This window comes from Acomys minous (genome assembly GCF_964271855.1).
Source record: "Acomys minous genome assembly, chromosome: 3".
Classification (NCBI taxonomy): domain Eukaryota; kingdom Metazoa; phylum Chordata; class Mammalia; order Rodentia; family Muridae; genus Acomys; species Acomys minous.
This window is the reverse complement of record NC_140485.1, coordinates 53,019,640-53,306,200: the sequence shown is the minus strand read 5'-3', so window position 1 is coordinate 53,306,200 and position 286,561 is coordinate 53,019,640. Positions and strand designations below refer to the sequence as shown.

The following is a 286,561-nucleotide window of genomic DNA, read 5'->3' as shown; positions in this document are numbered from 1 at the left end:
GAGTTGCCGACCAGCCCGGGCTACATGAGATCCTAAGTAGTGATTTGACTAAGAATGGCTCATATATTTGAACGTTTGGTTCCCAGTTGGTGGACTGTTTAGGAAGGATTAGGAAACATGACCGTATTAGAGGAAATGTGATCCTTCATACAGTCTCTGAACGCCAAGGTCTTGTTCAAAGGCCTTCCTTCATCCTTTTGTTTGTTTGTTTATTTGTTTTTGTTTTTGTTTTTCGAGACAGGGTTTCTCTGTGTAGCCTTGGTTGTCCTGGACTCACTTTGTAGACCAAGCTGGCTTGGAACTCACAGCAATCCATCTGCCTCTGCCTCCCGAGTGCTGGGATTAAAGGCGTGCGCCACCACACCCAGCTCTAACCTTCACTCTTTTTTCTTTTTTTAAGATGTCTTTGTGGTTTTTCACCAAGATGGCACCAAAAGCAAAGAAAGATGCTCCTGCCCCTTCCAAAACTGAAGCCAAAGTGAAGGTCTTGATAACTAACAAGTCAGTGCTCAAAGTCATCCACAGGCACAAAAAGAAGAAGATCCACATGCCATCTACCTTCCAATGGTCCAAGATCCTGCTGCTCTGGGGGCAGCCCAAATACCCATGAAAGGGTGTGTCTGGAGGGGACAGGAGCTCCACAAGACCAACAGAACCAACTAGCCAGGGCTCAGAGGGGCTGGCAGAGACTGAAGCACCAACCAAGGACCATGTATGGGCTTGACCTAGGCCCCCTGCACAGAAATAGCTGATTGGCAGCTCAGGCTTCATGTGGATCTCTGACATGGAATCTGTTGCCTGCTTTTTGATTATTTCCCCTGCTGGGGCTGCCTCACCAGGCCACAGGGGAAGAAGATGCACTCAGTGCTGATGCAACTTGATGTGCTGGTGTGGGTTGGTGGTGGTAGGGATTCCCTTTTCTGAGGAGTAGGGGAGGGGAAAGAGGGTAAAGAAGGCAGAAGTGGGGTTGGGAGGAGAAGAGGAAGGGGGCTATGATTGGGATGTAAAGGAAAGAAAGAAAGAAAGAAAGAAAGCACTGAGGAGAAGTAAGCTTGACCATTAACTATGTCATCATCAAATTCTGTCATCATCAAAGTCAGCCATGGAGAAGATAGAGGACAACAACATGCTTGTGCTCATTGTGGATGTCAAGGCCAACAAGCACCAGATTAAACAGTCCATGAAGAAACTCTATGGCATGATGTGGCCGAAGTCAATACCCTGAAAAGGCCTGATGGAGAGAAGGTGTATGTTTGCTTGGCTCCTGATTATGATGCTCTGGATGTTGCCAACAAGATTGGATCATCTAGACTGAGTCTAGCTGGCTGATTCTAAATATATACTTTTCAACCATAACAAAAAGGATGCATTGTGTGTGTGTGTGTGTGTGTGTGTGTGTGTGTGTGTGTGTGTGTGTGTGTGTGTTATATGTGCCTGTATGAGTATGGGATGTATGTGTCTATGTGAGCGTGTGTGCTGCATCTAAGGAGGCCAGAAGAGGGCATCAGGTGTCTTCTATCACCCTCTGCCTATTTCTTTGAGGCAGGTTCTCTCTCTAAGCCCTTAGGCTAGAAGTAAAAAAGCTCTCACGGTCCTTTGATCACTCAACTCTTTGAAGCTGGGGTTTCACTTATGGGTGGAACTCTGAGATCTGAACTCTAGTCCTCATGATTTTACAGAAGGTGCTCTTAGCTACCCAGATATCTCTCCCTTCCTTCCCCTACTTGCCCTGTCCTATCCTGCCTCCTTCTCCTCCTCCTCCTCCTCCTCCTCCTCCTCCTCCTCTTATCTATTTTTGTATTGGAGACAAAGTTTCACTCTATAGGCCATGCTGGTGTTGAACTTTCAGTGATCATTGTGGTTCTGCCTCTTGGGTGCTGTGATTACAAACATGGACCAGCACACCCAGTTTGCTCTTTTCTTTGAACAGAGTGAACTGCTGATGGGTGCTTGAGAAATCTTAGGGCAGGGCGCTGGAACTACCCTATTTGCTACTTTGAATCAACACTCTAGGACAGTCAGAGCATGAGTGGTCTGTGAAATATGAAATATACAATATGCATCACACAACATATATGATACGAAGTTTATTATAGTGGGCAGAGTACCCCAGAGAGGGAGAGAGAGAGAGAGAGAGAGAGAGAGAGAGAGAGAGAGAGAGAGGGAGGGAGAGAAGGAAGAGAAACAGAGAGAGAGAGAAGGAAGAGAAACACAGAGAGAGAGACAGAGACACACACACACACACACACACAGAGAGAGAGAGAGAGAGAGAGAGAGAGAGAGAGAGAGAGAGAGAGAGAGAGAGAGAGATGAGATGGGTTTGTCCTTTTATATACTCCTGGGCAGGGGCACACCTAGTGGCAGGTAGGTAATGATGTCATAGGTTGCTAGGCAGACTAGGGCAATATGTTAAAAGTCTGCATTTCCAAACTAATAAATCCAGGCTTCTCAGAGATAACTAGGAGGATTCTGATGGTCTTACTTCCAATCAGCATTTTGTCATTTGCATAATGGGGCCAGAAGGCCTTTTCATTGGTGCTCTTGGTTATGTAAACAATGTGGCCATTAGCTGGAGATGCTACAAGCCCTGCCTGGCTGCAATGGTCTTGTCTGAAGAAATGGCCAATTTTACTGGCTCAGCTCTGTGAAGTGCATCTTGGGTCTCAGCTCCCTTGGTCCTGTGATGAGTTCCTCTGGGGCTGTGGGCCTCACTCCTGCCTAAACCTATTGCTTGTTGAACCTGGCAGGCTGGAGTCCGGCGGGGGAGTGGGGGGGGTTAGAAATAGGGAGCTGGCTTGTTATTAGAGAGTGGCAGTTGGTCTATTTGCTCCCTCTCCTAATGCTAAGGTGGTTTCTTTTGTCCACAGTTTCAACAACATCCTGTAGCCCTGGCTTCCCACAGACAGCGCATCCCAGAAACATCCAGGGACTGGTAGAGACTGTGACTTCTCTTGGGGTCCTTTTGAAATGCCTTCTTCCAGCCAGGCATTGTGGCCGACACCTTTAATCCCAGCATTCAGGAGGCAGAGACAGGCAGATTTTTGAGTTCGAGGTTAGCTTGGTCTACAGAGTGAGTTCCAGGACACCGTGTTTCAAAGAAAGAAAGAAAAAAGAAAGGAAGAGAGAAAGAAAGTAGAAAGAAAGAAAGAAAGAAAGAAAGAAAGGGAAGAAATGCTTTTTTCCAAAAACCAGAGAGTCCCCGACTTCTATAACTGCTTTCTAGCCCTTCTTCCTCCCACCCTCCTCTTCCACTTCTGTCCCAGGCCAATCATAGACGCAGTGAGTAGCTGATTTCCTCGGCTTTAGTGACTCTTCTCTTTCTGGTCCCTCCGTCCCTCCCCGGCAGAGCAGCCCAGCCTGGGGCCCTGCAGGAGCTGCCTTCTTTTGGCCCATAGCTCTAGTGGAACTCTTGGTTGATCTTCTGGAGCACCTAGAGTGGTCCAGGCTGTAGCAAAAGTGGCCTTTCTTTGACAGTCCTACCCAGGTATGGCTCTGTCCAGCACCCCATGGCTTCCCTCCCTCCAACCCAGCTGCCCCTAGTTGGCAGGGAGGATGAGCTTTCTTTACAATCAGAGTTTCATGTCTTCTGAGACATTAGACAAGTAGCAGTCTTGAGCCCGGCATTGGCTCCTAAGAGGTCACCAGCCTCTCGATGTGGGAGAGATGACTTGGGTGGGTGGGGGATGGACAGCATGGGCTTTGTCAACAACCTGAGTCCTAAAGGTCCAGGAGGTGGTATCACAGGGCCTTGCCCACTAAACAGCACTAGGGAAGGTGGGGGAAGGCCTCTTAAGTGAAGGAGCAGAACCTCTTCGTGCCTGACACAGAGTCTGGCCTGCCCCCGGGAAGAAAGCATGGAAAAGCTCTACATCAGGCCTCTCACGCTGTGCCAATGCCAGGGGCCACTCATTGAGAATTGATCTGCAGGAAGGGTTTGGCTCTCTGCTTTGACCTTGTTTCTCTCTAGGTACCCCGGGGAACTCCCTAATCCTCAAAGGCATGATTATCTGAGATCTTGAAATGATCTTAAGTTTGGGCTCAGAGAGACCTGGGTTTAAATCTGGTCCTCTAGCTGTGTGACTTTGGCCATGTTACACAAGCTCTCTTCCCCTGTCTTCTATTCTAAGTGAGATTGGTCAAGTTGTTCTGGGGGAGGGAGGGTCATTGTGTTCACAGACCAATCAAATTCCCTGGTGTATTTTCATTGATGGAAACAGTGATACTCTTCCCCTCCCCTTCCATGCCTAGGGAGTTGCAGGGAGCCTGGCTGGCTGGTTCTGCAGTGGCCACTCTGTGGAGCATATCAGTGAATGAGGTCTCAGCTTGGGTCTCTGCCAACCTTCAGCTCCCAGTGTTTCCACAGCTGCAAAAGCTCTGGCCCCAGAGTATAGGAGACCATGGACTCTCTTGGCCCCACTGTGGGGGGCATCTTGACTGGCAGGGTCCTGGGCCTGGGGCCTGGGGCGTTGAGAATCCCACTGGAGGCTGTCATCCTGTGAGCCAAGCTGTTATTAGTTGTTCTACTCATAATTGGGCTGTAATCACCCTCTGGCCCCAGATGGGGTGTCGCCGTGATTATGTGTTATTAGTGTCTCGTGCCTCAGACTGCTGACTGCATGCCTTCCCTTGTGCCCACCCTCAACGGCCCCACCACGAACACAGGGACAACAGTCTCCTGCACAAACTCCTGGATAGCATTCTCTCACCTCTGCTTTATGTGCTGTAGAAGTCACAGCTCAGCCTGGAGCCAGACACCACTGGATGATACTGGTCCTGAGCTGTAAGTTCCAGCTTGCTCTTATGCCAGCTAGGAGGGAATTCAGGCTCCCTAAACAAGATTGCTTTAAGCCAGGTCATCAGGGTAGGGGTGGAACACAGGGTAGGCATGAAGGCTCTGGCCTTCGGATAAGTGGTGAGGGTTTTTTTCTGAGCTTCTCTTACCTTGTAGTGAAGTGCCAGCCTCATGGGCCACAGTTAGGACTCTAGGTCCATAGGCCTGCCATCCAACCAGTCAGCATGCTCTGAGCTCCCCTAGTGCACAGGCTGAGCACCGGTGGTCAAAAGTGAGGGAGGTGTTCCCATTCCAGAGACACAGAAGGGGCCTAGCTGGGTTAGCCTTATCAGAAAAACAACAACAACAACAACAACAACAACAACAACAACAACAACAACAAAACAAAGGACAGAGGACAGAATGGCCCAAAGCCACTGCTTAGCACCCTGCAGCCCTCCTTGTCAGGCAGGCTCCTGGTGACTGAAGAGCTTTAGGAACTATGGTGTGACTGTTTCCTGGGGACAGGGGGAGCATATGTCTATTCAGTCTAGATGGGGAACTGACCACTGACCACTGACCACAGACTATAGAATAGATCCATTCTTGACCAGCTTGGTGAACCAGTGAATTTACTGAGATCATTTATAGGATTACAGGAGTGTGAGCAAACAGCTGCATCACAGAAGAGCCCACCTTTGCATGTGACTCATGAAAGTGGCACCCCCAGACCTTCCTACTTATGCACAGGCAGCTTTACTGAAGAGTCTCTCCTTCCCAGTCATCAGTTGCTGCATTTATAACTTTAAGGAGGGCCCATTGTGATTCTTGTTGACTTTCTGATCTTCCTGAGCTTAGTGAGTTTCCTTAGCTTCCTGAATCTCAGGAACCTTCCCCAGAGGATAGAACATGCAATTCCCATGGAAGAGGTAGTCAACGGGAACAGCAAGAGAAGGCCCTGCCTAGTGGAGTTACCAAGGACCTCTCGGCAGAGGCAGTACTTGAGCTAGACTTCAAAGGATGAAAACATTCAGCCCCTCCATCCCCCTCCTCCCCACCCTTTTCCCTTCTGCACTCCTTCTCATGGCGTAGTTCTGGTCCTCTCTATTTCCAGGACTGGGGCTCTCTTTTCCCCACCCCTTCCTGCCTGCTCCAGCCCTCAGCCTGATGTGAGCACTCAAGCTGTACCAGCTGCTGGCTGATCTGCTTCTAGCCTTCTCCTAATTGTGCTTTTTTTCTTCTCCAGCAAGGACTGCCTGTACTCAACCTTCTTGGTCCGCTCCCCTCCTGGTGTTCCAGGCACAGTGGCCTGTAGGATTTGACCTTTTCCAAACCTACTTTATTTGGGGTTAATTCTTACACCTCCCTTCCAACCCACCTATCCTAGATAGGATAGAAAAGAGGTTAATGGGAACAGGAGAAGTAGATCTTTTTGGACTCAGATCCTGGGGGCGATTCCTCTGGTGTAGTCAGCAGGATTTCAGCAGACCAGCAATTCAACCAAAGTTGCTGCTGGAAGCTGAAATGGCATCCAGAACCCAGAGTCCCAAAGCGTTCTCTGGTACTGCTCTCTCTAGGAGCATCTCGAAGTGGAGCAATGAACAGCCAAACAATACCAAGACCCCCCCAAAAAACCCACCTCCTGTTTTGGGCTCGTGTGTGTGTGTGTGTGTGTGTGTGTGTGTGTGTGTGTGTGTGTGTGTACACACCCTCTCAGGGTCTGTACTAAGATGTGTTTCAGCTGGCAAAAAACAAGCTCCCACATGAGGTAGTTTATTTCTAGTGGATAAACATCACCTGTTCACTTACAAGTCTGTTCTCCATCCCACACTTGGGATCAAAACAAAAACATGTGTATATCCACTACAATGGCCTGTGCCCAGGGTACCACTTGTCTGTCTACTGACTTCTGTACTGTGGACTCCAGTAGGACATTGCACTTACATTTTTGTTTGTTTGTTTGTTTTTTCCTGAGACCTTGCATTGCTCTCAAATCCCTGCACTCTAAACCTCACAAGACACACAGCTAAAGGCCTTTGAGCTTGCTATATCTAAATCCAGCCTGGGCTACCTGTGCCTACTTGGGGCATCACACTCCACCTTCACCTTCCTATGTCCTTGCCTCTGTATCTCCTCCACCTGTAAATCTATCAGGTCCACACTGGAATTTTCTTCAAAGACACAGCAGATCTAGCCAGGTTCTGCCCTGGGCCTGATTTAGTCAAAGACTTGAGCAGAGAGTAGGCATAGGGCTTGGCAGGGGCTTCCTGGTTACTGTTCAGCAGACTCAGTGATGGCCAACAGATCAAGTAAGTGAGACATGCAGACATGCCTTCCAGATGGCAAGGCCCAGCACGAAAGACCGAAGTGGTGTAGGGCCACCCCAACCTCCCTGCTCTCACACCCAGGGCTATGGAGGTCATATATTAACCAGACCCATTGCTGCATTTATTCAGCTATGTCCCTGAGGTTTCCAAACCAGCCTCAGCCCATCCATAAGAACACGGTGCTAAGGCCTGATCTGGTGATGCCCACTGACCTTGTACCCATTTCCTTCTGGCACGGAAGCCCACCTCTTAGCTTCTCCATAAGGGACCTTAAAAGAACAGCTTTTGTTCACCCCAGCTGGGCTCAGTGTTTCCCTGAGACTCCATGTGCTCTGTTGTCTGCACTAACTGGGGTTTGGAGGTTGGGGGAATGGAAGGGGAAGGAGAGGGAAAGGAGAGGGAGAGCAAAAGCAAGATGGCTCATGGTATAAAGAAACTGTCTACCAGACCTGACAACCTGAATTCAGTTTTTGGAACCCACATAATAGAAGGGGAAAATCAACATCCTTTGACATCTACATGCATGCTATGACATGCACATTCCTTGCATACACATGTGCATGAGCTTACATACACACACACACAAACACACACATACACACATACACACATGCACACCTGCATACTCACACAACAGATAAGTGTAATTTTAAAATATTTTTTAAGATTAGCTCTCCTTTTGTTTTGCAGAGGTAGGTGAGCAAGCCACCAAAGTGAGTGACAGACATATGGAAATGGTCATGTGTTGGGCAGCTTCAAAGATCTGAAAGTGTCCCTGACAATCGACAAGGAATCTATGGTCTCAAGGAAACTGTTATCTCAGGGATAACCCTGCCCCAACTTTCAAGACGGCAGGCCTGGCTGCCTCTGAGACTATGTCTAGTGAGACTATGGAATGTCCCCCCACTGGGTCATAGGTTGGTGGCACCACTGCAGAGGGTGTGGAGACTTTGGGAGGTGGGGCCGAACTTAAGGAAATATGCCTCTGAGGACAGGTCCTGAGGGATGTTTTGTCTCTGACTCCTCTCTGTTTTGTTCTATTTCCTTTCCTCAAAGCAGTGAAAATCAATTTCCATGTGCCCCACACTCCCACCACTGAGGTGTTCTGCTCCAGCGCAGGAGGCCAGGCAACCGAGAGTCAAACCCTTCAAAACTGTGAGCCAAAATAACCCCTCCCTCCTTTAAGCTGTTTGTGTCAGGCAGTCTGTCACCCAACAGAGCTTTCAGCAGAGTCAGCCTTTGTCCACAATGATATCTCTGAATGTCAGTGGGCAAGCTAAACCCCTTTATGTGGATCTCACTTGTGGAGAGGTGGGGGAGTCACCATGCCTGGCATTTTTCTGCCTGGCACCTCCCACCCACTTGGCTCATAGGGATGCAGGGAGAGATATGGGTAAACACTGCTAAGTGCAAAGTGGGCATACGGGTATGGCGATATCATCAGGGTTGCTTTCAGATTCGTCCCCAGGGCAGATGTAATGATCTGGGTGATGGACAGGGAGCAGACAGTTTGCACATCCAGCTTGCTGGTGAGTGGGAGAATGGGAAGATCTGCGTGAGAAGGAGCACACGCAGCTCCTCCCTGGGGCCTCAGACAGACACTGGCAAGAAGGTAATCAACACTAATGAGGAGGGCACTGCCCAGCTTCATCATTAATGTTTCATCCTGGCACTGACAGCTCAGATGGTGGTCTGTTTGAAGGTACTCAGCATGAGACAGCCATTCATACTGCTGGCAGGGGAGGTAACGTCTCCCTCATCATTAAGCCTAGTTCTTCCATCTCAGCTCAGAGCTCCGCGTGTCAGTGTAGTCTAGAAAAGATTGAGAGAGCATAATGGCTAAGAGCTTCAAATTTGGAATCAAATTTGGCAGACACTGGCCCAGCTCTCAGCTATAAAACTTTCAGTGTAACAGCTAGCTTTTGCTGTATAACAAGCAACCCCAAACATAGTCACTTAAAGCTAAGAACATTAACTCATGAGTCTGTTGTCTGGCCAGGCAGTTCAGTTGCCCTGTACTCCACTTGGCTGAGTTGTGTAGGGCTTGCTCAGAGATGGGCAGTTAGGGGATTGGTTGGCTACTCACAGATGATATTCCCTAACATGACAGATCTGACTTGGCTCTGATGGCAAGATGTGCTTCAGAGTCTCTTACAGTGCACTGGGGTAACTATTCACAAGGGTAATTCCAGCTACCTACATGATAGTTGACAGAGCTCAAGAGAAAGAACAGAATCTCAAAAACAGGCACGGTTTTCTTCTTTTTTATTTTCATTTTGCATTGTATGTGGTGTGTACCTGATCACACATATGTGTGGATGCACATGGATGTGGAGACCCAAGGTTGATATTTGGTATCTTCCTCAATCTCTCTCTACTGCGTTCACTGAGACAGAGCCTCCAACTGAACCCAGGGCTCTCCAGTTCAGCTTGCCTAGCTAGCCAATTTACCCCAGGATCCTGTCTCTCTCTCTGCCTTCCGAATACTGAGATCATAAGTTGGCCACCATGGCCACCTGGGTTTCACAGGGATGATGGGTATTTGAACTCAGACCCTTAGATTTGTATGGCAAATGCTCTGCCCTCTGAACCACCTCCCCAGCCGTGGCGCATCACTCTTATATTGTCCTGGCTAAAGCATGTCCAGACTCAAGGCTGCAGGAACCATTTCAGCTCTGTCACGCAGTAACTCAGCCTGTCCTGGCTGTGGGTGCTAATGAGCTACGGGGGCCATAGGTGCCTGTGAGCCCTGCTCACACTGTTTCCAGTCTCTGTGTACAGTTTGTTTGTGTACACTTTTGTAAAATCACATTGTTTGTTAACAGTGAACTTGTGGCCAGCAGCACTGGAACATAAGCCTGGCCAGGACACTTAGTGGTTCTTTAGCCCTACTTTAAACAGGCAAATCATCAGCCTGAAGCAGAAACATCCAGAAAATAGGACACTAAATATCCTTCAGAAAGAACGTGTGTTTATAGGGAGAGAGCAGAAAACAGGAAGGTGAAAGTCCCCTGGCCCACTGCAGTAGGCCAACAGTTTTTTGTTGTTGTTGTTGTTTTGTTTTGTTGTTGTTTTGATGGGTTTCTCTTTTTTCTTTCTTTCTTTCTTTCTTTTTTTTTTTTAAGGCAGGGTTTCTCTATGTAACAGCCCTGGCTGTCTTAGACATGCTTTGTAGACCAACCTGGCCTTGAACTCACAGAGATCCACCTGCCTCTGCCTCCCAAGTACTAGGATTAAAGGTGTGCACCACCACACCAGCTGGCAGACAGGTTTCTAAGAGGACCTCCTTCCTGGTTCTTGCACAGTGTGGTGCTGTATTCCTTATGGCTTGCTTAGTTGCATTACCTTTAGGTGACCTCTCCAAGGGCTTGAAGGTGTTGGCTCCACTTGCTTGAGGGCTCTGTGGTCTGACTCAGCATCTGGCCCCCAAAAAAGTTCAATCCAGGCTGATTGACAGATCCTGGGCAGGCTGTGGCTGGAGCACCTGTTGAAAGCGACTCCTCTGACCCCTTAAAAGGAGGAGTCTGCAGGAGGAGGAGTTTGCAGGAGGAGGAGTCTGGGCCTATGGACTTAGTAAGAAGACCCCAAGTTCATTTGCTACCCTGAGGAAACTACCTGTTCCTAGCACCGAGCCTTCCTATAGAGGCGCTCTGTGTTCAGGGTGATGCATCCACATATTTTTTTACAGTTCCTACTGGGGACTGAGAGAAATGTTTTGTTTTGTTATCAGGAGTTTGTGTGTGTGTGTGGTGTGTGTGTGTGTGTGTGTGTGTGTGTGTGTGTGTGTGTGGTGTGTGTGTGTGTGTGTGTGTGGTGTGTGTGTGTGTGTGGTGTGTGTGTGTGTGTGTGTGTGGTGTGTGTGTGTGTGTGTGTGTGTGGTGTGTGTGTGTGTGTGTGTGTGGTGTGTGTGTGTGTGTGTGTGTGTGGTGTGTGTGATGTGTGTGTGTGTGTGTGGTGTGTGTGTGTGGTGTGTGTGTGTATGTCTAGAAATTTGGCCTAGGTCCTTGCTCACACTGGACAAGAACTCTACCACTGAGCTCTAGTCCTAGCCCATGTTGACCTTGAACTCACTCTCCAATCCAGGATGGGATGGCTTTGAACTTTTGATCCTCTTTCCTCAGCCTTCTGTGTAATTGAGATGGCAGGTGTGCACCACCAGGCATGACTCTATCAGGATTTCCTGATATTTCAGGTATATGCAGCAGTGGAGGTCCAGCCATGGATAAAGCAAAAATGAAAACGAGAGCAAACGACAACTTGTCAGAAAACTTAGTGTTTTTAAATTCTGAAACACACACCTGAGTATCCTGCATAGCTCTATAAAAGGCATGGCCAAGGGAAATTATCACCTTTTCTGACCCTGAAACCTTCTTTTAAATTAATACCATCTTTTTAAAAATATTTATTATGTTTATTTATTTATTATGTATACAATGTTTTGCTTGCATGTACCCCTGCAGGCCAGAACAGGCCACCAGATCTCATTATAGATGGTTATGAACCACCATATGGTTGCTGAGAATTGAACTCAGGATCTCTGGAACAGCAGTCAGTGCTCCTAACTGCTGAGCCATCTCTCCAGCCCTTAATCCTCCTTCCTTTATTTCTTCTTCTTCTACTACTTCTCCTTCTCCTCCTCCTCCTCCTTCTTCTTCTTCTGGATTTTCGAGACAGGGTTTCTCTGTGTTGCCTTAGCCGTCCTAGACTCACTTTGTAGATCAGGCTGGCCTCAAACTCACAGTGATCCGTCTGCTTCTGCCTCCTGTGTCCTGAGATTAAAGGTGTGCGCCTCCATGCCCGGCTCTTTACACCATCTTTTCATTAGGGTGCAGCAGAGTGTCCGGGCCCACCCACGGACCTCATCATGTGGAAAGTGTTCTTCTGTATGTGATACCATCTTCTGTCTCTAAAGCCACAGATCTGCGAGAGGTCCATGCCTGCTGATGGTCCCCTGTTAGCCTGGCTTGCCCTTTGTATCAGCACTGTAGCTCTGGCATGTCAAGGCTTGTCTAGTGACATAGAGGTAATATTATATGAATTTTAAATAAAAATGTAAGACAGAATACCCCAATATGCATGCCTTGTGTCTGTAATTACAGGAGAATCAGTCTGGCCCAGTCAAATATGCAGACGTACAATCAGAGCTGTGCAGAATGCAGCTCCCAACAACATATGAATAAACATTAAGTCTCTTGCAGAAGAATCAAAACCAGTGACATGGTGGCTCACATCCCCTTCTCTTCCTAAACTTTTTGTAATTTCCCTGCCTTTATGACAGAAAAAGAAAAAGAAAAAAAAAAGCTTTGTTCCTCTAGCACAATGACAGAAATGACACATCAGAGTTTAACAGCTAAGTTGTCTCTCTGCCCAGGGCCTGCTGACCCTCTGGAAAATCACCATATTTATTGTTGTTATCAAAATTGATGCCACAGGTCCCACAATGCGTGCGTTCTGCAGAGCTGTGGAAGAGGGCGTTTAGAAGCTCGGGGAGGGAAGCCTGGCATCCTAGCAGGGTGTGCTGCAATAAGGCAATTACAGACCATTTGTAGCCCGGTGGATAAGCGCCCCGGGTGCAAGCTCAGCTGCTTCTATAGGAAGCCATGGAAAGTAGGGAGGATTGCCGACAGAGCAGGTGAGGGAGCAATTCTACACACCAACGGTTCTGGAGGCCCTACAGTGCTGGCTCTGAGCTGGGGGTGATTTTAGCATTCTGGGGGAACATCTGGACATGTCTGGAGTCAAGAATGGGGAAGGGTCGTGCTAGCATCTAGTAGGGGGAGGTCAAGAATAACCATAGCAGGTTACTCTGCCCAAATCAGGACAGGGAGAAGCCCCATCCTAGAGGGCTGTACCACAGGCTTAGGGCCTTGGGCAGTAGTGGAGGCCCTGATAAGGAAACAGCCCAGCTCCCACGCTGGTGCCATTGGTGACAGTTGACACTGAGCAGGGAAGTGGCTGGAGAAGCTCCTTCTAAGCCAATTCTATTTAAGGCTTTAGAGGCCAAGGCTCATTAGAATCTCTTGGTTTGGGGTGAGCTCCTGCTCCACTGTCAGTCTACTCTATCAGACCATAGAGACTATAAACTAACCTGTAAGTATGCCCCACACTCTTGCCCTCTGTGCGTCCTGTGTGCATTCCTGCCCTCTGTGTGTCCTGTGTGCATTCCTGCCCTCTGTGCGTCCTATGTGCATTTCTGCCCTCTGTGTGTCCTGTGTGCATTCCTGCCCTCTGTGTGTCCTGTGTGCATCCCTGCCCTCTGTGCGTCCTGTGTGCATTCCTGCCCTCTGTGTGTCCTGTGTGCATCCCTGCCCTCTGTGTGTCCTGTGTGCATTCCTGCCCTCTGTGCATCCTGTGTGCATTCCTGTCCTCTGTGTGTCCTGTGTGCATCCCTGCCCTCTGTGCATCCTGTGTGCATTCCAGCCCTCTGTGTGTCCTGTGTGCACTCCTGCCCTCTGTGTGTCCTGTGTGCATCCCTGCCCTCTGTGTGTCCTGTGTGCATCCCTGCCCTCTGTGCATCCTGCATGCACTCCTGCCCTCTGTGCATCCTGCATGCACTCCTGCCCTCTGTGTTTCCTGCGTGCACTCCTGTCCCCTGTATTCTGCATGCTATCCATGTCTTTCCTTTCCCTTCAGTTCCTTTCTGCTTGTTATGAGGGTATAGTGTCACTTCCTTCATAAATCCCCTGCCTTGATTTCTCCCCTCGTTTCAGTGTGGATAAACGTTGTTTCTTTCTCTGGGCCAGGCAGGAAATGGCCTGCTGACTGGATTAGTGTTGGGGTGGTGTTGGGGTGGTGTGGAGGAGACTGGCTGGTTGAGGAGATCTTGGATCCTGATGGAGCAGCTGGCATCCTGTCACTATCACTGTGCCTCTTGGACTTCGCTAGCCTGGGATAAGCTCTGTTGCCTCCTGGGAACACAATGTTTCTGTATCTGAAATGCAGCTGGAAGATTCAATGCTTATAATTTGTCAGCTAAGCTCAGCACAGGGTGGATGGCTGTGGGCTGCCGGTCAAAGGGAGCCATGCTGAGTGTTTATAAACATGTCTGGGTCCCGCTCTCCAAATGCTTTCTTCCTGTGGCTATCAACACTGCTTCCACCTTCCAGATGGGAACACCAGTCCTTCCAGATGAAGGACTATATAAAGGATTTGTTCCATGGGGTGACATAAGTGACATGCATCCCAAAGACAAACCAAACCACAGTTTCTCCAAAGTTCAACCTGGGGACCCAGTGGTTCTGTTGGACTTACAGAGCATGGGTGATGGGTTGCCTATAGGAACGTAGAGGACACGAAAGCAGCCACATGGAGCATCTTCAGCCAGCATGGACAGTGGCTTCCCCATGACTGCATAGATGGAGTTCTTTCCGCCTATCCATTTACTTCCCATGCTCTTCCAGCACTTTCCAGTGCCTCCAAGACCACATGATATTAAGGCAGAATTCCATACGGATAGCTGGAAGGTATTGGAGGGACCCAGACTTGCAGGTAGGGGTTCAATGACCCTTCCCACACCCTTCCCTGAGGGAACATCAGTCAACAGGTCTTCTAGCAATGGTCTCTTGCAAGTAAGAACACCTGCTGATAAAATGGTGGCTGTTTTTCACAGAGGACCAAAGAGTGTGAGCATCTCCCAGTCAACTCGGAAGCGGGGCTGCAGTCTCCTGCAGAAACTTGCACTGAATCGTCCCTGTGGATGACTGTGGGTTCTGGATCTTGCCTGGTCCAGCCTCTACCTGGCTGTATCCTGCCCAGCTCCTACAGGTCTGCTTTAGCCCCAGGCTGGTACCACTCCATAGACCAGAGGGACAAGGAGATTCTGAGAGGCCACCCAGCCTGGACAGAACAAAGCCATGTTCAAAACCTCATCAGCTGTTCTCTCCGCTAACCACACCGTCTTTTCATGATGATAAGATAATGGTCACACCAGTGAATCACAGTGTTGTTAGCATGTACCAAGTACAGGTGCCACAGGCACTCTGCAGACAGCAACCTACATGTCCCATTTTGACACTGACATGCAGGTCAGGACACTGGAGCTTTCCCAAGATGCCAGCTACTTATTTTCTTATAGCTCCAAGCCTGCTAATGTCCCAGGTGCTCTGTCCCATGTCAAAAGCTCTATGCCCACCTCTAGGGCACCGCACCAAAGTCTCTAACGGTTGGCTCTGGACGCACCAGGGTGACCAGCGCTGCCCTGTCTCAGCAGAGACTCATCTCAGCTGTTCTCTAATGAGCACCTCTGGAGACAAAGACGGCGGCTCCTTGTTCAGCTGGGACAAAGACATGAATAGACACATCCCTCTCTGTCCCTTTGTAGAAAATAATTGGCTTCAATTAAGTGGGCTGGGTAGTAGGAGGCATGTGGAGGCATGGGACGTGGACCGGGTGGAAATGAAGGTGTGAGTGGCCCTGTAGGAACTATCTTTCATTACCACCCAGGGACAGAGCTTTAGCCTCGCTGGGTTCCTCTCTGTGGGTTGGGAAGAGCAAGAGGAATACCTGGGTCTTCAAGTGGCAGCTAGCAAAGTCATGGGGCATGGGCTGGTGTGCTGAGGACAGATCCTTCTAGATCCCAGTGAAACAGCCTCCTCCGACTAGCTCACATTTGTCCAGGATCCTTGCAGCAAAAGGAGGGAAAAAAGAGTTTGAATTACAAAGTAGAGCTACAGCAGTCCCATCAGGCCACGGGTTTTCCTGAACTTTCTTTTCAGTATAGGGTCTTACAGTAGGGGGCGTCCATTTGTCACAGAGGGAGGCCCATCCAAGTGAGCAGATCTATGGTTGGTCACCAGGTCTTGGAAACCTGAGCCAAGCCTTGTGCCTCTGAATACCCGCTTCCTCCAGCTGTGCACAGGAGATGACAGAAGAGGTGGTAGTGGCAGTAGTCCTCAATCTCTGGGCTGTGTGCTCTGACTCAGTGTCTGGCCAGGGCGCTCATGAACCAGAATCTATGACCAACACATTCACAGGGTGTGTCCAGGGAGTGAGGTGTAGGGGGTGGGGTAAGGGTAGCAGAAATAAAGTAATTACTGCCTAGAGAGAAGGACAGGTTGAGAGGGTGGAGGGTGGAGGGTGGAGGGTATGGGGATCCCCTTACTAGAAGAAGACTGGCACGCAAGTTGGGAGGTCCCAGTAGAGCTAAACAGAGAGTTCAAGGAGACTTTGTGTAGGGTGTGTCCTTGAAGGGAGCAGGGCACCCCTTGTGAGGAGAAGATTGAGTTGGGTGAGCCAGGTGTGGTGGTGCATGTCTTTTATCCCAGCACTCAGGAGGCAGAGGCAGGAGGATTGCTGTGAGTTCAAGGCCAGCCTGGTCTACAAAGCAACTCTAGGACAGCCAAGGCTATGCAGAGAAACCCTGTCTCGGAAAAACAAAAACAAAAACAAACAAACAAACAGAATGAGTTGGGTGAGGGACTAGAGTTGGCAATGCACAGCGGAACTGGGGCTGAGCGCCCCTGAGCACAGACGGCTTGTGCCTGGATTAGGGCATGGGCTTTGGGTGCAGAGAGATGGCATGCAAGGAAGGAGAGAGGTGGGTCGATTAGGAAGGTACTGAGAAAGAACAGGGTGCGGTAGGGGCTGGCAGAGTGAGAAGAATGGGGCTGTAGAAGACCACATGAGGGTGGAGGGACCACAGACCAGAGGGACAGCAATTAGATGAGTGTCCAGCCTGGGCTGCTGTGTGCCGCTGGCCAACGGTGTTAAGGAGAGGATAGAGAGGGCCCTGAGGCTCCTGCTGAGTGAGGGGGGTGTTAGATGCTCAAGGACACAGTCGAAGGCTGGTAGGAAACCAGGAATGAAGGGGAGTAGGAGAAGGAGGAGCAGGAGGAGGGAGAGAAGGAAGAAGAGGAGGAGGAGGAAGAAGAGGAAGAGGAGGGAGAAGAGGAAGAGGAGGAAGAGGAACAAGAGGAGGAGGAGAAAGAGGAGGAGGAAGAGGCTGTCAGTGCTCCTGACAAGGTTCTTTGGATGGGGTAAAGGTGATGACTTGGTGAGAGCAGGCTAGCGTGGTGCAGCCCTCAGACAGCTTGGCTGCTTGCTGTGAAGGGCGGCAGAAGACACAGGTGTGGAGGAAGGAAGTGGGGGCGGGGCTTCTGTGGGTTCCAGTTAAGGTAGAGAAGCCCGTACCTCTTTATGTGCTGTTAGGAAAGGGAAACTGATGCTGAAGGAAGGAGAGCGGGGCGGGGGTTGGGGTTGGGGGGCTGGGGAAGAGGAAGACATCAGTTCTAGCAGGTCTCCAGGTATGACGCCAGGTCAGTGGGCCGAGTGCCTGGGTGGGAAACTACAGCAAGGCAGTTGAGGGGAGGCGGTGATAGCCTTGTAACCTGCAGTAAGGGGTTGCTCATCTCATCCAAGAGTCACCTGCAAGAGCTGTGCCCTTGCTTTCCCTGCCCCTCACTGTTGGTATAACTGTCCACAGCACCAGTTCTCAGCAGCCCTCAAGTGGGCTGGGTTCCAGGAGTTGGATTCTTTAGAATGCTTCAGGAGAGGGCAGAGTGTTCTGGGTGGTCCTTGGGTTTGCAGAATCTGGCTGCACCTGCTGAGCTCACCTCTCCCCACAAACAGGGAGCTTGATGGTAAACATCTCTCCCCTCCCCTTGCCCTGCCTTCTAAGGCACCCAGCCAAGTGCCTGCTCCACTCCCACACCTGCCAGAGAGTCTAGAGTCCCAGGGGGCGGGACAAGACACAGAACACAAGGAGCCCCCAAGCCACCTGTGAACACTATCCTCTCAACCATCCTGGGCCCAGGAAGCTGCTTCCGGAAATGAAGCAGGTGTTTAATTTCATTCTCTGCAGAAGTGACACCGTAAATCCCCTGGGAAGGTGCAATTTCCTCTTGTCACCTAGGTCACTTTCGCCCTGTCCCACTTTGTCACCTAGCATCACCTAGACAGTAAGAAGGACAGCTGAGGACTTATGTGTGGGCTGCCGGCTCAGCACCTGGCTCTCAGCAGGTAGGTGGTGGAGGGATTGGAGTGGAAAACAATCAGAGGCTTAGCAGGCAGAGGCTAGGCCTGCCCTCCCATGATCTTTTCTCATTTCATTTTAGGGGCGGGCCCACGCGCACGTGCGTGCGCACATGCGCATGTGTAAACGTGCTTTTGTTTCTGCACATATGTGTGTATATATGTATGTGTGCATGTGTGTGTGCATGTTTCTGCATGTGTATGAATGTTTCTGTATGTGTATGTGCATGTTTCTACAGTGTGGGGGGCATACATGTTAGGGGTGCACTGGACATGTGTGTTTGCATGTAGGGAGTGCATGTGCATGTGGAGGCTCGAGGTTAATGTCAGGAATCACCCTCAATGGCTCCTCCACCTTATTCAGTGACACCAGGTCTCTCAATCGAATTCAGAGCTCTCTGGGTATGATTAGTCTCCCTTGCCAGCTTACTCTGGGGATCTTGTTTTCACCCTCAAAGGCAGGAATCACAGGCAGGCCACCTAGCCCATACAAAGTTTATATGGGTTCTAGAGGTGCAAAGTCTAGTCCTCAACAGCAAGCACTTTAACTATCGAGCCATCCCTGCCCTTTCCTTTCTTCCCCTTGGTGGGCAGTTGTTTGGGAAGAGGACAGAATAGATGCTGGACTTACCCTCCCTCTCACTGAAAAACTCCCCATGCAAGATGCTTAGGTTACACAGGACCCAGGTGTTAGTGGCTCAAGTTGCTGTGGAAGTCAGTGCCAACCTTTTCTTAGAGGAGAAAGTAGAATGTGGACAGCAAAATATTACTCAGCCTTGAAAAGGAAGAGATTCTGATATGTGGGATGAAACCCCCAATAAACATGTGGTCTTGAGGACACTACCTTATGAAATCAGCCAGTCACAGAGAACAACTGCTGTGGGACTCTTCTTCTGTGAGGAACGTGGGCAGTCAAGTACATAGTGACAGACTGGAAGGTGGAAGGTCTGGGGCCAAGGGAGGAGGACAGGGGATTGTCCATGGGCTGAGTCTGTGCTTTGTAAGATGACAAGAGCTCTGGAGATGGATGGTGCTGCGGGCTGCAGAGCAAAACAAGTGCACTTGCTTCCACAGGACTGGACACTTACAGATGCTTAGAGTGACAAATTTCATAGTAAATGGCTTTATCACAGTGAAAAAGAGCCCAGGGGGGCAATTTGCCTGAAGGTAACAGCTGCTAGGAAAGGGGTTGAAAAAAGCCACAATGGGTGACTAAGGGATGCACCTGCTTTGTCCTTATAGTTTTCTCATGAGCCACTGCAGCAAATGGTGAAGAAAGGTAGGTTAGCAAACCTGGGGCAGCCACTGAGCAGCTGGAAATTCCTCTGGACCGGAAGCATCAGCCTGGCCCTGGCACCTGTTGGATGGAGGTGGAAATGACTCTGATGCCAGAAGACAAGACCTCCTAGCTTGCCCCAGGTGCAGTGCAGAGAGGTTAAATGCATACAAAAACGGAGCAGTCATTTGGCCACTTTTGTCCATCACAAAAGTCCAGTAGCTACAGTAGGGATGGGAGGGAGCCAGTCCACTGTAGCATCTTGGGGTACTCAAGAGACATCAGGTCTAATTACAGGGTAGAGGGAGAGATGACTGGGAGATGTGTGTGTGTGTGTGTGTGTGTGTGTGTGTGTGTGTGTGTGTGTGTGTGTGTGTGTGTGTTCCTGAGTGAAGTTGCTGCCTTACCAACAATCTAGAGTGGGGCATGTGGCAGATGCCCTGAGGGCTCTAGTTTGTCTGACTGAGCAAGACTGAAGACAATTAATTGGTTCTTTGGGTCTCAGCTGTGATTTTCAGACAGGTGCACACCCAGTTCGGCTTTCTTTACTCTCCTCTGGTCTCTTCTTTGTTGTCTATTTCCTCCCTCAACTGCCCCGCCGCTTTGTTTTGGTTTGAGATAGGCAATGCTACAGGCTAGCCAGTATGGATTTTATTAAGTATCCTAGGCTGGGCTTGAACTTATATCTACCCTCCAGCCTTGGCTTTCCAAGTGCTGGTATTCCAGATGTGAGCTACCGCACTCAGCTCTGTCCTGGATCTGGCCTTTTCCTAAAGCAGGACTCTGCTCACCAAGCCTTCTTTTCCCCATTGGAAGGGCCCCTCTCTTTCACAGGGATCTTAGCCCAGGGCTCAGGGCTAACTGGGTGGTTACAGCCCAGGACTGAGCCAGGCCCTGGTCTAGGCTGGGGCTAAAAAGGAATCCACAATGATGCTCCCAGATGGCAGAATGGATTTCTGAGAAGTGGGAGCTCTGAGAGTCCTCCAGGTGGCCAGAGCAAAGGCCACAGATAGCTCTTCTTCATAGCACACAGCCTGGCTTGCTCCCTCCCCAGCCTCCATCCTGCTCCACAAGATGCACTGATTCTCACCTCCTGGTTCCTCTTCACACATCTTGCCAACCGCCCAGGATGCTGGGTGAAATCTGGTCCTGCTTAGGTGCCAGAGACACATTCTGGTGGTGCTGCACCTGCCAGCTGACACCCCCGCCCCTCCCCGGCTGCACTATAGGAGTTAGCGGGGAACTTGTGGCTGGGTGCATGCCTTTGATTATTGGTTTTCTCTTGCTTTCACCTCCTGCCTGCCACATCCTAGGCCATCTGAGGTAGCATGGCTGCTATAGCTACACACGGTGGCAGCCTATTGGAGGGCAGGAAGAGCTGCCTCACGTAGGGACAGAGCTGGGAGGGACACCAAGGTTAGCTAGGTGAGCCAGAGAGCATTGCTCATAGTGAGCGGCTGGGGTCACTCAAAGATTCTGCCATTAGCCTCCAGGCCTCCTCTGCATCATGCCTGTGGGCTCCTGGGCTGTCTGCAGGCTCAGGGTGTTCAGGGAGTGACCGCAGGGTGCCTCTAGCTTTGCCTCTTCCGGAATAACTCTCATTCGTCCACATAGCTCACACATCATCTACCAGGGTAGGGCTGGTGCTGGACTCTGCACAGGACAATGAGCTAATGCAGACTTTGGGGTGAGAGATTGATATAAAATGAAGTCTATGTAGGATGGCAGGGAAACCCTGAGAGCACACAGGTAGCCCCTCTGAGAGGCAGGGAAGCGAGGGTGCAGGTGGGCAGTACCCCTCATGAAAGTGAGAATCCAGCCAAGGATGCCATTGAGGAGATGCACTCCAGCCTGAGGTGTGGTTAGGATAAAGGGAAGGAAGCAGGAGTCTGGGTGACCTCTGGAGCAGCAGGATGCTGGGAAAGTTGGAAGGTGGCTTGACCTCCGTCAAAAAGCAATGTGCTCACTGTGAGAGCTTCTGGGAGGTGCCTGGCCTGATCCGAGTTGTCATGGCTGCCTGGGTCTGATTGACGCTGTGAACCCACTGGCTAGACACCTGTACATTTCAGATACAATGGTTACTTTTTGCTTATTTATTTGTTTTGAGACAGCGTCACCTGTAGCCCAGGCTGACGTCAGATGCCCTTTGTAGTCAAGGGCGACTTTGAACTCTGGATCGACCTGCCTCTGTCTCTCAAGAGCTATGACTATAGTCGTGCACCACCACATCCAGTTTACAGAGTGGCAAGGATTAAACCCAGGCTTTTGTGTATGCCAAGCAAGTGCTCCATCAATAACCCATCCCCCGTCCATACAAGCTCCACTTGTCGCCTAGAAAATAAGTGAGTCCTGGCTTCTGTACACATTAGCTGAGAACCTAGGGCCTATTTGAAATTCGTCTTTGACCCCTGGCATCCTGGTTTAGTAGGTTTGTTGTTTGCTAAGTTGGCTGCCTCAGGGCCCCTTCTTACCTTCTCTCTTTAAAGGAAACACCTCCTGCTTCCTGTCCCTGACCAGCACTGAGAGGCAGTTACTGCTTCCCACAGCCGCCAGTTGGACATCCTTGGACCTCATTTTCCCAAGGCTAGCCCACAGAACACCAGAAAAAAAAATTCTTGTTTAAAACCCTACAAACCTGAAGGCTCCTGGATTCCCTTCATCTTTGCTCCCTATGCTGCCACAGAGCAGTTTGGGACTCAGCCTGTGGCTCAAGTGCCCTGGGGACCCGTTCTTCACAGCTGAGGCAGCAGCTCTGGCTCTCTCTTTCTCACCTCTGCTGCTCAAATAGCAGGGGCCAGGTTCTCCAGCACTGAGCCCCTCCCTGTTGCTAGTCACCAGGAAGCAAAGTGAGCATGGGGCAGAGGGAGCTTATTTAATGGGAGCGAAATTTCAGGAGGAGGCATATGGTTTCTCAGGTTATGAGGATCAGCAGATGCTGGGCAGGAGGATGGCCAGAAGGATGCTAAGCCAGAAGGATGCTCAGCCAGATGGTTTCCTGCAGGGTGAGTGGCAGAGATGAGACAAGACTATGCACACTCTGGCTTGTGACGGGTGGGAGGCTGGTGTCATCAAACCGACATTCACCGGCTCTGGAGATGACCACAGCATTTCCAAAGCTGGGAGTCCTGGCTTCCCCTGTACATCCTTCAGGCTGTGTGATCATTCCATGCTGAGTTTGGATGTTGCTCAAGCCTGCGGTAGCTTCCGGGGATCAGGTAGCCTTGGCCTCACCTGAAACCTCATTTGTCACACTTCACCCTCCAACCTCGACCTCAGGACAGGCAACTTTGTGTGGAGTGACTGTCTTCCATTTTCCACAGGAATTTGGACTGTGTTCACACAGCAGCAACCTGCCTTGCTGCTCACCTGCCTTGCTACACACCGGCCTTGCTTCACACATGCCTTGCTGCACACATGCCTTGCTGCACACATGCCTTGCTTCACACCTGGCTTGTTGCATACCCACCTGGTCACCTCCAGTCGAGTTTATGACCCAGGAGTATGTGAGGAGTTTCTGGCGGAAATCTCACTAGTGGGATGGACCCTGGGACAAATTCCCCTTCTAGATTCCCCAGGTTCTGCTCGGAAGCTGTTCCTGTCCCCAACCCTTCAGCCCCAGCCCCATCATACGCTGCTGGACCTGGATCAAGTTCAGTTAAGTCCCACTCTTGAGCAACGGAGATACAGGTTCATTGAAAGGACCTTATCAAAAAACAAGTTAGAGAGTAGACAGGGCAGACACCAGACATTGACCTCTGGCCCCCACACGTGCACATATAATGCACATACATGAACACACAAATGAATTAAAAAAAAAAAAGAGAGATACAAATGGAAGCAGGAAGAGACAGCAAATCTGGGTTCCCTTCCTCTTCTTACAGGAACACCAATTCCCACCCCTAGCCCCCACCCAGGCTGCCAGTAACTTCATCCATCACCTTCCTAAAAGCTCCGCTCCCATAGTGCCAACACAATAAGTGTGGGGCTTCATGGTGTGAGCTAGGGTATCCCAGACCTACAGTCTAGAACAGAATCATTTCCAGTGCTCATGGGCTGAGCCATGGCTCTGTACTTTCCTTCCTACTGGAGGAAGGCTTCAGGATAGCACGGGACTGGCTTTGATGGTTTCACAGAGGGATATCACCCATAATGGCAGACAAACCCTCCTGAGGCTCCCGGAGTCTGTCCCAACACCACTCTAAAAACCCACTGTCCAACCTGCTAGGCTTAAGCAAGGGTCTCATACATTGCAGTGTCTCCCAAGGCGGTCCTCACTGTCATACAAAGGACACTGTGGTTACACATGCCACACAATACCAGATTAAATAAGTTCAAATCTTTTTACCCTGGGATTTTTAACATCATTCTTTATAGTAGTAGTTTTAATAATTAAAAAAATAAGATAATAAGACCAATTTTACAATTAATAATAAGAAATAAGGTAATAAGATGCCAGGCAACAGATATTAGGTGGAGAAGTTTTATTATATGAGCATGGGGAGAGAAGAAAAGGGGGGAAGGGTACCCCAGAGGGAGAAAGAGAGAAAGAGACAGAGACATAGACAGAGAGAGAGACAGAGAGACAGAGACAGAGAAAGAGAGAAGAGGAGGGAGGGAGGAAGAAGGAAAGGGGGTAAGAGGTAGGGGCAAGGTATTTCTGTCCTTTTATATACTGGGCAAGGCCACGCCCCTGTGGCAGGTAGGCAATGACATCATAGGTAGGCATACTGAAGCAGAATCCTAACAGTAGTCATAGTACTACTACTAGTAGTAGTAGTGGTGGTGGTGGCAGTGGTGGTGATGGTGGAGGAGGAGGAGGGGAAGGAAGAGGAGGAGGAGGAGGAGGAGGAGGAGGAGGAGGAGGAGGAGGAAGACGAGACAGGGTCTCATGTAGCCCAGGCTAGCCTCAAAGGCATTATGTAGTTGGGAACCTTGAACTCCTGATCCTCCTCAGTACTGGGATATAAACTTGGGCCACCATGGCCTGTTAATGTGGCCCTGGGGATGGAACCCAAGCTTTGTAGGTGCTAGAGAAGCACTGTGCCAACTGAGCTGCACAGAAGCCTTCACACTGCACTTCTAGGCTTGCCTCTTCAGAGGGGTATTTCCTGAATTCGCTTGCTAGGGACGCCCCCCCCCTTCAGATGAGGACCATCTTCAAGGATCTGGGCACTTGCAGTGGGCCCAGCTGCTATGGGGTTTGTCAGGCCCCACCCTGTCCCAGATGGACAGATTGCCTCTGCCAGATGGGGGTTTCCCTGAGTCTGGCCTCACTGCCTGGGGAGAATCTGCTCCCTCCCTTGCCTGCTCTGGGGAGAAGGCATGAGTCAGTGTCTTGGGCTGGTAGCTCCAGGGTAAGATAAAGAACGCATATGGCAACAGGGCACTGTAGCTTTCCTAGCTTAGAGAGTGCCTGCCTGCCCCAGGGACAGAGTCAATTAAGGTGAAGCATTTACAGAGGAGGTGCTGGTGGTTGTTAAAGCTTGGGATGTGGGGTAGGGGTAGGGATTGGGGTAAAGTGGTGGGGTAGAGTGTTTGCTATGTAAGAAAGACAATCTGATCTTGGATTCCATCTACATGAAAAGGCAGGGCAATTTGGTTCTTGTCATCCAATTGCTGGTAAAGAAGAGATAGGGATCTCTGGGTCCCAGCCAGCCTGGTTAAAAGGATGAGTTCCAGATTTAGTGAGAAGCCCTGCCTCAAATATCAAGGTGAAGTACAATAGAGGAAGGTTGACCTCTGACCTCTGCAACATGCACATATATGCCCACTTACCCACACATACACACATTCACAAACACACATGCATACCCTACAATTCTTCTGTAGGGCAGGTGGAGGCTGACCCCAGTAGAAGGGCAGCCCCTTGTGCAACCTCCAGCTGTTGATTTTGTCTTATCAGAATGGAATCCCATCCCAGGCATCTCTAGAGCCATTCTATAATCTCAATTCTTCAATGAAGAGGAACACAGCTTCTCAGCAACTCTTTGAGATGTCACTTCAGAGGCACCAAACAGTAGGCAGGTGGCTGATGCTAAGGCATGTGTGGGCGACTGCTCAGGGCCAAGCCCACACTCCTGCTTTCTCTTGGTCTTCTCTCTGTCTCTTAACTCTCAGGCCTAATATGGATGCTAAAGCAACTTTTCATAAACCCCAACCCAGTTTCACACTGGCCTGGATGGAAACTCTGCTGAGCGTGGTCAAGGATCGGGGCTGGTCTGAGTTAAAGCTCCTATAAGATTTAGGGAGCACCTCATGCTGCAGCAGGAGACTGCACGCTGCTGTGCCTTTGTCCCTGCTGCCACTGACCAGCTGGCCACTTCCTGCAGAAGGTCCGGTATGTTCTCACTGGTCACAAAGCTGAGCTTATGAAGAACGTGGAACAAAAATAAGGAAGAAGAGAAAAGGCGGGGCTGGAGAGATGGCTCAGCTGTTAGGAGTGCTGGTTGGTTGCGGAGGATCTTGGTTCTGTTTCCAGGACCCACAATACAGCTCACAACCATCAGTAACTCCACTTCCAGGAAACCACAGGCACCGCATGGACACAGTGCATATCCACACACGCAGGCAAAACATCCATACACATAAAAGGTATACATAACACACACATATGATGTACATATACAACCCCATACACATAAAAACCAGATGATGGTGATGTCACATTTCTGACTCGTTCTTCCTAAGCATCCCTCAGCTCCCTCTCATGCAGAGAACTATTCCCGTATATGTACAAATCACCCCCAAGCTGTCCCCGTCCTGATAAATCTCCAGCTTGCAGCCTGCTTACTTGGATTCTGGGACCAAGTGGGCTCTGCAGTCCCTCTCCTGCCAGAAACCACAGTCTGTCTAGGGCTGACTGGGAATGGCTTCCACTAGTGGGGCCTTTAAAGATGGACTTCCCAATCTGTCTATGCTGAGCCTTTGCTGACCAAGTTGCATAGCAAGTTTAAGGCTAGCTTGGGCTACTTGAGAAAGTGGGAAGGGAAAGAGGGAGGGAGACAGTAGGCAAACAAACAGGTGAGAGGGAAGGAAGGAAAGAAGGAGGGAAGGAAGAAAATAGAGGAAGAGACTGAGAAAAGAGGTGCAGTAAATCTTCACTCCCAAGATCATTCCCATAAGAGTTCTGGCTCTGTGTTTTTTCCATTCCCCCTCTGACATTTATTCATAAAACACTTACTAAGAACACACTAAGTCCTGACTTGATTTCAGCAAGCCGGAGCTCCAGACACTTGGGCCCTGGACTTTGACAAACCGGAGACCTTTGCAGCCACCGCAGTGGCCCCTTTGCCCTGCCTTTCCTATAGGGTGGAGACACTGGGTCCTGGATTTGCCAGCCTATCTCCCTGGTCCCATCACTGTAGTGTGTGCCTGCTAATGTGGTGGGAGGGGCTGGAGAAGACAGAGTGGGCAGTAAAATTGCTTTCCAGGCAGAGTTCAAGCCCTCCTCTTCATGGGCTATCTACTGTCTTTTCTTTAGTGTTCTGCTAAGGCCCTAGCTAGATTGGCAGGCCATGTGAAAAGAGAAGGGCCCAGCATCATGTCTACCCCTCCTGTGGACCATCCTGCTATATACACAGGCCAGACCCTTGGGGGCTCTGCTGAGTTCCTAAATAAGTCCTTGGTGTTTTAAGCCACCATGAGTTGGGCTGTTTTGGGTGTGCAGTGAGCTCTGCAAAATTCTGCATCCCCTCCTGGCCTCCTACAGTGGATAAGCCCCTGGCTCATCTGGTGACAGGAGAAAAAGGGACCCTGTGGAGTTCACAGACACGGGAGCAGGAGGCTCTGAAGCCCACAGGACAGTTCTCTGAACTGACATGGCGGGGCAGCAACAAACACCCACTCAGGGTTTTCCACTGGAGGCGCGCACTTGTAAATGGGGCAATTTCACAGCACTTCGCTGATGTCCAACCCACTGGCACTGCTGAGACCAGAGCTAGAAAACAGTCATTTCCCTCACCAAATTGCCACCGCTGAACTTCCTGCCGAGCGGTGCTCCGGCGACGTAAATTAATTCACTGGATGAAAATCTGGCAGAAGGGAGGGAAAAATGGGCTTGCTGTGCAGGGGATGGCTCTGAGCAGGAGTTCAGTGACATGGCATCAACAGATGCTGTGCTCGGATTCAAGCAAACATGTACCAGGTCTCACAGGCACCCAAGCAAAGCATCTCTGAATTTCCCCCACCGTGTGTGTGTGTGTGTGTGTGTGTGTGTGTGTGTGTGTGTGTGTACCTGTCATTCAGACAGCTTAGAGGTGCTGAGCCTGCACAGCTTAAGGAGGCACAGGCACCTGCTTCCCCAGATTCCTCCCTGAAGCAGAGGCTGTGGTCCCAACTGAGACCCACACTAGGAACCACTGGTCTGAAATCTAAAATCTTAAAGTAAGTTTTTTGCTTTTTGTTTGTTTGGTTTTTTAATCTTACAGTAAGTGATGGCGAGGTTTGTGTAGCCCTCAAAAATGTCAGCAGATTCTCCCCCTAGATAGCTTTACCTTATTGTGTTGTTATCCTCATCGTTGTTATAGTCGAGGTCTCATGGTCACAGGAGGACAGCTACAGTTCCAGACCTCATGTACAGTCCAGGAGAGCAAGGGCTAATTGAAAGGCCTCTTGGAATCTAATCTTTAAAAGCCATATAATCTTACATCTGCCGCTTTTGACTGATGGAACGAGTCTCAGGCCAGCTGAGATGAAAAGAGATAGAAAACGACATCATTTTGAAATGGGAGATTTAATAGAGCCATATTGCCAGTGGGCACATGAGTTGGGATGGGAGAAATTTGCAGTCATTAAATATTCTACCAGGGACTGAGGATGTGGCTCAGTTGAGAGCATCCGTCTAGCATGTGTGAAGCCCTGGGCTTGATCTCTTGTGTTACAGGAGCAATGTGTGGTGCTGCATGTCTGTGATCCAAGCATTCAGAGGTGGAGGCAGGAGGATCAGAAGTTCAAGGTCATGAACGTTGGGAAAAAAAACGTGTTTGCAACAGACAGAGCTAGGGGACTTGCTCCTTGTCTGGTCTGGGTGATATTGGCTGCTATGATTCATAGAGGCTTGTGTTTGTCATGACAAAAATCCCAGTGGAAGATGTTTGGAATGCCCATAGCCAGGTTGCAGCCTCCTGGAGCCACACTGTGCACTGGTAACGAGCAGCTGGGGTTGAAGGGCAGTTTCCTCCTGGCATCTATGCAATTCCTGATGCAGCCGGGCTGGCTGTGTGCAGCCCTATAGCTGCAGCTGTTTATCTCAAGTCCCTCCCTCAGGCAGCTGGGACACAGGAGAGGCTCCTACAGCTGTCAGTCAGGGAGTCAAACACCCTACAACCCCTACTGCTTAGCTTATTTAAGGAAAAAGTAAAGAAGGTGAAATGGATGCTACGGTAAAGAGTTTACGGTAAAGAGCCTTTACAATACTGCCTCGGCATTACACAGCTCTCTGTTCTCAGCCAAATGCCTAACGGGGAGAGTCAGGGCGTCTTATGCATTTATCAGGGGCCTCACCAAAAAGAGTGAGGCAGTCCATCAGTTAGACTTCTTTTATCCCTCTGCCTTTGCACTATGTGGGGACACAGCCTCAGTGCCATTGTGGACACTGAGTTGCTGGCTCCATGATTTTGAGCTTTCAACTTCCAGAACTGGGAGAAAACACAAACAAACATCCAACAACTTTTGCTGCGTATAAATTTCCCAGTGTAAAACATTTCGTTATAGCTTCTTAAGTAGGCTAAGAAACTCAGCCTAGGGGCTGGAGAGATGGCTCAGAGGTTAGGAGTACAGTCAGCTCTTCCAAAGGTCCTGAGTTCAATTCCCAGCAACCAAATGGTGGCTCACAACCATCTATAATGAGATCTGGTGCCCTCTTCTGGCCTTCAGGTGTACATGCAGGCAAGACGTTGTATACATAATAAATAAATAAATCTTAAAAAAAAAAAAAAAGAAAGAAAGAAAAGAAAAGAAAAAGAAACTCCGCCTAACATTTAAACTTTGGTTGTGTTTCATTTTGTTTTGCTTTTTGAAAGAGTGTTGGTTGTCTACTGTGTCCCTAGCATACTTGTCATCCTGGCATGTTAGGTACTGAACATACATGATCCTCTGTGGTGGTTTGAATAGGTATGGCCTTCATAGACTCACATGTTTGGATGCTTGGCTCATAGGAAGTGGCACTCTTAGGAGGTGTGGCCTTGTTGGAGTGGATGTGGCCTTGTTGGAGGAAGTGTGTCACAGCAGAGGCGGGCTTTGAAGTCTGATGTGTGCTCAAGCCACGCCCAATGGGACAGTTTTCTTCTGCTGCCTGAGGATCAAGATGTAAAACTCTCAGCTCCTTCTCCAGCACCACGCCGGCTTGCACCCTGCCATATTTCCCATGGCCGTGATAACGGACTGAGCCTCTAAAACTGTAAGCCAGCCCAATGAAATGTTTCCTTTATAAGAGTTGCCTTAGCCGGGGTGTCTCTTCACAGCAACGAAACCCTAAGTCATCCTTGAAGCAGCGCCAGCTATTGGTAGCTATCGGTACTGCCCTTTGGCTAGCTGTAACCCCCTTTCTCCAGAGCATGTCCTCCCATGCCCTGAGACTTTGGCACGGAGCTCCTAAGTTCTCCCTCCTTCCCCAGGACTTGTCAAAATATGTTTTTCTTCTAAACAGTATCTTGTTCCTGTGACAGGAACTCCGGGGCCAGCTGTTAGGTTAATAAGAGTGCCTCTGCTCCACACTCCTCTTGTTTTGTTTTGCCCATGGGCCCAGAGTCCATCATTTCTGCTTCTTTGATCTCTAAATGGGAAACAAAACCCCAGGGACTGGAGCCCTTGGCCCAAGAAGAGAAGCATGCTGGGTTGGATTCAGCACAACACACACACACACACACACACACACACACACACACACACACACACTCACCTGCAGCATGGGAAGGTAGATAAGAGAACACCAAATGGGGACAAAGAAGCTGAGGCCATTTGGAGAGCTCAAAGCCACAGCATGAGCCTTGCTTCCCGCTTGACAATTCTTCGAAAGAGTCAAATTTTCTAGGTTGTTCTCAGGCATGCTGGTAAGGGACACAGGAGTCTTGGCCTGATGAGACAGGCTTAGGAAGGAGCTGGGACATGCTCCCTGTGCTTGCCAGCCATCCACATGTGCCCAGGGGACAGCTTTAAAATGACTTGTTTTGACTCAGGCTTTCAGGGATTTCAGTTTGTACTCCTGGGCTCTGTTGGTTCCAGAGCCACAGTGAGGCAGGATGTCCTGGTGGCGGCAACTCACAGAAGAGTTCAACTCGCAGGGGACAGGAAGTAGGGCAGAGACAGGGGCACGGGAGAGGGGGGTGGCATGGGGGGCTGGCAGAGCAGGCTTGGATATACCCTTCCCTCATGGAGACCAGGACTTGTTTGCTGCAACCAGGCTCCTCTGTTCACTGCTCACATACTGAGGATGCCCTGACAAAAGAGATGTCCTCTCACTCCACAGACACACCCTAGGCTTTAGATGGCATGGTGGTGGCACTGTGTCTGGGAGTTCAGCATCAGCAACAGAAAGAGAGGGTGATAGATGAGGATCAACTCAAGTCAGTGACAAGTCACCATGGCAACAGATGCCAGCAGGAAGACCACCCAAAGGCTGTGGGACCATCAGAGAGGCCCTGCCTGTGGATCAGGGAAGTTCTCCAGAGAGCTGTCATTTCACCTGAGAAGGGAGTGCTCTCCCCAGGCTAGGTGCTTTCAGTGGTCACTGTCACCAGAGCTCTGCGGTGGTTAAGTACCCAGGGTATAACAAACTCAGAGGAGGGAGGCTCCAGGGGAACCGTGATGTGCTCTCAGCAAGGCAAGGCTGGCAGAGCTGTGTGACTAACTTTAGGATTATCAACTAAAATGTGCGATTATCATGGATGTCCTTATGTGTGGAGGGAAAATTCTCTCCCAATGCCTGGGATATAAAGATGATGGCTGGAACTCAAGCGGCTATTTTGAACCATGAGTTGGGAGCCTTGGGTTAATAGTAGTAAAACAAGGAAGGCACAGCCTGGGACTTTGATCATCATGGGTTTTGTTTTGCTTTTTTTTTTTTAATCTTTCTTAGACTTGTTCCTACAGAACAAGAAAGGCCAAATAATAATAATAATAATAATAATAATAATAATAATAATAATAATAATAATAATAATAATAATATTTTTCTCTTGTATAAACCACTTAAGTCTGAGCACACGAATCTGGCTGATGTTGCTGGAGTCACACAGTCTCTAGTCCCCAGAGCCGAGGACCTGAGGACTTTCATGGACCACTCCCTGTGGAGTGGTGGTCCTCCTCTTGATTCTAGAGCCTTCTAACCTGTGTACTGGTCTTCAAGCAGGCAATATACAGGAGCAAAAGTCCCTGTCTGACAGAAGCCAATGCAGAGATTGAAAACCAGCGAAAGCCAGAGAGCCAAGCCTCAAGGAGTGCCAATTCTGAGACAGTTGAGTACAGGTGGATGGTTGCTAGGATGACAGGCGTGTGCCACTCTGTGTTTTTTTCTTTTGTTTTGTTTTTTGTTGTTGTTTTTTAGTTGGGTTCTGGGCATGGAACTCAGATCTTTGTGCTTGGTAGTCGCACACTGTTTGGCGGAGCCCTCCCCCAGCCTGGGAACACTCTCTTCCTGTAGAGCACTGCTGGGTCTTGAGTGGAGGTCCTGGGTCCTGTCACAAATCCCAGCAGCTCTTCCTCAGCTACACTTTCTGCAATTGTTTGTTGGCATTTGCATTTGCTCCCAAACTTGAGCATGCCTCAGCATTCACCACAGGACTTGCCCAAGGATGAATACCACAGCCTGGGCCCTGCTCGGTTCTTAAGCTGAGTTCTTGCTCAAGCTGATGCTGGGGACTCTAAGGGTGGAACCCACAGTAGACCTTGGGACTTCAACACCTGAGAAGATGGCTGAATAAGTTCTGTCCAGGCTTCCTGTGGGGTGATCTGTAGCTGGGGGAGTGGAGATGCCAGGCTTCCCCAAAGCTGAGCCGAGAAGGAGCCTAGGAATTCTCCAGGCTGGCCCCTCTGGGAATGCTCCTAGCAGAAGGCTGGAAGATTGGACAAAGGTGAGTAGCAGGAGAAAGTGGAGCACCGTAGTTTACTTCTTCACTGATCTACCTTCCTGCACCCCAAGGTAACTTGAGAGGCTGTAGAGGAGCAGAGGGAGAGCTCATCCCACACATTTGGAGATTCCAGAAGAGCAGATGTGATGAGCGAAGGACCTAGTGCTGGGGTCTCAGCAGCCTGAGAGAGGCAATGGCCTCCAAGCTAAAGGGCCGTCTTCCCCTCGCAGCCAGTGAGACTTGGGGGGCAATACACACACAGGGAGAGTGTGGCAGACTCATCCAGGGACCGCGCAGGGTGGAGGTGGGGTGGGGGCCTCCTGCCCTACTGGGAGGCTGGGGCCTGCCATACCCCATGCAGTGAGGAAGCCTGGCTTAAACATGGCCCCCACCCCCAAGCCCCACCCCCGCACATAGATCCCAAGGATCCAACTTCCCTCCCAGAGGCAGCATCACTCCCCCAGAGGCAGCATCACTCCCGATTCTTCCCTCTTCAGCTCCTCCACAGCCCTTGGCTGGACTGTTTCTTGCTCAGTGCAGATCTGACCCCAGAGAGCAGAGCAATTACTGGCTAATGGGGATGATGCTGACGATGATGCTGACGCACAGCCGTCTCCAGGCATCCAAGGTGCGGGCTGAACACAGAATCCCTCTTGGAAAGTGCAGGCCAGAGCCTCCAAATGTCGCCACCTGCGCCATGCTGTGCTTCAGCTGGCACATCCGCAGGCACACACCCTGTGGGCAAGGCTCCTTGGGGTACTGAAGGAATGATGTCACTGCTGTGCCAGAATCCCACTCAGCCATTGTCTGTAGGAGTGGTCCCTGGTGGGAGCACTGCCTCCTTCCTTATCCTTCGTTGTCCACACCAGGGAGGGGCCAATGTACGCATTTCAAAGCATCGGTGGCTGCTAGAAATTGCGTTGGCTGTTCTGAGGCTTGTGCAACTTCATAGAAATCCTCCAGATTAACCCCCCCCCCTCCCAATCCTTGCAAATAATTTGTTCCCAGTTTAGAGTCTAAAAAAGCTTGCTTTGAACAGCTATGGGACCAGAGCTTGGGGTGTGATGTAAGTCTGAGCTGGTACACTCTACAGACAGTGCCAGCGGCTTCTAGCTGGGCCTAGTGCACCCTGCTACTCTGGAAGGTAAAGTAGGAGGAGCCTCCAGGGAAGGCCTGGCTGAGCTCCAGAGTTCAAGGGTGGCCTGGGAACTTCTGTTTTGTTTTGTTTGTTGGTTTGTTTGTTTGTTTTTGAGACAGGGTTTCTCTGTGTAGCCTTGGCTCCCTGGACTTGCATTGTAGGAAGGCTGGCTTCAAACTCACAGTGATCTGCCCACCTCTGCCTCCCAAGTGTTAGGATTATAGACCTGTGCCACCATGCCTGGCATGGCCTGGGAACTTAATGAGGCACTGTACAAATAAATAAATAAAAACAAACAAGTAAATAAACTAAAAGAAAGGAAGGAAGAAAAAGAAAGAAAGAAAGAAAGAAAGAAAGAAAGAAAGAAAGAAAGAAAGAAAGAAAGAAAGAATTAAGAGGCTAGGGGAAAGGTTCTGTGGATAAACACTCTGCAAGCCCGAGGATCCAAATTAATACCTAGAACCCAGGTTTTGCTTTGTTTTGTCGTTTTCCTTTCTTTTGTTATTCAGCCAGAGGTGGTAGTGTGGAGGTCAGAGGATAATCTCAAGAGTTGCCCCTGTCATCCATTTTGTTTGAGGCAAAGTTTCTTTGTTGTTTGCTAGCTTACCCAAGAGCACTCAGAGGTTCCTCTATCTCTGCCTCCCACCCCACCTCACTGTGGGATGCTGAGATCAGACAAACTGCATTGCCCAGCCTTACGTGGGTTCTGGGCATCTAAACTTTGCTTGCACAGCAAGCGCTTTATCCACTGAGACCACCAGCCTGACCTGTGTTTGAGTTCCTTCAGGGTGGTCAGGCAGGTCTCCTGACTCAAACCCTGCGAACTCTTCTTGAAAGTAGCAATTTAGCATGGTTGTGAGGATTATGCAGAACAAGCCTTTGGGGTCAGCCCTGGCAGCCAGGGTCTGCTGCCACACATAGCTTGGGTTAAGGCCAGGGCACAGCTGTGTGCCTTTGGAAGGTTACTTCCTTTCTCTGAGCCTCGCTTTCTTGGTTTGTACAGACCTGCAGGGGGTGAGATGAGCTGCAACCAAGGACCAGGTTCAGCTTTATGCATTGTTTCGTAAGTCAGCTCTGTGATGGCAGCATGTGCGCAGAAACTGAAGGAGAGCAACCATGGCAGGCTGGGCATGGAACAGTGGCATCCAGGAGGGGGCGCTGCAGATGTCAGTCTCTGCACTCACGAAGACTATGGGCCAAGCATCTTCAGCCCTAACTGCACATTGGCACCACGTGGGGGTCTGGTCCAATGCCCACATCCTTCATTGGTCTACAGGACACCTGACATCCAATGATATGTTTAAATGCCCCCCAGAAAATACTAACAAATAGCCTGGCCCAAGAGCCACTGAGTTAGATGAGGCAGGGAGGTATTCTAACTAAGCAGGCCAATTCTTCCTGAGGTTCAGGTGTTAGTCAGGAATTGATGGTAGTGGTGCTGAAAGAATAGATTAGGTATCACTGGTTCAAACAGAGGCTAGAGTTGGTCCAGGGGCAGGAATGAGCTTGGTATATGAGGAAAGCAGCAGGTAGCCTAGCGTGAGAGAAAGGAGTGTGTGTGTGTGTGTGTGTGTGTGTGTGTGTGTGTGTGTGTGTGTGTATGTATGTAACTAGCTAAGGGCCCAAGCCCCAGGAGGACAAGAATGGGAAACTCTCTATGTGTCGCACCGGCCAAAAGGATTAAATTAGTCCTTGGCACAGGCAGAGAGCACCCCCCACCCCCATGTTCACAGCTCACATAAGTCCTTCAAATGCCCTTGAATCAGAGGATACAAGGATGGCTCCTGAGGGAGTGCCCAGTCTCATGGACAAGTCACTGGCTGAGGAAGGGTCCTGGGGAGAGTGAGGTGGGAAATCATTAAATGACCGGTATGAAAGGAGATTGATCAAGATGGGCCAATTGTGCCCCTGGGGCCCATCACAAAGACCATGGGGAGGGTGGCCAGCTGGCAGGGAGAGGCAGCAGGCTACCAGGAAAATGGTACCTCCTGCCAGGACTTAATTACTGCTCTGCTGTGGTGTAGGCCCGGTGGGCGCAGGTGTTTCTATTTTCTGGCACAATTATCTGGGAGGCAAAAGCAGGAACCTCAGGGATGGAGGGATGCGTCCGTGTCTGTGTGCACGGTGACTTGGCCTCAGGGGAAAGCATATCCGGCTCTGCTGGTTGACTGGTACATGCACGTGTGTGTGTGTGTGTGTGTGTGTGTGTGTGTGTGTGTGTGTGTGTGTGTATGTTCACGTGTAAGCATACAAGGCTATGTATGTGATGTTCAGGTTTGTGCTTGTACATGTATGTACCCGTGTGCTCATGTGTGACCAGCTGCAGGCTCCCCAAGCAGATTCCACCTTCCACATCTGGACCACTGGCTGCTGGTGAGCTGTGGGTCTTGGTTCTGGACCACACAGCCTTTGCCTCCTGGATAGACGTCCCAACCTGGTGGCTTAATCTCAAGAGGGATGTATTTTGGAACAGCTCCTTTGTCCACAGCAGTCAGGCAGCTGACCCCTTCCTGCTGCAGGGCCAAAGGTGGCCAGCTGCATCCTGTAGCTCAGGGCTGACGTGGGTCAACACACAGCAAGGCCTGGCCCTGGGCCATCTGGCCTGCTGGACTCCCTGTGTGGAGGGAGCACTGGGGAGGAGCTACAGGCCACTGTCTGCATGTCTTCCCAAACAGCTGGGGCCTTAGGTGAGAGGACGAGGAAGGGAGGCCCTAGCACTGAGGACTGCGGGGAGCACTCCCAAGTGGGACTAGGAGGTATGAGAACACAGCTGTTCAAATGAAGAGCCGGATTGTTCTGAGTCAGTTCTTAACCTGGGCTGTTTAGTGATCCTTGCAGCACTAACCCTGCGGCCATCTGTGAGGACTGGCTCCTCCCACTTACCCCACTCCACTGCGCTAGCTTCCTCTGACTTCCGGAGCTCCATCCCAGGGCCTTTGTATACACTGGCCTTGTTTCTTAGAAGTCTGCTCTTCCTAAGGGTGCCTCCTTCTCGACATCCATTGCCTTAGATGTCTCCTGACCTGGTGCCCTATTCTTGGTTGTCACCTTGACTACATTTGGAATGAACTAAAACCACAAAATGGAGAGGCACACCTGTGACGGACTTTTTTTCTTCTTAATTTGAAGTGGTAAGATCCACCTCTAGTCTTTATCTTAATCCTGACCCGGGCCACACCTCCTGCTGGGAGTCTATATAAGGACACGGAAGAAGGAAGCTTTGCTCTTCCTGCTTGCTCTTGCCTCTCTAGCAAGTCCATTCCTTCAATGGCATTAGAGCCTACTTCTTCAAGATTCCAGAAGAAACTGAAGACCAGCTGAGACATCCAGCCTCGTGGACTGAACAACTAATGGATGCTCGGACCTTCCATTCATAGCTAGTCATTGTTGGTTAGCCGGACCACAGCCTGTAAGTCATTCTAATAAATCATACATATATATTATAATTATATATATTGTATATAACATATCATGTTATAGAATATATCTATATAGATATATAACATTAATATTATATATAAATACATATGTGTGATTGTATATGTAAATGTATAATACATAAAATATATATCTAATAAATCCCACATATAATACATATCATATATTTATGATATATGTTATATATACTATAATAACAGAACTTATATAAATCTATAAGTTCTGTTACTCTAGAGAACCCCAACTATTACACCCTCCTACCCCACATCCTGTCACATCATGCTCCATGGCACCTATAGGCATCTATCTGCTCTCATCTTGTTTTCCCAGATTGCCCTCTCTCCTGGACAGCCTTCTCTGGAATACAAGCCCTATGCAGTTAATCCCTGTGTGTCTTGTTCAGCCCCCTCATTATATGAGCAGGGTCCATACTGAGTATGTGCTCAACAAGTCACAATAGTTTACTGCATCCACTGAGCATGAAGTGATGCATCAGGAACCGGGTTTTATTTCAAACTCATGACAACCCTTATACCAAATGCATGTGCTCTTACTAGGCCTCTTATTGATGAGGGAAGGTGGTGTTTAGAGACATTGAGAGGCCTATTTGAGATGACACAGTGACCATCATGAGTCTAGACTGTCTTGGGTTTGTCTAGCTGAGCTTCATGGTCTTCCTGACCCGGGGTCAGTAACAAATTAGCATAAGGAAAGTCTGACAGTTGATGGCACACAGGTGACAGGTGACAGTTATCTGTCATCTACCACTCTGAAACAAAGTAGAAATTTAGAGGCTTAAAATAGCCAATTCTCTCCAGGACTGGAGAGAAGGATCAGGATCAGCAGGGGGCCCAAGTTCAGTTCCCAACACCAGCATGACTGACAGTTCACAACAGTCTAAAACTCTAATTTCAGGGCATCTGAGGCCCTTTTCTGGCCTCTGTGGGCACAGCATGCACATGATGCACAGACATACCAGCAGGCAGAACACACATGCACATAACACAAAAATCATTCTTCTTTGGTCTTCAAGACAGGGTTTCTCTGTGTAGCCTTGGCTGTCTTAGACTTGCTTTGTAGACCAGGCTAGCCTTGAACTCCTGCCTCTGGGATTAAAGAGTCTCTGTGCCACCATGCCTGGCAAAAACATTTTTTTTTAAAGTGGGATTTGTCAGGGGAGTTGTTTTTTAATAAGTGTTGATCACTCTCCTTCAGGGATTGCCAACTCGCCAGTGTTTGTCTGGCCTGACCCATCCTGCTTCCTGTGGTCATGGTAGACTTGATAGACCCAACGGGAGAGGACCCTTGGTGGGAATGCTGCTGCTGTCTGCTCCCAGGTCACCCCACTGACAAGTCTGCCAGCTGGCTTGAACCTCAGTTTACTCCTAGGCATCCTCTCCAGAGTGTTAGCTCCAAGTTGTCCATGAGTTTACTGGAACTTCACCCAGCAGCAGTGGATGTCTCATTTGCTGTAGCCCACTGGCCAAGTTTCCAAGCCAAGCCCAGATCAAGAGGTACCTAAAGAGATCCCCTCTGGGTGTGAGACTGCAGGGAGGCCATATTTAATCCACAGAGCTCTGGTGACCATAATTATGACTCAGATGTGTCCCCCCACCCCCCACCAGACCCTCAGCCTCCCGGGCTCCTGGCATTGGAGTCCACAGTCCTGGAGGGTAACTCTAGAGACAAATCCTCTTCCTCGTATCCTCTTCCTCTGCAGAGGAGGCAGGCAGAGCTGGCAGTAGATACCCCTTGGCTTGTCTGGGTCCAGTGTGAGCACTAGCTGTAGCCCCGCCTCCAAGGACCTGTGTGTCATCACTTTACAGACAGGGAAAGATGAGCAGCTGAGTGGCTCTGGATTGCTTGGAGGACTCCTACAGGGGCAGGATAAGGGTCAGGGCTGCAGAAATCCTTGTCCAGCTTCTATCTCAGCCACACTCTAGAGTCACGTGACCCTGAGGACAACCAGAGCCTTCTTTCCTCCTCCTCCTCCTCCTCCTCCTCTTGCTGCTGCTGCTGCTGCTGCTGCTGCTGCTCTTCTCCTGAGAACACAATCCTGGAGGCAATAGCCAAGAAAATATTCCAGACAGGCTCAGACCTCTGTGTCCTGGATCAAAGACCAACCCTTCCTGTCCTCTGTACTCCAACCTACTGGACACAAAACTCCCTTCCTTTATGCTAAGTCTCCCCATCATCTGTTTGCATCTGCGAGGAAGCATGTGGGTGCAAGACTGGTGCAGGAGGAGGTCCTGTGTCTGTGACCAGTGGTTTGCTTCAAATAAGAGACTGGAGAGAAGACCATAGGGAACCAGATTAAACCAGCCTAAACCAGAGTTCCCTACTTTTAGTGACCTAGTGTAAGCTATTTATTCCTATTATCTCATTATAATGGTGTGTATGAAGAAGTGTGATCTCATCTTAGGCACCACATACAGCCGTGTGCTGGCCTCTGCGTGACTCCACTAGGAGCATGAGGAGTGTTCCAAGTAGAAGCCCCCTGCCTCCTCCACTCAGGAAACTGACCCTGCTGCATGCAATCAGCCTTCCTTCATTTTCCCCTTCAGGCTGGGCTCACTGACTTTGCCTGGACCAAGGGCTCAGCCCACTGGGTCCTTGTGGTGGTTTGAATGAGAGATGGTCCCCCATAGGCACTGGAATTTGAACACTTGATTCTCAGTTTGTGAAGAGCTAGGAGGCTCAGCATTGCTGGAGGTAGTACATCACTAGGGGTGGACTTAGAGGCTTCAAAGGCTCTCCCATGCCCAGTGTGCTCACTCCCTCTCCCTCTCTCCCTCCCTTCCTCCCTCACCCCTCTGCTTCATGCTGTAGTTCAAGATGTGAGCTGCTGCCTCTGCCCTGCCATTATGAATTTTAACCCTCTGAAATTGTAAGCCAAAACAAACTCTTTTTTTTCTGTAAGTTGGGTCACAGTGTTTATTACAGCAACAGAAAAACAATGCAATCCTCCCCCTGAGTGCATGCAGGGACATGCAGACAGCAAGCCCAGGACTCTGAGCCAAGCAAGTGCATGCATTCCTCCTCAGTACAGTCCCCAAAGAGCTGGTGTTAAGGACCTCACTGCCACTCTGAATCTTCCTCTTCTGTGGCCTCACAGACCTTTACTGATTTCTTAGGCTTAAGGAATGTGTTAGGCCAGGGCATGGTGGTGCACGCCTTTAATCCCAGCACTTAGGAGGCAGAGACAGGTGGGTCTCTGTGAATTCAAGGCCAGTCTGGACTACAGAGAGAATTTCAGGACAGCCTGGGCTACACAGAGAAACCTTGTCTTGGGGGGGGGGGGAATGTGTTGGGGAGAATTTCAGACCTGTCATCTCCCCTTGAGATTGAACTTGGTCATCCTTCTCCAGACACGTAGGGTTGATCCATTCTCACAAAGGGCTGCCATCAGGAATATGAGATTTGAAGCAAGTGGGTGAAGCAAGCAAGTGGGCGAGCGTTCATTCACTGAAGGACATTGATATGAACCACTCACAAAAGTCACCTTTCTCCCAGGGTATATCAAACATCCAGTTGAAAGGTAGGACCGATGCTTCAAAGAAAACCCACTGAGCCCTCAGACTCTTTAGACGGTGGAAGACAGCCTTGAGATCTTGGTCCTCCTGCTGTCACCTCCCAAGCACTAGGATTAAAGATGGCTGCTACTGCACCCAGTTTATGCTAGGGATGGAACACAGGGCAAACACTCTATGGACCACACTGTCTCCATAGCCTGCTGGTCAGCCTTCAGTGTGTCAGGAAGCTAAGCCTGGGATCTCCAGCTAGGAGGCTCTCTTCTCCCCTAATCCATATACTGCTAGGGCTTACATGAATCAGATTTTTTTTTGTGGACTTCCAAGCTCAACGTCCCCTCTAAAGCCCTTCCTGGAAGTCTCAGCTCTGAGAGAAGTTTGGCGTCATGCCGTGAAGAAAGGCATCCATGTCCCAGTGATGATGCTATGGCTGGATGGTTTCCTGCAGCTGCAGGCTCGGCACCTGGCCTGGCAAGGCTTCCTCAGTGCCAGGAATACACCACTGCCTTCTTCCTCCTCTTTCACCCACTTGTGCAGGGCTCTGAGGGCCATCTTCCGCCCATTCCCTCAAGAGCTGTAAAGTCATACTACACTGGCCAAGTGGCTCTCTATCTACACTTCAGATCCACACCAAAGCCTTTCCATCCCGGCTGCTCCCTGTCAGCTGTGGCATCTGAGGCAAGCTGCTTAACCTTTCCAGGTCATCATTCTTCCTACACAAAATGGCAAGAGACCAAGGACACTCTCCCTCTCTCTCTCTCTCTCCCTCTCTCTCTCTGTCTCTCTGTCTCTGTCTCTCTCTCTCTCTCTCTCTGTCTCTCTGTCTCTGTCTCTCTCTCTCTCTCTCTCTCTCTCTCTCTCTCTCTCTCTGTGTGTGTGTGTGTGTGTGTGTGTGTGTGTGTGTGTGTGTTTTCATTATTTCAGGACAGGGTTTCTCCGTGTAGCTGGGATTGACCTACAACTCCCTTTGTAGACCAGGCTGGGGTTGAACTTGGGGATCTGCCTGTTTCTGCCTCCGGAGTACTAGGATTAAAGACATGGGATACCACACCCAGCTGAGGTTTGACTTTCAGCCCACAGACTGAACATCTGTGCTCAGATGAAGACAAGGAGGCCTGGGAAATATGAGGAGGCTCTTACCTGCTCCAAGCCACATGATTTGAAGTCCGTCTGGAGTCTGGTTGCTCTAGTATTTACGTTCGGATTAACGGGGCTCTGAGTTCACCATTTCCTCTCTCTTCCTTCCCCTGTTTGCTCCTGTGCTCTCCACTCCTGCTGAAGGGGGAGGCCGGGCAGGCTCAGCTCCGCTTCTGGACCCTGGTGTGCCTCCTGCTCTTCGTCATGATGGCAAGGCCGGAGCTGGGAGCTGATGAATCCTGCCGCCCTCTGGGGTGGCTGCCAACAGAAAGTCTTGGGCTCTGCCCAGATGTCACTCTGCCAGGATGTGATGAAGGCTGGCTTCCTCTGCCGACAGTGATTGGCAGGTGTTTATTTCCTTGTACGACACTAACATCTGTGATGTGTTTATGGTTTGATTTTTAATTTTCTCTACCACAAATATGCCGAAGGTCTTAAGAAGGACAGCTTTGCCTAGACAGGTGCTCCCTCAGCCCAGGGCACAGCCCTCTGTCAGGAGCGGCAGCCTGGGCCTTTGCAGAGGCTCACAGGGTAGCCCTGCCTGGGCTAGCCCTACTGTGTGCACCTCAGCCAATGGCTGTGTTAGCTGTCTCAGGAGGGGCCAGCAGAGACCCTAGGCCTTCCACTCAGGACCTGGGTACAGGTGACCACTACAGTGCTTCCCTGTACAAGGTGTGGCTGTGGAGACATTGTATTCTTTACCATGGTTGTTAGGTTACTTACATATTTGTGTGTGTGTGTGTGTGTGCGTGCACGTGCGCACAAATGTCTGCCTGTGCACAATGTGAATCCAGAGGAGGATGGGGCTTTCTATTTTACCATGATCCAATAATTTATCTACTATTCCCTTGGAGCTAACCCTGGAACAAAGCAGACAAGCAGTAAGTCCCAGCCACCCTCCTGTCTCCACTCCCACAGCACTGGGGTTGTGGTGCCTACAGCCACACTCAGCATTTTTACATGAGTGATGAGATTTGAATTTAGGTCTTCAAACTTGAGCTGAATCATCTCCCTGGCCCCTGGTAGTCACTAGTACATTTGGGCGAACACTGAGGCTCAAACCAAAGGCCTCCTGCGTGCCAGGCAAGTGCCCAACCAGCGAGCAACACTGCAGCCTTTTATGTAACGTTTAAATGTGAGACGGTTTAGGACTCCAAACAGCCGCCAAAATAACCCTGGGAATTCCTGCGCAGATACTCTCACCCAGCTGGCCCACGGCTGCCTTCAGTGACCGTGCTGGAACCGGATTCTGCCCAAGGAGAACACTAGACTCAAGCTTTATTCTGGTTTCTCCAGCTTACACGTGCTCTTGCAGTACTGTTAATTTTCAGTTTTTACCATCTCCCTGAGTGCCTGACTCAGGCACTCCAGCCTCCAGCCTCCAGCCCTCACTGTCCACTCCTATCCTGACCACCTTTCAGTGTCTACTCTGGCTGCAGCTCCCAGTCACTCCAGCTCACATGGTGACACGTTCCCATTTCCGACTGCAGGACATGCAGTTCACAGGCAGGGACCGGCCCGTCTCTTCCCTCCGACTACATGCCTCTGTGCTCTCTAAGCCGCACTTCTGTAATTTGGGTGAAATGATTGGCGTCTGGTGCGATGCCTGTTGTTTATTAGATTTTCATTTGCTTAGTACTCTGCTTGTGAACTGCTCATTTTCTAACCTCAAACTTCGCCAGTCTGTCCAAACCGTTCTCGGTATTTTCATTCACATCAGCCTTTCTCCAACTCATCATCTTAAAAGACATCTTCTTGCGGCCTGCCAGCCTGGACTTGTAGGCAGATGGTCTCATTGCGTAAAGAGCCTTTTTTGCCAGCCCCTACTTGCATGTCCTGTTTCCTTGATCCATATTTTTCTTTTTTGACTCACTCTCTCATTTGGGTAGAGGGCATCCTCCAGTAGTTAAAAAAAAAAAGTAGCTGGAGACAAATCTCTCAATATTTTGAATGTCTAGGGCTATTTACTTTCTTTCTTTCTTTCTTTCTTTCTTTCTTTTTTTCTCCTTTGGGACTTTAAGGACCATGTTCCATCATGTTCTCACGCATAATGATGCTGTTGAGAAGCTTGACGTCACCCTGAGGCTATCGTTACTTCTATGAAAGCTAACAGGCTCCTCCATGTGTCCTAGCATCTCCACTGACCCTCTGTGGTGGGAACCTGGCTTCATCACCCATCAGACCTTTCTAGGACCCTTTCCGCCTTTAGATGCACATCTTTCACTTGAGAAATTCTCCTCAACTGTCTTATTGACATTTCTTCTTGACAATACACTCCCGGGTATTGTTTCATGGAATCTCTGCCCCCTTTTCTTTATGGTGTTTGGATAATGTGACTGAAACCAGGCTTCAGTTTTATGCCGGGTGAACATGTGCAGTCAGAGGACAGCCAATGGGAATTGGATCTCTCCTTCTAAACTGTGGGTCCCAGGGATAGACTGCAAGTTGTCAGGCTTGATAGCAGTTACCCTCACACACTGAGTCATCTTTTCTGGCCCAAACCAGGCTTTCAATGTGTTAGCTGAGAGCAGTAGACTCAAAGTGCCACAGTGAGCTGAGTTCTAGAAGGAAGTCGGAGCTGGAAGAGTATCTGGTCTAGGGAGAGGCTGCCTTTGCAAGGTCAACTGAAATTCACTCTAGTCTTGGAGTAGAGTTCCGGTGGGCAGGGAAAATTAAGAGTTTGGAATACAGGAAGTCAGTGAAGCCAGCAGAATGGAGATGCTCTGACGCAGGAGGAGGTGATGTTTTGTCATTCAACTTCCCACCTGCCCCACCCAAGGTTTCCTAGAAGGCAGAAGTGGAAGAAAGGGACAAAATGAAGAAGGCCAGAGCGGCCACTGGAAACTGGAGCTCAGTACTGACAAGAGGAGACAGAGGCTTCTAGGGGGAGCTGACTACAGGTAATTCCAGCTCTCGATTGCAGCTCAATTACACATGAAGACAAACACGGGACTCAGCTTCTCCATCCGCCCACCAAGCAGTGGAGGGTCAGACTCTGTAGCAAACAAAGCACAAAATAAAGGAAGGGGAGATTGTATTATATCCACCACACTGTTTTGTTTTGGTTTTTTTTTTTATACACACTCTCAAAACTATAATGAAAGGAGACAGTAGAAGGCAGTGGAAGCTAACTGGGAAAATGTGACTCATGACCAAGGCAAATGTGGATAACGGAAGCTGACACGAGGCCATCCGTGTGTATGAATATTGACGAGTAGGTCTGTAGGACAAAAATAGATGAAATGTGTGCAGAAGTGGCCTTTCAGCGTCATCAAGAGAAACTTTGAAAAAAAAAATGACGATTCTAGAAATAAGAATTAAAATCCGAGAACGGAAATCATGTCAGGTGATCAGAAAAATCAATTTGGGATAAAGGGAATCATCGGGAGGGCTGAAGACAGATGAAGGGAAATCAGCCCTGAACGGGGTAGAGCCTGGGGAGATGCAGAATGAAGCAATAGCCACCTGGTTTTCAAGCGTCTGGTTGGAATCCCAGAAAGAAGGATATAAGCACTGCAAGGCCTGTAGTAAGGCACATTATATTAACATCGATTTGTAAAGTAATGATAAATAGCTGCATCTTTAATGCTTTTTTTCCCCCTGAGACAGTGTTTCTCTGTGTAACAACTCTGGCTGTTCTGGACTCACTTTGTAGACCAGGCTGACCTGGAACTCATAGAGATCTGCCTGCCTCTGCCTCCTGAGAGCTGAGATTAAAGGCGTGCACCACCATGCCTGGCTTTAATGCATTTTTTTAAAAAGCCATACAGGATCAAAGTAACAAGAATGACTGCTGTTTGATACAACTGTGAAAGTCACCAAGCAACGGAAAGTGACTTTGTGGGGAAGAGGGAGGCAGAGGATTGACCCTGTCCTGAACTTGCTAGGTGAGCACTTTATCACAGAGCTTGCCCAAGTGTTTGCTTTTATGTTTTGAAACAGGATCTTTATGTATTATAGTTTGGCCTGAAACTTACAACTCCCCCGCCTCAGCCTGGGTGCTGGAATTACAGGTGAGTGCCGGCAGGAAAATAGTTTTTAAATGCTGATACGAACCCAACCTATTCAGCTAGGATTATATATCCAGCAAAATGCTGTTCTAGAAATAAAAGTGGAGACTGAGGGCATGGTTCAGTAGGGGAGGATGATTTGCCACATAGTGCGAGGACCTGGTTTGGGAGGCACAGCGCCCATGCTTTGTTCAAGGTTCTGTGTTCACAGTGCCAGAAGGACAGAGATGGGCAGAAGCTGGTCAGCTGGTCTAGTTGATTTAGCATGCTCAAGTTCAGTGAGAGACTCTGCCTCAAAAAATAAGGTGGAGAATGATTGAGGATGTCACCTGATATACTAGTCAGGATTCTCTAGAGAGACAGAACTGATAGGATATGTAGGGGTTTATTAGAGTAGCATCCAGGATGTGGTCTGGATGGTCTTACAATGGCTGACCCCAACAGAAAGTCCTATAGTTGTTCCATTCACAGCTAGCCTGAGAGCCGAGTTATTCCTACTATGTGATGAAAAGGAAAAGAGAGTGGCAGAGGGGACACTGGTGGCTCGTCTGTGATGTGATATGGCTGAGGTGAGGCTTGCAGGACATGTGCCTGGGTGACTTCTTGGGGTCATACTGCAGAGCTACAAGTACTTGAGAAAAGCGTAAAACAATGTCAAGATCAGGTGACACTGTGGTCTGCAGCTGCACGTGCTATTTCTGCAGAAACGGCCCCGGCCTAAACACACTTGAGATCTCTGAGACAATAAAGGGAAAAGGAAGACGCCAGACTTGGCCAGACCAAAATTAGGTCACAGCCCAGGGAGAGCCAGGGTCAGGCTTTCTGCAAGAGGAGCAGAGCTGTCCTTGGCTAGTGGCCCTGGGCTCTTCTGAGGCAGCAGCAGGGACTTTCCATACACCCCAAGCTCAGCGTTCCCGTTCTAGCACACTGAGGTACAGAAGCGGTGCTGGAGTCTAGATGCTCCTAAGGGCTGGTGTTCTCTGCTTCATCAAATCCCCATGGTAATCTGGATCTAGAAAGCACTGGTTCTATTTTCTAGTTACAGAAACTGACCTAAGCTCATTGCTGGGAGCCATCAGACAAGGAGCCTGAATCCCAATCTGTGCAGAACTCAGGTGTCTTCCCTTTCATGGTGCTAAGAAATCTAAGAATAAGTGGTGTAGTTACATAGAGCAAAAAGATAAGAGACTGGAACTGGGAAGCCTAGGGTACCTATTGCATGCATGCATGTATGTACGTATGTATGTATGTATGCATGTGGATGGATAGTGGGGTGGATGGATGTAGAAAGAGGAAATATTCTTTCTATACTAATACAGGAAATTATTACAACAGCAATTTTCTTTAACCTTCTCATTTCCCAATGACTGACTCAGAGAGAGTATGATTTATTATTAAGCTGTAAGCACTATGCTGCACAGATTCTGAGCCACTCCCAGTTCCTTTAAAACTCACAAAAAAAGCCAATCACTTGCCAATCTGATGACTGCAGGAGCAGCTTTGATTCCATCAGTCTGTCCTTACAGCCACGGCTCTTCTTTCTCTCACAGGCTTCTCCTCCTCCTGCTGCTCTCCTTCTGCTCTATCTTCTTTCTCAAACCCAAGCCCGGGCACCTAAAACTGCCTCTTTCTCTTCTATCCAGTCATAGGCTTCGGCATCTTTATTTAGCCAATCAGGGATAATTGGGGAACATTCCTTGTCATTACACAGTTATAGGAGATTGTTCAACATTCATAACAATACCCATGGCAGGGCAGTAATCAGATATCAAGGCAATGACATCAGCATTTGAAAACACAATTGGACCTTCCTCCAACAGATGGGTGACTGGACTGAGTGAGTAGATGGGTGAATGCAGAGATAGATGGAGGGGAGAGTGAAGGGTTGCATAAGTGGGTGTGTACATAGATGGAGGAATTGATGGATAGATGATCAATGAATGAATGATTGGGTGAAAAGACGTATAGATGGGAGAGTGGGAGGGGTGGATGAGTAGATAGTTGAGTGGGAGAATGGATGGATAGATTGATGGATGAAATGATGTACAAATGAATACATAGATGGTTGAGCAGAGGGGTGTTGGGTGGAGATAAATGGATGGAGAGATGGGTAATAGTTGTATAAGTGAGTAAATGGATGATTGGATGGGTTGGTAGATGAATGAATGGGTGGGTAGAGGAGTGGATGGATTGGCTGATAGACAAATGAGTTGAGGTCATAAGAGAAGGTAGGAGAATGATGGATGGATGGATTGATGGGTAGGTAAATGGATGGGTACCTAGATGGCTGGGTGTCTGGATGAGTGAATCAGATGGATAGATAGATGATTATAGACAGACACATTTTCTCCAACATAGGCACTTGTATTTTCATAGAGCTTCCTGGCTTTCTGAGTCTCATAGTCTCCATGCAGAAAGTCTGTTTTGTACATCACTGGCTGAGTGATAAAAGCCCTTCTTTGGATGCTGCCTGGTGTGGATAACATGGACCATGGCGAGAGAGGAAATGCTCTGGACAGCATCAGGGAAGGACCCAGGCGAGGCACCAGAAGCTCTGGCCACACCTCATTCTCTGAAGCAGAACCAGACACATCTACAAAATCCAGGAAGGCTGTGGACAAAGGTGTTCTGAAACATTCTGCCTTCACATACAGGAGCAGACATTTTGGGGAGGGAGATAGGGATGTAGGAGGTCTTAGCTAAGCCCTGTATTTGACCACATCATTCGGCTGTCTGGTATGCAGGCAAGGGACCCAAAGGAGTGGGGTCCAGAGTCCCTGGGGGTGGGCAGGTGGTGAGCTGTGCCCTACGTACAGCTTTGCTCCATGGTTTACTCAGGCCAGGTTGCTGCAGGTGACTCAAGACACCTGTGCTATCTACTAGCGCACAGGGGAAAGCTGCCTCAGCTCCTGGTGATGGCCTTCTTTTGGCTCCCCAGGAAGGAGGGACCAGATTGAGCAAGATATCCATTTGGTTTTCTTGGGAGAAGCAAAGCTTCTGTCCATGTGGGGATTGCCTGTGGCTCCTGTTTGGGAACAGGGGCCAGACATAGAAAAAGGATGAATGAGGCCTTGCCGCCAGACTCCCAACTGTAGTTCCTACACTGTATGGAATCTTGTGACTATGGCTTTCAACAGAGAGGCAGCAAGACTCAAGTTCTGCCATTCACTGACCTTGTGATCAAAGCACCTATGTTCTCCACAGACTCATCCCTGTGCAATCAGCCTGGCTAGACCCATGTACATAGGATAGAGCCCCTTACTTGTCCTCAGTCTACCTCCCAGCCTGCTCCAGCAGCTCCCTCCCCGCCTCTCTTTCCCTAGGGCACATGCTCACTGTGGTTCCCTCTGACAAACCTTCCTCCTCTTCATGGCATGTTTTTAAGGAAACACCAAGTGTTGGAACAAATAAGCTACCAACACCCTTAGTTGAAGATAGCAGTTTATTGATTGTTCTCACAGCAGGCAGGAAGCAGGTGTTCACACCCTGCAGGTGGCCAGTCCTCCGCGAGCTGGGGGCCAGGGGGTGTGTGTAATTATTCCAGCTTGCCTCTGCCATTCCTGTCATCATCTGCCTCCAGATGGGGAGGGGGAGGTGATACCAGAGAAGACACACCTGCTTTTTAAAAGCCCAGTCCATCATGGCACACAGATTTTACACTCAAATTCTCCCTAACAGGATCCCACCATTGGCCCACACGAGTAAAGGGAGGGTGGACTGCATGATAGAGCCCTTTCCTGTGACAACTCCCAGCTATAGACGGGGAGCCTGGACTCTGGGAACAGTCACCACTCCCACCCACCAACCACATCTGGCTAGCTTCCCTTTATCCTTTAACTGGCAAGCTCACTGCTGCCTCTTCCAGGAAAGCTGCCTTGAGCCTCCAGCACAAACGGTCAGGTGCCCCTCTCCTTCTTGGTGCTATTCTGCTCAGTAACTGTGTGGATAGTGAAACGTCGGGTAGGGAAATAGAAGTACCCAGAGGTGGGATTCTGGGTTCTCACGTGAGAACCCACTTAATTGCATAATAAGGCATTGGCTGGGTGAGTGGACAGGTGTGGAGGCAGGTTGAGGGATAGGTGGATGGACAGACAGATGAGTGAGTGGATAAATGAATGGAGTAGGTTAGTGGGTGTGGATGGTGGATGAGTGAACTGACGGATGGATGGGATGGGTGTGTAAGTAGAGTAAGTGGATAAACGGATGGGTAGGTGGGTGGAGGAGCAGATGGAGGGTGGGTAGATTGGTGGATGGATAGATGATAGTTCAATGGCTGGATGGAAGGGTAGATGGACAGATGCATAGACAGATAAATGGAAAAAAAGATAGTTTTTTTTTCTTATAAGGGTTCATTTCCATGCTGGCAGACTGTCTGAGCTGCTTCTTGGCTCTCTGAAAGCTTTAGAGAACTGGAAGATTTTGCTGGGAAACACCTAGAAGTTTCCGAGGAAACTCCGTGGAAGCTCTGCTGCTATGAGTCCACCAGCATAGACAGGGTGTGCCTTTGTAGATGTTTTTACATCCTCAGATGGGGATGAGATGAGAGCCATTCCTAAGCCTTTTTAGCTCTTTCTGAGCTCTCGTGTCGGGAGCCGCTCCGCCATTACAAGATGACGCTGGTTTCCTGTTTCCTGGTTCTTCACGGAAGCCCTTGCGGCCAGTGCGCATGCGCAATTACGTCATCCTTACATAACCTGCTTACGCAGACGATATGCTAATTGGGTATTCTCTAGAGCGCCAATGATAAGAGGACACGTCCCTATACGCCCCTGAATTCCCTATATAAGCCTCGGGTTTTTTGGGGAAGAGGTCCTTCTCCATCTGCTATCAAAAAGAGCTGTACAATAAAATCGCTGTTGGAAGAATCCTGAGTTGCCGCGTCTCCTTTATCGGCGAAGGCTGCGCGCGACAAGTGGTGCCGAAACCCGGGAACTGCCGACCCCTGGGTGAAGGAACGACTTGAAGGACCCCTGACTGCTCGTCGGAAGAGGATTCAGAACTGACGGCGTGAGAAGCCTAGGCACTTTTCTGCAAGGTATGATTTCTGTTGTTTGGTACGGTCCGCTGTTGCTGGTTGCTTTCGTTATCGTTTTGCTGTGTCGCCTCTGTCTCAGTTGTGGGAAACGGGACAAGACTTGCACGTCCCCTTTCTGTGCTACAGATTAATTTGCTGTCAGTCTCAGGTAGATAACTGAGCAAGCGCTCCCGCTCCTGTAGATAAAGGAAGCATGGGAAATCAACAAGTTAAGCCGATTCTGGAGGCAACGCGGGCGTTGCTTAGACAGAGAGGTTTAAAAATCCCAGAGCGAGTGCTGATTAATTTTTTAAAAGAGGTAGATCGAATGGCTCCTTGGTTTACTTCCACAGGATCCTTATCCAAAGGGTCATGGAGTAAGTTAGGGACAGACTTGATTACTGAAAAGGAGCAAGGAACATTGAGAGCAGGCACATGGCCAGTTTATAAGATGATTAAATCATGTATAGAAGATGAGAGATGTAGGGAGATGGTTAACGAAGGACAGAGGGTTTTGGTCGACCATCAAGATAGTCTATCAGAAGCAGAAAAGGGAAGAGGTTTAAGGAGAAAGAAGAAACCTCGAACAAAAAGATTTGAGTTTAAGCAGAGAAAGAAAAGAGTGCTAGCAATAAAAAACAGGAAAAAGGGGAAAAATGAAAGTGATACAAAGGAAGGTGGTGATCGAGTGAAGATTACACCAGCAAAGAAAAAATTGTATCCTATTTTAGATGAGTTTAAAAATTTAAAAGTTAGGGATTCTTCCTCGGAGGAGACGTCTTCCGAGGAGGAACAAGAAGATGCCAAAGAGGATGAGGCCTCATCCTTACACAAGGCTCAGGACCCTCCTGTAAAAGGAGTGCAACCCCCCTCAGGACCTAGTTCACCGCCGGGAGAAACATTGCAAAGGCTTTATCCTTTAAAGGATCTTGAGACATTGACAATGAGACTCCTGATTCGAAAGAAGGAAAGAAAGAAAGAAAAAAAAAATGAAATTAGGAAGGATAATTTAAAAGCTCTTGGGAATTATTAGTCGGCTCCTTTGTGGGGTCAATGACAGCTGGCACCAATGGCCATGATTAATGGAGGAGCATTTGGTAATGCTACTTTCAGCTGGAATACATCTAATCTTTTTGAAACTTCTAACAGGTGATTCGGCTCGGATGCAAATGGAAATGTCAGGGTTATGCATTACATCTGTGCCATATAACAATTTTACATGTGCTGCTAATTTGTCTAAGAGTCTTTCAGCTTATCTCCAGGGGAACTGGTCCGCAGAGTTTGAAGAGATCTGCGCCTCACCATTGTCACTGTGAATTCCACTCCAGTGGACATTACCACCGCTGAAGGCCTCGCCTCTTGGATTCAACAAGCTATGTATCATCTTAAGGAGTGTGGGGGGGTATCGGGGCTTTAGCTATGACCCTTCTGATTATCAGCTTCCTCTGCCTTGTGTTTCTTCGGCGCTTGGTCATATCCCGAAACAGAGACCGTGCCCTAATTGCACAAGCCTTCTATGCTATTGAGGCTGGACAGTCCCCTCAGGCTTGGCTGGCGGCCTTTAAGTCCTGATCCTCGTCACGTTCGGGGTGCAAGGCAAAGCACTGCACAGGAGGTACATTGTTTGCAGTTAATGGCTTCCTGGAGAGCAGGTCTGATTGCATGTGGGCTGACACCCAAAATCCCACCTCCAGAAAAAGGTGTCGGTCGGGTCCAGAGCTAGGCTGGGGCCGAGCACCTAGCTGAGTTCTGTTGTACATCAGTGGCCAAACTTCAGGGCGGGTTCCGCACATGAGCAAGGTGAATAACCTGGGTTATGGGCGGTCATACATCAGTGCCCTCTGGAGATCAGACCTCTACTCTCACCCGTTTCGTCCTGCTCTTACAAAATAAAACAGGGGGGACTGTGGAGAGCTGCGATGTGCCGTGCCTTAACAAGGCGCAGGTTTCCGCCATCGCGACGGCGAGCGCTCTCTAAGATAAACAAGTCTTTATATGGCAAAAGGCTGTGCAAGGGTAACTGGTGATCTGATGACGCGCAGTCCTGCTCTGATGCGGACCTATGAGGAGGTGACACCTGGCATGAGCTGATTGGCCCTTGAGTTGTACTTAAACGTCTGTACCTTATGAAAATTTTACCCGTGCAGCAAATTTGTCTCGACAATTATCCAAGTACTTATTATCCATTTGGTCATCCCAATTTGACATAACCATGAGAGATTTGAGACTTGCCATAACTCATGTTAATTCCACCCGCATAGACCCCCCACTAGCTGAAAATCTTTCTTCTTGGATGAATAGAGCTGTATCTTTTGTTAAAGAATGGATGGGGATGGGTTCATTTGGCCTTATGTTAGCTGTGGGACTGGTTTTCTGTCTTTGGTTGCTCTGCAAATTTAAAAGACAACAACAGCGTGACAGAATTGTGCTTGCACAGGCTATGCTTGCTGTGGAACAAGGGGCATCTCCTCAGGTTTGGCTTAGCATGCTCAAACATTGAGACACTATCCTGGTTCTAGCATTCCTGAAGGGCACAGGTTCCCATTGCACCAGGATGCTACAGGATAGACCTGTGCACCTCCCGGGGCTCGAGTTCCCATTGCACGGGAATTCAGGTGTACAGGGTCTCCGTCCATGTAACTTCCTTGATCGCTCCCTGCTGCGGAGAGCTGGATCGGTAATTTCATGGCTTCAGTTTGGCATTTTTAATTGAAAGTTAAGGGGGAGATGTCGGGAGCCGCTCCGCCATTACAAGATGACGCTGGTTTCCTGTTTCCTGGTTCTTCACGGAAGCCCTTGCGGCCAGTGCGCATGCGCAATTACGTCATCCTTACATAACCTGCTTACGCAGACGATATGCTAATTGGGTATTCTCTAGAGCGCCAATGATAAGAGGACACGTCCCTATACGCCCCTGAATTCCCTATATAAGCCTCGGGTTTTTTGGGGAAGAGGTCCTTCTCCATCTGCTATCAAAAAGAGCTGTACAATAAAATCGCTGTTGGAAGAATCCTGAGTTGCCGCGTCTCCTTTATCGGCGAAGGCTGCGCGCGACACTCTCGCTGGCTGGTTCAACTCAGTTGTTCTGGCTCAAAACTCCTCTTCAAGCTGATTGATTCAAACTGATTTCTCTCAGCTTTTGATTGGATTGCTCTGCCTGTGCTCAAACAAATTCTGGTAACTTGTTCTAATCTTCTGGTTCAGTCTCATTCTCTGGCTCCTTTTGTCTTCAGCTGTGTCTAGCTTGTTCTCTTTGCAAGCGGTCCTGGTTTCCTGGTGTAAAAGCAACACAAAACAAAACAAATCTCAGTCAAAAGCTCTATTCGTTCCCCCTCACTACTCTATTTATTTATTTATTTATTTATTTATACAATATTCTTCCTCCATGTGAGCCAGCGGGCCAGAAGAAGGCATCAGATCTCATTATGGATGATTATGAGTCACCATGTGGTTGCTGGGAATTGAATTCAGGTTCTTTGGAAGAGCAGACAGTGCTGTTAACCTCTGAGCCATCTCTCCAGCCCATCTTCCTCACTATTTTTTTTTTAAATTTTTTATTAATTTATTCTTGTTACATCTCAATGGTTATCCCATCCCTTGTATCCTCCCATTCTTCCCTCCCTCCCATTTTCCCCTTATTCCCCTCCCCTATGACTGTTCCTGAGGGTGATTACCTCCCCCTCTATATGATCATAGATCAAGTCTCTTCTTGGTAACCTGCTGTCATTCCTTGTCCCCTGGAGGGGGAGACCTGGTGGCACTCAGAGGAAGGACAGCAGGTTTCCTCACTACTCTTATGTAGCCTCTCTTTCCTGTCTTGTTCTTGTGAGGGTTGCATGGATCCTATCTCTGACTCATTCTGTCAAATCTTTCTCTGATTCCTTACTTTGTCTGCCCTTCAATTAGACATCACTTTCAAACATGGCTGCTTCCTTCTATAAACTACCTTACATTCATTGTTTGGAGTTAAAGGTGTGTACTAAGGATGTGTCTGTATTCTGGCCAGATCGTAGTGTAATCCAGTGCATGTCTGAATTCCAGCTGGATGACATAGACCTAGAAGCTCCTTGGCTGTGATCCCTTGCCAGAGCAGTCATGCTATGGATTAAATTTCTCTACATGCCTACCTACTGCTCTGTTTTTCCTGCAGTCTGAGATGGGTTGATTTTAACCCCAAGGGCTAAGGAAGCCTTCAGGGTTCCCAAGGTTGACTCCAGCCCCAGCGAACCCTAGAACATTGCTTTCTTTGCTCTTTCCAGGGAGTGGGCTCTGGGCCCCACTGAGCTTCTCTCCTTTCCTAGGTCACATGAGTAGCTCCTATTTCCTCTCATTTGACTGGATCAGCCCAATCTTATCCCAGACTCACTGTTGAGAACAACCAGCAACTTACAGGCCCTGCCCATACCTCTATTCCACAGCTCCAGGCTAAACCCTCTGCAGGAGAGAGGAGGCAGGTCCTTCCCCCAAGGAATAAGATCATTTTTGGACAGATAACTGGGCAACATGGCTCCCAGACAGGAATTGGAAGGAAAGGCTGAGGTGAAGAGCAGAGGGCTCAGAGCTTCCTTCTGTTACCTTCTGCGAGATATCTCCAGAATGTCCTAGGGTTGTGAGCACTGAGTGAGCACTAAAATGCTGGCCTCCATGTGGAGATGAGCCCAATGCCAACCAAAGACAGCAAGAGCCTAGCGACAAAGTTTGTTCTGTGGATTCACCACTGCCCCCAGGAACCAGTGTGTTTATCTCTCTGGAGTCTTTCTGGAAGGCCTCTGAATCTCAGCTGTGCTGGAGAAAGAAGCCATGTTCGATGAGCTCAGAGTGTCCATTGGGGACACCTGTCAGCTCTTGGAATCCAAAAGAACCATCCTCAGTATAGCTGGAATCCATAATGTATGGAGCTATGATGTATGGAGCAGTCAGGGTGTCTCAGGTGACGTCACTCTGAGTTCTCAACTAGAGTGATGCCTTTAATTCTCAGAAGCATTAAATGAAGTAAGGCTTGTTGCTCCCCTTAATCTTCCACTGAGGCAGAAAGAGTTATCATGCTGTCCAATGACACCCAGCCCCACCTCCCTCTTTTTCCACATTCTAAGTAATAAAATACACAAATCCCAAAGCTTAGGTTCGTGACTTTCCACAAATGGGCATGCTGGTGTAACAACCACTTCAATCAGGAAGTAGGACATTTTCCCATCACTCCATTCGGCCTTGCAATCAGTCCCCCACCAGGAAAAGCTGCTATTGCTTCATGTTGCCTTTTCCAAGCATGGCATGGGTGGAGCTGTACTGTGTAGCTGCACCACTTGGCCCATCTCTTCTTTCCCTCACATGATGCCGGGAGGAACTGAACTAGGGCTGCGGAGATGGTTCAGTGGGTAAGAGCACTTGCCGCACAAGCATGAAGGTCTGGGTTCTGATCCCCAGCATCCATGTAAAAAGATGTAAAGAGTCAGGCATGGTTCTTCTTTCCTTCCCCTCCACTTTTCCACAAGGCTCCCTATGCTTCTCTCAGTGTTTGGCTGTGAGTCTCAGCGTCTGTTTTAAATCACTGCTGGGTGGAGCCTCTCAGAGGACAACTGTGCTAGGCTCCTGTCTGCAAGCATAGCAGAGTATCTTTAATTGTGTCAGGGATTGTCTCTCTTTCATGGTGTGGGTCTTGGGTTGGGCCAGGCACTGGTTGAACATTTTTTAAATCTCTGATCTATCTCTTCTGTCTTTGTCCCTGCACGTCTTGTAGGCAGGGTAAGTTTTGGGTCAAAGTTTTTATGGGTGGGCTGTAGTTTTTATTCCTCCGCTAGGAAAGAGTCTTGTCTAGCTAGAGGGTGTCCTCTTCAGTTTCTATGGCCCCTGCTGTCAGGAGTCAAGAGTTCCACAAGAAGACCAACAAAGCAAACTAACCAGGGCCCAGAGGGGCCTGTGGAGTCTGAAGCATCAACAAAGGACCATGCATAGCCTGGACCTAGGTCCTGTACATAGATGTGGCCAATGAACAACTCAGGCTCCATGTGGGTCCACTAGTAAGGGGAACAGGGGCCATCTCTGACATGGACTCTGTTGCTTGCTTTTCGATCACTTCCCTCTGATGGGACTGCCTTGCCAGGCCACAGGGGAAGAGGATGCGCTCAGTCCTGATGCAACTTGATAAGCTGGGGTGGGTGGGAAGGGGGTTCCCCTTTTCTGAACAATAGGGGAGGGGTGGGACTAGAAGGAAAGGAGGGAAGGGGCTACAGCCAGGGTATGAAGTGAATTAAAAAAAAAAAAGTCAGGCATGGCCTTTTGAGCGCGTCTAACCCCAGCACTGTGAAGAATAGAGACAGAAAGAATGCTGGGGCTCCCTGGCTGCGAGCCTAGCTCCAGGGTCAGTGACAGTCCATGACTCAGGGAAGGCGATAGAAGATATTAGAATACAACACTGTTTACTTTGGCATCCATTCAAGGGTGCACATATGCTCACACACACACACACACACACACACACACACACACACACACATACACACACACACACATGTTGGGGGTTGGTCTGATGTATTTTGAGGCTAATTAATAAAAGGCTGTCACACATAGGCAGGGCAAATGAGACAGGCGTGGCTACGGTTCCCAGGCATGGAGACAGAGATAATCTAGGGAAGAAGAGAGAGAAGAGAGAAGAAGGCCAGTATGAAGCTGGGTGTGGTGGCACACGCCTTTAGTCCCAGTACTCAGGAGGCAGAGACAGATGGATCCCTGTGAGTTTGAAGCCAGCCTGATCTACAAAGGGAGTCCAGGACAGCCAAGGCTAACACAGAGAGACCCTGTCTTGAAAAACAAAACAAAACAAAACAAAACAAAAAACAAAAATAAAAATCAAAACAAAACACATGGCTGGCATGAATGGAGATTTGGCCCAGATGAAGAACATTAGCAAGTATTTGGGATTATGGATGGGAGGTAGCTTGATAGAAATTATTAGAAGTAGATGGCATGGGATTGGGGTAGGTATCCCATACTTGCCCCACATGGGAAGTAGTTTAGGGGATTAATATCTGCCCTGCCCCAAGTTAGCTAAGGCTAGTTTAAAATATAGCAAGTGTCGGTGTCTTGATTGATTGCTAGCAGGTCATACTGCTGTAATAATAATTATAGGCGTGATAATAAACATTATTAGGCCATATTGGTAAATTCACAACAACAACAACAACACACACACACCCCTTTGACATGCAAAGTGACAATGAAGTTTGATGCTGCTTATTGTTATGTCTTCAATAAGCAGGCTACAATCCATATAAACACAAAAAAGATTAGGTACAGAGTAAGGGACTAGTGGGGCAGGTTAGATCACCATAGGGAAGGGAAACAGACTCAATAAGAATGACAAATGAGAGAAATGGGAAGATCAAGCAGGGAAAAGGGAAAATGGACACAAGGGGCAACCAAAACTAAGTGCCATGTGAGGGGTCATATGGAAACTTAATCTAGGAGAAGCTTCTTTGTGTGTGTGTGTTGTGTGTGTGTGTGTGTGTGTGTGAAAATGATCTAAATGGAGTCAGCAAATAACAGGACAGACAGAGTCCTGACTGGATATCTCCTATTACTAAATCAAGGCTCCAGTTTGGGGAATGGGTTACATTTAATTGAGTTGTTGCCTCCCCATGAGAGCCACAAAACAAACTAGACTGTTGCCAAGGCTATTGGTTGCTCTCCACAAACTGGTGGTAAAGCCCTGTTGCTGAAGATAACACCTACATAACGCATTTAATATGGAGAAGTTGAGCTGGTGGCTACCTAGAGCCTTCATCCTTACTGACCATTGTTCATAGAATTAGAAGGTACTCTGCATGCTACCATAGGAGAAAGTAGACCCCAACACAGCTACAAACCCTTCAGTCTACAGTGTTGACCTGCCTATAAGACATGCTAGTGCAATAGTGTCACAAAACTTGTAGGACTAACCAACCAATATCTGGTTGGATTTAAGGCCCACTTCATGAGATGGAACCTATCCCTGACACTGCTCAAGTGTCCAAGAACCTGAGACTAGATAAGCCAGGAAGGAGGGGGAAAACCAAATACTACTGTTCTGCTAAAGGAACACAGTGAGAAAAGGATTCCTGATTACATTCCTCTACATCCATTGACCAGTGTCTCACTCAGCCACCATCAGAGAAGCTTCCTCCTGCAGATGGGACCGACATCTAAACAATGTGCAGAGAGTGAGAAACCTTGGAACACTCAATTCTAAATGAGACATCTCCATCAAATCTCTCTCCTCAAGGCCCAGGGAGCCCTATGGAAGAGAAGGCAGAGTGTACAAGCCAGAGGGGATGGAGGGCACCAGGGGAAACAAGGCCCTATAAACACTGCAGACCAATACACATATGAACTCAGAGAGGCTGTGGCATCATGCACAGGGCCTGCACAGGTCTGGGCCTGACGAGGTCTTACTGCTGAGGAGGCCCCATAGCTAAGCCAGAAGCTATTCCCAGTTGATAACCACTTACAAAAGAATACCAGTTTTCTCAAACTGAATCTCACTGGGTATATAAATAACACTAAAGGGCAGAACCCAGGCCCAGCAATAGATGGACAACTCAGTGGCATTTTGGGAGCTTCTTTGTTTCATAATGCTTTTTTCAGGCCACCTCCTTCTTCTTTTCTTCTTCCTCCTCCTCTTCCTCTCTTCTTCTTCTTCTCCTCCTCTTCCTCCTACTGCTCCTCCTCCTCCTGCTCCTCCTCTTCCTTCTTTTCTTCCTCTTCCTCTTCCTTCTGGGTCCTTTGCATATATATTATGGTTTCTGGTTTTCTGTCTTTATGAGATTTCTGTGTATGTAAATGAGTACATTTCTGTGTCTATATGTGTTTCTTGAGCATTTCTTTGGTTCTTTATTCATTTGTTTTATACAATTCTGATTTGTTTCTATATTATTATTATTATTATTATTATTATTATTATTATTATTACTACTGATGCATGTTAGTATCCAAAATTCAAATGAGAGAGAGAGAGAGAGAGAGAGAGAGAGAGAGAGAGAGGAGAGAGAGAGAGAGAATGAATAATGGGGTGGATTTGAGTGATTGGAGAACTGGGGAGGAGCTAAGATAAGCTGGAGGCTGGAACCATAATCAGAGTACACTGTACTAAGGGAAAAAAATCTATTTTTAATTAAAATAAAGTGTAAAGTTTAATGATGATGCTTCTCAGGGGTCTCTTTATCTTCTCTAACTTCTGGATCAACTAATAAAATAGACAATATTACCATTATTAGAGAATGCTGACAATAGGAAATTGTGTTTACCTCCATAAGAAAATAAGCTTCCTAAATCTGAACCCTGGAATCAATGAAACAGGAGGCCCTTCCTGGAGTGTGGGACACTATCCTGCCAGGGACAGCTGGCCTGAGACACTAGCAGCTGAGATGAGGAAATCCAGATGGCTCTGGGCCTAGTTTGAGGATAGATTGGTAGGGACAGAGGTAAGAGGAGGGTAGCTCCTATGTATGTTGGATATGCTGATCCTGTCAGTGCAGGTGGCAGACATGGGAACCAGAGCAGGTGGCTTAGGAGGGAAGAAAGCCATCAAGGCAACAGGGCAGCCCCTGACTTTTTTTTTTTTTTTTTTTTTTTTAGTTTTTTGAGACAAGGTTTCTCTGTCTAGCCTTGGCTATCCTGGACTCGCTTTGTAGACCAGACTGGCTTTGAACTCACAGCAATCCGCCTGCCTCTGCCTTCCAAGTGCTGGGATTAAAGGCATGCACCACCACGTCTGGCCTTCCCCTGACATTTTTTAAAGTGCCTTGCCAGACACAGAACCCAGTGAGATAAACCCTTGTCCCTAGCTGGTCCCTGAGCTCTGGCTTTGCTGGTGTGCAGAAGCATGCGTCTTCAGTTTCCAAGTGACTGCTGGCTGAGACCCCTAGTAAGAGTCTTTCTGAATGGCCAATTGTCAGGTGAGTATGGCTCTGTCAAGGTCTAAGCTCCTCTGTCATCCTCTCAATGCTGGGAGCATAGGAAACCTGAGGTCTTCTAGAGATCTGAGAAGCAGGGTCCATGCAGGGCCCTTCAGTAAGTAGGGGAGCACTTCGTAACAAAGCCCACCCAGCCTGCTGCTTCTTCTAAGAGGTGGCATGGCTGACATCAGCCTCTGACTCCTGGCCAGTGAGTGCACTTACTTTCTGTCCATCCCCCTGCCCACTCGGAACACATTCCCCAACTGCTGACCCTCCCCGACCTGAAGCATGGCACACCTGCCAGTGCTCATAAGGTCACACTAAGCTCTGTGCACCTCTCCTTGCAATGCCATGCCAAGGTCACTCCCTGGGAGCTTAGCCCAAGACTGTACAGATTGTTTGGGGGGAAAATATTATTCTTTCGCAGCTGAGAACCAGCAGGTGTCAGAAGACTGGTCTGGGTGGAGGGAGGAGGAGACTTCCTACTGTGTGCGGAACTCAGTCCTGAAGAATGGGCCCATCCCAGATATTGAATGACCCAGGGGAAAAAAATACCACAACAGGGCAGAGGCCTACACAAGCAAGTTTGAGCAGCTGTTGGTTACAGGGTCCTAGTGTTGGCAAGTCTGACTTTGAGCGTGACAATGAGATTGGCCTTCTCAGCCATGATCAGAAAGCCACAAAAAAAAAAAAAAACACCCAAAAAACAAAAAACAAACAAACAACAACAACAAAAAAACACCCCCCCCAAGGTGCGCTGACAGCAAAGGAACCCAGTCCAAGTTCAATATTCAAAAGCGCCACTTCCCACCTGCTCAGTTTCACAGCCGTCACGCTGTAGCCAGAGCTCATCAGCCAGTCACTGAAGAATATAAACTGGTTGCCCGTTGGCCTTGAGGCCGATGAGCAACTTGCCTGTTTAGAGCCATTTTTAAGAAATAAAGTAATCATCTAGTCCATGTTGCCTGCAGACGCCCTGGCACAGGCATGAAAGCCCCAGTTCCTCCTGAGTTTTCTTGTGTTAGGATCTGCACCTCAGAAAGAGCCAGGCAGAGAGCGCTTGGCTCCCACAGAGGCATAGACCCCCCCTGAAAAACAGGGGTCACATGGTGCTGAGATGATAACCCAAAGTACCCACAAGAAAGGACATATCACTGTGCTTATTAATGATTCTCTCAGCCACGGGCGCAGGGGTTCCTGGCGCAGCCTACTCTGCTCCTTCTGTCCCTTCAGAGCATGTCTGCCGCCCTCTGGGAAAGGACTCATCACTGCTGCTCCATTTTCTTTCTTTCCCACATTTCCCCAGCTATTCTCCAGCAGTTTCTCTTTCAAATACCCTTTACAGTCCCCCTGCTACCTTCCCTGGAATAAGATTCTGCTTGATAATTTATATTAAGACATTAACATCCTTCCACTAGGGACTTCCTTTCTAGAAACTCAACTATCTCTCCATTTTATTCAGACGCTTACCCCCCAATGCCCAACCATGCAATAACGGGTTAAAGGTCCTCCCCTGGAGCACTCAAGATTCCATTCAGCAGATTCCACAGGCGCCTCTCAGTCCCTGGCCTCCGTGAGGAGGAGGTCTTCCTTCCAATAGTAGTTAGAAATTAATGATCTTGAGCAGCAGCAATGAAAACTCATTTTTCCTAATTCCGACTCCGGGTCCTTTGAGCAACCCTCCCTGTAAGGTTTGCTTGGAATTGCTCCTGGATGCTCACAGCCAGGACATTTGTTCAGATTTGTCACTGTGGAAAGTCATGCCATCAGCAAATTCTTAGCATTTTTCCTTCCTTTTCACTGTTGGTAGTTTTGACTTGTGTTTTCTTGTCCTCATAACCATCTGGAGCCACTCTGTGGTATGACGAGGCTGGCTGGGCCTCAACATGGTGAGATAAGGTGAGCCCCCAGGCTGCGGCTTGGGTTGTGGCAGGAGGGAGCATTCATAACCAATACGTCAGTTGGTCCTTGCATGGTGATTTAACCAACAGTTTGCTGTGGGAATGTGGCTCAGTGGGATGAGTACTGCCTAGCCTGAGATAAGCTGGTTTCATCCCCCCAATATCACAGACACATTGTGGTTGCACGCCCCTGTAATCCAGGTACTTGGGAGGGAGAGGCAGAAAGGTCATAAATTCAAGGTCATCCTCAGCTACATAACACATCTGAGGCTAGCCTGGGCTACATGTGTCTAAAGACACAAAACAAAAGAAAAACTGTGCTGAACCTTTCAGATACACCAGGTATGGTGACACCTGCCTTTGCCTCCTCATTGTCACAGCCCAGCATGAGCCTGGAAAGCAAGTGTGTCACCCAGTCTGAGAAACCCAGAGCCCAGCCGAACAGTAAGAATCACCTCACTTTGCAGGAGAGGCCATTGTGTGGATGGGGCAGAGACCTGCACAAAGTCCCACAGCCCAGGGGGTGTTGGGGCTGAGGAGAGGGGAGTCCTGCTCTGCATCTGCCAGTAAACCCAGCTCCCTGATCCCTGAGGGCCAGCTGGCCTCCAGGCAGTGCCAGAGTCCCTGCTGGCACCTGTCCTAGTTGGCCAAGGGCTGAAGACAAGGCTGGCTTTCCTCGATAGCCAGCTAAGAAGGAGAACATGGCCGTTGGTAGAGATTCCATGGAGGTCAGAGCCAGGCTGAAAACCTCGGTCCCTCCAGCTACTATTACTCAGCAGGTACCACCTGATCTTGGGGTTCACTGATGCTGCACCTCACTTGCCTACCTGGCAGGCTCTGCTCTCAGCAATCTGGCTGTAGGATATGACCTAATTCTAGGTTGCATGGCTTCAGGCCCGGCCTGGAACCAAGGCTGGTGCCAAGCCTTGTAGAGCGGGAATGAGTGCGGCTGTTGGGCTGTTGACAACGGTTGTACGCACCTGAAGAGGCCGACTGGTTCACAGTGGCCTGGGTGTGGCAGTGGATGAGTAGAATCTTCCATGTGTGCCCATGTGTCTTAAAAGCGATCAGTAGTGGCTTACACCTAATAATTCCAGGACTTTGACAAACCGAGGCAGAAAGAATGCATCAGTTTAAGGCTAGCCTGTGGTACATAGTGAGTTCCAGACTGGGCTACAAAGTGAGACCCTGTTTTAAACGAAACAAACAAAACACACACACACATACACACACACACACACACACACACACACACACACACACACACACACACACACACACAGGAAAAGGAGTATAAATAAATAAACCCCAAAAGTAAATCCTAAGCCTTCTTTTTTTTTTTTTTTTTTTTTTTTTTTTTGGCTCTACCTCATCCTGGCCAAGCCACATTTCTCCTCCTTGGTTGATATTCAAGGCCATCCCCTCCTCTCCTCTTGTCTCCCAAACATCTTCCCTCTGTGCACTTGTTCATTCTGCTCCTTACACTTGGAATGTTGCTCTACTCTCACCCCAGTCCCCACTCTAACCCTTTCCACACCCAAAAACCAGATCCCGTGTCTCCAGCAAGCTTCCTCCGCTCTTCCCCATAAAACACATCTTACTTCCCTGTGTGCCAAATCATACAGACCGGGGGACCTCTGAGCAGCCTCTGAGAGGTCCATTGGGAAGAGCAGGCTCCCGGAAGTCAGCTCAGGACCCAGCCTTACATGGCTCCTCCCCAGCCTGCAGGGACTGCTCTGCTCACCCACCACCAATGCTGAGGATGTGTTGTGGGTGGTGGTTGGGAAGAGCGGATGCTGCTGCTGCTGGAGCCTGGGAGATGCTCTGGGCTCAGGGAGCTGGTGGTTATCACTCTTCAGCAATCGCTGCTGGCAGGATGCTCTAGCTTGTGCCTCATTTAATCTTCACTTCTCCTCTCCATCAAGTGACCGCTGCCACCCCCATTCTACAGGCTCAGAGAGGTGGAGCTCAAGTTCACACAGCCAGGAAACCAAGTAGTGTCTGCAGCTCTTTCTTTGTCTTGGGTGCCCTGCTGATTCGAATAGGAAAGATGCCTCTCCTGGCTTTGTGGTTTGGGGTAGCAGGGCAGGAACCTGAGCTGGCATTTAGTATTTAGCTCCTTTCTTCCTTTCCTGCCTCCTCCCTTCCTTCCTTTCCTAGCCAGCTAGCCAGCTGCTATGTGCCAGGTGTGGTGGTAAATAAGCCAGAGAAGTGCTTTGTAAAAACAAAAAAAGGCACTGGGGTGTGGTTCTGTTGATGGAGAGTTTGCCTCTGGTGTAAAAAGTTCCACAATTACTTGGGGATATCGGTGAGGGAGGCCCCAGAACTGGATCAAGTGAGCAAGTACTGGCCAGAAGGAAAGAGGAAAGCTTTACCAAATAGGGTGCAGCTATGCAAAGGTGAGGCTGCCTGCACAGACTCTGGCCTCAGGCTTGGATTAGAGTCCTGGGGTCACTGCTGACTTCTGTACAAACTTGATGGCTTTTCATACTCTGAGTCTTGATTGTCCCAAGCTGGCACTACAAAAAGACTTACTTCCTTCAGGTGTGGCGTGAAGCGGTCATGAGCTGAAATGAGCAAAGTCACAGCACAGAGCACAGAGTCAGTGCTCGGGCCTGACATGACACTTCTCTGTGTCTGCTCAGGTCGACAGGAAAAGTTCCCTCAGATCCCTGAGAGTGACTTTACCTCAGCTACAGGTTATTGTCACCCTGGTACCCAGGAGCCCTCAGAGCAATTAAGTAACCAGAGTCTTGCATCCACCCAAGTGATGCCAGTGCTTATTTGAGAGCAAGAGCACAGTCTGAGAGATGTCCTGGAGCAGGTTCCAGAGTCCCTGAGCAGCTGTCGATTAAAAGCCTGAGGGTGGAGAAGACCCAATGAATGTCAGAGATGAGAAAGGAGCCCTAGGCCCCAAGGAAGATGTGGAGAAGACTCTTGGAGACAGAAGGGAGGTGAGGGGAGGTGAAATGAAAGTGAGGTGAAGGGAAGTGAGTTGGAAGTAGGGGTATGATGACAGTGTGGTGAAGGGGAGGGGAGGAAGGGAAGGTGTAAGTGAGGCTGAGGGGAAGTGAAAGGAAGTGGAGTGAGGGTGTATAGAGGTGAGGTGAAGGTGGAGATGCAGGGAGAGGATGTTGGAGGTGACGAGGTGAGGCAGAAGTGAGGTGGCAACAAAGCGAGATCAAGGTAAGGCGGGGTGTGGGAGAAGAAGAGGAGGTGAGGTGAAATGAGGTGGAAGTGGAGGCAAGGTTGAGATGGGGTAGAGTGTAACACTTGGGACATGAGATAGGGCAACTATACTGTCTGAAGAGCAGACTTATCCAGCATGGCGGGTACAAGGATGCAGGGAGCTAAGGCCAATTGCTAAGGATGCTTGTAAATGGATAACCTGGAAAAGCTCAGATCCTGGGTTGCTTTCATATGAGGAGCATGGATGCTATGAGGCTTAGCTTTCATTGTTAACTTGATACAACCTGGAGTCAACTGAGAAGAAAGTGTCAATGAAGGATTGTCTACGTTGGGTTGGCCTATGGGCATGGCTGTGTGCGTATGGGGGGGGTGGTCTTAATTAAGTTAATGACTATAAGAAGACCCAGCCCACCGTGGGAGGCACTATTCCCTAGGTGGTGCTTGTGAGGAGAAATTCAGGCAAGCAGAAACCAAGCAAAAGGCACACCTGCATTCATTCTCTCTCTCTCTCTCTCTCTCGCTCTCCACTGTGGGTGTGATGTGAGCAGCTGTCTCCAGGTCCTCCCACTCTGGCTTCCTTACATTTCTGGACTGTAACCTAGAATTCAGAGCTAAAAATCAATTCTTCCTCCCCTGGGTTGCTTGTTGTCAGGTATTTTATCATAGCAACAAAGATGAAACTAGGACAGCTGACAAAGAGGAGTCTTGGTACATGCTGGGTCTTAGTGCTACATGCCTCTAAGGAGCAGTGTTAGAGGGAGCCTAAGCCCCTAGGAGTGATTAGTAATGAGGGCTATGACGACATCGCCTATACCAGGCATTTCCCATGCTGCCTGAGGAAGCAGCCATGGTAGAAAGTTGAGACGGAGTGTTTGTGTCTCCTGGAATGCATATGTTCACCCCAATCCCATGTGTGATGATATTTAGAAGTGGGGCCTTTGAAAGATGGTATAGTTTCCACCTAAATTGGCTGCCAAAGGTTCATTTAGAAAAGGTTTGGTTCCCAACCTGTGACATTACATGTGGCCCTGTGGGAGGATGTAAGTCAGTGGGAGCATGCCCTGAAAGCGCTCTCTCTCTCTCTCCTTCTCTCCCTCCCTCCCTCCCTTCCAATATCTTATTGAAATTTTATTTTTATTAGATATAGTTCTTTCATGTGTATTAGTATGCAGGTGCACCATGTGTGTGCAGTGCCCAGAAGAGGGTGAAAGATCCCCTGGAAATGATTGTGGTGAGCCACCATATGGATGCTGGGAACTGAACCAGGGTCCTCTGCAAGAGCAACAAATGCTCTTAACCACTGCACCATCTCTCCAGCCTCCAGCCTTTCTTTTGGGTCTGTTGATTTATCTCAGGTATTTTGTCACAGAAGGATGCCAGGAAATGGAATCAGGACTGTAACATTTGTGCAAGCAGCAACAGAGAAGACTGAGCCCTAGAGACACTGATGAGGACCAGAGGGGCGCGAGGATCATTTGGGAACAGGAGCAGAGGCTGTCTCTGTTACATACTTGGACAAGAATGTGCATGCATGGTCTGAGACCAGAGAAAGGCTGAGTTTAAAGGCGATGGATAGCTGATCAGGTAGGGTACATCGCAGGCAGCCCAGCATTCAAACTGTGACGGGAGCAACGGCTGGAGTGGAAACATTTAAAAAGCATGTGGTTTGGCCAGAAAAGGAACATATTTCAAGGCACTGCTGAGGAGACTGTCATTACTAGCAAGATCAGTGGTGCTGCAGAGAAGCCATGGAGTTTATATCTGGACCGGAGGAAAGATGATTTGAGGGCATCTCAGGATTCAGCAAGCTCTCACTCATCCCAGGCTCAAGGGTATAAACGTGTAAACTCCATTCAGAAGTTTTACTTAGTGTTGGTGAATTGTCTCAATAGGTAAAAATGTTTGCTGTGCAAGCTTAAAAGTCAGCAGCGAGCCAGGCAACTCTGTGGCACAGACCACAGCAGTGCAGCAGGCTGACAAACTATGTGTGTCTGGTATGTGAGTGAGGACTGCACCAGGCTCCAGCCACACAACACCTGGCCAGAGGTGTGGTGACAGGTAAGCCCTGCTCGCTGAAATGATATCCTGTGAAGGGCTTGAGCTACCTCTTGGAGAATCTGCCCCCAGGACCCCATCTCCCCATTCATCCCAACAGAGAAGATAAAACTTCTCTGATTGATCCCTGGTACTCCCTGAACTGTGTCTGGTACAGTCGGGTGACTGTACTTCCTATACAGCAGACAATTCCTTGCACGTGTTTTAATTTCTATAATCCCATCCTGGATTCTGTCCCACTTTACTGAGAAAGGAAAACGAGGCTAGAAAGGAACCCAGTAACCCAATAGGACATGAATATACCCCCTGGGTTCATCAGGACCTTGAAAAAGCCATCAGTGTGGTTTTCAAATCCTTAGAAAGAGAAAGTAAGCATTTGCTCTTCCTTAGCAGTGTGGCGGGGTGGGGAGTGGGTGGGGGGTGGGGGGCCGCGGTTCCTGAGCATGTTGTGGGGAGGCTGCCTGCAGTCCTCGAAGCTGCCTACCTCCACTCCAAAGCCTTGACACTGGCCCGTCCTCTAACAATTGTCACCGGTAGCCCACAGGGCTCAATATGGGTCCTGGAGTTTGGGTTGATTGTCACCAGCTGCTGTGGACGGCATGACCTCTGCCCCACTGTCCCTCCAGTCCATGTCTCACAGAGGTGGATGGTACAGTTGGATGCAGTTTCTGACTCTTGCCTGTGGTTCTGTTAGTCAGGTTGGTCAGGAAACAGCAGCAGGCTTGAGCTGTGGCTGCAGAGGATCTAATCCAGGTACACTTACTGGTTGTCACAGTGACTCTTCCCTGTAATCCTAGTGCTCTGGAAACAGAGGCAGAGGGATTGCCACAAGTTTGAGGCCACCGTGGTCTACACAGTGAGTTTAAGGACAGCTGGGGTTACAGTGTGAAATCTTGTCTCCATACACAGAGGAGGCAGAGCTGTTCCTCAGCATTGCTGTAAAAGTGACCACATGCTTAGTGGCTCCAGGCAACACCATCCTCTTCCTCAGACACCAGAAATCCCAAAGTGCACCGTAAGGGGCTGAAACCAAGTCAGCTCACCTGGTTCTTTTGAGGCCTAAAGGGAAGATTTCGACCCTTGCTTTCCCCACCTTCTAGAGACTTCCTGCCTTCCCTCAGCCTTGGCCTCATCCCTCTAATTCTTTCCTCGGACATCTATTGCCTTAACCTCCCCAAATCCCAACAAGGAGGCTTAGTATCCCACCACCAGCTTTCATGGATAAACCAGTCTCCCATCTCAACAGTTTGGCCTAGTCACACCTTAAGAGGCCCTTTTGCTAAATAAGGGGCACAATCACAGGCTGGATTGCCGTCTAAAAGCCCTTATTCAAGAGATTACAGGAAGCTGGGTGAAACAAAGGCCTGACTCTTCCCTGGGGCTCTCAAATGAGCCTGGGGAGGGACGGCAGGGCCTAGGACCCATCAACCTGGGGGATTACTACAGTTTGATACTGATAGTTTCTGTAGGTACAGTTTGGGAAGACATCTGGATCCTATGAGGGTATAAAGATGCTTCCCTCACAATGTCATTTGTGACTTTAGAAGGAAAGGGAGGTGACCTCACCACACCGGGATACAGTGGAAGAATTTCACCAGATGCAGACAGGTGTGGGTGCTATGCTCCTGGGCTTCCGAGCCTCCAGAACCATGATGGACCATGTCTTTATAAAACCACCCAGCTTCAGGTGTTTAGTTATAGTAACAGGAAACAGACTGAGAAACTGTTGACTCCTAAGGTCTAGAGGGTGAGGATGGGGAAGAATAGGAACACTCTTCTTCATATTATGAGGCCCTATTGCTTACAGCCTCAACCCTCACCCCCCCACCCCCGCCTGGCCCCAACCAGAGAGCAGGTAACCAACAGACTTCAGAATGCACCAGAGCAGGGAAGAGAAGGTTGGAAGGAGAAAACAGAGTGGGCTGCACAATTCTGTCCCAGTCATGACTTCCCCATGCTGTGACCTGGGGTCTCTGGAGAAGGTCTAAAGAAGTGGTTCTCAGGCCTGATGTGGTGGCACACGCCTTTGATCCAGGCACTTGGGAGGCAGAGGTAGGCAGATCACCACGAGTTCGAGGGCAGCCTGGTCTACAAAGCAAGTCCAGGACAGCCAAGGCTACACAGAGAAACCCTATCTCGAAAAAACAAAACAAAACAAAACAAACAAACAAAACAAAACCAAAAAGAAGAGGAAGAAGAAGAAGAGGAAGAAGAAGAAGAAGAAGAAGAAGAAGAAGAAGAAGAAGAAGAAGAAGAAGAAGAAGGAGAAGTGGTTCTCAGCCTTCCTTATGCTGTGACCTTTCAATAGTTTCTGATGTTGTGGTGACCCTGACCATGAAATTATTTTCGTTGCTACTTCATAACTGTACTTTTACTATTGTTATGAGTCCTGATGTAAATCGTTGTGTCTTCGGATGGTCTTAGGTGACCTCTGTGATAAGGTCATTCGACACTCCTCCCAATCAGGACCCACAGGTTGAGAACGGCTGGTCTAGGGCTTAGTCCCCTTCCAAGAAGGGCAGATGGCCCCTAGCCCCAGCATATGATGGAGCTCTGAGGAATTCATTCTTCACAGGCTGAGCTGTTAGGATTTGGGGCAGAGGAGCCACAGGGGAAATTCAAAGCAAACAGCCAGCAGGCTCTTCAAAGCACATTTCTGCAACAAAGATTGAGAAAGCCCAAAGCTACAGGCTAGCAGGCAGCCTGAGCAGCCCAGGCCCTCTGAGAAGGGTGGGCAATTAGAGGAGCCAGGAAGCAATTAGAGCCAGCGGTCCTCTGATGTTCCCTGTGGTCCTCTCAGGCTAGAACACCAGCCTCACAGTGGGCTGCAGGCTGAGCAGGGAAGCCAAAGACCCCAAGACAACGATCTGGGAGATGGAAATCAGTCCTGGGGCTGCCTCTGATGTACCTGTGACCTTGAGAGCGGCAGGATCCCTCCCTCCACACTTCAGTTTCTTCTGTGTTTGGGCGAGAATCTTCTGTGAGAACAGTGGGGGTTGGGGAGGGCAGAGGGATGGGGTAACGGGATGGGGGTAGGCGAATAGGGAGATGGGAGTGAGAGTGGTTCTCAGTGAGGCATCTGACTCTAGTGAAGGGCAAGCAGAGATCTGTGGTCTGATCTCATTGGAACCCACAGGGACCCTCAGTGGGGACAGACTGAGGTATAGACCTGTGGATTGTGGCAGGGCTTCAGGTGCCAGATGTCCCATTCATCCCCTGCTCTACAAACTGCCTTGGGACACATAGAGGAGTCTACACCATCATCCCAGAATCCTCTGACTATGCTACTTAAGTGGTGAGCAAAAGCAAAAGAAACATTCCCCATTCCTTACCCTTAAGGCCAAACATTTGGAGCCTGAACCCTGAGGTCTTTTACAGACTTTGGGGCCAGGGGCAACTCACCCAGGGGCTTCTCAGGCAAATAGCCCATCCCAGCTATAGCATCCCCTGTCAACTTTGCCGTTCAGCAAGGTAATAGGATGTCTGTCTGTCACCCAGATTTAGAGCCTACGGCAGCGGCCCAGGAAGTAAAACTCAGCAACTTCCTTTCAGGGTCCCTCTCTGGAACTCATCACAGCTTTTCCAAAATGTATTCTCCCCTGTGGGCGCCTGTGTTTGAACACTTGGTCCCCAGCATGTGGCTGTTTGGGAGAAATTGTGGAGCCTTTAGGAAGTGAGCCTAGCTGGTGTAAGTGGCCCAGGGAGCTGGCCTCTGAAGGGATAACCCCAGCTCCTGGTTCTGGCCTCGCGCTCTCTGCTTCCTGCCACCCACAGTTCACAAACCCGCTGCCACACAGGCTGAATCACCAAGAACGGACGGGCCACCGTGCCTTTCACTCCCTGACAAACTGAAATCCTTGTATAATCACAAACCAAAATGCATCTTCCTCTCTCAAGTTGTCACTGATAGGGAGTTTGTCACAGTCATGAGTTACTTTTGAATTAGTTACTTTTCTGCTAGAATAAAATAATTGCTTCCAAAAGCAACTTACGGAAGAAAATGTCTGTTTGGTGTATGGTTCTAGGAGGATAAGAGTTCCGCATGGCAGGGAAGCAGGGCAGCAAGTGACAAGAGCAGAAAACCAGGCAATCGCATCTTCAACCACAGATGCAAGGGTGTCTAGGACATTCAAGCCCAGCACAGAAGGCCATATTTTTTTGAAAGACTCCAAGGCTTCTTTAAGAGAACCATGTCACACAGCCTGGCTCCTTGCCCTGCTGGAAGCTTTCTGGTATTTTTGGTTTGGCTGTCTCCTCCTGTGACATGGGAGGCCTCATTTTCCTGTTTCCGGGAAGCAGCTGCAAGCTTCATTTGGTTCAATCTCTGCTCTCCTAGATACTGTACGCTTTGTGTGTAAACATATACAAATACACACATGCGTGCATGCACGTATACTCAAGCATACCCCAACACACACACACACACACACACACACACACACACACACACACACACGAGTCTTCTTGATTGTATAAAGAAATTTAACAACACCTTTTTTTTTTTACTGGAATTGCCCACTATCACTGTCACCACTGTCCTATGCCACCCCGCCCCCAAGGGAACCAGCTAGGTGTTGTCCCTGAAGGGAATTTCTGTGATCACAGCCTTTTCAATCTCCTTTCAAATTAAAAGCAGCTAGGCTAAAGTGCTCCAGGATTTCAAAGCTCTGTCACCAGGCTTCAAAGGCTGTTCTCACTAATGAAATTAAATGAGATAATGTACTGGGAACTCAGCACACTGCCTGCCAAGCCTCTTCTCTGAATCTGGGCCTATAGACCAAGCCTTCAGCCTACAGTAGGGAGGTCTCCACGGGTCTGTGCTGCCTGCCAAACACCTTGCAGGGTTACAGAAAAGAGAGGGAGGTGGCCCTGGGCACTCCAGCGCTGTCAGCTCTCCCTTGAGGGGTTCCCCTCTGTGGCTTTTTCTTACCACCACCATTATGGTGACCTCAGGAAGTCAGAGTAGCCACCAGTCCCCTCTGGCATGGACTGAACCCTTGTCCTTTGGTTTCCCCATCTGAACAGACAGGCCATCATTTCCCAAAGCCGTCTGCAGTGAGCACAGGGGAAACCCAATTGCGTTTTCTCGAGCTAGTTCTTGAGAGCTCTGGTCTGCAGCAGACACTTGCTGACCTCTGATTCTCCACCCTAGACCACTGCAAAGACAGAGAGAATACCCCTGGGGACACAAACAAGAACCTTTATGAGACACTGAGCTGATTCCATATCCCAATCATCCAGCGTGGGCTCCAAATGAGCCAGGAACCTCATGCCAGTCGCTCGTTCATCCCCATTACAACCTCAGGACAGACTTGCCTCAGCTCAGAGGTAGAAACATTGGCCCCATTTCTGTGAGACAAGTGGATAGCCAATCCACATTACAAGTGTGAAGCCATGGGGCCTTTCCAGAGCACAGAGTCAGCTGTTATTACCATTATCTTGTAAAGAGGAGATGGTCAGGCCTGAAGAGATGGCTCAGAGGTTAAGAGCACCGGCTGCTTTCCCAAAGGTCCTGAGTTCAATTCCCAGCAACCACATAATGGCTCACAACCATCTATAATGAGATCTGTTGTTCTCTTCTGACCTGCAGGTATTACATGCAGGCAGAGCACTGTATATAGAATAATAAATCTTAAAACAAGAAGAAGAAGGAGGGGGGAGGAGAAGGAGGAGGAGCAGGAGGAGGAGGAGGAAATGGGCACTCATCTGAGCAGGGCTCTGATATGTCTTCACCCCACTGGTGAAGGTGGTGCTCTGAACCCTAGCCAGGGAGTGTGTGGTAAACTCCTTCCAGCATCTTTCCCTCTACCCCATTCCCAAATGTCTGGAAGATAATATGAGTGAACACCACAGCTTCCAGCTCTCTGGGGCCTCCAGTTGGGCCACATTAAGCCTAGGGCTTTACAGAGGTTCACAGCCCAGCCTTCCAAGAAGACGGACCATTTCTTCTCTTGGATTCAGTGGATCAGGAATTTGGAGTGCTGGGATCCTGGTGATCCTTGGCTAGGTGTCTAATCCTCTTCTCTCTTCCCCAGCCAGGGCCCATCGCTCCTCACCTAGGTCAGACCTTCTGAGTCAGGCTAATCTTACTCCACCATTGGACCTGAACTCTGTCATTGCAGCAGGGCTCCTGAAGTCCTCCGCTGCCACTGAGACTGGCAGTTCTAGTAAGGAAGTTGGAGGTCACTTAGTTCCTAGCCCTGCCAGGTACAAGCTGTATGACCTCAGCTATATTAATTCATCTCTCTGAGCACAATTCCCCCACTTGCCCAGAGAGCTGCTATAAGGTTTCTTCCCACCCCCCCTTCCATTTTTTAAATTTTACAACATGATTTTATAGCATTCACTTGGTAGCGGGTACATACCAAGTTTAATCCTTTTGATAACCCTACTGCGACTGTCAGTGGGGAGGGCACAGAGGCATCCTGAGGAGTCCCTTTAATCTCTTAGGTATTTCCACTCAGGCCGACCCAGGATTCCTGGCTTTGGCACAGAAAAGAACTTCAGGGTTAGCCAGTATGATGTCAAGTTGGAGTTTTATTGAAAATAGAAAGTCAGGCAGGAAAAGAAGAAGGCACACATAAAAACATGGGTGTGGCTTCTCAAAGAAGACACACAATTTATTAAAAGGTGTCTTGCCCTTTCTTTCTTCTTTCTTTCTTTCTTTTTTCTCTCTTTACTTCTTTCTTTTATTCATTTGTTTTGTTTTGTTTTGTTTTTCTAAACAGGGTTTCTCTGTGTAACCCTGGCCATCCCAGAACTTGTTCTGTAGACCAGGCTGTCCTTGAACTCACAGATCTTCCTGTCTCTGCCTCCCCATAGGCTACTATGCCTGACTTTAAAAGACATTTAAAAAAAAATTCAAAGCCAGGGGCTTAGAGAACAGGAGGCACTCGCAGGAAGAACAAGGCAGGCCTGAGAGTAGGCACAAGTTCCTCAAGAGAGAGTGGCAATCAAGTGTCTCAGCATCAGCCATACATAACATGTCCATGGCTCTTAAGTAACATCTCAAAAGGCTGCTAAGAAATCTTGTTTTCGTTTGTTTTTTTCTTTCTTTCTTTTTGGTGCATGTTTTCAGTGTTCTGCAGGTACCTTGGGACTATAATCTGCTGAAGTGAATCCAGGAGCCTCCAGGGTTGACCCAGGAGGTTAGAGCATGTCCTTCTGCTGGAAGGGCCTTTGTGCTGAGATCCTTAGAAAATTGCAGGTCTTCAGCGAGGAGGGGAGAAAGGCTGGGAGTGCTTGTGAATAGTGCTGAAATCCTTGCATCTGTGGTGGTGAGAGGCTTCAAGCGGACTTCAGGGTGAGGGCTTCCTTTCTCTTCCCACAGCCTCATAATGTCCCTGGCCTTTCTCCCCTTCCTCAGGGTAAGCACTCCAGCCACTCTAGATCTAGACAGAGCCCAGAAGAAGAAAGGTGGGGAGCCTCCTAGGAGGTGTTACAACTAGGTAAGGAGACAGAGGCGCTTAAGCTTAGAGAATAGGGGAGTGGCTGCTGTTGTGCCTGGAGTTCCACTCTGTCAGGGGAAAGGCCTCCCATGGAGATAAGGACCCTTCTTCATACCGAGTATCTGTCCCTCCACAGGCCTTAGCCATTGGAGACACAAGGGTAGCCCTTCGGGAATCCAGGCCCTGCCAGCTGCTGGGAACAGGGTGCAGCCTCACCCAGAGTCAGGCTACTGGGAGCACAGACTCATTTTTGTTTTGTTTTGTTTTGTTTGTTTTGAGATAGCTCCTTTCCCACTTCTTTCCATGGCAGTAACAGAAGCAGTGGGTGGGCAACTCACCCCTGTGGCTGCCCAGGGTCCCAGAAGGAGTCCACTGAGGGAGGTCTGACCGCACATTGCTATGAGGAAGACTAGGATGCTATGACCCGCCCTCAAGTTTATGTTGTCAGATCACAGCTGAGTGTGGCAGGCTGGGAATTCACATGGAGCACCACTGTGTGCATTTGTGCACTTAGGGCCTAGGGGAAAGACATTTGTCAGACTTCTAGGGTGCCCCATTTTTCTGTTTTCCTGAACTGGACCAGACCCTTTATCACTGTTTTTCTGATGGACATTTTAGCAACCTGGTCCCCATAGCAACCAGCTTGGATGTCACAAGGAAACCCAGGGGGCATAGGCAAAGTTGAGGAAGCGTGAAGGCCGTGTTTAGAAGGTAGAAGGCCTGCTTCCTTCCTTCAGCTACTCTCTTCCTTTGCTGGATGCGTGAGGCTTGGTGCACAAAGGCCTTGCTGGCCAACACCTGCTTTCCTGTGACTTGTGGGCACCATTTCCTTGAAGATTTGAACATTGTCTAAATAAAACCTCTCTTCATTTCTCTTATCAGGTCTGAAAAAAAATGACTTTCGTTTCCTCCTTTGGTGAGCAGGAATAAGGAAGCTGGTCTATGGAGGGCCTGTGAGTGCTAAGCACCCAGCTGGCTTTGCTCACCCACTTGAGAACCCCACAGGGCACACTTCCATCCTCAGCGGAGGAAAAGGAGGCCGAGCAGCAGGGTGGGCACGAAGCCCACCTGGCTCCCCAGCTTGTTCTCAGCACTTGGGAATGGCAGGGCTTCTCTGTGCGGCTTCCCGTGTGAACACATCTCTATATACAGCTAGCGCTGGCAAACTGTGCCAGGTGGGCCTCAGCTTACTGCTTCCTAGTGCTCGGGCTCATTCTAGGAGAGGGAGGGCCCTGTTTCCTGCCCTGCATGTGTTCAGTGAGTAGCTGGCTGCTTAGAGGTCGATGAATGTCTCTGGCCTATAAGCCAGTCTTTCTAGTGTTGGCCAGGCTGGACAGTAACCTGGCAAAGTCTTGTAAGTTGGCTTGTCTGCTTTCCCTTCTCTTCCGCTCATCTTGGCCCCACACTTCTGTTCCCTGCTGTCAACATGTAACAGGAAGGACTTCAGAGCTGCCCTACCAGTAACAGGGCCCCACTGTTTTGGGATGCGGGAATATAGGAATGCTGAGCAGTGCAGTGATTAAGATTGACCACCGGTTGTAGCTTAAGGGAAGGCGTGATAGACAGCGGACAGGGGTGGGGCAGAGCTAACAGCTAGGCAGTGCTGAACAAAGGGGACATGAGGCCTGGGCGCTGGCTTCCATGAGCTGCACCTTCAGGTGGATGTGACATTCCCTGTGTTGAGGTGACTGATCCCATAAGGTGGGCATGAAACACCTCTGCATGGGGTCACTCTTGGAAAAATGGCTCTGGCCCTTATACAACTAAGCAAGCACACTCCGTGTTTAGCTATGGCCTGTCTCATAGCTTTTTATGGGGGAGGTGTAAAAAACAAAAACAAAACACCTGTTCACTCCAGATAGGGAGACCAAATAAAGGATTAGATCCAAGTTGCGCACCAAAACCATTTGGTGCAGAGAGAGAGAAAGAGAGAGAGAGAGAGAGAGAGAGAGAGAGAGAGAGAGAGAGATATTAAGAGACAGTGAGAAAAAAAAATCCAGAGTTCCAGGGACTCTGGGGGAGGAATATAGTTGTAGCCCTGTTCAATAAGTTTTTATGGCTCTTATAACAGGAATTAGATGGAAGACTTTATTGAGATTGGCCCATTTAGAGGGCACCATGGACCAAGCCAATGTGGAGTTCATATGGCATTTTGTGCTCCCCCAGCCTAATGAGGAGGGAGTCAAGTGTGCTACCTGACTTGCTTGTGATCTACCATGGGTCCAGTCCTTATTGCCCAAAGGTTGCTTAACTCCTGTATCAACAACATTACAGCATTGTGGGGAGAGGGAGGGGAGAGGAGGAGAGGGGAAAAGGGAGGGGGAGGGAGGATTCTGCTTAGACACTGTTCACTTCTTAGTGGTAATAATCTACATTTCAAGGAGGTGAAGGATTGGATGCCTCCTGTCTCCATGAGTCTCAGCTTCCCTCCATAAGAGAACGCTAATGTCCCCTACCTCCTGAGTGCCTCCTGCAGGCCAGCTGCTCTAATGCAAGATGGCAACGGCCACATTCAACTGGAAGACACAGCTGTAAGGGCAGCCTGGTACTCCAACAGTGAAGAGGCCAGCTCCCCAGTTCACAATGCCGACCTTTGTCCCATGGCCTTCCTGGTCTCAGCTCTGACCATTTAGGCCTGCAGGATGGAGCCTTGGGGTCCTTCTGGTCTCCATGAAGGCAGGGCATATTCCTGAGCACCTTAATCATAAATCAGAGAAACCCAATTAAGCTGATTTAGCAAAGGGAATAATAGCTTGCAGCTTATTCAGCCTGGGTAGACTGTGTCCCCCACCTCGCCTGGTCTCTCCTTAACCAGAATAGTCTCAGTCTCTGTCTCTGTCTCTCTGTCTCTCTGTCTCTGTCTCTGTCTCTGTCTCTCTCTGTCTCTCTCTCCCTGTCTCTGTCTCTCTCTCTCCTCTCTCTCTGCCAAGTAGTACCTCCTATTCCTTTTGTTATCATGTCTGCCGTGAGCTCCAACTCAGGCAGGCTCCTCTCCTCTCATTCATTCCTGGGGAAGAAAGAAGAACTGACTGGACCAAATTGAGCCGCGTGCCTAACCTGAGTCCAATCACCCATGTGTAGGTATAACCTACAGGCAGTAGAACCCTGCCCCTCCCTGGATGCCTGGAGAACAAGGAGTCTTTGTCTTAGCCTCTTTGAGTGCTTCCCAGGTAGGTGCTTGTAAGCCGAGTGTGTCCAGCTTAGATCTCCACAAATCTACCCTCCAAGTTTCTCAGGAAGGAATACTTTTTAAAATATTTAGTTGATTCTAGGTCTTGATAAATCTGTTGGTCTTTAGATAAAGACCTGCCGAAGGAATTCGTAACATCATCTTCTTCCCGGAAATTTCCGCCGATGTTCTTAGTCACTTGTGGAGATCTTCCTGTGTTCAAGGCACAAAGCCCAAAGGTCAGAGCTGAGGCTGGATCCCCTGGGCAGCAGCTTGGCTCTGTAGGCACTGGCCCTAGTCCATTCTCCAGGCCTCTCCCAAAGCAAGGAGACACCAAGGAAAGATGCTAGGCCATGTCTAAGCTGGGAGGGAGGGTTTAGGGGTGAGCTTGGACCTCAGAGGACAAAGGAGATTTAAGAGGGAAATCCGCTTTGGGATGGTCCCAGTGAGGTCAGCTTGGTGGTAGGTAGCCCAAGTGGCTTCAGCTAGGAGTATCCCACAAATGTCTGTTGGGTGGACACTCATCTGGTTCCTTAGCCCTTGTTTCCGGCTGCACCTTGGACCCTGGGACACTAAGGATACATGTTCCCGGCCTCTGTTGCATTTCACTTGACTTGGAGTAGTAACAGTGGGTGACCCAGAGTGGAAACACAGGGGCCAAATGAGCAGCGTACCCTCTAAGTCCTCCCTAGGACCTGTAGACCTCTCCACAGGTGAGATTTCTCTCTAGGCAGGCACTCCCAAGACTGTAATGTAGAGGAAGTTCACTCTTCTTTCTTTCTCGTCAAGGTTCCAATTCCGTGTACTTCACAGGGATCCCACAGAGAAGCACTCAGATCACACCTGGGGGTGGGGTTCCAGAGACTGAGAGAATCCGTGCAGTCCCAAATACTGACGTTTAGAGCAGAAGGAAATGTTTTGGAATCACATAGACCTGGCTGTTGGATTCTCCAAGCTTTCCTGCAGGATCTGGGGCAGTGACTCATCTCCCGCGTGGAGATTAAAGGAACGGATACAGGTTAGGACGGCAGGAGAAAGCCCTCGAGGAATGTCAGCTACTGTGTATTGCCATCCCAGGTTGCTTTGTTTCTGGGCCTCAGTTTTCTAGATTGCAAAAAATGGGCTGAATGACCCTTCCTGAGCAGGGCTGCTGGGAATATGAACAAGACAATGAGCCCAGGTCCTGTTCCAGAGCCTGGAACCCTCCCTCGGTTGAAGCTCTGCTCGCTGCTGGAGTAAGTGACGCCTGCTCTAAGAAAAGCCCTACGTGTGAACTGGAACGCTCAGGCGCCAGCCTAGGAAACAGACCGCACTCGCTCCATTTCCCTCTCCACCTGGCGAGTTTCCACTGCTTAGGATAAAGCGGATGAGTGCGTGCCCACCCCCCACCCCCCCCACACACACACCATTGGGTGTTCCTGGGGCTGAGGAGCGAGGCTGGATGCAGCTTCCAGAAAGCTCCTGGGGGAGGCCTGGAGAGGCTAAAGTACTGAAGATGCCAAGCCTGACTAGAGATCTATCAAGCAGCAGGGCATTTCCTGTAGTGTGGGGCGGGGTAGAATGTGCAGGGACATCTCTCTTCCAAAGACAGGCATGGACAGAGACCATGAAAAAGATGACCACAAATTAATGAGTATTTATGATGCTCTGGGCACTGGGCCAAGAGGCTGAATGGATCCCAGCCACCGTCATCTGTGCGGTGGGGCACATCGCTTACTGTCTCTGAGCCTCAGTCTCCCTTTCTGTGAGTGGTCCTAACAGTGACATCAACTCTGAGGGCTGCTGTGTTGGGGACTGGCTGACTGATGAGCTAGTGCAGTGGTTGTTCCAGCGATTTTAGCCAGATCTGGAGTTTGGCTATAGGTAGCCATTGCTGCAGCCCTCACCACTCTGAAGAAAGTGGAAACATTCAGGTGTTAAAAGTGGGGCTCTTGGGCTGGGGAAATGACTCAGTGGTTAAGGGCACCGCCTGCTCTTCTAAAGGTCCTAGTTCAATTCCCAGAAACCACACGGTGGCTCACAACCATCTATAATGTTATCTGATGCCCTCTTCCTCTTCTGCAGATAAAGCACTCATATACAATAAATTCAATAAATAAATCTTAAAAAAAAAGAAAAGAAAAATGGGGATCTTTGGGGCTCGCCTGACTCCTAGCATGCACAGGAAAAGTAGACAACAGGTTGGGTTTGTGGAGAAGCTGGCTCTGAGAGCCAAGGGTGAACTTGCTATGTCTCCAGTGCAGATGGAAGTAGAGGCCTATGGAGCCAGGGTCTTGGAGATGGGAGATCCAATGGGAGACTTTGAAATAGAAATCCTGTAGGTCAGGGGACTTGGAGAAAGAGGACTGCGGTGTCAGGGGACTTGGAGGGAAGGGAGCTGCAGGGTCAGGGCACTTAAAGGTTGAGGTCAGGACATTCAGAGGTGTGGAGCCTGTGAGACTGGAGGAACCCTGAAGGATCGGGAGATCCTACAGATAGGGTGATCCGGCAAAGACCACACAACCAGCCAGGGGCAGAGGCAACACTGGAATGTCAGGTGACCCCACCCCACCCCCACCCCAAGCACTGCGTAGTGCACAGGGCACTTTCCCAGCACTTGTGCCAAACAGCCTTGTCACCCTAGGCTAGAAGTTCTGGACTGGCCCCTGTTCTTGAGGTCAATTGAGTGAGACTGTTATCCAAGTGACTGTTTGCAAGCCACCCTGACCTCATTGTAGTTGGATCCTTCCCATAAGCCATGAAGGTGAATTTCGGAGATGTGTCCAAGCCTTTGGATTCTGAAAGGTGACTCCACTGGTCAGGGACATGGTCCCTGTGGCTTTCACAGACATTCTCCTATCTCTACATTCTGATGTCTCTGGGCTTTCAGCCTTCCCTGGCAAGCTTCGGTGCTGCCAAGACATTTGGTTATTTCACTCATTTTATTAATAAATGTGTCCTGATGCTAAGCGCATGGAAACTGCTGCCTGGGAACAGCACTGGAGCATGCTCTCGGGACTCATCTAGCTGAGCTGTGGCTGCAGGAGAAACAGACAGGGATCCAAGGGCAGAGGAGGCAGGACACTGGATGGCCCATGTAAGACACCTGGGAGTATCTGAGGACCTCGGGGACTTGAAGAAACCAGATGGGAGGAAGCCTGCTATCTTAAGCCCATCACTGGAGGACTTTGCCACATGGAACCTAGAGGTCTGCTCAGCCCAGACACTGACACGTGGCCACATTTCCTCCCAGAGCTGCTGGGTCTGGGTGGGCAGCAGGAGTCAAAGTTCAAGGAAGTAGGTGCAACTCCCCTGCAGAGGACCATGACAAGCTCAGTCAGAGAGTAAACCCAGCCTCAAAGAAAATATAGGCCTAGACCTGCCCTACGGAGGGAGTTGGCAATCTCCGGGGTTACGCAAGGACATGGCCAGGAGCCTGCCACATCCAGGCCCCCATTGTCCATAGCTATGGAATCTGCTCCTGATAAGGATGCTTCCAGGGGGAGGTATCCCCTAATCAAACACCTCATAAGCACAAGTAGAACAAGTGGGCAAAAGCGCCTGGTCCCCATCGGAGCTCCCCGCCCCTCCAGCCAGGGTGTATGTTCCAATCTATTACTGGCCAGTGAATAAATAATCCCAAGGCCCTGGCAGGATCTTTACCCTTTAAGGGAATGAAGCTCAGCTCATTTGGGAGGGACAGAGCACTGCCCCAAATCAAAACTGGCTTGGGGAGTGCCGCTTGCAAGGGCTATCATAGCTTCAACAAAGCAGACAGGAAGGAAAATGGAAAGATGGGTGAAAAGGCCAGGCACATCCAAAGTTTCTGAGATGGTCCCTCAAAAGTATTGGGCCAGGGAGTGACCATGACATCATCTGGACAGGCACCTCCTATAGAAGCCGTCAGTGGTCTCATCCTGGGCTTTTTGCATGCTAGCCTAGCTTCTCTTCCCAGTTGGATTCTGACCTTGAAAGTGACAGATCTGGACCCTCAGGCTGTAGTCTAATTGGTAGAGTGCTTACCAAGCACACAGGAGGCCCTGGGATCTATCCCCAGCACTACATAAACTGGATGTGATGGCACACTCCTGTAATTCTAGCACTTGGGAGGTGGAGGCAGAAGGATTATAGGTTCAGGACCATCCTTGTATATATAAGAAGTTTGAGGTCATGCAAGACCCTATCTCATGATGATGATGATGATGATGATGATGATGATGATGATGATGATGATGATAAGGGCCTACTGGCTCTTCTTGACCTGGGTACGCTTTCTCCCACCCTGTAGGACATGTGACACTCCCCTCTCTCTGTCTCCCTCCCCGCTCCTCCTCTCCCTGTGGCCTCCCCCCCACCCCTCCCCCACCTGTCACTTCTTGGTCTCAGCTGTAATGTCAGCCTTAAAGGGTCTCTATCTGTCTCGGAGCCTCCATCCCATTTGGTCACTATGTCAGTCTGGCCACAGACTCTGTTGTTTCCCACAAACTCTGTGATGAGTTTGGGGTTCATCAGACTATCTCGATCTGCTGTCTACACTGTCCTATACCCCAGCACCTGGTATACTGTAAGTACTCAGATGAATACAGATGATGAAATGGATGAACTGGGCTGAATGGCCTCAATCGCATCTTGAATATGGGGAGTCTGACTTCTACCTTCCCAGCTGAAGACCCGGCCAATCATCTACCTTGTCCTGATACCACGGGGCAAGACGTGCAGCCCGAGAAGGATGCAGGAGCAGGGGAGGCAAGGGAGGAAGGAAGGAAGGAAAGGAGCCTTAGCACTCTGGGTACTTACTGCCTCTCAGCCCCCAGTGCTGGGTAAGCCATGCAATAAAGGACCCGAGCTCCCCTGATGTGGTGGCTCCTTCCCTGTCCCTACTCCCCCTCTTCCCAGGAGCTGATTGCTTGTCTTTCAATAGCTTGATTGGGCTGCTCACACCTCTCCCTACCCCACCCCATTCTGCGGGAATCTGCTAATCCCCTACACCACTTTTCTTCTTCATTGTTGTCACAGGGTGACTTGTGGGGGACTCTTCTCCCAGGAAGAGGGCCCTGTGACTTAGCAGGGGACAGGGGCTGGCCATCTGTTCCTCAGGCCTGCTCCCTACAGAGAGGCCGTTCAGAGCTCCATGGCCTGTGTCTGCCCCTTCCTGGGCCAGGAAGGAGCAGATGGCCCTACTGCCATCCAGGAGTCTGGGTGCCCTAAGGCCAAGGCAGAATCAGGGGGTGCACTGGATCTGTCCTGTGCTTACCTATGCCAGCATCCTCCTTTGCCAGGTCTCTGTCCTGGGGTTAGACCTGGAGCCAGCCTACCACACCTGACTCTAAGACAACCACCCTAAGGATGACTTTACATGTGTCACTCGGGCCAGAGCCCTGAATTCACTCCAGAGGTACCAGTCACTTAGCCCAGGCCTCATAAATTATGCTCTAGGGCAGTGGTCCTCAACTGTGCTAGTGCTGTGATCCTTTAGTGTAGTTCCTCATGTTATGCTGACCCCCATCCATAAAATTATTTTCATTGTTATTCCATAACTGTACTTTTGCTGCCATTATGAATCGTAATATGACTATCTGTGTTTTCCAATGGTCTTAGGCAACCCCTGTGAAAAGATTGTTCAACCTGACACAAAGGGGTTATGACCCCACAGGTTGAGAATGCTTGCCCTAGGAGGTCTGGACAGGCCTGAGTGGAATCCTAAGGCCTTGCACACTAGACAAGTACTGAGCTGTAGTGACGCCCTTTTACTTTTTAATCAGGGTCTCACTAAGTTGCCCAGGCAGGCCTCCTCACCCCCCCCCCTTACTGAGGCTACAGGGGTGCACCAGGCCCAGTAGAACCTGTAATTTGATTGAGTGATTGATTAAGACAGGGTATTTAGCTCTGACCTCAGGACCTCAGGCTCCTATGCTGCTGCTGCTGCTGCTGCTGCTGCCTTTCAAGGTCTGACCCTCCTGCTCACACCTCCCTAATCTGGAACTACAAAGGGGCAGCAGGGGTGGGAGGTGGAGAGTGGGGACACCATGCTGGGTTTAGGGTTTAGGTGTACTGGGGATTGAACCCAGGCCTCCAGGCATGCTATGAGAGGGCTCTACCAACTGTGCCACATTCCCAGCTATGTTTTTAATAGACCAAGCAAGAGTCCATTAAGGTCTCCCAAATACTGCCCTCTGGCCGGTTCTGTTTATTTCCAGCCTGGGTGACAGTCAGAGGTCTGGGCTAGGGGCATGGGAATAATTGTGATCCCCACTTAACCCAGGAAGAAACTGAGACACACACACTCACCCCCTGCCCCTCCCCGCCAAAAAGCAGGCAGTTTTCCAAAATAAATTTCATGAGGTCTGTTCTTGCAGAGCTGGTGGCTCCCTAGTTAATGACTTCTGGACACTCAGGTCCTCAGGGGAAAGGAGGGATCCCCTGAAACACTTCCCTCCTCTGCGTAGCTCCATTCAAAGGCCCCAAGTCCTGAAACGATTATGGCATTTTCCTCATCCCCAATGAATCCTAAATAAAAATAACAGAAACTCCAAATTAACTGTAAGGAAATCCCACAGCACCACAATGCTCTAAAAGCAGCTCTTAAAAGAGAAAAGTGAAATTGTTTGAAACATCTCTCTTATTTTATTAGTGGTCCTGTGTCTAGGACACAGTTTCTCATCTTGTCTTTCTTGGTGCCTCCATCCCTGCCCCACCCTCAGCATGGGATCTGGGTGACAGGCAGGTGGACAGCTGGAGCACCCTCTGGACCACAAAGGCTGCCCTCTTGTCTCCTTGACAACCCAGCTTCCCTGAAGAAACATCCCAGGTTTCCTCCAACCCTCACTTCTGCCATGCCTCCTTCAATCCAATCCTCTACTCCGGAAAGCAAGGAGGTCCTACACCATTTACCAGAGACCCACTCTCTCCTAGGACCTTAGAAAAATGAGAAGGAAAATAGAGAAGTCTAGAAGGGCTGCAGGGCAAAAAAAGGCCTGCTGTGTGTCCCTGAGTAAGCCCCTTCACCTCCCTGTGCTTTAGAAAGCAACACAAGGCCTACATTGCCTGCCTGCCTTGACTTTGAGGAAGGAAGGCAACAATGGTGCTTTAGAAGGTGCTTAGAGCCACTGGCTGAGAGATGTGCATTCATAAGGTTTGTATCCCCAAGAGCTGTTGGCCACTGGAGCAAGAATGGTCCAAGCAATGCCCATGTAGGATGTCTGGAATTGTCTGGGAGGGAGACTTTGATCAATCCCCACCGCTTTTCAGAACCTAAGTGACACAGGCTTTCTCCATGCCCTCCGGCAGGAAAGGCAGGGCCCTGATGACAGACTGATAGATAACACTGCATACTGCTCTGTCCCACTGTCACCCCTGAGTTCTAGCCACCGAGGCAGTCTCTGGGGGGCTGAAATCATCCCCTCTATTGTGTCCATGGGGACAATGAAGTCCTGAGTTTAGGCACTAAACCCAGCCCAGGGAGCCCGGGAGTCCCAGGGCCTCAGGCTGATTGCCTGTGGTGACACAAGCTTCCACAATATTACAGCAGCAATTACTCCTTAAATTGGTGATTTCTCACTGTTGATGCAGCTAGGTGGCCTTTTTATTTTCTTTTCAGTTCGCATTCACCAGGCAGGGGGAGGGGACTAGGCTGGAGGGAAGAAACAAAAGGAAGACAAAGAAAATGCCATGGGGTGGGAAGAGGTCTGGGCAGAGAGAGGCTCTGGCTGCCCAGATTTCTCACCATCTGGGAGGCCACCCAGGGAGGGAGGGAGGAGGAAGGGAGGGAGGGAGGGGCAGGCCGGACAGCAGGAGTGTGGGGGCGGGGTCAGAGGTGGCCATTGGCTCCTGGGTCCTTTTGGAGTCTAGGACTTCAGGGCCCCTGGGTGGGGTGGGGGAGATGGGAGGGTAGCTAAGCCCACCTGCCTTTCAAGTGCTCCTCATTTTTATGCCCCCCTTCCTTTCAGATCCTCCCATGTGCCTGGCACTGGGTTAGGTGTGAAGAAACAACAAGATTCTCTCGGCTGGAAATGTGGCTGAACTGGTAGAATGCTTGCTCATTATGCATGCCTGGGGTTCCACCCCTCCCCCAGCATCTCATAAACTGGGCATGGTCATACACACATGTAATCCTAGTACTGGGGAGGTGGAGGCAGGAGGATCAGAAGTTTGAGTTCATCATTGGTTAGTGTAGGTTACATGAGACTCTGCCAATAAGGAGAGTGGGGTAGGGGGGTGGGGGGGGAGAGAGAAAGAGAGAGAGAGAGAGAGAGAGAGAGAGAGAGAGAGAGAGAGGAAGAAACATATGGTCTTGGCCATAGTAGCCAGCCCTGGGCACTAGACCACAGCTGTCAAATCTAGTTCAGTGCCTCTTGGGAATGAGTGGCTGCCAGTTTGAGGTGTCTGTGGGGGCCTTGGGCTATAGAGTCAAGGGTCAAGAAGGCAGTCCAGATAAAATAATATCCACACTGGCATAAAAGGAACATGAACAAGGAATGCTAACTGAAGGTGGAGATGAATCAGGCAGAGGGACAAGGACAGAGGGAGGCACCTAGGGGTCCTGGCAGAAACATCTGCTCTGCTACTCTAATCTACTGCAGTACAAGGGGATCTGATGGGTTCCACACACACACTGTGTGTGTGTGTGTGTGTGTGTGTGTGTGTGTGTGTGCTCACGTGCGCGCGCGCACGAGTGTGCTATGCATTCATTCCTTCATTTGTTTTAGATGGCGCCATTTAAAGTCTACCACAAATCTCACCGAACAAAGTGGCAGATCTGTGATGGCCTGCACCCCGAGGCCACAATGTACTGCTGTACAGGCTGTGCACTGAGCCGCTCCATCTGCTTCAAGAGTAACAGCCGGTGGCCCTGCTCCACACTGCCATTTATTAGTAGTAATTGCCCATTGTCTTTCTCTCTGTTTACATAACATGAGAGAGTGAGATCTGAGAACATGGAAGAGTATGAGACAGACCAGAGGGAAGTAGATACACTTGCGGTACCTGCCGATACATGTGATAAGGTCAGTGGGCAGGATGGAGCAGGTGAGGGAGAGCAATATGATCTGCCAAGGGGTCCTGCCAGAGAGGGAGGAAAGGAGCCAAAAGCAGGCTTGGGATGAGCACTTGCTGAGGAGGGAAGGGCACATGCAAAGGGTCTGAGGTAGAAACACCTTCATTGGCTGCACAAAGGTGAATTTCCTATGGCTATAGAGGAGGGGCTGTGTGCAGGGAACAGAGCCCACAGGATCACAATGGCCACAGTGGCAGGGGAGAAGGGAGGCTGTGTCTCCCAGTCTCTGATCTGCTTTGCATAAACTCTGCAGTGCTTGGAGCTGGGGGATGGATTAGATACACAGTGGCCTTGGGAAGAGGAGGTGGGAGTGGCCATTTAGAGAGGGATGGAGAGTTTGCAAGGCTGTTGGGTGCTCCTATTCCTTCCGGTGAGAATGAGGGTAAGACAGCAGCTTACCCTCAGGAGAATAAAACATGTTTAAACTCACTTTACCCACCAAGGAAATGGACAAGGTACTGGCTGTGCTCCCCTTAGCAGCTGAGTCAACAGGCTCAGATGTGAGGCGTGTCACTTCGGTTCGGTTCTCTTGTTGCTCTGGGGAGACTTGAAAGAACTTTCTTTCTGCCTCAGCATCCTTATAATCTCTTCCGTCTCCATGAATGTGGGTCCCCTATCCACCCCTGGACCGGAGGCCCTGGCATTACAAGACCCTGTGCACAGGCTGCGGCTGAAAGCACACGTTAGCAGTTAATGGCCCCAGGGAGGGTGCAGTTCACACGCCTGCTGGGCTGGTTGGCACACACTGTGCCCTTCACAATAAGCTATAAAGCCTTAACTTATTTATACCCAGAAACCAGATCGCTGTCTTCTGCCAGCTCTCCTGCATCCCTTCTTCAGTCAGGCAGAGAGGTTCCCAGAGTGCCCTGGGGCTGGAGCATAGTGGAGTAGAAGAAAGAGGCAAACAAATTTGTCAAGGCAACTGAACACCTACTATGTGCCCTTCGTGATCTTTCATTGAATTATCTAAATAATCCTGTGAAAGAGACAGAGAGACCAAGTCTCTGTCTCTATCAGCAGGTAGCTTGGGAGACACAGCAAATAGTGACCAACCATCTTAGAAGTCTCCTTCACAGCCTCATGTGCAGAATTCTAAAAGTCCCCCCACCACAGTGGTGATTGGCACAGCAGTGAGAGCTCAAAGAATTCCAGAATCATGACACCATTTTGTCAAGAGACTGAGGTCCTAGGAGGCTACAGTCAGCCAAGGCTACACCGCTAGGAGTAGGCAGTCCAGCGGAGGCAATGGGCCCCTCAGCAAGCATGAAGCCTCTCTGAGGGTTGGATCCCAGTCAGTTAGTGCTGTGAAAGTCCTGCTGGGCCCAAGAGCCTGGGCAGAGTAAAGGTTGTGGGGCTATGAAGTCAGACAAAGAGCCACCATCCCAGCGCCTGTAGACTTACGGGGACAGACAGGTGACAAAGGATTCTGTGATTCGGTGTGACAGCTGCCACGGCCAGGTGTGCTCAGATCTGGAAGAGGCCCTTCCAGTTCTTGGCAGGAAGGACCTCTGTGGGTGAGGGTGCTGCCGGGAGCCCAGCCTGAGTAAAGGTCGGAGCGGAAGCTGAAGCTCTTCCCTGAAGAAGTGGGGCAATAAGATCGTGTTGGCTGGGGATTTGTAGGATCTGTGGGTGGGGAGAATGTTAGCTTTGCCACCCACATTTAAGGATTCAACTCTCTTGTGAATAAAGTCAACCTGGACCCCAGTTTCTCATCTGAGCAATGGGCCACCTCCCGGAAGTTGCTGAGTTTGATATGCACTCATAAGATCTGCACCTTGAAGTCCCAATAACGCTGAGCTTTTCTCTCTCTCAATGTGATGGGGCGTGGGGGGGCTGGTGTGTTGGGGGCTGAGGGAAAAGAGTGCCTGTTCAGCCTTAAGGCTCTCCTGGGATTACCCACCAGGCCCATTCACAGGCTGCTATGCCTAGCCCTGCAGAGGGAGGAACACGGGGTGAGTAGCCTCGCAGGTGCTCCTGTAGATGGTCCAGCCCGGGGTGAGGCAGGCCGCGCAGGACTGCGCAGCTCCCAGCAGTTACATAAGGACGCTGGGCGCCGGGAGAGCTGCCTTTGTTGCTGCTGCGATCCGCCTCGGCAGCGCCGAGTATTAATAAACCGATCGCCCGGAACGCAGGCGGGCGGGCGAGCTGCGGGACGATTGGGGCTGCAGCGCTGGGAGGGAGCGACACCCACGGCGCCCTCCCCGCGGGAGAAGGATGATGCTGCCTCCAAGCTCCTCTCCAGCGCCCTTGTCTTTCCCACCCACCTGCTAGCAGGTGGGTGCTAAGAAAGCAAACAGTAATCCAGAACCCATCAGTGTGGGCTCCAGCCACTTGGCTACCATTTCCATGATGCATGGTATCTGGCCTTGGCTTTACCTGTAAAACAGCAGAGAAGCACCTAAGTGTTAATTAAAGTGCCCTCCCACTAGCCCTCTTCTGCCTCCTCCTGGTCTTCCCAGTCCCTCTTCCTTGTCTTCCTCACTCCTCTCCCACCCTGCTTACTCCTCTCCCCGCCCTCCCCACCCCTCCCTCCCGCCCTCCCCACCCCTCCCTTCCCTCCTCCTTTCCTCTCTTCTGTGTACTAGAGAGAACAAACCCAGGGTTTGTGCATGCTGGACAAATGCTGTACCACCCAGCTACACCCCAAAGCCCTCCAGGCATTAAGGGTGTTTTGTTTGAGACCGGCTCTTACTATGATGCTGAGGCTAGCCTCAAACTCACCGCCCGTCTGCCTCAGCCTTCTGAGTGCTGGGATTACTAGCCAGCATCTTGCCTGGAAAAGAATCTGTTTTAATGAGCTAATGTATGAGTCTGAGGCCTCCCCAAGTCTGTCCAGTGCAGTCTATAAAATTCCTTGAAGGATACCGCCCTGGGAACTGCCCCCCCCCCATCCCAGCTTTCTACTCTGTTGCCTAGATGAGGGTGCATACATTTTAAAGATTCTCTTCCCAACATGCTCTGAGTCTCTCCCCAACCCCAACGTGCTCTGAGAACTACAGCTTAGCAAAGCTATTTGTAATCAAGAACCCCGGGCCCAGGAAAGATAGGACCTGAGTTTAAACTCTAGAACTCAAGTAGAAACCCTGTCCATGGGGGCTGTACTTGTAATCCCAGAGCTGGGGAAGGCAGAGACAGAGGCTATCTGGCCACTGGGCAGCCTAAATGATGAGCTATAGAAACCCAGTGTCAAAGGTGGGTCTCGTTCCTGAGGGTGTCACCTGAGGATGTGGACTTGTTCTACAAGCATGTGCACACATGTACATGGGCACACATACATGCACATTTAAAATTTTCTGCTTGACAAATCTTTCCCTGGGACCATATGTGATTTCCTTTGGCAAACATGGTCACAGTTTGAAGGAGAGGTTGGGACTCTAAAGGACACTGTCTGTAGGAGGCCTGGCAATCTCTGCTGTGGTCACCCACAAAACCAGAGCTACTTTGGGCTCTGGGCTGGACTGCCAGGGTTGCATTCTGATCTGTCTAGTGTATATGACCCATTGAGTTTTAGTTTCCTTATCTATAAAGTGGGTGAAAAATGGGACCAACCTCATAAGATTTATTAAGACCACTCAGACCAGGAAAGCTCCTGGTGTGGGGTCAGAATGTCCCTCTTTGAGAGATTCTGAAGTCTGCTGGGTGTGGTACCCAAGGATCCCAGCATCCCTTTGAGCAGGAGGCAGTTAAAAGACTAGTTATAGCCTAAGTGGGAAGCCCAGGGGCCAGAATATGGCCCTTAGGCCAGAGTGACTGTTGTGAGGGTGTCTGTGCATCAAAGAATCTGCTTTCCTCTGTGCCCTCCTACCCACAGCAATTCTTCTCATACCAGGGGTCAGCACTCTGAGAGTCTCTAGTCAGCCTGAGGCACTTATCTGATTTGTGGGAGTGTCATCTGTTCCCCCAAGGGAACTAAACACTCTTGAGGTTAGGATACTAGGTGCTGACCCTATTCCCAGCTGGTGAAGAAAGCTTGTTTGCAGGTAGCAGCACGCACCCCCTGCCCCCATCTCTAGGCCATTCATCATCGAATCAGTGAGTGTCTTATTGAGAGCTTGCTGTGAGTCAGGCCCTGAGTTAAGGACTGACACATGCAGCTCCCTCAGTCCCTCAGCACCCAGGACAGTCACCATGGTTTCTCTTTCCGTTGGACAGATGAATGGGCTCAGAGAGGCTGGGGAGCCACTAAGCTAGTTAAAGAGGATCAAGGCCTTGCACCTCACTTGGTCCAGGAAGAATTTTTCTGGGTTGACCTTGTCCAGTAGCTTTCCTGACACTGCACTCAAGGTTGGCTTCCCAAGCTGCCCACCATTCTTTCTCCGGGAGGCCTGAGTTCCACTGTCATCCCCGCCTCCCTTCCTGTCCCCTCCCCCCTCCCAAAGCTTCTTTCTTCCAGGTAAGGAGCTGTGTGACATTTCTTGCTCCCACAGCATCCACAGCAAGTGCGACAATGGAGATGAGTCAGCAAGGGAGGGCAGCCACAGGGGCGGGAGTTGGGGATGGCTAGTTTACAGACTGGAGGAGAGGAGGGGAAGCAGACAGCACGAGGGAGGGAGGGAGGGAAAGCCTGGGGATTCCTGACCTTCCCCTTTCTCCTTCAGACCCCCCCCCCAAAGCTCTGTTCAGCCAAAGGCTACCCCCAAAGGTCCTGGCTAGGCATCTCAGAAAGAAGAAAACTATTGGAAGTGAGAGGAGCCAGGAAAGGCACCTGACCCAGCTCGACTCTTTCTCTGGGGTCTCTCAGAGGAGTCAGTTTCAGCTTAGGCCTCAGGGGCAACCCTGTGGCAGCCGCAGCTCATCCAGGCTCAACAGTTGTCATCTCAGAATCACCTTTTGTAGTTTCTGAAGCATCTTTACCCTGCTCCCCGGCATCATCATCATCATCATCATCATCATCGGCAGCAGCAGCAGCAGCAGTTTTCTGTGTACAGCTCCAAGCTAATGGCTTAGGACAGACTACACTATCACGGCTAAAGTTTCTGAGACACCTAAGAAGGCCACCCAGTCCTCAACTCTAGTTTACAGAGAAGGAAACAGACTCAGAGGAGTAGAACTGTTGGCCCATGGTCCCATAGGCAGGATTTAAACCTATGTGTGTCCAATAGTCCCAGGCCCACCTACTGCTGAACTCAGACAGTCCTGCCCGCTCTAACAGGTCGAAGGAGGTGGCACTGCTGAGACCTTTCTGCATGGGCCCTGCTCCAAGACCATGTCCAGTGCTAGCTCCCATAGCCCTCTCCATTCCCTGCTAACCCTGCTCTACCTGCAGCCACCTTCGTTTTGAATTGTCACTGTTGTTTGTTGTTGTTGTTGTTGTTATTGTGTGTATGGTGAGGGTACCCACGCCATGGCACACATGTTGGGGTCAGAGAACAACTTTCTAAAGTCAGTTTTTTCCCTCCACTTTTATGTAGGGTCCAAGGATCGAACTCAGGTCATTAGGTTTGTGCAGCAAGCTCTTTGCCCACTAAGCCACCTCTCTAGCCTGCATCGGTTTTATTGTTTTTTGGGGGGGTTGTTTGTTTGTTTGTTTCATTTCAAGGTGGTGTCTCATATAGCCCATGCTGGTCCTGAACTTCTTACGTAGCTGAGGATGTTCTTGAACTCTTGGTCTTTCTGCCTCCATTTCTGGAGTGTTGGGAACACAGGCAGGCATGTGTCTCCATGTTCTGCTCATGGAAGCATGTTCTCTCCCTCAGGGCCCATAGTCCAGAAGTGAGTTGCATGCTCCTCCCCCACTTCTCACACCCACCTGCACACAGCGCTGGCACAGTCACCACACACACTGCACATACTCCCTCCCTCTAGGGCACAGAGGTGCTGCCTTTCTTGCTAAGGGAGCCCAGGACAGGACAGATGGTGCAGCAGCTGCTATGTCTTTGTGGGAGTGACCCTCACTGGTCTGCAGTTCCCCAACTCTTGCCCCACTCCTGAGGCTTTCAGGAGAGCATTTTTAGCACATTTCCAGTCCAGGCTCTACAGGAACAATAAGAATCCGAGTTTCCACTTGGCAAACCTTTTATCCAATCACCTCACTGACTTCTCTCTAGCTCTAAGGAGCAGTAATGCCTGCATGTCCATTTCCCTCCCAGACGCAACAGAGGGTCACCAGGGCAGGGAGTTTGGGGTGGTGTTTACCCTCAAGAGTCCATGCAGGCCAAATATCCATGTTGCTTCACGTGACTATGTGCCTGACCAGGTAAGCCTGCCACCAGCTGATGGAAAGATGAGGTAACTCCGAAACATGTTCGAACAAAGGGCTCAGCATGCATTCTCTCTTACACTCTCTTACACTCTGGGGAGGACGCTCCATCCCATCTCCACTTATCAGCTGAGGAGATGTCAAGGGCTGAGCGGTGGTCTAAGGAATGTTCTTAAACAAATGCACATGACTTGGGGAAGAGTATGCATAGAGGTGGGCACCCTCGGGGAAATGATGGTGCGATCGGTAGATAGCCTCTTGTCACTCAACACTATTTTTCCAATTAGGAAGAGGCCCATTTAGTATTGAGCACTCTGTGTCTGGCAGTATGCAAGCAGAGGCCACAGAGAGCTGGTGAGATACAGAGAAGGGGTCTGCACTCGGTGGTGCCTACCCTCTGAGCTCCGTGTTCTCGCAGCCTCCCAGCCTATCAGCTGTGACTGTGAGTGTGAGCGGTTTCCCTCCTGTTTGAGGTCATGGAAATGTCTCTGTCCTCCCAATAGGAGACCTCTGAGAACAAGGATGGTCCTCTGTCAACTTCAAGGCCCCAGGGCTCACTAAGCACTTTACCTGGCACACAGGGCCCCTCTGGATAGCTATACCTTCTTCACAAAGCATGGGTGGAGAGTTCACCTCCTTGTAGACACGGAAACCCCAGAATACAGATACCCAGAGTTCATAGGCTCTGTCTACACTCAGCGCCGCTGAAAGTATAAGCCCTGTCTGGCTCTACTTGCATGCTACTAGTGACAGTGAACTCATTACCTCTAATGCAGCCTCTTTCTCAAGGGGACAGTGTGAGTCATTATCATCAGTTCGGGCCTGGAGAATTCTACCTCCAGGTCCTGCTCCTGGTGGGACACTGGGAAGTGTCTCCAAGTCTGAGAGGTGCTCAGGGATAACACTGGGTTCCAGTGACACAGCCTAGAGCCCCGCATGCTGAAGGGACAGATGCTGCAACAATGAATCCATCATCTCATCTTTATCCAGAGGTGAGACTTGGAACTGTTCGGGGACCAGGCCATGATGAAACTCTCGATCAGGGACAGGTGGCTTGGATGTGCAGTTCATTCCACACAGCTCGAGGCAAGCCTAATCCAGAGCCACAGACGTGACTGGCTGAGTGATTCATTCATTACTGGCCAGGACTAGCCAGGTGTTCAGCGAGAGCGGGTGACACTGTGGGAAGGGAATTTAGTTGCCTTGGTAATCAGGAGGCTAACAGAGCTGGTTTGCTCTGTTTACTTCCTAGCAAAGGGCACAGCCCCTCCTGCCAAGCCCCAGGGGTTGGGAGGGCCATGGAGCCTGCCTGGTACATTAGCACCCCACACGTGGTCAGGCTTGGTAAGCAGGGGCTGCTGCTGTAACTGGAAAAGTCAGCAATAGTCATAGGACCTTTCCTGCTACAGGCCACACCCTTTTGTAGATAAGGAATCTAGACTTGGAGAGGTTAGGTAACTTTGCTTGCCCAGGGCTAAACTAAAAGACAGAGCCAGCATTTGAACCCAGGTATTCTGGTTCTGCAGCCTGGAGCAGAAAAGGAAAGCGAAATTCAGGAGCCAGAGGCACACCTAGTTGGGGTGGGGGCAGCCACTCTTCTCTGTTGCACTTCTTTATCTTCCGGCTTGCTTGCCTTCATCCCCACCCTCCATCCAGGCCTGCTGTGGTTACTCACCACCAGCCCACAAGACAAGATCCAGGAGTTTCTCTCAGCAGAAGAAGGCAGGGCCCTGAGTGATCAAGAGCTACAAAAGAGTCCCAGGGAGTCCAGAGCCAGCCAAGGGATAGGGTCTTGTAGGAGCCTGTTTTGATCTTGTTCCTTTTGTTTTTTAGTGGGAGGGGCTCCTGAAGACCTCCCAGGACCACTCAAAGCTCACCCAGAATACTCTTTTGGCATGGGCTGAGACAAAGGGCTGTTTGGTTCCCCCAACAAATACTCTGTAGCTCCAGATGAGACCTCCAGTCCTGCCACATGCAACGCACAGCACAGCCACTGAGGTGGGTGACAGTTCTTGTCATTAGACAGTGACACCAAGCTGGGGAGACAAGGGTGGCCTGGTTGACAGAACACCCCTTCTCCAATGTCTTCAGGCCTAGGCTAAGTATTAATGACTCTCGATTTTGTGAACTTGGACTAGTCCTATAAAGCTCTTGGGTTGTTGGGCACACTAAGATTTCATTCTTGAAAGTGTTTTAGCAGACGGTGAACATTGTTATTAACCGTGCTGTTTCACAATTGAAGACCCAGCCAGCCAAAGCCAGTCCCTTGCATACTATATACACTGGCCTAGGCCTGAGAATGGGTGTTTTCATCAACTGGTTGGGGGTATATTTGCAGTCCCGGGAAAGGGGCGCTGTCAACAGAACTTCCGAGAAAGTCTGGGGTGGCGCAGCGACAGGGTGTCCCCTGGCGGGGGATACCCTGGCCAAGCATGGGTGCGCCCTCCTCAGGCCGCTCTTGGAAGGGCCTCCGCTGAAGCCCTGGGTCCCCCGCCAACCCCTCTGTGCCCGCCCCGGCCACCTCAGGGGCGAGGCGGCCCAGCGCGTGGGAGGGGACGGCGCGCCATTGGCTTGTGAGCGGCACTAGAGGAGGGACCAGTGCGGGCCGCCAGACTCGGGCGAGCCCGGCGGCGCATGAGTCCAGCCTGCCCTGCCCTGTCCTGCCCGCCCAGCGCGGGGACGCAATGTGAGATTCTCCGGCCGGAGCGTCCGCAGGACACGCCGCCTCAGAGAGTGCAGCACCCCACGCGCTGAGAACGTAAGTCCGCTGCCCGCCGCGGCTAGCTTCGCACTTCTCCTCCGCTGCCACCGCGCCGGCCGCTGCCTGCGCAGCGCAGCTCGGGGACTCCGGGGGGCCTTAGGGAGCACGGGAGCAGCAAGCACCCTGCGCTCGCAAGCTGGGCTCCGGGACAGCTTGGCACCTGCGGGTCTGGTGGCGCCCTGGACCTCTGCTGAGCTCCCCGAAGCACCGTCCTCTGTCCTTTTTGTTCGTCCCCCAGCACTGACTCGGTTTCCCTTTCTTCCTCAGATCTCCAGTCCGCCACCTCCTTCCCCTAGGGCTGTTTATTTTGCCCTCGGCCTGCTCCAGGGCTATAGCTCTTTGATTCCAAGCAAGAGCGAGCGCGAGTGTAAAGCAGTTTCTCCTACCGCCGGGCTTGGTTCTCGGTCCCCTCCCCCCTTTCTCGCCACCGCACCCCCTCCTGCCTTTGTTTCCTGGTCCGAGGATTTCGCGGTGCAAACTTGCGAGTTTCCGGGTCCTCGCCCCCACGGGTTCGCGGGCGGAAAAGGTGGCGGGGTTCCGCTGTCCACAGGTCTGGCTGGACCTTCTGTATAGGTGCGGGGGCTGAAGAAGTCGCGGGATCCCGCCTCACAAAGTGGGGGAGTGGCGGATAGATCAGAGGCGGAAGGGGCAAGGCCGGTGACACTCTAGAGTCCCTGCTGAATAGGAGCGGGCAGAAACGTAGCTGGGCCAGACCCCAGCCCACATCGGTTAGGAGGGTTTCGCAGGTGGACCGGGGCGACCCTCTTTCCCAAGCCGCGCGGTTTGCTGTGAGGGGGCAGCGTGGGGCCATTGCCTGGCGCAGGATGGATTGGGGTCCCATGTAGTGCGCATAAAATGCTCCGCGCACCTTCTCTGGGGGCATCTAAGGACCAGACGTTTGCTTGGGGTCGCCTCTCGCCTTCTTCTTGCAGCCTAGGTGGAGCGGGCTTCTCCTCCCGCCTGTGTGGTGGAGGAGCAGGGGAGGCCTAGGACCCGCCCCACCTTGCTTCAAAGTCTGAAGCCAAAGCCTCCTCAAAGTCTCCTAGCCCGCACTTCCTGTTTCGTTTCTTTTTAGACAAACTTTCTGGATGGGGCCTGGCGGGAGTGTAGAAGTCCCTGGGTTGCAGGAACACCTACCCAGCTGTGCCTCCAATCTGGAGGCTCCTGGAGAGAGCCCGCCACCTGCAGCCGGCGGGATTGTGGTGGGTTCGTGGAAGAATCCTGAGGAATACCATCTGCCCCTTAGTGGCAGCCCCAGGCACAGTTCGAGACAAAAAACATTATTTCCCTGTTGGGTCCTTGGGAAATAAGAATATTCTTCAGATTTCTGCTGTCGCCCTGGTACAGACAGTGTCCTCTTTTAGAGTCTCCTCTGGTCTCAGTGTCCTAAGAGGTCTGGCTTCTCTTTCCATAAGTCTCTCAAGTCTAGCTGCCTCCACTCGAAGCCCCCCTGCTTTGACCTTTGCTGGCCTAGACCTCTGCCATGCCTCTCACCCCCAACTCCAAGCATTGACTTGTTGTGACAGCCCCCTCTGCTGGAGAGAGGCCTGAGGCTCCTGGCTAGGACGGGGGGTGGGGTGGGGGGGGGCTTCACCCATTATTCTTGGCTTTTCTGTGTGTTCATTTACTGCCCCAGGTATCTGTGAGTACTACACAAAAGAGTGATGGCACGAATGGCCAGCTCTGGTCCCACAGGTCCCTGCATACCTGTGGAAGCTCTTGGTGGTGCTGTGGCTTAAGCAAGGAGAGGCAAATATGTAATAGATGATTGGGCTTTAAGTAGAACGCTGAAGGCTGTCTCGGAAAGAAAGCCCGATCAGGTGAATATGTAGAGTGTTGGGACGTTGATGCCATTTTGAAGAGTGGCCAGTCCTGCAGAGTAGCCTGTGCAAAGAGCCTGAGGCAGCACCGTGCTGCTCCTGTGGAGTGGGTTGGCGAAGAGACAGGAGGCACAGGTGACAAAGGATGGGGACCCACCCCTATCTCATAGGTGAGTGAAGTGAAACTGAGAGAAGATCTGTAAGCCAGCACACCCTCTCTCCAGCCAGGAGGGGCAGCCAGGAGATGGCCATTTTGTTCTGAACCCAGGAAGGAAAGCATCACTCCGAGAAGCATTCTGTGTCCCTCCCCCAGCCACAGCAGCTGGGAACAGGGAGACAGTCACCCAGGCTGTACCTCTGCACCTGGCTCCGTCGTCATCAGTGTGCTGGTCCTGACCCAGAGACGGGACCCCTATCTTGTCTCACCCCACTTCCTTCTGATAGCCAGCCTCTTCAGAATGCCCTGTTTGTGTGGGCATGGATTCCCAGAAGGGGTTCTGCCCAGAAACTGCTTGGGTAAAGGAGGGCACCAACACCAAGCAGTTGCGTCTGCAGGTCTGAGCAGCAGCGTGGCTGAGGGCTACAAAACAAGCTATTCTGGGTTGCTCGTGTTCGTAGGCAGCTTCTAATCAGGAGAAAGGAAGTGCTGTTATTATGCCCATTTAACAGACATTTGAGGCCCAGAGAGGCACAGCTCTCTCCCAAGGCCATGCAAGTTCGTGGGGCTAGTGGGTCAGAGAATGTGAGCGTGGACCTTTTTAGGAGTGACTAGCCTCATTAACCACTGAGGAGGGAAGTCTCTGCCCAGGACTGTGATCTTTGCCCAGGGGGAAAGCTGGGCTTCAGGCCTGCTATCTAGTCTGGAGGGAAACACTGGCTGAGTGTGGAGCATGCCTTTGAGGAAACCCTCAGCTGTCCCTTCTGTGTTGTTAAGCAGCAGGGGAGGGGCCTGAGGAGGGATGGCAATGGTTGGGGAAGAGAGCTACTGCCTAGTTCACAGGATCGCCCTGGTTCTGTGGGAACTAGAAGCAAGACTGTCCTGATGTCCCTAGAGGGCACTGACTCCGTCACCAGGCCCCAGGGAGGCTGGCCCACTCAGGGTTGAAAAGGGCAGGAATTCTCCACGCTGCGTCGCGCGTCCTGTCCTTTCCAAGTGACAGCCAGACAGGAAAAGCCCTGTCAGTGACTTCTGAGTGGCCAAAGGCTGGGTGAGAAGCTGGTCCTGGCTTCTGACCTCTAGGTGAAGCATCCCCATCCCCCCACTCAGGGGTGTGGCTCCCAGACCTGAGCCCCACCCACCTTCAACCACACAGCAAGGATTGTTTATTTATTTGACCACTAAGCTCTGAAAACATATGTATCGTAAGTCAGGGCTTTTCCTCTGTCCCTCTGGAAATCAGCCACCTTCCAAAGACAGAGAACTGGTGAGAAGCTAAAATCTCCACAAAGAAGTAGGAAAGGCAAGAAAGGCTGAGCAGGGCCTAGTTTAAATGCAAATGAATGTGCTTAAATAGCTGGGGTCAGGGTTGCCTAGTCAGACCTGGGGAGGGGTGTGGGGAGGGGAGACCACACTTCCCACCCACACAGAAAAATGTCCTGACGGGCAAGCCCTGGCTTACCATGCCAGTGACATCAGCTGCCCTCCCTGAAGCGCAGTGACTGGGGCACCCTGACCTCCCAGTGGCAGGGCAAACTCTGAGGCTTCAGATCCCAGCATCAGGTTCCCGAAGGTTCGAAGAACTGGGCGTGGACTCCATAGCTTTGTCACTGGCATGGGTCTATCACTAAAGGCTTTCACTTCATGGCCTTTGTCTGATGGCTCCCCCTCTTTGTCAACTTCACCTTTCACAGCAGCTTAGTGACAAGTGAGCTGGTGAGTGGCGACAGAGAGATAGCCGCCCCTCCTCCCCACTGCTCTGTCCACCTCGGTGGCGTGCTGTAGAATAATTCCATTCTCTGGTGACTGAGGGTCTGCCCTGCTGCCTCCAGGCACTGTGCACAGTAGCATCCCTTCCAGTTCCCCAATGCTTGGGCCTGGAAGATCTCCAAAGAGACCCATACAGCAGAGGGCATTATATGTGTCATTACTGCTGCCTGTATCCTGCGACCCTTGGCTTTGTGGGTGAGGCATGGCAACCGTTTGCAGTAAATACGGTTCCTCACAGGGCAGCAGGTCTGCCTGAATCCAGGTCTGGGAATGCAAGCCTAGGGCGGGAGTGTGGTCCCTTCATTCTTGTTCCCCAGGGACAACAACCACAAGATGTCTGTCGCTTTGCCACAGGGCCCAAGCAGTTGGCTCCTAGCAGGTAGTTAGACCTCCATCTTGTCCTAGACTACACTAGAAGAGGCCACAGATACAGGCCCTGGGGCCCAGGGGCTGAGTCTTCTCTGCCTGTCTTCTGAGCAGGCCCTCCAAACTCTGAACTCTGCCTCTCATGTCTCCCCCACCCACCCCTCCCGCTTGGAGGCAGCGCTGTTCAGACCCACTTCCAGCTATTCTACAGCAAAGAGATAACAGAACAATGAGCTCCAATCTGTGGCACTAGTTCTCAGAGCCCCGCCCACACCACAGGCCCTGACCCCAAGAGAGGCCCAGTCCAGGCATGGGGGGTGGCGGGGGAGGGGAAGTGGGCTTCAGACATTGGGGACATACCAAGACTTCCAGGGGACATTGCTTTGGAAGATGGCTTGAAGCTTAGTTATGTTTGCGAGGGTGTGTGTGTGTGTGTGTGTGTGTGTGTGTGTGTGTGTGTGTGTGTGTTCAAGTTCATGGAACCTTCTATCACCAGGCGCTTGTGCACAGCTAGACACAGGCGTTCATTTCCTCCAAACCTCCACCTCTACTCCGAGATACTCTCAGGAGATGCAGTGAAAGCTCTGCTCAGGTGAACTTCAACTGTAGCTCTGCCACACCCTCCAAGCCAGGGACTCTAGAGTAAGTCAGTTGAGCCGCAGAGCTCTCACATGAAAAATGGAATGGAAATAGGCTATTGTCACAGCCGCTAATGTGAACTTCAAGGGGGTTCCCAGGCTGGATGTACTGGCAGCTGGCCACTGTCCCCAGCTCAGGCAGGCTCCTCACCAGCAAGAGGACAGGCTGCACCTGTACCTACACTGGGGAGGAAGTGGGTTTCTGGTGGAGGGGCTGTGGCTGTTATACAGGAGAAGTCACTGGAGCAGCTGTGGGTGTTCTGGGTCCCTTCTTCCCCTCCCCCTCCGAGGCCAGCAGGTTTCCTAAGCCAGCCCTCCTGGGCACAGCCTCCCTGTCGGGACAGCTCTGCAGTCCATTGGTTTCTATGGCAACCAGGCTTCCTGGGAAAGATGGGGAAGCCCTCCAGGATAGGCATGGGAGGCGTGGGGCCCCTGCCTCGTCAGGACTGCTGCCCAGGGCTGAGTCTGCCTGCGAGTTGATTAATAACACCATTTTTTTATTTTTATTTTTGCTGTCCTTTGTGGGGCACAGGCCAGGGGCCCAGCTCTTCAGCTGCATCCTTTGTGGTGAGCCACAGGACTGCTCACTAGACTCACTCTGGTTCCTTAGACAAGGACTTGGAAGCCCAGAGAGGCTAAGCAATGTCTTGAGTTCACAGGGAAGTGAAGAGAAAGAGTCCAACGTTGAATCCAAGGCTTCCTAGTCATTAAGGGTTTGTTCCTCAGTCCGGCGCCATGGCACACGCCTGGAATCCCAGTAGGGGCAGCTGAATCTCTCTGAGTTTGAAGCCACAAAGCTGCAGCATAACCAAGACTACACAAGGAAACCCTGATTCGAAAAACCAAAAACAATAACAAAGCAAAACAAACAAAAAAGAGTTTGTTCTTCTGTTGAGTGTAGTGGCGCACATTTTTAATCCCAGCACTCCGGAGGCAGAGACAGGCAGATCTCTGAGTTCCCGGCCATCCTGGTCTACAAAACTAGTTCCAGGACAGCCACAGCTACACAAAGAAACACTGTCTTTAAACAACAAATAGGGGGTTGGAGAGATGGCTCAGAGGTTAAGAGCAGTGGCTGTTCTTCTATAGGTCCTGAGTTCAATTCCCAGCAGCTACACAGTGGCTCATGACCATCTATAATGAGATCTAGTGCCCTCTTCTGGTGGGCAGACCCGTACACATGGAGACAGCAGACAGAACATCGTGTGCATAATAAATAAATAAATCTTTAAAAAAAAAAAAGAAAGAAAGAAAAACAAAAAACAAACAGAAAAAAAAATATATATAAAAGAAGGGGCACTCCCATCCTCCTTTTCTTGTCTTAAGAAACCCATGCCCTGGAGCCTGCAGCACCCCAGGAAGGTACTATCATCCAAACTATTATACTGGAGCTTCAGATGAAACCACGGGCCTAAAGACCTCACCTCTTAGAGAGAGAGCAGATTTGAAGTTAGCCCTGGGCCACCAGCTCTAATGTAGTTAGGGGCAGATCCTGCCCTATGGAGCCTTAAATTCCTGCCTATTCAAGTGTGTGCTAGGATCAAGAGGCTGCCCTTTCTCTCTCCCTGGCTGTTCCACAGAATGCAGAGTTAGGGAGGCCTGGGCTGCGAGGACAGATGCTCTGAGGAGCACAGACTCCCTGCTCTTCTGTTGGGTCAGCCTTTGGGCCTGGGAAAGGGAAATGAGGGGACATAGGTTTTAGATGACTAAGGGTCGAACCCAGGAGACCAGCCGAGCCCTGAGGAGGAGGGAGAGTAGGCCAGAGCTGCCCTGCTGAGGGCAGGGAAGAGTTTCCCACTTGGATGAGGGCTCAGGGTGACTGTCACTCTTAGGAGGATGGAGAGTTGCTGTAGATGTCTGCCTAGCAGACTGATGGGAGGCCTCTAGTCTCCACTGCTGTGAGCATGAGTGGGTGATCAGCCACCTCTTCCCTTCCACAGTCATAGTGGGGATGTGGTGGCCCTCAGAGCAGCATGCAGGAAGCTAGGCAGGCCTGAGCGACAGGGGCCTTTTCTCCTCTCCTCATCTGGATGAGGGAAGAAAGGTCAGTGGGAGGGAGGACAGACCCTACCCAGGGGAGGGCTCTTGTCTGCACGGTACCCACCTACATTCACTGGCACTTCTGCATCCCTATTGCCCTGTTTCACAGATGGAAACTGAGGCTGGGGATGCTGTCGTGGCTCTCCTAAAGCCTACAGCTCTTAAGTGGGTAGAGCCAAGATTCAAAGCCAGGTTTTCTCAAAGCCAGTGAGTGTGTGGCCAGGATTCCCAGGAATGGAGTGGGGGAGGTGCCTGCACTTACTTTTTTTTTTTCTTTTTCATTAATTTAAAAAAAAAAATCAGACCTGAAACCCTTTCTAAATAGCTTTGGTAGGAAGAGTGGGAGAGGGGAGGCCAGAGATGGGGCAAAGGAAAACAATGCCCTAACTGGGGTGCTTCCAGCCCATCAAGGAGGGACATGTTAGAACTAGTCTTGCACTGGGCACTGAGGTCTGGGTGCTTGGTCCCATGTAGGGACCGGGAAGGTGCTAATGAGACCAGCCTCCTGTCAAGAGCTACTGCCCAGGGTGTAGAGGAAGTGCTGAGGAGGGTGAGGAGGTACCTGTCCAATAGCTACCATCTTTTCTGGATCCTGTTCAAGACAGGACACTGACCGCGGACTTGATGGAGACAGTATGTTTCTTGGTGTTGTGTGAGTTAGCCCCTTCTTCCCCCACATAAGTGGGGAGACTGAGGCACACAGGCTAAGCAGCTGGCTTATAGGCCCACTTAAGCCACTGGAGATCCCAGATGTGGGCCCAGGCAGCAGAGGGCAACCCTCCTGCTGTGGTCACAGTGGTCACTTTCTGACTTCACCTCTGTCCAGGTCTTGTTTCTCCTTAGACCAGCTTGGGGTGGGGTTGAGAGTGGGTGTGGGTGGTTGCTCCCATACCGAAGATGAGAACATTAGAAATCAGAGGCAAGAAGTAATTTGCTCTAACTACTGATGACAAGCTGCCCTCTTCTCCACACCAGCTTAGCACGGGGGGGGGGGGGCCTCACTGCGCATGCCTGACCCACAGAGGGCCGCACTGAATGGGTTCTCTTCTGTGCAGGTGCCTCTCTGCACAGCATCTGTGCTCTGACCCAGCATCTCTTATTACCTCAAGGTCTTAGAAAGTTGGAGCTAAAGTCCCATTTCACAGATGAGGAAACTGAGGCTCAGGTTAATGAGATGATTCTCCCTAGGTCACAAGACTAGTGAGGGGCCCAGCAGGATTGAGTCAAACAGCCTGTCACATCTGGATTCCTGAGAAAGTTTAAGAAGACAGGGGTCCCAAAAAGTGGGGCTAAAATAGAAATGGCCCAGAGCAAGTGTTGACCGAGCATGGAGAAGCCCGGAGAGCATGTGCGTTGTGGGAGGCAGGTGATGTGCCCTGGCTGTTCACTTTGTCTACACATTTAAGCAGGCCCACTCTGGGCCATTCACCTCAGAGGTCTGGAAATGTGTGGTCCCACCAAGAGCACACAAAAGAAGGCTAGAAACAACCGGATGCTTCTCATCTGGTACAAGTGTCTCACAGTTAGTGATGGGCACTGAAAAGGAATGGGAAGATGGGTCACTGGACCGAGATGATCCGGGAAAGGCATAGTGTTTGGCTGAGGGAAGCTGGGCGGGCAGAGGTTCCCATGCTTTATGATTCTGTTTCTATGCAACATTTGGAGAAAATCTAGAAGTAACTAGGATGACAGACCCGTGGCTGCTGGAAGTGAGGACATGGGATGGCACACTGCGTTCTGGACATGTGAACCCACTGTGTCCTGACCCGGAGGTGGCAGTGACATGAATTATCTCCGAGGTCATGTCTGCGTGGGTTAAAATGAAGGGTCAGTGGGAACATGGGAAGGATGTAGTCAAGCGACTGATGCTTCTGTCCTTCGAGGAGAGGTGCCCGGGCTGAGCTCTTCACCCTTGTGTGGCCTGGCAGAGGGAGGGTTAGGGATGGTAAGGAGTGGGTGTCCAGTCTGTTTGGGTTCAGAAGAAAGTGGTGACCCGGGCTCGGGATTTGGGCCCCACCTGAAACATGTGACTGAAAGGACATTCCTGCTTCTCCTGGGGGTGTTGAGTACCTCTATGTGGGGTACAGGCAGCCTTTGCAGTCCCATCAGTGTCTCCAGCATCCCCCACCCCAATCCCACAGCTCCAGTGGTGACTTTTGCTGTCATTCTGAACAAAAGCCACAGGACCTCTTCCTAATGTATCCACGCCACGCTGGCATGCACACAGTATGTGCCTTTCCGCCATTGTATTGTCGGACAGGTTTCTTTCATTTCAAGGCTCTGGCAGGTTTGAAAAGGAACCTGGGTGATCCCTGGGGCTGGAAGACATTTGGTCAGGGACATGGCGTTGGGCAGCAGGTGGCTTGGAGGGGGGAGGACAGCTTCCCAGCTCTGCCTTGGAATGAGGATGCTATGGTTGGGAAGGAGATGCTGGTCTCCAGAGGACTCTTGGCACTGGCCGAGTCCACAGGTTGGTGGGTCATGCAGAGGGTTGGGACCCTGTTCTATTGCTCAGCAGGACTCTGGTCAGCCAGAGCCTCACCTTGGTCCCCTCCGTGCCCTGTCTCCTCTCCTAGATTGTGAAGACTGAACACAGGAGAGGCGCGCTCGCCTCAGACACCAGTGCCTGTCTCGGCATCTGGCTCACAGTACGTGCCTAGGACCGGCCTGTGGTATTTGGGGGTGGCAGGGCTAGGGCTATGGAAGGTGATGGGCAGAAGTGGGGTGGGAAAGAGGCTGTGAATGCTGATGGCAGGGAATGGGTAGGGCCTGGGCGGTGTGGCCACTACCTGAAGCCGCATTTTCTGGGCTTAATGCCTTTTTCCCTCATGACTAACCCTCTTCTTTTCTAGGTCCTAGCCAGTGGAGACTGTTTAGGAAGTAGGGCTAGCAGCAGGCCAGGTTGCTGACAGTCGGGATTGTTGGGCAGGTCCATGTGGCTAAAAGCCTAGGACTTAGGAGGCTCAGTCTAGGCTTGGGAAGATCCTTACCTCTCTGAAGTTTCCTTTGTCTCTATGACCCAGAAATCTTGTCAGTGAGATATAGCCTGGTCCAAATGCCTTTTCTAAAGCCCATACGCCTCTCTAGGGCTGACTGTGAGGCCTTGTCTAACCCAGTTACCTGGGCTGTGTCACGTCCACAGGGACCAGGCTGGCAGCATCCTCCTCAACCCATTTTACAGGAGAGGAAACTGAGGCAGCCGCAGCTCCATCTTCTCTCAGGCCCTGGGTAGGGCCTGGCCACACCGTTCTCGCCCTGCACTGGGACCTGGGGTCTGGAAGTCCAGCAGGAACGATGGCTGAGGCCAGTGTCTCCTCATGTCCCTCAGCAGAAGACAACATGGCGGCCAAACAGCCTCCTCCGCTCATGAAGAAGCACAGTCAGACAGACCTTGTGAGCCGCCTGAAGACCAGGAAGATCCTGGGCGTGGGCGGGGAGGATGACGATGGCGAAGTGCACCGCTCAAAGGTGGGCCATGCTAGGGAAAGGAACCAAGGCCCACAGAGCCTATGACTTCCGTATGCATAGACACTTATAGACATGAGTGGATTCTGCTAGCCCTGCAGGTTGTCCATGTGATTATCGACCCACTGTCCAGATGAGGAAGTGGAGACTCAGAGGGGCTAATGACTTCCTCGAGGCTATATCAGTGATGGATAGAAGCAGGTTTCCTGCCCATAGTGGGAGATCCACCATGGGCTTTCTTTCCTAACCACCTCTTTTGAAACTTCTATTGTCTGGGTACCAAGGGAAGCAGGAAAGGTTGGCACCTGAGTGTGAGGGGGCCTCTGTTTTAGTCAGAGGTGCTCTGATGGGCCCCAAGTGTGTATGGGTGCCGAGAGGAAGGTGGGTGGGTGGGTGGGATGCTGAAGGCTGCCTTTCCTGATGCCTCTGACTTGTATGTCCACAGATCAGCCAGGTCTTGGGCAACGAGATCAAGTTTGCTGTGCGAGAGCCTCTGGGGCTCAGGTGAGCAGCAGGTCTTGTTTCGATAGGTTTTGGTGTCCCGGGTATGTGTTAGGTCCTCTATTCCCGGGGCTTGCTCTGGTTTCCATCCACACTGTTCATTGCCTCCCTCAAATAGCCCTGCATGTGTGGCCTGCACAGAGCGATCCCTGGGGTCTGGGTTGAGAACGGAGGTGGGGTGGGGTGGGGAGGGGGTCACGGTGAGTGAGGCTGTAACTTTTCCTCTCTGCACCTCCCCAGGGTCTGGCAGTTTCTTTCTGCTATGTTGTTCTCCAGTGTGGCCATCATGGTGAGTCCTCTGCATGCCAGTCCAAGCTACAAGCAGGTCGGGTGCTTGTCAGCGGGTGGCACCTCAGACTAAGAACTAGAGGTGGTTGGATGTGGCCCTGGTCCTTCCCTCAGCTTCTCTTCCACCCCACCACTAGCTGTTGCTGTCTCTTCACTGAGGCTCATCCTTCAGAGTCTCTGCTAGCTCCAGGGCTGACACCTCTGTCCCTCACCAGTGTGCTGTGCCCCAAAGCAACCAGCATCTCATGCTTTGGGCTCTGGGAACCCCAGGTAGGGGGACAATCAAGTTCTTCCCTGGGGACCCTGGCTATGTTCTTGGAGGAAGGAGGTCCCCGGCGTTCATCTCAGCTTATAGCTAACCTTGCGCTCCTCTACTGTGCTCCACAGGCCCTGGCCCTTCCTGACCAGCTCTACGATGCAGTTTTTGATGGGGCTGAGGTGACAAGCAAGACCCCCATCCGCCTCTATGGTGGTGCCCTTCTTAGTGAGTACCGCTGGCTACATCTGGACCCTTGGGGACCCCGGAAGAGCCTCCCCCTTCATTCTCCAGCAGGCTGGTAGCTTCGGGCCCCTTCATCTTGCTGAGCATGTGCTGCCACCTTGTGGCTTTTGTTGGAATGCATGTGGTTGGTTGGGACAAGGGCTGATTGCTGAAAGCTCACTCACTGCCTTAGCTGAATGAAGCTCAGGTCCTGACCATCAGGGTCTCATGGCCTAGAGGAGAGGTTAGATTCTCAGCACGGTGTCCTCAAGACTTTATCCCCCAAGGCATTTGGTCCTTTTGGTTTCCTCTCTGATCTGAGGGCAGAACAGATGATAGGAAGGCGAAGTATAGTTTTGAAGTTCAACAGAAATGACATCACTCCCCTCCCTAAAACATTATATGGTTTACCACCATGTGCATTTATGCCTGGCAGTCCAGGTCCTGTGTGGGATCTGGGCGCCTCAATGGATCCAGCCTCTCTTTCCATACCTGTTCGCTCTGTGTTGTATATTGGGTCTCAGTGGTACCCACACTGAATGATGCCCGTTCCTCAGTTTCAGAAGGCCACTGGGCCTTTGCCTATGCACTTTCTCCAGTCTTATGCCAGTTGGACCTGGGACCTGCTTGCTCCAAGCAAGGCAGTGGTGGTGGAGGTGGACCATTAGGGTGGCTGTCATTAACTGAGCAAACACTGGGCACTTCTCTGGTGTCCAGAGATCAGACCCTGAGGGGTAAGCCGCAATGGCTGGTATTCCACTAAAATCAAAGCCTATTCTGCTTTCCCAGGTAAATTCCTTAGGGTAAGTTCTTCCTTGCCACAAGTTTTCTGTCTCCAGGGGCACCGTTAGGGACACTAAGTTGTTGGCCCAGGTAACTGAGTTTCTAGATTTCTTCACACAGGATCATAAGGACAGGGATAGCTTGGGGCTGGAGGCCCCATTGCCTCATTGTATAGATAGATACCCCAGGAAGGAGAGCACCTGGCTTGTGTTAGATAGTTCTTCAGCAACGATGTGGGCAGCTAGCTAGGTCTGCAGAGATGAGGACTTGAAGAAGGACAGTTTGATCTGAGGAGTGGGTGTTGTGGAATATGGAGCTTCAGACCCCTGGGCTGGGGGTGCTCAGACCGACCCTGTGCTCCACCCCAACAGGCATCTCCCTGATCATGTGGAACGCACTGTACACAGCCGAGAAGGTCATCATCCGCTGGACTCTGCTCACGGAAGCTTGCTACTTCGGCGTGCAGTCCTTGGGTGAGTGGTGTAGGGTAGGAAGGCTGACAAGGTATAGGAGGAAGGGGCCCTGAAACACACACCAGTGTCCAGAACGCACAGCGGCTCCCTCCCACCACCCGCTGACACTCAGGGTTGTGCACTGCTGGGCACCTGCCACTTGGGGGCAGCAGACCAGAGCTACTGTCAGCAGGAACTGCATGGTGTTGAGCTCCAGAAGTTCAGCTCAGCACTCTGCAGGCATAGCGGAGGGTGTTCAGTGTACATAGCACCCATGGTAGGGGGGACTTGAGCACATGTCTGCTCCTGACCTCTTGCTCCCCCCAACTTCCTTCACAGTTGTCACTGCCACACTTGCTGAGACGGGCCTCATGTCCCTAGGGACCCTGCTGCTCCTGGCCAGCCGCCTCCTCTTTGTCATTGTCAGCATCTACTACTATTACCAAGTCGGCCGGAAACCGAAGAAAGTGTAGCGGGCTGGGACCTGCCTGGGCCTGGACCTGGGCCAGAGTGGCTGGGGACTTCACTGTGGGCCCCAGGCAGGCCTGCAGGCGGGCAGGGTGCACACACCTTCCTTCCCACCCAGGCACTCTCTGGAGTCAGCTTAGACCTCCTGGGCTTCTAGGAGTGACTAGTCAGGCTGGGGCCTCTGCACCCCACTCCTCACCCATACAGGGACAACTCCTTGTCCTGGCTTTTTTTGGCCTCTAGACTCTAACAGACACAGTCTAGAGTAGAGTCCTGGGGTCTGGGCTGAGGCAAGGCAAGTTCCTCTGTCAAGAAGTCCTTTTCGGTTGTGCCAGCCCCAGCAGCAGGTTTCAGCTCCTCCCCATCGAGAAACACACACACACACACACACACACACACACACACACACACACACACACGAGTTTCTAGAGCCCCTAATGAGGTCATCTAGCAAGGGGATTGGCTGCCTCCCTTGGGCCAAGGGCCTCACCCCCAGCCTGCACACCTGACCCTCTCTTTGGCCTGCTATAGGGTGTTCTGATACTCTGGCTGGATGCCTGCACCCCAGAACCCCAGAATCCCTTCCCAACAAGACAGGTTAGATAATATACCATAGGTCCTGACAGGCCCCGGTACTGGCTGTTCATAGGCCCCTAGTGCATGAGGAATTCTGAGGGGAAGCAAAGCAGGGACATTTCCTTGGCATGGCCTCCAAGGCCTGCATGGCTATACCTAGCTCAGTGCCTCCTCCAGATACCCTCCAGAGGCTTTCCCCAGGGCCTGGGGGTAAAGCCTACAGCTCCTCAAATGCTACAATGGAAGGAGACAGAAGTGGGTCTGGCCTCCCTTAGCACCCTGATAGTGGGTCTCTATAGCTGAAGACACACCCCTGGTGCCACCAGCCTGTGTGGCTCCTCCCCTTCATCCCAGCCCCCAGCACTCTCCTTCCTTTTAGCAGCAAGCACACTAAATAAGAGATGTGGCCTGAGGCCTATCTCTGTCCCCCATGCCTGGGGAACGTTTCTCTGGCGTACCTCGGCTCACAGCCTCCCTGAGCTGGGTTGGCCCTGCAGCCAGCTGCCCCATGACAATGGCCTTTGCCCAGTGAAGGGGACTCCAGGGACGTTTCAGTGGAAGACATGCCAAGTGGTAGCCCAGGCTGCTTCTGTAGCCCTGATCTGGCAGAGTGGGGGAGGACCTGTGCTTTCAAGAAGGGGCCCACTGTGTGCACCTGCCTCCTGTTGCTGGCTGCGTGCCGATCCGGTCTCGCAGTCTCACCTCTTGACTCAGCACAGGCCCAGACACTGCCACCAGACAGAGTCCCAAGGGAGGTAGTCATGGGAGTGGAAGATGCCAGCCATGCTCAGCCTGCAGGGACATCTGCCAGTCTTCCCTTCAGCACCAGAAGGGTGCTGGCCAGGTCACCTGGTTAAACCGCTGTGACACCTTCAGATGGGGTGGGGTCAAGGCCAAAGCAAGGTTAGCATACAGACACCTGTGGCCTCCATGGGACACTAAGCTTGGAAGGAGGCAGCGATGGAGACAGGAACCCCATGCTGAACTCGAGCTCAGGGTGCCCTGGCTGATCCCCAGCTCCTCTTGTCATGCTTCTGCCTTGGCCCTCAAGACCACCTCTGTCATGGTCACTATTTATTCCTCAGTCCTTTCTCCTTTTGTAAGAAACGGTCACAAAAGAAAACAGTGCGAAACAATCTGTGTGGTGTCCTGTTTTATATTACAAAATTTTTTTGATATAGAATATAAAAATGAGGGACTTGGGAGATACAATGATAAATTAGCTCTGTTTCCTACTGCAAGGGACATTTACAGATTCCAAAATAGACTTTAACATATGATGCACTCGTGTGTGTGTGTGTGTGTGTGTGTGTGTGTGTGTGTGTGTGTGTGTGTGTGTGACAGGGTTCCTGGAGTAGTAGTGCTGGGTTCAACCTGGGTAGGCAGGGGCTTGGGGTAGGGTGAGTGCCATGGGCCACAGACCCAGTCTTTGCTCCCTGTAGAATACTGGTGTCCCTTAGGCAAGTGGTTCTGGGACAGGCAGGGGATGTTCTGCTCACTACTGGGTGAGGGTCATAGGGCATCTCAGGTGAGGCTGTTGATCCTGTGGTGAGAAGTGAAGGGACGGTTTCCTCCCTCCCCCCTTCCTCCTCCCTTACCCTCTCCTCCCCTCTGGAAGTATACAAAGCAGCCTACCAAGTTCCAGTAGGGTGACCTAAGACACCTTTGTAGATGGCTACCAGTAACCTTACAGAGGATGAAGACTGTCTGCCTCTGGTTCCATGAGAGTGTTGCCTGAGGAGTTGGATCCACAGCTGGGTTGAAATCTGGACTAGCTTGGATCTCTTCAACATGTGTATGGAAAGTTCTGGTGAGAGTCTCTGACAGCCTGGCCTAGCTTTGGGCAGCAGCCCCTGTGGTTGGCGTCTGTCCTCAGCCAAGCCGCTTCCAATCACTCTCAGTTGAACTATTTGCCTTCCTAGACTGTTGGGGCCCAGTATGTGGTGAGTCAGAGCCTGAGTCCTCTTAGTCTGGCCTGGGATCCAGCAGTGGGGCCCCCTGGCCTGAGGACTCAGCCTCTAGGGGACTCATGGATTCATTCATGGGGATGCTATGTAAGCTGTCATAAAGACAACTCCCAGGAAGGACAGTATAGACGAGGAGAAAATGAAGAGGATAGGAAAGAAATGGGAGGAGGGTCCCCTTGAACCCAGACAGCAGCACAGAGTGGCAGGGGAGCCCTGGGCTCTAGGCTATAGCTATGGTTCCCAGGTGGCAGGAAGGTAGAGGGAAGCTGGGGTTAGATCAGCCTCTTCCATCTGAGAGAGAGCAGGCATAGGAGCTGTTCCTTCCACCACTGCTCCCCTTCTGTGCCCATGGCAGACATAATTAATCAAACTTGAGATCCTGACAGACAACACTAATGGATTGAACACAGTCCTGGCAGGCTTTTTGTAAACAGTTGCTAATCTAGTCTGAGTGTGTGTGTGTGTGTGTGTGTGTGTGTGTGTGTGTGTGTGTTGGTTGTGAACCTGTGAGTCTGGGTCTGGGAGAATAACAGAGGCTAGAGAGAACAACAAAATGTCATATGTACAGCAAAAGGACAGAAAGTGTGTCAGTAGGAATGGCTGAGAGGCTGTGGGGTTCTTAAGTTTGCAGACAAGAGGCATGACCTTAACCTCTAGGTCATAGGTCAAGGAGAGCGGGTGAAGGGAATACATGTACAGAAGCAGAGGAAAATGGGAACTCTTTCTGTGTGTTGAGGTGATGGTGATGTCAGAGCATCTGAAGGCAGGAGGCTGCATTGGGAGGTAGTGAGCTCCATATGTGGAGGTATGCAAGGGGTGAATTCTTGGCAGGGACCTTGAAGAACACATTCAAGCCTCAACTCTGGGTAGAAAGAAGTGAATGATACTGGAAAGGGGTGTCTTCTGCCCGGGAGAACAGGGAGAGGGTATGGCCCCCAGGGACAGGTGATGTATCACAGTAGGATCTGTGACAGAGGTACAAACGGGACAGAGTGGACGCAGTACAGACTTTTCTCAGCTGTAGAACTTGGGGCGAGCAATTCCTGTCCAGTTTACATTGGATGGAGTCCTGGCTGGAGTGACAGCAGCCTGAGGATGGCCTTGTCATGCACATGCTGTGTGACTGTGGACAGGCCACTGCCCTTTCCTGGACAGTGGAGGCTTTGATCCAAGAGGCGAGGAAACGAAAGACAGCTGCCTTCAGATCCAGTGTCCACACACAGCTACCCTCATCCATGCAGGAGCTGGGGCAGCTTCACCCTGCCTCCAGCAGGTGCTGCTGCAGAGTCTGTCCTAATGTAGTGAAAAGTGCATCTCCTTGGGGCCTGAGCTTTGGCTCCTTCTCCAGGGTGTGTTTCTGTCTCCTGATTGCTCAGATCCTGGAAATGCTAAGAGAAGGGATCCTCGGCCAGGGGACACTCCAATCTGAGGCTGGTAATCCTTTGGTCCCAGGCCAGCCCTAGGTCCTTGTCAAGCCCATGGCCCTTGCCTTGGAGCTGAAGTGAGGCCCCTTCAGTTCATGTCTTTCTCATGCTGTTTTGTTTTTCTTAAAAATTAGCCCTATGCTCCTGGCCATCTGGGCTGGTCTCCTCCCCTGGGGCCAGAGGACAGGGAAGGGAAGGGCTGGCTGCTGGGCAGTGGTGGGCTGGGTGTCTTCAGGCCACGGCCTACTGGATGCCCCGGAAGAGGCACATGGCAAAGATCATGAGGAAGAGCTGCAGAGAGAAGAAGAAGGTGATCCAGAGTAAGGTAGGGTGCGTGTCGTGGTGCCACCCAGCACGCTTCCTGTGAGGATTCTTGACCCCTCCCAGGGCAAGCATCTGGAAGAAGGGGGCTTTGGAAAGCAAACGGTCTGTTTTGAACAGCTCAAATCTCTTTCTTGGGTCAGCAGAGACTTTAAGCAAAGCACAACCCTTCTTGGGGGCACTTAGCATGTAAAGTAGGCTTCTAAGTGTTGTGTCAGCAGCCTTCCTACCAACAGGAAATGAGGGAGAGAGAGGTCATACAACCTGACTCAGGGCACAGGGCTTCAGTGGGGGTAGCCCAGCTTGAGCAGAGACACACGCCCCTCAGAGCCCTTGCTTTTAGCCCTGCACTCCCAGCCAGCCCACAGGAAGCTGCATGAGGTTTGCAGAGGTTACCCGACCCTTGATCTGTGGCTGCAGAGAGGAAAGGCTATGTGCACTGGACACATTCTTGAAAGTTGCCCAGCCTCAGGAAGATCTCTGTGTGCCTCTTGTCGGTTTTAGCTCCCACAGGACACTTTGTTCACTTCCAGAAATGCTGGCGCATACAGCACGGGCTCAATATATGCTTGTGGAACTAATGAATGATGCCTCCTTGTTCCCTGTGGCTTACACAGAACTGTTATCCACAGAGGACACTGCACAAGGGCATATCAGGGTGCCAGAGCATCCTTGAAGGGGGCCCTGAAGAGCAGGTGGCCAGGGCTGAGCGTCAAGCTGCCTGGCTTCAACTACTCCAACTTGTATTAACTGGGTAGGGCCTGGAGATAAGAAGGGACGGCTGAAGCACCACCTAGTGGTAGATCAAAGGTACCCACTCTGGGGCTCTGGGATGAAGGGTACTAAAGCTCAGTTGTTAAGTTAAAAAAAAAAAAAAACAACAACAACAACAAAAAACCCCCTCTGAACATTTGCAAAGAAAGGTAGGGCCAGGGCCTCATCAAGAAGGCCCCCAACTGTCAAGGAAGCTCACACACCACAAAGTGCACTTGCACTACAGAGCTGGGGTGAGGTAGAGTGCCTCTCAGGGCCTGGGTGCTCTCGTTCTGGGATAGGCACGGATTTGTAGCTTCAGGCCACAAGAATGATTCCAGCAGCAGCCATTTGCATCAGTCGGCAGCCACGGATCTGAGAAGGAAGCTGGGAGTACAGGCCCTGGGGGCTTCCTCCCAGGGTCCCCCACTCACCTCAATAGCCAGTATCCCAATGGCAAAGGCTCCAGCTAGGTAGACGTAGGTTTCAAAGGTGTTGAGGATCACCGTGTAACAGCCCTAGACAGGAAAGGCCAGAGATGAAGGTGCAATCTGCAGTCAGGACCATTGTTGGCACTGAAATCCTGGCATGTGGCCCCGGGGCTCAGCAGGCTGGCATTTTCATATATTTTAAAAAAGATTTTTAAATTTTTATTATGTATACAGTATTGTACCTGCATGTACACCCGCATGCCAGAAGGGGGCACCAGGTCTCATTATAGATGGTCGTGAGCCACCGTGTGGTTGCTGGGAATTGAACTCAGGACCTCTGGAAGAACAGACAGTGCTTAGTCTCTGAGCCATCTCTCCAGCCAGCATTTTCATATTGATGTGGGGAGGAGGGAGCGTCAGATCATTGACAGGATTGTTGTGACAATTTTGGCATGTTGGTTTCTTTAAAAACACAGAAATGTTATAAGAATGTGTTTTTGTTTCAATCCCAGGTGTGGGGATACGGGGCTGCTTCAGCTATTCATAGCAGCTGACTATGGTTGCCTCGTGCTCTAGCAGAGGTGGGGTTTTTTGCAGCTGCAGATAGTTTCTGTGTGTGACATTTGGAATTCTGGGAACTTTTCAGAGGCTACATAAATGCCAGGGCCCCTGAACCAGTATGTCTGAGCAAGCAGACACTGGGACCTGAGCAAGGACAGTGGCCAGATGGGAGTCAGGGTGTCTTCCAAGTGGAGACAGATGAGGAACAAGCAAAGGGGACCTGTTTTCCCTGGAGCCCTGTCGAGTAGGTGGACAGACTCTGCCCAGACATACAGAGACCTGACCTAGCACGAGTGACCTGAGCAGAGCAGAAGGTTGGCTGGTGGAAACTCCTCAGGGACAAGGCATGAGTGGGTAGAGCAGACAGTGCCTAGCTATGCTCAGCATCCCTCTTCTAGGGACTCACTAGGCTCCATGTGCCTTGCATCATTTGGTCCTCGGTGCAGCCCCTAGTGAGAAGTGGCTTATCTGTGGTTCAACCAAGAGAAAGCAGGTGGATGGCTCACTAGAGGTTGCATGCGCATGCACACACACACACACACACACACACACACACACACACACACACACAGCAAGAGGGGAAGGTCATATTCGGGGAGAGTGACTGGGGATCCCTTTCCCTCTATATGGAGAGATGGGAACTGTATTTCAGAAACGCTTGTCCCTCAGGTGGCCAAGCCCCTCAATCAGAGCCTGCAACTGGCCATGCCCAGGGTATCACCCTATGATGGGGTACCCTTTTCTGGCACAGGGACAGAGCATCGCTCTCTAGATGCCTGTCATAGTACCTACTCTCCAATGTTCCGAGAAGGAATGCTCTCCACCCCAGCTCCTGCTCAGCCACCCCGAAACCAACCAAATAGAGAGGTTCAGCTGGCTCAGGACTGGGGCAGGAGCTGAGAAGCTTCTCCAAGGCTGGCTAATAGCATCTGAAGGACAGGAACCTGGTTGTAGGACTCTGTCCCAACCTCACCCAACTCCCAAGACCACAGCAGCTGGGCAGTGACACCTACATTCTCATCACTAGAGTGCCCTTCCTAAGTTCCAGGATGAGTGCCCTACTGCCCCTGGGACCTCTGCCTGGTTATCTCAAAGGTACTGCATTCTCAACGTTCTCCAAACCTCACACATAATGTCTCCCAACCTAGAAAGCATAGAAACACTCTTGTCACATGCCTGTACCTGCACTGACACCCGCTACAAGCGCAGTAAATCACCTCACCATCGCTCCATTCCGTCCCACCCTCCTTCCTCCTGGGGACCGCTGTTCATGCAGAACTGTCTTGAATTCCCAGCCCCAGAGAAGCCAGAGTGACAACCCAGCCACTTTCTCCCTATCCCTGAGGGAACTCCACACTTCTAGCTCTCTGGCTTGTGCCAGACACAAATGTGTCCTGGGCTCTGTGGGAGGCAGTTCTGGAGAGAACCCAACTGGAGATGGTCCCCCGGTGGAGGCTCTTAACTGAAAATATGGCTCAGAGGGGATGGAGTGGGAGAGAACCAGCCCTGCCTGTTAGTTTCACTGAGCCTGGAGAGGCTCTGTGGTGGAGAATCAATATGGCTGTGTGGTCCTTAGTGCAGGAGACAGCAGGAGTATGCTCATGGGGGAAGTATCTTGCAGGAGAAAGTTCAGGACTGGGGGCAGAGGGGTCTTGAGAAGCTTCTCCGAGGCTGGCTAGCAGCATTTGTAGGACAAGAATCTGCTCATAGGACTCTCTCCCGACTCCACACAACTCCGGAGCCCTCAGCAGCTCCTTCAGTGAGAGAAGGGTGGTCTGGCTCCTTCTTTGTAGAGCTGCCACCTCGGGGCTCGCTGTCCTCAGCAAGGTCCTGAGTGGCCGGATTCTGGCTGAAGTAGGGGGTGTAACACTTTCTCATAAGGGTGTGACTCAACTTCCTGCACGTTTCCCTCTGGCTAAATGTGTGATTCCAGGGTCTTTGAGAGACAGCAGGAGAATCAAGGCTTCTGGCGTACACTCCTGGGTTGTGGTGGGTGTTTCTTCCCCAGCATAGGGGTAACTGAACAAGGAGGCCTCGGGTCGGCAGGCTTGGCTTTCAGTAGACAGGTGACAGCCTTGGCCTGTCAGCAACGGAAGTGTGGGACTCCCCACATCCTTCTATGCTTCCCAAATACTATTTGCTCTTCACATAGGTCCCTGTGCTCCACCCTTCCAGTGGCCTGCTCTCTCCATAGTATGCACATCCCAATGCACCTCCATGTTTATGTCTGTCTCTCTCCCCGGGGTGGGAAAGCAGGATGTGTGAGAGAGAGGCACTGAGCTCTGGCCTATCTCGGGGAAGGCACCAGGACAGGAGCTGAGTTCTGGTGTCAAGCTGAGGTCATGGGGTCAGGCAGGTCTCAGCCCAGTGATCCCATCCTTTGGGACTCTGAGAACTTTAAGGTCCAGCCCATGCATGCTCCAGGACTTCCTCCAGTTGATTTTCACTCTCACAACCACCACTGTAGGCAAGGCTCACTTTTATTCACTGGCTCACCCTCTACCATCTCTCCCTAGACTAAGAGCCCCGTGGGAGCTGGGTCTTGTCTCCTGTGCACCATCAGCTTTCAAGTATTTTGAATTCTCCCAGAAGTCTGACCAAGGAAGAAGCCTGGGTGTGATTCTTATCTTCCTCTCTGTCTTCCCTGCCCATCTTCTCTCTCTCTCTCTCTCTCTCTCTCTCTCTCTCTCTCTCTCTCTCTCTCTCTCTCTCTCTCTCTCTCTCTCCCTCTTTTGGTGGGCGCAGGGGGTGCGGCAGCAGGGCAGAGTCTCTGACCAGAGGGAAGGAGGGGACCAAGGATGAAGTGGTGCTGAGCTCCTTGTTGTGAGAGACAAGGCCGGGACTTTTGTTTTAGGGTCAGGTCAGTGAAAGTCTGCTCCCCTGGGATCAAGGCGTGTCCTCTATTTGGCCAGGGTAAGCTGCCTCATAAATACAGTATATGTCTAAGAGCCCCACTCTCCAACTTTTATGAGAAGCTTGGAAAACTCATCCTGAAGCTGTAGACCAAATTCTCACACCAGTCTAAAACCCAGCTCATATCCCCTGTTAGTGTGATCCTCTCCCTACGTCTTTGGGTCTCAGAGGCATGGGTAGAGAAGCCTGTGTCACAGCCAGAACTGTTTACAAAGCTCCCCGGCTACCTTCAGACCTTCTGGGCAGACACCAGTTCCCCGAGTTGTGCCCATATTTGTGGAATGTCTCCCTTCCTGGGAATCATACCTGCTTGTTTATGAACGGATTCCTCCCCAGCTGGCACTCCTCCTTGCTCAGTAGCACCCCGTCCCGAGTCTGGGGTTCCCTCCGACAGCAGGCCTTGGGGATTTCCTCACCATCCGGCGTCAGCATCCGAAACACAGAGGCCACCTTGAAGTCTTCAGGTCCGTTGACCCCACAGCAGCCAAACTAGGAGAGAGACGGATGTGGGAGCTAGAGCAGGACCAGATGGGGGATGCCAGCCTCTGCCAGGGCCCAGTATCCTCTGCCCTCTGTGATGATGACCTATGTCCCTGAGCTTCAGGGTCCTCCTGTACCTAACCAGTGCTTGGTAAGCAGTGCACATATAGTTGCTGTGATTTTATATTATGCTATGTCAATTATTATCTTTACTTCGTCATGTGTGTATTTGTTCATGTGTGAATATATGTGTGTGTGTTGTAGGGGCTTTTGTACACATTCATGGAGGCCAGAGGTCAATCTCAGATGCCACTCTTCAGGTGTTATCCATCTTAATTTTTGAGACAGGGGCTCTTACTGAGACTTGGGGCTTGTAGATTAGGCGAGGCTGCCTGGGCAGTGAGCCCCAGAGATTTACTTGTCTCCACACTCCCAGTGTTGGGATTATAGGCGCATGTCATCATGCCTGGATTTTTACATGGGTGCTGGGGGTGAAACTCAGTTCCTCATAATTGCACAGCAAGCACTTTACTGACTCAACCATCTCTCCAGACCCTGTACTGATTATTATTAGCATCAATAACAATGGCTATTGCTTGAGGACCTATGCCAGGGTCAGTCAATAGGTTTTGTAGAGAGTCAGGGCTGTGATCCACTAGCCATGACATCTGTGCAAATGATGATTCACAGACCAAGGGTGATCAGTGATTCTTGGTTGATTGTTGATGCCTGACACAGGCAAGGGACTAGGAGGAGGCTCTAGAGGTCAGGCTTTTCTAGGACAACAGTATGGCATTGAGTATTCATAGCATCCCAGGATGGCATGGAGGAGGGGCACTCACTGTGATCATGACTGAATTCCAGGTGGCAGAGAACACGTCCGTGTCATTATTGCCCTGGTAGTGCTTGGTAAGCTCCTTGGTGAAGAACTCTCGAGTGAGCTGGAGACGGAGGAGAGAATGCTGAATCCCCTCAGCCTGGCCTCCCAGGGGATACTAAGCTGTCCATTTGGGGCAGGCAACCCCTTCCCAAGGCTTGGGACCTTGCTGTGTCATCACAGGCTGTGATAAGGGTGTCTGCATACAGAGGTATCAGCTAACCCCAGGATGGGACACGCTGGGAACCCTGCTTAGCCTTGCAGTTCTTCTCAGAGGATGAGTGTGTGTGGGGTGTGGGGAGCCATGATTGTCATCCTATCCTTCAGAATCAGCAGGTGCCAGGCCCAACCTACAGGAAGTTGGTGTGGGTAAAGAGGGAGCCTTCAGTTACCCATAGCTCCCAGATATGTCCTCAAAGTTGCTGTTCTCAACAGCTTCCTCAGGTTGGCTCCTTGTCCCAGGCTAGCCCATGTGTCTTATCCTTCCCGCCTTCCCATTTGGAGCCCAGACCTTTCTAGCTGTAGTATCAGGCCTTGTCCATAGGCTTACGGTAAGGATCTGGCTGAAGCCTCTGGGATGAATGGTCCATGGTGCACGCTAATTAGAGAGGCTGGTAGCCCAGCATGGCACACACAACATGCCCAGACTGGGGTTGATTTTGCCATCATCAGCCTGTCACTGGATTAGATACAAGTTCTAGGACCAGGCTGGGGCTATACCAGGTGGTCCAGGAGTGGGAATTCTCAGGCATTTCTAGTGAAGACCTTCTGTGGAAATACCCCTATAGGGGATTTCATTAGGCTGGGTTGCTCTGGACTGGGCACTTCCCTGAGGTGCAGGTCATGTTTAGTCTTGCAGCAACGGATGAGAGACAGCTACTTATAAGGGTCCTTTTGAGGAGGCAGGGGTCACTCAGGGGCCTCCCATGCTCATAGGGTGGTGAGGGCAGCAGGGTCAGAAGCTGACTGGTACATACGTGTTCTCTGAAGATGAAGGCCAAGATAGCTGCTGAGAGCTCTACCAGGAAGATGATCAGGATAAACAGGAAAAACTGCGGAGAGAGGGTAACTGTGAGGCCTGCCTGGGCTCCATCTTACCATGCACCCTTATGTGATAGATGAAGTGAGGGCTCATCTTGTAAGGCAGACTTCCACTGTCATAAATCACTGTTTTCATAACAAACACACTGATGATCTACCCTGGGGGCGCAGAGGCTCAAGAGAAAGCATGGGCAATGCAGATAAATAAGTCTGTTTTCTGATCACATGGTCGCTGAGAGACAGACGCTGCTCTGTGCAGTGTAAAACCTAGTGGCCTCCAGAAGGAGGCTGCTGATGGAACTGAACTCATCTGGACTCCCTTTGGGGACATTTCCCTCTGTGAATTATCCAAGCTGTGGGATCTCAAATTCTTTGTGATCCCAGGCTGGGTTTCCTACTTCATAAACCTCCAGGCTACATTTTCCTGCCCCAGTGCCTCTGGTTGCCATGGAAATAGGAGGCCATGCTAAGAGATAGGGAATCCATGTTATCTTTACCTGAAACACAGGCCCGAGATAGGCAGAAAGGCAGTGGGACTCCCAGAATTTCAGGGGAGTTTTATGTCCAACACAGAGACCATTCTGCTCCACTCAGTAAATCCCTGTGTTCCACAGATTGACTAGGAAGGTCTGATGTGGGGCCCTCCTGTATTGGGGAGTCCCTTATGCCAAAGCTAAGCTCCAGCACCACCTCTGTGAGGCCTTCCTGACTTCTCCCAGCAGAGGGGGCCAGCTTCACATCATAGCATCCCAACAGAAGCACCTGGCCACTGCAGGCTGCCTTGCCCCAGCATCTGAGAGGCCTCACAAATAAACAAATTGTCATCACGAGCCTGTGATATGCTGTGTGCCTCAGGCTCTGGTCTTCAGTAGCACTGTTTTGGACTTGCCTCAAAAAAGAAGAAACCGCAGCAGCATGGCCTATCTTCCTCAGCACACTTGCAAACCCCATACTCATCCCAGCTGGAGCCACCAGCAGAGGGACCCACAGCATTCACAGAAGCTGGCCTTTATATGTCCTAACTCTCCTGGCCATGTAGGAGACAACACTCAGGCTGGTAAGCTTGTATTGGGGGTGCTCGGCCAGAAGGAAAAGGGGGTGTTGGGCTTAGGCTGAGGATATTGCAGGCCCTTCTTTCCCAGTAGCATGGGGCTAGTAATAAGGATGGATGATACGGAGTGAAGATGTCCCAGGCTGTGAAAGTGTGGGACTCGGGCCACTCGGATGATCGGTAAGAACCTGCCTTTTGCTAAGAACCCAGCCACTCAGTCATGGCCTCCTGGATGACCTGGGACATGGTGGATGGTTGTGTGTGTGTGGGTCCTCTCATAACTTCCTTTTCCCGTCAGAAACTCTGTCACTTTATCCTCATCCTGGGAGACTCCGGTCATGTTCGCCTTGTGGCTTTTCTGCCTGGAGAGGTCTAAACTGTTGAGCATAGGAAGAATGAAGACTGGCTGGAGGACACAGTCAAGCCCCCAGAGCTGTCAAAGGAGATGCCACTGTAACATCCAAAGGGAGGCCTTCACAATGGAACCATCTCCTTGGCCCACTGCTCTGCCAAGGGAGTAACTTATGGACTCTCCGTATCCTGCATGGCCCTGCACTCTCTACTGTTCCAGGAGGTGGTCTGAGGGGCACTCAGGTGCAAGTCGTGTCTGATCTTGTACACAAGCCCCGGACTTGGGAATGTATGGCGTCGGCACCGAAGTCATTCCCCGGTGGCTCTTCTCTATAGCTTTCCATTGCCCATAGATGAGGAAGCTGAGGCTGGGGAGGGGACGACTGGCCCAAAGATGCAAAGAGTAACAAGTCCCAGGTCAATCCTCTCCTGCTAGGGGCTTTCTGCCGTCTCTGTGCTCAGCTAAGGTCGCAGCCCATGAGAAGCCTGGCATGTGCGTAGCAGCCTTACTGGAGACAGTGTGGAACAGACGGGAACATTTGGGTACCATGTTGACTCCAGCCAGAACCCCAGCACTCTCAAAGACTCGGGTAGTCTTGGCCTGAGGACAGGGAGCAGTGTGGAGTAGGACAGAAAGCTTCCTGGGCCTGGGGCAGGACCCTGGCTGCTGCTTCCCAGTCTTTTCTGTCACCCATTGACCTGGCTTCCATGAGTCTGGCCATCCCTGGGCTGAGCAGCCACTAAGAGAGTGTCCTTTGCAGCTTCTCTATCCCCAACCCAGGCAGAGATCTGGCATTCCCATTTGATTGGTCATCAGTTCTACACAACAGGGCCTCTACAGGGCTCCCCCTTCTCTGTGTCCTCCCTGACTGTTGGCAGGTCCTCAGGCTCTTGACCCCACAATGATGCCCGCAATGCTGGCCGAGAGTCACAAATTATGGATGGTGCGTGCCACTGCACAATCACTTTGCAGCCTCCATGAGATGGTAGGTAACAAGCTTTGCATGAGAGCGAGCGTCAGCTAGGAAAACAGCAACTGCTACGCTCTGCATTCTCTGGGTTGCATGCCGCTCATGGGAGTCTGATTTCTGCAGCTTGTGGAAGGGGCAAGTGCTTTGGACAGCAAGGCTGTGGCTCTAAGAGAAGCTGGCGGTACTGTAGTTTGGGGGGGCGGTGACTGTGGATAGTTGCAGTGCCATTTAGGGGTGATGGCAGGAGCTTCCAGTTCTTAAGAGTTGTGAGTTCGTTTATTCTCAATGTATCAAGTGAAGCCAGGAGCAGAGCTAAGCAAGATGCATGTTTTCCCAGTGGATTGTGAGCACAGAATGGGAGCTGGGAAGATCTGGTTATCCTCATTTTACTCATGAAGGGTCTTATAGGTCCAGAGAGGTTAAATGGGCAGCCCCAGGACACACAGCTCTTACCATCAACCTCTGATCTGTCTCCTCCTTGTGCTTTTATCCCAAAGCTTCTATAGAGCGCCTGCTCTGAGGCACTCTGGGTGTGGACAAGCAGACACATACAAGGCAGACACCGGCCCACCCTGAGGTGGGCTGCACAGAGCTGATGCCTCGGAGAGATGCCAGGAACGAATGCGGCTTGGGAAAGGGAAGGAGGAGCCTGGGAGCTCCCACCTGGTGCATATCTATCTGTTCTGCACAGGGCCTGAGTTTCAAGAGGGAAGTGCACGTTGCAGTACCTACAATAGAGATGAGGTCCCATCCTGTCCTCCGCCAACCTGCCCCCACATCTGCAGCCAAATGACTTCCTCTTGCTCTCACAGCTTCCTGCTGCTTGGGGACTTCCCCCAGGGGGCCCAGGCTACCGTCCCAGGGAATTCCCACCCTCTGATTTCCACCTCTGCTAAGCACTGAGGTCAGCAGATCCCTTGGTGCTCTTACTCATGGGGAGTGCCCTGGTTCTGCGTTCTGATAAGCAGCCCTCAATTTCCACATTGTACCGCTCATGTAACTCTTAAATACACTCATTCTCTTTCCCTCTCCCTCCTGTCCCCATCCCTCTCCTCTCTCTCTCCTGCCCCAACACCCTTGTTGAAATTAGACTTTTTAGGTAATTTGGCCATAGGGTTCCTTGTGACACTCAGAGGAGACAATATATATAGGAGTGGCCGGAGCTGGTGTAGGGGGGGGACAGAGACCCACACATCTGTTCTAGTCATTAAGTGACTGATCACAAGGCCAATTGTCCTCAGACTTGGGGGTCTCAGTCCCAGAACCAGGCAGGGGTTGCTCCATGCGAGGCTTTATTGCTGCAGACCTGGGGGCCCAGGGTCCTGGGATGGCTAAAGCCATGCTCTGTTTGCCCTTTCCAGATGAGAGCCTGACTTAGGAGGAAGCCAGAAGCCTCCAGGGAGCCCCAGGTGCCACCAGTGTTTGAATCAGTGGCCATATTCTACAGGAATGACCACACAGCCAGCTTCAGATTGGAAAAGAGAACTGGTATTAAGTTAGGGACCTTTTAGAGAACCTTCTAGAAGGGTTGGGGATGTAGCTCAGCAGGCAGAAAACTTGCCTAGCATATGGGAAGTCCTGGACTGGATCACCAGTGCTACACAAAATTGTCATGGGGCACACCTGTAATCCAGCACATGAGGAGAATCCGCAGTTCAAGGTCATTATCCTTGACCCCATAGCAGCCTAGGCTACCATGAGACCTTGTCTTAGAAAAAAAAGAAAAGTTTCTAAAAGCTTCTATGCCCCCTCAACCCCCTGCACTATATACCTGCCATCTGTATATGTGTTTTCACACAACCCACAAACTACTACATAACCCACAAAACCCACAATACAGGTACACACATCATATATACACGGCAAACACATATGCACATGTAATATGCACACATGTACCCACAATAAGCTATATATAGCACCACATAACACACATGTACACACAACACACATACATGTATACTCACACATACATGTATATACTTAGAACACACACACACACACACACACACACACACACACACACACACACATGCCCACTGCCATAGTGTAGCCCTCTTGCACATGACTTCAGTCTGTCCAGGGCTGCTCTGCGTTGGATGGCAGCAGACTGAGGCCTGGTATTACCCTGCCTATACCCTACCTTTCATCCACACTGCCTTTAGGCTTGTGTGAACTGGACTTGGGAGAGGGATGAGCAGGGAACAGAGAGAAGAGGGGTGATAGAGAGATGGCAGGAAGAGAAACTGAGAGACGGCAGAAGGAGAGAGGAGAGAGGAGGAGGCTGATGCAGAGATAAAGCCCAAGTGGAGACAGAGAGGCAGAGGGGACCTGGCTGGTAGCCAGCTCTTGGACTAATTCAACCTGTCCCCAGCTCTCAACCTTCTCCTTAAACTTTATGCAAAAACAAATGCCCCATTCTTCTCTCCAGCTGGCAGGGCGCAGAGCACACTTAGCCGAGGCTGGCAAAGCAGCCGAGCACAGCCTGCTCTCAGCCAAGAGCACAGGCTGCCTTCCGGGCTTGGCTTCAGAGATGGACCCATTAACAGTGATGCATCCCTGGGGACCAAAGCGGGGAGGGGAAGGCAGGACCTGCTTTCCAACTCCTTTTTCTTTCTGTTCTCTCTCCCTCTCTTTGAGACAGAACCTAACTCTGTAGCCCAGGCTGGCCTTGGTCTTCCAGCAATGCTCCTTTGTTAGCCTCCTTAATGCTGGAATCACAGCTGTATACCTCCATACAGATCGCACAAACTCTCTTTTCATGCATATATTTTTTTTCAATAAGCATACAAGTAGTGGATTTCCTTATGTCGTTTTCATAACTCCTTAGTTCTGGTTGATCCTCCCATGTACTCCTTAGACCCCCGTCTCCTCACCCCTTTTCTTCTTAGCCCCTCAACCCCCTTTCATATCACATGTATTCTGGTATTTTCTCATTCCCTCCCGTAAAGCCTCTTTTTTCCTCTCATGGGCCCCTTGCTAGTTTTCTGGCCTCTACCCAATACTTCCTCCCACATAAATACACATAAATAAAAATTAGAAGCTCAGATCTACATGAGAGAGAACATGAGCTATTTGTCTTTCTGAGACTGGGTTACCTCACTTAATGTAATATTTTCCAGTTCCACTCATTTTGCCTGCAAATTTAATAAATTTCATTTTTCTTTATGGCTGAGCAAAATTCCATTGTGCATATGCACCACATTGTCATTACCCGTTCATCCATTTCCCGGCTATCGTGAATACAGCAACAGTGGTCGTGGATGTGCAAGCATCTCCACAGTAGGATGCAGAGCCCTTTGAAAACATGCCTAGGAGTAGTACAGATGTGTCACCACACACCAAGACCAGCTCTTTCTTAAAGCCTCTGGCTCCCTAGCCAGAGCGGCCACATACAGGAGCTGACCGACACGACACAGAAGAGGACATTCCACCAGGGGGCACCCGCAGGTTTCTTTGTCTTTCCCAGTAAAGTTAGCCATGTTAAGCTAAGAGAAATAAAGGGACCTACAGCTCCCCTGCCGCTCATGTCACAGGCCATTGCACTTCCTCTCTGGGAGGTGGAGCACATGGCTATGGTAGGAATGAGCCACATGGGGGTGTCTTAATCTAGAAGGAGCCCCAGGCCAGATGTCTTCCTCTAGCCTGGCGCCACTGACTATAGGAAAGACAGTTCCACTACTTGCAAGGCAGCGCTTTGATCTCTGCACACTTGGCTGTGTCCATGCTCAGGGAATCCCCCTGGGGTCTGAACCGATTAGCCTGCTCTACAGGAGTGAGGCATTGGCTAGCGTTTCCTGCCCCAGCTCCTGAGCCTGCTGTTTGCTCTGGGCCTCCTCGAATAGTTTGTGAAGTAGCCTCCATGGGTCCCCTACAAGGAAGTCCTTCAACCCACTAGCCCAGGTAGCAGGCCATTTGAATTGCAGGCCATTTATACACAAGGAACATTTGCAACTTGAGGTATGCTTGCATCTCTAAGCAGGAACCCTGTAGCAGGCCTGGGCTCAACGCTGAACTTCTCTTGGCCCCAGGCCCACAGATCCTCCTGGGAGAGAAACCCACCCACCAAGACCACAGGCTTCAGGCTCTCCAGCAGAGCTAGTCAGTCCCTTGGCAGTCAAAGATGCCGAGATCAAGAGGTTAAGAGGCCAGGTGGGGAGCACAGAACAGGGTGCACACTCACACCTAGGCTTGCCTCCTCCCTAGTACATCTTCAGTGATGAAGTCACCTCTCACAGCCTGGACATGAGGGAGGGAACTGCAAAGGTTACCCCCATCGCAGGTGTAGAAGGTTGTGACAATTAGCACTGTCACCTTGACAAGGTCTAGAGTTGCCTAGGAGACAAGCCTCAGGCTGTGTCTGTGAGGAATTTCTAGGTTGGGTTAAGTGAGAAGGGAAGATGTGTCCTATATGTGCACATCACCATGCCATAGACTAGGATCCCAGAACCAATGAAAGGGAGAAAGTAAGCCAGGCACCAGCATGCATCTCTTTCTCTGCTTCCTGCCTACAGAGACCACGTGACCAGCTGCCTCACGCTCCTGCCTTTCCCTCCTTGATAAATGACACCTTCAAACTGAGCCAGAAGAAACCTTTCCTTCCCTAAGTTGCTTTTATCAGGCATTTTGTCCGAGCAATGAGAAAAATAACAAATACAAAGACGTAAGAAGCAGCTCCGGAAAGTGTTCCATCTCCGCTTGAGAAGTTAAGTGGAGAGCAAGCTGCAGGGTGAGCGATCTGCCCAACAGCCAGTTTGGCTTCATTACTCAGGGTTTATAGATCAGGGCTCTGGAAGGAAGGAAGTCATCCGAGCCAACACCAATGTCCTCAGTGGACTGTGCCTTGAGAGGCCTGGTTGGTTAGCCTTGGAAGCCAAGGCCACACCCAAGAGCTGTGGGCAGAGACTCCATGCAAACCAGTGGGCTTAGGAGCTGGGGCAGCAAAGGCTGGGTACTGCTGTGTTCCTGGAGGGCAGTCCACTCAGCTCAGACCTCAGGGGCACTCCCTAAGAATGATGAGCACAGCAAGTGTGCAGTGGCCAAGGGCGCTGGCTTGACTTTCTGGGGTAGGTGAAGGGTAGGGGAGCTAGGAGAGGCACAGTGGGTCATCCCAGGGCATCAGAGGGTCACTGTATGTATCTGGGGAGAGGAGGGAGACAGTCTTAAGAGGCAGCTAAGAATCTTTAAACACTAGTGTTCCACTAAGCAGTCCTCAAACTGCTCACCACTGTTCAGCCATGAATGAACCAGACAACCTTGGCCTCTCGACTGGCCATAGAGCTAACATTTAAACTAGTGACAGTAAATAGTTACTGACTCCTTCCTGGCCCAAAGCTAAAAAGGCAAGCATATGACAGTGTAGCTGGCTATCCCCTATCCTTAGCAGCCACCTTGAGTTTGGGGTGACTCAGAACAGACCTTAACAGACCCGAAGTTAAACCAAAGGTAGCAGAATGTGGTTAGTACTTTTTCTATGCTTGGTCTAGGGAAAGTGCGGAGCAGGGTTCACATCAAAAGCTCCAGGTACTGTCCTGGGCTGAACTCGGTTTTCACACCCACCTCATCAAAGGCCTAGACCAAGATTTGAGGCTCCTTGGGTTTTTTGTTCTCTCACACGTGCTCATCTTGACCCCCCCCCCCCAAGCTCGTCTTCCTATCTCTTCCAAACTCAAAGCTCTCTCAAGCTTTCTTCTGGATTCTGCCTCATTTGTCTAGAAAGGCACCCTGGGATGGTGTCCCTGACCTTAGGCCTCCTTACCCAAGGGCAGGACGGCCGGCTAGTTCTCCAGTAACAGTTGACCTGATAGGCCAGTGCTCCACGGACAGATGGCCCCTGCACCAATCTCCTACCGGGATGTGGGTGAGTAGCTGGGCACCGCAGGGCTCCCAGACCACTGACCACAATCAGTGGGCTGGAGATGGAACCCGGGGCCTTATGCTCTACCACTGAGCGACACCCCCAGGTCCCAGGACCCTCTGGCTTTAATGCTGACAGCCACCCAGGTGGGAAGGACTGTTTTGGTTTCTGAAACCAAGTCGGGGTTGGGAGTCAAAAGCTCCTTATCTCTCTCATATCAGCCACAGGTAGAGCGGGGTTGGGGGGGTGGGGGGAAGGGGGGGAGGGAGGTCACTCACAAATAGCAGCAGACACCTGTTCTCTCGGACAGCTCCGCAGCAGCCCAGGAAGCCGAGAAGAAACAGCAAACCACCCATAGCTAGGACGATGTAGGCGCCGGTGGTGAGCAGGGGGTTGGTAGCCACGATCTCTCGGAAGCCAGTGGGATCCACAAGGACCCAGATGCCAACGCCCAGCAGGCAGGCTCCTCCCAGCTGTAGTCCATAGGCAGGCAAGAAGAAAAGAGAACAGACAGACAGACAGCGAAGTCAGATGCTCCATCCACACCCTCCTGAGTGAGGCCTGGGGCTGAAGAGCTGAGGCCTGCAGGCTTGGGCAGATCTCATCATGCTGAGCCTAAGTCTCCAGGGCCCACTGGCCACTTTGAGTGTCCATGGAGCTCCTCTCAATCTAATTTCTGACCTGTGTGCCACCTCAAGCTGCGAAAGACCTTGTGCACAGGGTTTATTGGTGACTTTCATATGCTCCTTAGATGTCACAGCTCCAAGCTTATGAGGCCAAGGACGTTCAAAGGGTCACCTCTCAAGTTTATAGCAGAGTCAAGGCTACAGCCTAGGTCTCCCCGACACTGAACAAACCTCCATGGACAAGCTCTTGAGGGTGATGCTGAGCTCACAGTGGCCACACTAGGGACAAGGTTTGCTCAGTGAACTCCCATTCTTAAATACGTGCCGCAAAGCCTCTCGCTGATGTCTTTGCGTGGCCCGTCTCTCTCCGTGCCTGCCTCATCTTGGGAGAGAAGCAGCTTAAGCTGGAGCAGGGGTCATATCTGCTGTTTATTAGCTGTGTGACTTTAAGTACATGGCTGACTCTGAGCCTTAGCATCCTCATGGCTAGCCAGCAGCTTGGATTCCCACCTCCCATAGCAGCCCCAGCAGAGCTGTCATGGCCGATTTCAGTGGCCAAGACATCCCATTTCTCTTGAGTATGGGCACTATTGGAAGTGGCTCTGTTATGTGCAGAACTGGTTTGATGTTGAATCTGGGGCTACTAACAGGGCTTGATATTCTTGGTGGCGCAGGTGAGGAACAGCAGGTAGGCTCGGGGGCCACCGCCAGCTCTGGCTGATTCAGTGGGTTTCCTGGGTGGGGCTGGTACTGGGCAGAGCTGGAAAGCTGGGTGAGAGCTATTGGCAGTTGCATCAGGTGGGGTGAGTGGAGAGACCCGAGAAGAGGGTAGGGCGGAGGAGAGGCCAGAGCTGATAGCTGTCTGCCGCATCCCTAATTTTTGCCTCAGTTTCCCCACACATGCTCCAGTAAGGTCTGCTCCTCTCGTCACTGTGGCTGGCTTTGGGGTTCAATAGTAATCTGCTGAGAACTGACAAGGAAGGTCCAGGGATAGGTGAAATGGGCTGGGGTCCCCATCTAGGACAATGCCACTTTCACATCTGTAGGCTGCCTAGCCCCACGTCCAGGAAGTGGGTCCCAGGGAGACACAGAAAGGTGTGAAAATGGAGAGGCAGAAATGAAGACAGCCTTCTGCTGCCAGCAAAGGGACTACTCTTACAGGACAGTCCTGAGGGGCCAGGGGTGGTGCCTGAGATGGAGGCCAGGGTTGGTCAGGGAAGCCCATAGAGGATCAGAAAGTGGGGGTGGGGCTCTGCTACCAGAAGGGGTTGTGGGACCGAGCATGCACTGAGTGGGATGCTAGCATGGATCATGGAGATGACAGAGCCTCTGTCCCCTTGTACCTAGGCCATAATTGCGAGGGAGATGAACGCACTTGTTCTGTACTGGCTGCATTCTAGACACCTGTTCACTAATCTCGCTAAATTGTCAGAAAGGCCCATTTTGGTGAGTCCTTAAGACATGAAGATGTTGAGGTTTAGAGTGGTGAAATGTGCTTCCAGGTTGCAGAGCTGGGGTGCCAAGGCAGGCTCCTCTGAGAAGCTTTCAATTACACAGGGGGCTATGGGGAGTAGGGCAGTCAATGGCATGTCCCTCAGGAAGCCTACTGGTTAGGCACATCTGCCTCTGGATATTCAACTTCCTGTGGCCATTTTAGGAAACAGGCTAGTCTTATCACCAGCAGAATCTAGAGACCCAGGTAACACCCAGTGGGAGACCCACAGGAGACCCAGGGGAGACCCAGGGGAGACCCAGGAGAGACCCAGGGGCACTTACAAATACGAAGAAATTGAAAACAAACATCAGATACTTCATGCAGCTCAGACAGTCACCCTCCATGGTGGGCCACCTAGAAAACACAAGGCCTCTCAGTCCTCCTGGAGACACCGGACTCCTTCAGTTGGAGTCAGAACCAGCCCCGCCCAGGAGACCCAGTAACAATTCCTCTCTCAAGAGCAAAGATTCGCAACTAAGCAAGGCCATCTGGAGCTTTAATCTGGAGCTCTAACTCTCTCTCATTCTCTAGTTCCCTGGCCCTGGTTGTCACCCTCCTCTGAAGTGCATGTCACACACCATACACACACAACCATACACACACACATACATACACGCACATGCATACATATACACTATAAACACACTGTATATACACACCACACACACACTAAACACATCACACACACTGCACATACATACACTGTACACACGTACTACACATCAACACACACACACACACACACACACACACACACACACACACACACACACACCACAAATAAGTGCCAAGAAAGAGACTGCCCAAGGAGTGTAAGGCCCTCATGGTCTTCACTCCACTGAGTCCATAGGATGTGGGGAACAGCTGTAATGAAGGCTGTGAGGGCAGACTAGCCCTTCCACCCTTGGGGGCTGGCCGAATCACAATCTCTGTGGGGTTTTGCTTTAGAGTCTAGGCCCCAAATGCTCTCAGGGGACTTGCAGAGATGGAAGATTAAAAAGCTGAATTTTTGTCGGGTTCCTCCTCCATACCTGTCTGGAGGCTCTGTCCTCTCCTCTCTTCCCTCTTGCCCAGACACTCCCTGAACACCAGGGACCTTGATGCAGTGACCCAAGTTGGGAGAAGAAGATGAAAAGGCTAGGGGTTTTCTCTGGGAAGCATGGCTGTAGTCAGCAGTTCTCTAACTGGGTCCCCCGAGGCCAACCAAACGCTAGTTATCTTCAGTATCTCCACCCCCAGCCCCCCCCCCAAATTCAGCCCTTCATCTCCAGCAGACTTAGGGGCCAGTATCTTGGACTAGAAGCAGAGGAGACCCTGTTTTTCAGATTGCTCAGGAGCTTTCTCGTCTGTGTGACTCTGCAGAACAAAACCCCATGAGAATGATGGATGTTTGATAAAGACAGAGGCCAATGCATGGATAAAGTCCTTCAATCTTGGCCCGGAAGGATGGAAGCAGGGCCAGCATCCAGGACCAACCTGACCTGGTGTGAACCCATCTATCTCAGTGTAGGGTGAAGGACAGGAAAAGTGCAGTGGAGAGCAGGCTGGGAGTTGCCTCCATATGGCCCTTCTCCAAGACAACCCAGGGAGATAGGAAGTGACAGTCTGGACCTGTTGCCCAGGGCTTGGGTTCCTGTCCCAGAGACCATCCACCCAAGCCTCCAAGGGTCCTAGGCTCACAAATGTGTGTCCTGAAACTTAATGCTTCAAGTAGAATAAACCTCGGGGCTTTGAGGAGTGCTTATTATGTCTGACACAACTGAGTTCTGACTTAAAACTGGCCTGGGATACCTTATGTCACTAGCACCTCAGAGAAAGCCAGCGTTCTCCCTGAAGAGTTGAGAGGCACTAATGTGGCTGATGGCTGTGCCATGTAGCCAGCCCAGGACCCTGTGGGTACCACCTGCTATCGGGGCTGCGTGGTTATTCAGAAGCACACATGGGCTTCTGGGAGACATGCTTCCCCAAGAGACATGGCCAGGGTGTTCATTGAGACACTTCCAGTGTCCAGGACAGACCAGGGCAATGGCACCAGTTAATACAATTTCATGAACAATTGGATGAATGAATAAATACATGGTGGAAAAGAGAAAAAAAGAGACAAAATGTTAGAGTCAGCAACTCAGAAACAGCCACCCATATGCAAGAGTAAAACTGAAGGGACAGAAGACAGTGATCAAGGAGAAGTGTAGCAAAGGACACATAGATGGGACAGAGTCAGAGATGGAGACAATGTCAGTAGGCAGAAGCCTCACCTGGGCAGCTCTCCAGAGCTCTCCAGCTCTCCAGGACAAAGTCTTCTAGTCAGAGGTGCTCAGATGTGTCTCCCAGAAGCTCAGCTTGTCCTAGAAGAGGAAGTTCACCATTACAGGATATTGGGCACAGAGGCAGAATGAGTACAGGGCTCCTGATATGCACCCAGGCAATGGCTCACTAGCATTAGTGAAAACAATCTCAAGACTTGGGGCTATGCCAGCTGGGGAGGGCTGCACTGGTTATCTCCTGCCTACACGGAAATCCCCTGTACCCTGTTGGCTGCAGGGGACCTGTATCTTCATCCATGCTGACCTAAGCTGATATTAGACTAAAGAGGAGGTGGCAGGCTTGGGTGGGCACACATCTGATGCCATCTGGGCTTCTGCTAGGACACCTCTGCAGCAGGACCATGCCACCAAGTCCTTCCCAGCATCACAACATCACAAGCCACCATCAGGGAGAAGTTTGAAGCAGGGAAGCCTTTTGGGTTTCCATGAAGATTTGCTAGAAGGTTCCATGAGAGAGTCCTCTCCTAGCAGTTGCAAAGGAAGCTGGGCTTACTCTGTGGATGTTTGTGTTGATCACATCTGTGGGGCATTCTACAGCCCACACTTGTTTACAGGCTATGTTAGAGAACAGACTCAGGAGAAAGTGTGTATCTGGTGGTGAAGTCAGGGTTGAGAGTCCTTCCCATGGGGATGGGAAGATTTCCAGGGCTCAAAACATCTGCTCAGATGCTCTCCCTCAAGGGAAAGCTCACTTGGGGCCAGTGAAGGATATGCTTAATGACAAATTCTCCCTCTTCCTATCATCTCTTCTTTTACTTATCCACTGATCCATCCATGCATGCATCTGTCCGTCCGTCCGTCCGTCCGTCCATCCATCCATCCATCCATCCATCCATCCATCCATCCATCTATCCACTTGCTTACCATGCTACCTGGCCTGTCTGGTGAAAATTCCCCAGAAATTGGCTCTGGTGGGAGAGGTGGGTCTGTGTGCACTCCCTTGGCAGGACTCAGCTTTAAAAAAGGGGAAAACTCTAGGAAGGGCAGAGGAGATGGCCTCCAGGTCTGATAAGAACATCACCCAGGGATAGTAAACTGGACACGATGAAGCCACCTGACTTGTCAACTCTGGAGTCATCCTGAGAGTTGTGGTTCTGCAGCTAACCCATGCTTGCCATGGGACTGAGGGGAGCAGGGCTGGGTCATGGTTTCCCAAGATCTCCTCTCCCTCTGCCTGATCCAAGGCCTGGTCCAGCACCATCACACTTGTCTATCATCCCAGGCCATGGTCCTAATCGTGTCGTGCATCATCTTCCTCTGAATACAGCTGCTAGGCTGGGAATGCGGGCTATTCAGGAGCCAACCCAGTGTTTAAGCGGAGTGGGTGGTTAGCAGCCACCTCCTCACTAGGAAGCCTCTGCCACGTGCATGCTATCTATCTGTCAGCACACAGGCCTCCCCATCTTCGAGGCCACTCCCCACACCCCTGCTGCCCCACTCCTTTCCCCTCTGTCCACCTGAAGAGCCTGTCTTACAGCTCCTGTTTACTTAGAAAATATGTTTTTTATCAATGCGGCTTCAGAGCCTGGGACAACCCCTGCCTTACCAAGTCCCTTCAGATGTTGGGAAAGTCACTCTGAGAACTGCAATGATCAGTTTTGGAACCAAAGGTGGCCAAAAGAATCCATCACGCCAGAGGAGAGGGAAGACTGGGGAGGCTGAGGCACTGTGGTCCCTGATGTCATCACACATCAAGAGAAGATGGCTGCCTGGCAGGAATCACTGGTTATAATTGGAGGAGGGGGTGGGGAGAACCGTGGATGCAGTGCACAGTCAGCCTGGGTACAGATAAATGGCTTTGCCCTAAGTGGCCCTATATTCAGATTGATTGTTCCAGTACTGTGCCAATTAATAGTAACCGTACTCAATTGCCTAGCACCTGGCTCTGCTTCTCCTGTGCTCTCTTGTTAAATATTTACCTAGGAGGTAGGTAGGCCCCAGCCACCCCTCCCCACACCCCCCTTCCATTACAGGTGCGGAAATAGGCTTAGAGATGATAATGGGGTTGCCTGAGTTCGCCTACTTGCTTAGTAAGATATTTCTGATCCAGACACAGGTCATTTAACTGAAAACCAGAGCTCCTGGCAAGATATTGTCCATGGGACAAGGCAGGGACCTAACCACCCACCTAGAGACAAAAGCCATGCCTTGGGCCCTAGCATTGCTGACCTGAGCTAAGTAGCTGAGCACAAAGTCTGGGAAAGCTGCTCAAATCCTCCACAAGGCCAGCAGGAGGCTGTAGGGGCAGGACCCAGCCCTGCCATCCCCTGACAGATGGGAGCCCCTAGGCCCAGAGAGGGCAGGGATGGGGCCCAAGGTTACAGTGCCCTGGGGCTTCCCTCAGCAGGCTCCCGCCTGGGCCAGACAGCTTTATTAATCTTGCCCCTCTCATGGCCCCAGATGGCAGCTCAGCCCATCTGCAGGGATACGGGCCTGGGAGGGGTGCTCTGAGTAAGAAGAATGGCTGGGTTCATAAATCACTCCTTTTGCCTTCAGTGCTCCCCCAAAGCAGGGTGGAGAGACCTCATCTGAGGAAATACATCCACGCCCAGCTTATCTGGCATACACCCTTGCCAGCAGAGGGTGCTGTGGTCCCGGGCGGAGCCACTGCTGGGACCCGAGTGGATGGATGGCTGTGGTTATCTCGGGTCTCCTCTTCTCTGGAGGAGCCTGCACCCCCTCATTTCAAACACTCAGCTCTAACTCTCCATCCCCTGCCCATTGTTATTGTCAGGAGGGAAGAGGCTGGCTGATTAGCTGCAAAGATTTGGACACCCAGGGTACCTCCATTTCCTTTTCCCTCTTCTAGTAGCTACTAGAACCAACGCTAGGCTTGGTTCAATGGAGGCAGGGGCTATGTTCTCCCTTTGCTACCACCACTCAAGCCTAGCGAAGATAATAACCCAGTGCTATGAGATCAGTGTTAATAGCCGCATCCTCAGAGTCCCTGGGCATGCCAGACAGAACACGGGTAAAGTAGCCCACCCAGTGTGTCTGGAGGGAGCCTGAAGATGGGGGGGGGGGCAGGGCCTGGAGGGGGGAGGGGACAGAAAAGGGAATGACTTTTGTTTTCTTCCTTCCTTCCTTCCTTCCTTCCTTCCTTCCTTCCTTTCTTTTTTTTAAATGTGAGCTGCTGCTGATGCCAGGGTCTGTAAGCTCACTTGGTATTCCAAAAAGCTCAGCAAAGAGCATGATCTTATCATGCTCCTGGGCGGGATGAAGCCATGAAGGCTGCAAGTGGCTTACAAAGTCCCAGAACTGGAAAAACTGCTGGATACACAGCAGAGAGGGCCACTTAAAACCCACACTACCATGTGAAGCGCTTGAGAGAGCAGGCCAGTTCTGGCCATCAAGTTTTGGCTGTGGCACGTTGGTGTGTGTGTGTGTGTGGGGGGGGATGAGGGCTTGTTTGCTCACTGGCTGTGCCTCTGGGCCTCTTCCCAAGACAGCCAGGCTGGGCTTGTAAACAAGCAATTGGCCTGAAATCCTGGGGAGTCTGCCCATGGGCACAGGGCAGACACAGTGAAAGGGGGGCGGGGATGGAAGCCTAATTAGGCTCCAGAGGGGGCAGCGCCTGAGGGTAGGGCGGCTTAGTGAAACTGAATTCAAAGGACAGCCTTTCCTGCTGGGTGCTCACTGAGCCATGAATGTTCAGTGCCAGTGGGGCAAGGCAGCATCTGGGAGGCCCCATCTCAAGTTTGTGAGCCCTGCTGGGTTTGTGGCTCTGTCTCTGTCATGGGCCCCTGTTGCATTCAGACACTTCCCAGGGCACCTCCCACCAGACCATCCTCAAATATAGCAACTTGGTGGGAACCGTCTCCCACTCCTTATTTCACAAGGCAGACACGTGGCCGGAAGGAACGGCAAGCACCATCAGCCTGCTGCTCTACCCTTTACCTCAGAATGGTCTTTGCCTTGGGGTGACTCACAGAAGCACTTGGCACACTGGCCTCACTGGGTTGTCCTGGCTGGGTTTTCCATGCTGGGTGGGGGTTATTCCTGTGTCTCAGATGAAGATGTGGGCTCATTAGCCCAAACATACTACAGGTCAGAGGAGGACCTACTGAGACAAAGTTCCTTTCTGCAGGCCAAGTCCTCCAGGCAGGTGACTCCAAGGACAGCCCATCTGCTGAAGTCTGTAGTCTCAAGCTGCACATCAGCTGCAGAAGCCTGGGTCCCAGGCCTTGCTCAGCTGGTCCTCTGCTTCATCATGGCTATGCCTCACTCACTCTAAACTGCTCTCCCTTCGTACCTTTCATTCCCTCAGAGCCTGGAGTTGGGACAAGACCCTTTGAAAGGCTTAGAGATTCATCCCCAAATACGTAGTGCTGTTGCTGGGGCAACCTGGCCCATCACACAGCCAAGATTGAAATGTTGAATGGGTTCACGGGTATTAAGGGGGCCTGGGAACTGAGAGGGCAGGGGCACAGGTCTGAGTGGGAGAGAGCCGGTAGGGAAGCCCCAGGAATTCATAATGGAGCTGTCTCCCAACCCCCATAAGAAAAGGCTCCTGGTCATCATTGCTGTGATGTGTCTGACAGGCTCAAACAGGTGACATGAGGAAGCCAGGCAGAGGGAGAGACAAGGAATGTGGTGGCTGAGAGACCATGGTGGGGTGGGCTACAGGGAGTTTCTGAAGGAACTCCCCACTTATAGATGGAAAAGGAAAACTGCATTTCCCAGTAAATTCTGGTGTTGTCTCACCTGTGTCTCATCATAACAGGTTTATCTTTATCCCTGGCTGAAACCCGAGGAGCTGATCAGAGAGGTGAAATAACCTGCCCAAAGCTGCACAGCTGCTAAGCGGCAGACTGCAAGCCAGTGCTCTTTCTACCCAGCCTGCCTGTCAGAAGCCATGTCAGGAGGCATGGTGCCAGCAAACAGGAGGCGTGCTCACCGTCCCAGCTCCCTTTCACAGATGGGGAAACTGAGGCCTCAATTAGCACCATCTCTACACAGCCAGTGGGTCTTAAAGACCTTCGGAGAGGACAGCCTCACTTTCCTGCCTCTTCAGGTGGAGAAGTCCTTTCTACTATCTAACCAAATGCTCACCAGTTTTGCATCAATCACAGCTGGGCTCTGCACCAATCCTTCTGTCTGGCAGCTCCCAGCCCTTCGTTTCATGCCCTCACTCGATTCTTACGACACTCAGGGAGGCAGAGGCAACAGTTTTATGGGGGACAGGAGTCCAGAAAGGTTAAGGCGCTGTGCTGAAGTGGAACAACTAACCCTGGACTTGCTTGCTTTGGCCCAGGCACGTGGCTCTCAATTTTCCTGCCAATATGCCGTAGTTCCTTCAGCCCGCCCTGCACCTTAGTGTTCTGTCAGCTTCGTTATCTGCCAGTCAGATTCTGGGGTGTGTGTGTGTGTGTGTGTGTGTGTGTGTGTGTCCCCAGAGGCAGCAGGTGCTTTCCTGGTTCAGAAGCAGCATCTCTGGGCCCTCCCTTCCCTCACCAGGTCCTCAGACTCACAACCAGCTTCCCACAGCCCAGGGCCAGGAACCACCTTAGTAGCTAGCAGAGTCGGAACTCAGGTCCGAGGGGGCTCGCTGGATAGTAAATTCAGGAGATGGGGTCCCTCCAGGGTAGCAACAATCCATTCTATTCATGTGACCCAAGGAGGGAGGGGGCTGTGACCATGCAGAAGAGGATGGACTGCAGGTATCCAGCTCAAATGCTGGAGGCGGCAAACAAGGAAAGAAGAGAGGGCCTGTGACAGAGCCCCTTGAAGGCCCAGGAAGGCCTTTGAGAGAATGAGTCATGGAGTCTGAGGCTCAGCCTAGTGAAAGGTAGGCGGGAGGGAAGCATGGCCCAGTTTTCTTTCTTTCCCATAAGAAGCACCCCAAGATGGCTCAGTGGCTACCAGGTGATGTAAGCCTAATGACCTGAGTTATCTCCCTGGAACCCGTGTAAAGGTAAAGCCAACCTCTGTAACATTGCTCTCCAACTCCATATGATGGCCATGGCATTACACACCCCTTTACATGTAATAATAATTAATAAAATAAATAAAAAGTAAAATCAGCAGCCTAGCTACACGCTGGAGTCATCAAGAAAGACATGTGGGGCGAATGGGTGGGGAAGGTGGGAGGGAGACAGACAGAGACTTAGACATGCAGCCAGGAGGCTGGTCACCATGCCTACCCACTCGGAAGCTTCCAGGTAGGGGAAGGTTCTGGCTCTTTCAGATAGAGGTCTAGCTAGGTCTCCGACTTCGTCCTGGCTTTTATCCAACATGCCTAGGACCAGAAGTGGTCCAGACTTCTGAGTTGTTTGGAGTTGGTGTTATTTGAATACCTCTAACCCCTGATACCCAAACCCCAAACACTAAACTTCTTGAGTATCACATGCGCTCTCAGGAAGCTTTGTGCTTCACATTTTCAGACCAGGAAGGATACTCCTGAGACAGGGGCTGCCATCATTGCTGTCATTTTCTTGGTTTCTTTATCTGTGCATCCAGAGAACAGAAGTCCCCATTTGGCTCCACTTCACATGGCTGACAGGTGGGAGGAGCTAAGGGAATGGGCAGGAGGGGACTTGAGGGGACAAGAGTGGAGAGGCCAAAGCTTGTGAAGTGATGACTTCCCACACTGGCAAGTCATACTTGAGACTCTGCTGCTATCTAGTTTGGGCTACAGCTATCAGCCCTGCCAGAGAATGTCACTGTGGAGAGCCAGAGTGGAGCAAAGTGGGCCTGGCTCTAGGACAGTCTAACCCCAGAGAAAGACTGGGCAGGAGTTGGGGTTGTACCAGTGGCCTCCTAATTTTAAGGTACAACGGGGACTCAGTTTGGACAAGAGGATTAGACGTGAGTGTAGGGAAAGGGACTGAGGCAACAATGGCAGTGTCAACAGTGAGACAAGGTGACACCTATGCTTACTAGCTGCTGGACACAAATGTCAACACTGCACCTAGCACCTCATTTAATTCCCGTGACAATCAATGAAGCAGGTACAATTATTAGGTGCATTTTACAGATCACAGAGGTGAAGCGATGTGCTCTGAGTAGCACAGCTCTTGAACTAACATTCAAACCCAGGCAGCTTGGTTCCATCTGACACCTAGGCTGGAGCCGTGTTTGTGGTATCTCAAAGCCTGGCAGGGCAAGGCATGGAGCTGTCCAAAATTAGAAAGCCCACCACAAAGATCCAGAGTCTTACCACAATCTGTAAGGAAAGAGAAGCCCCTTAACCGGAGAATTGTCTTGATTCTTAATTGATGTGGGAAGACCCAGTCTACAATGGGCAGTGTCATTCCCTAGGCTGGGCAGCGAACTGTGTAAGAGTGAAGAAAGCCAGATGAGTGGAAATAATGGGGCAACATTTGGCGCACTGGTTTTCCTTGCTCTTGACTGTGAACGTGGTATGGTCAGCTGTTTCAGGCTCTTCGCTTCTGCGAGTTCTCTGCAATGGTGGACCGTAACCCAGAATTATAAGCCAAATAAAATCTTTCTTCCTTAAGGAGCTTTTGGTTGGATTGCTTTATTGTAGCAACTGAAATGGGAGTAGAAGAATGGTCAAAGGCTGGAGAAATCCCAGTGTGATCTTCTCTCCCGCTCATCACCTTGTAGGACCTCAGCTGTTCTGAGCCCAGGTGCTCCTGCAGCCCCACAGGCTATGGGGACCTCCCGGTGTCTACCCGGGAGGAAGAAGAGAAGGCCACCCGAAGGGACTGTTAGCCTCACTCCTTAAGATGAACTTTAGTCCATGCCCCTGGGCCACACCTTGAATTCTCAGGTCCCCCAGGGCATCCTACAAGGCCAGCAGGCTTTAGAGTGGTCCTTCTGGAAGTGGACATGTGACCTGCATATGCAGTGAAAAGGCCTCATCCTTTAAAGTGCAAGGCCAGCCCAACCATGGACCTCAGCAACACGTGCATACTCAGCAGGGCCAGGGTTTAAGAGCTAGTTTCACTACAGAAGAGAGAAAACAACAGGTTGTGAATGTTGAATCTTGGTACTGTCCACCCCCACACAGGGCTCTGTGTGTGTGTGTGTGTGTGTGTGTGTGTGTGTGTGTGTGTGTGTGTGTGTGATATCTTAGCTGGGTAATGAAGGTCACACACAGGCTCACATGCTTGTACATGACAGCAAGAGTATTAGTCTCCAAGAATGTGTCCCTTGTAAGCCCCCACCAGGTGCTGATGGAAAACTCCAGGAACACCACGCCATGCTCCAAAACAGGCAAAGTAGGAACTTTCTCCCATTTCCCAAGGATGCAAGGATAAAGGGAGTCCACAGTCAAATTTAGACTCCAAGGTCAGCCAGCTGCTTCTGGGATGTTGCCAAGCCCTACCTTCTTGGTCTTGGGACCCTGGCAGCAGGCTCTGTCTCTGGTCCTCCATCTGAATTGTATCTCTAAGTCCACATTGATGGTCCTCCTCCCTTCTAAATGAACATGTGTGTACATGCAAGCGCGCGCGCGCGCGCGCACACACACACACACACACACACACACACACACACACACACAAGAACCAACCTCTTCCTCGTATGGGGCCTGGACAGTCCCCTAGCCTGGGGTTGTGACTCCCAGAGGGAGGCAGCAGCTTTTCTCATTTAGGGGCTCTGAATGGGGACATCACTGTGCAAAGCCACTTACAAAGGTGTCCTTAAGAGAGCAGGGTCCTACTGAGACCAGGAACCTCTTCACTGGGAGAGGGAGGGTGTGAGAGATGCTTCATTTCCTCACACTGCCTGGTAGTTAGGGGACAGGAAGACCCCACAGGCTCTGAGGGCCTGTGGGGGTTTCCAAGGACCACAGGAACAGGGCTACACTTTGGCTGGATGCCAGGGATGAGGAGCAGGCTTCAAAGCAGGCCTTCCTGAGAGGGTCCAGTCCTGCCTGTGGGTGCTATGTGAACTTGGGTAAGTCATTTCATGTCTGAGCCCCATGAGGTGACTCCAAAGACAGCAGAGGTCTCAGTACTTGTCTGCGGCAGGAATGGCTGCTGAATGACGGACCAATGTGTGACCGGCCACCCCACCTGCCCAGACCCTTCTGTCCTTCTACACACTACCCTAAGATTCTCTCTGCTGTGCACTATGCATGCTTTTGGCTTGGCCTTATCTCAGAGGGCCCTTCCCAGCTCTGTACCCACTAGTATATCTCACTGCTTGCGAGAAGGCTCAGAGAGAGCAGCACTTCACTGACCAATGCAGAGTTTCAGCCTTGAGTGTGATGTCTGCTGCAGAGGGGGGACCCTGCGAACAATGGGAAAAGGAAAGAAGAGGTGAAGAGGGAAGGAAAGAGCTCGCTATATGGGCCTCTTTCAATGAGCTCTGAGCTGACCTTGGCTAAAACCCTCTTGGGAAGCTCAGGACCAGCTGCACAAACTGCGAGGCCCAATAATGAGGAATGGCCCCAGGTTCAGACACGGTGCATCCCTGTAGCCCCAGCACTTGGGAGAACAAGGGAGGAAGAGTGTGAGTCCCAGGTTAGCTACATTGTTTGAGTGTAAGCCAGTCAGGATGCCTAGTTAAACTCTTCTCCTTTATGTTATTGAGAGATTGGAGGATCCATCTGAAAGGCAGATAGACTTGTCCGACACCACACAGCATGGAAACAGCTGAGTTGTGATCTTACACACTGAATCTCACAATCTGTCCCTCCTCAGAGGCTGCAGATCCTACCGAAAGATACACAGCACCCCCACATTTCTGCAAATCTGGGGACATTGGCCAGAGGTGAGAGTGAGAGCATACAGTTGCCTCTAAATCTCCTTTTACCTCATACACTTCTGAAAACATTTTTTAAAAAATCCATCCACCGTTGTTTAATGTCAAAGTCAGAGCTGATGCTTCCAGATCTGGGATGTGTCTGGGCATCATGGGAAGCCTAGTGCTAACCCTGAGTTGGGAGGAGCTCCCCAGCTCTGTGGGGACCACCCCCACCCCATCCCACTTGCAAAGCACTGCCCCCTCAGCAAGCCCCCTCCCCCCAGCAGCTTGCACTGCCCAGCTGAGGTCAGGTTCATTCCTCCTCCTTGTCTCCCTCCCTCAGGTGACCACAGACCCAGCGGGCAGGAAGCCTCTGGAGAGGCAGCAGGACACTGGCTGTCATTACCCTGCACCTGCTGCAGGCAGAGGAGGTGTGATTATCCTGCGTTGACAGTCAGCTCCGCTGCCAAGTTCACTGCTCCTTAGAGCGGCTATGGCGGGCATCTCAGGTGAGTGGTTGGGTATGGGCGAGGAGCCTCTGACGGTGAGGGCTGGAGCACAGCTTGGGTTTGTGGGTCTGCTTTGCAAAACTAGATCTAAACATAGAAAGCCTGGTAGTTGTACTGTTGTCCTGCTGTGTGTGTGAGTGGATGCCCATATTCATCTGCGCACGCATGCGTGTGCCTGTGCGTGCGTGCGTGCGTGCGTGCGTGCGTGCGTGTGTGTGTGTGTGTGTGTGTGTGTGTATGTGTGTGTGTACATGCACAAGTGGGCACCCAGGGGGCACTATGGCCAGTGGACATGTGCACTTGTGTGCTGTTCTCAGAGAGGTGCAGGTCAGAAGGAGCTGGGCATGGGGTAGAACAACTGCCTGTGATTTTCAAGGTCTGCCCAGGTCCACTCTCAAATCTAAGAGAGCCGCCTGCTCTGAGGGCCCAGTGCAGTGGCTCCTATTAATACTAATTAGGAGAGATTAGGGTTCCTGTCACCTCTTAAGTGCAGAGAACAGACTTCACAGAGCCCACCTGCCCTTCTGGCTCCAGCTGGTGAGGTGACTTCCAGGTGACCACAGGTTGCTTGTACTCTCCACACCATCCCTCCTGGACTCTGGATGCCAGGGTTGTCAAGTGCAATGGAAGGGACAGAAGGGACATGTGACAGAAGTTCAAAGTGTTCAGGCTGCTCTGCTTGCTTTGCTTAGGGGAGGAGATAGTGAGTGAGACTGGGTCCCTCAGGGGACCGAGTAGCAGATGAGCCAGAGGAGAGAACCCTAGGCCCCACAGCAAAGTGGTTGGAGAGGCTGGGGCCTTGTTGCTTGGTCCCCCCCCCCCCCCCGGTACTTTCACCCTCCGTCTTGCCTTCCTAGAGTTTGTGTCTCTAGAGACAAACACCAAACACGGACACTCATTTATTTCCCTCCCAACAATGCAGGGGGCTCTCCGCTTTCAGGGGGTATGGATTCCCTGAAAATAGCAGAGTGGCTGGTTGTCTTACCTGGTGGGGACGGGCTCTGTCCCTCCTCTTGGGGACTTCAGACTGAGTGTGAGCATTCAGGAAGAGCCTTTCTAGAGCACTGGTACCACTGAGGGCCAGCCAAGCAGGCCTACTAGGCTCAGGTTGCATCTCAACTTCCCTCCCAGGGGCTAATTCAGCAGGATCTTCCCTGGCCTGGGCCTTACTTTCCTGGCTGTGGAGTATCACACTGCAGAGCCGTGCCAGGGAGCACCACGGAAGTACACATTCAAGGGCATGTAGGAGGCAGGTGTTACAGTGCCCACTTCCCAAAAGGAAAGCAGAGACCCAGGCTCAGGGCTGGTAGTGCCTGAGCCTGAGTCTATGAGGGAGGCGAACCTGGTTCTAGGCCGTCATAAGCCTGGATAAGATCCCTATATAAGACAAGGATTCGGTAGCCTTTCATATGATGACTAAGTGCCAGGCCAGTGACCAGGGAGCAGGGAGATTGCTGAGAGCCCTTGGCAGGCCCCTTCTAGAGACCCAGGCCCAGCCTTGCTCCTGGTACAGCTCTAGGCACTTGGTGTGCAAGTATAGGGTCTGGTACTTGGTAGAGGCATGAATGAGGCTGCCTCTGGGTGGAGCTGGGTCGGCCCAGGAGCAGAATGGGAGCTGAGGACAGCACTGGGCCATGGGGCTCCTTTTGTGTTCAGCTGTGTCCTAGGCTTTGCAGACAGAGCAGTAGCCATGCATGTGTTGGACTCCAAAGCCTGATTCCCTCCTGCATCTCTGGTGACTGTGAGCAGCAGCAGCAGCAGCAGCAGCAGCAGCAGCAGCAGCAGTAGCAGCAGGTTTTACTGAGCCCAGAGGACTCTGCTCCTCTTCTGAGAGTTTCCAGAGAAAAGGTCACTAAAAGGGAAGAGCTAGACCCAGCAGGTCTCCTGGGGCAGAGGGCTGGCTACCTTCCCAGGAACCAGTCAGTCTCCCCAACATTCACTCACCCATGCCTGGCTGTGGAAGGGACCACTGCTCTCCCCAGAACTAAAGTAACAATGTACCCACAATGAGATACCAAGATGACATGATGCCTCCAGCTAGTCTCACTTGATCAGCATCTAGAAGGAGACCTGGGAAGACATATGGCCAACGTTAAACCTTGTCATCCTGAATGACATACTGGGCATAAGTTGGTGCTGTTTGAGCCGAGGCCACTCGCTGCCTTCTCTGTGCCTGTTTGTTCATTTGTGCCCTGGGGTCAGTACACACTGACCTCACATGCTGAGGGCAACCGGGCACACAGAACAGCTCCTGGCCAAGGGGGAGCTATAAAACTCTTTGACAAACAGGAGGAATGTGTCGCTCAGAGGGAAAGGCATGCAGACCGGGGACTGCTAGGACTGTGAGAGAGGCCTGAACTCTCGGAAATCACTCCCTACCCTATGCCCAGGGATAAACTAATAACACTGTTGTGTGGTGCACTTCTTCCATAGCTGAGGGAGCTGAGGCTGGCAGTGTGAAAGAGTTAGCCAGGGGCCCAGGCACGTGCCCTCAGGTTGTACACTGGGCTCCAGGAGACAGCAGGGCAGTGAGTAACACATTTCCGTGCTGCAGGTGGAGACTAGGGCTGGCACAAGGACACCACTTTTCTGGTCTACTACAGTGTGGCTGAGCTAGACTCACCAATGCCAATCTGGGTCAGCCCAGCTCAGAGGAGTCCTGTCTGCCCCTTGTCATGCTTCCTTGCAGTGATGGTGGTGAAGTCTTATTCAGTCCTTCTGTAAGTTGCCTTGGTCATGATGTCTTATCACAGCAATAGGAATGCAACCAACAGAGGGGGCTTCCGGGCCCCTTGGAGCACACTCCTCCAGCCCCATTCCTCTCACTAGGCTTTGTACTCCCATCCAAGGACTTATCTACTGTAGCAGCTTGAATGAGAATGGTCCTCAAAGCCTCATATGTTTGAATAATTAATCTCCAGTTGGTAGAACTGTTTGGGAAGGATTAGGAGGCGAGGCCTTGTTGAAGGCAAGCCTTGAGGCTTCAGAACTCTTTCCCTGCCATCCCTGGTGCAGTCTCTAGGTGTGAACTCTCAGTAGTTCCTGCTGTCCTGCATTTGCTCTGCCGTCATGGACTCTGACCCTCTGAGACCAATTAAACTCTTTCTTTTATAAGTTGCCTTGGTCATGGTGTTTTATCACAGCAATAGGTTATCCACCCCGTGTTTACAGACTCCTCTTTCCCCAGGTATACCAAGAGAAACACAAGACCCCAGAGGTGCCTTGACATCCTGCCACTGTCATATGCCCAGGACCCTGGGACTGTTGGAGATCTATGGGCTATTAAAGTGTGACAAGAGCTCTTGGGTTCTTTAGACATTGAAGAGACTCCCACCCCCCCCCCACCACCACCACCAAAAAAAATCCTGGAACCAACCTAAATCTTCCCAGCTGTCACCCATGAGACTCTGGGTCTCCGGGCCATTTGAAGCCTCACATTGTCACAAGTCTGCAGAGCCATCAGCTTGCCACTTTTCAAGAACCCCAACCACGCCCTCTCCCACCTCCAGCCCCTAGCCAAGCCCATCTCCCTTCTTGTTTCTGATTCCAAAAGAAGCACTTCCTCCAGGAAGTTTCCTTACAGCCCTGTCTCTTTACAAGACTAACTCTCTGGAAGGTAGGGCCAGGTGGCTAGCCCAGTCAGACTCCACTTGGTAAATATGACCTGAACAATTAACTGGGTGTTATTAATTTACTGGGCATGTGATGGTTGTGTGGTCTTTGGCAAGTCACTTCACTTCTCTGTGCTTCAGTTTGTGTTTGTTTGTTTTAACCTGCTCAATGAGGACATTAAGGGGTGCCTTTCACTAGTCCGCTGTGGGGCTGAAGGCACACAGCACAACCCATAACATGTCTGCCATTGTTAATGTATGTGTGTATTAGGTTGTCATAGAGTCAATTGCAGCCGCAGTAGGGAAGGACTCACTGCCTAGTGCTCCTCTAACTATGTCCATTGACATAACAGGTATCTGATTCTACGTGAGGGTGATGTTTACCAAGCCCACTCCAAATAAGAGGGTGCTGAGTGCCAGGTGATAAGCTCCTGGCTGAGGCACACAACAAGTGCCAGAAGCCTGTGAAAAGCAGCAAAGTGACTTTCCAAACAGTCTGACCTCAGCTGTCTTGGTTGGAGTGAGCTGTTCACTGCTAGAGGTTTGTAAACAGGGACTCAGGACCACCCCTCAGAGAGTCAAAAGAGATGACCTGGGCATCCTCCCAGCTAGGTGACTTACAAAAGGACAATCCCCCACATGCCCGCCTGCCAGCCAGCTCAGACCTTTTCCCTAGAGAGTTACATGTCTGGGCCAAGTGAGGAAAAGGCTTGAAGCCATCCAAGGGAGGGGACTGGTGAGTAGGACAAGACTGACATCTTCTAGCTAGACCCACAGCCCAGCACAAAGCTGGCGGGAGTTGCTATGACATTTGAACACACACACACAGGGCCAGGGCCAGGGCTGCCTTCAATGGGCTCTGAGCCAGCTCACTTTAGCCTAAATTAGTTCGAGCTGTGGCCGCATGGAGAAGAGAGACTGAGCAGCCCTTCTTGCTGCCGCCCCCATAAAGCAGGGCTGGCACTCCACCTGGCTGCCCCTTTTATCCTTGACTATTCCTAGCTATTGGGAGCTCTGCCCTCCCTCTCTCTTGCTAGTGCCCTAAGAGCTAAGGCTCAGACCACCTTTTACAATGTCCCTCTTCCATGCCGTGGCTGGACTCCCCAAAAGATGAGTTCTGAGATCCTTCCCCACGAAGAGCCTGGTCTTGCGGGGCCCCTCCACCCTTTCCCATTCCCTTGACTCAAGAGCCCAGAGAAGGAGGCTGGCGTCTTAAGGAAGGGGCTGGCCTGGGGGCTTCCTCTGCCAGCCCCCCTTCACCTGTGTTAGTACTTGGTGAAGAATGTCCCCACAAGCTAATGTGTTTGAATACTTGGTCCCCAGCTAGAGGAGCTGTTTGTAACCTTGAGGTTTCTAAGCCCGGATGTGTCTAACCTGTGGCCCGAGGTTCACATGCATGAACTTTGTAGATGACAAGGCTTTGTCACAATATCCAAAGACTTGTCATGATATCTAAAGCCTGTACCACTTCCAGCCTGATCCACCGACACAGAACAAGCTGAGCTGCAAACTCCTGCTACCACAAAAAAAGGCCTGGCTGCCGGACCTTCCCATCTTATGTGTATCTTGGTATGCATGAGTGTACGTATGTGCACCACACCCGTGGAGTGCCTGTGGAGGCCAGAAGAGGTTGTCTGGTCCCCCAGAACTGGAGATGGTTGTGATCCACCCCATGTGGGTGCTGGAACCTAAGCCAGGTCCTCTGCAAGAGCAGCAAGTGCTCCTAACCACTGAGACATCCATTCAGCATCTCCTGATAATAACTTTCATAAGATATCTTGTCTTACAAGGCAAAGAGCTGAGATGGATTCTATTGGGAAGAGAGGTTTTGTTTGTTTGTTTATTTGTTTGTTTGGTTTTGGTTTTTCGAGACAGGGTTTCTCTGTGTAGCCTTGGCTGTCCTGGACTCACTTTGTAGACCAGGCTGGCCTCGAACTCACAGCAATCCACTTGCTTCTGCCTCCTGAGTGCTGGGATTAAAGGCATGCGCCACCATGCCCAGCAGGAAAAGAGTTTTATGCAACAAACAGTTTAGGTGGGGCCATGAACATGCCCTCCCATCCTCCATCCCAAGCCCTTATCCCACATCACTCGTGCTGTGAGGTGGTTTACACACAGGGCTTAATTTAAAGCTTACCAGAGCCCTCCCTAGTCGGACACTCTGAGAACTGGTTCAAGGTCTTCCTGTTTGGAAGCTGGACCTAAATTCTCAGTTTGACAGCCAACACCACAGGCTGCCTCCTGCCACTGATGTAGAAACCGATAAACTCAAAGCCATTTGTTCTTTGTCTACTGCACTACTGGAAAACAAATGACATTCTCCAGGAGCAAAATCAAATTGTCACAGGGACGCAACGCTGGAGACTAGCATCTCTAACGCACAGCCTGAAACTGGGGGAGCACAGATTGCACAGAGCCATTGATGGCTTCCACCCGTTCACCGGCCACGGACTTATGCCTCACATACCACTCTGCTCACTGCTGGAGAGAGACGGGCAGAGATACCCATAGTCCTTAGGAGAGGGCAAGGAGGATGCTGGCCAGGTAGGACCCTCTGCATCTTCCAATATTTGTGCTGTCCACAAATGTCCCACCCCCTTGTAATTTGGGATCCAAGCAGTGAAAAAGTGTCCCACTACCACTTCTGCCTACAAGGAGACCCTACCGCCTCCCTGAGTGACTTCCATATTCAGAAAACAGAGCTGGGCCTGGGCCGTGGCAGTTAAGCCCGTACCTAAGATCCAGGGATAATGGTATTCCACTTAGACTTCAGTCTAAGAAGGCAAGAAGGGGTTAATGAAAGGTCCAAAAGCCACTAGGGCAGAAGTGGGATTATGCCCAAAGTTTTAGTCTTTAGACCCAATGAGTCATGTGATCAGAGTTCATGTGTTCTCTTCAAGAGGATGCTATGTGACTCTCAGGTCCCCAGGCATATGTTAAGGGCTCAGGGTAGCATCTCATGAATAAATGAATGAGTGTGATGGAAAGCAGAAAGCTGTATGCTATCTGGAATTAGGGGTGTGATTCCCAGTTCAGCACCAAGGTTTGGGTGCCTGGATGAACAACCAGTGCACCGAACTCCACCTAAAATGCTCCAGTTGGAATCTAAGGGCTAGCAAGATGTCTGACCAGACAAAGGTGATGGCCACCTGTCTTGGTTACTTTTCTGTTACCGTGATAAAACACCACAACTGTGGCAACTTGTAGAAGGAAGAGTTTATTTGAGCTTATGGTTTCAGAGGGATTGAGAGTCCATGACCGTCAAAGGCGGGAGGTGCAGCAGCAGGCAGACACAACAGCTGGAGTAGCAGCTGAGAGCTCACATCTTAAGCTATAAGCAGGAGGCAAAGAGCAGACAATGGTGCATGACTTTGAAACCTCAAAGCCCACCTCCAGTGACAAACTTCCTCCAGAAAGACCACATCTTCTAGACCTCCCCCAAAGAGCTCCACCAACGGAGAACTAAGTGTCCAAATGCCAGAGCCTGTGAAGGACATTCTCACTCAAACCACATGAGGACCCAATTCAGTCCCCAGAAGCTACATGGTAGAGGGAGAAGGCAATTAGGAAGACTGTCCTCTGACCTCTACATGTGCACCTACAAGTGCATCTACACACACACACACACACACACACACACACACACACACACACACACACCCTCCACCTCCACAGTAACAACAACTAAGATGTAAGTTGGCATCTAAATATTAATGGCATTGGCATATCTCACCAACGGGCTGTGGTAAGCACAGTAGATCGGCACACCAGTTCTTAAAGAAATGGATTATTAAGTGTGCTTCTGGCATGGAGGGAGGCCCCTGGGCATGGTGGAGGACCACTGGGAGAAGTGTGTGGCCGGGCAATGACTAGGGAACAACATGGTTAAAGCTAGGACTGGTCTTGCTCTCACTTCACAGATGACAAACTGGAGGACAGGGAGGCTGGGGTCATTGCCTGTAAAAACTGAGGGAAAAAAATGCAGAGGCTAGGCAGGTGGGTGGAGCATGCAACCCCAGGACTCAGGAGCTTCAGGCAAGAGGACGGGGGTTCAAGGCCAACCTGGTCTACACCGTGACCATGAGGTCTTTACCTCAAAAGCAAAACAACATCAGCCAACATCTATAACTCAGGGTCTGCCATGAGGCTTGCAGTAGGGCATTTCTGAAATCCAAGCATTAGGAAAGTAGAGGGAGGAGGATGGTGAGTTTGAAGCTGATAGTGAGAACCTGTTTCAGAAGCTAAGTGACAAGCCAGAACACGCCAGGAAAACTCTGTAAACAGTTAGGGAATGAAGTCAGTGGCCCAGCCCCTCACAAGGCCTCCCTCAGAAGGCCTCCCTCATGCTCTCCAAGGAGCAAGACAGGGACTGAGAGAAGAGCCAGTCGGCTCCAGCTGAAGCAGTTTTGGAGGAACTCTGTCCCAGCCTCCAGCCAGTCCCCATGGTGCACCAGGCTGGCCTGCTCTGAGGACTCTTGTTCTGTGGTTTCTATCTCTGCCTTCTGCATGACATTCCCACAATCTCTCATCCAGTATCCTAGCTGGTTTTCAAACCCAGTTCCTTAACACTAAGGCTCCAATTTACTCCAATTTATCAGAGGCTCTGATGCCAGTTGCAGAATGATTTAGTCTCAGAGACCTGCGCAGAGATCTTTAGTAGGGCTCTTCCTCCTCTAGGGCATCTGGAACTCTGAGCCTTGGAGGGCAAGGACCAAATTATGTCAGACCCACGTATTTAAAAAAAAAATGATGGAAATTAACAGATCTTGCAAACATCCCCCCATGACTGACCAGAGTTGAGCATGGGGAGGGAGACTCTTGGGAGAGGTGGAGGATAAAAGCCCAGAGGAGGTCAGAAGAGCTCCTGGAGGACAGGGCAGAAAGCCTGAGTATAAAGGCCCTAGTGCCCAGTTCCCAGTGTCTAACAAGCCGCACATAGCAGCCACTCAGGACCTAGAGGCTGGATCGGGGGTGAGCAGACCATGAAAAGCTAAGCACACCATATAAGGCCAGGTCTGTGTGGTGACTCAGATCTGGAGGGAGAAAGGGGGGGGGGAGAAGGGGGGCAGGAGTGTGTGCATGCATGCTGGTGGAGAGCCAAGCGGTTTGTAGGTTTGTGGTTGACCAGCACCAGGCACGGGGCAGACCTTAAGCAGCCCTTGACCACAGCTGCCTGGCAGCAGTGTGCTAAGCCATGCTTTCCAATCTTTTCATTTTTCCACAGAGCAATCTTTTTTTTTTTTCATATAAAATCCTACATCACATCCTAAATGCAGGACAGAGCTGTTGCTTTCAGGTTCTCAGGAGGGGGTTATCAGGCTGGTCTGTTCCTCTGGGACTATTTTCCACCCCTCCTTCCCTCCGTCTCTCCTTGACTGGACTGAGTTGGTCCTCTGAGAAGGGCCCATCCTAGGCCTGGGTCTTCTGAGGCTCAATCAGGTTTCTTTGCTATGAAAGGGGGGGGGGTGAGCCCTTTCCAGTGAATGGAACTTAATCCAGGCCCTGAGGCGTTCAAACAGCAGCATGACCATTAGGGAAGCAGAAGGAAGCTCATGAGAGAAAGCCTGGTCCCTCCTGTGGATCTGGGGGTGGGGGGCATGGACTGCGCAGTGGAAGCCTCTGGCCTTTTCAATGCTTTGATCATTGAGTCCTTGTGCTAACCCATGGAACAGTGGGGGCTGCAGTGGAGGACAGGGTGACCTGCTGATGGTCTCAGTGGCAACAAAGATGACAGTGGAAGTAGCCTTTCCCTTAAGACCAACCCGGAACTCCCTTACCTGGTAGCTGGTGTTGGGGAGCCTGTGCAGGATTGCACACCCAAGGAGTTCACCAGCAGGGAAGGCAGAGTCAGGAGGGCTGGCTGCTGCAGGCTTGAGGCTGTCCAGCAGGTGTCCACCTATCGGGGAAGCAAGAGAGTCCTGACTGTCTGGCTGATGTCACCACCTCCCCTTCCAGTCTACAATGTCCTTGGGTTCCTGGGAAGCACTACAAGGAACTGAATCTGCAGGAGCCTGGGGACAGATAGGACTCACCACCAGGACCCAGCTGAGGTATCCAGCCAACAATCCAAAGGCTCAAAGGTATGCACACATGGTGAATGCGTGTATGCACACCAAAGTACCAGAGCAACATACCCCGGAGAAGCACATCACCAAGCTGCACAGAGCAAAGTGCCTTTTAGAAGAGTGGCTAACAAATGTGTCCATTCACTCATGTAAAATGTAACCTCAGAGGTGTGAATTAGTGGAAGTGTGGGGTGTTGGAGCTCCTTGGAGAAAAGGCCCTTGTTCATGTGAGAACACATTTGTGGTATGCATGCAAGTTAGCTTCATGGTCTCCTGTAACCAACGAGGAGACTGCTACCTAGAGCATAGGAGCAACTTTATTAGAGTCACACAGCAAATTGGTGGAGCAAAGCCTGATCCTCAGTCTCTCCTAACGCATGGCCCATACCCTACGAGGGGGGCCTATTCTTTTGTAGTTGTCAGACTTGCAGCCCCTTGAGCAGTCCTCTACCTCAGTAGGAGCCTCCTGGACATTCTGTCAGGAGTGTGTGGCTTCACTTTTACCTAGTTACGAACCATAACAAAGAACTGCTTCCCGTCTGTGTTTGAGTCTAGGCAAGATGTGGGAAGTTGTGTCCAGCAGCCATGAGCATGGGAGGCAGGCAGACCTTGGCCATGTGCTTGGACAAAAACATTTTTTCCCAGAAATGGAACCCTGGGCAAGTCAAGTGCCCTTTCAAAGCCTCAGTTTCTTCATTTGTAAATAGGACGGATAACAGTATGTCTCCCACAAGGTTGCTGGGAGTTAAAAGGCTTCATTGGTCTTGAAACCCATAAGAGAGCATTTGGCATGGAGCAGCTGCTCAAGAAATGTAGGCAGGTAATAGATTGTGTGTGTGTGTGTGTGTGTGTGTGTGTGTGTGTGTGTGTGTGTGTAGGTCGCATATGCAGTGGAGGTGAATCATGCATTTGGGGGGCTCCCTGGTGTCCTGGCAAATGTTTAGACACACAGTAACTAACCTCCTCCAGTTGTTCTTCCCTCTGCCCCAAGTGGCCCTCTTACAGCTCACCTCGGCCTTCATCTGGCTTCCCTGGCCCTCCCTCTGGGCTACCAACCCCTCACCTGCCAGTGCTGTCCTCTACCCAAGCCACCAAGCACCACCTTTCACCAGCCAGCAAAACGCAAATGTCATTAGCACTCCACAAGTGGGTGAGCACTAATGCTGCACCAGGAGGCAGCAGGTGCTAAGAACTGGGGAGGATCTAGGAAGCCCATAGGGGGATAGTTCCAGATTGTTCAGAAGGGCATTATGAAGGAGCAAACAGCTGCAAGAGTGAGGGCACCAGAGAAACTGTCCCTGAAGCAGGCAAGTCATGTGCCTCTGAATGGCACTCACTATCCCCAACCTCACTTCAGCTACCGCGTGTGCCTGTCTTTCAGCCTCTCTGCGGAGTCTCTTGCCAGCCTTCCTCTTCTCTCTGTGTACTACACGCACTTGAAGAGATTTATTTGGGGAGGTGGGGGGGCCCTTGTCTATCTGCTCTTATACCCCTCAAGCCATCTGAGACCTGGGGTGGGGTTTTCCTCACGGAGAGAGGCGGTGGTAGCAGGGGATGGGCAGTGAGGAGTCAGGGTTCGTCTCAAGGCTGAGTTAGCTAGCACAGATCCCTACCTACAGATGCCTTGATCTCTCCAACTGTGAAAGGCAACCCGTGCTCTTTCTCTGCTTCTGCCATCTCTTGGGGCAGTGCAAAGGCTGAACAGAAGATGGGAAACTCCTGTGGTCCACATGCTATAGGCTTCTTGTTTACTCCACATGGCAGTGTCATTCCCATTGTCATGGTTGAGACACTGAGGCTCAGAGAGATCAGTTTAGCAGACACAGTTGTGTATGGCTTTATGAACTGGTCACTGTGGGACGGTGCCACCATGTGTGTTGAAAACAAACCACGACTAGAAGATCACAGTTGTCACATGCGTGTATGTACCTGGACACAAGGCAGTAAGGATGGGCATTTCCAAGTTTGAGCAGAACCTGTGGTGCATGTGGGTCATCTTCGTCACAGAGTGAAGCTTCCTGATCCAAGAAAAGCTGGCTGGAGAGGGTGTGTCCCAGTGGAACATGGCACTGGGGTGTGACAGTCCCAGGCTCAGGTGCCCCCACAAGCCACCCAGCCTCTGTGAACTGAGTCTCTCCTCACTGGTTCTCATAGGCTCTCACAGGTCTTGGTCTATGTTGCTGCTCAGCCTTACAATGTCCTTAGCTCAGCATCTTCACCCCTGGGTGTCCTGTCCAGCCTAGGGAAACTAGTCCTGCAGGTGGGTGCTGGTATATGGGGGGTCTGCGGCCACGTGTAGGGATGTTTACAAATACCAGGAAGGAAGAGGGTTCCAGTGGACCCTTAAATCTCCATTCTCACCTTACCTTCTGTGTGATGATCATGGCAGGCAAGACTCTTTCGGGGGCCTGTGGAAGCTCTGTGCAGACGCTTCTGAGGCAAAGTGGAGATATACTAGGAACGGCTGTGGTCCTTACCCCAGAGGCCATCACAGCCCAAAGAAACAATCCAAAGTTCCCAGTGAGCCTAGACCAAGGATCCAACCATGCCTTTATATAAGCCCCTTTCTTGCTCCTGAGCCTCGGTTTCCCCTTCTATAAAACTGAACAGTAAGCTGGAGCTATATCTCAGTGGTATAGAAGTTCCCTTGTGTGTATCAGGCCCTGCACGATTAAAAAAAAAAGGGACATTCACTACAGTGAGGCCCACGGCCCCCCCAGTTCCATGTTTTGTTTTCATTACCTCCCCAGAACAACCTGCCAGAGACCAGTGGCCCTTCAAGCAGCAGGAGCCGAGGGGACAGGCACAGGCAGGAAAGTTTGAACAAGAGGAGAAAAGAAAGAAGCTTGTGCCTGAGCTGTTGACCAGGTACAAAGGTCCTTGGGAGGGGAGAGAAGCATATAGGGGCGGGGGGAGAACTAACAAAGGGATGGCAGGAGGGATGATGGATGGAAGGAGGGAGGGAGGGAATGAGGCAGGGAGAGAGAGGCTGGGCGCACTGATGCGCACAGAGGGAACGTGGCCTTTCCCTAAGTGTCAGGGCTTGATCTCAAGCTCAGTCCTGGAGGAGCCTGGAGGAACGTGATCTTCACTCACTTGGAAAGCATTAATTGAATACACACTGTATATAATATGGTGGGACTCCAGAGCATATAGACACTTTCCAAGGAGCCCCAGAACCCAAAGGAGAACAGCCCAAGTGTGGGACAAAAGGGATGGTTAAGGATTATGTGACTGAGTTCAGCCCAGGAAGGCTTCTCAGAGCAAAGGGCAGATTTGAATGTCTGAGGATTAGAGGAGGGCATTGTGGCAGAGACAGGCTAAGAAAGGCATGCCAGCGCCCAAGTATGGAATAGGTATTCAAAGCCAACTGCCAAGGTGGCCAGCTGGGGATGACACAGCCAGGGGAGGGAGGCAGAGGAAGTGGCTTAGGTCTTTGAATGTCAAACTGAGGATGCTGAGTTGTGTCCTTAGGCAGTGGGGCACTACTGAGGGATGCAGTGCAGAGGTGTGCATTGGAGACAGCAGGGAGCCCAGGTGAGTGGAAACAGGGGGTGAGAGGATGGACAGAAGATGGGTGGGACCTAGGAGGGTACACATAGAGAGGCCCTGGAAGATAGGGGCCTTGGAGGAACTCTAAGGCAAGCCAAGATGAAGCAGAGACCTGGTGGGAAAGAAGACAATGAACCTGTGGTATTCACAGCCCAGTCTATCTCTGCCACCAGCTGTGTAGCCACAAGCAACCATTTCACTCCTCTGGGCCTCAGTTTCCCACTCTGCTCCTCATAAAATGGGAATAAATTGAGCCATCTCATAGGGCTAAAGAGTTCATTCATACACTTTGAATACTCACTTACTGTGAGTGCTGGGTGCTGAGTGCTGGGCACTGGGTGCAGGGTGATGTGCTTTTGATTTTATTCCCAGCTTGCCTTCCCTCTTGTAAAGAAGGACACTGATGGTCAAGGTCAATCAGCCAGCAAGGGTTGGCCTCTGTGGGCCTCATCAGGCCTCACATCCCAGGAGTAGCAAGTTACAAGCAAATAAACCATGATGACTCAGAGATGTCTGATCTTAAAATATTATTAAAGAGAAAGACTGTTGTATGACTCTGTACAGCCTGTTTATTAAACTCCAGATAATAAGTAAAATGAGTTAAGTTAATGAAAAACCAACCTTCGGGAGGGATCACATCACCTAATGGTGGTCCATAAACATCAGCATGAAAATTTAAAACACGAGAATAAATATGGACGCTAGCAGCAGGGGAGGCTACGGGAGAGCAGGCATTGATTCCAGCGGTTCCTCCTCACTCATGGGGTCTTCGGGAAGTCATAAAGGAAGGAGTTATTTCCCATTGTTCACACACAAGGATGCTAGGTGCTGAATTTAAATTGTCTCTGATTCCTAATTAGTAAGGATGAAATTAGAATCTGGGAGGATTGGAAAGGGCTGGGGAGCCTCTGCACACAGATTTCTTTGTTTTACAGACCAGCAGCGAGAGAGAGAGAGAGAGAGAGAGAGAGAGAGAGAGAGAGAGAGAGAGAGAGAGAGAGAGAGAGAGACAGACAGACAGACAGACAGACAGACAGACAGACAGACAGACACAGACAGACAGACAGAGACAGAGACACACAGAGAGAGAGACAGAGAGACAGAGAGAAAAGAAGAAGAAGAAGAAGAAGAAGAAGAAGAAGAAGAAGAAGAAGAAGAAGAAGAAGAAGAAAAGAGGGGGGAGGAGAACAGGGAGAGAGAGGCAAGAGACAAGGAGTGGGATAGAGGGGAGAGAGAGAGAGTTGAGAGAGAGAAGAGAGAAGAGACAAGAGAGGGGAGAGAGGGAAGAGGAGAATGGGGAGAGAGGAGGGAGATAGGGAGTGGGAAAGAGGAGAGAGAGAGGAGAGAAGAGGGGAGAGGAGAGGAGAGAGGAGAGGGGGGAGGAGAGAGAGGGGGAGACATGGAGTGGGAAGGAGAGAGAAGGAGGGGAGACAGGGAGAAAGAGAAGGGAGAGAGAGGAGAAGAGGGGGAGAAGAAAAGAGAGAGAACCATTTGAGCCACCCAGGAAATGTGCACATGTTGATCGCCTGTGTAGAGGGGCTGAGCCCATGTGCCACCAAAGCTCAACCAGGAAGGAGCCACACTCTGGGGACCTTGTATTCATGGCTGAGAGGCTGGCAATGGCTCAGTTTCCAGCCTGGGTCAGTAGCTCCCTGGGTCCCAGATGAGGCTCAGTGTATGTATCTGTGTGTGGGGTGAGTAGATGTCTCTAAACTCAGTGGGCTCTGACACAGGCAGGCAGGCAGGCAGGCAGACAGACAGACAGACAGACAGACACAGACGCACAAAGATGCACACACACACACAATCATAGGGACCATCAGTGTCATACACACATGTGCATGTGTATTTGTGTGCATAAGTATGTCATGCTTCAAGCTGTGTGAGATTATGAAGCAGATGTTTAATTACTACCTGAGTGTAATTAATCAACACGATTAATACACAAGCCACACTGCATAATTACCTTGCAATTACACGGAAAAGAAATATTTTATTACGGAGGATTTGCTAATCACAGGGCACTTGATGGGCAGCGAGCTGTCTTCCTCTCACCCCCCTTCTCCCTCCCTTTCCCTACCATGGCTCTCCTGGGCTGATGTTACAACCATTCAGAGCTAAGGTGGGCTGTCACTGTTTCCATTTAAAGTTTTTGTTTTTGTTTGTTTCAGACAGGGTCTCATTCTGTAGCCAGGCTGTCCTTAAATTCAAAGATGATCTCCCTGCCTCAGCCACCCCACTACTACGATTACTGGCATGAACCACCATGTCCAGCCCCTTTGGAAACGCAACTTGGGAAGGAAGAAGGTAAGAGTAGGGGTCGCCAGGATGCTGCTGCCCTGCAGCAAGTCACTGCCTCCCGCTTCCTCCCAGTCCCCAGCTCTGGCTGCATTAGAGGAGACCAGGTATCAGAGAGAGGCTGGGCTGCTGGCTAAGCCTGAAGAGCCCCCAAAGGGGAGTGAAGGGTGTCTGGCAGATGAGAAAACCAACCCAGGCAGTGGATTGGGAATCCCTACCACAGGAGTCATAAGATTCAGTTCCCTGGGAGAAGATGTCTTGGGAGGTGGGAGGGGGGGGAGCCTCCAGGCTCCCAAGACTGCAGGTGGATCTGGCTCACAGGGCCCCAGCCAGTGATGCTTCTTCCTTCTCGTTCTATAAGAAACAGAAACCCTCAAAGAGCTCACTGGTCCAGGGACAGAGGCATCGAACTGGGCACAGAAGACCCCTGTCTCTCACTTCTCTCCCGACCTCTCAGCCCCTGTAGTTCAGCCTATCCTGACGCTCGGAGCCCTTGCTGCCTTGCCTGTGTTCTTGACTGCCCAGTCTGTCTTTCATTTGCTGTATATTCTTATCATCTCCGCTCTAGTGCTGAAAGAGGTGCCATGTTCTCAAGAATTCCAACGCAGAATCACTACAGGTCCCAACAAATCCACTCCTGGGTCTGTACCACAAGGGACTGAACACCAGATTCAAAAGAATACTACATGTGGGGATGTATGTCTATGTCTTCAGAGCATCCAAGGGGAAGCAACCCTGGTGCTGGCCCTGTCTCCATATGGAGAAATATCACCACCAGAGCAGCATAGACCGATGCCAGCATGGTGTGGAGGAAGTCCCCATATCAGTGAAGGAGAAGCAACCTCTGCCAAGGCAACAGATTGCAAAACTCTAGGATTCACTCTGTGAGGATCCCACACTAGACAGATCCTTAGGGACAGCTAGCACTTGGGTGTCTGTGGTTGGGAGAGAGATGCTGGTGGCGTCTTCCTTTTTCCAGCTGAGGAAAAGTTTTGGAAACAGACAGAGGCCATGATCATGCAATATTGTGGGTGTTCCAGATGCTGTCGAACAGTGCAGGGTGAGGGACAGTGCAGGGTGAGGGACAGTGCAGAGTGAGGGACAGTGCAGTGTGAGGGACAGTGCAGAGTGAGGGACAGTGCAGGGTGAGGGACAGTGCAGGGTGAGGGACAGTGCAATGAAATGTGAATTTCAGCACAGAGGCAGGGAAGAAAGAAAGGACAGGAGAAGAAAGAAAAAGTGGAAGAAAGAAGGAAAAAGAGGAGGAGCAGGCAGAAAGGGAAATGGCAGGAAGGGGAGCGGGGAGAATGGAAAGAGAGGAAAGGAAAAAGAAAAAAAAAGAAAAGAAAGAAAGAGAAGGAGAGCCAGGCATGGTGGCACACACCTGTAATCCCAGCATCTGGAGAGGCAGAGGCAGGCGGATCTCCGTGAGTTCGAAGCCAGACTGGTCTACAGAGTGAATCCAGGACTGCCAAGGCTACGCAGAGAAAAAACACTTTCTTGAAAAAAAAAAAAGTCCAAACAAAACAAAAAATGGAAAGGAGAAGAAAAAGAGAGAAAAATAGAAAGATGGGGGAGAGGGAGGACGAACCCAGTAAAGGGCAAGGATTTGTCTGACCTATGAGAGAGCCCAGAGTCAGCTGTGGGTCTCTGAGTTTGAGTTTGGGTCTGTATCATCCTCATACCTCCACACCTCCTCTGCTGCTGCCCTGTATCTGCTCCCCTCAGGGTCTTTGCATCTGCTGTCGCCTGCACCAGGAAAGCCACACCCCAGTTTCCTATGCCAAATTCTTACAAGCCCTCAAGGCCTTTGTTAGAAGCCATCTTCCTGAAGTCTTTCCAGGCTCTTGGTAGTTACAGCTAGAGGCCCACACTCCTGTGTCCTGCTGTCCCCTGCCAAGCGGCCCTCAGTTCCTGCTGGAGTTACATGGCCCTAATGGTCATGGCGTCTCAGTTCAGTGCCTATATCTGGGTTGGTGGACACTACCCACTGATTTCTTGGCCAGGGGACTGTGGGTAAGTCCCATAGCTGTGATGTGGCTGGTCTCTCACATCACACATCTGATGAACTTGTATTCATCTTTCAGGACTCACCGACTCACATGCTTTCTCCTGTGTGAGTGTCTCCCTGAGCAAGCAGCCTGGAACCCACTCTGCACAGTTGCATTTCTGAGTGACTAATGGATGGCTGTGACATCTTCGTGATATTTTATGCTGTATGTTTCTCACTAGACTCCAATTCACTCAGCTGTGCCTCTTGCCTCAGGCAGGTCCTGAGTAAAGTGGTCGAGATCTTTCTGATAATTGCTTCCACACTTCCCTCACTGACTTAAACTACTGGATGTACAATCACAGAAGCAAAGAAGCACTTTAAACACCAAAGAGATCATACATTAAAGGAGTGGCATGGAGAATAATCCCAAACACCAAAAAACAGCCCTTCCAGGCCAGGCATGGCAGCACATGCCTGTAATCCCGGCACTCGGGAGGCAGAGGCTGGTGGATTACTGTGAGTTTTAGGCCAGCCTGGTCTACAAAGTGAGTCCAGGATAGCCAAGGCTACACAGAGAAACCCTGTCTCAAAAAACCAAAACAAAACAAAACAACAACAAAAACCAAAACAAAATAAAAAAATGAAAAAACAACAATAACAACAACAACAATAAAAACAGCCCTTCCAGTGCCCTGTGGGAAACTTCATAATCTACACCAGAATGTGAACTTGGTGAAGATGTCAAGAAATTCTTCCCACCAAGAGAATGGCAGCAGCTCCCCTCTGCGATGCTGTGGATGGTGGGACATCTTAAGGGTAGGGAGCATCTTTTCTCCAAGCGACAGGCAAAGCAGAGAGAGAGAGGTGGCTTTTGAACCAGCTCTTGCCAACTATGGAATATATGGCTGGTCCCTGTGTCATCATTGCTAGGAAAATGAAAATGAAAATCTACAGTGAGACATCATAATAACTCCAACAAAGGATTGAAAGTGAGCAGAGGCAAACTATGGCACCAGCCAAGGACAATACGTGCAGTAAACTTTGAACTCCTACCCAGATCTAGCCAATGGACAGGACATTCTCCACAGTTGAGTGGAGAGTGGGGTCTGACTTTCACATGAACTCTGGTGCCCCATATTTGACCACGTCCCCTTGATGGGGAGGCCTGGTGGCACTCAGAGGAAGGATAGCAGGCTACCAAGAAGAGACTTGATACTCTATGAGCATATACAGAGGGAGGATGTTCCCCTCAGTCACAGTCACAGGGAAGGGAGTATGGGGAACGCAGGAGGGAGGGAGGAATGGGAGGATACAAGGGAGGGGATAACAATTGAGATGTAATATGAATAAATTAATAAACTATTCTCTTAAAAAGAAAGTGAGCAGAGGGATGATGCCAAGTATAGGGAGGAGCTAGAGACTTGGGTTTGTACACTGTTGGCAGATGCCACACCTATTCGACTTGACAGCCTTGAAAGCTAAGCCCACGATCCAGCATCCCACTTCCAGTTATGTGCCCAATAGACATGTCTTCACCCGACCACAAAAAGACATGGACTAGAATGTTCACTGAAACTTTAATCACAGGCACCTGGAATGGAAAGCAATCCAGTGGCATGCCACCGGATGCGTGATATAAGAGGACAATTTGTGGTTCTGGAAAATGGAACTCAGGTCATCAGCCTTGGCAGAAAGTGCCTTTACCCACTGAGTCAGTCACCTTCCCCTTTTTGGACATGCTATCTTGCAGCCCAGGCTGGTCTCAGAGTCACTCTGAGTCAAGGATGACCTTGAACTTCTGATCCTCCTGCCTTTGTTTTCAAAGTGCTGGGATTACAGACATTCCCAGCACATCCAGTTTAAGGAGTGCTGGGCTTTGAAACCAGGGCCTAGTGAATGCTAGGCAAGCGCACCTCCAACTCAGCTACGTCACTAGCCTCTCACTGCTTCATACCCAAAGCCTAAACCACATCCTGTCCACCCCTACTCAAAGATTTATCTACAGCTTTATAGGAAACTTTGAGTTTATATTAAGCTTTGAATTTTTAAAATGTTTAAGATTTTGTGTTGGGCTGCCTTCATGTCTATCCTGGGCTATATATGGTCCATGGAGCAGCATGTGGTTGTTGGGCATACCAACAGGTAAGGTGTCTATTTGTTGAGACCCCCACCCTCACCCCCAGGTGCTACTGCAGAGCCCCTGCTGCCCTCAGAGGGCAGTGTAGAGGTGTCTCAGAGAGAAAAAGAGGTCATGTGTGAGGGTCCACCAGGTGAGGGTTCTGGCTTCAGCTTTGACAGCTCCTGGCATGTGATTCTTAAGGCAGCATTGGAGGGGACGGTGATGAGGAAACCTGAAGTTGAGAGTGGAAAGGCATGCCCGCGGTCACTGGTTGGGAACCAGAGGCCCTGTGCCTCCTGCTGGCTGAAAAACACACACGTGTGAGGCCGTCTCTCCACACCATGCTTTTCTGTCTGCGGAGTGGGACAGCCAGGCGGCAGGCTGGGGCATGAACAAGCAGGATGATTAACGCCGTGTGCCAAGCAGCAGGCATCTGGGCCAGGGTTGAAAGGGGATCTGGAAGTCTGCTTTGCTTTGCCCACCAGAGAGTCTGCCTCAGGTCCCTTTGGGCAACAGCCCAGGGGTGGACGAGAGTGCCTGCTGGAGCTAGCCTGCCCTACTTGAAGAGTCTAGAATCGGCTTCCTGCCCAGCCCAGAGCAGGTGCCCCTGCGGGCACACAACCCTGAAGTCCTTTGAACTTCAGTTCGCTCATTTGCAAAATAAGAAAAATAATTCCCCAGCCCAGGGCTGCTGAACATATTAGGAGATCACCTACAAAAAGCAGTTTGCACTTTTTTTTCCAGAAGTGCAATGCAAATGTTGTCGTTTGATGTCTTACACATCTAGTTATAATTATATTGGTGCTCCCGAAAAGGAGGAGGAAACAGTGGGATAGATGGTGGTGGTGGTGATGGTGGGGGGAATGCCGGAAGCTGTGTCTCTACCAGAGCACTGTAGCAAGTCTCCAGTCCCTGACTTATACCAGGGTATGGGGGAGGCACCCCAAGTAGCACCTGCTCAGCAGGCAGCCTCACCAGCTCATTCCATAGATGGGCAGAGAACCAGTTAACCTTATTAGCACCGAAGCTTCTGGAGATTCTCCCTAGAGGACTTCATGGAGGCATTTTACTGTGTTTGCTTCTTGCAGGTGCAAGCCCAGATCAACTAAGGACACTTGCCCCTCATGGAGCTTTAGGTCCTTGCTGTGAGCTCCTGTCATGGGACCATAGACAGCCACCAACACTGAGTGTGGCACCTGGGGTGCACACAGAACAGGCAGTATGCTTGGGAGGGTGGGGCCTGGCCACCCAGACAGACAGCCACGGTTATCCCTGCCATTTGGCTGCCCATGGGCCTGAGGTTCTCTAGGTTCCTGCATCCCTTAAGCTTCTTGTCCTGCCGTGCTCGGCTAGGCATCTTGATCCCAGAACGCAATCAGGCAAGGCAAGTGGGGCAGAGAGAGGGTTGAGAGTAGCAGGGAATTGTCCACGTATACAGCCTTGGGGTACAGAGCCTTTGTGAGCAAGGGCAGCGAGAGACTGAATGAGAGGTACTTGGACTCTGGAGGTGGGAAGAGGAAGAAAGAGAATACTAAAGCCTCCCAGAGACCTGGTGGGAGGGAAAGAGCTGATGTGGCATCCCAGGGAAAGGTTTGGGAAGAAATGGAGAAGCTCCTTAGGGTTTGGAAGACTAAGGTTGCAGGGTGGGGGCTGTTGAACTAATCTCAGAGTGTCTGAGAAATACTCCCTGGGGCTAAAATGGCCAAGGAGGCAGCCTTAAAAAGAACAAGACAGAAAAGGCCGGAGCAGCATCCAACCACTAATCCTTGTGCTACAGTGTTTCATGGGATAAGCTAGAGGCAGCTTGCTGGGCAGGCACTGGCTGGCAGCTGGACTAGGAGCTGGAGCTGGGGTCTGTGGCGGAACCACAGTCTCTTCAGAGAACTTCCATCTTAGCTCTCAAGGCCTCTCAGTGAATTAGACAAGGTCCACCCTGACACTTTATATCCACCTGGCTCAGGATGTCAGCCACCAGCCACACCTGCATACCTTTCCCACAACCACGATGGCAGCCTGTGGACTAGCAGGGTATTGTAGCCTAGCCGAGGTAAATGGGTGCAATGAAGTAAAACCATCCCACACCCTAGCAAAGGTTCCAATCCCTCCCCTCATACCTACCTGACACCAAGCCTGTGCCTGATCACCACTGTGCTTTTCCCAAGTCCCTATAGAGAATGTGCCTCTGTGTGTGTGTGTGTGTGTGTGTGTGTGTGTGTGTGTGTGTGTGTGTGTTTGTGTGCGCGCACGCTAGGGAGACACATTTAGAAATGAATGGAAACTTCTCAGGGGGTCTCTGGGCCTCATTTGCCATCTCAGGAGCCAGACACGGTGGGCCCTGGGACCCAGGCTGGCACCCATCCCCTGGACAAGCTCCCTCAACAGCCTTTTGGCAGCTTAGGTTAGTACCTACTTCCTAAGTTGGAGACTGAGGCTCCAGGAATCCAAGGAGTTTACAGTTCTCCCTGTCAGGGCTACCCCAGGTTCAGGTTGGAAAGTACAGAAGGCACCATGCTCCCTAATGCCCCCACTATCCCATGAACAGGACTTTGAAATGGAGAAAACAGAAATATAACCCCTCCCCTCCCCTCTCTGGTCCCTAGTTTAACCTCGCTATCCCCTGCCTGGGGCTAGTATTGGGAGCAAGGCTAAACCCCGGAATCTGGGCTGCTCTTCCAGAGGACCCGGGTTTGATTCCCAGCACACACATGGTAGCCCAGAACCATCTGTAACTGTCACTGGTTTAGGGGATCTGATTCTCTCTTCTGCACACAGTGCCCACAGTATTCAGACATACATGCAGGCAAAAACCCATATACAAATAAACAAACAAACAAATAAATAAAATGGGTTTCGCAGCTCAAGCTGGAGAGTGTTCCTGTTGTAAACGGCAGGCCTCCTGGAAGAGGTGCTTTCCAAACACAGCCGCTTTCAGCAGGCAGAGAAGATTAAAGCTGCACCGCTGAGAGAGGAGGCTGTGAGAGAAAGGTCCAGAGAGGGAGGGTGGATTGGAGGTAGTGAGCAGCCTCAACTGGCAGGCTCCCAAGGGGAATTGCAGTGCCAAGAACACTGAAGACACCTTGGATCTTCCTGGTCCAAGATCTTGAAGACTGGCAATGGGTAAGTGGGTGTCTTCAGAGTGGCTACAGGCTCCTGAGAGACAGAGGACCATGGGGCAGCAGGGGTGGTGGGATGCAGGTCAGCACCCTCTCTGAGTGAGGGGATGGGTCCAGAAAGAGGAATGGGCTGGTTGAGGAGGAATATGACAATTTTTCTCTAGGCCCATGTTCCAGTTGTTGTCTTAGAGAGAGGCAGCTCAGGGCTGGAAAGATGCTTTGGCAAGGGTGGAGCGGGAGGGTTCTGGATCTGGATGGATGGGCAACAGCCGGAGCAGCAGATGGGCGTGAGGGCAGGAGAGGGGCAGCTGGGCACAGAAGAGAGGGTTCCCTCTGTGTGGAGGAGTGTGGGGTTATTAGTTCCTTACAGCGTGGGCTGTGCCAGGCATTGTGCAGGAAACTACAACTATATGGGTGGGTGGACAGAACGAGGGGACAACAAGGCAGTCTGCCTGGGTGCTCCCACGCACTATCTGCCTGAAGCTGGGTGCCAGCCTTGGCAGAGGTACCTGGTCTCTTGCCTGTCTGTCCTCATCTGACAGAGAGTAGGGATGCTGTGCCACCAGGTTGAAGGGGACGCCTGTGACAAGCCAGGTGTGCAGGCAGTATCTGGTTCAGTGTGTGTTCAACTAGGGAGCTGTGGCCTCCTCCCCTCTTGTTCCTCGTCCCTTCTGCCCCATCCTTCCTGAAACTGTGCTTTGAGTCACAGCTGATTCAACACTGGCCACTCAGCCTTCTCCAGGGGGCTGGGAGTACTCAAGGATTGTGTGAACAAGCCTGGTGTTACCAGATCTGGGTCTCTGGGAGAATTTATTCGAGGCCAGGTTCTGGGTTTCTCCGGCATTGGAAACAGGAGACAAGGAAAGATAACAACGGCTCCAGCAGAGTGTGCTCCTGACATCTTTGGGCCACATCTTTTGTCTGAATGGCAAGCTTTAAGCACACAGGGTGTTTTCATTATTTCTGAAGCAGGAGAATGCCTTTTAACAGACGTGATGAGGCGGGACAGGTGGAGAGTCCCAGGAGGCTCCTCCCACCTCTCCATTTGCTTGCACCCAGTGTCTACTGGGTCCCAGCTTGCGTGGTGGAACACATCAGTGGTGCAGAGGCATTTAAAGCCCTGTGAGTTAGATCAGCAGTGCTGAGCAATAAGGAAAGCCAATCTGGAAAATCTGAGGACCAAAGATTGATTCCCATCCAGAACATAGGGCATTGCTGGACTACAGTCCCCTTCAGGTCTAGGTGACCCCCAGAGAATAATCCCTTCCAGGATATGGAGCATGTGCTGGGTGGAGCACAGTCCCCCCTGTGTCCTGGTGACCCACATGCTGGGACCAGGCTCTAAATGTCCTCAGTTACCAGTCAGCTTGTATGTTTGGTTATGGCTCAAGCTGTTCACCTCCTCATAGCTCCCTGGGTCTTATGGGGATCTGAAGGATCCCTGGCCTCTTGCCTTAGTCTCCTCCTGTATAAAGTTACAGACAGGCCGATGTCTAATTGATTCTCCATTGAGGTTTCCCTGCCTGTTTCTGTCCAGCTATTCGTTCCCTGAAAAGCTGATAACATGGAGCAACACCTGGGTAAAGGGCCAGCCAAGACACTGGGAAGGGATTATGAGCCAATCAGCAAGGTCCTTGTCCTCAAGACCCTTGCAAATAACATTATCACCACTGCTGCCGCCACCACTACCACCACCATCACCACCACCACCACCATCATCATGTTTTAAGGGAGGGTGGTGTCTAGCCAAGTTGATCTCGAACTCATTATACAGCTGAGGATGACCTTGAACTTCTGTTTCTGATCTTCCTTCCTCTCCCTCTTGAGACCTGAGATTACAGGTATGTACTACCATAACTGGTTTGTGAAATGCTGGGGATTGAACATAGAACGTATGCAAGGTAGGCAAACACTACCCACTAAGCTTGGTTCCAGCCACAGACCACTCTGTCATAAATAACCCAGCAAATAAATCTGTGACTCCAGTGCTAAGTATGTAGTGGGAGAGTGATGCTTAGAGTAGGTGAGGACCTCTGCAGTTCCCTCTGCAAAGTGCTCCGCTGAGCACTGAAGAAGGGAGGGGATCCCTGGGGAAAGAGCTACAAAAGCTCTAGGAAGAGGGGACAGCCTTTCAGGTGAGAAAAGACCTGTAGTGATCTAGGGTCCAAGCAGAGAGGGCTGGGGTGGGGGAGCAGGGGAAGAGAGTGAGGTGAGGCGTGGGAGGGGCGGGGCTGGATCTCACAGTACACTGTGTGCCCTCAAAAGAGTGAGGGTTCGTCTCAGTGCAGCGGGAACCATAGAATGCTCAGACACATGGCTGATCCACGCTGATGCTCCAACTGGGAGCGCGCAGTCATCTGGGGTTATAACAGCAGGACACCATAACTCACCTATTAAAAGGACTAACATTTTTTTTTTTTAAAGGATGATACCAAATGCCAGCAAGGACATGGAACAAGCAGATCTCTCACTGATGGCTGGCAGAAAAGCAAAGTGACAGAGCTATTTTGAAAGGCAGTTTAGCGGTTTCTTCCAAAACTAAAAGTGCCTTGTCATGCCATCTAACAACTGCCCTCCTTAATGCTGACTCAAGCAGTCAGAAACTCATATCAGCAATGTACTGCCCACAGCTTTAGTCACAACTGCCCAGACTCTCAAAGCCACCTTTGGTAGACGAGTCTAAGCCACGCTGTGCTCACACAGTGACAGCCAGCCTGAAAGGCGTGTGCAATGCATGGCTACAGCTGCACAGAATTCCTGAAGGGAGCTAGGAAGACGCAGAAAAGAATAGTGGGGGTTTGGTGAGGAAGGGAGTAAAGAAAGGCAAAGCAGGAAAGAATTCGAAGGCCATGACAGTTCGGTGTGATGTAGCCATGGTGGGCACTGGCTATTCTACACGTCTCACAACCTGTGAAATCTACAATTCAAAGCAGGACGGGCGTCCCTAGTGTGAACTACGGCCTCCAGTTAAGAACAACGTATCAATGAATGGGTCACAAAAATACGAAATGGGAATAAAGATGAGGCTTTCTCAGCTCTGTGGAAATTACAGGACTCTACACCTAGAGTCCAGGAGGGGTGTCTGAGAAACACTGTTTTCTGATTGCTCCCCCCCCCCATTGTTGTAAATGTAAAAGTCTGCTTTTAAAAAGCCAATTAAAACACCACACACACACACACACACACACACACACACACACACACACACACGTTTAAACAATACAGGGTAGGTGGAAAGGCAGGAGTTGGAGCAGCTGATCTAGTGTCCAGTGATCCAGAGTGTAGGGGTGGACTTAACCTGTCCCTGTTTAGGGTAGGGTAGCCAGGGCTTGGTGTTGAGCTGGTGGGGAGGGAGGAGGGATGGAGTGGGGTCGCTGCAAGGACTCTTGTTCATACAGACTGCAGAAGATGGAAGTGAGGTGAAGCAGCTAAGGCCATCAGAGCTCGTGGGAGAGCTGGCCACAGGCGGATGCAGGTCTGGACGGAAGGAAAGCAGTCCAGCTGAGCCTCCAGGAGACTTCAGCACACAGGGGCAGCTAAAGCCAGGAGAGCTTGCATTGGCAATTTTTGTCAGCCACTCCCCCACCCACAAGATCTTCTATGGAGCTTATCATATTGGGGAGTCCCAGAGTGACATCAACCTGAAGAAGCTTTGAGGATCTCTCTGCATGTAAGCAAACTGAGTCCTGTTGAAACAGAGAGAATTGCCACAACTCCTGCAGCCCAGATGACAGAGTGGGCAAAGGTCCTCTCTGCCATCTGATGTGACCCCCATACCTTCCCTCAAAGGAAAGGGAGTCCCAGGTGGAAAAGCGGAATGGGCAGGAGTGTCTTGAGAGGAGTTGAAAAATCCCACGTGGGCCTGAGTGGCACACGCCTTTCATTCCTGGGCTCTGGCGGCAGAGGCAGGTGAATCTCTGTGAGTTCGAGGCCAGATTGGTCTATGTAGTGAGTTTCAGGACAGTCAGGGCTACATAATGAGACCCTGTCTCAAAAAAGAAAGAAAAATAGGAGAGGGGCAAGAAGGAGGAGGAGGAGGAGGGGTGGGTTGGAGGAAGAGGAGGAGGAGAAGGAGGAAAAGGAGGAGGAGGAGGAGAAGGAGAAGGAGGAGGACAAGAACAAGAAGAACAAGAAACTCCCAAGTAGAGCAGGAGGGCAAGTACAACCTACACTCAGATTGAGATAAGAACCAGTCCTCTCTGCTGCAGCAGAGGCCTGGACCCACCATCCCCAATATGAGAAGCCACCAGCCTGGACATGCACACCATCCTCTCCATGCCAGGTTGCCTCCTGAATCCTCCCACACCCTCCCACCTGCCCAGGATCTTCACAGAGTCTTCTAGGGCCTGACACTGGTATGCTACCCTCCTGGCCTGCATAGGCATTCAGGCTCCACGGCTCAGAGTGACCAAATAAGAAAGTAAAGCTGAAGAAAGTTCCAAGGAGCAGGGGGCAGAGATGAGTAGGTGGTGGGCTGGGTGGAGGGTCCAAGATGGGGATGTCGTTAGAGCCAGCACACAGGGACTCATGCTTTCTAGGTGTTGGCAAGTTGGCAGAGGAAAAAGACATGGCTGTCCTGTCTACAGTGCACAGCCAGTGCTCAGTATCACAAGGCCTACTGGCAAATCCAGGACAGCCTTGGGTGGGAACACAGGCTGCAGGTGATGGACAGCCCACACAATCACCAGATGAACTTCCATTAGGCCATGAGCTAGCAGGTGGCTCCCGATACTCACATACCGCAGTCAGCAAGACAGCCTGTCCTGCATTGCTTCTACCTGATGGTGCTGAGAATCCAGAAATAAAAGCAGAAGTGGGGAGGGGGTCAAAAGCACCAGAGTGCTAGAGTCCCCCGGACACAGGCTGCCCAGTAGGCCAGGCCTAATCCTGCTTGGGAAGGGAAACAGAGGCTAGTCCTGGCTGGAAGGTGTCCTTGGAAGGTTCCCACAACTAGGAGCAGGGAATGCATTGGTTAGAGCAGGTCCACACTGCTCTTTTTTCAGGGCTTTGGGGCCACCCAGTTAAACATTTAAGAGCCGTCAAGGGCAGGGCCTCTAGTTTGTGATTGCACTGCCCACAGGAGTGATTGGTATCTATTCTAGGGAAACAGACAGGGAACAAGGAGGAATGATGATGATGATGATGATGATGATGATGATGATGATGATGATGATGATTATAAGCACCAGTAAAACCTTTGGTATCCAGCTGGTGTCAATAAATGCCCATGGGACAAATAAAGGGAGAAATGAATAAATGAATGATGACAGGGTCCCCGAAAAATACTATGTATGCAGGCAGCCCTGGCTTAGCCATCTCTTGAGACAGAGTAAACTGGTTCAGGCCATGGAGGGTGGAATCCTGGCCCTGTGTCTACCTAGGTCCTTTCCTCCTCTCCTCTCCTGGTGGAGCTGAACTGAGAGACATTTCATGCACAGGCCAGGGAGTCTTGGGTTTTACAGCTGAGAGCTTTCTCCTTCCTCCCATTGTCTTCTCTGGTGTCCTATGACCCAGACCAAGGTCCCTGAGTGTAGAGGTCACAGGGGCCCCTGACTGCACAGGAAGGAAGGAACAAAGTGGCTGGTTTTCTTTCTCGATGTTCCCCCTGACCTTGCCCAGCTCGCTCCTGCTACAGTTTGATTTCTTCTGTCCCTGACCCCATGGCTGGTGGTCAGAGGTCTGCAAAGAGGCCCACTGATTAACCAAGGATGGGGGAGGCGAGTTACAAATGACCCAGCCAAATAAATAACCAGGGCCAATAAATTAGGGCCTTAAACAATGACAGCAGGTGGGGGCAGTGTCAAACCTCTCCCACACACAGAAGAATGCGGGAGGCCTGAGACCCTGGGGTCACTCTGCTGGAAAGCTGAGCCCTCACTGGTGTTAGCCAGGCTGTGTGTAGGGTGGAAATAAGATCTAGGCTGCTGGAGGTGTGTGTGTGTGTGTGTGTGTGTGTGTGTGTGTGTGTGTGTGTGTGTGTGTGTGTGTGTGTTGCAGTGTCAAGAGGAAGAACTCTGTTTGAACTGATTTCAAGTGGAAGGCTAAGAGAAAATTCCAGCACAGGCCCTAAAGATACACAAGCTGAGGTGCACACATTCTCCACTGGCAGAAGCAATGGGACCCTGGGCAGAGCAGCCCACCCCCCTTCCTCTTTCTCTATTCCTCCTGCTAGTTGGATCAAATGAGTTTATGAGCATCAAATGTTGAAGGCATTCTGCCGGTTCTGGCATTCGTCCTAGGTGGAGCCTTTTGTGGTGTGGGATGAGGCAGAAGCCCCAGTGTCCCACAGCAGAGATAAGGAGGGATGCTGTGGGGGAGAGAGTGCAAAGTACCCCAACTTGGCTCTGCCTCTGATGAGAGCCTTAGCTTCTTTAATCCCCTCAACTTGGTCCAGTGGGCCAAGAAATGAGATAAATGGAGAAGACAAGGCCACAGTCATAACTTATCTCTCTTCTGTCCTGGCCTTGAGGCTGTCCTCACCCCAAGATAGGTTCTCTCCTGAGACTGTTGGGAAGCACCACAGAAAGAGATTCAAGGCCTAGAAGGCCAGCTGACCCACCCCCAACACAACATTAGCATGCCCTTTCTAGAGAAGGTAGTTGCCTGGTCAAGAACTACATCTCCCAGCATGGTTTGCACCCAAGGGCCTGTGACTAGTTCCCACCAATGGGAGTGTCCTTAAGCTTTGTTTTATTAGGGGGGTGCCGAAGGGCCCTTTATAGAGTTCTAGCATCTTCAGTGGTGACCTTGGGAGCCACGTGAAGTTCTGTGTGTGTGTGTGTGTGTGTGTGTGTGTGTGTGTGTGTGTGTGTAAACCCGGGCTCTAAGTGATATGAGGAATGCCACCAGCCTTTTACAACCCTCCTGCAGACTGAGAAACTAGGAACGGGCCAAGCCAGGGAGACTCTTGAGACCTGCGCTCTTAGCAGTTGTCGCACCCATATTTTCCAGAAAGCTGGGGGAAAGCTGTGGCAGTCGGGGAGCCCCAGCAATCCAGAGACCTCATATGAGAACTCTTTTAAATCTGGACCTACACATCTGCTTCCTGTCCCTCTCTCCTCAACCCATACACACTTTGAAGCATCTGTCGCCTACCCTCCACATGTAAGTGTAGTCATGAAGCCCTGGGCTCCTGCCTGCCTTCCATGGGCTTCCCAGAGAGACTGTCCTCCCTCCTCCATCATGGTCACGCTGAGGAGGACCTTGACTCCCCACCCCCCCCAATGCTCAGTTCCTTAAGTGGATCTCCCTCATCCATGGAGGGATGAGCTTCAACAAGCCCAGTGGATGCCTGAGTCCCCACATGCACCAAGCCTTGGATTTATTATATTTTCCTCTACATATATAATTTATATACTAGGTATAGAGATTAGCAATGACAACTGAAAAACAAAATAGAGCAATCAAAGCAGTATACTGTAATAAAAGTTATGTGAACACGGCCTCTCTCAGCATCTCATTTCACTAGGTTGGTTTGCTCGATACTTATAGGAAGCACTTCAATGTTTCTCCTTTGTGGATCCGAATTGGGAGCTTTGAGAGTAGTACTAAGAAGCAGGAACTGCTTAAAAATAAACACTGAGCATAGAAGTTAATTTGATAGCCAGGGTAACTACTAAGTGTCTACCAGGAGGGTAGTGCATCCATTGTGGATACATTGGACAAAGATGATTCCTGTTCTCTGGATAGGATGGATTGGGGATGTGCAAGACTTTATCTCAATGTTCAGACTGGCACACAATATAAAGCTTGTGAACTGTTTGTCTCTAGAATTTTCTATTTCATATCTTTAACCACAGGGAACTGAGATCTCAGGTAAGTTCAGCCATGAAAAGAGGAGTCTTATAAAAATGTGGGGGGGGGGGGACAGGGGGGAGGATGAACACAGTTCTGTTTTGTGTTTGGTTGTTTTTTGTTTTGTTTTAAATGTGTTTTCAAGACAGAGTTTCTCTGTGTAGCCTTGGCTGTCCTGGGCTCACTTTGTAGACCAGGCTGGCCTTGAACTCACAGAGATCCGCCTGCTTCTGCATCTCCAAGTGCTGGGATTACAGGTGTGCGCCACCATGCAGAGATCAGTTCTGTTATCTTAATACTTTCCTTGGCTGTTAACAAAGGGCCTCAGGTTCAGTGCTTATGAGGAAACTTACTTACCACCTGGTAAGGACCTTCGTGCTGTGCCATTCTATGGACAAAGGCAGAAAGACAGGAGAGCCCACAAGGCAGAGAAGCTGCTGAGCCTATGGCCTGCGGTGACTACTGTACTTCTCCCATAACAGCACTGGCCAATCTATGGGTACGGACCCCTCACCAACTTCTTCTTCTTCTTCTTCTTCTTCTTCTTCTTCTTCTTCTTCTTCTTCTTCTTCTTCTTCTTCTTTTTTTCTCTCTCTCTTTTTCTTCTTGGCTTTTGTTTGTTTGGTCTATTGTTGTTTGGCAAGAACTCAAGTAGCTCAGGCTGGCTTATATTTCCCAGTGTAGCCCAAGGATGAAGGATGACCCTGAACTCCTGATCCTCCCATCTCCACCCTGCAAGTGCTAGGATTTCAGATGTACACCACTACATCAGGTGTACGTGGTTCTGCGGATCTGACCCTGGCTTTGCACCTGCCAGGCATGAGCTCTCCCCTGCCACCCAGTCCCATCTGAAAGGCCATCTCTTCATCCCATCGTGGCCCAGCTCATCTCAACACGGTTTTGGAAGTGGCATTCAAACCATGGCTGACCTTGGAATGGCCACAGCTTTCAAGAGGCTGGCCCCCTGCACAACCTGCCCACACAGCAGCCCCCTAGCGCACATTAGGCAATGTTTTTAAATCAGGAAGGAAGATGAGGAAACTATTTCTAGCTCGGAGAAGCTTTGAGTCCAGGTGGGTAGAGTGGATAGCTCCATCTCTCAGATGAGGAAACCGAGGCTCAGAGAAACCCAATGTCTAAAGCAGCACAGCTGTTAGCAAGCATCCTGTTGCTTGCAGACCCAACACGGAATTGCATGAAAAAGATGAACGATGACCACTGTGTACTTTGTGTGTGGCTATGGGTGCATTTACAGAAGCCTGGCTCTATTCCCAGGCAGGGACAAAGGGGAGAGGGCAGTTCTTACTCAGGTTCTCTTCGGCTGACTTTATTATCTGTAATGTTCTAATTAAAAGTCAAACACTCTCAATAACCCCCAGTGAGACCCAAGAAAATGTCTCACTGCCAGTTTTAGCTCTGTGAGTCCAGTATGAGCCAACATGATGTGACCTTCCAAAAGGTTACCTGCTATCTCCTGCACTTCAACATCCCCATGTGTGCCCAAAAGGGCAGAAGTAGACCTCTCTGGCTTCAGTATCTGTGGTTCCACAATGTTCTCATTTGCTTTATTAGACCCCAGGAACTACCGTACCCCCTGCACCATAAAACCTGAACACTTACTGCATGTGTATGTGCCCTAAGATCTAACCAATCTAGAAAGTAGTGATGTTACCAAATAAACAAGAATTCTTGGGCCAAGAAAGCTTAAGTAACTTGTCCAGTAGTGAACAGCAGGTAGGTGGCCAGACCAGGATTTAAACCCAAGCAATCTAGGTGGTGTGTGCTGGCCTCTCACGAATTCTTTAATGAACGATCTGTGCTTCTGAGAAAGAGATTGTGGGCTAGGAAACCCCACCCAAGCACCATGGCTGGGACCAAAGAGCAGAGCTGGTGTCAGGGAGCTCGCCCTTAACCTTTGAAGCACAAGGCTCAGCCTGGTGTATCAGACTGCCTGGAAGAGGCATTCAGACTGACATGGGAGACAGAACTGAAACTATGAGGACTTGAGGCCCCATCACCTGGTGAGGCAGAGCCAAGGTCAACAGGAGGCAAGCCAGACCAAGCTGAGATGGTTACAAGCCAACAAGTAGAGGAGGCTGGCCATAGACAGGTCCTTACTGTCAGCCCCAGGAGCTCAGAGGTGCCACATTTTTTAATCTCATAATTTCTGGAACCCTTATGATACCATGAGATTCCACCAGCCACCACCTCTCTTGGCTGGTGGAGAGGCAGGTGGCCCGGCGTTCCTTATAGTCCCTATAGGAACCAAAGCTTTGAGAAAAATGATTTCCTTACTCACGAGTCACACTGCTTCCCAGTCACAACACTCCTCTACTAAACCAATGTTTGCAAAAATTGAGTCATTGATCAGGCTTTATGTTACAGACTTCACTGTAACCTAAAGGTTTGTGCTGTCACAATACTCATCTTAATAAGATTTGACAAACAGAATACAAGTGTGAGAAACTGTGTATGATGGGGAAAAAAAGAGCAGAGGGGGGCGCGGGGAATAAAACCTTTCCAGCTCAAGAAAATGGAAAAAGCAGAGTGCATAACAGAGGGGGGAAAAGTCAATTAAATCATGACAATTACTTCCGATGCCGTGCCCAAGAGCTGCGGGAACAGCTATTAATTAGGACTTCCATGTTGGCTCCAGTCATTTGGCTTCCACCGGGCTGCCAGTATGCTCCTTAATAATATTCTCCCCAAGAGCTGATGTGTGAAAATATTTTCACCCTGGCAATTAGCAGTTATAAAGAACCGAACCTAACACACACACACACACACACACACACACACACACACACACACACACACACACACACACACACACACGAAGGGCCAGGCCCCTGTAACTGGCATGAAATGTGGCTTTTTTTTTTTTCTGTTCCCACTCTCCAGAGTGCCTGTAATCACCAGCCCCGCCCTTCTCTCTAATTAGCAACACAAGAATCTTGTCTGGGTGTAAATTCCTGTGCTGAAGTTCAGACTTAGGCTAGGAGCCCAAAGATGCAGCCAAGACTTACACTTGCCCTGACTTAGGAAAAGTGGTCCAGATAAGCCCCGAGAGAGCCTCTGTGAAGGCCAATCCCTTTGGGGAAGGGGCTTGAAAAGAAGAGAATGCCTCTTGCATCTCAGTGCACATCTAGACAGTCCCCTGCACTGATGACTTAAGGATGAGGAAGGGTTTCGGATGATTCCTATACCTGGGGTAAGAAGATGCCTTGTTCTGCGCAGAGGCCTGTCCAGTCTAACTGCAACAACATGGTCAGGGCAGATGTGAGTGGTCACTTGGGCCACTAGAAGGTTCCTAAAAATAAGGCCCAGTATTTTTCAGGGCCTGGGGCTCTCTTCCAAAGACGTCATGGGCTAATCTCAGATACCTTATACCATCTGGTATTACTTCAATGGAGCAACTTGCTACACAGTATCTGGCCCAGAAAGGAAAGTCAACAGCAGTCCACACCCTCCTCTTTGCTGTGCAGTGAGAAGATGCAGACATTGGTGGCCCTGGAGAGCTTCTGGTGAGAGGGAGAAGGGTGCTTCAGTTCCTCCTAGTTCTCTCTTCCCACCTCTGTGCTAGCCTAGCCTCTTGCTTCCCAAAAGAAAACACTAGGGACTCAAATCTCAGATAGATGCAGTACACTGGGGTACACACCCACCCTGGCCAGTGGGAAACCCCCATGGAGTATGTGGTGGGGCCCCTGCCAATGCTTTGCAGCTAGTGGGCAGAGCCAGGAAATCCTGCAGCCCCTGGCCCTGGGCTCTGTCCGGCTACAGAGCAGAAGAGAGAGGAAAGCAAGGGTCAGAGGCCCTGGGAGGGCCTTATCCTGAAGGATGTATGGAAATAGCATGGTCTGACCCAGGAGGGCTGTGAAGACAGTGCTCCTTCAGGAAAAGGCCTTTCCTGTCATTCAGACACTTCTTCCCTGGCCAAGTTAAACAACAGGACTCACCCACATCACACTCAAGCCGCTTGCAGAATGGGATATCCTGACTCGCAGGCAGGTGCACCCTGCTCTACTAACCTAAAAGGGTGCTTCAGGATAAAGGGGACAGATGTCAGCACAGAGCCTGGAAAGGCTCCAGCATCTGCTTGCCCCATCAACTCTCACTTCCCCCTCCCTGGTCAGCTGATCTCAGCTTGGCTATAGGCCCCTCCTTAGGGTCCTCACTGTTGCCAGGGTCAGCTGGAGAGACCGTGGTGACCTCTGAGAGCCATGCTGCACTGAAGTTCAGAGAAACCGTGCTAAGAAAAGTACCTGGCACACTGTGACTAAGCCAGAGCCAGGGGCCAGGTGGGACTTCAGCTTCAGGGACTTTTTGCCGTCTGGCACGCAAACCAGGAGGTCTTTTATTGCTCCCCAGAGTATGAGCCTGGGTTAGTGTTCAAAAGTTCTTTTGCATCAAAGCTGCAGTTCCTGAATCTTCCCTCACCACCCTCCTGCTGTAGCCTCATAGTGTTACTGTCTTGGGGGCAGGGTGTCTTGATTGGGTTTGATTTCTTTGCCAGATAAAGTAGTAAAAATACAAGAAAAATTACACCCACCAGACCTTTGTTTTAAGATGTCGCCTTCAGGTCAGGAAGGTGAGAATGAAGCCACCTTCTTAGAATCTTGCTATCTTCACTACCCGTTAAGGTGCCGTTCCCTATCTCCTTAACCCTTCATGATCTGCCAACTCCTGGTTCCTCAATAAGGTGGAGTGGCCACCTTCCCAACCTTGACCACATGACTCGCCTTGGCCGATGGGCTACCAGAGCTGAGGCAGGATGAGTCCGATGGCAGGACTTTGTCTGCTGCTCAGCAGCTACAAGAAGTAGCAAAAGGTACTTCAGCTTGAGCCCCAGATGAATATTAAGAACAGGCCACCAATTCTAAAAAGCTTAGACTCAAACCAAAGTTGCACAAGAGACAGGAGCCCAAAGCCGGAAATGTAAACCTGCTGTGCCAGGTTTCAGCTGGCCTGTAGGCCCTGACCATAAGAACCAAGGCTGTGTGGACCACTGGGTTCTGGACCGCTTTTGTTAAGTGGAAGGATTTTGTTGGTGACTAATATAGCTCCCATTTCACTCTGAAAGACAGACTGGTGACTCACTTGAACTCACAAAGCTGGCAGACAGCAGGGCTCAAGCTGAGACCCAGTGTGGCCCTTTGACACACCAAGGTAGCTTCTCCAGTGGGATGCTCTGGAAATCCAGAAGCCAAGACAGCCTCGGGATGCTCACTCCAGGCTCATGGTTTCTTAGGGGAGGCCTCACCCCAGAAACTGCTGCTTGCCCTGAAGCTCACCTATAATCTAGCCTAGACCCACTTCTGACCCAGCAACCTCTCACTGAAGGCAAGGTTGAGCTAAAACGTAAAGAGGAAATAACTGTTGGGTGGCTAGGTTGCCAGGCCCCTGCCCATTCCCAGAGGGAAAGCCACTGGGGCCACTCGGCAAAATCCACCACCAAATGCAGAGAGGCTGGCAAGGGTAGGAGGGGACAGTGGTATCCTGGGGGTGGTGGCTTATTGCTGACTTGGTCCCCTAGTGACCTTCCTTAGGGTACAGTCTTTTCTCCCAGTCAGACAGAGATCCTCTTAAACACCTTGTAAAGTTATGTATAGCTTGTCCTTGTAGCTGACATATCTGCTATGGTAAATCAGATACTGATGCATAAATGAATGCAGGCACGGGTGAATGAGTAACTGCACAGATGAGTGGATACACACATGAATGAATGAGCACACGAGTGGATACACACATGAATGAATGAGCACATGAGTGCGAGAATGCTCATGGGTGAGCGAATGAATGAATGAACAGGCACACGGGTGAAAGGGCAGATGAATTAATGAATGACTGCAGACATTATCCTGGTGTGTAAATGTATAAAATGAACACGTGAATGAGTGAGTGGGCTCACAACTGAATGAATGGGCATATGAATGAAAGAGTGACTAAATGACACACGTGAATGATTGGCCACACACGGAGGGACTATTGAATACACAAGTGAGAATGAATAATGAGTGGATGCACAGATGAATGACTGAACACACACACAAAATGATTCTGCCACCAACTCTTACGGGCTCAGTCCTCCTAGCTGTCCCTTCTCTGCAGCCACACCCCTAACCCAGGCACAGTGCATGCACGAAGCCGACCCGCAGTGTGGCGGGAGCCGATAGCGGTCTTGCTTTGGGAAACATCCGCTCTCTGCAGCAGAGAGGAGTTGGCAGTGGCTGCAGACGAACATCCCAACTTTGGAACAATTTTACTGGTAAAGGAAATGAATCCTGGGGCCTCCGCCCCGGCACTCTGAGAGATGGCCCAACAACACTGCTTTCTCCACCAAACAATGAAGAATCAAACCACTGCGGAGGCCCTTCTGACTTTTGTCTGTTTTCTATTTTGGGTTCCCTTTGAAAGAAAAATACTTGTGCTGCTTTGTGAAGTCTGATGATTCTGAAGGCCCTGTCTGCAAGGTCCTGTTCCCAGGGTCTCTGGGCCCTTGATTTTTATTTTCATGTCTTAGTGTCTTGTTCTTTTTCTCACTTGTGGATGGGGCTGGATCCCAGGCACAGAGGGCCAGCAGGGGTGGAGGGAAACCTGCTCTTGCTCATGTCCTCGTGGTGGCAGATGGTGCCACAGACCTCCAACTCAAGCTTTCCATGTTGGCCCTGTCGGTGCCAGGCTTTGAGCACCCCGAGACAGCCTCTGAGCCACATTTCCACCCTGCATGCCTCTAGGACTTGCTAGCTGGCCCTATCAAGCAAAAATCCATTTTCAGACTTATTCAGAGATACCAAGCATTTTGGTTAAGGTCACACAGCAAGGGAAGGCAAAGGGTTAGTGCTTGGAGGTCTCCCTCAGTACTGCCAGCTAAACAGAAACAGGAAAACCCCTTTAAGAGCCGCTCTCTGATATGAGAAAACATAAGCCTGGGTACAACTTAAACACCCTGTTCTCACAATAACCATATGGTGAGCTCACAGACTGTACCAAGTACTTCACATATATTGTCCCAAACCTACAAAGGCAAGCTTGTCTTGTGATTTCCTCATTGAAACCAAGGCTCAGAGAAGTGTTGGGGCTTCCCTGAGAACACACAGTAAGCAACAAACAGGACGCACTTCCATTCAAAGCATACCCTGTCCTTTGGTCTGGCCCTGCATCGCTGCCACCTGTTGGGTCATCTCTACCCAAAGTTGTCCAGTGGACCATTTCTGCTCGGGGTCACCTCTGCAAGCAGCTTAGCTAGCCACCTTTCTTTGAGGAGGACATGACAAAGATGCTGATACCAGGTGGGACCTGGCATAGATCATCACAGCATCAACTCTACCTACCTGTCCCCTAGGAGAGTCCTGGAGCACAGCACAGGGTGTTCAGTGGCTGCTGAGAGGTGGGGAACATAGACACTTAGAGAGAAGGCAGAGTTGAACCCACGGGGCAGACCGAGCTGCTCTCCAAGTGTTCATCTCTGTCTGAGAACCTAAGACTTCCCATTTCCTTCTTTCCCTCCCCCTCTCACCTCTTCCTACCCTCTCTTTTTTTCTTCTACCCCCATCTCCCGCCCAGTACGCTGACATAGCAACATTCCCAGGAACCCTATGTTCTACTCACACCCACGTAGCAGCTGCACAGGGTGGGGCTGCCTGTGCCCCCTTTCCTCCCTCAATGCTCCTGTGGCTCCTGAGGCTTAGCAGCTTTACCAAGAAGTGTGGCAGCTCCTTGGGGGTGGGGGCTAGGGGTTGACCAGATATGTTCTTCTATCTTTTCTCTACTTTTAAGATTTGAGATTAAGCAAGGTGGTGGCGGCACAGCTGCTGCACAGCACACCTTTAATCCCAGCATTTGAGAAACAGAGGCAAGCAGATCTCTGAGTTCGAGGCCAGCCTGATCTAACAGAGTGAGTTCCAGGACAGCCAGGGTGCCACAGACAAACCCTGTCTGGAGTCCATGCCCTACTGCCATCCCCTAAAAAAGATTTAGGATTAGAATAAACTACCTCTCCACCTCCTATGAGGGAAGACCCTAGGCCTGAGGAGGAAGGTAGTGCTCAACGGAGATGAGTCCTTCTGTCATCGGAGCTCTCCTTTCCCACCTGCACTCCAGATGCCCATGGAACCCCTTGTTTATGCATCATTGACTGGAGAGCAGAGAAGCCCTTAGTTAATTAACCACAGAGGCCACAGTACATCGGGCATGGGAAGTGTCTACTCTGTGGAGGAGGGAAGCAGATTGTCCTCTTGTGTTGCTGGGTCCTCTCTGAACACAGCAGAAGTTTCGGCTCATGTAGTCATCAGTATAATTTCAGCAGGGAACCAAGGTCACACAGTCAGGAAGTAGCCAGGCTGGGATTTGAACCTAGGTCTACAATGTGCAAAGCGTATATTCTTTATCCAAGCTTTGTGACCCACTTGGCTTTGGGAGTAGAGCACAACAGATGCTCCCAGTTTGGAGGCTCCCTTCATGAGATCTTTGAGACTTGCTTTGATGACATCACTCCCTCAATCCAGAGCAACCCGAGGCTGCCATGTAAGCCTGTTTCTGCTGAGAGCAGGGGAGGGCAAGGGTACTGCAACCAGGACAGGTGTCACCCCAGCTGTCTCTTCGATTCTCTACTGAGATTCTAGGCTTCACTAGGGAAGCATTTTCAGTGACACTGATGTCTGGGGACCCAGGCAAACACTCCTGTGACTGTCCACTGAACAAGCAGTTTAGATGCTCTTAGGGGTTCACTGTGTGTGGACCTCAAGCCTTGGAGCAGAGCACCCCTTTCTTCCACTTCTTCTCACAGACTTTGGATGGCTCTGAGGACCCCAGAGAGGCAGAGAGGAAAAAAAAATCACATCATCAGATCATGGCTAGGGATGGAGCAGCGGTGGAGGTGGGGTATAGGGGCACACATTTAAAATTCTAATTATGGAAGAAGACGATGAAAGCGCCTCAGCTCCATTTGTACAACAGGAAACCTATTATTATTTGGGACGAGACAGATATTAGCCAAATTCTTTAATTATAAATGCCTGCTGGGTAATATTAAGAAATGACAATGGGGCACACATCCGCCTATTCCTTCAAAATGAAGGAGGCTGGGCTAGCAAGATGGCTCACCCAGTGAGGCGTTTACCATATACGCCTGATAGCCTGAGTTCAATCCCCAAAATCCACAGCAGATGAGAATCAACTCCACAAAGCTGTCCTCTGACCTCCACACCCGTGGCCTGGCACAGGTGTGAACACACACACACACACACACACACACACACACACACATCTTATACACACAATAATAAAAAAGATGAATAAAAAGATAGATGGCTCAATAGCTAAGAGCACTGTCTATTCTCATAGAGGACCCAGGTTCAAGTCCCAGTGTCCACATGGTGGCTCACAGCCATCAGTTTCAGGGAATGCTCTCTTCTGACTTCCATGAGCACTGCACACTGGTATTTGGACATATAAACAGGCAAGGCACCCATACAGATTAAATAAATTTTTAAAATGAAGGGGAGACAGCTGAGCAACGCAGTGTGTCTAGTGTGTGTAAGACCCTCACTTCAGCACCCCTAAAGAGAAGGCTATCTGATAAACTGTAAGAGATAAAAATGCCCAACCAGACAAGCCTGTTTTTCCAAAGTCTGTGTGGATTTGTGAGTCTCATAGAAACAGGCTGGTTGGCAGTTAACACACACCGTGGTGAAGAGATAGGGCCAGAGGCTGCTTGCAAATCCATATAGCCACTGAGGAGCAGGGATATCAATTCCAAGAAATGTCAGATCCCACTCCCTCCCACAGAGAGCAGACCCCAGGGAGTAATTTCATGTTCAAATTGCCTTCTAATCCTACAAGATTGCAGGCCCCCATCCCTAGGCCCTTAGGGGGTGCCTTGGATGAAAGTGGATGCTGAGGTTCAGAGGTATCTCACAAGAATGGGAGGGGAGGTGTGGTGATTGAGAGCCCAGGGGCACCCTTCCCTGAGCTCCCTTCTGAGGGAAAAGCCTTCTTTACACAGGCTAGAAGCTTCTTGTCCTTTCCTGACTCTTGCCCAGTGCCACAGCTGTCTGTGAACCAAGGTTCTGGTGCCCACCATAGCAGGTGCAAGAGGAACATGGCAAAGCTTCTGATCTGTCTTCTTCTTCTTCTTCTTCTTCTTCTTCTTCTTCTTCTTCTTCTTCTTCTTCTTCTTCTTCTTCTTCCTGTGTTACTCTACTCAGCTTACTCCACCTCTCTGAGTTTATAAAATACATTTGTTTATAAAATAGCAGTAAGCTCACTTTCCTCAGGGGGATGGTGCAGGAGAACGTACCACTCAGGTGAAGTGCCTGGCACATAACTGGAGTATTGAGGGCAGGGGAGATGCCTGGAGTGGGAGAGAGTGCATGCCGCACGACCAGGAGACCTGGGATGGTTACCCAGAACCTGTATAAAGCTAGGCATGACAGTGTGCATCTGTAATCTCTGCATTCATGGGAAGAGAGGCAGAGACATAACGCCCAGAAGTGCACAGGCCAGCCAGCCCCTACTCACACAAAGTAGATGGCAACACCAACACTAGAAGCTATCTTCTGACCTTCATGACACCATGTCATGGCATCCTTCTGCTGGCACACACACACACACACACACACACACACACACACACACACTCATAGGAGGAATCACACTATAGCTCCCTGGATGATAAAACAGTGTCTTCTCCAGGCCCTGTTCCCATCTTAGGCTCATGGACAGTGGCCTCCTAGGGCCATACCCCAATATATAGCATTCAAGGGGACCTCTCTGGGTCTTGAAACCAGACCAGCTCCACATGGCCCTTCCATCAAGTACTGAGGATCGTGTCTGCCTTCATGTCCCACAGGAACCACTAGGACTTGATGTCAACATTCAACTTGGTCAGAGCTCTCCCATGAGGTGCCTCCCACACCATTCACAGATGAGGAATGGGTGCTTGCCGAGTAACAAGTCTGTGGCCACCAGGCCCATAAGCAACATAGCAGAGATTCAAAAACCGTGAGTGAATTTTAAGTATGCAACCATCCTGCAGAGACTAGAAGATTCTGGGGAGACACTTGGGTTCCCCCCTTGGCTGTCAGATATTAAAACAATGGACCCCAAGAAACTGAAATTCCCCAGGAATATCGTGCCGAGAGAAGGAAAAGGCTGGAGCTTGGTGCCAGCTAACAGGGGAGCTTGTCTCCCAGGAAGCGATTTCACACATTCTGACAACTTGTTAGACCATTTTGCAGTTGGAGACTGGAGCTGAGACAATGAAGAATCAGTGAGGGAGGTGGGTGGGACCGGCTATGCACACTTCCTGGCCCCTTTTAAAGCCCGAGCTTCATGTCAGGACTCTGAGAGTGGACCTAGGAAAGTCAGTGGTCCTCTTCCCAATGTGGCCACATTAAGTACCATCTTTCTCTGCCTCTCATTTTGATGTGTCTGTTTAATTGGTCAGTTGGAGGTGGGTGACTGAGCTGAACTTGTTAGGGCTGCCAGGAGCCAAGTTCTAACCCTGAAAGTGGTAGTAACTGCTCCCTGATGGCCAGTGTGCCTTCAGCCACTCTTCAGTAGCTGGACCTCTGCATCCCACCTGTACACAGCCCACACCATCCCCAGCATCCGGCCTGCATCATACTTTATTAAATGTTTTTCTTTCAAACAATTTCAAAACAAACTCATATTTTAAACACACCCTTGTTTCAGCACACCACCCAGGAAGCCCTGGGCTAAATGTACTCTACCAACAACCCATTTAAGCAACTCTAGACCTATCCGAAAGAACAGGGTTAGAGTTCACCTGAGTCAGACAATACACCTGGCACCATTGCTACCCTTGTGTTATGCTTGATGTAAGTCTGCCAAGGACTTCTTAGATTATTTTACCAGAGTTTCAATAGTTGTTAGAGAGGGTCCCTGGAATTAGAGGCATTCAGCCTCATGGTGAGCTAGACAGATTACATAGAAATGAGAGTCATTAAAAGTAGAGTTGGGGGTGTTGGGAAGTCACTAAAATGCTTCACTTTGCAAGTCCGAGGACCTGAGCTTGACCCTAAGCACCGATATAAAACTGCCAGGTGTGGTGGCATGTGCTTGTAATTTCAGTGCAGCGGAGGCCTCGAAGAAAGGATGCTTGTGGTTATCTGGCCAGTAAGCATAGCCTAATTGGTGGGCTGCTGCCAATGAGCGACCTTGCTTCAGACACCATGAAAAGCATTCATGAGAATGACCCTGACAGTCTACAGTAGCCTTTAGCATGAGTAGGTGCACGTGTATTGGTGTGTGTGTGTGTGTGTGTGTGTGTGTGTGTCACACAGAGAGAAGCAAAGATAGGCAGAGGCTAGGGCAGGAGGACAGACACAGAGAGACACAGGGACAGGGACAGAGAGTGGGGAGGGAGAAGGAGAGAGAGAGCTTTCACAATGTATTTAAGACATCTGAAGAAGTTTGAAGTTGTTACGGCAAAGGCCCCAGGTGTTGCTGTGCAGCAGAGATGAATCTTGGGAAATCCCTGAGAGCCCTGACAGGCTGCGTAGCAATAGAACTAACATCGGCTAATTATGAGTGAGGCTTGAAAACCCAGGAGAACACCTCATTCCTCCGTGGCCGGGCTCCTCCCTGAGCTCTGTAGCCAACACAGTGCACTGACTAATTGTCAGCAAACTACAAATGCTCATTTGCAGAGTACAAGCAGGGGTGTCTAGAAGGAAGGTGTACTGGATCGAATAGCAGTCCCTTGAAATTCTCATCCATCCACAATGTCTGAACATGGCCTTATTTGGAAAACATCTGCTAGCAGGGTGAGGTCATCCCAGGTCCCACGACCGTGTCCTTAAAGAAAGATGAGGACGCACAGAGTAAGGGCTGTCAGATTAGACAACTCAGCCACAGCCTGAGGAACAAACGCCAAGTGTGGCCTGCAATCCCTCAACAGCTAGGACAGGCAGGGAAGGCCTATGTCCCAGCTGCATTTTTATGTTAGGCAACTGGGTCTGGTGATTTTGAGACTGCATTGCGTTGCTTAAAGCTTTCCAGTTAGGGTCTAATTGTCATTAGAGGTAACTGACAGAGAAGATAGATGCAAAAGTCCAGAGAGACCAAAGGACTGAATGGAGGCCCCCAAACTAGTCCCTTTACAAGTGGGGCTAGGAATCAGCTTCCTAGCCTACAGCTAAAGCTGGTCTGGAAAGGACCTGCAACTTCCTGAACCCCCACAGCCAGGAGGTCCCCCAAAGCACGTTGGGGCAGAGGGAAGCCTGAAGAGTTTTCCTCGGGCTTCCTTGTCTAACAGACCTCAGAAGACGGCCAACTGGATGCCTTCAGTGGGAGCCACTTTTTCTTTTCTTTTCTTCTTTCTTGCTTTCTTTTTTTTTTTTTTTTTTGTTCGTTTGTTTTTCAAGACAGGTTTCTCTGTGTAACTTGGGCTGTCCTGAACTCACTTTGTAGACCAGGCTCGCCTCAAACTCACAGCCATCCGCCTGCCTCTGCCTCCAGAGGCTTGAGCCACTTTTTCTAAAGGACCATCACACACACACACACACACACACACACACACACACAACCTATGCAAGTAGCCAGCAAGTCCCGCTGCACCCAGCCAAGTCCCTCTGAGTGTTCTCACTGACTCTGCAGAGACACCAGTATTGGGGCGCCTCCTTCAGCCTGCCTTTATTCTACCCAGCAGTGACCAGCCCAAGCTCTTGATGGCATCCAGCACTGGCCAGGCATCCCTGGGGAGGAACATGGCTCCCATCACAAAGGCAGGGCACACCCCACGTGGTGTCACAGGCTGTTCCTCCCAATCCCCTTTCCCCAGGGCAGCTGGGTTCTGGCTACTCAATGCAGCCCACAAAGAAAGGTCTATTATTTCTCCATAAACGGATTCCTTTCCTCTTCCCAGGCCCTCTGGGGGCTGGGCCTTGCAGATCACCCCACTTAAACACCCTGTTGTGTTTTTATTGCTCAAACTCCATCCCAGATCATTAGCGGGCAGGGTGGAGGGGTTGGGAGGGAATGGGGTTGGGGGGGGGGAGTGGAAAGGTTCTCTCCGTTTCTTCTCTGCCTTCCTCCCCACCCCTTCCTCTTCAGAAATGCAATCCAGTTGTTGTTTTAGGCTGGGATTTGTAAAAAGCCTTTGGACTTAAAAGAAAAATGTCGATCCAGACCTGAAGGATAAACACACCCCACTGTAAGCACAAGCACAGAGCTACTGCAGGAGCCAAGGAGCCACAGACTGGGGGTTGGGGGTTGGGGGTTGGGGGTGCACAATGAATCACTCACCCCACCCACTGCTCCTTTACTATCAGAGAAGGGGCTTCTGGGAGGCAATTGTACTGAATAGAGAAGAATAAACTCCCCCCTCTGTGTGTGTGTGTGTGTGTGTGTGTGTGTGTGTGTGTGTGTGTGTCCTTTTCATCAGGCAAGCGCTAGGGACCTCTCCTGTGGCCAGACACACACCATGCTCTATGCAGGCTGTGGAGAACCCGGACAGTCCTGCAGAAAAGCGTCAGTTAAAAGCAGAGAGACAAAGAAGAGTAGACTGGCATGTTCTGGTCTTATTGTCACGGCTTCATAACCGCTTGTCAAATTGCCATCCTGGGACTGAGAATGCGACAGAGAGGGCATTCAGATGTAGGGATCCGATGAAGAGGGTTCCTCACTTTTTTGCCCAAAGCCTGGCTCATCATACAGCCCCGCTCTAGTTCTTATGGCATTCTCCAACTTTCTTTTTTTTAATGTTACTTACTTTGGTGTTTTGAAACAGGGTCTCGCCACACAGTCCTGGCTATCCTGGAACTGACAATAGAGCTTGTTGGCCTCTAACTCAGAGTGGACCATCTGCCTCTGCCCCTTCAGTGCTGGGATTAGAGGCTTGCACTACTGTGCTCAGCTATTCTCCAACTTTCTCTGTTTCCTAACAGCCCTAAGTGTGGGACTTAAGATGGGACATTTCTGACCTTGTGCTGTCCAGCCCATCTCAAAGTCCTCCAGCAATCCAGCAGTGCTGGTTGCATTGCTCCCTATGTCCGTCCCAGAGACTCTGCTCAGTTGTAGGGCTATGGCTTCTCGCCCCCAGTAGACAACTCCCTTCATTTCTTTGGTCTGTGCTCTGTTCCCATCAGAGCCAGACCCTCACCACCAGCCCAATTCCTGACTCCTGCGGACTTCTGCAGCCTGGCCCTGGCCTGCCTTTCTACTGCCCCCCACTTCTCCACCTGTCACAGAACTGCTATGGGAAGGGAGTGCCCCTTGCCTCGGAGACACCAAAGTTCCCCGCATCCGAGCATGGGCACAGGCTGTTCCATGACCAGGGAATGCCATCTTCTCAGCCTCAGTCCTTTATGGACACCTCAATAAAGACTTTCTTAACTCTTCTTTCAATTCCTGCCGTCCAAAAACCCCAACTGTCCCCTGTGGCTGGCTTCTGGTGCCCTCATGACCCACTTGTGCTGCCATGATCTACAGTTCTTCTGTTTTTACTAAGGTAAAATCCTCTGTGGTAGAAACTTGGCCAGAGAAACCACAGAAATCTCCACACCTAGCAAACATCCAGTGCTAATCAGTAGGTGGCCTTGGAAAACATGGCACTCGAGTGATGGGCGGATGTGCAAGCCAATCTCATTTGAACTGTCACACATCCTCCATACCCTCACCCCTCCACTGTCCCTCTCACCAAGGGGCTGGTGCCTCCATCATGGTCGTGACCCCCAACAACATTGCTCTGAAAAGCATAGTAGCAATGAACAGAGTGTGGGGCTGGGCTTTTCTTTTTCACTTTCCCCTTCCTCCCCAGCACTCTGTCTGGGTGCACACTGACATTCCCTGCCACCTGACTCCATGTCCTATTGCCCCCACCCCATCGCCCTTACTACCCGATGGCCAGCCACCTCTCCCTCAGGTCTACAAGGAAGCCATGTGTGGGAGCGCCTGCTCCTAGTGGGTACTGGGGCTGCTAGAGATTTCTGTGCCCCTTCTAAGGTCTCAGCTCCCATCGGTTTCTCTAATTCATTCTCCTTGCAGCAGCCAGAGGGATTTATCTAATATGCAAATTAGACCCTGGAGTGCCTCTTTTTCAGACCCTGGAAAGGCTTCTTGGTGTGCTTAGAATAATATGTAGACCCCAGCCCCAGATGGCCACATCCCCTTCACAGCCTCAGCTGGGCCCCCAATGGAGAATAATTAGCATAGAGCTTTTGTGTGAGCCAGGCCCCCTTTCAAAAGGATTCACAGCCTGTCAAATTCTCTGAGGGTGGCCCCAACTCCACCACCAATGCTCCCCAGCACCCCTCCTGTGGCCCCTTCACCTGAGAGGAGGCACCTCTGATCTAGTTAGAAGTACAGGGTTGATAATTTCTGACCATGACAGTCAACTGCTGTCACCATGGGACAAGGTCAGAGGTGAGACTTGGAGCAGGACAGCCCCTCCTCTGTGGAGACAGGGCACAGCCAGGGCTGGAACCCAGTAGCTTCCTTCCAGGTTTGACTCTCAACCACACCCTGAGGAGGGTTACTTAAACTCACTGTGCCTCAGCATGCCTGCAAAGGCAGTGGGGTCTCCAGAGGCCTAACAGATGTTCATTTCCCCCTTGGGTATTCACGGGGACCTCTGCATGGACAACTCTGTGCCCCTAGACACAAATGCATCTGGCAAAACCAACTAGTCCAGTGACTCAGAAGAACATTACGTGTTAGTAGGATTCAAGGGCATTTGGGCTGAAGTTCAGTCAATGGCTTATAAAACTCAGGACCAGAGCTTTAGGACTCTTAAGTGCTAGTCAGGTAAAGCCAAGAGATGGCTCACTGGGTAAGGCGCTTGTCATTTAAGCCTGAGGACCTCAGTTCAAGCTGCAGACCCCATATAAAATGCCACATGTGGTGGCACACATCGGTTATAATAGCACCCCCGGATGGAAGGCAGAGACAGGAGAGCTGTCAGCTAGCCTGGGGCACACAGCACAGTGTCAGAAACAAGAGAGATCCCACTTCAAAACAAGATGGAAGAAGAGAACTGGCTTCCGAAAAGTTATCCTCTGACCTCCATACATCTCAGATGTGTATACACACACACACACACACACACACACACACACACACACACACACACACACACACACTTCAGTTCTATCTCTGGCCTAGAGGAGATGTGACTTTGTGACTTCCTGAACTGCTTGGAATGCCATTAGCGGGAGTTGTTCTAAATCTTACAAGATCATCAGGAGAGAGGGCTCAGTGGGGAAAATCTCTTGCTGCCGAGCATGATGACCTGTGTTCTGTTCTTTGGACCCATACGGTGGAAGGAGAGAATTGACTCCTGAAGTTGTCATCTGACCTCCACCTGTGTGGCATGAATGAACAACCCTCATAAGCAAACAAACAAAGATATTGTATTTTTTAAGAAAAAAATTAATGCCTAACACGAGGCTTTCTGATAAAGAACAAGAATATATTATTGACCTTGTGGTCTATTTACATTGTTCTGTCAATCATCTGAGCAAGAACATGCCCCTCAAGTAGGCTGCCTGTTCTAGAGACTTTAGAAACAGTCTAAAGCCTATGTAAAATGCAGGGTCTACCAACAGTCCCTGTGGCCACCGTCCACTTTCATACCGAGTGTCTGCTCTACACTGGTCCTGTGGCCACCGTCCACTCTCACACCCAGGGTGCTCTCCTCTATTCTGCCTGTCTTCTACACTACTCTGTCTCATCTGAATTCTCTTGACAGAGATCACAAGGACCGGGGAGCTAATGTGAGTCTAGAACAAGATCTTGGTGATGAGTGAGAGACAGGAACAAGGCAGATGGTAACTGCTTGCTCAGCTGCTGTGCATCCCATGCAGGAAGGCAGCTAAGGCTGCAGAAAAGGTAGGTAGAATGTTCTGGTTTAGCGCAGCCCTTCTGAGCAGGGAACGAGCCCTTTATTCATCAGTGTAACTTATTGTCTGAGTAGCATTCAAATGTTTACAAGCACACACTCACCGACTACAAGGGACCCATGACCTGATGGCTCGGCCCTTGTAATACTTACCAGACTGTTTACAGATACATTCATAAACACAAGGTGGCTGGGAGGCAGGAGATGTGAGGTCCAGGTCTGGCCTCATCAAACATGTGGCCTTGGGCTGTCATCAGGCCAAATAGTCCCTCAGCCCAGATGAGACCTGCATAGAAGTCATTGTGTCCCCTTGGCCTTTCCAAAAAGACACTCACCAAAGCTGCGGAAAGATAATCTGGACAATTGTTCCTGTCTTCACCCACCCAGTGCTTAGCAGCTCCTTCCAGAGAAGGAGCCACACTGACCTAGGAGAAACCTAGCCCAGCAGTTTCTGCAGGAGATTGCTGCCCAGCATCCTGCCCAGGCAGCTTTGGAGAGAGAGAGCAGTCACCAATGCCCATGGACCATGGCACCCTCTGTCAGCTCCAAGAGTGAGTGCACACTGTGGTCTCAGAGCTTCTGCCAGAGCTGAGCCTGGCCAATGGCAAAGAGCATGTCCTATCTGCACTATTTACAAGTATTCACACAAAGGTTGGGTGCGGTTCAGGGCAGCTGCCTTTTACTCATAACCCAAGCAAGGGACACTGCTCTCCATGCCACCATGTTCCACTCTGCAGAAAGGGAATATGGTGGTACCTACCTCCTCATAGGACTGACCTGCCTCAGTCAGGGCTGGCACACAGTAAATGCTCCATAAACGCAACTCTGCCCAGCATTCCTGAGAGTGGGCACCCAATGAGAGAGTTTCATTCAGCCCCATCCGAGTCTGACCAGCGTTCCACCTCCCACATTCCTACTTGTTGAGTTAGCAGGACGAGGGGCTGCCTCTCCCTCTGAGTCTGTCTGGCTCCATCAAGCCCAGCCCTGAAAAGGCAGACAGATGTCATTGGAGCTGAAATGCACTTGGGTTGGGGGGAAGGGACCCTTGGGAAGAATGAAATGACCAGTGCATGAAGAATAAAAGAAGAAATCTGAGGCTAGAGCCCTCTGTCTCTGTCTCTCTCTGTCTCTCTCTGTCTCTCTCTGTCTCTCTCTGTCTCTCTCTCTCTCCCTCCCTCCCTCCCTCCCTCCCTCTCTCTCTCTCTCTCTCTCTCTCTCTCTCTCTCTCTCTCTCTCTGACCTTAGACGATGGGTTTAGGGTGCCCCAGGGGAAAAAGAGGCTCTGAAGGTGGAGAGGAGATGAGAGACGGCTCTGGGGCAGGGAAAAATACCCTCCTCACAAGGCCAGTTTAATCTGGTTTTCCAAATAGACAAGGGTTCAGGAAGGTCTTGGGCAAGGATGAGGAATGCTTCACAGGACCCCGGGGAGGGGGCAGGGGGGCTGCAGCCTCACAAGCTTCCCATTGTGTCCTGGCCAACCGAGAGCCCCACAGCGGCCATACCCTTGGGAGCTCTCAGAAGAACACAGCTTAGGGAGGGCAAGGGTGATGGGGAGGGAGGCCCCCTTAGGAACAGAGTCTGGGAGAGGGGTGGGGGAAGGGGGAGGGGGCTACACAAGTGACAATGGTGGTGAGGCAGGGTGAGTCCAAGGAGATAAAGCTAGTTAGTGATCTGGGTTCCCCTGGAGGCCCCAGTCCTACTCAATTCAATAAGCAGGAATGTGGGAGATGGAAAAGCAAATGCCGGTCAGGCTTGGACTGGGCTGAATAAAGCTCCCTATTGGCCTTACTGTCCTTCACATGGACAACCTGAAACACTAAACCCTCTCTATTTCTCTTGGATGTGGCCCTGTCTGGCAGAGCCTCCTCACCCCTACTCCAGCTCCTGACCAAAATTATACCAGTTTCCTGCTGAAAGCCTTCCAGTTCCCTGGGCTTCTGGTATGTTCTGCCTCAGCTCCAGGAGGGCTTGGGAGGGTGGGGTGGGGTATCCCTGGACAGAGTCCAAACCCTAGCTAGCAGCAGGCTCTGAATGTGGGTTATGTGGCTTGGCTAGGGCTTGGGATAGGACAGTGGACAGAGTGGCTGGCCTTGTGGCGAGGTAGAGGTGGGGGTGGGGCTGCCTTGGGCAGACTTCCAAGGCCCACATCCCAGCTCTGCTACTGCCAGAAGTGTGACCCAGAGTGAGTGGCCTCTTCCTTGCAAGCTGTGGTTCCTTCCTTACAATAAGGTTGGGGATGACAGGGTCCCTGTCACAGGGAGCTGTCAGAGAAGGGCTGGGTTGAATGTCAGTTCTTGCCACAAGGCTGATGGTGGCACATCTCCAGGGTGCCCTCAACAGCAGAGAGGTACTTTGAAAGTGCCAACAACCACTGGGACCGCCAAGCACTGATCAGATGAAAGAGTCTTTGGTATCAGTAGCCATGCTGAGAAAGCAGGCAACAGTAGACAAAGCCTGAGGGTTGCAGGAATACCCCGAGTTAAATAGGCTTCTCAGTGCAGGACTTCTCAGAGCTTTTATTCCACCTCAAGTGCACTCTGAACTTCCACAAATGGAGACAGACTATATACCAGTTCCTAGACCGCTCCTACAAATCCTTTAGGGTTAGGGGGTCAGTGTCAAGGCCAACACGCCTGCATCTATGTCTCCCTGTGGGGACCAGGAGATTAGTAAAGCCTCATCCTGTGACCAGCACAGAGCCTCCCAGGATGCACATGAGAACTGATGGGCCGAGGATGGAGTATAACTCTAGGGTTTGTGACTGAACACTGGGGAGGAGACTCCCACTGTGATGAATATGGAGGTCATAGCTCCCTGCCAGTTCCACCTCAGATCACTTTCCCAGCTGCCAAAGTGAAAGAGGAACAATGGGAGGTCTCAGTAGTTTTCTGGTCTCCCCTACCTCGGCCTGGCACATAGCCTGCCTGCTGTGTTCTCTTCTGTTCCCTTCTACGCACCCCGTCGGGTTGTCTTAAGTCTGGTCTGTTCCCCCATGTGCCTTCAATGGTGCAGACTTCTTTAGGTCTCTTGTGCCCACCTGTGAAATGGGTTCAGTCAATCTTGCCCTGCCTACCTCCTGGGATGCTGTGGAAAGCCAGGCTCAGAGACAACAGGAGGTGATCTTCATTAGGGACATCCTTGTGGTCCTCAGGAGTCTCTCCTCTTGAGTCATCCAAAGTGAGAGCACAATGTTCACCCCAAGGAGGACTTTCCAAAGGCTCATACCTGAAACCAGGTGGGGGTGTCTCCTGCAGGAGGGGCACATTCTTAGCAGCCTCAAAGCCAGTACCATAAGACTCTGCCAGCTACCAAACTGAGCACACTTTGGAAGCTGGTGTCTCAGAAGAACCAGCAGCTAACTGTTTGAGAAAGCCTTGCAGACTCAGCGAGGAAAGCATCCCACTCCTAAGCTCTGCCAGCCAGGGAAGGAATGAAGGAAACATGGAGGGAAGTGGGCTCAGCTCAAGCTGACCCAGGTTGCTGCTGTGTGATAAAGGATATTCCTCCTTTCTCTCTTTTTTCTTTTCTTTTAATATATTTTATTAATTTATTCATATTACATCTCAATTGTTATAGGACATTCCTTCTTATAAGCACCTTTCTTCTGTCCTCTGGGGCTCCGGTCCTGGTGTCACACCTTACAGGAGAGCTAACCATAAAAACCAAGAGGACCAGCTGGCAGCCCACCCACATGGCCCTGGGCACCATTCTTTCTCTCTCTTCCTCTCTCTCTCTCTCTCTCTCTCTCTCTCTGTCTGTCTCTCTCTCTCTCTCTCTCTCTCTCTCTCTCTCTCTCTCTCCCTCTCTCTCGTATCTCCAGGGCATGCAGATAGAACAAGTCTTCCAGACTGGAGGAGGAACCCTCAAAGGTGAGGTAGCCCGGGACAGAGGAGCCTCATGCCCCTGTTCTCTGAGTCAGCTGAATATTGAGAACATGAAAGCTGTAATTTCTCATTGCTGCATCCTCTCTACCACATGGAACACATGCCCCAGGTCACTGCCACTGAACTCTGAAGCCTGACCATAAATAATTAAAATGAAATTACAGTTGTCAAAATAAATTAGCAGGGAAGCAGGAGCCTTGCCATGCTGTGAGCTCAGCTCGTCTCTGAAATCTGTAGGCATGGGGTGCCTGAGTGTGATGAATTCTTCACATGGGAAGATCCAGGGACACCTTCCAGGGCTGTGCAGCACAGAAGGGGGATCAGGCTGAGTCCATGCGGCTGGGGTGCACCTGAGGACTTGGGTGAGCAATGTCTGGCTACATGTACAAGCAAGAGCCCTGCCTAGTGGTCTCAAGTCACTCTGAAGCCTGAAGACCCTTGGAACAAGTTGACAGGACTCAGCGTACAGAATACCCCACACCCAAGACTCCAAACTATCTGGGAGAAATTGTTCAGTTAGTTGGCTTTTCGTCCCTTGGCTAGGGGTTAGCCCTTGCATCGAATCCCAGGATGAGCAGCTCTAGAGTGGTCACTGTAAGCATAGTCACGTGCAGAATCAGGATTGGGGGTGGGTGGGGTGGGTAGTGGATGGCAGTGACACCCTTGGTGATATCAAAACTCTTTCCCATCAGAGAGCGTCAGTGAGGAGCACTCCAGCACAGAAGCTGGTGGAAAGAGATGGGGACATAAATAAATGCTGAAATAAAGTGAGTGGAGGCAAAAGCCAGAACCTAGGTCTGATCCTAAGAGCCAAGCGAAGAAGAACTGGGCAGGGAGGGGGAGGGGAGAAAGGGAAGCAGCTTCTGGGGACAGGCCTTGATGTCCTCAGTTCCCCCAGAGCCACTCAACACTGTATCAAATGGCACCATTGTCCTCCTGGGTCCAGTTCATTATAATAAACATTAGTAATGATCATCTATTAAGCACCTACTGTGTGCCAAAACCTGCTACGCATATTCCTCCTCTCTGTCAGTCCTCACACTTGCTGTAAAAGAGAATGTTTGCATTATCATACACTGTATAGACGAGGAAACAGGCTAGGAGAGCTCACCCCCTAGCCAGAGAGTCCTGGGGAGGCTGAATCGTCTTACGTCTCAGATTCCCCATCTATCGGCTACCTAGGGGGCTCATCTAACCCCAAGTCAGTAGCAGAACCTGACTTAGAGTTAATACCTACCCCGCCCCAAATAAGCAGCACACTCACACACATGCACACGCACACATACACACACAGGAAGTCTCTCTCTGCAGGCCAGATACTCCGAAATATTGGGAAGCTCTTGGTGTGAGTGGTGAAGTCTAAGGGATTATGATTTCTTAAACTAAATGCAAGTGTGGCCTTCTCTTTGTTTTTCTCTTTGCATATCCAGAGGCAGCCCCAGCTCAGGCCCATGAGATGGGGTGCCAGAAAGGGGCCCCTGTTTCTCCCATAGCAAATGTCTTGCATTCATTCTCTGATGGAGCAATCAGAGCTTGTAGATTAATGGACGTGGCTCTTGTCTTTAAGTCCCACCCGCTGACAGCCTGCCTGATTCCCTCATCTCCTTGCTCCTCAACCTTTCAGGGAAAAAAAAAATACAGGCAGCCTGCTTATCTTAGTGTGAGGTTGCCATGGAAACAGCATCCCTTGTGAGATGCTGTCATAACACTTCAGTGTGGTTTGGAACACTTAAAGACACAGCCTCCTCCCTGGCCTCAGCCATGGGGCAGCAGTCAAATGACTGGAGAGAGGCAAGGTAGAAGATGAAAAACCAGGCAGACCCCAGCTTTGTATAAGCCTGTCCTCATCACTTGAGAGTGTGGAGTCCACCAGCTTCCTGTGCACTGCCTAGGTACTTCCTAGTGTTTCTTAACAGTGCTGCCATGAAGCCAACTTGATGATGCCCACTTTACAGAGGAGGAAACCGAGGGTTAATGGATTAAGTCATCACAGCAGATAAGGCTAGATCTACAGCCTCAGTTGGAAGGTCCACAGGGTCCCCACCTGTCACTGCTGAACAGGAAGACCCTGGGGTCTGGGCTGCTCCCTCGGGGCAGAGAATGAGAAGGGCTTTGGGGTGCCCACTTCCAGTAGTGGGGCAAAACCCAAGACTTCATCCTTAGAGATCCTTTTTCATAATCCCTGCCTCCAGCTCCACTTCTCAGGTACATGCCTAGTCGGAAGCCTGGCCCAGCCACAGCTCCTGTGTCGCTACAGGCCACAAACCTTGGATTCCTGCTGCCTTGAGATCTATCCTTTCCCTGAAGCTACACCTTTGCTCAGTTGGTGTAGACATGTGCTGTCCGTCCACTCTGCTGGAGGTCTTCCTGGTTCTTCCCCAGGATGAGGTCTATTGGCCTTCAATACCATCCAAGGCATCTTCTTCAGAGGATTTGCTAACCCTTGTCCCACCATGGCCAGGAAGCCATGACATCACTCCTCCTCCATGGTGGACCACTACCAGTTTTCTTCCATGAACCCCAAGGACATTACTCATCTTCATCACCAAGTTCTTACTGCCACTGAGAAAGTATCAAAGAAACAGAATGAGTGTGTGAAACTGCAGGCATGAAGCACCTACTGTGTGCCCAACAGCAAGACAGACACCACAGCCCCACGAGCACTTGCAAGGACCTGCATAGCCTTGGTTAATTCCTCCTCACCTGATTCTACCTGACCCCCACACTCTGCTCTATACCCAGTCACTGTTCTCAACCCTAAGGGCTCCAAGCCATCCCTCTGCCCACAGCCATGCCACAGACCATGATTAGGCTGTCTCTGCTCAGATGTCAGCCCACAGAGAAGAAACCAGCATTTACCATCATCCCTCATCACAGTCCTTGGGGATGCATATATGTATACATTTCAATATATTTGTACATAGTTAAGATAAGTCAAGAATAGATATTTAATTATATACATAGATTTGTAAATGCATGATATTGCATAACATATGGGGAGGTATTTGCTGTCTATGAATTCATTCACACTGAATCCACACTGAGCTGTTGGCATTCTGAGGAGAGTAGAACTCCATGGAGGGGGTTGTTCTGCCCACGACTATAACTCTAGGAGTCAGAAGATGCTCCGCAGCACACAAGGTGCTCAATAAATGTTTTTCAATGAGTAAGTCTAAGGCTAGCCCCAGACTTTCCACTGAGCCAGCCCTTTGCTTTAAAAGCCATGCACTACTGAGGCTGGCTGGCTTACATCACTCCCTGCAGCCTAAGACCCATAGCGGTAACACCATCCCATGGGTGGGGTTCTGGACTTAATAAGTAGAAGAAAGCAAGCTGAGCACCAGCTTTCATCTCTCTCTACTTCCTGACTGCGGGTGCTATGTGACTGCATGCCTCAGGTTCCCTCTCTGACATGGACTACACTCTTAAACCGTAAGCCTGAGAAAACCCTTTCTCACTTAAGTTGCTTTCATCAGGTCTTTTAGTCACGACAATGAGAAAAGTAACAAATACAACACTGATTTGTTCAACAGGACAGACACAGAATTAGCCCCTAGCAGCCCCTGCGGCCATCAGCTGCCAAAGTCCTCCCTAAGCTGCCAGTGGGTCCATCCAGGGTAAGAAGGCTGTGCCCCAGACAGGAAGGCGCACTTAGAAACCTCACAGGCTTGTCTTACTCTGTTTGGCTCAGTGCCAGGCTGGGACATTGTCTTAGGTAGGGTTTCTATTGCTGTGAAGAGACACCATGTCCACGGCAACCCTTATAAAGGAAAGCATTTAATTGGGGCTGGCTTACGGTTCAGTGGCTTAGTTCATTATTGTCATGGTGGGAAGCATGGTGGCACACAGGCAGACATGGTGCTAGACAAGGGAGCTGAGAGGTCTACATCTTGATCTGCAGGCAGCGGAAGGAGACTGTGTGCCACGCTGCGCCCAGCTTGAGCTTATAAAGTTTCAAAGCCACTCCCACAGTGACACACTTCCTCCAACAAAGCCACACCTCCTAACAGTACAGCTCCCTTTGGCCAGGCATTCAGACTGGGGCCATTCTTATTCAAAGCATCACAGACATATCCTTAGACTTCTCTCATACTCTCTCTGTCTGTCTCTGTCTCTCTGCTTTCTTATAGCTCAGAGCAAGGGAGTGTGTATGCTAAACACACCACACTCATGCACACTTTGCAGCAGCTCTGCTCTTTTTGGACCCACAGACTTACTGCTTCAGGGAGCAACCAAGGGCACTGAGTCCATGGTGTCTGAAGTCCCACACTCAGGGACAGGGTGAAAACTTATGCATGATGATGGCTACCTGACCACCCAGAAAACCCTGGGAGGTTAATTCTCCTGAACATGAGCTGTGTCCCCACTGCCCCCAGGTTCCCCAAACAAGCAGCAAAGACTCTGTCACAGGATAAGGATCCAAGGGGACTTCAGGGTCCTTAATACCCTGCAAGGTCCTGACAGATAAGACATGGAGAGACAACAGAGTGCTTGTTTTCCAAGACCCTAGAACTTAAACGTGCATCATCTTTTGCCCCCTTCCCAGTACGCCCCGCTGACAGACTGAAAATAAAGACATTTCCTGCTGCTTCTAGGAATATTTTTCTTCTCATTCCCCAAATACCATAATTCCTGTTTTCGGCATGCACCCCACTCCTGAATGGCTTCCAGATCAGCATCACCAATACTGTTGCCTTCTCAAGTGCCCGCTTCCCCTGCATGAGAAAATGGCTCAAGGGCAGCCAGCCTTCTATGCATCACGGGCTGGCCTCAAAGCTCTCCAGCTTCCTCAAGGTTTATCTTCCATGACTTCCTAAAAGAAAATCTTTACAGATCTGAACTTGGGTGGTTGGCTCATTCCCCACCCATGATGCGTGTCTGTTGGGAACCGGGAAGCCAAGTGTCTCGGGTGATCCAGGCTCTGCTTGTGGAAGCACCAGAACTAAAGAACCTCTAATGAAGTCACACCCATGAATGAAAGGCAGGGGCTGACCTGGATATGTTTCAGAGGGGCCAAACCAGACACATGGCCAGAGTCTTTGGTCACTTGGTCCTTACTCTTATCCATAGCAGGGCAGGAAGGAATGTGACCTCACCCCCAGGCTTGTGACCTACTGACTCCTGTCCAGCTCATCCAAGAATGGCAGAAACAAAGCCACTATCTTTGTGCCACCAGAGGATGGAACTATATCCCTCCTTCATGTTGCTGTCCATTACTGAAGTGACTAGCTCTGTATGGCTATTAATATTAAATGAGAATTAAACAAAGTAAATGGGCTGTCCCTGTGTCTTACTGGTCAGAAGTGTTGTACATGGCAAGTGGCTCCAGGTTGGGCAGCTCACATCTGGAGTACCCTATTGTCACAGAAAGCTCCACGGGACAATACACAGCGAGGGTTCCAGAGATGACTTCACTGATAATCACAGTGCCCTGGGAGGAGGAGTCCTAGGAAAAAGGCTGTTCCCTGGAACCCTGCTCTCTGAAGTGTCAACCTGCCAAATAGTAACTGATCTCTGGCCTCTGACCCCTCATGTAGCCCCTAAAAGAAAAAGGACAAAATTTACCCAGCCAGCTTCTATTTCCTTGCTCTAAATTTTGACCTCTCCATAAAAGGCAGGGGAGGGGGGCTATGGCCCACTAAATACTGTGTCATTTTCCCATGGGCTTTCTGGAGGTATGGCTCAGTAGTAGAGGGCATGCCTATCACGTTCAAAGTCCTAGATTTGAACCTCAGCATTGAGTAAACTGGGCATGGTGACACACGCCTGTAACCCCAGCACTGGGGAAGTAGAGGCAGGAGACGTTCAAGGTCATCTTCATAGTGAGTTCAAGGCCAGTCTGAGCTATATAAGGCCCTGCTCCAAACAAAAAAGAATGTAAAGTCTAGTCCTGTTGAATCCAGTCAATACCGCAATGTCTACACCATAGAAAGGGAAGGGCAAACCTCCAAACAAAGGCAACATTATGAACACTGTAAGCCCACTGTGCCAAAGCCGCACACATTCTGTGGAAAGTTGAAAACCCCCTCGGGGTGCAGTGGGCTGAAAGACAAAGGGGGTGTTTGAGGAGAAATGATAGTGTTAAGGGGTGGCGGGGTGCATAAAGAAAGGAAAATTTTGTCATCAGAGTTAAAGTTCCCCTCTCTGGGTTTTTTTTTTTTTTCACTAGCTTCAAGACTGGCATCTAAAAACTGCAACTCAATTTACAATAGGCGTACTCACCCAGACCTGCTGTTCAAACACAAACCAGGAGAGGCTGTGAAAGCAGTGAGATGCCGTGTACTTCCCAAGTGAACTCTGACTAGGGAAAGAAAGCTGTCCCTCCTGAACTCCTGGCTGAGGGGCCTGTGTGTGTGTCTCTTGCTTTACTCCACAAGTTCCCTTTTGTTTATTGTGGATGGTTAACAGAAGCCTGCCCAGTCATGGTGTCTCTCAAGCCCTGTGTTCCACCTGATTTCAGTGCCTGCTTCGTTTGTGAGTTAGCTCAACACTTCATCTTGTTACCCTGTGTAGGACAATTAAAAGCACCACTGAGATTATTAATGATACATTTTATTTATATAGTATTCTGAATTTTTATAGCATTCGAAGCCGGCATGATTGGTGAATAATTTAGAATAAGGATTGAAGTCATTCTACCATAGAACTCCCTGCCCACTTCCTAACCCTCCCTGTACCTGTTGTGAGAGCTGCCCCCTCCACACCTTCAGCCTCAGTTTTCCAAAGGAAGAAGGTTCTCGCTCCCTACAGCTTGCAGGTGGCTACGTGCTAGCATTGGATCAGCTGGGATTCTCTTAGCCCTTTCTATGGGCACAGCTGAGAGCTCTGAAACACAGAGAGCAGGGCTGAGGAACTGGCTAACTTCAGAGTCCACTGTCCAGAGAGAAAAGCAGACAGTGGACAAAGAATACCACAACGACACTTCCTGAAGCTGAAATAAACATGAGCGGTGAGAGCCTGAGTCCCTGACTTCCTGTGAAGGTTAGACTTGTTAGCTTGGCTGGCACACCTCTGGGTGTTTCTTTAAGGATGCTTCCAGAGAGGACTATCTGAGGAGGAAAAAAATCTGTCCTGAATTTGAATAGTATCATCCTATAGGCCTGGGGCCACTGGACTGAATAAAAAGGAGAAAGTGGCCTGAAGATCAGCTTGAATCCCTCTCTGCTTCCTGACTGCGGGGGGGCCTTGATGTGACCAGCTGTCTCAAACTCCTGCTGCCATGCCCTCCCCTCCCTGATGGACTGGGTACCCTCAGACTGTGAGCCAAAACCTTTCCCTTCTTCAAGTTGTTTTTGTTAGGTATTTCATCACAGCAACAGTGTCTGGAGAGTATACACCATGAAGTCCAGCCCAGTTTGAAGGCAGAGCTGGGAACACCGATGGACTTTGGGGGAAAGGTAACAACACAGTTACTGTAAAGATGGGAAATAAATGGCTGTTTGGTGATCAACTGTTGTTCTATCCCCTTCCCAGGTCTTGACAGCTAAGATGAGGATTGTCCCAGGACGAGCCTCTGACCATCAGTACGCTCACCCCACTTCATGCCTGTATTAAACCATCTACTTTCTAAGATGTGCCTCAGTTTCTCTCAAGCCAATCACAGTGGTTGTGTCTTTTCCCTCTTACAACACTATGCTCCTGGGGTCCCTGAAGGCTTCCCTGATGAAGGTGCCAAAGAGTAAGCCTAGAGAACAGAGACCGTGTGTTCCAGGAAACAGCTTGTGTGTGGCCAGCTCCTAGCAGGGAGATGCTGCGGGGTCTAGGAGGGAGGACACAGGATCCTGGTGCAGATGATGCAGAAAAGAGACAGAACATATAGCCATGGCAAAGGTGTTTGGATCAATTCAGAGAGCTAGGGAGTTGACAAGGCCATCCATGCTGGATAGAGCTTCTGTAGAGCTCTCTCGTATGTGCAGGGAATAAGATTTGTAAAAGGACCAGGCAAGTACCTGTATGAGCAAGCTCAGAAACAGTGCTGGGGCATCTAGATGCACACACTGTGGTTATTGTTTGCCAGTCTGTGGTTTTCCTATTCATTTCCTTACACTGTGCAGACGTTTTTCATTTTAATGAAGTCCAATTTATTGAATCTTCTTTTTTATGGTTACTGTTTTTAATGGCCCAAGAAATCTTTGCCTACTTACAAGGTCTTAAAGAGTGTTCCCTATATTTTCTTTGAAAAATTGAAGAATTCCCTTAACCATAAAACAACAGCCTGAATAAAAACTACATAGAAGGCAAGTGGACAGATTATTTTAGGCAAGAAAATAGTCAAACGACAGAAAATAAGAGTAGCAAACATGCTAATTATCACTAGCTAAACAGAGCCAACACAGGAAGTAGGGAGAACCCAGTTCCAAAAGTGCTTACTGAGTGAGCCTAACGGCCTGAGGCCAGATTTATAGTGCCCACTTGAAAAGCTCCACAATGTGTGCTTTAATCCCAGTGCTGGGAAGGTAGGGGCAGGTATATCTCTAGGGCTCACTGGCCAGCCTATCTATGCAATCAGTGGGAGAAATCCTGCCTCAAAAAATAAGGTGGAGAGTGATAGAGAAAGGCGCTCCAACATTGACCTCTGCCTTCCACTTCCACATATCTTACACACTTGTGTACATGTGAACTCATACACATATGCACACAGAGAGATTGAGAGATAGATAGATAGATAGATAGATAGATAGATAGATAGATAGAGCTATGCATGGTGGCACAGACCTATAATCCTAGTACTCAGGAGACTGAGGCAGGAAGATTCCAGATTGGGCTACATAGCAAGACTTTGTCTAAAGGACAAATAACAGTATGAAAACACAAAGTGCTACAACAATGCAACTAGTAGAAGGTAGAATATGAAAAAGCTAGCCACAAATGAGCTAAGCAGTGGAGGCACAGAGACTGAGTAGGTTCCAGAAGGCACAGGTGGGAGTCCAAGACCCTACCTGCACTTTAGAATGCACCTCAAAAGTATCTTTTAATACCTTAAGCCTGTATTTCATCTTTGATACAATGATTATGATTCTAAGACATTTACCAACCGGTGGGGAGAAAGTCTGTCTCCAAGAGCAGACTTGGACTCAATTTCCATTGAAGTGTAATAACATTGTAGCCCCAAAAGGAGACAATATAAAGGTCACCAACACTAGTAGATAAGCCAGTTGTTACTGACACAGAGTGGAAGACTCTACTCAGCAGCAAGAAGGAATCAGCTACTGATGCCCAAAACAACCAGCACGAGTCTTAAAACATTGAGCTGACTTCTGGAAGCCAGAGATAACAGTGCTTGCTGTAGGACTGCATGTACAGAATGCTCTAGAACAGATAGAGCTAGACTGTAGGAATTAAAGACACTGTTGTCCTTGGGGAGGGGTCAAGGGAAGATTGGAAAGGGATGGAAGAAAACGTCTTCAATTTAAAAACAAAATTACTTATTTATGAGGCTACTTATGTGCAAGCATGCACTCCTGTCATGCCACAGCACACACGTGGAGGTCAACTTGTTGGAATCAGTTCCCTCCTTCCACCATATGGGGTCTACCAATTGAAATCAGACCATCAGACTTGGCAGCAAGTGCCTTTACCCACTGACTCATTTTTGCCAGGAGAGATTTCTGGGCTGATGGAAACCCAATATCACGTTGTACAAAGTCAAAGGGGATTGTGCTGTCACTGTCCAGGTCACCACCTCAGTGAGGTCTGTAGTTCTTTGGGGAGAGGGAACAAAAGGTTGTGGGATGGACAGGTATGGAATTCTGGGCCCACTTTAGAACCTTTAGAGCCCTGTATTGTCACAAGACATTGCAGCTATATTATGCTCTGGTGGAAGATTCCATCAATATTCAACAGAGATATGTTGACCTACTGTGTGCTGTTATACACCTGAAACAGTAAAGATGACAACCACAATGTCCATCATCAATCAGGAAGCTTATTGGGCACCTGTATCCTTGTGTGCACATAGGTATGTGCCAAAGCATCACAGGGAAGGAACTGGATGTTCAATATCTGATTAAAGATGTTAAAACATTCCTTTTAAGCCACTCAGAGATGTAGCTGTAGCTCAGCTGGTAGAATGCTTGCCTAGTATGAACAATGTCCTGGGTTCCATTCCCAGCATAGTGACACCCATCTGTAACCCCAGCCCTAGGGTAATAAAAGCAGGAAGATTATGACCTTGAGGTCATCTTCTGATACATATTGAGTTCAAGGCCAATTTGAGCTTTATGAAACTCTCTCTCAAAAATAAGAAAACCCGTTTAGCCCCATCTTTTTTTCCCCTCAACCCTCTATCAACTGGAGTTGCATGAGGGAAAAAAAAAAGCTGTGCCCCTCCTTTCCCCAAAGCAGGTGAGGAGCAAAGGGCTCCTCCTGTAACCTGGGTGATAGTGCTCAGAACATAAGTGATGGTGGCCTCCAGCAAGGTAGCAGCCACAAGATGACTAGGCCACCAGCTTCTGGTCACCCAGGATCCTGTGCAGAGATATCTAGAGCTTTGCTCATACAAACGTATCCCCTGTCTGTATATCCACATACAGTAGACACTCGATAAGCGCAGGGCACACCAAGTCATCACGTCTACCCAGCTGCCCCCTCTGCGGCTGGCAGAAAAGACTACAAGGAACTGCAAGAAAGAAGAGGGAGGAATGTGGGAGGCAGGAACCAGCATGATCTATTAACAGTGGGAGACAAGAGCGAATTCATTTCCTCCTTGTAATTTGCCTGTAAATATTCACAAACCATGCAATTTCTCTCAGCCTTCCCATTAAAGATAAATGCATAAATAAAGAAGGCAATGTAGGTGTTCTGCACGCAGGCAGTGTTCCTCTCATAAAACACCACAGTGACTGTGTATGTTTGTTTGCTTTGAAACAGTCTCCAGTAGCCCACCCTGACCTTGAACTCTCTTTGTAGCTGAGGATAGCCTTAAATTCCTGGTCCTCCAGCCTCCATCTCCTGAGGGCTAGGATACAGGTTGAGTTAGGCACCACCACACCTCGTACCCAAAACTGGAGGTGGAAGCCTGGGCTTTGGACGTGCTAGGCAGGTACTCTAACCACTGAGCTACATGCCTAGAGTGAGTAGCTTGTGTGGTGCCATTACCCCATCCCTAAATAGTCCTGGGGAGGCCAATCAGTAGTAGATACTCCAAAGCAGACTTACTCACACGATGCAGGAGTAGCTGAGCAAGCACCACAAGAGACCACACCAAGTGGACTCACTTGGTTGAGTTTCTCTCTTGGCAGAATATCCCTCACCTTCGACAGAGTCAGAGGTCACTTACAGATAGACCTCTGCCTTCCTTGGGTACCTTCATAAGGAGGATGGGGCGGGGGTGGGGGAGCTGTTAATTAAATGCTCCAAGTTCAAGGCCCTAGGAAAGGTACATGAAAGCTCCCTAGCAGAGGGGTTACGAGAGGGCCAGCACAGGGTTTGCTGGAAAGTTGGGCCTTGTTGAAAAAAAGTCTTCCAGGCAGGCCTTGGGCCCGTCACAAATTATTCACAGTCCCTTCTCAGAGAGGGGAGTCTTTTCCTTGGGATCAGGTTGGAGGGAGGTGCAGGGATCTGGCAGGAAGCTAGTTGGTCAGGAGCTGAATGTCTCCTTCCTCTCAGAACAGGCGGGGTGTAGAACCAAAGCCCTCTCCTCTGGCATCTTCACATTGTGAGTCAAACCCATGGAAGCTTGGGGACTAGAACTTGTTTCACCAAGTCCTGGGGTGATGCTGCCTAAGCCATGATAGTAGCCAAGAATCAATCATCCTTGGCTGAATCCTCACGGTGGCCATTGGAGGCAGGGCAGGTCACTTTGGAATCCCATTTTACGGAAGAAACAGGCCTACAACTATAGTTGTCTAGGGAGAAGGGACAGAATCCCAATTTAAACTTGCCACCCAAGCTGCAGGATCTTACCCCACCAGGCCACAGAGAAGGAAGGCAAGCAAAAATGAGACATTGGAGGATGCACACAGAACACCAGGACAGGCATGCTTTTGATAAAGTGGGGGAGGGGTGCTTTATCTCTTGAAATATACAAAGGCCCTGGTGTCCAGCACACTCACAGGGTCATCTTAGCATAGTAACCTCTCTGCAAGGATAGAACTGACTCACAGAGGAAGTAAGGGAAGGCCAGGAGTTCATGGCTCTCCTGGATTCAAGTATCAAGGCTTCTCTCTGTGCCAACATCATGGCCACTACTTTTGGCTTTAGGCTCAGCTCTCTCACCAGCCAGATGTGGCCAGCGGGGCAAACACCAGGATAACCTGACTTTCCACATCCACACAGCGGTCTTAAAGCCCTTCCTGAGCCTGTGGTGCAGGGTATGGAGGGAGATGAATGCGACCCCACCACACAGACTGCATCACCCACGCCTGCAGGCTCCTCCAGTCAGGCCTGAACCACTCCACAAAGACTGACATTTCCCGTGGTGTCCCCCTGCCCCCGCCCCCCAAAGGATCCTCTGCCAGCACAGAGATTCAATTATGGTCATTATGGTGCACTTAGGAAAACCAGGGAGCAGGCTAATACATTTTCGAAAGATTGGCAACAACAGAGTTGGAATCAAACGAGTGTCCTAGTTAACCCTGAGTTAAACAGAAGATCCACTTAGCCTCAGTGCAGCCCCCTGTCTCCCCAGCCTCCTCTAGCGTTTTTGCCTTTTAACCATCTTCCACTTAGCTTACGTCTTTAACATCCAAAAGCTATCACAGAAGTAAAACTAAATCACTGATGGACAGAAGGATGTCACCAACCTCTAGGGCAGTAGTGGTTCTCAACCTTTCTAATGCTGTGACCCTTCAGGATGTGGTGACCCCAACACATAAGATTATTTTGCCGCTACTTCATTGCTGTAATTTTGCTACTGCTATGAATTGTAAATATCTGATATGCAGGATATCCAATAAGCTACACCCAAAGGGGTCATGCCCACAGGTTGAGAACCACTGCTCTGGGGCTTTTCAGCCCAGGATTTAACTTCCTCAAACCAGCATGGCAGGAGAAAAACCATCTTTGCTTCTGCCTTCACCTAAGATGGTGGGCACTGCAGGCAGCAACCCAGAGTTCCAAGAGGCAGGGTTAATTGACGCCAGTATGTGGCAAGCCAAACAACACAGTCACTGGAGGCTACCAAAAGGAGACTGAGGATATGCTTAGAGGGGACCCTCAAAGACCCAGTGACCACCCCCAAGTGTGCTAAGCTGCAGTAAACTTAGGGATAGTTCTCCCATGAAATGGGAAAGAAAATCTATCAGCCACAGGCTTTCTGTACTAACTACAGCGCCCATGATTACATTCCGTTGCCTCTTGAAATTTTTCAAGTGTGTAAGGGCCCCAGAAAATCCCCCACCAAGGGGGCCACTAGAAAGCCAGCCTCCTGCTGGAAGCCTGCAGTCTGACTGTGTTGAGAAAAGTCTTCAAGACAGCCCCAGGATCCCTAACAAGTTACCTTCAGGTTCCTCTCAGGGCCTTTCCAAAGGGATATGGAATGACCCCATAGACCTGCATGCTACAGGCTTGGCACTTGGCACTCCTGGGAGGTGGGAGGGCTTTCAGAGTTTGCCTTCTATTGCTGTGATGAAGATACCATAGCCAACAAACCACTTGGGGAGGAAAGAGTGTATTTCATCGTTTGTGTCCTAATCAATCCATCGCTGAGGGAAGCCAAGGCAGGAACTCAGGCAGAGAACATAGAGGTATGCTGCTTACTGGCTTGCTTCTCATAACAGCTTGCTTAGCTTGCTTTATGATACAAGTCAGAATCACCCGCACACACACATACACACACACACCCACCCCTGCCAGCCACCTTGCCCCAGCGATGGCACCATCCACAGTGAGCTGGGCCCCTCCCACATCAATCATCCCATGCCTTTAATCTCAAAACTTGGGAGGCAGAGGCAGGCAGATCGCTGAGTTCAAGGCCAGCCTGGTCTACAAAGTGAGTCTAGGACAGCCAAGGCTACACAGGGAAACCCTGTCTTGAAAAACAAAGAAAAGAAAAGAAAAGAAAAGGAAAGGCCTTACAGACTTACCTACAGGCCAATATGATGGAAGCATTTTCTCAAGTAATGCCCTCTTCCAAGATAACTCTAGCTTGTGTCAAGTTTGAAAAAAACCAACTAACAAGAACAGGAAGATAGTAGGAAGTCTTCAGGCCACTGAGGGTGTGTCCTTGGAGGGGTTACCAGAATCTTGCCCCTCTTTGCTTCCCCTCCACCTCCTATGAGGTGAACAGTTTTGCTTGGCCACATAGTCTCACCAGGATGCCCCATCATAACCCCAAGCAACAGGGCCAGCCACATAGGACTGAGACTTCTCATACTATAAGCCCAAATAAACCTCATTTATAAGTGGCTCATCTCAGACATTTGTTACAGTAGCGAAACCTGGATAATATACTGGCAAAAAGATACTCCAAAGATAGAGCTGCCAGATCAAATGCAACATGTTGGGTTAAGTCTAAATTTCAGATAAACAACAGATAATCTTTTCATGAATTTCCCAAACAGTTCATGGGAAATACTGCCCAAGGCTAACTATCCTAGAAATATATTTCCTGGGCTTAGTCTGTTAGATTCTTGCCATGTGACCTAGTTAGGGTTACTACCACTGTGATGAAACATGACCAAAAGCAACTTGCAGAGGAAAGAGTTTATTTGGCTTACACTTCTACATCTCTGTTCACCACCGAAGAAAGTCAGGACAGGAACTCGAACAGGGCAGGAATCTGGAGGCAGGAGTTGATGTGGAGGCCATGGAGGAGAGCTGCTTACTGGCTTGCTCATGCTGCTTTCTTATAGAACCCAGGACTACCAGGTCAGCGGTAAGCCCACACTCACAGTGGCCCTATAGGCTTGCCTACTGTCAGATTTTATGGAGGCATTTTCTCAGCTGAGGCTCTCTTCTCTCCAGTGCCTCTAGCGTGTATCAAGTTAACATAAAACTTGCCAGCACATCATGCAAGGAGGACCTAAGTTCCACCCGCAAACTCTGTGTAAAAAGCCAGACATGGCAGCGTGATTGCCATCTCAGCCCTGGGGAGGTGGAGGCAGGAAAATCTCTGGGGGCTAAGTGGATCTTCTGGTTCTAAGAAAAGAGTTTGCCTCAAAAATCGGAGTGTATGGTACTAAGGAGGAATAGTACCTGAGGCTGGCCTCTCGTCTCCACAGGCAAACACACATGTGCACATGTGTGTGCAGGCATGCTTGCGCGCGCACACACACACATACACACACACACACATACATACGCTCTCGAACATTCATGTAATCACACATGTACAAATGTCTTCTCTGTCTGTATAGAGTTCACATTTGATGGAGCATCTGTGACTCTGTGCAGGAGATCTGGAAAGGCTCTCAAGAGGCAATCACACAATGGTGGCTGCTGGAAGTGGGTGGCTCCAGGTAGCTGCAGGGGCCCTTGCACTCTGCTGGGATACAGGCACACACACTGTCCTGCAGTGAGAGACAGCAGTGCGGAAAAGCAGGAAGGCAACAGAAAGGCCTTTCTAGCCAGGATTCCATGGAAGCTGCGCCTGGGCAAGAGTGAACAAAGGCAGGAAAGGAAGGGGCCTCTCATCCTGAGAGGGGAGCAACAGAGCTTTGCTGCAGTTTCCAAGCTCCCAACTGTTGTTTTACTGCCTGAACAATAACAGACATGCTCACGCAACCATTGTTATCTTTGGAGAACACCCTGGTGGTCTAACCTATAACAAGCACTTTGAGGCCGGAGATTGAGGTTTCGAATGTCTACACCAAGAGATGCTAGGAATGCCTGTGAGGGGAGAGGGAGGAAAAGAAGGTAAGTAATCGAGATTCCTGATACACAAGTGCCAGGCCTGGCCAGTCTCCATGTGCTAAGGACTTCCTAAAGGTCACAGGGACCTCTCTGAAGGAAGCAGCCAGAGCTGTTCTGGCTCTCTTCACTGCCTCCTGGAGGCTTCAGGCACATGCACGGGCTGGATGCTATTTGGACAGTAGGCAATCCCAATTCCAGTCTTTGGCCTGAACCCCTCTGTCATCGTGTCCTCTGCCTTTCTCTAGAGCCACTGTCCAGACTGATATTGTAGGGTACAGAATAAGCCAGAGAACTTGGAGAGCAAGACAGAAGACAGGCTCAGCACCTCATCCTCCAGCCGCAGGGTCTACTGTGGAATACACCTGCCTTGTGGCTCAACAGTTCCTAAGAAGTCTTTCTTTGAAGTTGATCTCAGCTCCAGAGGGACATTTCCTACTGAAATGACTCTCTGAGGAGTCTTGGCAGAAATGGAAGAAGAAGAAGAAGAAGAAGAAGAAGAAGAAGAAGAAGAGGAGGAGGAGGAGGAGGAGGAGGAGGAGGAGGAGGAGAAGGAGGAGGAGGAGGAGGAGGAGGAAGAGGAGGAGGAGGAGGAGGAAGAGGAGGAGGAGGAAGAGGAGGAGGAGGAGTGGGTGGGGAACGGGAGTGGGAGGGGGAGGGGGAGGAGGACCCTGGATCCTTATCTCTTGGAGTTCATGCAATCTTTAATTAAAACAGCTGCCTTCATACAGGGCTATGCTGAAAGGGGAAAGGGAGAGAGAGAGGGAGGAGGCAAGGATAGGCGACCTACTGAGCTAAGCAGGTGGGACTGACTTCCCAGAGGCCACCAGGGTAATCTGCCACTCTGGGGACCAAGCTTTGTGCTCAGTTTCTCAAACATCAGGCCAGACATAAAGGTGGCACCCAAGATACTGACTGCCCATAGGAAGCTATAGCTGAACAGATACCAATTTAGGGCTCATCTCCAGGACAAGGCATAGGAAGTTCTACAGTCATATGACAGGACTCAGTCACAAGTCTCTTCCCTGCCTTCACCTGGTTCCACCCATCCTCCTGCAAGGACCCTTTGGAGCTATTTCTCCATTACTAGTGAGGAAGAGGGCAGTGGGCTGTCCTTCCAGGGGACCAGAAACAAGAGTAAGTCTTGTATGTATGGGATTTTAAAACAAACCTCAAACCAGGGACTAGAGAAATGGTTCAGCCATCAAGAGCGTTTACTGCTCTTACAGAGGACCCATTTTTGGTTCCCAGCACCTACATGGTGCCTCGCAACTGTCAGTAACTCCAGCTCCAGGGGATCCAATGCCCCCTCCTCTGACCTCCACGGACCCCTGCACACATATGGTGCATATAATACACCCTCCACTCCCCCCACACATTAAATTAAAAACAAAACCATACCTGACACCAAAGAGAACAGTTCTGAGCAGGGTCATGGATAAAACACTTTGAGAATGACCTTGTGAGAGCTAGGGTCTAAGCAATCTCTGCAGCCTCGAGCAGGTTTTAATAGTATGTATGGACACTTTCAAAGAATATGTCTGTGTAGCTTAACCTGCCTGCTTTTCTTCATTCTTCTTTCCTTGCGGGTCTTGTGGGCTGCTAAGATGGCTCTGCTTGGGAGAAGCTTGCAATTCAAGTCTGATAACTTGAGTACAATCCCTGGCACTAGAGTAGAAGTAGACACCTTCCTCACAAGCCCTGGCACACTCATGCACACACGCTTTGTGTATTCATAATGCATATGTGCACATACATATGCATGAATGTAGCTGGGCATGGTGGCACACACCTTCAATCCTGGCACTTGGGATGCAGAGGCAGACACAGGTGGATCTCTGAGTTCAAGGCCAGCGTGGTCTACAGAGAGAGTTCTAGGACAGCCAGGACCACATAGAGAAACCTTGTCTTGAGAAAACAAAACAAAGCAAAAAACATATGTATGTATGTATGTATGTATGTATGTATGTATGTATGTATATATACATGAACAGTAAATAAAAACATATAAAAGAAGGCCTGACCATGTAGCATGGGCTGGACTAGAGCTCTCTTCATTCTCTTGCCTTAACCTCACAGGTGCTGGGATTACAGATGTGCCCTGCCACTGCCTGGCCTTTCAGCCTTTAAAGAGCACTGCGCTTGTGTGGTGATGATGGAGAGCACACCCATACATTCCAAGAGAACCAACAGCCGTGGATTCAGAGGTGCGTACTCACTTCCAGAGCAAAGGGCCCGAGTCATCCGAGCTTCCCGTGGGGCTGACTATCCTACAGCTAAATGGCAGCTTTCACATAAACAGTAGCACAGTGACAATGGGGACGAGAACACGCACACTGGATCGCTGCCAACCCTACTGTCTCATGTGCACTAGGTACTGAACCGTGTGGGTGTCGCTTCCAGGAATTTCTTCAAACATATTTTTCTCTGTGTGAAAATATCTATAAGTGTAATGACGAAGTGTTAATTCAGGAACAGGAGAGATGGCTTAGTGGTCATGAGGATTGTGCTTTTCCAGAGGACCTGGGTTCAATTTTCAGCACCCACATGACAGGTCACTGTCACAACTGTCTGTAACTCCAGTTCCCAGGGGACCCAACACCCTCTTCTGGCTTCCATGGGCATTATATACATGTGCTGCATTACACACACAGGAAAACATCTATACATAAATAAGAATAAACATTTTAAAGTGTTAATTGAACCAGATGTGGCAACACATGTCTGCAATTCTAGCCCCCAGGAGGCTGAAGCAATAAGGTTGTGAGTTCAAGACCAGCATGGGCTACAGAAGGAGGCACTGTCTCACAAAAACAAAGCAATATCAATTCACTGGTTCTTGTGGCTTTGTCCTTCCCCCTTTAAAAATTACATTTATTTCTTTACTTTGTGTGTGTGTGTGTGTGTGTGTGTGTGTGTGTGTGTGTGTGTAGGATCCTGCACATCACAGTACACATGTGGGGGTCAAAGGACAACTTGGGAAGTCGTTTCTTTCCTTCCACCGTGTGGGTCTCAGGGACCAAACTCAGGTCACCAAACTTAGTGGCAAGTGCCTCTATCAGCTGAGCCTTCTCATCTTCTTTTGTTGTGGGTCATAATGCTCTCCTTCAAGGTCCCACATACAAAGCTCATGGAGGATGTGACCATCTGAGTCCCACTTCAGGGCCCCATTAGAAGCTGTCCCATACCATCCCTATGGCTGAAGACAAGCTCGTGCAGAAAGGTGGGTATTAAGCACTCAGTCCCAGGGTGAACTCTATGTCCACTTAACTGGGATGTAGAGCTCCCAGCATCTTCCTGAATGGTTGGTGGAGGAGATAACACTGGATTGCGAAGGAGGAGGACATGGTGAGGCACACAGGCTCCCCAGGATGCGCTGGTCTTGTCCAATCCACTCAAGACCCAAACAGAACAAAGGGGCTGTGAGAAGATAATGAAGACTGGCAGCACATGAGGACCCTTCCTAACCGGTAGGAGTAAGGCCTTTGTTAAAGGTGCTTCCAGAAGCAGCGCTTCTTGCCTCTCCAACTGCCACCAGTGAGGACACAGCATTTCCTCCTGGAGACATGATCCTCTCTCAATAATTAAACCTAAATCTGACATCCCAGTCTTGGGCTTCTTAACCTCTACTCAAGAAGGGACAGGGAGCTGTAAACTGTCCAGCCTTGAGTATCTTGTAATAGCACAAAATGGACTAAGACGCTAAGTGAGAAAAGACTTTACCAGCTTGACTTCATGTCCTGGGGTCACTGGCTCTCCTTCCTTCCTCTCCTGCCCTCCAGATGGAAACTTCTGCTGTTAGTTCTGCTGGATCTCTAGCTTCTCAAGAGCTCGCTTTAGCACTCTCCAGCCTTCGTCTTTGCAGAAGACCATTCTCTCTCTCTCTCTCTCTCTCTCTCTCTCTCTCTCTCTCTCTCTCTCACAAACACACACACACACACACACACACACACACACACACACACACACACCGTTTGGTTCTTGTTTTCATTCTCATGGGAAGCCCTGCCTAACACACCTAGGTATAGCACTGCTGAACCAACTGCTTTCTCACATATCAGCAATAACATATGACATTTGAAACTGAAAAACGAAGCTGGAGAGATGGCTCAGGGGCTGAGAGCACAGACTGTTCCTGCAGAAGATTTGAGTTTGGTTCCCAGTCCCCACAGGGGGCAGCTCACATCCATCTCTAACTTCAACTCCAGAAGAGCCAATGTCTCTGTGCCACATCCACGTTCACACACGTGCACATTCCTACACACATCCATATAAAGTAAATCTCTTTTTAAAGAACAGACAGCCATTTCTACGGAGACCCAAACAAAATACAGACTTTAGGCTCGAACAAGATCAACTTGGAAAAATACAAAACTCTGATGAAAAGAATCAAAGAAAAGTGAAAGCCATGTTCTCACTGCTTCCCACTCCTTAGGGATTTCCAACTGGAGCTCCAGACTCAGTAGAATCTGGTCAAAATCTCTCAAGACATTTTGTGGATAATAACAAACTGATTCTAGGGTTTACAAAGAATGGCAAAAATAAATCCCCAATTAACCAGGATGACCAATCCAGCGTTAATAAATAGGGGTTGGTGGACAGAAACTGCTGATGTTAACACATACTGCACCGCTAGAGTAATCATGACCACATGGAACTGGCAAATGCATGGACAGATTGGCTAATGGAACAGACCTGAGTGCAGACATAGACTGCATAAATTGTGTTGGTTGATATTTGGAAAAGAAGAAAATGTGACATGATAAAGAGGAGTCTATTCAACAAGTAGTGCTAGAGAAACTAGATATTCTACATAAATCATTATCACCACTGTTAGCATCACTTCCATCATCATCATCATCATCACCATCACTACCATCATCACAGCCATCATCACAACCATCGCCATCACCACCATGTCACCATTGTCACAATTATCACCATCACCACCACTGTGACTATTATCATCACTACCACATCGTTGTCATCATCATCACCATCATCATCAAAGCCATCACCACCACGAGCATCACCAGCATTACAGCCATCACCACCACGAGCATCACCAGCATTACAGCCATCATCACCACCATGATCGTATCGTCACCACCACCATTATTGCTACGACTACCATTACCACCATCATCATCTAGACAAAGGCTTCTCACCATTTACAAAGATTAACTCAAAAGGAAGCACAAACCTAAATATAAAATATGAAACTATACAAGTCCTAGAGGAAAACATTAAAAAAAAAAAAAACCAAACCCTAGATTACCTGGTCCAACAGGGGATTGCAAGCCAGAAAGAAGTGAGCTCTGTGGTCATGAGAAGATACAGATTCAATGGCAGTGCATGGGACTCAGTGGTCTGCCTAGACTATGATTCAAGTCATGAGACACTCTGGGAAAGGCAGTGCTGTCAAGACATGAGAAGATATGTGGGTGCTGAGGCAGGGGGAAGGGAGGAGTGACCATGTGAGGCTTAGACGACCCCAGGGAAGTGAAATTACCTTGTGGGTGCTTCAATCGGAGAATGGAGTCAGCTTTGGTTTCATTTATCAGAACCCGCGGACCAGATGTGAGTGATCCTCACATAGGCTTCAGACTGTGTAGCAGTGACATGTATGTCTGTGTGCATTTATTGACAATGACACAGTCTCAATGAGGCATGGCCCTCAGTGGGGGGGCTGTGTCTGTGGTGGCAGGAGGCATATTAGAATGTTCCCTGCCTTCCCTCTAATTTGCTATGAACCTGAAAATTCTCTGGTAAGCAATATCCATTTTTAAAAAAATGAATGAAAGCAAGCTTCAAATTCCAGAGAGCATCTCCTTCCTGATCCCACAGGGTCTTTCCTTCATGCCATGGGGTGGGTTGCTTGCCTTCCACTCCAGTCAACAGCTCTTGGGGCAGTGACAGATGACAAAGAGAGTGGCTCGCAATGTTGCATTAGGCTGGGCCAGGCTTCTTCCTTTGTTTGCAGGCCCTTTAATACAATATTCTATTTTATCCTTTTCACCAGGAAAAAAAGGCAGCTGGGTGCAGAGCATGTGAGACCTATAAATGAAGTCTGTTTCTACTGCTGCTTGCTGTGTGACCTCAAGCCAGTCACTACCCTTCTCTGATGCGGACATGGTCCTTAGCGATGCAGTCCTCATCTGACTCAGTCCGCAGTTGAAGTCCTTCTCCAGCTGTGATTCATGGCTTGGATTTGCATCATTATTAAACAGGAGCAGCTTCTCAAGGCAGTGTCTGCTCATCACTGCTGTGTGACAGAGAGAATCAATTTGCTCACTGGGGAAATGAAGACATTATTATCTCTTCAAGATGTCCTGGAATGGGGACCCCAGTGAACAAGCAGGCTTGCCTGCCTGACTCCATGACAACTAGGCCAGGGACTTGGAGACTGGAGACACCCAGGCAGAAAGTCCACTGGGCTTGTCTCCTGTAGCGACCACCAGTGTGTGGCCACCAGTGAATCTTTTTTTGTGTAGGCTTAAATCTGAACTTGAGGGGCTGGAGAGATGGATCAGTGGTTAAGAGTACCCGTTGGTCTCCCAGAGGATGAGGGTTTGGTTTCCAGTACTCACATGGCAGGCTCACAACAGTGGATCTAATGCCATCTCCTGACCTCCATAGGCACCAGCCACACATGTTATGCATACATGCAAAATAAAATAAATCTAGAAGGCACAAAAAACAAAATAGCAGCCCTAAACTTGTAAAGGGAAGAAGGTACAGACTGGGGCTGGAAGCCTTCAAAAAGGGGCAGAAACGATAGAGGCTCTTGTGAGTTATAGGTTCACATAGGACCAGCCTGAGTCTAGAAAGTTCTGGAAGATACTAGGGTAAGTGAGGAGGCCTGGGTGTTGAGACTCTATCCCTAATGTACATATCTCAGGCATAGAGCCAGGAGGAAGATATAGGAGGGATGAGGCTGGAAGATGCCTCACGTAGCAACATTCTGGCTCGAGGCCCTGGGTCAAAATGGGAGAAATGCAGGCGGTGTGGAACTGGCAGCAAGACAGTGACATCACCCTCTGGGAACACTGATGCTCTGTCATCACAGACATTGCCCTGAAGGTATAGCTACCCATGGACATCTTCTCCAGCTGAGACCATCACCCAGGCTGATAGCCAGCAAAGTGGAGAGGTTGGGGGGGAGGGCTAGAGTTCTCTCCATGGCACTGTGCCCCCAAGCCTAGAGATGAACCACTGGCAAGTATGTCCACCTCAAGCCTAGAGATGAACCACTGGCAAGTGTGTCCACTGTCAGAGTGGATTCCTTTTGCACCTTGGAAATACAAAGTGAGGAAGCTGGACCCCCATGAGGATGTGAGAATCACTACACCTCAATATCACATCCTGTATCAAGGTCATACGGCTTCTTCTCCTGGCTGGTCAGAACCTAGGCTCTAAGGCTGAAGAGAGAAGTGAGCCTGCCCAGAAGAAGGTGGATAGTAAGTCAAGACAACATCTATCTTTGCATCCCAGAGGGAGGCCAGGGTAGCTGGGGCCCCTGGACCAGCAGATGAGCAGGCTGGGGCAAGTGTGTGAAGAAAACTAGCTACACTTGTCCTCTGCAGCCCCAGGAAGCCAATTCAAGGCAGGTAGACAGAGCACAAAGGTTATTGCTCAGAGATGTTCTGACCCATTAGAGCCAGTTCACAACAGCAGCAGCAGCAGCAGCAGCAGCAGCAGCAGCAGCAGCAGCAGCAGCAGCAGCATAAATCCCTAAGGGTGAAGTGAGAGTCCCAAGGTAGAGACTCAATCTGTTCAGTAACCTTCAAGCTACTCCAACTCTTTGCGTACTTGCCCATTGGACCCCTGCCCACCCTTTCTGTGAGAGGAATGGAGTTTTTAATCCACCTTTTAGTCAGGGACAGAACTCAGAGAAGTTGTGTGATCTGGTCAATGTCACACAGGGAGGCAGACTTTTCACAACATTTAAGTCTTACACCAAATCACATAGTGGGTGGGAAGGGAGTTAGTCATGGTCACCTGCCAATTCCAAGGTCTTCTGGAGTCTGGGACACTTGATCTATCAGCCTTCCAGCCTTCCTCAGCTCCATCACAGCCTCCCCACCCATGCCTTCTTTTCTCCATTTGAGCAGCCTCTCAGATGCCCCCATCTCATATGCTTGGAAAGCCCATCCATGCTCAACCTTGGTTGAACACTGGGATACCCTGGGGAGCTTTGAAGTACAGCAGCAGTGAGCCTTCGATGACAAAGCCACAGTCACCAAAAAGTAAGGAGCTGATGTAGAGACAGATACCTGACCAATGGAATGGAGTTCAAAGTCAAGAAACGAACCCATATCTAAAAGAGTGATATAAAAATAAACTCATGTGTCCATGATTGATTAATTTTCAGCAAGAGTAACAGAGAAATCAGGGAGAAAGGACGGTGCTTACAGCAGACAGAGCTGGGACAGCTGCCATTCGCTACCTCACAGGAGAACGAGTACCCCCAAAGGGGTCAACTCTCTAAGTATACGGCTAGAATTACAAACTCCTGGAAGAAAATAGAGGTGGGGCTTCAAGACCTTGTCTTTGCTAACGGATTCTTGGACAGGACACTAAAGAACATGTGAACAACAGCAACAGACAAAACGGAGGCTATGAGCAACTTCTGCCTCCACAGCTGGGTCTCCATCACTCACTTTGCTCCTTTCTTAGATCTTAGGGCAGAGCAGGGTGGGGGAGGGGGGAGTGTTGGAGGGTGGGTCTTATCACGAAGCCAAGTCTGGCCTCTCTTGATCGTCTTGATCTCCTGAGTGATGGGAACTTCTTTTGTCCCATTCCCATTGTACAAAGCTGGGTAGAGAATGAGGGAAGCTTGTCACCACGCGTGAAAAATGCGCCCTTTGGGTATTCAGCAAACAGTACCAGGAGCAGGAGGCCCATGCTGAGTTCTCCCCTAACCACTTGATAGACACTCGCCCTGGTGCAAGTCACCACTTCTCTGAGGCTCCAAATGGCCCCACCCATAGGAAACTTATGAAGCTGGCTTTTGGGTGTTGGTACAATCAACAGTTACCTGCTGAAAGGGCGCAGGAAGCATGACTGGGAGTAAGATGTCATCTTGGGGTAGAAGCCAGGAAAGGCAGCTCACACCCTGGTGGCCTTGAGCCCTAGCACATCAGAACTGTGTGTTTGCTGACACAAGCCAGACCCCTTTCCCAGCCATTTTTAGACCAGGCACAGGAAAAGGCATGTGTCTCCTGGGTAGCATCACTCTTTAGTGATAAACACCCACTCCTACATCCGGAAGCCTGGGTATTTTTAGGAGGGTCCTCTGAGATGCCACAGGACCCCAAGAGGGCTGCCCCTGTTCTAAGCGAGTAGAACAGGCAGTTCCCACTGGCTATCACCTTCCCTCACGACACTTGATAACAGTGCTGAGATTATAGGACGGTTGAGGGGTTGAGAGGGCAGAATGGGCTGGCCTCAGGAGTATGTACCGCATGAGTGCAAAGAGGTATGTGCTATTAGATTTTTTCAGAGATGAGTTGCCATTCACTTGCTAGATATAGCTAGGCCCCAGAACAAGGTAGTGCCATGCAATCCTGGCCTCCACCTGTTGCTTTTTTGGCCATTTTATGGGTTGTTTTGTTTTGTTTTTCTGTGACTAACATTTGTCTGTTTGGAGTAGAGCCCAGACTCAACTGTCAGGGTTCCTGACTCCCTCCTGAGGGTGACCCAGTGACAATTCCTGGTGTTTGTTGTGTGTGAAGAGACTTATGGGTAGGAAACTCTCCCTGAAGGATGGCTGGGGAGGCAAATTCTCTCCCAACACCTTGAGGCCTCTGATAAAAGAAACTGACCCAGACTCTGCATACATCTGCCTCCTGTGGGGATCGAGGCTGAGGCTACCACTGGAGGTCGAAGAGCTAGAGAATTGTAAGCTGCAGATGCCAAAAAGCCACTTGAAGCTCAGCCGATCCCAGCATTTGCTTGTCACTAAGCCTTAGGTCACAGCCAAAATAACCCCCAACATCCAGCTGCAAAGAGAGGGGGGAAAAGGCCGAGAAATCGAACGGCCGGTGTAATGAGAAAAGTGGCCGGGTGCTAACCAGCCACAGATGGCAGGACAACTAGATATGAAATGCCACCAGCCCACTGCTCAGCAAATCTGCCTGCTTTTACCATGCCCTACTGACAACAACCTTAGGCTTTGGGAAAGCGGTAGAGGGCCTCTCACAAGGAACTGTATGGGATACTTCTAGAATCTTCCTCATCTCATCTCTCTCTAGCTAATGTAAAAGATATTATACTACTAGATTTAAAAAATATATTAATTTATTCAAATTACAACTCAATTGTTATCCCATCACTTGTATCTTCCCATTCTTTTTTTATTTTTTGATACAGGGTTTCTCTGGGTAGCCTTGACTGTCCTGGACTCGCTTTGTAGACCAGGCTGGCCTTGAACTCACAGTGATCCACCTGCCTCTGCCTCCCAAGTGCTGGGATTAAAGGTGTGCACCACCACGCCCGGCTTACTCTACTGGTTTTAAGAACAGAAAACCCAGGCCCACAGGTATTTTACAAGAAGTCCAGTGTTAAATCGTGAAACCCCTGCAGCAAAAGAACAAACTACCTCCATGCTTCTCAAGAACCAGAATTTCACACAGGCAATTTAGTTAATAGGTTTACTTTCATCGTCAGCATCAAGTAGTCACAGAATGAGGAAAGGGCCCAGAACTGTGGTACCATTCAGTCAGGGATTCAAACCCAACCCTGTCACTCAGTGCTTTGTGACCCTGGTCTCACCTCTCTGACAACAGGTTTTCTCTTCTCTTTTAAAATGCAGGTAGAAATAGTGCCAAGATCGCACCCTGGAGTACACTAGTGACCACAGCTGGGCAGGAGACAGTAGGCCTCAACTACTCATTCAGGGACCTTCTATGAGATCACCCAGAGTTTCTGGGGTCTTGGAGTCCCAAAGGCAGAACTCAGTCTTGTCATATACAGTATTATCATGGACAAAAGGACAGACACTAGTCCTGTGATGTTAAATGTCAACCCAATGTGGCTGCTTCCTCCTCACAGTCCTCAGACTGAGGGGGATGCTGAGGGTGACCAGAAAGGGCTGTGGGAGCTGTGCCCTCCTCTGAGAGCTAGTTCCTGCTTCCTGGATGGACTCCCAGCCATCTGTTTCTGCCCTCCCCTACCATGAACCCCTAGGGCAATGAGCCCAGAGACCCTCCCTCCCTCAGAAGTGTGGTCAGAAGGGCAGGAGGCAGATGAGAAGTTCGGCTATCTTGACTGAACAAGCCAGGCCACTGTCACGATGTCAAGAAACCCCTACCTCTTCCAGCTGTCCACTTCCTATCGAGGAAGGATCTGAGATTCCTCGAAGTCTCCCCGTGGTGGCTTCAGGCAACTCTACAGGGAGAAAAGGGAAAGAAAGTGTTAGTGGGACACATGCATATGGCTTCCGGAGTCTTTTCTGCCCAGACACTCTCTGCACACACTCTCGCCTTAGGCTCCCCTTTCCCCTGAGCCAGTACCAGGCAGGGACCGCCAGAGCAGAGCATGGAGCCTAAGCTTCCCAGGATGGCATCTTTCATCTTTCCAGTCTTCCCGTGCCAGCCCCAGACCACCGGGACTCATGCACCCAAGACACTAAACTGCTGAGCAGAACACCAGTGTGTGTGTCTCTGCTTTGAGCTGCAAAGGCTTTCTGATAACTGAGGAGAAAGGGGAGGCCACCATCACCCGATGAATGCAGGCTCTTCGGGCAGACCTATAATTTCAAGTACTATGTATGAAGAAATCAGCAACCAGAGGAGAGGGCGCGGAGGTGGCATCTCAGCTCCATCGTATGGCCCAGAAGCCCAGCCTCTCCAGTTCTCTTGTCACATTGAGGAGAAGTTACAGGGAAGGTAAAATTGGCCACAACCTGGGGACACATTGGCTAACCACGCTTAGGCTAGTCCCAGGAACTGGCTTGTCACAGCACTGATGAATAAAGTAAACAAAGTGTACTGCTACCATACCAGAGAGATGGGAACACAATTGTAGATGTGACCCTCTGACCACAAGAACTGAGCTAAACTGAACAGTGGAGGCCCCGCCATTTCATACCACCTCAGACAGAGACCAGGACACCACAAGAAAGCCTTCATACTTCAGGGTTGAAGACCCTGGGCACGGAGAAGGTGAGTAAACTTCGCAAAGTCAAAAGAGAAAGATTGGCAAGGCAGGGGAGCCCAGACTGACACAGGTATGGGTTTCCTACGAGAGAGGCCCCAGTAGCGCAGGGATGAGTATAAGGTCCCCTACCTGAGAGAGATTCTCAGGACACTCACTGATGAGGAGTGGAACGGCTGGGGGCTTGGCTTGGTTTTACCTGGCTGTCTGTGCAGTGCTATCAGGTAGCGCGGAGTCCTGGAAACCTCATGGATCATAGGCCAGAAGTAGGCGCACACTGTGTGTGTGTGTGTGTGTGTGTGTGTGTGTGTGTGTGTGTGTGTGTGTGCGCGCGCGCGCGCGCGTGTACGTATACAAAGCACATATGCACACTCGGACATTTACATGAATGCACACATGCATGTGCACATGTGACATGCATGTAAGCACACAAACGTGTGCTCTCTTTCTCACACACCTGTGCATGCATATGAACATACAGGATTTTTTTATTTTGGAAGTTTGTTGTTGTTGTTTTTTTATATTTTGGAGACAGAATCTCACCCAGCCCAGGCCGACCTTCAACTCACTACATAGACAGGGATGACCCTGAACTCCTGATCCTTCTGCCTCCAACTCCTTAATGCTGTGAGTCACCATCCCTGGTTATATTTTTTTCATTTTAGACACAGAAGTGACCATCCTTCCTCACTCACCCAAAGTACTCAGTAGAATACTTTGGCACAGCCTGTAGACTGGGACCCACACCTACCGCTCTCTGAGGATGCTGTACGCAGCTCCGTGACACGCAGATAACAAATGGATTCTTGATACACAGGATAGACACCTCATGAGTCTGTGTCATTGCACCCCTTTGAGTGTAAGACTCCTGGTCTTAATATATCCATGGTGCTTGTGGAGCAAACTTCTTCACCACCTGCTTACCAGATACCACGGCCATGCCCATCTCAGGCCACGAGAACCTTTCTACCACCATGGCTCGGTGTCCACATCAGCACGTCATCTTTATCAGATAGACTTTATCACAGCTGGTACAATCAAAAGGTGTCTCTGGTCTCGGTTGTAAACTTAAGGCGACGGCTCGGCTTAGGGGATGTCTGTTTTGCTCCCCTCTCAGGAGCTGAGACACTGAGTCCCAGGACAAAGGGAGGAGTCTGACGGCTGGTGAAGACAGATGTCCAGGGTTCTACTGCCCGGGGCACCTCTGAGGAGCGGGAACTGCATTTACAGGCTCAGAGCTGATAATGAGTTTTTATGAGCTCAAGGGAACACTCAGAACACGTATTAATGTCAAGCATGCCCGTCAGCTATGCGGCTTGGGTGAATGTCACACATTAACGAAATTAAAGGCTCCAGCCAGAAGCAGCTGCAGGCTTCGTGTCAGGAGGTTGAACAAGGCCCAGCTCTGACAAGGCCACTTTCCATGTCGGCTGCTCCCACTGGAGCATCTCTAGGCCAGACAGATCCCACCTTCCTGCAGCCTAAAGGAGATGAACTCTTCCCACATAGCCAGGACAGACAAACCTCCCGCCAAGCCTTATCTCATGAAACCACTCTGCCAGGATCTTACCCCCATCCCTTCAGCCCTTGGGGAGGGTGGTTGTCACCCATGTTCCAGCCAGCGCTCCCCTGGGAGACAAGGATGGGATCCAAGGATGCAAGTGTGGAAAGATGGTAGCCAGATGAAACTAACAGTGGCCCTGGCCTGGTAAAAGGACAGGCTGGGATCCAAGCAGAAGGGGCTCAACTCTCACCTGACTGCCACTCTTGTAGATCAGATTTATCTTTGGACAAAGCCCCCCTGAGGTCTGAGGTAGCTGTGGTTGAAACAAAAGACCTAGTTCAGAAAGTGGTCTTGAACAAGGGTTCCACCTACACAGAGCCTCAAAAACTCATCTGGGAGATGAGCCAAGTTCAGTAACAAGGGGGCTGACGGGAGACTCCCTGAGAAAGGCAAAGATGGAGGCAGCAAAGAGTCTGACGCCAGGCTCCAAGATCACAATCACTGTGGTTTTAATTACATCTAATAGCACCAATTAATTTAATTAATTATGACCTCACTTTTTATATGATGCAGCCTGGTTTCTGAGATACTGAAAAATTATTTTGAAAAAAAAAGTGGCACCTTAAAAATCTCTCACAGTGAAAGCTTGGGGTGGAGGGGCTTGTGGGCATCTCTCTCCAGCCCCTTACCTTTTGATTTAAATACAGCAGGTTGGGAATGGAGAGTTGGTTCAGCAATGAAGAGGATTGGCTGCTCTTGTACCCACCTAGCAGTTCAACACCGGCTCCAGAGGATTTGATGGCCTATTCTGGCCTCCTTGGGTACCAGGTATACATATGAAGCATACACATAAATGCAGACAAAACATCCCTATGCATACATGTTAGATAAACAAATAAACACAGCAGGCGGACACAACAAGGTTTGCCTTCTTGATGGTGCCCACTTATCTTTATAGGGTTGCTGCTTAAGTCCTCATAACGCAGGTTGCTGCTTAAGTCCTCATGACGCAGCACCCTTTTGAGACCAACCTGCCATACATTGCTCTGTGGTTTCCAAGGTAGCCTTCCTTTTCTACCTCTTTCTTCTAAATCTTCCATCCTTATAGCTTCTACCCATGTCCATCCAGGCTCAAGTTCATGATTGCCTGTCCACAGACTTCAGAGGGCATTGAGGTGAGTTGTCAATTTCCAGCCTCTGTTCCCTCCAGCCTGCTGTCTCTGATGTCACAGTGAGCCCCCGAGTGTACAATGAACACTGTGTCTGTCTTGCTGCAGTGGGTCCCCTGCCTCCCTTCTGCCTGTACACAGATCTTTTATCATTTGATCCTCCAGTGGCCCCGGTCCACCTTCAACAGGTCCTCACCATAGGAACACACTCCTGTCAAGCCGACCTCGTCAGAGAAACCCCACCACAGGCTTGGCTCTACCTTACTAATGCTCCCTCCTTCTGGAATTCTTGTTTTCCTTTCCCAACTCTGAGCTTTACTCCTCTCAACACTTGCCAAATTCCTAAGCACCTTTGAACCCTTCCTTCAATTCTCTTTTCTGATGTATGTTCCCAGTATCACAGCAGACATGATAAAACATGGTTCTCTTATGTTCTCCTAATAATGTGTCTAGGTATAGAGGTAACACAATATATTTGTGTGTGTGTGTGTGTGTGTGTGTGTGTGTGTGTGTGTTGTGTGTGATTTCTTTCCCACATACCAGACCATAGCCTCTGCCAAAATCGGGTCAGAATCTTAGCTCCTTCATTGCCCTTTTGTGAGTCTTAGGTCCATGCTCAGTAGATAATAGCTGGGTGGATGATTCCTGGTAGGAGAGACAGGGAGCAGGCAGGTAGAGAAAGAGCTACGAAAATTTACTGAAAAGAGTATTAGAGTTGGTTGCAGGAATGGAGAGCTAGGGGGTGGATGGATACGTAGACGGTTGTGAGGCATACGTGAATGAATCATGGGCAGCTGTGTGGATGGATGAGTGCGGGTAAGTGTGTGGGTGGGTGCACACATGGGAGCTCAGAGATGTGGAGTAAGTACACAGTCACAAACACGGTCGTATGGATGTATGGGTGGGTGGGCAGGTGAATGGTTGGATGGGTGCGTGGGTGAATAATACACAGGCAGATGGAGGACAAATAGAGCTATAAGGTCATTGATTAAGAGGCTAAGAGCGAGGAGCTGAGTTTGGATCTCCAGTACCCATCAGCACTGTGGAAGCTGAGACGGGATGCCTGGGTTAGCTGGCTGGGAAGTCTAACCAAGTCAGCAAGCTTCATGTTCAGTGAGAGACTCTGTCTCAAAAAATAAGATAGATGGTAACTGAGGAAGACGCCCTGTGATGACCTCTGGCCTCCACACCACACACATAGACACACACACACACACACACACACACACACACACACACACACACACACCACTCAAGATGATGAATGTGTTGTGGGTATTTACTTACCACAATAAAAAAAGTTGGGAGTGGCCAAAATGATTGTTCCCAACCGTACTCCTAGAAGCCCACCCTCCCCCCTTTTCTCCGAGGCTTCTGCCCAGAGGGCAGATGTGTCTCCTCCCCATTCACAAGCCAGCATTTAATTAGCAACAGCTGGACTCTGGAATATTCCATACATTGTTCCCAGATAATGTTGAAGAACATGGGTTTAGTCTCTTAGTGTGGCAGGACCCAAGTCAGCAGGCTGTTCCAAGAGGAAGACAGCCAACCTTTTCCTAGCGGGGCCCCGGCTCGCAACCCCTCACTCCATCCCTCTCTCTGCCCCAGTCTCTCTTCTTGTCCGCACCTCCCTTCTTTACCCTGGCTCCTTGCTCTCCGTGGTAGCCATCATATCACCTCCTAGCTGCTGCTGAGTCCTGAGACCTGGAAGAGGCTGTGGAGTCCAGATGCAGCTCTCCCTGAACACCTCGCAGGGCATCGATGCCAAGTCCCAGAACACTGGCTGGCCCCTTGCCATCAGAGGCATTGTTGCTGACAGATAAAAGCACCACAGTTCATGGCTCCAAACCAAGCCGTGGCTTTGTTTTGCTTTGTTTTAAATTAGCTACATGGGGGGTTAGTTTGGGAGTGTAGGGTGAGCGTTCTGGGATGCATTCCTGCTGAGTCCTGTATCTCAAGGTCCCTTGTAGCCCTTAATGAAGCTGCTGGGGTGCTGAGCGCACCCCCTAAGGCTCATCAAGGCTCTCCACCTGCACTTGTCCTGCAGGGTGGGGGAGGGTGACTGCTTCCACACCAGCCCTGTCACTCAGCCTCATCAGATCTAGTAACGAAGCCCCAAGTCAGCCTACTAATTGTGCTCAATAGGGTGGTGCTGAGACCATAGCATCCTCAGAACAAGAAGGATGAGTAGACTAGACAGCCACTCGAACAGCACAGGGTCTCCAGGGACTGCAGCAAGGGTCCTCCAAAGGTCTTATAGGATGTCAGGATCCCGGCCCCTTCTCTCTGAGGCCTCACCAGGATCCAACTTCACTTGTGTGCTGCGGCTCCCACCACCTCTGCCTATAAAATGAGCATGGTGCTTTGTCTCCCCTTGCAGCTGAGGAGAAATGAGAGTAGGACTCAAATGTGAAGTCCTGGGGTGTCCTTGGCCACGTTTTTCTCCAGGCCAAGAGCAGGTGATTCCAGATAGGATGAAATGGGGCACAAAAGCAGTTTGACGCCAGCTGATGGTGGGAGAGGTCCAAGGCCATATAAGATTCCCAATCTGAGCTGCTTAGCTGTCAGGCGCCTGGAGAGCCAGTGTACCAGCCCCCTGAATCAGCGCAGAAGCTGTGAACCCCTGGTGCCCGCTCTTAATAACCCTCTCATCTCGCCTCCCATCTGCTCAGGGGCTTGGGGACTGTCTGTGACAACGGCACATGCTAGCCAGAGTCTCGCTGTGACTTCCGGTGCAGGTCATCCCTAGACAGACAGGCAGGAAGGACAGTGTATGGCCCTGGGGTCCTCCTGCCATCAGCTGGTACTAAGCTGCTTTTGTGCCTGTTTTATCCTATCTGGAGTCACCTGCTCCTGGCCTGGAGAAGAATATAGCCAAGGACACCCCAGGACCTCACTCCACATTTGAGCCCTACTCATTCCCTCACCCCCAGATCCCAGCTGCAAGGGCAACATAAATGCCATGCCCATTTTATAGGCAGAGGTGATGGGAGCCACAGCGCACATGTGCAGTTAAATCCTGGTGAGGCCTCAGAGAGAAGGGGCCGGGATCTGATATCTTAACGCTATCGGCTGCCACTCACCCACACCAGCAGACTTGCTGGACACTTGGAAACAGAGGAACCTGCAAGCCTTGGTGGCTTAAAGGACTTGTTCATGGAGCCTAGACTGTTTGGCCCCTAGTCATAAATCCCATTTTCTTCCTATGGAGCCATCTGCCTGAAGAAGCCAATAGAAAGTATGGGCTTAACAGGGCTTCCAAAAAGGTAGATGTTCCTAGACAAGATAGTGAGAATCAAGGGGGCCAACAGCTCTGTCCAAAGCCACAGAACCAAGCCTCGAAGAGGGAGAATCAGAACCCAAGGACTGCAGTCAAAGACACCATGCTATAGCACCATGCAGCTGGTGGCCAACACCATGGTGTGTATCCTGCCATGGAGGCACCCAAATTACAGCATTCCCATGCCATTGGGTTGCCTAAGTATAGATATCAGCACTTCAAAGGCTTCTAGAACCTCCCAAGCTCTGGCACAAGGGTCTAGAACAGACCCAGAGTCTGCGCTGGTGTAGGGTTTGGTGCGAGTTGTCTCCACACTTTCTAGACCTTGAATGCCATGTGGCTGCAATGTGCAGCCTTTAACCCTGTGAACCGCATGTCTTCAGCTATTCTGCCTCCTGGAGACACAGTATTTAAAAAGCCACACAGCGGTAATAGAGATATTTTAAAGTGGCCACCCTGCCGGTTACAAAGGAAGCAGAAAGCTGAGAACTTGAACCTGCCCGCTGAGGGAAGCGCCCAGCCTGTGGCCAACCACAGTTTTCCTCTGCTGCTGGGGCTATTAATTCAGGCTTTATAACCTACAGAGCTGTGGTGGAGTCCAGGCAAACTGCACCTCGACTCTTTGTAATTCTTCCCTGTTCCCACATAAATATTCCCGAATGCAGAAGAGGCTGCGGGAGGCAGGAACACAGGGCTATTAGCATTTTGATGGGGTCTCCCAAAAGCATGAAGCTACAGGGCTTTAAAATTCATAGTGTGGATTAATACAGACCTTCCGCAGCTCCCCTTCCCAGTTGGAGATGGTCAGCAACATTTGCCCTTTTCAAGGGCCTTGACTGAGAAATAAAGTTAGAAATCCAGAGAGCCTGGTCCCATCCTAAGAGGGAAGAGCCAAGGCTGTTTTCTATGTGGAATGTGTCCAGCCCTCCAAACTCTAAGAGGCAGAATCGGGAATGAGAGCTAGAAATGTCTGCACTAATAGGCAGCAAGGCCAAGTTCCTGAGAGGAACCCTTGCCTGTCCCCAACAGCTTGGGTCATTTATTTGTCTTGGACGAAAGCTGGCCTTTTAACCTCAGCACCTCTGCCCGAATCACTGTGTACCAGAATATTAGCCTCCTGGGATGAGAGGCTCCACACACCCTCAAAGCCTAGAAACTCAGCCAAGCTGAGGAGGGAGACAGGAAAGGATCAGGACAATGAAACACAGTGGACAACCGCAGCGAGTCTGTGCCTATGAGCTGCTCACACATTTGGAGGCTTCCTGGCTGATGAAAATGCAAATGCCTTTCACTCCCCAGCAACCCAAAAAACAAAACCCGAGATGGCAATACACACAGAAACACACACACACACACACACACACACACACACACACACACACACACACACCACTGTTGTGTGGAAGGCGTGGCTGTCTTGTGTCTTGGTGACCAGCACACTCAGATGCTGTTAAGAATGCTGCATCACGGACAAAGGCAGAGAGAAGCCCAGCCTCCCACCACTTTGCAGCCCACCGAGAGAATGTGCAGTGCTCTCAGGGTTCCTGAGGAACAAACTCTGTGGGGCTACATAGGAACTTGCGGACTTTCCCCCTTATAAAAAGATCACTCCCAAGGTTAGGGTTTTATCGCCCTACCGAGGGCACTAGCCAGTTTCATATCCTCCGCCCATGCCTGTACCATCACTGCCTCTGGTTCTTCTCAGAACTGCCTCCAACATCCTGTTGGCTCTTCAGGCTGAGTCACATCAGCCTTGGACTGTGTTCATGCTAGATTTATATGTGGGCCTGGTTTTAATTTTTCCTCAATTATACTGACAATACGTGGTCAATTATATGTGCGCGCGTCTATACGGACATACACGTCTATATACACACACGCGAACACAAATTGTGAACAAAATCTCTGCGAGTTGTACTGGAAATCAAAGTGGCTTGTGATGGCTCATTTTCATCTTCACTGCCTAGCGGGTAGGGAACCTTCTAGAAGATGAGCCTCTGGGAATGTCTGTGAAGGTGTTTCCAGGGACTGTTCAACTGAGGGAGGACTATGCGGGCAGCACTATCATGTGGGGGTGGGGCCTAGAACTGAATAAGAAAGAAAATGAGAGCTGAGCCACAGAGTCCATTTTCTCTACTTTCTGAGTGGCTGTGATGTGACCAACTACCTCAAGCTCCTGGTGACTTATTACCATGATCATGAGTTTAAAATAGATGTTTCTTCCCTTGAGTTGCTTCCTGAGGTAGCTTCTCATAGCAATGGGCAGAGAACCAAGTATGTGTCTCCAACACGAATGGGACTGAGTCTGGTTGGGCACTCACTGAGCTGAGCACTGGCAGGCACTTCCTGGGCAGCATAGTCTGCAGAGGCAGGGACTGGAGAGCTAGCTTGGTGGTTAAGATCATGTGCTCCTCCTGCAGAGACCTCAAGCTTGGGGCTCAGCACCAGCAACGCTACCTCCAGGGTCTCTGATGGCCTCTTCTGGCCTCCATGGCACTATTTTCTCTGTCTCTCTGTCTCTGTCTCTGTCTCTGTCTCTGTCTCTGTCTCTGTCTCTGTCTCTGTGTCTGTCTGTCTGTCTGTCTGTCTGTCTCTCTCTCTCTCTCTCTCTCTCTCTCTCTCTCTCACACACACACACACACACACACACACACACACACACACACACACACTCACCCAGGCACAGGCGTACACACACAATTTAAAATAATTTTTGAAATCTAAAAAAATAGAAAAGCAGAAATAAGGTGGGACATTTTAAACTCTCTTTCTTTTTCAAAAAATGTATTTAATTTTATTTTATGAGCATTGGTGTTTAGCCTGCATGTAGCATGTATGTCTGTGTGAAGGTGTTAGATCTTAGAGTTACAGATAGTTGTGGGTTGCTGTCTGGGTGCTGGGACTTGAACCTGATCCTCTGGAAGAACAGTCAGAGCTCTTATCCACTGAGCCATCTCTCCAGGCCCTAAACTTACTTTTTTTTATATACATGAGTCCTAGCACTTTAGCCAGCATTGGCCCACTTGTGAGGTGGCTATTGTCTCTTGCCTGATTCCTCAGAAGTTCAGCTCTTACCAATAAACTGCTAAGGTTTCAGTATTTTTATTACATTGATTTATTCTCTCTCTCTCTCTCTCTCTCTCTCTCTCTCTCTCTCTCTCTCTCTCTCCTCTCTCTCTCTCCCCCTCCCCGTGTGTGTGTGTGTGTGTGTGTGTGTGTGTGTGTGTGTGTGTGTGTGTGTGACTTTGGAAAGTCAATTCTCTCCTTCCACCATGTGGATTCTGGGATCATGCTGTGTCATTGGGATTAATGGCAAGTACCTTTTCCTCTGAGCCATTTCTCCAGCCTTCGGGTTTTAATTTAGTTATTTGGGACTTTTAGCTTGCTTGCTTCCATTTTGGGTGGCCTGCTGGGGCTTTGTAGAACTAAATCCAAAACAATGGCCTCACATAAACTGTAATTAACAGTACACACACACACACACACACACACACACACACACACACACACACACAATGCACAAGGGAAATACATAAAGAAACATCAGCAAAATGCTATCTCTAGGTTATTGGTACATGTATGCATGTGACTCTAATAATGAAAGAAAGAAAAAGAGTAAACATGATTTTCTAACTGCAGAGTTGTGTGTACTCCTTTCTGAGAGTCCTAAGACCTCAGGCAAGCTGCTTGCTCCCCCACCAGGCACTTCCCTAAGCCCTCAGGGGATGGACTAAGGCATTGAAGCAAGGATCCTTCCAAGAGAAAGGGTGGCTTCAATACCCTCCCCACGGGTGAGCACAGCAGGTAGCCTGAGATCCTAGGTGCAGACACTGAGACCTCCAGGCAGCAGTCACAGAGCTTGCCTCTCCCTGTCCAGACAGACTCCTGCTGCCTGCCTCCCAAGTGGAGAAGGACCAAATAAAACACATCTGTTGGGCTGCCAGGGTCAGGCTTGCAGAAGATGGTGTCCCCACCCACTCCCAGAACACAGAGTGTTCGAGAGCCAAGCTCGAGTTGCGCCAGCCTGGAATTGAACTCACATGTGTCTCCTCGCCTTCTGCAGGCAGGCACTGGTTCTCCATTTTTGCTCTCCTCAGCACATGGGGACAGTGGACACACATAGGTGACCCCCTCAACCTGTTCCGATTGTATCATCACCCCCAGCCACAATGAGGGACTGGTTGATGACTGTAACACAGAGCAAGGGGCAGCTCGCCGCCTTCAGCCAATGAATGTCTCAGCATGCTGGGAAGCCTCCAGCCTAGGAACGCCAGGGGACATGGCTGTATCTCTAATCCACTGGCCTATGCCAAGTCACCACTCCTCTCTGAACCATATCCCCTTGTCTTTAAAATAAAGGGGCCCTGAGCCCGAGATGTTTGCTAAATGTCAGCATGTATTTCTTCACTGGCTCTCCATCTTCATGGGATGTTTTACAGTCACTGGAGGCTCTCTAATATATTAATTCTCACAAAAGTGCCTCATGTGGTGGGTCACTGCTGGCTAAATACATGTGGACTTACATTTTGAGGGGGAAAAAAGTTATGAGATGGGGTGGGGACTGCAAAAGGAGAGTAGGGGGCGGGGCCGGGAAGAGATGCCTTGCTGAAATGGAGCCATCTTGAGAATCGGCTCCTACGTGACCACAACATTTATTTATTTATTTGGTTGGTTGTTTGTTCAAATGTATTTTCCTTAGTTTCAAAACACCTCTGGGCTCAGGCAAGATTATCTGGGTGTCTCAAAAAGCAATCCTCCCCAAAAGGGCTCCCGTTTTCTCCACTTCTCAGTGGACACCCGTCCACGCTTCCTCTTTAACCACAAGGGAGAAAGAAGAAAGGTCAGCTAAGCAAGGGTCAACTCTGAAAAATGTGCCTCTTGGTGATTAAGATCAAGGGTCCCAAGAAACACAGGAGACCTTAGAAAAAAAGGCAAGGCTGATGAGAGTGACCTGAGCCGACGCGCCGGCTTGGATCCCTGGCTGAGTTCCAGATCTCATGGCGCTAAACAACAGGCCGTTTTCACAGCCATCCTTCAAAGAGCACATGTATGTACTCACAGGGCACATGTAACCATATAACTGAGTTGAGTTCATAGCCCCTTATCTTAGCAATGTTTCTAGTCTGTGATAAAACACCACCACCAAAGCAACTTATAGAAGAAGCACGAGTTTCTTCGAGGCTTACAGTTCCAGAGAGAGACAGGAGTCTCTGCCCATCGTGCTGAGGAGCATGGTAGCAGGCCGACAGGCTTGGTGCTGGAGCAGCAGCTGAGAGCTCACAACATGATCCACAAACAGGAAGCAATGACGTGGAACGGCACACGTCTTTTGCAGCCTCAAGCCAGCCTCCAGTGACACACCTCCACCAGGGCCACACCTCCTATTCCTTCCCAAACAATTCCATTAACTGGGCACCGATTACTCAAACATATGAATCTATTGGGGCCGTTCGCATCCAAACCACCACACCCATCACACTGATGCCTAGTTAGTTTCCTACTCTAGACATCCAGGCATGTTGACCATGCACCTGCCAGCAGCTGGGCTTAGCATTGCTCTGCTCAGGTGAACTGCACTCAGATCACCCAAGCAGACCCTCTAGCACCCTAATGTCCAGCAAGGCACCAGTCAACATCTGGAGCACCCCTCAGACATTTAGGCAAGGAAGACATCAATGGATGATTATTTGTGGAATCTAGCCGAAGTCAGACCTTAAGTGACATGACCTCGTAACTAGTGACGGGTTCCCCAGGCCCTAGGCTGTACCCAGAACCTCCATGGTCCTGTCAATCTGTTTTCTTCTTTTAATTTTGCCAGACATCAATAACTGATCTTGGCACCACTTCCCGCTGAGCCTGGAAAAAACAGCCCCATCCACCCATCACAGGACTCAAGGCAGACCCCACTAATCGATCAGCACTGGCATTTGAGATCAAATATGTACATGTCTGGCAGGTACTATTACAGTATGATGGCCCTGCTGGTCAGCTTTGGTCCCCCAAAGCCTGGTTTCTCTCTCAGTAGATCACCCTCTTGAACTCAGTGATTATCAGACACAAAGAGTGCGAACAGAACCAAGCCTGTTGTTTGTCTCTGTTTTGGCACAGTTTCCTTGCTGCTGCTGCTGCTGCTGTTATCGTTTGATGGTTTTCACAAATGACAAACAGGTCCAGAGAACTCTAGTGCCTTGCCTAAGGTCACCCAGAGAGGCTGTGGTAAAGCTAGACCTTGGTACTACACTCCAACTTGTAATCCAGGGCTGTATCTCCTCACGCCATGGAGTTTCCCCTTTAAATTAGGAACCCCTGGGAAAGTCATAGCTAAGTTGAGAGCCTCATTTCACTCCACCTAATCATACGGCTCACTCCTTCCCTGCTAAGCAGTAAATGGCAGGTTGGCTGGTGACTGGGCTCTCCAAGCAGACAGGGCCAGGCCCAGAGCAGACCAGCCTCCTTCTCCTGCTGATCCTGGGCTTTAAGAAAGAGATTTGCACTAATGCGCCCGAGATTGGGAATCCAACATCGCTGAAAATTGCCCTTTTGCGAGGCGCTAATACACACAAGTCTGAGGAGGAGGAGGCCCACTGGAGGAGGCTGTGGGAGGTGTTTCTGCACAGCCCAGGAGACCTCTGTTGTCTCAGCCTTCCTGTCTTTATTAAGCTTTGCAGACAAGCTCACAGGGTGTCTGGCTGCAAATGAAACCCAAGCTATCTCATTTTCTTCCCTCAGCCAGGCCAGCCGCTTCTTCTCACGTCCTCCCCTGCCCCTCCCCCATCCACCCACAGTAGAGGATCAAACAAGGAAAACAAACAAAAAACAACCTAACATCTCCCTAGCATCCATCTGCAAGTTCTGAGGCCAGCTTATTCCTGAGCCTAGGGATTGAGTTATATCAGAGCATCCTCCCTTTAGAGCTGCTGGATGTTCCCCCACACTGGATGCTTCTCCCCCCCCCACCAAAGTGTTCCACCCACACTGGGTGCTTGTCCCCAAAGTCTTCTACTGAATTGGGGGTGAGGGGGAAGAGCTGGCCTGCATGCACCATCAGCAAACAAGGCAGGACTCCTGAGAAGGTGTGGGCTGGTGGAGTTTTTCCTGTTGCCCCTGGGCTGGGAAGACAGATCCAGTACCAGGGAAGCTCCAGGCATAGGAGAGTCCCAGCTCTGGACAGACTGCCCCACAAGGTCTCAAATGTCAGAAGACTGGAAACTAACTGCTCACAGGAGTGCTGGGTGTCATACTGTGCTCAGCAGTGTCCCACACTCAGCCACTCTGTCCTCCCAGCCTTGTCACTATCACCAAAGCAAGCAGCAGGGCCTAGTTTGGGATCACATCAGCCAGGGACAGCAGGGCTAAGTGTAACCACTGCACCACAAGGCTCTTCCAATTACCAATTACCACAAACTAGCAGGGTGGGAGTGACCTACTGCTCCCGCCATCACCCTCCACCTTCAAGCTCCCGTATTTATGACACAACCTTTGCTTGGTTAGTGTGTTGTCAACTTAACACAGACTAAGAAAGAGAAGCCTCAGCTCAGAAAACTCCTTCATTGTGGCCCATGGATAAGCCTGTGGGGGCATTTTCTTGTTTGTTGACTAATGTGGGAGACGGGCAGTGCCACCACTGTGCAGGCGGTCTTGGGAGGTATAAGAAAGGCTGCTGAGCATGAGCCTGGTTGGTAAACAGCCTTCTTCCAAGGTCTCTATTTCAGTCCCTGCCCTGATCTCCCTTGAAGATGTACTGTGATGGGGAAATATAAGGCCTTTCTTCTCTCAGCTTGCTTTGGCTCATGGTATACATCACAGTGGTAGAAAGCAAACTAGGACATAACTCTTGATATTGTTCTAAGCCACAGGCTCACATACATGTAGTGCCTAGACATGCACCACCAGTCCCTGGTTTTTTTGGAGGAGACATTATACTGCTACAGAAAGCCCTGCTAACCAACAGGAGGGGAGACTCCAGATGCGCATGAGGCCGATGGCCAGTCACTGAGAGGCTTTGGAAGAACGTCCTCAGTGTAGTCAACGGTAACTTAGACTTGAGGGACTTGGAAGTACTGGGAGGAAAAGGCAGGAAGAAGTAACTCTCTGCCAGAAAAAGCTGGGGAGCTCATGAGATAAGCCTGCTTGGCTTAACAGTGTCTTCAGCCAGGGTAGCTGAGAAAGAGCCACAGCAGCATGAGGGCTTGTAAGGCAGGAAGGGGTGGAGATCAGTGTTGGAGGGACTGCCATATCAGCACTGCCCAGTCCCGGTTACCCACATGGTACAATGTTACCTCTGTGTCCTCGTGTGGCACTGAGGATGGGATCTTGGGATAAGCTTAGGTAGCTAGAGACAAGAACCCTGAGTAGACTGAAGCGTATGTGAGGGTGAGAAGGACACTGCACGGCTGGCTGGTCAGTGGTATCCCTACCCTCAGACTCAGGTCCTCAGTACACACAGTGGGCTGAAGAGAACACCTGCAGGAAGCAGCCACTGTGCATCAACAGACGCAGGCAAGCGCCCCCTTATACATTAGGCCATTGTGTCACAGTGTCCAAAATACACCACAGAGGCAGCCTTCAGGAAGATGAGCTGACTCTGACTTGAACTCTCAAAGACTTCTGGTGCATGGTGGTGAGGCGGTCATGGCGGTGAGGAAGGCATGAGGGTGAGGAAGACATGGTTGGTGGTGAGGACGGCATGGCAGTGAGGAGGGAGGGCATGGTGGTGAGGAGGGCACGCAAGAGCGGCTCAGTGCAATGCTGCTGTAGTGTGTGGTGGCTGCAAGACAGAACACAGCAGGAACTAGGGGTAGGTATTGCTTCCAGAGTCCCACCCCTAACAACCTCCTTCCACTAGCCAGGTCCCAGCCCTTAAAGTATCCAAAAATTGTGCCACTAGCAGGTTACAAACATTCACAAGGGCTTGCAGAAGACCTTTCAGATTAAACTGTAACACCTTAGTACAGAACAGGCCTGAGTTTGTAGGGTACAGACAAACTTCACAGCTCCCTCCCCTCACCGTGCCATCTACCAAACACCATAAACCCTGCACCTTAGCTCTCCATTCTGCAGAGCATGGATAAATCATGGGTAAACCCCATTGTAACAAGACTGCTAGGCACCGCTGGACATTGTGTGTGGGCCCAGTTGGTCCTCAGCCGAAGTGCCATTTCTGTACAGGTGAGTGGGGAGGGGCCTGTTCAATAAACTATATAACTCACTTCCAGTCACACAGCTGACCAGGGTTAGAGTTTGCCCCCAACCTGTGGGACTACAAACATGGAACCTGCCTCAGTTGCTCATAGCCCTGCTGGAATACTGGGGAACATTCCAGTAGTTTTCAGAACACTCCCTTCTAGAAGTGCTTCATAGGAACCCATGCACTGCTCATCCAAGGATGTGTGTGAACACACATACAACTTTGACGATATTGTTACTGCTGTTACAACCTTCACCAAGGCCTTCACTACAAGTAGTTGGGCTACTTGGAAATAAAAATTGCCCATTTTTAAATTCAATTATGTAACAACCATTTTCTTTCAAAAAATATTTTTATTTGAGCTTATTGTGTGGCAACCAGCAGTTGCTTGCATCCTTCCAACAACTTTAAAAAGATTATCGAATGAGAGGAAGGAAATTATATATGTATGTATGTATATATGTATATATATGGCTTTGAGAAAACCTTTCCCTCTTAATATTATTTAGACAGCACCCTGCTTCCATCAACATCCAAAGTGGACTTCCTGAACATGTTCTTCCAAGAGATGCATGGCTTGGGGCTTTTCTTCCCCTTCTCAGATTCTGAGGTGACCCTCAGACCCTGAGACTCACCAGAACTCAGAAGATGAGGCATCAGAAGTTCACACTGGGACTGAAGATGGCACAGCCAGTAATGTGCCCCCCGTGCCAGCCTGAGGCCCTGAGTTCAGATCTCCAGGGCCCACAAAGAAGCAGGCTGTGTGGCATGCATCTTTACCCCGAGGGTGGACATGGTAGGATCCACTGGGGCTCATGGCCCCCTAGTCTCTTCTATGAGCACCTGATTCTGTGTCCTTTGGGACTTGAAACCCTGTCTCAAAAAAGAAAATGGAGATCAACAGAGGAAGATACCAACCTTGACCTCTGACCTCACTGCACATGTACACACACATACACCTGGATATGCATGTTTGTACACACAGATAGACAGACAGACAGACAGACAGACACACACACACACACACACACACACACACACACACACACACAGTGTACAAGGCTTGGAGGCTCTGGACTCCCAGTTCAGTGTTCCAGTGTTCTCTACAATGATAGGTGACGAACAGCCATTTGCAGGCTGATTGTGAGCTACCTTCTAACTCTTCATTCACTTTGTGAGGACACTATTTTCCCAGGCTGGCTAGGGACCCCAGGCTTAGAGCTTGGCCCTCTTCATGTCAGAAGTGTTTAGTCACAAAGGAGAAGCTGCCCCTAGGGCCCCAGGAAGCTCAGCCTATGTTAGAGATCTGGCCCATCGGCAGCACCAAGTAACCCTCACTGGCTCTCTCACACTGTAAGTAGGCAGAGCCTCAGAGGCCACTCCTTGCCTTGGCTCAGCAGCTGGCTTTCTCAGCAAGACGCCTCCAGAAGGAAGCATCAAACAACTGCAAAAGCCCTTTGAAGACCAACAAAACAGTCTGAAAGAGAGTGGAAATAGCTCACCACCTTTACCTGTTACTGACCAGGTCACAAGGCCTCGAGAGGGGTACAGAGGTTCTTTCTGACCCTGCCAAGCCCAGACCACTGGACCCCATGAGGTGGAAAAACAAAGGTGACATTTGTGGAGACCGAGTCAGGATGCGCAGAGAACAGGGAGAAAACCTAGAGAGAGCCAGGAAACCATGCGAGGCAGAAGTCCATGAGCTAGCTATTGAGCGAGGTGTACATGACTTCAGTCCTTTGGCAAGGAAAGAATGGCTGTGGCCATCCATGCCATTGACCGAATCCATCGCAAACCCATGGCTCTACCTCAGGAAGTGAGCTGTGCTTCAAATCCACCCCACCTCCCATCCCAGATCCTGCACGTGCAAGTGGTCCAGCAAGGGCTCCTGGGGCGTTGCCTAAAGGTACGGCTCTCTCTCTGGTAGCCCCTCCCTCAAGTACCCACCTGAGCTTCTTGGCCAGAAGGCAGGCTGGAAATATCCCGAAGCTGGAGTCTCCGGGAGCTCCCTTTTATCTGTGACACTAAAAGTGGTGGGCAACAAGCACGCTTCCCCTGCCTGGTGGGATGACTGAAGTGTGCTTTACACAGTTGTTCACAGAGCCCCCCAAAGGACTGGGCCCCAGCAGCCCACAGAGGGCAACTCACTCCTTTGTCCTGCATAAAGGATTGGCACTCAGATCCTTGATTGGGAACCTGCTGTTGGAAATGCCCTACTAAAGCAAGGCAGGGTGAGCGAGGGAATGCCAAGTGTGGGACAGTGTGTAGGAAGCCACAACAAGTTAAGGGATTTGGTAAAGGCCAAATATCTGTCATGGCTGCCAGGCTGGCTAGGGACTTGAACACAACCAGGTGGTTATGTTTAGACATGCCTGTCCCTAACCCGTAAGACAAGCCACCTCCTCTGCTTCTTGTGCCTGGGAGGGATCTGGGTGTTTGGGCCCTCTAACCTCCCTGGGTTGGAGCCGGGAATGGCTACTCCTTGCACCCAGCCCCTCAGTACATGTCCTGTGGGGTCCACGGGAGGATTCTGTTTGAGCCGGAGCTCATCCCTCCCATCATTTTCCACGGGCGCCTGCTAAACCTGCTGCTTGGATCCACAGCCCACAAGCGGTGCCTGCTCCACTGGCAGGGTCCCTGAATGTCAGGAAGCAGGTGGCCCAGCCTGCTCCCCAGGAGGCTGCACACACTTGGCCAGCCTGAAAGCAATCTGTCCCAGCAGTAGAGATGGCCATGTGGGGGCTGTGGGGGCGGGGTGGGTGGCGGGGAGCCATTCCTAGCAGTATCTCTGGGCTCAGGACCCATTAAAGTGGCAGTTCACTCCAAATCTATCTCCCACTCCCAACCTATGCTCTGTTGGTTCATTGAGAGAAGCCAGTCCTGAGGTCACAAGGGGCCAGGGGCGGGCAGCATCTGGAACCCTCTCGTCAGTGGCCAGTGTCTGGCTCTCTGCTGGATGGTTCTGCTGAGGCTGCCTCCTTCCCTCTTACACAGGCACAAGGCCTCACGCTCCAGCCCACACTGTATACCTCTAACTAGGTTCTCTCCTTTTACTCCACTGGGCTTCCAGATGAGTCCAGCACCCTTGCCTTCCTCCCCGACTCCCCACCCCCACAGAGACGAGCACAGAAGAATCACCCTGTGAGGGAGTGAGAGGAGAGAGGAGCAGAAGTGGCTCCTGGAACAACTTGGAGAAGGTTCTGGAAACGTCTCAAAAGCCATAAGTTTCAGCAAGCCAAAGGCGGTCACGGAGTACTGGGTGGAAAGTCAAGCGAGGGCTGAGTGTGTTTGCCAGGTGCCGTTTGTCAGCCCCTTTGGCCCCACCCCCTGCAGTGTGTCACAGGCCCACTATGATCACCTGGAAATAATGCTCCCATGTGCAGACTGTGTCCCGCCAGGGTCACAGTTAGGGATAAGCCTAATGTTCCAAGGTCTGGTGACCCAGTCATTGCAAGAGCACTCTGCTGCTGATGCCAGTGCCCAGCTTCCTCATGGTCTCAGCTGTCCTCGTGGCTGGTTAGGACCAGGTGACAGATCTGGCCAGTGTACCAGACCTGAGTGATATGTACCACTTCCTGCTGAAGCATTCTAACCGCCCTCTTCTCCTCTGGTAGTGACTTCAGTGTCACCTGCATGGCTTAGGAGAGCAGCCAGAGGCATGCCAGGGTCACCATCCCAAGCACCACAAACAGCAGAGACGGAGGCCAGGCCAAGCAGGGAATCTAAAGTGCTCAGGCCTGGAGGTTTGAGGTCATGCGCTTGCAGCGCCGAGTGTCACCGAACACAGAAGCCATCAGCCCACTTTTCACAGATAAGGAATCGGAGACCACACCACGGCACGATAATTGCAGGTCCAAGGCAGCAACCCACCTCTTCCTGTTAGTCCTCTGTTGCTTCCTAATATTGTTTCTCTCCTGTGAGCCACCATGTCTCCAAACCGCTTAACACACCGGTTCCCAGAGTGGCTGAGTGATATATGCAAGATGAAAGGAGGGATTCTCAGAAGGCGTCCTGAGCAAGTATGGTCAAAAGTGTGTTATGTGGCTCTGGGTCTCATAGCCACACAGTGACTAAACACACAGGATGAAGAGTCAAGTTGAGCTAATCTCAAGTCCCAGACCCACCACTGACTCCATTTTTTCCAGAGCCTAATTCTCCTACCTATAAAATGGGTACAATAACTAAAACCCTAGGTGAAAGGAGATAAGGACAGAGTGTGGCCCAGGCGGTGGTGGCGCACTACTTTAATCCCAGCACTTGGGAGGCAGAGGCAGGCGGATCGCTGTGAGTTTGAGGCCAACCTGGTCTACAAAGTGAGTCCAGGTCAGTCAAGGCTACACAGAGAAACCCTGTCTCAAAAAAAAAAAAAAAAAAAGGACAGAGTGTAGTTTAGCCCTGACTCCTAGGAACCGTCTCTCATGTGTCTACATCATGCAGATATCACTGTCAAGATCACCAGGAGCAACAGCTTTCCTGAGGAAGAAGCATAGCTGCATCCTGGGCTAGACCCTCCCAAGCAGCTTCTTAGGGTAAGCTGCCCCAGTTTGCCCCAGCTCAGACAGTGGGCATGGCCCTACTTTGTAGACCTCAGACCTGGTCCAGCCCACATCCAAAGAGGGACTGAGGGTCATCTGTGGGGGGCAGGGGGATGCAACCCACAGGGCCCAGAAGCATTCATCTGAAAGTCCAAAGTGTTTTAAAAGGAGAGCCCGTGGCTGGGTGATTATGGAAGCTGTCTGTCAGGCCGCCTCTCATCGGCACAGGAGGTCTGGGTTCCTCGTTAGAATGGGAGGAGGAGAGGAGGGGAAAGAACTGGCAGATGATGGCTGAGGCGGTAGACATCATATTGGCTACTCTGCAACAGGGACAGAGCTGCTATGAGAATAACACGCCAGTAAACACCTTACCCCAGTGAGGTAAGAAAGGAAGAAAACAACTAGCAGACCGACCTATTCACATTGTCTTCCCTCCCTAAACTCCAACAATGGGAAGATAACAGTGTTTGCTGTGTGCTAGCTGCCGTGCTAAGCATTTTACTAGGCTTATCTCACTGAGGGGCCACTACAGGCTGAAGGGAAAGATGGCTAACTCTGCTTTACAGAACACAGAAGGGACCAGAAGTTGAGTGACCTAAGGTCACATAACTGACAAGCAGGGTAGGCAGCATTTAACCTAGCTACTCTAATCACCATGCAGTGATTTTTTTTTCCCTAAACAGAGAGCCAGAGGCTCATAAAGGGCAGTGACTCAGGTGAAGTCACAGAGCCTCGTTCATGATCCAAATTCAAATTCATCCAAATTCATGGTTCTCTGGGTTTTCTACTCTATCATGTCTAATCGCTGGGTATACACACAAGCCAAGAGCTCACAAGCCTGCTTCTGCCCAAGTCCATCCCAGAAGTATTGTTTTTAAAATTACAAGTATTATCTGGAGGCCCGGCTAGCAATCAATTAAGACACCGACACTTGTTATATTTTAAAATAGCCTTAGTTAACCTGGGGCAGGGCAGATATCAATCCTCTAAACTACCTCCCATAGTAGGGCAGGCATGGGATCCCTGCCTCAATCTCATGTCATCTGTTTTCAGTAACTTCTATCAAGTTACTTTTTATCCATAATCTCAAACACTTGTCAACGTTTTTCATCTGGGCCGGATTCTCCATCCACGCCGGCCATGCGCTTCTCCTCCAGCTAACCCACGGCAGCCTCCCTCTCTTCACTTCAGGTCTCTCCTCTTGGCAGGCCTTCTTTTTCCCAGAATTCCTCTCCCTCTTAACCCCACCTATCTTCTTTGCCCTGCCCAGGTGGGATGACTTTTTATTAAGCAAAAGGTAAATCACAGAGACAGTAAGCAGTAATTAGCATCAAAATACATCAGACCATCCCCCAACCCAGAAGTCTAAGGTAGAGACACCTGGGTAAGCAGGACCCCACTGGAACCCGGGATGTGCCAGCTGCAGACCTGGGGTTCACCATCTCACTCCATCTGTCTCTGTAAAAGCACTTGTGAGGTGCCCCCACTCCATCCCATGGAGCACTGACACTAGTCCAAGGTGCCAGTCCAGGCGGCAGGAGGAACCCAAGCTGCCATGTTTGCCTGAGAGCACCGGGCTGCGGGATGCTGATCAGTGGGTGTCATCTGTTTGCTGGAACCAAGTACCAGGTTCTGAGCTCTCTCTGTGGGATCCCAGCAGAACTCAGACAAATGTTCTTGATTTTCCCTTCTCAGTGGCGGATGAAACGGGCCAGAAGAGCAGCCCTCTTAAAAGGGAAGGGTTGCTGAAATGTGTGGTCCAGCCACAGGCCCTGGCTCTTCCCAGGGAAAGGGCTCTGGACAGGGACCCAGAGAAAGATGCCAGCACTAGCTGCTGTGACACCCCTAGCAGGGGCAGGTCATAACGGTACCTTCTCTTTACCCTAAACCGCTGGATTGACCCACACAAGCTGAACAACTACCTCTGGCTGTGAACCTCCTGGGTTCTGCTGCCAAAGGGCCAAGCAAGAAGAAGCCAAAAAGCCTAGACTAGAGGCAGCATCCAGCATGGCTGACCAGAAGAACCCCAAAGGGCTTCTCTGGGTTTACGTCACAAGGTCCCTCCATTCCCCAGAGTTGTTCACAGATAGGGAAGCAGGACCACCAAGGTGGGGTGGTGGTGGTGCGGGGGGGGGGGTGTGGTGCGGGGGGGGGGTGCCTCATCCAAGGCCTTACAGATAAGCTGACTGTCTGGGTTTCAAATCTGCTCTTTCCCCCCACCAACTTCCGGCCTCCTCCCACAAATCCTCCTAATCCCCTGATTCCAAACCCAACCATCCCCAAGCCAAGAGCACCAAAACGTCATTTAGTAAGTAGGGAGCTATTTCCAGGCTGGTGTGGAAGTTATTAAAAAGGTGGCGGTGGTCCTTTCTGGATTCAGAACAATCTGTCCTAAGTGCAAGTCCAGAGGTCTGCGTATGCAAAGCTCCCTGGAGATTCAGTGATTGACTGGCATTTTGGACTTGGGAACAGAGACAAAGAAGTGGACGTAGGCATGGATCACTGCTAAGGCAGAGACTGGAGAAGTTACCTGGCATCCAAGAGATAAGACTGGAGACATGAGCAGCCCCAGGAGGTGGAGAACCTCTATGCTCTCTTCAGCGTGGGGACTGGGGTGAATAAGGAGCAGAGAGGAGAGAAGGCCCCCAGAACCCACAGGCCTTAGGGGGCAGGCTAATACCCAAGTTCCAAGGGTGGGGCTGTCCTACTAGGCTTCTAGGACACACATACACTCACAGTCACTAAAACCAAAATAAATCACACACTTCTTTTGTTTTCTGGCTCCTGGAAAGTCTTAAAGACAAACCCAGAGACAAGGGCTTCCCCGCCCTTTCCTTTGCCTCTCTGCCTTGACTCTCCCATTCCAAACAGAAGCCAGGCAGATAGGCTGATCTCTCTGATGGAAACTTTGTCCTGAACTGGGGCACTAGCTGCATCCAATAAGCATGCACGGCTTCTACCCATGCTGAAGGCAGGACCCCATCTGTGTCCTGAGGACTTAGGGACTGCCCCATTTCCATCACCTTTGCATGTGTGGGTGTGGGTGTGGGGGTAGCTTGGATGATGAGCACGGATTCCTAGCAAGGACATGAAAACTTGCAATTAGTGTGAAGCCACAGTCTCTGGTGAGCTCATCTGTACTGTCTTGGGGTGCAGAGGGGAGTTTAGAGAGAAAGAGGAGGCACCAGTCCCTCCAGAGTCTCCTCCATATGAACAGCCTTTCACACAACAAAGATAACATTTTACACAGACTCTGGCAGTCAGCGTGTCCCTTCTCACAGACACAATATAAGAGTCTAAGCATACAGGAGGAAGATGAGTTTTCACCAGGACTTAGTGTCACCAGGACCTCAGGCCCAGGACATGGGGTGCTCGCCATGATGGCTAGGGAGTCCCTTCTGATGGGACGATAGAAATTCCTATGCCCCAGGGTTACCTTTGCCCAGAAATAGGCTGCTGAGTCCTGCCCATGATGCCCAGAGATCTGGCTAGGACCAGGACAAAGGATGCCACTTTTCAAAAAGGGCTGGGTTTCAGTAACTTCAAATAAGTCCCAACTAGTCTTCTGTCCCATTGTCTCCATACCAGCTTGCTGTCCAAGTAAAGTTTCTTTTGTTTTTGTTTTTCTAGATTTGAATTGTTCACTCATCCTTGTCAGCAGCCCATGAACTATCACCTCCTTGACACTGATCTGTCTGGTCGTTGCCGAGGCACACCAGTCTCATAGTGGAGCCCTCCACCCAATTCGCTGGGACAAGGTGGGGGGGGTCGCTCCTCCAGGCCGACAAACCCCTTGCCCCTTGCTCCTTGCAGTGGTCTGCTGTTTCTGAGCTCAAGAAACTCCCTCCAGTCTGGGAAGCTCATATGCTGGTCTGGGAAGCCGATCGGTGAGAGGAAGGGCGCCCCCTGGCGACGCAACTCTCCCAACGCAAGCAAGACCTGGAGCCCGCGCGCGCCCACCATGGCCAGCCACACTGGGAACCCGCGGCCACCACACCCCACATCCGGCCGCGAGGAGCTCAGGACTCGCCCGGCAGGCTCTTCAGTCTCCGAATCCACGGAGCTGCACGCCTTCTCGCGCAGAGAATGATAGCCCGGGTGCGAAAGCAAATCCAAGCGCGTTCCCCTAGCCCTCTGCCAGGGTCCCACGAAGGCGACGCGCTCGGTGCCCCAGCCCGACCGGCAATCCGCCGCGCCCAAGCCCGGCTCCGAGTTCCCCTCCGCGACCTGTCCGCGCCCAGGGTCGCCCGCACACATCCCTTCACTTTCAGTACAGCCCCGGCGAACACCCCGGACCTAGGAGTCCCACCTGCAGCCTTGCTGTCGCCTGAGCCGCGGAGATCGCCGAGTGCAGAATGGCTGGCTGCACCTGACCCGGGCGAAGTCCGCGACCCGGGGCATGCTCGGGGTCACTCCGGGCGGCGCTGTATCCGCCCCCCGTGGAGTCGCAGCAGAACTCGGTGACTGCTTCCCCGAGCGTCCTGGGACCCGCGCTGGTCCAGGATCTCCCCTGGAGCGCGCAGCGTCCCCGCACCAGTACGCTCAGAGGGGCTCAGTGGTTGAGTCCTACCTGATAGAGATCTGGCCGTGGGGGAAAGTTTCCCTGGACTCAGAGTGCGCTTGCAACTTGTGGGGTGCCGGCAATCCTGCACCGCGGCGCTGGGCCGGGCGTCAAGGCGACTAGGAGCGGCGACGCCCGCTGGGGGCCCGGGCCGGGTGGCCTGGCGCGGCTGGGCTTCGGAATCGCGCGGCGTCCTCCCGCAGCCTGCAGCCCCTGAGACGCCGGCGGCAGCTGCAGCCGCTCGCCCGCCACCGCCGCCGGCCACACCTCCAGCCACCCTCCGGCCCGCCCTCTCGCTCCCTCCGCCCCAGCCTCCTCCCCTTGGTCTCCTGTCGCCACTACTGCCGCCTCGGCGCTGGCGCGTCTCTGGACTAACCTGGCCCTGGTGGTCCAAGGTTGCTCTTTCACCCGGTCCTAGCGCGTGGTCTCTTGGGCTGCTCTCTGAGCTGTCCCTTGCACCCCTAGCATCCTCTCCATGCTCGCTTGGAGTCTGAATTTAGGAGACTACTGGAAGAGAGAGAGGGTGGCACGCTGAACTGGGACATTTATTCCAGGGGAGCTTTCTTGATATCATCAAACCCTTGAGTGTGTCTGCAGGGCTTGGGTGAGATTCTTCACTGAGATGTTGCCTCTTGGTTTCCCACTCACTGCCAGGGATGTACCTGATGGCCGCCTGTGCAGCAAGCCCTGTTAAGGCTCATTGCTAATGACAGCCTCTAGTCTGGTAAGCCTTCCCAAACTCATCAGCTAAGCTATAAACCGTGGCATTGCTTAAGGATCAGACCCGAGGCTCTTGCCTCACCCTCGCCCTCGCCCTGACGTGAGTGTTTATTAAGATAACTAACCATGCCACAAGGGAGTCCACACAAAACTCACAAGCAGGCACATAAGAGCTACAACCTAAGAAAAACTGCCATGAGAGGGATCAAATGACAACTCCTGTTTTCTCACAGGCAGCAATTATCAGTGTCCCAACTTGACGCTTCTACTCTGAAGAGTCACGTGTGGAAGCATGCCCACGTCAAACCACACTCTGCAGGAGACCTCTTGACACACAGATCTCACCCAGGACAGACATTCTTGCTTTGGCTGTGAATGTTGGTGAGGTAAGAATGCAAGACAGACTTTTGAAGGACAGACCGAAAGATTCGGCCTTCCCAAGCCCACAGTCTAAGGGCCCACGGCTGAACCTTTAAACCACTTCACAAAATCGGCAGAGAGAGGCATCACATCACAGAAACTTAAGGCGAATCAAGCTGTGAGTGAGATGGCCTGGGTTTGGCAGGAGGGAGAGGCTTTCAAAGATTTAGCTCTGATAAAGGCAGACAGAGTGGTGTAAGGAGGACAAGACAGTCTGGGGACCAGCAAGATGGCCTCACTGGTTACAGGTGCTTGCCACCAAGCCTGCCAACCTGAGTTCAGCCCCAGAAGCAACTAAGTAGATAAAGAGTATGAGCTGGCTGCACACCTCACACCCCGCTGAGACAGTGATTCTAGCTCCAGGCCTCAGTTTCCTTCTGTCTCCTTCAGAACATGGACCTGGCTGGGTCCCAGTGTGAGAGCTGCCTGCTTACATGGCTTTCTTTAAATCAGCACTTATTTTATATTTTGTTTTACTTAAACGAGCTTGTTTTTAAACAGTGATATGTTCTGCCACGGCCATAAATGGAAAAGCAGTGTAAGGTTGCTATAAATAGAAGGATATCATAAAACAAATGCAGTGAGAATAAAACGGTGTCATTAAACTCCAACAATGGATCTTCAGTCACAATAAAAGAAAGTGTAACAAGATACCACTGGCTGCTTTGCCTAAGAAGGGCTGAGCATTCTCAGGCTTACTCCTTCCTGAAGAGCAGTGAGCACCAGAAAGGTCTCTGGGATACCTCCACACCAGGAAATGTGATGCCTATATCGTAGAGGCAGAAAAGTACTCTTTTTTTTTTTTTTTTTTTTTTTACCCCAAATGGGGAACCTGGAAGTTTAGGCCATGAGACATAAGACCACACTTTGTTGCTGCTCACAAAGCGATCCCAGTAAAGTTGAGCAAACAACCTGCAGAATCCCCTCAACTATTCTGTCAGGAGAGCAAGGAAGTTCCCCCAAATTGTTGGCTGACCAGGAGTTTTCAGGTAGACAAAGGAATTTCCCAAGGGGATAGTGTGAGGAGGTGAGGGAGACAACCCAAAGGTGAGGTGGAAGGGACAACCAGCCCTGACCAAATGGAGTCCAGGTTAGCATCGGCCCAGGGGCAGCCTGGCTCAGACGGTTCTAGATTCTTCATTTGCCCATTGTAAAGAAACCGTGTGGAGAATTCATTGTAGTCCAGCTGTTTCACTCTCTAGGTAGGGATGCTGAGGAGGAACGGCCAGCTGAACAGGTGGGAACCCAGGGATGACCTGGGCCTCCTGAATTCTACACCTCTTAACTCCCTGTGTTAGGATATTTGTCGATCTGACAAAGTCTAGACTCATCTAGAAGATGAATCTCTGTAACGTCTATGAGAAAGTTTCTAAATTGGGTTAATTGAAGTGGGCAGCACCATTCGATGGGCTGGGTAAGAAGAAAGTGAGCCAAGTGTTCATTCATTTCTCTCTCTCTCTCTCTCTCTCTCTCTCTCTCTCTCTCTCTCTCTCTCTCTCTCTCTCTGAGTCTCAATGGCAGATGAATGTGACCAGCTGCTGTACCTTTCCCACCATGTCTTTCTGGTGACCGACTGTCCCTTCAAACTGTGAGCCAACAGGAAAGTAATAACAGGGAATGTGGGAGAAATGGGTTTTGAAAATGTTCACATCTCCCCCCAAAAGAGTTCTTTGGGGTTCTTTCCTCTAACACCCACAAAAAGAAAAGGCCCCAAGTGTCCCAAGTCTCAAGTCTGTCAGAATCAGCTTGGGCTGGACAACTCAGGTGCTGGAGCTCAGCCCCTGGACACGGGACATGTAGGGCAATGACACCCTGCACAAAGGGCCCTGAGCCAGGAGCCAGGAGCCTGCAGAGTAGAACTCTGCCCTCACTAGGCCTCACTGCTCCCAACTGGAACACGAAGCTCCAGACATGAGCATAGGTTCTGATTGGGCCACCAGACCTTGCTTCACTACCCTGAGAATTCTGAAAAGGAGCCTGAACACCACCTCCTCACTTCCAGCCCAACTAGGTCATTGTCATGGGCTCTGTGCCATGGCAAACCACTTGAGATTTAAAAGAGCATGCGTCCTTTACAAAGGACGGGTTGGAAAGCATAGGAAAGAATGGCCAGTGAGTCCAGCTTTGTAACATTAGGGCCATTGTCTAATGTGAGCTTTTTTCTGAGGGTGGGGGTGGGAGGTGGGAGGTGGGGTGCTGCCTTGGATCTCTAGCACCTTGAGTGGAGGTTGCCCTCAGGCATTTGCATAGAGAATTTCAACCCTGCTGCTTGAAGTCAGCCACTTAAACACTCTGATCTTTCCTTGTTTTCTTTCTTCTGTGTGTGTGTGTGTGTGTGTGTGTGTGTGTGTGTGTGTGTGTGTGTGTAGGTGGGGGCGGGGAGGTGTACACATGCCCCAGCACACATATGGCTGTCAGAGGACAGCTTTGTGGGGTTGCTTCTTTCTCATCTTTGCATGGTCCCAGGGACTGAATTCAGGTGGGCAGGGTTCTTCACTAACATTTTAATCTTGCCAGCTCAAACCACCTGATCTTCCCAAAGATACAACAGTGGCCAACCTCCTGGCATTGATGCTGGTGAGGTTCTCGGGCAAATCTCTGGCTCGTGGAACACATTAGGTTAAACTGCACCTGGAGGACACCTGCCAGGGTAGGGTCTCCCAACTCCCTCCCTCAGGGGGTTGACCTCTCAATCTAATCTAGCTTCCCCCCACCCCCCCACCCCCCGCCAAGGCATTCTGCACTTGAAAAATTTTAATCATTGCCTCCTTGATTTTTTTTCCTCCCGAATTGTCTCCTTTTATGTGTAATTTGCAATCATTTCCAAAAACATTGACAGACAGTTCATTAAATGTACACTCAAGAGTGATTGCATTTGTTTATCTTCCCAAAGCCTCTCCCAGAAAATGAATCTCCGGGTCCCAAGAATGTCCTCTGAGTTTGGAAGGATGCGCTATTGCATTTTTAGACTCTGGAGCAGTTGTCAACCCTAGACTTTCTCCCCCTTTCCCAATGCGCTGCTGCACACTGCCTCCTCCACCCCCAGGAACACTACTAAAAAGAGGAGATATTTGAATGCACTTTGTGTGCACACACACACACACAACACACAACACACACACACACACACTTTACAAGGAAGAGGCAGGGGTCTGGAGCCTCTACTGGGAGGGGCCAGCATCCAGTTTCTTCTCCTTTTTGGTGGCTAAGCTGTCTTGAAAGCAAGTCTGAGAATAACAAGAGGATCCCCTACCCAGGAGGCATCAGCTGCACTTCTGCCCCGCTTCATCCTCTCTCTTAACTTGAACAAATGGTATGATGCCAATAACAGCCATTCATGAAGACCTTTCTTCTCTGCCCATGCCCAGGTGGTGAAACTGGTACAAAACTCGGGTTCAAAACCTTCATTCACCGGCTGTGTGTCTTCAGGCGTGCTATTTCATCTCTCTGCTTTTTTCATTTCTGTTTTTTAACACGAGGAGTGCCTGTGATGCTCTAGACACTGGTAAGATATTTAACTATCTCCTTGCTGACTTAAACCATCTCACAATCCACTGGCCAGAGGAAGTCAGAAATCCCAGTTTTCAAAGAGAAACACACAGAACCGCCACCTAGAATGCCCCCAGCAAATCAAACATAGGGTCCTAAGCCTTTCTTTATTTACATCAAAATCAGCCAGCGACTGGTTTCTGGGTTCTCCTGAGTCAGTGAAGGCTGCCAGTGGGGAAGTTAAATGACCCTCCCCCACCCCAGGAACCACATGGGGCTCAGAGAACTAATGGTTAGGTCTTGGGTGTTTATAAACAGTCACCACTGGTCATGCTATTGAAGCTTGCCCAGGAGCTGGTAGCGGAGCAGGCCATCCGGGTTATGATAGAGCTTTCTCCATGGTGACAGCTACACAGTTAAGTTCTGTACTGGCCCCTCCAGCAGGAAGGACTGTTTCTACCCTGGTCACCCAGGCATCTCAGGCTGGAGTCTCTCCTCACAACCCAACTGCTCCTCCTTGTGTTAGGAGCAGCTATGTCCCCTACACTATGTCCCTTAAAGTCATGCTGGAGTCCTTAGTCCTGGTCCTGGGGACTGGGGCTCATTTGGAAATAAAGATTCTCTACAGATGGTTAAGCGTAGAGAAGGCCCTTGCCCAATGTCCTTGTCAAAAGGAGCGTGGTGGACACATATGACAGACATATGACCACAAGTCATGGGATACCCAGGACAGCTGTCCACCAGGGGACAGCCAGAGGCCAGGAGGGAGCCACCCCGGGGGGAAATGAAACCTGAGGTGACAGCTGTCCGTCATTCTGTGCCTCTGGAGTAGTAGCTCTTTGCTAGGACAGTTTAAGCAAATGTCACACCCCCATCGTAAAACTCACTGAGCCTCTACACCCCTTGCCCACACCCACTGAACCTCCCCACACCCACTGACCCTCTTACACCCTATTCCTACATGCATGAGTTCTACAGCCCCCTCCCCACACTGAGCCTCTACAGGCCGTTCCATGCTTCGAGGCAACAAGGCTCAAAAGAAACATTCACTTGGGGCCTCAGGGAGTAGGGTCTTCTGTGTTAGGGTCGCTGGAAAGATGTATAAGCCAATGGGAACCAGAGCCACCTCCAGCCCTGGAAACGGTTGTTCCCCCACCAGGCATGGTGACAGGGGCTTGCCCAAGAAAGTGCTGGCAGACCACCGCCACCATCTCCATTCCATCGGAGGGCAGGGTCACCAGACAAATGCCTCCAGCTAATAACAGAGCTGAGATTTACCCTGGACCCTGCTGCACCTGGTCACGTCTTCTTGCTGCATGTAACTGTTTGGTCTTGTTACCTCAGCCTCTGCTCTGTTCCATAGTAGCTCACAAATGTGGAAAGAAGTCCAGCCTTCCCCCCTCCAACCCCCATACACACACAACACACACACAGGTATCTGAGACTGAATCCCACTGTGGAGTTCACAGAGCTCCCAGATGGACAAGTCTAGACACATATGTGTCCCGGTGTGATGGGGCAAGCCTGTGTATGCGAAGAGACCATCCTGCCTAAACGGCATCTTTGTTTTCTGGAGGGAGGTTGATTCTCTTAACTAAGCGAATGTTCTGATCTTGCCTGACACCATGGGAACAGCCAGTTCACACGCCAGCTGTGGACTGACCCCCCAGAGCCTTTTGCAGCGATCACCCACATCTCGTTCTTGGCCAGCAACCAGCTTTGCTTTGGCGGGGTGCGCTTGTCACAGTATAGCCTGCTGATCCCCACACTGTGGTCTGCCAAATAGTATGAAAGAACATGAGGGAAGAAGGCAAGGAACGAAGCTCTAGGCAAAGGGAACAGACATTGCTTAAAATGGACCAACCATGACTTTGACAAGGAGAGGCGTGACCCGGATCAGAATCAGTAAGTAGCTTGGCCAAGTTTGCTCCTGACTGGCAGCTGGCCAAGGGCCGCACCCACGGCTGCAAATGCCCACTTCAGTCCTAGTTTTTCCTTTCTTCCAGTTTTTTCTCCAGCTCTGCCACTGTCCACTGATTCCTTACTTTTCATCCCAAACATGTAAAGCTCTAATAAACTAGAGACAGGCTTCTGTCTGACCACCCCCGCCCCCCCGGGAGACTGAGGACCAGGAGCCAATTACAAGGTAGATAAGCGTCCCCGTGAGAGCTCCTTACAGATGCCGGGCCAGTGCAAACAGCTGAGCTCCATAAAGCTCCTCCAGAATGTTTGCTTAGTGGCTTGGTTCCTAAGAATCCAGCCTTTGCTGTAAGACCCTGAGACCCTTCGGTTACAGCACAGAGCGCCACAGCTCAGGTCTGCGCATGCACAAATCAGCTGCCTGGCAACAGCCTTATCCCAAGGTCTACTCACAGTGCCTGGCTCCTAGAAGGGACTCAGAAGAACATTTGGTGAATAAAAACATAAATGAGTGCGGCTAGAGCGCTGGGAGCATGCTTGCCTAGCATGCATGATTCTCTGGTTTCTGTCCCCAGCATAAGTCAGGAATGATGGTTACATGTGTGTAACCCCAGCACTCAGGGGGTAGAGGAAAGGAGACCAGAAGTACCACTCATTGACTGCATAGGGAGTTGGAGGCCAGCCTGGGCTACGTGAAACTCTGAATCAAAAAATGAAAACATTAAACAGGGCAAATGATCAGTAAATATTAGCATTAGCAAAACCAGAATTAAGCAGGTGACACCAAATAGAATATACTTTCTGCAAATCACATTCTACAAGGACCTGATATCAAAGCCATCAGGCTTCATCCGAGGGCTCAAGCCCAAGCTTAAATCCACTAGTGTGGCTTTGGGTGTGCAGTTCAGTGCTAGAGCTCTCGCCTAACATTTGTAAGGCCCTGAGTTTGATTTCCTTCACTGAATTAAAAAAAATATATTGGGTGGGTAGATGAGTGGATGAATGAGTGGATTGGGCAGGTGGGCAGGTGAGTGGATAGCTTGTTAGTAGCTGGAGAAATGGGTGGATGGTTAGGTGGGTGGACAGATGGGTGGGTTATATGGAGAGATGTTGGTATAGATTGAGGGATGAATGTGTGCCTGCATGTTTTAGTGGTAGACTGATGGAAGAGTGGATGGATGAATGGGTAAACAGACTGAACAGGTGGATGGATACATAGGTGGATGTATGGATAATAGATAAATGGGTGGATGAGTCTATGGCTGGACTGGTGGATGATGGATAGATGGTTGAATGGCTGGATGAATGGAAGACAAATAAACGGATAGACGGGTGGGTGGATAGATGGATGGGTGAGTGGATTCCTTTGTTCCCATATGGCTCTTTCTGTCTGTGTCTGTCTCTCCTTGTGTCTCTGTCTTTTGGTGTGTCTGTATCTGTCTTTTGGTGTCTGTTTCTATCTGTCTGCTTCTATTTCTTTCCATCCCTGGTTCCCTTCCTCCCATCCCTCTCTCATCAGTCCTGTCTTTTTCTCCTAATTTCATTCTCCTTTCTTTCTTGGCTTTCAGGAAAGGGTCGGGGCCTGGAGACTTCATATTGCATAAAGCACAAGGCCACTGTGTTACCTCTGAGCCAGAGTCTGCCACATGGATGATCCATCTTCCCACACTAATGCCCTGGCCTCTGAGACCCTGTCCCCTGTCTCCCACCCAACACAGACATTGTGTGTGGACCTGGTTCTGTTCTACATGCAGCTGACAGGAGAGAGGGCAGTTGTCATAGCTATGGTGGTTCTCAGAGACCACAGGGGGTGTCTAGCACTGATAGTAAGAACCAGTCCCACTCAGGGCCCAAAACATCTCTGGGGACCCTAGGACCTGGAACTTTAAACAGGTCTGCCTCCCTTCTCCTGCTATAAACTGGAGAAGGCCATCCAACTTTCCAAGGGACTTGGCTGATTGCTTCTTTGGAAAGACGTTAGATCTATGGCAAGCTTATCCTATTGGGCCCATAACCAGGATGAAATTAGCCAAGTGTGGGAGTGACCTGGGATCAAGCACTGGTCTCCCATTGATAGTCACTCAAACCAATGGTACCCTGACTTGAGAAGCTCAGATAACAGTGCAGACAGAGGACACTGGACAACCTGATCTCTTATGTCATGGACATCTGAAAAGCTTCCAGAGCAGAGGATAAAGGGGGACTTTAGGGGTCCATAGGGACAGGGGAGAGATGACTGGAATGTAAAGTAATGAGACCGTTTGTGCAAAGGTCCTGGTTGTAGAAGGGTGCGATGTGGCAGTTGCTAACACTTTGGAAGCTGTAACCCTAGCGTCTACTCCAGCATCTGGCAAACAGAGAGTAAGCATATGCTTAGTTGTGAATGAATGAATGAATGAACAAATGAATGAGATGCTCGAGGTTCCACAGAGGCCAGAGGCATAAGGATAATGAATGGCTGTGCATGAAAAGCTAGAAGAAGTGGGTAACATAATTACACTATGTCTGAGCCTGGGAAACTTATAATGCCTGAGAATGTGTTAGGGACTCTGTTCTGAAGGCTATGAAGTTCAAGAGTCTGGCGCTGGTGTCTGGCCTGCATGCTATGCCATCTGAACTGGAAAGGGACGGAGCCATAGAAGTTGGGGGTAAACAGGAGGCCAACTCTGTTTCAGGCCTTTAAATGGCAGTCTTCAAATGCCTAGCTACAGTTTTAATTGACACATAACTGACTGTGCACATTTCTGGGGCGCCCTGTGACAATCCGAAACCTGACCCAATTCCTACTAATCAGATCATGTGACTGGCGTTTCTTGGGCTAGGAGAGGGTATTTTGTAACAGTATCCATCCACCACTCATGGGGATGGGCCCTCACCACCTCATGTGTTTCTTGGGCTTCCTATTCTAGAGCTGCTGCCCCGGGATAGAGGGTCTGACATCGTTAGGGTGTGGGGACACATACTTGTGATCCCAACATCTGAGAGGTGGAAGCGGGATCATGGAGAATTCGAGACCAGCCTGGGCTACAAAGAGAGCCCCTGCCTAAAAACTTCCTATCACAGGAAGCTTGAGGGAATACAAGCCCCTGCAGGCAGGTTTCTTAAACACTCCCAGACCAAGAGAAAAGCTTTTGGTCATCATGGCATGGCCACCCAGGGTTTTGTGCATTTATTTGACTTGTTATTTGATTTGATTTGTTCCTTGAAGTACACGCTGTCTGGCTGTCTGGCTGTCTGGCTGGGGAAGCTTCCATTGGAGGAGTGCTTGTCTTAGAGATTCTGGCTTGAGTCTGGAGGACAGTCACTGGAGTTCATCAGCACGCGTGCCTCTGTACAGTTCAAGACTTACAGGAAGGGAGATGAGTTATTTCAGGAAAAATGCTCAGGAGCTTGGAGGTGTGCCAGCCCTCGTCTCTGACCTGGCTTCAGGAGAGCAAAAAACTAGAGGAGAGGCAGCTGGCTGGCTGTGCCATTTATGGGTCACTGTCACAGAACTAATGTCACCCAAATTCTTAATGCTGGCTTTTGGGGGCCATGCGTCCTTGGTTGACAGACAACCAGGTAGACAGAGGGCTTCCAGCCTTATCGTTGCTGCTGCCTTTCAAATGCCAGTGCCTGGAATCTCCACCTCCACCTCACTGGCCTAGCCTGGATTGCATCCCCAGCACCTTATGCACCAGGCATAGTGGTACACACCTATAAGGCTAGCACTAGGGAAATAGAGTCAAGAGGGTCAGAAGTTTAAGGTCATCCTTAGCCACATAGGGAATCTTAAGACTTGAGATACTGAGACTCTGTCTCAAACAAAACAAAACAAATAAACAAACACAGCACCCCCATTGGCAGGCATGAAGGTAACTTGAGCCTGTACCCTAAGCACCACCAAAGTCAAACTCTTGCTGGGAAAATGCCACTCCAACTCCTGAATTCCAAAGAACACCACACCACTGCTCCTCCGCCAGCATCAAATTCCTAGACACCTTTCCAACATCTGCTGTCAATGGATACTTCTGCTCAGAGTGGACAGAGCCTGGGCAGAGCTGTGGCCTGGGCTGATGTGCTCCTGGTGAAGGGAGAGATAAGATCTACTGCAGCTTGTGATGGGCCAGAGGCAGCCCTCAGCCCTTCACAGTCCCATCAATCCTCACCAGAGGCTGAGAGGAAGGGCCAGCCCTACTCCTGCTCTATCACCAGGGTAACAGACTCACTCTGTGCCTTGGGCCCCTTGAGATGCCTCTGAGGTTCCAGGTCTGATCTAGGAAGCCCCTGGAAGTGGGGCTTCCCCCAACCTGCCTCCATCTCTGGGTGCAATGCAAAGAAAAGACCTGATTCCAAGAGGCCAAAACAGACAAGATGGTTCATTTTCTTCTAATGGGGAGTGAGGGTTAGCTGGGTAAGATGCTTTGCCACTGAACTATCCTCAACCTCTGGTGATAGTTTTAAACAAGATCTTATTAGCGTATATTAATCTACATAATAGTGAGTTTCATGGATGACACTTCCATTACATGTACTTAATGCGTTTTGATCTTACTCACCCAGAGTGACCCTCCCTTGTGCCCTCCCCTACTCACTGACCCCTTTCTGCTTCCTTTTTGACTTTCATATATTCGTGTGTGACAAATGAGTTTAATTAGAGTTGGACACATGAGTCTGGGGAGGGCTTATCTACAGAAGCATGAGCAATTTCCCAGTGGCCATGCCAGTGAAGAGAATATTCTTCCCTCAGTCCAGCCACTAATGGCCTATGGATCCTCAGGGAAGAGCGAGGCCTCAGGAGCCCCTCCCCCTCCATGACAGAAGATTGACTGGTCCTGTCTTGTGCAGGGCTTGTGTGGGTAATCACAGCTTTGCAAAAGCACGCCCCGCCTGGAAGACCATGTTCCACACTATTCCACTCTGTTCTCCGGCCCTTGCCTTGCATTCTTTCCACCATCTTTCCCACAATGTTCCCTGAGTCTTAGGGAAAGGGTCATTGAGATGTCCTACTTTGGACTGAGCATCCAAGAGTCACTTATTCTCAACACTTTGACCACATATGGGTCTTTCTGGTAACTGCTGCCCCATTGAGACAGCAAGCTTCTCTCCCAAGGCTAGGGCCCCCTGATCTACAGGCACACACACAAACATTTTAGAAGGCAATTTGATAGGCTCATCATGCCAATTTAATGACAACAACAAACGGACAGTGGCTTCCCCAGTAAGACCTATGAACTTCCCCAACCACAGGCTTGTTCTTGTATAAATAAAGTACAGAAATAGAGTGAGGTATTATGCTCTATGACTCTATCAAGAACCAGGTTCCCTCCAACTTTCTGCTTATCTATTTCTTTTGTTTGCCTTATGGTAGAGGCTGCAGTAGCTCTAAACAGAACATGCCTATTTTCCACCCAGATCCAAAGGGAGTGATCTCCTTTTTCCTTGGTTCCCTTCTAGAAGAGGTGGGGGACCAACCTTCCAGAAGCATCCCATCAGAGTGCACACATGAAAAGCACCATGACCACTACATCAGTTTGCTAAGGATGCTGTGACAAAGTACCACTGGCTAGATAACTTAAGCAGGAGAAGCCGGAAGACAGTAGTGTCAGGATCCACTGCTCTCTATGGACTGGCTGGGGGAGAAGGTTCCCCTTGGTTGATAGTGACGTCTCCCTGCATCTTTACTCCCTCACCCTCTGGGTGTGTCTGTGTCTTGACTTCTGCGCTCTGCTCTTTTTTTCTCTCTTCTCATATCTGTTCCTCCCCTCACCTCTTCTCTCTTATCTTTTGAAACATGATCTCATGTTTCAAGCATGACCTTAAACTCCCAAGGTCAGACATGCACAGTCATATTCTGAGGAATGGAAAGTTAAGGCTTCAATGTCAGTTTTGAGAGACTTTGGGTCTGCTGTGACAACTGGTAGAATTTCACAAAACAAACAAACAAATGAAAACACAGGTTGCTCTGAGGTTTCCTGCAAGGTGATGGGGGTGGAGGGTTGGGGGGGTGTGGCTTCTCTGTCTGTGAATGGAGCACAGACCCTGTTGAAAGTGAAAGGAAGTGGGAAGATGAGTTTCCCCAAAGGCCTGGGGACAGGGAAGATGTTCTTAGCAGCCACCTACGTCAAGAGCCTGTGCGGGGTTCCTGGCTACTTGGTGGTAAAAACATGAGAAGTGGTAAGATGGGTCAGCCTCAGTGAGAAATGAAGCCCCATGGCGGCAGCCAGGGCTACTGGGAGAAGGTTCTAGAGTACTTCTTTCTCTCCTGCCATCTTCCATCTGTATTCAGAGTCACAAAAGGGGAGCTTTCTCTCAGCTGTTTCCAGAAATTTCCTTTTTAACCCTGTTCTTTTAGAAACAGAAGCTAAAGACTAGAGAAGGGGAGTCAGGCATAGAGAAAGGACTGGAGACACCTCCCTTTGCCTGATTCTTCAGTGGCCCAAAACCTTCACTTATTCTCCAATTTACCCATTTACTCATTGAACAAAAGTCTGTGGAGTGCCTGAAGACAGGCATTATTGTGAGCTCTGGTGACACAGTGGTGAGGAAGTCAGGCCCCTGAGTCTTGGGGTGGGCAGCAAGGACCCTTCCGTCCAGGTAATAAAAAAAAGCTTGTACTGACACAAATGTCAGTGTGATGGTGGACTGAGGAGGATGTGATGATTGTGTAGTCAGATCTGTCTCTGCGAGACCTGGGATCTGAGGACCTGAAAGAATGGGGCGCACTCCAGTCTAGTGTTGTCAACCACTTTATTTCAGTTTTCTGTGTACTTCTATACACAGATGCAACAAAAAAGAAATGAGAAACTTACAAGATGAACATCGTGATGGGTGGATCGGGGCCCAGGGGGGTCTGCTCAAACTATTGCACTAACCAAGGACAATACAAGTAGTAAACATCAAACCTCTACTCTGATCTACCCAATGGACAGGACATTCTCCACAATTATGTGGAGAGTGGGGACTGACTCTGACATGAACTCTGGTGCTCCATATTTGACCACCTTCCCTTGGTGGGGAGGCCTGATGGCACTCAAAGAGAGAATAAGCAGGCTACCAAGATGAGACATGATAGCCTATGACCATATAGTGAGGGAGGAGGTCCCCCTCAGTCTTAGACCTAGGGGAGGGAAATAGGGTGAAAGTGGGAGGGAGGGAGGAACGTGAAGATACAAGTGATGGGATAACAATTGCATTGTAATCTGAATAAATTAATAAAATTAAATTTAAATTAAAAAAATTATCCAAGGAAGGTTATTTGAGTTCAGAAAAACAAACATGATCAGAAAAACTGTGTAAATAAAGGTCAGTAAGCACAAACCAAATATCACCAGAGCAGCCCTTTCCCAGAGCTTTCTCAGGACAGAGCAACTTTAACACAATAGCCTGGCATGTACTATATAGATCATATCTTGGAAAGCACAAAAGCAAGGCAGAAGGCCATGTTCAGGTTCAGGCTACACTGAGGACTGTGCTCAGCACATCCTTTCACCAGATGGGGTTCTATAGCCACGTTCTGACATCCAACAAGAATCAGCATGTCTTGTAAATTAAATGTAAACGTTTGACACAGGAGGCACAAAATCACATCCAAGAACAACCCAGGGAACAAAACGCACCTGAGGAAAAAGGTCCTCTGCCTTTTTTCCTGGATCTTCTCCCACAGTTCCCCGGGCCATTGTTCATCATGCACCATTCCTTTGACCATGCTCTGACAGGGCAGGACTGGAAACTGAGAGAATAGTCTCAGTTCAACCGGGAGTCTAAGATAGTGCCCCGCCCCCCAACAAGGCTGCATGAAGCTAGGCAGGGCACCTAGCCCTGGGGAGAGGTCTAGGCTGCTGAAAAGCACATGCGAGACATTCAGGAGCCAGTGAGGCTAGTGAGGGGAAAAACACACCCTCTCAGAAGCTACACAAAAGTCTTTGGCATTCTTTTTGAAAAGGAAAAAAAAAAAAAAAAACACACTGGAAAGTTCCAGAAGGGGAAAGGTATGGTCTGATTCAGGGTGGTAGAAACAGGGGTCTGTCACCACATGGGTGCTCAGAAAAACAAAAGGAACTCATTCAGGGAAGCTTTGTGTGACATCTTGGGCAGCTGCCACATGGTTTTCTCATCATCCATCATCACTGCTATTGTCACGTCTTTGCAGGAAGTGGGGCTTTCAGTAGGAACCTGTTGGCCCATAGTCAAACACAAGCAGGTATGGAGATATTCTGCTCTCATTTGGGATTGGGAATCCCATTAGCCTAAGTTCGAGCCATGCTCCTCCCATGCTGACTTTGGAGAATAAGGCTTCATGAATCCACTCTGAACCTATGGAAAGATAGCACACAGCATCCACCATGGAGGAAAAAGGCACAGGGACCCTGTTTCCCAATCTTCCAGTTCTAACTACAGACTAGAGCATTCATCCTGAGGCAGGTCACTACCATCTATCCTTTTGCCTTGCAGCCTGGGGAAGCTGACAGCCATGTGGGAGAAGCCTGGGGGTAAAGACTGGGAAGAGCATTGGGCATGGCCTTGGCCACAGCTGCAGAGAGCTGTATCCTGCATCCAGCCCCAGAGCAATCTGAGCAATGGGCCCTTTCCCAATCAAGCCTTCAACTAAGGTCAACTGCAGGCTTAGCACAGGGACACTTGGAAGTGGAGGGCATAGGTAGGGGTGACTGAGGTCCTTACTCACAGAGGCTATGAACGAATGCATGTGGGGGTACCTTAAGCCACTTTAGAGTCATTTGTCACCCAATAGTAGCAGTTCATGCAAGGTGATGTGTTAGTAAATTTTTCAGAGGATGAGACACATGTGTGGGTGGGAGAAAATGCATTTGTGTGTGTGTGTGTGTGTGTGTCTGTCTGTCTGTCTGTCTGTCTCTCTCTCTCTCTCTCTCTCTCTCTCCCTCTCTCCCTCCCTCCCTCCTTCTCCTCCCCAGTCTGGACTGTGTCCAAGTCTTCATGTCTGCTAAGCAAAAAAGCTCTACCACAGAACCATACACCCAGCCCACAAAGTGGTTTCTCAATAGAATGTTTCCACATTAATCAGTCCTGCTCTGAGGTGGAGGAGAGTCTATGCTTCCTGAGTGAGGCTGGGGTTTGTTAAGACCCCAAGTTTAGGAAAGCCAGGCTGAGCACTTGGACTCATCCTACGTCCTACTGTGGGGTGTTTTGATCCATTGTGTGTTTCTATAAGAGACTCCTAGACGTGGCTAAACTCAAGGATTGATTTTGTAAGCTGAGGGTTCAAAGTCAAGGGGTCCATGTATGATAGGACCTCCATGCTGGTGAAAGGATAAAAACAGGGGATGAAAAAGAGGGAGAGAAGGACAAAATGTTTGCACAAGTACACAGGCTGACTTCATCTTTCATCAGGACTCCTCGCCTCTGATCTCTACCCCACTCCCACAGTTCCCGAGTTAATCCAAGCCCGGGGCAGACACTCATCTTACTTGATTACCCCACTATCTTTCAGAAATGACATGTCCCCACAAGCTCACGTGTTGAACATTTAGTGCCCAGATGGTGGAATTACTTTTGGAGGTGGCGAGGACTTGGGGGAGATAAGACTGCTATCAAACTTGGAGGTCACAACCTGTGCCCCTAGTCAGGTCTGACTACCTGTCCTCACTAAGGCGATAAAAAGAGCCAAATCAAACGTGCAGAGTAGAGCAAGGAGCTTCATTCGGTGAGGACACATTGGGAAGAGAGACACTGAGATCCAGCGACCTGCTCAAGTCCGTCTGCAGGGCTCTGAGGTTAAATCAAAGTTTTGATAAAGGGCTCAGGATATGCACATCTAGGCAGTTCTAGTTGGTGTGGTCTCGCCCACCACTGACCCCCCCCCCCCACCTCCACCCTTGTATCTGGTTTTCAGTGTCATTTTGTAAGATGGCCCGTCTCTCTTTCGGGATGCAAGTCCCCCCTGCAGAAGATCTTCATTTCTGGCAGGCCAGTTTCAAGACCTCACTGGAGGAAGCAGACAGTCACCCATCTTTAAAGCTTGCCTTTGAAGGTGATGCCAGGTCTCCCAGTGCCTTCCCTGCTCTCTGCTTCCTTTCCACCACAAGAAGACGCTCTTCAGCCCTCAGCCACAGCGATGGTCTGTTAAGTCACAGCGCCCAGAGACCACAGCCTGAACTCTGAAACCGTGAGCCCTTGTCAGTCTGGACCTGCTTCCTCAGGCATTTTGTCCTACCTAGCTCCACAAAAGTCCCACTGAGGTTAATTCTCCTCTCTGAGAACTGAGCTTGCAGACAGTAAAGGGCCCACAGACCAAGGCAAATTTCTAACCATTGAGCAGAAATAACAGTCCAACACGAAAGGGGAAACTCTGAGGCCCTCCCCACACCCACCACCATGGTGGCATCAGGGTGCCACCAGACAGTTTCTCCTGTCACAGTTCCGCGTACTCTACAGGGTAAAGCTTAGAAACTGTCAGCAAATGCTACTGTCCCTTGTAGAGCAAGTCTTCGGAAAGCAGGTCATCAACGAAGGGGAGGGGAGCAACTGCTCCCTGGCTTTGGCACATCTCTAAGGCTGGAGTGAGAAATCCCCTCATACTCCCATCCCCACCCCGCCCCCCACCCCTCAGCCCATGCAGCCAGTCTCTAATGATGACAAGGCAGGAATGGTGGAGCTGAGAGATGGAGCAACAACTCCCTCCGGAAGCAGGGCCGGTGGGAGCTGAGAACGGGAGCCTCTTGGTGAGTCTCACGAGCCATCTTCTCTAATGGACAGAGCTGGCTGAGAGCTGGACCCTTACCAGGATCCAGGCTGACAAAAATGAGGTGTGCTCCCACATTATATAGAGCCCAGTGGGCTCTGATTGGCTGGGGGTGTGTGTGCGTGAAAATAAGAAGTAGAATAGGACTAGTTAAGTGAGAGATGTCAACTGGGGAAGTGAAAGCCTCCCAAAACCTGTGCTTCTTTTCTTTCTAAAACCATTTTGAACATAAAATTATCTTTTAAATTATGTGTAGGGATGTGTGGGTGGGTGGGTGGGTGGGTGGGTGGGTGTATACAGGTGTGTACAGGTATCATAGGAAGCCAGAGGCATTACATCTCCTGGAGCAGGACTTGTAGACAGTTGTGAGGTTCCTGACGTGGGTCCTGGGAACAGAATTCAGGTCCTCTAGAAGAGCAGCACACTCTTAACCACTGAGCCATCTCACTAGCTCCCCCAAACCTACACTTTCAGTTAGATCCCCCAAACCTACACTTTCAGTTAGAGCCACTGCTAACCCCATCTCCGATGTTGCAGCAGAGGAGAGGAAGGTGGCAGGAGATAGCGGGGAGGAACCCCACATTTCCCTGTTTTCCAGCTCTGGCTACCACTGGACACTAGTGCACACTAGTCTGTTGTACCAAGGAGTTCCATCTTCTTTTTGGCTACAAGGGCCTACATCATGGTTACCTCGTCCCATTGCAGTAGGCTAAGTGCAGCCTGAAGCTGTTGCAGGCTCCTGTCCTGAAAGAGTCCCATAGCCTGCTGTGGCTGCTCAGGTTGCTATTGGGAGCCCTCTTGTTTGCCGCCCCCCCCCATCTCTTTAGAATTCCACTTTCCAGAACCCCTCTCCCATTAGAGGCTGGGAAGGATTAGGCAGCCAGAGGCTCTTGGTGGCTGGCTGGACTACTCCTGTGCACAGCCTGTCTGTGCTGAGGTACCCATGCTGGCTGTGGCACCTGGTCCTTGGAGCCAGAGCCATGTCCAGTACCTTGCTGCTTTGCCTCATCCCCATACCAGTTGTGAGTCATCCTTTACAGAGGCCTTGTGACCTTGGCTACTGCTCTGGAGTAGGCCAGGAGCCAGCTGCCCCTATAAGGTCTGTCCACTGTCTCAGAGGCAGGATGTGCCTTCCCAAACACATGCGAGTATATCTCTGTGTGTGACACCTGGTCTCTCCCTCTATTCTCTGGTCTTGCTTTCTCCTGGCCCACTCACCCTTGCCAGGACATGGCTTTAGCATTTCTCTCTATAATGACTTCTAGGGTTTCAAGAGCACTTCTCAGCTTCCTGTTTCCTGTTATGTGGCTGTCCCCAGTCACCTCTAACCATCCATTCCTCCAAGCCGAAAGTCTGCACCCTAGCATTCCAAAGGACTGCCATCCTGTGTGCCACCTGTGTGTTCCTACGTGAGCCTCTGCTACCATCACAGCTACTGGCAGGCTGCAGGCCTAGCTCTGGCAGGTACTGGGTGGGGCGGAAGGGAGAAAGGAGATACAAAGCAGACCAGAGGAGAGAAAGCCATTTCCAGATGAGTCCATTGGGCACACACTGTGAGCCAGGCCTGGATGTGGGGCATCAGTTCTCTAGGGTAAGGGAAAGCATGGGAGTAGGAAGCAGCCACTATGGCCGGCATTATAGACAGGCGAGGTCTGTGGCCTCCTGATACTGAATCTGAGAGTCAAACAACACATCCTGGGAGTGCTGGCTGTGCTCAGAGACCTGAGAGGAGGCAGTGAGAAGACAGAAAACAGTGATGTGAGAGAACAGACGTGGAAAGAACAGCAGCTGTGAGAAGGAGCAGTCACTGTGAATAGCAGGAACAGATGTAGTGGGCCAGTACCATCGCCATGGACAGGAACAGTCACAGTGGGCAGATGGTCACTGTAGACAAGAGTGGTCGCTCTGATCAGAAACAGTCATTATGATCAGGAACACTCACTGTGGTTAGGAACAGTCACGAGGGGCCAGTCACCGTGGGCAGGGATAGTCAGTGTGGGCAGGGACAATCACCATGAGCAGGGACAGTCACCATGGGCAGGGACAGTCACTGTGGGCAGGGAAAGTCACCATGGGCAGGGATAGTCAGTGTGGGCAGGGACAGTCACCATGGGCAGGGACAGTCACCATGAGCAGGGACAGTCACTGTCGGCAGGGACAGTCACCATGAGCAGGGACAGTCACCATGGGCAGGGACAGTCACTGTGGGCAGGGAAAGTCACCATGGGCAGGGAGAGCTACCATGGGCAGGGACAGTCACCATGGGCAGGGACAGTCACCATGAGCAGGGACAGTCACTGTCGGCAGGGACAGTCACCATGAGCAGGGACAGTCACCATGGGCAGGGACAGTCACTGTCGGCAGGGACAGTCACCATGAGCAGGGACAGTCACTGTGGGAAGGGACAGTTATCATGGGCAGGAACAATCATTGTGGGAAGGGACAGTCACCATGGGCAGGAACAGTCATTGTGGGCAGGGACAGTCACTGTGGGCAGGGACAGTCTCTGTGGGCAGAGACACACACTCTGGTTGGAAATAATCATAGTGAGCAGGAACAGTTACTCTTTGTAAGAACAGTCATTGTAAACAGTAATAGTCTGTTGGGAACACCAAACATGGACAAGATAGTAACCATAGATGAGAACAGTCAGTGTGGGCAGAGGCAGTCAATGCAGGCAGGGACAGTCAGTGTGAGCAGAAACAGTGTGGGCAGAGACAGTCAGTGTGGGTAGAGACAGTCAGTGTGGGCAGAGACAGTCAGTATGGGCAGAGATAGTCAGTGTGGGCAGAAACAGTCAGTGTGGGCAGAACAGTCAGTGTGGGCAGAAAAGTCAGTGTGGGCAGAAACAGTCAGTGTGGGCAGAGATAGTCAATGTGAGCAGAGACAGTCAGTGTGGGCAGGAACAGTCAGGGTGGGCAGGGACAGTCATTGTATTAGCATTAGTCCCTGAGGGCAGGAGTCATCTCCGTGGGTCAGCAAGGACAGGAACCATTACAGTAGGCAAGAACTGTTGCTGTGAGGAGCAGGAACAAGCGCTTGGGTGGAAACATCCCTTTGTGCAGCAGATACAGTAGAAAACATTCCTATTAGAACAGTCAGGGGAAGGAAGCAGAGTACAGCCACTGTGGGCAGAGACAACTGCTACTGGCAGCACAAGTTCTTTACACCAAAACTATCCTTGTGGGTGGCAGGGACAGCCTTTTGGGGAAGCAGGTACAGTCACCAGAGGCAGAGGGGCACATGGGAAGTGTGTTTCGGAGTCAGTGAACAAACAGGACCACGGGTGAGGTGTTCAAGGATCTGTGGATGGAGAGATATAATGTTGCTTTGTCAACAGCCCAGAGCATGCCTGAGACCCCATGACTACTGCGTACCCTAGCCTCACAGAAAGGACCTCTGGCCTCAGTCTTCCCTGTCTCAGGGGGAGATGGGCCTGGGGACTGTGATTTACTGCACACAGCCTCCCACACAGGCACAGACTGGCCTCTTCCTGCTTCCTTCTATTCTTCTGGCCTGTCCACACTGCAGCTGCAGTGTGTAGGCTCAAAGAGGCTGCCCCTGCTCCCTTATCTCCATCCTGCTGTGTTTCCTGCCTAGGGAGATAAGGAGAGGAGGTGGCCCCTACATATGGGGGAGGGGATAGAGGCAACACCGGGGACCTGCTCCCTCTGCCACTGTGGAGTGTCCAGACATGGCACACTGAGCAGAGTTGGTGATGTGAAGATGTGCCTAGCTCTATAACCCTTACCCTGCCCCCACCCATGAAAATGGGATGATAGATAGAGACAGACCGACAGACAGACAGAGACTGGAGATTTATTACAATGGCATACAAGCTGTGGTTCAGCTAGTTTAGCAATGGCTGACTACTCTGTCTACCAAAGGAAAGTCCAAGGATCCATTTGTTGTTCAGTCCACAAGGCTGGATGTCTCAGCTGGTCTTCAGTTTACACCAGAATCCCTCTCCCGTCCCTGTCCGTAGGCTCTAATGCCAGTGGAGGAACGGAGTTGCCAGTGAGAGCAAGAGAACGCAAACAAAGAGCGTAAGCTACCTTTTCCATGTCCTTAACAAAGGCTGCTAGGAGAAGGTATGGTCCAGCTTAAAGGTGGGTCTTCCCACCTCAAAAGATGCGTATTACGAATGGGGTTTCGTACTTCAAATGATTTAATTAAGAAAAAGTTCCTCACAGGTGTGCCCAGCTGCTTGGGTTTTAGTTAATTCCAGATGTAGTCAAGTTGACAACCAAGAACAGCTGTCACAGAGACTGTGCTCATCCCCAGGACAGCAGCTGTGCCATTATCCAGGACAGTAGAAGGCAACCCAACCAAGCATGAGATGCATGAAGGTGTGGGCACAGTAGCTGCAGATGGAGAGGTAGAGGGGTCACTATCCTACTGAGCTCACATCACAGGATTTCTTGGGAAATTTGTTTCTGGAGTTGTGATGCCTGGGACTTCCAGGATGGATCTGTGCTCTGTTATTTCTGGCGTTCTGATGCCCGGGACTTCCAGGAAGGATCTGGGATCCAGCTTCCTCTTTTGATCTCAGCCTTAAATCCCCATTACCACACAGGGATGAGTGAGGGAACCTCCATGGAGAAGGCCACAGAAACCTCCCAGTCTTTGCAGGAGGCTTTTTAGGAGCCTGACACGCCCCTTCCTTGTCAGGTGTCTCAGCAGAACACGCTGGTGTCCCTTCCTGTGACTTTAAAGTGAACCAGAGTGAATGGCATCAAAAGAGAGAGGTGTGACTGATGATGGCAGAGGGGTCTTTCTGAATACCCACTGGGCATTCCACCCTGATGCATTATTTATTTATTTAGCGTCCTTATTTATTCATTCAATGAACAGCTTTCGAGAACCTAGTATGTGGCAAATACAGTTTGAGAGGGGACTGTAGATAGGAAGGGCACTGACTATTATTAGAGATAACAGCATGCCAGTTGGGCAAGATTGATGGTGGCCACTGATCGTGATGAGGGCCACAGAGTTCTGGGATGGAAAGAAAGGAGAGCTAGCTGCTCTGGGCAGGGGACCACGCAAGCCCTGTCCAAGGGAACGATTGCAGAGGAGCCCCATTCTTGCATTTGTATAAGATTTTTTTTAGTATTTTAAATTGTGTGTGTACGCACATGCCTTTGGGAGTGCATACGTGTGTATTTCTGTGTGTGTGTGTGTTCACATGTATGTGTGTAAGTGCCCTCAGAGGACAAGAGGGCAGCAGATCCCTTGAAGCTGGACGTATAGGGGTTTGTGAGCCGCTGAACATGGCTGCAGAGGACCAGAACTCAGATCCTATGCAGGAGTAGCGAATACTCTTAGCTACTGAGCCACCTCTCCGAGTCCAGGGTGAGAGCAGTAGGCAAGGATGTGGTGCTGGGAGAGTGCAGGCTTAAAATATCTCCGTGGAGAGATCCCTGTTCAGCTAGGATCTGCCTCTCCTCCATCCAGCACCCATTGTCCCAGGTCACGCACGGCTATCAAGCTCTGGGCCAGCAGCCTATCAGTCAGCCTGATTTTCCAGCAGGCTCCACCCTCTTGCTCCCATCCCTTCTGGCCCATCCCCCTTCTCATCCATTCTCTGTTCCCAGAGCTTGTTCTGAAACACATAGCAACTTGGCTCAAAAATCTTCCCATGGCTTCCCATTACCTGCCCAGTAAGAACCACACAGCTTGCAGGCCTTGGGGGCACAACACAACCACATCACAGCCTATTGTCCAGATCTACGTCCCCTTCAGTTGCTGAGGTCTCTTGTGGTTCTAACCACATCATCCTGCCTAACCTCTGCAAGCTTGCTCATGCACCCTCCCTGCCGGGAGCCCTGTCCTCTTGCTCATCCCCCTACAGGGATAATATACTTTGACTATAATGTCATGTCCCTAGTATTCTGACCACTTCTCTGTCCGGGTCTTTGATATATGGAAATGGAGGCATTGCCCTGATGTCCTCAGTGCCAACCAGGCTGACAGGCAGGGGAAGGCAGAGCGGTGGACTGTGTAGGTGTCTGTTTCAGAGTCATAACTTTTGTTTGTTTGTTTGGTTTATTTTTGCAGATTTTTCTTTTATAAGTAACTCATGATTGTTGTCAAAAGAGCTACATATGCACAGGAGTGTGGAATTTTCCGTTCCTTCTCTGTCTTATGAACCAGAGGCAGAATGGCATTGTTAATGGCTTTGCCTGTGGCTGGCTCCATGTTTTTGCTCAACGCTGAGCCCACTCACTTCAAATCTTTTTCCCCCCTCTCTCTCACTCTTTACAAAATCCAGAACACACTGTGTCTATTATTGCAAGGTCTGTTTTGACGGTGCGTGGGGCTTGGAGGCTGCCTGCCAGCACGGAGGCTCTTTTACCGGTGCTTTCTCTGCACACACACCTTTGTTAATTTGTCTTTAAATGGTTTCATTAAACTGTTTTTTTTCCTCATAGAATGAACACATGCATACAGCAAAGACTTAATAAGATGCTAATTTCTCTCTAGCCTCTCAGACAGCCTATGTTTGTTCCTTATTTTTCCAAATGAAAGAAGGGGAAAAAAAAACCTTCCTGTGTTTCTGTTTGTGCACTTGACCCAGTGCTTACTGGTGAGGTTTTGAAAGGAAAGAGCTTTGAGCAGCACCCATGTTTACCACATGGGTGATTTTACTTTATAGAGCAAAAATTAATAGCAGCTGCATTTTGTTGCAGTGCTATGACTGTAGCCTGGTGTACATGGTGAGTTTCAGGACAGCCAGGGCTACACAGAGAAACCCTGCCTCAAACAAACAAAAAAGAGGGAAAGGACTGACAATTGGTGAAGGCTATACCACACCTCAGCTCATCTTGAAGCTCTGCATGCACCGGGACACGTGGACAGTGATGTGCATAGTCCTTAGAGTTATTCTAGAAGGTGACAGTGAGGACTGTCCAGTTTTACAGACCAGGAAGCTGAGGCACAGAAAAGGAGAGGAGTGGGCCAGCGAGATGGCTCAGTGAGGGAAGGTGCCTATCATCAGGGCTGATGGGCTGAGTTCAATCCCTAAGAACATGAACACACACACACACACACACACACACACACACACACACACACACACACACACACACACCATAGGCATGGCCCACTCCAGCAAGATGTAATCCAATCAACAAAGAAAAAAGCAGAGATGTTTGCAGGCAAAAGCTCAGCTAGCTGGTCATGTGGCGAGGACCCCAGCCTGGCTGGTCCCATGGCTCTGAACCATCACCCAGGACTATCTCTGTAGCGTGTCCTGTGGGGTCCTAGGAGCTTCTCTCTTGTCTTTGTCACCATGTCACCTCCCAGGCTTACCTTATAACCTCATGACAGCCCTCATGGAAGGAGGGGTCACCTGTGCTCAGCCTCATAACAAGCTGCTTCTTGCCTTCTCTTTTATGCCCAGAGTCTGAGTGGCAGAACAGAAGGGCACCTAGGCTGTACCGCCCAAGGCTTGGAATTCTTTTCCTCTCCCCTCTAGTTCTTCTCCCTGCAGGGTGTCAACATGTTAATTGGGCCAATTCCAAGGCGGTCCTTGGTTCCACGACTCTTGTCTCTGCCTGCATCATTTTGCTGTGTGACTTCAGGCTGTCCCTCTCCTTCTCTGAACCTCAGCTGCATCAGCTGCAAAAGAGGGATGCTGTTGCCCCTCCCACACAGCGATAGAGGAGGGTTTCATGAATCCATGTAGGCCTGTCCAAGAATGAACATGGTGAGGAGCGGGTAGGAGCGCAGGTTTGGTTTGGAAAGCTGACCTTCGGATGGGGAAGAGCCTTGGAGTTTAGCTAAATATGTGGTCCTTGTGTTCCTGGGTGTTACTTCTTACAATTGTGCAAAGACAGGAAACCTTCTTCCATAAGCCTCTAATGTGAGGATAGTACGGACCTTTGTTTGATCATGATGTGCACCAAGGTCCAATGTAGAGAGAACAAAAAGAACTCTGGCCCCTGTTGAAACTCCTGGAAAAGGGGAGTTGTGCTATCTGAGCTACAGAGAAGAAAGAGGTGGCTGTGAGACTGCCAAGGGCTCCTGACCTCCTGGGGAACCAAACAGAGGGATGGCCAGGACTGAGCCTCGGAGGCCCTGGACCCAGCTGTGCCTGGAGCCTGATATACTGCCATTTCCTCCAGGCCACCAGATTTCAGTGGGTGTGCCAGTAAGTCGTATTTGCACGTGTTGCAGAGCTGTGGGTCTGTCTGTTTCCGGAGCATCCAGGACAGATGTCTAGGACAGAGGAAGCTATGCTGGGCAGGGCATCAGTAGAATGGGGCACTTCAGAGGGGAGGAGTGCTGCAGAGGCAGGAAGCAGCATGAAGTGGCTAGCCATGTGGACTTCTGGAAGGTTCCCTGGAAGCAGGTATGTCTGGGTAGAGGTAGAGAGCCATAGGCATGAGAATTGAGGACTCATCTCCCTGCACAAGACACTCCACCTGGGAGTGCAGGAGTCTGTGCCTATGCTGCAGGTTCCACATATGGGACTCTCCTCACCATCTGAAGGTGACCACGCAAAAGAAGAACTAAAGTTGCGCCCTGTGGAAGAAAAGCTGACAGTGCTACCCTGTGGCTTGAGTCAAAGATGGTGTCTGAACAAGAAAGATCTTTGTGTGGTACAATGAACTCCCCCCAAAGTGACAATGGAGAACATATGCATATGTATGGGGTTTTTCTTAGCTGAGTTTCAAAACTCTGTCCAGACCAGAGGCAAGGGAGTGAGTGACCAGGCTGACCGCAGAAGGCTGTGGAACCTTTGGTAGCCACACCAGCCCTGGGATAGACACTGGACCATGGCTAATGCACTAGGAGCCTTAAACCAGTCCTCCAGGTAATTTAAGAGAGATCTTTGTTTGTTTTTAGATTTCATGTATGTGTTGGTGTAAGGATATGTGCATGCTTTGTGCGTGTGTGCACTAGCAGGTATGGAGACCACTGCTCAATGTTGTGAATTTTTCTTAATATCTCTCCATTTTTCTTTCTTTCTTTTTTTTATATGTATTTATTGTGTCTGTGTGTATGAGGTGTGTGTGTGTGTGTGTGTGTGTGTGTGTGTGTGTGTGTGTTCACGTGCCACGGTGAGCATATGGAGGTCAGAGGACAACTTGCTCGAGTTGATTCTTTCCTGTGATCATGTGGGTCCTGGGACTAGAACTCATGTCCTCATGATTGCCCAGCGAGCCCTTTACTCTCTGAGCTCCCTCTCTCTAGCCTGGTTCCTCCCCCCCCCCCCATTGCCATGTTTATTTGGAACAGTTATTAGAAAGGCTTCCAGGGAGGGAGGGAAGGAGGGAACAAGTGCCCATTGGGTGCTTCACTAAGCTTGGCAATGCATGCTTCCAGAACCTGGAATATGGGCTTTTATGAGACCAATTTACAGATTGGGAATCCGGGGTCTGGTAAGGTGGGGTGTGCTCAGGCAGCAGGGCTGGATGTGCTCTGCCACAGCCCAGCTTTTCTGATGTACAAACATGTTGAGAACTTGAGGTACGTGAGGCAGCTCCTTGTCAGCCTTGGCGCATTCTGCAGTGTTCATGAGGATGTCTGTTGTCTGCGTCTGGCAACCCCAGGCCCTTGATTGCAGAGGGAGGGAGAGAGGAAGGCAGCCAGTGGGGTCAGGCTTGCCTGTCCTCCTCCACTTGGGCCACCTTATCCAGGTGTGGCTTGGCACTCACTTCTTGCTGGCCCAGCACAGAGGGCATTCCCTGAGCTGATGGCCAGCCAGCCAGCAGGAACCTCCTCACTCTCCACCCTGGGCTCCTGCACTCCCGCAATCCCTCTTCAGGCCCTCATCGCCTAAGTAGAACTAACTGCTTTTCCCTTGCCCAGAGGCAGCATGAGAGGTGGTCTTGATGGGGGAAGCAGACTCTACTGATAGGACTCTGGGGACAAAGGTGTTGAGTGTGGGGCATGGCCAGCAGAGCTAATGGCATTAACAGGCCCCAAGGTAGACAGAATAAGCTCTTACTCTGGGGCCCAAGGAAGCAACATGTGGGACTAGATGTTAGTCTATGGACCCCCATGGGCCTCCATCCCTGTCACTCAAGCCACCTAGCATCCTGGGGCGGCAGGGGTGCCCAGAATACTGATAGTCCCAAGAGCCACAGTGTTCACTGCAATCTGATAATGTCACCAGCCCTGAAGGCCTCAGACTTCACAACGGTACTCTGAGGGAGACAGTATGCTGTGTCCATGGAACTAGGGAAATCATTTGCCTAAATTTACACAGCATCTCACCAAGGTCTGGGGGATCCCCAGCTCACTCCTTTAATCTCAATAGCTATGTAACTCTCCAAGTTCAGTGTTCAAACTTTCATCCGAGGTCCTGATATAATCCTTGGTCTTGCCCTGGCTTTGCCCCTCCAGAACCATGCTGCAGATGGAGTGTAAGTCTCTGGGAGATGAAGTTTTAATAAACACCCAGGTCATCCTCATGAACAGACCCTAGGCTGTCAGCAGGAGCCACTCAGAGCTCTGGAAAGTTCCCAGCTGTGGCTTGTGAACAGTGAGAAGGAGGGGCTCTCAACGATGTGAGATGGGGGAAGGGAAAAAGTCACCCCACTCTGTTCCCTGCATACTTACTCTTTGTCCAAGACCTTCAAAGTAGGCAGTTCTTAGTGCCGAATGGATAACTCAGCCCCTGGGCGGAGTCATGGTAGGAGGCAGCAAATGGACCCTGTGCCTAAGGCTGGACCAACATGTTCCATTGTTCCAGGCTTATCCTTCCCTGCCCCACTTTGGCCTTCTGTCCCTGACCCTTTCACTACCAGCTGCCTATCGCTCCTCACTAGGACACAGTCCCACCGCTCTTACAGACCCCCAGGTGCTGAGCAGCCTCTGGCAGCCAGGAGGGCAGAAGAGCTGCACTGCCCTAGGGCCTCCAGCCCTGTGTAGCCTAGCCACACCTCCACATAGGCTGTTCCGAGGAAGCTAGTTCCAGTTTGTAGTGGTTTGAATAGGAATCATCCACATAGATTTGTGTGTTTGAATGCTTGGTCCATAGGGAGTGGCACTATCAGGAGGTGTGGCTTTGTTAGAGTAGGTGTGGCCTTGTTGGAGTGGGTGTGGCCTTGTTGGAGTAGGTGTGGCACTGTGGGATGGGCTTTGAGGTCTCAGAAACTCAAGCCAGTCCTCTTCCTGCTGCCTTTGCTCCAGATGTAGAACACTCCAGCACCTTGTCTACCTGCATGCTGCCATGCTTCCTGCCATAATGATAAGGGACTAAACCTCTGAACTGTAGGCCAGGCCCAATTAAATGTTTTCTTTTATTAGAGGTGCTGGGGTCACGATGTCTCTTTATGGCAAATAGAAATCTTTACTAAGACACAGTTGTGCCTGGGTGGCGGGTGGGAGGAACTAATCCAGTCTGCAGAGGTGGCAAGATGTAGCCAGGGTCACGAGGCACTCATCCCATGCCAGGTTGACAGGTTCTCAGAACCAGTCCATTGTTTAGCTATTGAACCTTTGGTCCAACTAGTATCACGTGAACAACAACAACAAAAATAAATAGACAACATCTGACTGCTTCCTAACAGACAGACCTCTCACCTGGATCACTCGAAACAAAACAAAATCCTCAAAAACAAAATCCAAGCGAATAACTCTTATCAAAACATTATCATTATTTTACAGATGCAAAACTACAGCACAATGAAATGATCAAAATGCTGCTGCCTGGCTCTGGCTCCAGGCATTACTTGGACCACAGTTTGAAGGCCAGGGCACAGACCACTAAACACCAGAAACCTCCGGTTGCTGAGCCACACTGTTTACCCAGGGACAGTTCCACCTGGGCCCACAACTTTTGAGAACTGACCATCTCCCATCACCCCAAAGTTGCTTCTCCAACCCACCCTGTAATCCGACTGAAGAACTGAGCCCACCCAGCCTTGACTGGCTCTGGCTGTACCAGGGGTTTTCTGGTGATCCCACTCTCTCTCTCTCAGGCTGTCTCCTCCTGGTAGCTTCCAGGACCTTATTGGCCCCACCCTGAGGTCACTGTTAATTCATTTGGATGGCCAGTTGTTGATCCTAGCTGGTTAATCTGCTTCTTTGCCAGATTTCCCAAGCTGGAAAGGAGGAAGGGATTCTACCCAGTGGAGGCGAGATGGGGATGGAGTACAGGCGGTCAGGTCTCTCACTGGTGCCCAAGAAAGGGAAGTGAAGATGGCCTGCAAGGAGAGCAGAGACCTGTGGTCATCTCCCAGCCCTTCTTTACTTTTTTTGGTGTTGGCCTGGCTAAGGTATGCTTATTTTAGTTTGCTCACCAGAAAAGGAGGAAAACAACCAACCAACCAATCAGAGAAGAATGGAGCTACATGCCAGATTATCCTGCATGTTTTTAGTGGATCACGCACCAGCCAGGCAGTATCTTCTCTCCCTTGGCAGAGGCTGTGCTGGCCAGCCAGGCTTCACTGCTTTGGCATGGCATGAATTTTAGCCAGGGGATGACAGAGGTTCTTTGAGACTTAGTGGGGTTTCTGGGAAGGGATCCTCATGCTCAAAGGACATGTGAGTCAGGACCTGTCAGGAGTCATACACTGAGAGCCACAATCCCCTGCCTTACACTTATATTCAACTATGTGGTTTTGTTTTTTGTTTCCCACTGGAGAGAGGAGGGGGGGAGGGAGGGAGAAGAAATGCTGCATTGCCTCCACATACCTGTTTCTCCCTCTTGCACAACAAGGGAGCTTGTACCTAAACCTCCCCGACCAGCATAACCAACCAGGTACTAAGTGTTCAAAGACATGAGCCTTTGAGGACATTCCATGTTAAAAACTCATATTAGGAAGATGGTGCGTTCTCCTTCATCAGGCGTCTCTCACTGGTTTTCTAGCACTTGCAGACAAAGCAGCCAACTAAAGTTTGCTATCAGTCCTGTGGAGGAGTTGCCCGAACTCGCCCAGCGAGAAGAGAGAGTGGAAGGTTATGGCTCTATGGGGAGCTCTGTGGCTGGGGACCACGGCCCCTCTCATTCTAACTTTAAGTTCAGGTTCAGCTCTGTCCGAAAAAGGGGATGGGCAGTGTATCTCAGGGTCTCTGGCCTCCCTAACGTGGGCTCTGTTTCGGCCCATGCTTACATTTCTGCACGTCCTGGATTCCAGAGTTCCCCTAGGTCAGGTTATGGTGTGATGTGGAAGCAGAAGCCCTTCAGCTCAGATCCTGAACACAGCGCAGTGAAAGAGGAACAGACAGGGGACCCTGAAGCACAGTACACAGGCACCGGCACCATAGCGGGGAGCCAAGAAACTCCAGGCCTGCAGGCACCAGGGGAGCAGTTAGCTGAACTAGAAAGGCCTGACCCCTTTGTCTCCCATCCCCTCTCTGGGGTAGAGCAGGCATCTTCCAGACCCTATGCCTTATCTCAGTCAAGAGCATAGGTGACATAATCCTTACAGGTCAAACTCCTGGGGCAGGAGGACAGAGCGAGAAGAAGGTGGGTCCCTGCGTCTGTACCACAGCCAGCACTGGTAAACTGTGTGGAAGCCACAAAGCACCAGCTGGCAATGGGCTGCCCTCCAGGAAAAGTAGGCACCCCAAGGAGAAGGGAGCTTGGAGCAGCTCCCTGCCAGACGGGGCTCCAGAGGTGCTCGCAAGAAGAGTCCCTGTGAATCAATGGCAAATGATGCAAAATGCAGACAGATAAGTAACTTAAAAGGCCAGGCTTGCTGGGAAGGGCTTCTGATCTCAGCCTGACTGCTGGGCAGAGGGGCACACAAGCTCTATTTTTAATCAAGGCCAGTTGGGTGAAGGCAACCAGGTTCTTCAGTAGCTTTTAAAAGGAGATCCTGCCTCCTCCTCCCTTGCTGGGTTGCCTTTCCCTGTTCTGGGTACCACACTCCAGCCTCAGCATGAGAAAGGTCACTAGGAGCCCCATGCCTGGAGGTAGGGGAGATGAGATTCTGGGTTCTAGTCCCAGCTGTCTTGGTCGTATGGAGAGCAGTTGCAGGGTCCCCTTACCTGTTAGACAGGGTACAAGCAAGGCCCCCTGGTGTGTACTGTTGACCCGCAGTACTTAGCAGAGGCTCCCTGCGAGAGAGTGAGGGAGCCAAGCTGAAATTTTAGGGCAGGAAGCCAGGCACTCAGATCTATGCTCTGCTCTACCCCTTTAAAAGCCAGTTGCCTTGTAGGCAAAATGTATTGAGCATCCCCACCACCACAGCCAAGGTGATCCAGAGAAATGTCATTCATGTAGGGCGAGCTATGGGAAGCACTGGGCAGCAGCCTGCTGTGTGGCTACTATTAACTTTTTTTTTTTCAGTTTGGAAGGAAAGAACAAATAACCCAGAGTTACTACCACAGGGCAGCCTTGAGCCGTCCCTACCTGGCATGTGTGTGGAATAGAGAAAGGAATAGGAAGATGCCTCTTCAGTCACAAAGCACAGCAAAACAGGCACTGGCCAGCAGGCATCATGCCAAGGGGCCTGGCCTCATCTGTCCCCACTGCTGAGTGGTCCCATCAACCCACCTATGACCCTTGGTGTCTCGTTTTGTAAGGTTTTCCCCCATGCAGCTGCAGCAGGGGATTAAAAGCATTTTGCTCTTAATAAAGGGCAGTTGTTTACATAAAATGTATTATTTGGACAGGATCAAGGTCCCTGGTACTCTGGAAGAAGGGAACTGAACAGTTCCACTTCAAAGAAAGGGGAGACACAGGCATGTGCTGGTCCTACCCAGTGAAACAGAAATGTTTGATGCAGGGGTAGGGTGAGCTTGGAACTACCCACCTTCCATTTTCTCGAGCAGCACTTCCTGGTGGAAACTGCCCACAAGGGGGCCTCTGGGTATTTGGAGCCACTTCCCTTTGAACTCTCCTGGGATGGAAGACTGAGTGTGTCATCACCCCCCTACACACACACACACACACACACACACACACACACACACACACCTTAGCCCAGGCCATGGAACTGCACATATCACATTCAAACATAGCCACTCCCGTGAACTACACTCAGGCCAGGTCTGCTCCCTCCGCCTCATGTCACATTCACAGCCCTACAGCTAGGACAAGCTAAGCACACTCTACCATGCCTTGGCTCCCAGCTGTCACCTCTGTGATGATGGGGAGGTTGTGTGACATTTGTCTTGAGGGCTTTCCTTGATCTTGACTTTGTTTTGGGAACCTGCACCGTGCAGTCCTCAAGGTTGGCTGGCCTGGAACTTATAGACCAGGCTTAACCTCACAGGAGTCCACCTGCCTCTGCCTCCCAGGTGCTGGGACTAAATGCATGAGCCATCATGCCAGGGCTCCCCTGGGAGATCTTTAAATGGTGAGGCGCTGGACATGTGCAGCACACAGCCCTATTGTAGCGACAACTACAGGCCACAGAGTCATTAGAACAGAGCAGTGTCTTGTAGTGCCCCTCCCCTTTCCGGGCATAAACTCCTAGGCCACCATCCACTCCCCAAAAGGTTCTTTCCCAGCTCCAAAGCTGAATTTGGGGACCATGAAACCCATCTTCCTCCAACATTACCATCATTGCTTCCCCCGTTGTCTCCCTCCATCCCTTCCTCCTTCCCCAGGGCAAGATCAGGCAGAAGGAACAGAAAAGGGTGGACACAGGGAAGTGACATCACATAACAGGGACGATAGAACATGTGTGTGTGTGTGTGTGTGTGTGTGTGTGTGTGTGTGTGTGTGTGTGTGTGTTTTAGAGGTCCTGCTCCCAGCTGACTTAATGCAGCCTCTGGTTAGGTGTAATTCCATAGGATTTGATCTAAGAACAAAATTTTTATGGTGGAATAGAAAATAGCATTTTCTATTCGTGGTACTTACACATTCACACAACTACGCCTCACTCATTTTAGTTAAGGATCCAAAGAGGCCACTCGTAGCTAGGACCCAATGCACAGGCCCTGCAAAGCAGGGACTCTGAGACTCTTGAGCTTCTAGAAAGCCCATGTTTGGTCGAATCACTGTGACAGTTTCCAGTGTGTGTGCCCACAAGGTTGCTACTTGGAGTTAGAGCAATGAAAGAGATTAATGAGCAGGAGAATGGAGACGCTGCCTACATTTGCTGATTGCTTTCCTGGATTTTCAGCGCTTTTCTCTATATTGTGGTCTCAAAGAGCACTTGCAGCTGGAACAGGGACACAGCTCATGAGAAGCATGGATAGTCAAGGAGTGAACTGTGTCAGGCAAATTGGTCAAGCAATGCCCTCAGCACCCATCTGGCCTGGTACAAATCCAAAGTCCTCCACGATTAGTGACAGGACACCCAGGCCATTCCAAGCCACTGTCACAGGGAGCCACAGTGCTTACAGCATGTTCTCTCCACCAGGGCAAAGGCTTCTCTCTCTTGGACTCCACCAATGGGCAAGGCAATGGGTCATTTGTAGCCAGTGCCTTAATGCCTCTCTTCCCCAGACTCTCCTTGAGGCCAGCTTTGTGCTCCTGCCTGGCCAAATGTATAAAGGCTTGTTAATAATGAATAGGGCCCTGTCTGCTTTACTTAACACTGAAGCTTTGAGCAGATGCGCAGCCCTTTAGAAATGATCCGGTCCAGCTGATGAGGCCCCTCGGGGCGCGTTCCTGCAGCCAGCCTCTTGTTCCTCCTAATGGAATCATAATGTTAATGTGATTTCAATTAAGGCTGCGTTACAGAACACAGGTGCTGGAGCAAGCCTGCAGCAGGGAAGGTTCCTTGGAGACTCATTTTCCTGGGAAAGGTGCATGTATTTCCAAAGTCGCCTTGGATCCTAAGAAAGAGCCAGCCCCTGGGCTTGATGGGAACCGTGAACATTCACACCCTTTTCAAGGTCCCTGCACTTATATTTCCCACTCAAACTTGAACAACAAACCCCACCCCACTTACAGCTGATAGTGGGGCTTGGGGACTCCTGACATCAGCAAGCCCCAGTAGGAAAAGCACTAGGCCAAGAACTGAGCAAAAATCTTACCCTAGACAACTGTGTTTCCAAAGTGGCAAAGCAGAACCATTGTTTTGTTAAATGTTCACAGCTTCTCTTCCTCTCTTTTTAATTTTTACTTTATTTTATTTTATTTATGAGCATGGGTGTTTGGCCTGCATTTACATCTGTGCACTACGTGTGTACCTGGTGTCCATGGAGGTCAGAACAGGCCCTTGGATCTCTTGAAACTGAAGTTACAGTTGGTTGTGAGCCACCATGTGCATGGGAATTGAACCTAGGTTTTCTGGAAAAACAGCCAGTGCTTTCAACTGCTAAGCCATTTATTCAGCCCCAAGTTTTTCTTTCTTAAGAAACAAAAATGTATGTGTGAGATGTAGCTGCCAGATGTAATCTGAATGCTTACATGAATTCCTCAAATTTTATCAAAATGAATGCATGTAAACATTTGGGGGCAATTTTCAAAGAATGCAAGAGCCCTCAAGAGCATATTGCCAGACACCCCCCACACACACCCTGAGAAACCCCAGCCTAGAGCTGCAGGGCCAGCCAGGACCCTGGGGGAGCACTGACCATCTGCTGTTCTTCAGATGAGGAAGCCGGAGCCAGAGACAGGAAAGGGCTTGCTGAAGGCTGCTAGCAAATCAGAGACCCAGGGGAGCTCAGAATCCAGGTTCCTGCCTTCAGCCCTGCTCCTTTCTCCTAAGATCATTGTAGAGAAACCAGAGGACAAAGGAAATTCCACTACCCAGAAAGCTCCTTGGTTAATCTTCTAGAATACTCTCCCAGTCTCCTATCTATAAACACACATAATGGCGAAGAGCTTGGTAATCTAGTACCTTTTTTTCATTAAAATATAGCATTGCAGGAACACAGTCCTGGCTATGCATTTGTGAGACTTGTGACATTCCAGCAACTAGTGAAGGCTGTTTTCCTTGAAAGCTTGGTCTTATCCAGAGACTTCCCATGATGCCTCCATTCAAGCACCAGAAAGGATTTGACTTCTCTGTCCACACCTTCCTGCCATTGTCTTTGCTGTGACTTCTGCCTCCCAAGCCCATCTCTACCTAGCCACTGACTACTCAACCCCAATAACACCTCTACAGCCAAGCCTTCCACACAGCTGCCCCAGCATCACACTCTGTACCTTGCCCTTTCCCCTTGGAGCGCTTTGCTAGATTTTGTAGTTGATCGTAGGGTGGACCTGGTAGCCTTGCATTTCTACTGTACAGAGTATCTCTTTAAGAAAGTCTAGAACTACAAACAAATACATATAATGTCGTCAAGGAGGTGGCCAATGCATTATATGCACTTATTACATTTATGTTAGTCTATATGCCTCTACATATGATGAATGGTGTATACTTTCGCAGGTCAGTGAGCACAGAAAGTACACTTTCTTTCTCTCCACAGTGAGCACAGAAAGCCAGAGGAATTGTGTCAGCTACATACTTTTCTGCCTAGGGAAGTGTTTTGATGGTGCTTTATCTCAGGGTCCTCATCTGTGATATGGGATGCTTTGGATAGACACACGTCAAATGAGATTATGCACACACTCTGCACAATTTTTCAATAAATACTGGCTGCTATAGTTTGTACTCAGATTATTGCTATGCTTGTTATTAAGCCTGTGGGGTTTGGAGAAGGGATGTATAGAGTCAGGGAAGGTTGAAGAATGAAGAGATGACAGATGGATGGATGATGGGTAGTTGGATGAATGACGAATGAAAAGCTGAAAATATGAAGGGCGATAAGAAGAGAATGATGAATAAAAGATGTATGGATAATCTCAGGATAAGCAGTTGAGTACATAAGTGGGTGAGGAGATAAGTGGGTGCATGATGGAGGGATGGTAGATAGATAAATGGGTAAGTAAGGAGTGAATGGGTGAACATATGAATGCATGGGCACATGTACATATGCACACATGTATGTATATATGAATGAATGATGGATGAACTATAGATCCGTGGGTAGACAGATGGATGTGTGAGTGCATGGATGGATGAGGATGGGTAAGCGAGTAGACAGGCAAGTGGATGAATGAGAGGGTGGCGGATGGACATGTAAGTACATAGATGGAGATGGATGGATGGGTCCATGGGTGGATGGACAGATGAGTAGGTGAGTAGGCAGATGGGTGGGTGTATGGATGGATGGTAGATGGATAGATGCACTGCATCCTTGGATGGCTCTAGGGATTGACCTGACTGGGTCAGTGGGGAGATGAAGAAAAGGTAGACAAAGAAGCTGGAATCAGGTGAACTGAGCTCTCTGATGGATAAGCTGCTGCACTTCTGAATCTCAGTTGCAGGGGCATAGGATTATTTCATAGTACTAAATCAAGGATGAAGGGTTGACAGCATATAGCTGAACAAGGAGGCAGGTGTAGTTTATCTCAATAGGAAGTCTCTGTAGGGGAGCAGTCTTCCAGCTCTAAACATCTGGGGGAGAGAAAGTTACAGTTGAGATTTTCTGCACCCTCTATCAACAGACTAGAGGAAAGTTTTGCTTGCTCGCTCTCTGAGCCTCCCCCAGGGAGAAAGCTATGCCAATTTCCTGTGGGTCAGAGGCAGCTCATGTCAACCATGCACACCCACTCAGGACATAACATACTTCGGGAGTCATCTGCTCCCCATATCAATGGTTGGGTAGACAGATGTATGAGTGTGTGGACGGATGCTGGCTGTATAGCCGTCTGTGTAGATAGATGAGTGGATATGTGGGTAAGTGGATGGATGCATAGATAGACGGACGAGGTATAAATGAGTTGGTAGATAATGGTAGACTCGTGAGTAAGTGGGTAGACAGATGGGCAAATGGCTTGCTGAGTGAAGATCTCATCTCTCCTTTAGTAGTACAAGAGAAGAGAAACAAGAGGATGGCACGAAGACCAGCATCTTTTTTTTTTCTATTTATTTTTATTTTATTTTTTTAATTAATTTATTCATATTACATCTTGATTGTTAGCCCTTCCCCTGTTTCCTCCCATTCCTCCCTCCCTCCCACTTCCCCCCTTCTCCCCTCCCCTATGTCTGTGATTGAGGGAGACTTCTTCCCCCTATGTATGCTCTAAGATTATCGAGTCTCTTCTTGGCAACTTGCTATCCCTCTTCTGAGTGCCACCAGGCCTCCCCATCCAGGGGACATGGTCAGAAAAGGGGCACCAGAGTTCACGTGAGAATCAGATCCCACTCTCCACTCAACAGTGGAGAATATCGTGTTCGTCGGCTAGGTCTTGGTAGGGGTTCGAAGTTTACTGCCTATTTCTCCTTGGCTGGTGCCTTAGTTTGAGGAGGACCCCAGGACCCAGATCTGCCTGTCATAAAGTTCTTCTTGTAGGTTTCCAGAACCCTGTGGGTCCTATTATTTCCCCATTCTTCCATGCTACTCTCACCTAAAGTCTCAATAGGATGTCCTCTCCTCTGACCCACTTTCTTGGTAAGTAAGGTTTTTCATGGGACGTATCCCTTGGACTAGTGTTTTGATATAAGTGAGTATATACCGTTTGTCTCTTTTTGCTTCTGGGTGAACTCACTCATTATGATAATTTCTAGGTCAATCCATTTGTCCACAAATTTCGGGAATTCCTCGTTTTTAATAGCTGAGTAATACTCCATAGTGTAAATGTACCATAGTTTCTTAGTCCATTCTTCTACTGAGGGACATTTAGGCTGTTTCCATGTTCTGGCTATTGTGTATAAAGCAGCTATGAACATGGTTGAGCATATGTCCCTGTTGTGTGTTAGGGCATTTTCTGGGTATATTCCAAGGAGTGGGATAGCTGGGGAAGACCAGCATCTTGGAATGAGCAGTTGGCAGCTGCTTGTCACAGCCTGAGACCGTTGCTCACACCCCACCCAGGTTCCAGAATTTAGCGTGGCTATGCCTTCCCCTATGCTGCCTTGAATTCATGTTCCTGGTGTAGGGAGAGATTTCCTGTGGCACATCAGAAGAGACAAATGCAGGGCTAGCATCTGGCCTGGACAGATAGGCTCCTCTGAGTTCATGGTCATCAGTCAACATAAACTGGTTCCTCGGGGAAGAAAACCTGAGCCCCTTCCACTGACATGGAAGAGTGATTGTCACAGTGCCCTGCACATCTCAGAAACAGACCCCCAGGGCTGTCACCCTGGCCTTACCCTGTTAGTTTCTGCTCACCTGACATATGTTGGAGAGGTCTCAAAACAATCCCACCTAGGCTCAGCTGG

At 50.4% G+C, this 286,561-nt stretch overlaps 2 protein-coding genes across 7 annotated transcripts; one reads left to right on the top strand and one right to left on the bottom strand.

Moving 5' to 3' along the window:
- The first annotated feature begins 96,168 nt into the window (after positions 1 to 96,168).
- On the top strand, positions 96,169 to 111,296 carry TP53I11 (tumor protein p53 inducible protein 11). 4 transcript variants are annotated; one of them, XM_084777653.1, is made up of 8 exons: positions 96,169 to 96,352; positions 105,723 to 105,794; positions 106,289 to 106,614; positions 107,057 to 107,115; positions 107,353 to 107,401; positions 107,788 to 107,884; positions 109,036 to 109,137; positions 109,456 to 111,296. In XM_084777653.1, the coding sequence occupies exons 3-8, from the start codon at positions 106,441 to 106,443 to the stop codon at positions 109,587 to 109,589; spliced, it is 615 nt and encodes a 204-aa protein (XP_084633779.1). In that variant the 5' UTR covers positions 96,169 to 96,352; positions 105,723 to 105,794; positions 106,289 to 106,440; the 3' UTR covers positions 109,590 to 111,296. The 4 variants fall into 4 exon arrangements, with proteins under 4 accessions (XP_084633779.1, XP_084633781.1, XP_084633780.1 ...); XM_084777655.1 differs by having other exon boundaries at positions 96,170 to 96,352; positions 106,478 to 106,614; XM_084777654.1 differs by having other exon boundaries at positions 96,170 to 96,352; positions 106,475 to 106,614.
- Positions 111,297 to 248,512, bottom strand: TSPAN18 (tetraspanin 18). Of its 3 annotated transcripts, none has more exons than XM_084777649.1 (11): positions 248,252 to 248,512; positions 223,162 to 223,238; positions 153,158 to 153,276; positions 133,535 to 133,624; positions 131,561 to 131,633; positions 129,437 to 129,631; positions 120,865 to 120,939; positions 119,853 to 119,951; positions 118,837 to 119,019; positions 115,060 to 115,143; positions 111,297 to 113,842 (listed from the first exon to the last, which is right to left on the bottom strand). In XM_084777649.1, the coding sequence occupies exons 5-11, from the start codon at positions 131,621 to 131,623 to the stop codon at positions 113,795 to 113,797; spliced, it is 747 nt and encodes a 248-aa protein (XP_084633775.1). In that variant the 5' UTR covers positions 131,624 to 131,633; positions 133,535 to 133,624; positions 153,158 to 153,276; positions 223,162 to 223,238; positions 248,252 to 248,512; the 3' UTR covers positions 111,297 to 113,794. The 3 variants fall into 3 exon arrangements, with proteins under 3 accessions (XP_084633775.1, XP_084633776.1, XP_084633777.1); XM_084777650.1 differs by lacking the exon at positions 248,252 to 248,512 and adding an exon at positions 247,991 to 248,111; XM_084777651.1 differs by lacking the exon at positions 153,158 to 153,276.
- Positions 248,513 to 286,561: the final 38,049 nt, after the last annotated feature.

Bases quoted from the DNA above. Each gene is read 5' to 3' on its own strand.
- TP53I11 (XM_084777653.1), top strand. From the start codon at position 106,441: ATGGCTGAGGCCAGTGTCTCCTCATGTCCCTCAGCAGAAGACAACATG. The intron at 107,116-107,352 runs GTGAGCAGCAGG...GCACCTCCCCAG, and splicing joins CGAGAGCCTCTGGGGCTCAG to GGTCTGGCAGTTTCTTTCTG. The intron at 107,402-107,787 runs GTGAGTCCTCTG...TGTGCTCCACAG, and splicing joins TCTCCAGTGTGGCCATCATG to GCCCTGGCCCTTCCTGACCA.
- TSPAN18 (XM_084777649.1), bottom strand. From the start codon at position 131,623: ATGGAGGGTGACTGTCTGAGCTGCATGAAGTATCTGATGTTTGTTTTC. The intron at 120,940-129,436 runs GTGAGTGACCTC...CTCTCTCCGCAG, and splicing joins ACAGGTGTCTGCTGCTATTT to TTTTTCCTGTTTATCCTGAT. The intron at 115,144-118,836 runs GTATGATTCCCA...TTTCCTGTCTAG, and splicing joins ATCCGTTCATAAACAAGCAG to GGCTGTTACACGGTGATCCT.